Below are 262488 nucleotides of genomic sequence, written 5' to 3'. Positions count from 1 at the left end.
CAGCCTTCAGGCCCATAGTATCCAGAGACATTTCCATGAAGCAGGGAATTCGAAGGCAGTTCAGTCACTATATGCTGTGTCCTGCAGAATGTCTCACAGACTCTTTCATGAATCAGGATCCCCGAAAGATCATCTCACCTTTAGGCAAGTTCAGCAGTCTTCTCTCTGAGGGTTCTCTGTGTCCAGTTTATGCAACAGTCCAGGCAAGAGCAGTTTCTTGCCCAAATGGCTATCAAACTAACATAAGGAGTTCTTCGATGCCCATCTTCCTCTTGAAGTAGATTGGTGCTGCCAGGAGCGAATGTCCATTGTAATGAAACCCTAAGTATTAAAACATTAAAATGCCATATTCTATAGTCTTTGAAGATATTAGGAATGCCTGTCTAACTGAAATATGTCTCTATATATCTAGAAAATCCAACTAACATGACTATAAGCTTGACTATTATCAATGATTATTCATAACAATCTACATTTCCTAATTATACATTAAATTTTTAAAATAAACTACACAATCACAATACCTTAGTCAAGATCAGAAATACATATCATATAACAAAATTGACCTTAAATTTAAATCACTAAAGCAAAATCCATATCAATGCAAATTATTCATATCTATATAATATCCCCTTTTAAATGTAAAAGAACATTATAAACATATTGGGAATATGGACGTAGTTATTTCTCTCCAAACTGCTTCCTGCTGAATGGGGACGCTGTTAATCAGATCTTCATGGTGTTGTAACCTGTGTGCCAGGTTCATCTCAGTCATCAGTTGGGTACAGTAATTTTCTGAAGGTGTTCATAGCAACCTTTCAGGAGGGAGTGGTCTATCATACCATATTGGGATAGAAGCAATCCACAGGGTTTCATTTTCTGTAAAAACAAAAGAAGAATCTCTTTTCCAAAGTATCATATCCTTAGATCCAATTCTGAAGTCAAGGTATTTTCAAAATATCTATGTTGGATTAGTTCAGCAGAATTGTAAACAAATATCTTTTAGCATCTGTTGCTCCTTCCTCAGCATTAAAACAATTCAAAAGAGACATAATAGCATACAGTATCAAGATTCTCTGTGTATTTTCCATCTTTATATGGTTTTACTTTAACCTCTATTTCTTTTATTTTTTTTGAGACAGGTTCTCTGTAAATCTTTGTCCTGGAATAGCTCTGCAGACCAGGCTGTCCTTGAACTCACAGAGATCTGTCTGTCTCTGCCTCCCAGGCATTGGGATTAAAGGTGTGTGCTATCGCACCTTGAAGTCACAGAGGTCAATGTACCTCTGCCTCCCAAGTGTTGGATTAAAGGTGTGTACTACCACACCCTAGCTACTTCCTTTTTTTCTTTTTTACTTTTAAGAACTTTAACCTTTAGCCTGCATATATTTTCAACACATTAACCATTTTGATGTTTTCTTCGACTTTGAATCTTTACTGTATATCTCTCTTTTTCTGACTACATGAGTCTTTAATTTACCAAACATATCGGTAGGACTAAAGCCATGATTTTGACAGCTAGATCCAGCCCATTCCTTAGCTTTCTGTGGCTGAGGTACCGGCCAGAGCCCTGTTTACTGCCACAACTCTATGGCATTTCAAGGTCCCTGCCAGCAAGCAAGCTGCAGCATTCTGCTCACAGACCACACTCAGTTGGCCTGCCTGCCTGAAAGAGTCAGAGTTTGCCCTGGCAGGACAGGACAGAACGCCAGCATTTTAAAACAGCACAACTTTTTCCTGCTATGGCTGAAAACCGAAAGCATGCGTTCAGCTTTTCATCAACACTATGTAAGTGTTTCATGGCAGGACCTCTTAAAAGAGCTTCAGGGTTTTGCAGCTAAAGCTGAGTCAGGAAGCCTCTCTTAAATGAGAGCACTTGGCCTCTAGTGAGCAGAGCAGACCCGAGAAATTGTTGCTACCAAGAAAACATGCTTTACTCTATTCTTTCCCAAGCTTTCTCAAGCTTTCTGTGGATTCAGTTATCCACGTTGGGCGCTGAAGGCACGGAATGCTGAGTGAGTCAGGCTACATTATCAGCTATGAAACTGCCATGGTAGAAGGATGGATGATGAGACGGAAGGGATGTTCTCTAACCTTAGCGAAACAGTTTCAAGATTTCTATTGCTTTGTAGGCATAAGCAACTGTTACTTTTTCATCTAACTTATTCTCCATTCCTCTTGAAAAGCAAAACAAAGCCCAGTTTTTAAACAAAAGATCATCAATTCTCAGTGATTGCTAGTGTCCTGTGATAAAGCCTGGGTTACTCAAAGTCATTTCTTGCTGATTTTTGTTTCCCGTTCCCTTTGCTTCTTTCTATGACTCGCATTTTAATTTTTGATTTCACCATGTGCACATTGGTTCTCTGACTTCCTTTCCTCCAATGACCTTGTTACCACATTCCTTGTAGAGTTATTCTAACGGCTGTAAAGTAGCTATTGTTGGGATCTAGAGACAGCATAAACAGAGTGTTGGTACTCTTGCAGAGGACCTTAGTTTAGTTCCCAGCAGCCACATTGTGGCTCACTGTAACTCCAGTTTAGGTGATTCATTCCCTTTCCTGACCTTCAAAGGTACCAACACACATGTGATGCGGTATGTGCATGCATATGTGCACGCGCGCACACAAATACACACACAAAGGTAAAACACTCATACTCACAAAATAGATAAATCCAAGAAACAAAGAAGCTAGCCATTTTGGAGCTTTTTTTGTCCCGTGGGATGACAAAATGTTATTTGTTTCTACTTCTTTTATGCTGTGTTTTTTCTTCCTGATCTGAAACCATTTTTTCCTCAGTGAACTCTTGCTAGACTTTCTTTCAAAAACATTTTTTAAAGTGGGGAATATAAACAATTTCATAGCCTACAGAGTACTTTATATACTTTAAATACATGTGACAATTAGAATATAACTTACATAATTTTTGCAACAATAATAAATAATAACAAAGATAGCCTTTCATTACAGTGTTAAAAGGATGGTATGAATAGTGTTTGCATACCTGGTCATCCCTGGATCTTTGTGCTGTATAGAGCTGCCCTAAGTTGTGTATTATAAACTTCCTTGTTAGTCTGGAACTTCTTGATTCGAGTTAAAATTAATTTCCCAATCTCCATCCAGTCATTTCATTCAGTTGAAGCTTGTTCTTGTACAGATTCCTAAGAAGAGTGTCATGGTAGCATCATTCTGCAAGTTGTTGCATGTCCGTAAGGCTTTGCTGAATTCACACTTTGAAGGTGAACTTGCCTGGATTTAAAACATTTGCTATGATTCCCTGTATCATGAATAATAAAAACTCAGAGATGGAAATTGGGGTTCAACCTGAAAAGCGAAGCAGCCAAGCCACTAGAGAAGTCTTACTCTACCAAGGCTGGGCAACCACAAAACTAAGCAGCCTAAACCTCTCTCTCCTCCCATTTTTATATTCCCTCTAGTATTGGGATTAAAGGCGCATGACTCCTTAAGACTGGGATTAAAGTGTAGGGCACCACCACCTGGATTTGTTTCTGCTGATCTCTGTGTGGCCCAGGGGGGGCCTTGAACTCACAGAGATCCATCTGTCTCTGTCTCCCAAATCCTGTGATCAAAGGCATGTACCTCCCTGACCTCTAGTGGCCATAGCTTTGCCTTTGGTCTTCATAAGGAATTATTGAACTTTAAAGAAAAACAAGTCTGGCACTAGTTCTCTCAGGTACATGGTGTTCTATTTCTATTTGTTATTTTGAACCCCTCGGGAAACTTCACTGAATTAAACATTTTCGTGTTTGTCCTTTGGATTTACTTTACTTTTAATCTTGGGAATATATATTATATTGAACGTAGATTTTTTTTTTTTTGGTCTACAGTTTTTTGTCATCTCGCTCAAGTCTTCTTCCTCTCTCTTTGTCATTGTTTTACACATGCATCTGGTTTCTTCATCTGTTTCAGTTTTTAGAAAGTATATGTATAGGTGTTGCTTGTATGCATGCCTGGTGCCTATGGAGGCCAGAAGAGGATGTTGGATCCCTCAGAACTAGAGTTACAGATGCTTTTGAGCTGCCATGTGGGTAGTGGAAATTAATCCTGGATCTTCTACAAGAGTAACACGTGCTCTTAGCCACTGAGCCATCTCTCCAGATTCCTTTCTTTTTAGTCATTATGTGTTGTGTTTAATCACTTATGGGTCTTTAAAATTCAATCTTATTTATGAAATAAAAATTCTTAAATTTCACCTATAACTACTTTATAAATCAATTATTCCATTCTGTGATTTTATAATTCTGATTTGTGTTGCTCCTTCATGAATTGGATTCTCCTTCCTTGTTACTGATAATTTAATCCAGAGCCTTTGGAGCATGGTAGGTAACTGGTCTACCTCTGAGCTCCATATGTAGCCCTTTCTTACCAATCATCTTATTTCCCTTGACAATTTAATTCTACTTTCCTTAGGAGTTGTTATTCTCTCCCCACTGTCTACTATTTCCTTTTTTTTTTTCTCCCAAAGAACACAGACTAGCCAGGTTGAAGGATCTCAGTAGCTCAGTCTCTTGAAAGCTAAGAATGACAACATCATTTCGTTTTACAGCTTTTTCCTTTTTGGTCTCCCTTCAGTCAAGACTGCCTCACTGTTCCTTCCTTTGTCCCTACCATCCTCTGTTCTATAAATTTTCTTCCTCCATCTTTTTGCAGCTCACTCATCACAAAATCTTCCTTAGGTTCTGTTTTCATGGTGTTTCTTTCTCCTTTTGGTGCAACCAAAATAACTAATATTTTGGTATATAGCTATTGTCAACACCCCCTTTTCCTCCTAAGATGATTAATGCTTCAGAGGAGATTTTCCCCAAACATTTCTAAAGGCTTTAATGGTGAATATTTTTTTTTTTTTTAGAAAAGATATTTCATCTGGCCAGTGGAGTAAAGAGCTCTGTCCTGGGATCCATTTATAATGGAGGAAAAGGTCTGGTTTATCCACCTCTACTTATAGTCCCTGTCATGGGCACAAGACTTGCCAATCAGTTCTTCAGGCTTAAATCGTACACTTGTCTCTTTCCCAGCACTTATCATTGAATTGTTGCCAGCTTGAATGTAGAAATCGCCTTGAATGGGACCTGTCTTACAATCAGCTGGATTGGTCTCTCTCAGCATCACGTGGCCTGTCTTTACCACATTAAACCCCTCCCATAGCTACCACAGGCCCTGAATTCATGTACTTCACCAGCCCCAGGAAGAAAGGACGGTCTTTCAGGTCGATGTAGTGTTGCTTCCGGTGCTCATTAAAAGCGCAAAGGAACTTTATAGCCATCATGAGGAATCCCTTCTGCTTAAAGCCCTTGATGATCTCTCCCACCAGCCCGAATTTTGTGCTCTCTTGACTGAGCCTCCAGATTATCTGAGATTATGTGTGTTTATTAACCACACAACTTAGGTTATTCTCTTAATGACTTTACCGCGGTTTAAAATGAGGAGTCTATGAGGGTGTTATTTTGCTCTTATTCCTCTTCTCTGTTAGTGCTTTGCATGATATTTACCTTTGATCATCTCCTGTTAGTTCATTTTCATGTGAAATGAAGTTTTCCTGCTCTTGGAGAAGAAGCACAGTGCAGGCTCATTGTCTCTGTTCACATATGCGGTGCGCCCTCTTCCGTTGACGTTGAGAACACTGCCATACTGATAGCTTGCTTTGTGTTTCCCAAGTGGTTATCCCTTCTCTGTCGTGAAGATGTTCTTATTTCTCTGACACTATTCTCATCACTCTGCATCTTTATTCTATCCCTTGTATTCTCCTCAGTAAAAATATCTCCCATTCCTCCTGAAAAAAAAATTGAGATCCATTGAGCTAAGTTCTTCCCAGCCTCCACCTACAGTTCATTGACAAGCCCCTAGGTTATCTGGAGTGTGGGATGTTCTTAGCTGCTGCTTCTCTGTGTCTGAGGCTCTGAGGTGTGAGGTCTCCAGCGCCATATTCTATTCCTCATGAATCCTAGGCTTGCCACTGAATATTAATACATAGAAATCAGAGTTTCTAATCTAATTTCACTAGAAAACAGATTTGTGGTGTCTAAGAACTGATTCTTTATTTGTGTTGTGTTAGTCCCTGCCTCAGTTCTGCCGCCCCTAGTCATTGCTGGTCACATTGTACCAGATGTGGGACAACTTCCTTGATGCCTAGATCTAGTGTGAAGAATCTTTTGAGCCTGGTCGAACTCAACTGAAAATTGTCCATGCTTCCATACAGTTCCTGGTAAGTGGGGACTTCCAGGTGCATCATTTCAGATTGTGAGTTAGAGAACCAGTGAGCGCAGACTGAGGAGTGGCAGGGGGTAGCAGCATCATGCAGGAGGTAAAGTTCCAACCATTTGATGAGTGATATAAGAATGTGACTGGCCTGTAGAGCTACTGTGAATGAGATGGGTGCTAAAAAAAAACAAAGGTCAAATTACTTTAGGTAAGAGGCAGCCCCACATTTCTGATTCCCTCAGCCAAGAGAGAATTGGGACAATGGAGATGTAACTGTTGTGTACACAATTCAATTAGACATTCCACCAGGCAGCAGTTATTGACTGTGTTTCTGCTAGGTCCCCAACATGCAGATGAAGGAGTAAATGCCTCTGCTCTGATGCAGAATGGACCATAAATAAACAACAGGAAATTTATAGCAACTCCAATTTCAGTGGTATTGAATGCCTTGACAAGAAGAGAATTGGATGTTATGATGAGGCACAGAAGAGTTAGGGGGTCTTTATGTGGAATAGTTAAAGAAGCTTTATTCATGAGTTTTTCTGACATGCAGGCTCTGAGTATTGCACTGCCACGGTGCATGGCTAAGTAGAACACACAATGACATTAGACATGATCTTCTCTTAGAAAAGAAATTAACAGATTGAAATTGTTAATTCCTCCTCTAGATGGAGTCAAAAGCAGGAAGAAGGGAGGTCCAGTGATTTTTACATTCTTAAAGGGAAGAAGGATTGAGTTACACTGTTGGTGGCTTTTACAGAGAAACACAGAGGGAAAACGTGGGTCCATTTAAAAATCTTCTGTACATATTCATTGTTGTGACCTTCTGAGTGTGGAAACCAGAAGCTGACAAGACGAGTCGGCCTCATCTATTCTCCATGATAGTTTTTTAGACAGGGTCTCCTCATAGAACTCAGTACTTGCAAATTCAGCCATATTGGCTGGTCAGCAAGCACCAGGGTTCTTATCTTTGCGGTCCCACTACTGAAAATACAAGCATGCACACGATGCATGATCTTTTAAACCTGGGTAAGAGCCCACTATGTGCAGAAAAGAAACCCAGGAATTAGCAGCAAGGACTAACGCTGAGCATTCTCCTGTACAAGGCAACCGGTATTGTGAATCTAGAGGCACAGGCTGGAGGAAACAAGGACATTTCACAGAGATTCAGACAAGAACAATGAGAGTGGGAAAGAAGACCGGGCTTGTGTAAGGTTGTACTTGAGAGCCCACAGAGGCACCATTTCGGTGCACAGTCACCAAAATATGTCATGGACTGTGATTCCAGACAGGGAAACAGGAGCTTCTGGGAGGTATGGCAGGGCTGCCCCACATCAGTATACCACAGGTATCAGTGACTCCAAGGGATGACAGGTCCCCTCCCTTCCTGTAAACAGAAGTCTCGGATCTCTGAAATATGAGAAAGGCTGGGATATTGATGTTTACTGCAGAAAGTCAGCCTACAAGGTTGGCAAATGTGTCTCCTTTAGAGTAAGAAGTCTCCGGGGAGGGGAAGATGGCTGAGAATGGAAAGTGCTTTCGGCATGAGGTGAAAAGCTGACCTCATTATCCAGTACTCATTTGAAAAAAAGGTGTGTGGACAGGTATGTTTAATCTCAGCACCAGGGAGACAGAGACAGGAGGATCAAAAGGAGCACACACACACTCACAAACATGCACACGTGCAAGTGTACACTCTCTCTCTCTCTCTCTCTCTCACACACACACACACACACACACACATATTTATATATGGGGGGGGATACGGTTCTTTGAAATCAGGCTATCCCTAGGGTCACAACAATTCCAGCCCCTTCTTTGGCTTCAAAGCACAGCCTCAAAGCACACATCTGCTCCTCTCCTTCAACGTGAGTGAGCAAAGAGGGAGGTAATGGAGAAAGCAACAGGACCTGCCCCATCCAGGGCACCCTAGAGAGGACAGGAGAGTATGGGAAGATCAGAGACACACAGAGATACACAGTGTCATCAGGAACCTGGTGTGCTGTCTGGGTGCATGGGGTCCGTGCACAGAGGGCATGACTGCGCATAGCTAGCTAATACTCCACCCAAAGCTGGTGACCCCACGGGACTTCTCCACACTTGGGCACAGGCCAAAGAGGGCTAGGACTGGCCTGAAGCTAACAGGAATTGCCGAATCCATGTAGACAATCTGCACCTTCAAGCACTTACGTGAACGTTTATTTCGGGGGGGGGGGGGGGGGTCTGTGTGTGGAGAAACACGTATGCAGTGAGGAGCGGTCATAGCAAGCCCACAGTCTCCCAGATGGTTCTCTTTTGGAGGTGAAGCTGCAGGGGGGTGAAGGCTGAAAAGGAGAAGCTCCCTTCTAAGGAGTGGGCGCAGCAGGGACCCTGCCAGCCCCAATCCTGGCTGCTGACCTCTTCCGGGCCGCCTTTAGGATGGTCTTCTCAAAGAGCTCTTTTTCACGATAGTGCACAGGTGGGCCACGCAGATACTTCTCTTCTGCCTCCTTGTAGCTGAGCTCATCCAGTGCAGCGATGGCGCAGATGATTGCCTCTGGAAGAAGAACCTCCATGGTGAGCCGGACGTGGTCTCCTCTTGCCAGCGAGAGCAGGGCCTGGTTGCTTCCTTGGATATTCTTGCAAATGTCTGGCCACGAGATGCAACTGGTCCTCATCTTCCAGGTAGGTCTCAATGCGGAAGACTTCCCTCTTTGATTTCCAGAGGTCGTCCAGCCACCGGGACGGTTTCCTGCCCTTCACGATGTCCAGCAGGTGCTGGTCGGCCCCCCTTTCTCTTCACGATGAAGTCTACGAGCTTCTGGTTGGCTCTGTCCCAAGCGGCTCTCATGCGGTCAGGCAGGAGTTTCTTGCGGGGCCTCTTCCCACCCGGGCGGTCTCCTCCTCCCAGTCTTCCAAGTCGGCATAGCTCCCTTGGGGAAATCAATGCGCAGGTCACCCTCTTGGATGGCCCTCCTCAGCGGGTAACTGGCTCGTGCAGTGTAGTAGTCCATAAAGGTGCCCCGGAAGGAGCCACAGGCGAGGTCCTCTCTGTAGCGGTCGATCACCAAGAGGCACCAGTTGATGCCCTGGCCGTACACTTTGCCGGCTCTCCGCAGGAGGGAGAATTTCTCCCCACAGTCCAGGAGCTTCAGCTTGCGGAGAGGGACAAGGACACCCCTGCGCTCTAACTGCATGTTGCCCTCGATCAGCAGCACCCTGGCCTTCTCGTCGTTCTTTGCTGACACTCTTGACCACCGCTGGCCAGAAAGGATGGTCCTGGAATTTGAACCAGACCAGCATCCCTCGTTCGATGGTATTCGTCTCCTGGGCAGAAGCCACACTGGTGGTTTGGCAGGCTTCCGGAACTCCAGGAGCTCCCCTCTTGACCCTGGCCTTAGTCACCTTCGAGTGCACTTGAGTTTCCAGTCCCGAGAGCCCGCACTGTGCACACAGCGCATGGATCTTCCTTTTCCTGCCAGCAACGCGGACTGATCTTCGCAGTCTCGGGACTGGAGGCGCGCAGGCTGCCGATGCCCCCTCTGAGTCTGGCCTCGGGGTCGCGGCCTGGGTTCCTCCTTGTTCTCTGGGAGGGTGGTCTTCCTTTGGGCTCCAATGGCCCGGATCTCTAGGCCGCCACACCATACTTGCGGCTTGAGAGCCTTGGGCGGGGTAGAGGTGTGCCTCGGTGGCCCAGAGGCAGGCCTATGCTCATTGTTAGCACGGGCACCCTCCCTAGAGGCCGGTGTGCTCAAAGACCTGCGCTTGGGTGCTCAACTTTCTCTTGCTAGGCTTTCACCAGCATTTCTGTTGCCTCTTGCAAGAACTTGACGCACTCTGGTGCCCTTAACATGCTCCGTGGCATTTCAAAGTGGGGGACTCCACAGCGGTGAGGGCCTGGGCTTCCCCCCTTGCACTGCAGGCTCATTCCGTGAGCCCAACAACACAGGTCCTGGGCGCGCCTCGCTTCCCAGGACTCCTGTGGGAGAGCCCTTGGCCTTTCCGGTTGCGCCCTTGGGGGTGCGGGCGCTGGCGGTGTGCTGTGCTGGTCTCCTCTTTATGAACCTTGGGAGCCGCTGTGCTGGTTCTTTGGCCACCTGCCCTTTCTCCTTGATACAAGCGGGTTCCCTCGCCCAGAACATCCAGGGCCACCTTGAGGGCTCTTCTGTATGCCCTGGTCTGCCCTGGCGACCCATTGCCCTGTGACTCCTTTCCGGCCAAGGAGGCGATGGTTACGATTTCAGCCTTGGTTAGGGGCCTTGCCTCTGCGCTCCTCACTCTGGTCTTCTCACCATCAGGAAGAATCTGGACCTCCAGGAAAGAAAGAGGCCCGTCTCCTCTTACTATGGGCTGAGGTGCTGGGTCTGGACAACACCCTTGCAGGCCACAGCTGGCCCTTCCAGTCGCAGAGCACGTATTCTGCAGAGTCCATGTGTGATGGAACTCTGGGGCTGTTCTGATCAGGGCAGGGTGACACCCTGGGTTGTGGTGGGCACTGCTCCCTGCTGGTCGTCTCTGTCTGGCCTGGCTCCCCAGCCTGTGGTGCTGTCCTCCCTCCAGAATCTGGTAGACAAGCTTAACCTGGTGGCCTCTCTCAGGACGATGTGGGCATGCCCTGTAAGTGTGGGAGAGGGAAGCAGAGCTGCGTTAGGATGGAATTAGCCTTTAGTGGATACTGAAGCAACAGCACAGTGAGGTGTGGAGAGAGAAGGCAAGGGAGTGCCCAAAGTCTGTTGTTCTACAGGGATGAGGGTGTGTGCCGGAGAGGATATGGAAGGATCCAGAGCAGATGTGTAACACAAGGCCGCCCACCATCAGGCTGGGGTGGTGAACTTCCTCCAGGAGAGGTGAGTGTCTTTACTTGGCTTGTGTATTTTCCTGCCCATCCAATTCCTAGGGGGCTCCCTGGGATTCCGCCCGGTGGGGGGGAGCCTCATTGCTTTCTTTCCTAGGGAGCTAATCCCTCCCCCCCCCCCCCCCCGCGCTCCACCCCAGGAAGCCTGTGCACACACACCTAGTGCACCTTGCCTTTTGCACCAGTATGATACCAGGTTGAGGAACGACGGGGGTGCAGAAATCTTCATGGCGATTTGCATAACATGGCAGGTAAGGATGGCTGCTGTCACTGTCATAGCTTCTTTCCTCCCTCCCCTTCCCCCGCCCCCTCATATTTTGGTTCCGACCTCTTGCTGCCAACTCCGTGCTGGACCTCGCTGTGGGATCAAGTGCACTCATGGTACAAAGCAGAGCCCTCCCCCCACCAAGGAAAGCATTTCTCCACGGTGGAGAAATGCTTTCTAATTGGCAGACTCAGTAGTGTCAGATGAGAGCAACAGGGTAAGTGTCTCCGTTGGTATTGCCCGCTCTCCTGCTGCTACCTCAAGTCCATAGACCCTGCACACCCATATGTGCCGGTGATGGGCACTGTTCTACCAACAGATCCCAGGCCATAGAACTCTCCTGCCCACAACCTAAGTGCCATACCGTTAATCCACAGGGTCGTCTTAGACAGATAGGAAATCAAAGCAGCTGTTTGATGCCCTGGATGGTCACTTGCCCGTCCCCTAAGTCCAGAAGGCTTGCTTTGAATCTTAAGTGGTGTCCAATCTCATCTGTAGCTTAGCTCTCCTGTCCATGTCCCTCCATTCTCTGCCTCTCCACACAGGATCTCCCCCGTGCTTCTCAGTGGAATCTCGTCCCTTTCTGCTCACTGTGAGTGGGTGTGTGTCAGGATCTACTCCTTTCCTGACTGCTCCGGACTTGGCCCCGTGGTTCCCTATCAGCAGTGAGCATGCCGTGCGTGTTGTGCATGCACTCTGGAAACAAAGCCCACATCTGTCTGATCCTCAGGAGAGGCCCACTGAAGGTTCCGATGACCACACACTTTGAGGACCACAACGCGGAAGAACCACGGAGGGCTCACACGCCACAGTTGCTCACTGTTCCTGCCAAGACTCAGGTGGCTTCTGTCATTACCGGGCCAGCACCAGGCTCAGGGCGGCAGAGCACTGTGGACTCAGGGCTCCTGATGCCGTTTCCTGAGGACCCTGGTCGTTTTGGGGACTCCTGTTACCCCACGACCCCTTCTGTGAGTGTGGGCATGCCGACCTCTCCTTTAGGGACTCTAGGCCTTGCCCATGGGAATTCCCGACCGGACAGAAATATGGGAGGCAAATGATATTCACTTCCTTCCTTCAGCCTTTTCCTTCCCACCCTCTGTATCCATAAACACCTGTCGGTACATTCTAGCTCCAGATCCCTATTCACTGCTCAAATGTGCAGTGTCCCCTCTGCCGTATGCCCGTTCAAGTCTTACCGACTTCCAATCTGATCTCACAGTGCATAAAGTGGCTCTCAACATGCAGGAGTCTAGGTCTGGCCCAGTCTACACCTGCTGGGTGACGCAATAGTAAATGTGAGCTGTGCAATCTGGGGCCCAATTTAGGGATCACCTGAGGTAGTTCTTCCTCCGAGGAATCTGTGTGATGTCACAGGGTTGGCCTGCTCTGATCCAGCCTCCGTGGAGTCCTCGGCCACAGGTTATCTGCTGAGGACACAGAGGAAAACGTAGGCCCCTCAGTTACTTCCGGCTGCCCTCTGCTGGACCTTCCGAGCACATGCTCACCAGCAAGGCTGACTGGGCACCATCTAGCCCAAGCAACCATGCCCCCATATGCAGGTACCACACCTCGGGCACGAGAGAGCCCACCGCTGACTCGGTGCCCTTAGCCATCATGGAGGCTCGCGTTATACTTATAGAATGCAAGCTTTCCACCCCAGGCAGTGGTGCCTGCAGGAGCTTCTGCTTCCTTCGGGCGTAATGTTCTCAGCCTCACACACTTCCTGAGTGAGAAAACATACCCGGAAATACCAAGTTTGTGTTCAAGCCCACATGCCAGGACATCCAGGCAGCATCTGTAACTCAGTCACAGAGAAAAGCGTCTGCACCCATATGAGGCCCTGCTCTCCCCGGCGTGAGTATTCCATCTGTGCAGGCCTACTGCGCCATGCCTTAGAAAACCCCTCCGTCTTCTACAGCCTGCTTAAATATTGTCAGCTTTGCCAACCGCCTCCATCGATTCAGGCATCACCTCTAGTGCACTGCCTTCAACAGTTACCTTTCCGATGAAAGCAGCAAAGTCTTCTTCCCCAGAGGTGCACGGAGAAGGGTGCAAGATGAAATCCGGAAATCTCTGTCTCAACACATGCTTTGGCCCCGTGCCCGAGGCCTTCTGGCAAGAGCTCGCACACGATCCCCGTGTGCGACGTCCATTCACGTTTTGTGCAGATGGGAACTTCCAGATGGCTTCCCTCCCTGTGGTGAGACAAACAGACGGGGGCCAGTCTGACGAGAGGGTGCGAGAAGGGCACAAAGCATATTGTTCACAAGCAGGGGCCGAGATACAGGGAGAGATCCGGATGATGGGCTGGTGGGTGGGAGGGAAACCCCAGCTGCACACTCTGTAACACGGCCCAGCTGATGCGTAACCCAACTGCGAGCGGAGCAAAGACTCCGACCCGGGCACAAACTAACACCCGTCGAGGGAACAAACGCTGCCGCTTCTTCAGGTGCTCATACCGCACTGATTTTTTTGGCCTCGGTCTGCCTAGCTGCGATTAGTGGCCACTTTAGAGGCGGCTGTCTTTTGGAGGCATTTCTTCCCTTTTTGTGTCAGGTCTCCAGGCCAAGAGATCTGGAGACCTCAGCTCCAATCCTCCAAGGGAACTGCCAGTCCTCGTCCACATTTACCTCCTCCTTAAATACCTTCCAGCTTCCCTCTCTCAGTCAACACAAGCTACAACTATCTCGGGTAAGGCGCCCTTGCACGAACACGGCCATTCTGTCAAGAGCACGTGTGACAATCATTGACAAACAACGAGGAGGCATCCATTTACGTAGGTTGGCGATCTATACTTTCAGGGCCTGAAAGGATCAAGCTGGCACCAACGCGGTGAGGTGTCACCGGAGGACAAAGAGACAGGGCTGGCTGAGCACCAGTCCTTGGGGCTTCGCGTCAAACAGTAATAGCCAGAACCTTTCCTGTCCCATGGAAGAGCCAGCACGTACCCACGGCACACTCACGGGCTCAGTCACGTTCACTCAGGATGGCCGCAGGCACCTACCTGTGAGCCTCGCGTGTCTCACTAGTGATCCCACGTCTCCACTCTGTGAGTATCCTTCGCCAATGTATCTGTAACCAGGAAAGAATGGCTTGTCCCTGTTGTCATGGCAACCACAGTGTCATGGAAAAACGTTCTCTCCTAGTAGCCAGTTCTCTGTCGAAATCAGGAAGGAGGCTGCTGACTGTTCACTTACATCTCTGTCACCTAGTTCCCCCACCATCCCCTGCAGCTGCACGCATGAAACAAAGTAAGCATGCACACATACGACAGAAGGCGATGCTGCCTGCCATCCCAGGGTGCAGGGGGCCTTGGTGCAGGGCTTTGACAAGGGGCTGGGGCAAGGAAAGACAAGAGCTGACAGGCTCCTTTCTACCTTCTAATATAATAAGATCAGGCAGGGGCCAGGTCTGAGAAGGACACCTTTTCACCTGCCAGAATTTGGAGGGCAGGCACTTGTCTCTCCAGCTGTAAATAAATAAGTGTTCTAGGTCACTTTCTAAAAATATGGAGGACCGTGGACCTCCAGGAAGTCAGGTGGCAGCATCATTCCCCCCACCACTGTCCTCTCACACACACACACAAAATCCATGGTGAATCTCAAGCAGAAAGGAGGGAGAACAAACTTCGACTGGCAGGAAGCTTTGGAAACCTCAAAGCCCACACACAGTGACGTATTTCCTGCAGCAGTGCCACCCCGCCCCCACCAAACAAACCCAAACAGCAGCCTCTGGGAGGAAAGAAGTATTCAATATCCCCAGGCATTGGAGGCTATCTCATTTAAATCAACACAACACACACACACTCACACACACACCACACACATTATACACCACACACACTCACACACAGACACCAACGCACCTCACAGGCCACCCTGGCCCCTCTCGCTCTGTGGTCCCTCTGTCCTGCATCAAGAGCTTTCGTCCTCCTGATCCCTCTAAACCACCCCAGGAGCCCGGCCACAGTACCCCCAAACCCCCAAAACAAAGCAACAAAAAATCCCGTCACTCACCTACGCACCTTGGCTCCTCTAGACAGCCTCCATCCGCTCAGAGGTTAGTCACGTTTAGTTTGGCCCCACCTCCCAACATAACGCTCTCTGATTGGCTGCCGTGATAGCCCTTGAGCATGCGCGGGATGGGGACAACATTGTGCGCATGCGCCAAGGGGTTCAGCACGCCACCTCGACCAGTCACGCCCTCCTCTTGAGGGATGGCCCTCGGCCTCATTTCATTGGGCCACAGTCACAGCCAGTGAAGTCCATCTTCACATGTGTCTGTCTCTGAGCGGATGAAAAAGGAAGGGGCGTATATGTGTCATGGAGGCCAGTGGGTCCGATGGGTTGCTCTGGTGACGTGAAATATAAGCACTTGCACAGAGAGGTCAGGCAAGACTCCAGGGCTGGGCTCATCTATCAGTCAGACAGGCATTTACCGACCTCGGGCACAGCAGTTGAGCACGCCTGAGAGGACCGCTGTGCTTTTCTCTCCAAATGGCGCTCTGGTTGCCTGATGGCCCGTGGCTGTATCTCACAGGTCTCAGGTGTTCATTCTGTCCCCGAATAGTACACAGGGGCCACCTGTTGGATATCGCGCCCGTCCCTCCTCTAACACCCTGCCCGGCTCAGACCTCCCAGGTCCTCTATTTCTCGAACCTCTCCTCTCACGCTCCAGAGGTGCCTGGTCCAGTTCGAGGCTAAGGCCAGACTCAGGCGCATCACATCACAGGCCCTCTTGAGCAAGCCTCCCCGGGATCCCCACCATCCAACCCCAAGGGCTGTGGTTCAAGCATTACTCTCCTTAATCCCTTACCAGAAGATGCCCTTTCACCCAGTTATTCACTAGGTGATCCTAACCCAAGCACACCCTTGAGAGCTTCCTTCCCTTCAGAAACCAGTCACCGACAGTTAGTCCCAGCCTTTCCGATGTACATGTGCCCCTTTTTGGCTGGAAGGGTGTGCTCACATGCCAGGCAGGCACAGCATGGACTGATGAGTTCGGTGGCCTATCCAGGCGTGCTTGCATGCATGCCTGACGGATGGCCATCAGGCACGTCTCAAGGCACACACTCTGCTCCCCAAGGGCTGTGGGTGAATGTAGTAGTCTCTGATTGCCTCGGCTGGAGCCTCACCGTGCAGTCCCTTAATGGTCAGTCACACACCTTCACCACCCTGATCCAACAGAGTAATCTCAGATACTTCTGTTTTTAGAGTGACGAGGGTCTCATGCAGATAAAGTCCACCTTGCTGAGGATACAGTTAGGTTTGCTGAAATAGCTCCCATGCTTGGGACCGACCCTCTGTAGTAGGAAGGGGGCCGCTAGTTCTTCCCGCCTGCCCGGCTGGCTTAGACCCGAAACAATCACACAGAAACCGTATTAATTAAATCACTGCTTGGCCCATTAGCTCTAGCTTCTTATTGGCTGACTCTTACATCTCAATTTAACCCATTTCTAGTAATCCGTGTATTACCACGTGGCTGTGGCTTACCGGGTAGAGTTCTCAGCTTCTGTCTCTGGTGGTGGCTCCATGGCATCTTTTTGACTCCACCCTTTTTTGTTCCAGCATTCAGTTTAGTTTTCCACACCTAGCTAAGTTTTGCCCTGCCTTAGGCCCAAAGCAGTTTCTTTATTCGTTAGTGGTAATCACAGCACACAGAGGGGACTCCCTCAACAGCCCTTCAGGTCTTCTATCAGGCTATCTTAGTTAGGGCTTCTATTGCTGTGATACAATCCATAACCAAGGCAACCACAGAGAAGAAAGAGTTTACTAGGGGCTTATGGTTCCAGAGTAATAGGGTCCATAATGGCAGGGAATGCAGGTGGCACACAGGGCACCTCCAGCTGGAAGCTGGAGCTGAGGGCTCCCATCTCAAACTGCAACCTAGGAAGTCAAGTGAAAAAGGAGGCTTTTGAAACCTGAAGGCCAACCCCCGACCCCAGTGACATACTTCCTTCCCTCAGCAAGGCCTCATCTCCTTAGCCTCTCCAAACAGCCACCTGCCACCATTGGATTTCAGAGACGAAAGAAACTAAAGGCAGGAAAGAGACCAAAGTCTGACATCAACAGATAAGCCTGACTGTGTTTAACCCAAGGACAGGGACTCTCCACCGCATCTATCAATCCCTGCCAAGTCACAATGTAAAGAACCTGGTCCGGGTGGCCGGTTTGGGGACGACAAACTATTTCCTCTACCCCTCTGCTGGCCAGCCAACATCGAAAGTTGGCCATCCAACAGAGCAAAATGTTACCCACTTACGGTTCTTCACGGTCACGCTATTGTTGTTTCTGGTGTCCTGCACGTCCTGCCAGTGTGCAAGGGTTAAATCCAAAGGAGTAGAACAAGTAGTTCCCATGTTGTTAGTTATGTTAGTTCTGGGTCTGGGAAGATAGAGAAATATCCCACAAAGGAAGCGAATGGGAATAATCACAAGACAAACTGAAGACGACCAGACTCTCAAGAAGTCCTAGAATTCCAGGGGAAGACTATCCTCCCTCCAAGGTGGGAGATGCCCAAAGACACTCCAAGTCAAACGTACAAATTCCACAGGTGGTTCCCTATCCTCTCTGTCCCCAATTCCGTCCAGAAGCTTCTGAAAGTGAACAGTCAGACCTCGGGTAGAATCTCTCAGGGGTCCCTCCTGGACCCCCCCCAACCCAGTCTAGGGATCGAGACAAAAGGGTGCAATATTCAATAAGCACATCATCATGCAAATGAAGTATGGACATATGTATGTCCTCAGTTGGACGGTTCATATCAGTCCTTGAGGTATGTAGATGAAGCATGCTATGGACATATTTTTAGTTGGCCAGTTCTAGGCTATCCTTGAGGCAATGCTCTCCCAGTTGTTATTGTCTCCTACTAGATGGTCCTTGTCACATGTGAAATGTTGTAGCCTAGCCTAAACAGCGTGGTGGAAAGCAATTAGGTCAGTCTGACCGGTTTTTCATTTCTCTCATTATCCGCAAAACCTCAGCACAGCATCCCCCATATATCGGATCACCCACCTAGCCATTATCACCCCGTGCCTTTCTCCTCAGAAGGAGGACGTATGGAACCAGTCCCTCTCCTCCCCAAGACCACATCTCTCTGGTTGGCCCCGCCCTATATGCCCCATATCAGTTGTTACCGGGGGTGACTGGATCTGGGTTCTGCAAGTCATCTGATGGGAAACTCTGATCAACCCTAGGGCGCTTGGCACTTCTCTCTGTATCTTTCTGCTCCTTGCTTGACATGGCAGGGGCTCTGCGGATCTGGGGATGACTTCTGAAATGTTGGTGCACACAGACAGTAAAGATGTCAAGAATGTCATGGTCGCAATGGAAACAGGGACTCACACACAGACACCAAAGAATACACACAAAGCACATACACCGAACACACACTCATACACAGACACACTCTCACACAGTTACTAAACCATACTCACACAGTACACACCCACACACCCACACCACACACAGAATACACACACACACAAACACACACACTCATACACACACAATCACACACAAACACCAAAGCATACACACACACACATACCACATACACCACAGAGACATACACACACACTCATACACATACACACTCACACATACCACATACCACACAGACACTCACCACACACCCTCACACACAGCACACACACACCCCCCACACGACCACATGCACACCACACACACACACACACACACACACACACACACACCACAAACACTAACCAGTCACACACCACACACACCACCTACCACCCAGACACTCACTACAACCCCCGCACCCACACAAACACCACATACCCACACCCACACACCCACAGAAACACACATACCATACATACACACACACACACCATACACATAGACACATACACCACCATAGATACGCATCAAAAATACACACATACCACACAGACACTCACCACACATATAGACACACTCACCAAAAACACACCACACAGACACACATACAATACAGATACACACACGCACCACACAAACACCATACACCAATACACACGATATCACACCGGCGCTCAGCACACGCACACACATAAGCACCATACACACACCACACAGACACATATACACCATACAGACACACAAACACCACAGACACACACACCACACACACACAAACACAGGCACAGAGGAATCCGTCTTCCTCTAAGCTGCCTGAAGGCATGCCTACTATCCCATGCAGCCATCACTGCATCTAGTGGCATGTTTTCTCACCAGATTAGATGACAGCAGTTTGGAAAGTTCACCTCTTCCAGGTTTGTCTACTCTGCCCTTGACACAGGCGTGGATCGTTACAGAATGTGCCTTTTGTCTGACGGATTTCACTGAAAATGCTCCCAACGTGAATGGAGCAGCAGTGCATTCCTTCTTAGGGCTGGGTAGTATAGAATTCTGTTGTGCAGATGCACCACATTTGGTGTGTCTCTTTATCATGAGTGGGTAATTGGGGAGTTTCCCACTGTCACGAGGGCTGCCATGATCTTTGGCATACCTATATTGGCTCAAAGGTTTCTATTCAGGGGATTGGCCCATACCTAGGTGTGGAGCGACTGTGTGATGGACTGATGTAACGTTTCCCATTTTGTTGGACACAGAGGTGCTCCCCACGGTAGATATAACACCAAGGCCTTGCTGGGGATGCTTCCTTACTCCCTATGCTGTAGTTCTTAATTTCCTTCCTAAATTGTAAAGTGGCATGGATTTAACTGCTGCCATCGTTAAGTTTCTGGCATTCCCTAAGGTCAGATATCACAGAACTTGTGTTCTGAGCCCCCATGGCTCATGCATGCCCAGATGATAGGGTGGCAAAGCTTGGTCATCGTGGATTCACAGTCCTTGGGGAGGACAGTAAGACCAGGAAGTATCAGAGCCCAGGCTGGACAACACAGTGACAGCCAGGAGTCTCCCTTATTCTTTAGACCAGAAAAAGCTCCAGAAGGCAATGAGGAAGGTGGCCCTCATACTGCAGGTCTAAAAAGGCTGGGCACAAATGAGCCTGTACAGTGGGCAGGGGACTAGGGGGCCTCCTGTTTCTACCCCTTGTGTACTTTTGCAGTCATCCCTGGACACCCGGGTCCTCCAGAGAAGCAGCCATGAGTGATACTTAGGCAGAAGAAGCTTCCTGCGGCCTGATGCACATGCCCAAACACAGACATGAGTCAAGCAAGAACAACTGTTATGGATTAAGTGCAAAGCTGCGGATCCCCAAGTGGCAGCAGGCAGCGGGACAGGAGACTATGCTCAGGTCCCTCAAGTGGCTGCAGGCAGCGGGACATAAGACCATGCTCAGGTCCCCCAGGTAGCAGCAGGCAGCTGGCAGCAGGTCCCGAGAGCAGCCAATTCCAGGCAGGGATGCCACAGTTCCCCAAGTGGCTGCAGTGGCCTCCAGGGGCAAAGAGTCCCAGGCAGGGAGCCACGTGCTGTGTGAGAGACCTCGACGGGGCAGCCAGTCCCATCAGCAGAGACAGACAAACGGGCATGCCAGGACACCACGCCGTAGGTCTCTGAAGGAGGTTGATCTCGGCCAGGGAGCCACACGGTGGGTGAGAGACAGAGATGTGCATAGGCACGCCATGCAGAGTGAGGTTGGATATTTATTTAGTGGGTTATGGAGCAGAGGAGGGAGAAGAGCAGAGAGAGAGGCAGAGAGTGAGAGACAGAGACAGAGACGGTGGAAGGGGAGAAATGGGGGGAAGGAAGAGACAGAAGCTGCCTCTCCCAGAGGGAGACTCAGGCTGGATTCTGAAGACCAGCTTGCCTGGGCAGATGGGGGAGGGAGTGGGAGTAGCTTGTCTCTTACAGCAACAAAACAAACCATTAAATTCCCACCTCATTTTTATAATAAAAAGGCTAGAGGTTAGGCACCACTGGTTAAAGGAATTGGGGCGGCAGATTCTCAAGACTGCTCCATGCTTATTTGAGGAAATGGTCTTGTTGGGGAACCTGACAAGGCTGGGTGCTGGTCACAGCCTGGTGTAGCTGGTCTGTTTGCTCCTGTCCGGTGTTTGTGGTATGGAAATGTCTGGTGTCTCTTCCACCTGTTTAAGGTATTGGCAGAACAGAGGACAAAGTTAAGTTTAGGAAAAAAGATTTTAGGACCAGGGAATTGAGGGGGGCTTTTCTGACTGTTTAAGGTGGATCCTTCAATTCGGCTCCCTGGAACTCACAAGAATTCTTTGGGTTTGTGAAAACAGGAGTTTCAGGCATATACATTGTATAAACAATAGCATATTTATGTCAGAATGGCTGTGACACATATTTTTGCAAAACAGAAAGCATTTTTAAGACTATGGAAGGCAGCATGAGAGAGAAATTTGCTAACTTGTATTTGTCGTCACACCTTTATACCTTGCAGGTCTTGTATTTGGATTTTACTGAAATTATTTTGGGGAGGTTGTCCTTTTAAACTGACAAAACCTCTCAGCTGTCAAACTGCATCAGAGATCTTTGAGAAGGATGAAACTTTACTTGAATTACAGATTAAAAAATGACAGAGAACTTAACTTGTTTGGCACCTAGACTTCAGGGTCCTCCATGGTCGCTGAAGGTCACATTTGCCTTTTGCTGTTTAGAGGAGAGCCTGCCAGGCTCCAGAAGATCCTGTGGGCTGAGAAATCTGTAGGAAGACAAGCCTACCTTGACCTGAACAGCCAGGCTGTCGATTCCAGAGATTCTTTTCATGTCTGGAGATCCTCAGTTTAGATGAAAGGCAGTTTTTCTCAGTGGTCAGTGCTTGGCAGTCGAAGCAAAGTGTGGATGGACATTGCAGTGTGCCCATTTGTCTTCTGTCTTCTTTGGAGGAAATAGAGTGCGCCTGCTAGGAGCCAACCTGTCTCTTTCTCTTATGAGAAGTTTTTTTTAATAATTAAATATTTAAATGCCATGTCCCCCAGGTCTCGGAGCAGTGGTGGGCTGTTTATCAGGTGGAACTACAGTATAGAATCTGCCTGGAGAGCCGGGCCCGAGCTTGACTGTACTGGCTCTTAATTTTTCAGGCAAGATTACACACGTAAAAAGACAGAAAGAAAAAAAAAAACTGCTTGCAATAGAAGGTTAACGACAGAACTGACAATAATAGACAACATCTTATATTTTAAATATTTGGATCAAATATAAAGTGTTTTTGTAAGAGACTTAAAAGTACATACCGGTTTAAAAAATAAGACTTATTATTTCTGTAGTCTGAAATGAGATGCAATGAACAGACATTGATAACATTTAACGGTAAACATAGGCACACCAAAGTTACATGTATGAACACACATACAGAGTGAACAGAAATTGGGCAAAGTGGATGTTCTTGGTGGGGCCTACCTAAGGCATGCCACTGCACAAAACACACAAGCAAAAGAGTCAGCACTGGGGACCCCGACAGGGAAAACTTCAGTAAAGATGGCAGGAATTGGTCATCTGACCTGGCTCAGTTAAGATGGCAGTGAAATCATCTGACCTCAGTTAAGATGATGGTAAGTTCACCTAACCTCAGTCAAAATGCAGCGGTCTTATATTGTATGGAATAGCCATGATTTTTGAGCTGCAGGGATTTTAAGTTTAATAATAAGAGACACCCAGAGGTGTGATCGTCCCTGTACTGAGCCGTCATACTATAAGCCTTGGCGGGGAGCAAAAGGCTGGAAGTGAAAACAGCCCCCTCATGGATCCGACCAATCTTGTTGGCAGCAGTAGCGGTGGCACGTACAATTTAAGGAAACTCCTTCTGTTTGCCTGTGCACTGACATTAGTTATAAAGCTCCCGCAAAGGTGTTACAAGCGGGACACTGGCAGAGTGAGAGAAGGAGCTGAGGAATTAGGGCATTAAGGCCTGGGGTTTTAGGGCCTCAGGAAGGCACCCATCCCAGGGAATGGCTGGATTGACGGACATGGATGAAAGCCTGTGAGAATGGTGACACCACATGGCCTATAAGGGAACGTCACCCATCTAAAGGCGGGGTGTAAATTGGTGGCAAACACCTCAGGACCCGTGGGAGAGCATCCTCAGCCTATAGGCAGGGTGCTGAAGCTTGACTGGCTCTAGTCAGGATGACTCAGAAGACAGAGAGGCCAGAGGCTGCTCCAAGTGGCCATTCATGGTGAGGGGAAAAAAAACAAAATGCAAGGAAAGGAAAGGGAAGGAAAGGAAAGGAAAGGAAGGCAAGGGAAAGGAAGAAAAAGAAAGAAAAGGGAAGGAAAAGAAAACAAGACAAAGAAAAATCTGATACCCTGACCCCCAGTTTCGGGAGGACTGACCCCGGGGTCGTCCAAACAAAAAATTAGCTAAGAGAAGCAATCCAGAGATGAATGTCAGCAAAGGGCTCTACCATACACGTAAAGACCGTGATTGTGGGCTCTCTCTCCATTTCTATGAACACCTGAAGACTGTAGGAGCAAAACTGTCAATTCCTCAGGTTTGGAGAAACAGTTAAGCTGACCAGGATGGGGAACTCAGCAACTGAAGCCAGTGGTGTGCACAGAAGTCACACTCAGGAGGAATTGTGATCTGTTGTAAAGAAACCTGGTACCTGAGCCCAGGGTTCCATGCATCCTCAGCCAGCCCCCATGCAGACCAGAGAGAATGTGGAGAGCCTGGCCGAATTGTTATGGTTTTAGTAAAATGCTGTGGATCCCAAAGCAGCTGCAGAGGGCAGCAGGCCATGAGACCATGCCACAGGTCTCCGAAGGCACTTCGTCCCGGGCAGGGAACTACTCGGTGGGTGAGAGACATGTATAGGCACACCATGCAGAGTGAGTTTGAATATTTATTTAGTGAGATATGGAAGGGAAGAGGGAGAAGAGCAGAGAGACAGAGAATGAGAGAGAAGGGAGAAGGGAGAAGGGGAGAAGTGGGAGACAGAACCTGCTTCTTTGAGAGGGAGACAGAATAGAGGGGACTCAGGCTGGAAGTTGAGGATCACCTTGACTTGGCAGATGGGGAGGGAGTGGGCGTGGCATGTCTCTTATAGGGACAGAGCAGACCATTACAACAATGGCAAGCCCAAGTAGCATGCCTATGGCTGCTGGACTGGCATCCCTTAGGGACACCTTCAGTTAGTCTCATGCATGCTCGCCTGTTTATCTAGAGAGGCCAGCAGCACCCTAGTTTACAGGAGCGAGGACTAGCCCTGGTAAAGGAGGGTCTCTGGTGACTGTCATGACACATGTCTATATAAGAGAATGACTAGTCGCTAGGGCCTGCGAGGTGATATCATGGGCCTCACTTCCACCCTGGAGTGGACAAGGCCCCAAAGGGCTGCCTAGTAAATCTTTGTGAGGGTCCTAGGGACCCCGAGGGGTGAGCGGGACAACTTGTGCGCCCCTGCAGAGACTCAGGAGCTTCCACATGGCTCCTTCAGTACCCTTTGAGCATTCCCGCCATTCCGCACAGGTCCATACTTCCACATGTGGGAGCACTGCAAACAGGGAGCAGAGGTGTTCTGGGCACTTTCAGCCCTTCCTAGGTGAGTTTCCACTTTATGCACGCACAACCGAAAGCTCCAAGTCAAGTATGCTTCATTGCGGGGTAGGTCTCAAGACAGAACAGCACCAGCCTGGCTCACATATGCTGACATGGTTTTCTATAGACGTAGAATACTTCCCCATAGTGAGGCAGACCTGGGATGCCGCCCCCTCCCTCGCCCACCCGGAGGACAAAGAGCAAAGAGAGTCTGAGGATTGTGGAGAGCTGCGTCCCTCTTGGTGAGTGAGTAGTTACCGAAACCCAGGTTAGTCTCTGAGATGACGTCCTGAGCCCAAATTTCCCAGTGGAGTGGAGGAGACACGGAAGGGCTGTGTGGAAAGCTCTGATAGGAAGCAGGGACTGAGAAGAGTGGACGGGACATATGTGTGCTCACAAAGGACCTGCGACACGGCCCTTTCTGAAGTCTGGGCCCATGAGACATCATCCGGGTCCACAGGTCCACAGTTGTGCCTAGTCAAAACAGGAGCGTGGGTGTTTAAGGGCCTCCCGAGCCTTAAAGGGAAATTTCCCGTCCACACGTCCCTGCGTGCGTGCATGCGTGGCTGTGGGCGGGCCTAACCAAGGAAAGGCATTGGACAGGAGCACGCATGCGCCCATGCTTTTCCACAGAGGCCGACGACTTTCCGGAAGTGAGAACTAACTGGCTGTGACCACTGCCGAGGGGAAGCCGGGTTTCGCGTCGCCCTCCCGAGGCCGTTCCTCTAGGTGAGTGACCAGCTGTCAGGGCCCAGGGTCTTCCCTGAGGTGGTTGATGCCTGGCTCCTGACTTGGACACCGCATCTCCTCTCCTCATGGCCCAGGTTCCCGGAGGAAAGTCTAGGAACGCTTTGTGAGGGACGCGGGGCATGAGAGGAGCGGACCAGAAACACGGGTGCTTGGGGAAAGACGTAGGGACCTCCCCATGGCCCTTTCCGAGGTCTCTGGGCACTTGAGATGTCCTCCGGGACACACGTCCACGGCGGGCCTATGTGAAAGGGGCTGTGGGTGTTCAGGTCCTCGCAAGCCTAAATCTGCTGTGTTCCGGGACACGCGTGTGCCACCCCAACACTCAGGTCACGTATGCGTCATTGCCCCGTGGGCCTAGCTAGGTGTGACCCACCTTCGTGGGCAAGAAGGTCTCTGGGGATAAACGCGAATCCTGTCCATCTAGGTTTGTGACGAGGTATCGGCACCCATTGAGAGCCCTTGATGTCCAGAGGCTCACTTCTGAGTGTGACTGGAGGAGGCCAGATGGAGCAGTCTGAGAAAGCTGTGTTGGGGCCCCAGGGCCCGAGGGCAGTGGGCAGGGCAGTTTTGCCTGCTACTGGAGGGACTAGGGCCCTTCCAGGAAGCACCTTTTGTACCTCTTGGACATTTTCCAGATTGGTCCATGGGAGAGAGCTAGACAGGGGGCACGCTGAGAAGAGGAGGTGCTCTGGGCCTTTCCCGTTTGATCACCAGGCTGTTAACAGCATCCTCTCCAGGTCTTCTGGTTGGAAAACAGAAGCAGGCATCCCTTCTGATGAAGAGACAAGCCTGTGTGTTTACCATTCCTAGTTCCGGTAGTGCTTGTCTGTGAGCACAGGGGCCTCATGCCCTCTTACAGCCTGTGTGTCACTCACTGTGGGCGAGTATATTGGCGAATCTCTGCATTTGCCTCCATTGGGTCTTTCAAGGATGTCGGAGTCCCTGTGTTGCTTCTGAGACATGCAGACTCAGAGTGGGCAGGGATTTCAGCCGAGTGTTCAGCAGGACTCAAGCGTGAAGTGCAGGGACTTGATGGAGGAGAGTTATCTGTCTATGTTACTTTCATTGGGTAATTAATAAAGAAAACTGCCTTGGCCCTGTAAGAGACAGAAAATTAGGTAGGCGGAGTAGACAGAACAGAATTGGGAACAAAGGAAGGAGAGTTGGGGGGACACTTCAGGCAGTCGCCATAGTGAGTCGCCATGATTCTCCTCTCTGAGATGGACGCAGGTTAAGATCTCTCCTGGTAAGCCACACCTCATGGTGCTACACGGATTACTAAATATGGGTTAAAGAAAGATGTGAGAATTAACCAATAAGAGGGTACAGATAATGGGCAAGGCAGTGTTTAAAAGAATACAGTTTCCGTGTAATTATTTTGGGTAAAGCTAGCCGGGTGGCGGGACTCAGCCCTCCGCTCCTTCTACAGACCCCATTGGCTGTCAGTGGGCTGGTGACTGGGTTAATGAGACACCGGTGGTGCGTCCACTTGGTTGGGGGGCCAGCCAAGCACTCCTGTCCCTGGGGCAAGAATCAGCAGAAAGGGCCAAGATTGAGGGCTACAAGGGCTGTGGAGAGCTCTGCATTCAGACAGAAAAATGGACAGAATGTGATTGATGTGGCAGGATATCAGTGTCATCCTCCTACCTCCTCTTAGGCTGCCAGCACAGAGAGTGCCAGGACTCATGGCCACAGCCTGTGCAGTTCCCTGGTCCCTGTTTCATTGCGACCATGACATTCTTGGCATCTTTACTGTACTGTGTGCACAACATTTCAGAAGTCGTCCCCAGATCCGCAGAGCCCCCTGCCATGTCAAGCAAGGAGCAGAAAGATACAGAGAGAAGGCCAAGCGCCCCTAGGGTGATCAGAGTCTCCCATCAGATGACTTGCAGAACCCAGATCCAGTCACCCCCCGGTAACAAACTGAATATGGGGCATATAGGGCGGGGCCCTCACCGAGGGGACATTCTGCTACTCCTTGGCGGGTGGAGCACAGGGGTGGCCCTGGTCCTAACTAACCGGGTCTTTCACGGAGTGCGGGTGTGGCGTATGGGGATCCACGCGCTGAGAAGTGATTCTCGAGCAAGCTCTGGGTTTCTGTGCTCCACACGATGTTCTTCCCGTGGCAGAGGTGCAAGGGAGGTGGTCTTGGCCAACAGGCCTCTGAAGAACCCGTGGGTCACGGTGAATTTCCTTGCAAGGCTTGCTACAAACACAAGTACCTGCGTCCCCAGACTCAGGCCTAGCTGAATTTCACCTGGGTGGGGCTGGGGTGGTCCATGAGTTCCTGGCAGACTATTGGCGATGGACTCTGTGGACCCCAGACTGAAGCTGTTTCCCATGTGGAACCATGACAATAGCACACTTCATTCACAGAGGTTTTTCCCTTCTTCTCGGTGCAGCAAACAATCCGGCGGTTGATACCAGTGAGATGGGCAGCTGTTCCTCAGGATCAAACGTGCAGGAGGCCAGGTGATGTCTTAAAGGAATTTTGGCCTGACCCAGGAGGTAGTTTCAGTGACGTTTTGTGCAGAAACTTCAGCCCTTTTCTGGGAGATGGTTACAAACGGAGAGCTTGGTGTTTAGTGAAACAAGCCAGCACCAGAGACGACAGTCAGCTGTTTTCTCTCATTTGAGGATCCCGGGTTATAAATAGGTCCAAAAAGATAGCACCCGAACTCAGGAGGGAGACTGGGGAGAGGCAGGCAATGGCCAATAGAGGGGAAGGTTTGAGGAGTAGAGGCCAACTCTGGAGGTGGAGTATGGTCACGTGGCATGACAGTTGAAGTGACACTGTCTGGGTAAGAGAAGAGGACTAGCGGGAGGGGACTGAGGAAGGAGGAGGGTGAACATGGCTGTAGCTCACAAAAGACGGCTGAGCACACCTTTATGAAACCCGTCACTGCTGTTACAGTGAGTGGGCTCCGGTAAACCCTGTAGTATACAAACCCCTACGCTGTCACAACACAACAACAAGCCGCTGCTTGGGAGAGGAGACTCTTTGTGGAGCAGAGTGCAGTTGGGCTGGGAAGGCCAGGGATGCAGTTACCATGAGTCATCCAGCAACCAGCCTGAGGTTAGTTTCCCTGGGGATATGGCTGACTTTGAGTCACCCACGCTCCAGTAAGTAACCCTTAACCGTGCTGCCCATATGTATCTGCAGTGAAACTCTTTGGCTTCACTATGAAGAACCTGAGTAAAGGAATTAAAACCAATGACCCGGGAGATGAGGACAGTCCGACTTTTGCCTCACATGAGCACTGGTCTCTCCGAAATCATCGCGTGCCTCGCCTTTCCCCCAAAGCCGAAGTTAGCGATGTTGTCCTCAGTTAAGGATTCTGTGGCATTTTCCACAGGAGACCTGTTCAGAAGAGGATACGGGATTTCAAAGGTATGTGTTTTGAGCAAGGGTCTTGCTAGTCCAGGAGCTTTCTTTCCGCCCCTACAACTCCAAGCGTGGTGAGAACGTGGGTCACCAGTCAACAGGAGTCTGTTAACAGTTCTGTCGCTCGGGGGGGATGGATTTTTTATCATCATTATTATTAATTTTTGGAAGAGCAAATTGCCATTGTCGTCTAGGGGTACCTTTTAGCTTAACTTTTCACTAGCTGCTCTGAACAGGGGGATGTTGTAGCTGTCACTGAGGCGGTGGGGAGCGGTTCCTGCTCCTGCCTTGCTGAAGAGTGTAACTGGAGATGATGGGCAAGCAGGTTGATCTCTTTGCCGTTTATCTTACTGCACGAATGGTATGTTGCATTCAACACTGCTTTTCACCTTCTGAATTACGCCACTTTCTGGCTTTCCGACGTTGCCCTCCTCCCGGAAACCCTGTCAAAGGAAGGGCTTGGAGAGCAGCATTTAGGCCTTACACATCTGTGAACCTGTCAGGGAATGGTGAAGGCAGCCACGCTGTGGCCCGCGGAAGAGAAGAGTGTGATGGCGTGCAAACATCAACATCACGCATGCCACACTAGCTTGTGGTCCTTCGTCCACGGTAACCAAGGCAGAGTAACCACACGCCTCTCAAGCCGAGACAGCTTTTTTTATTACCTGTAGAGGTGACCCTAAGACAGCATTACTAGAGAGACATCGTCAATCCTTGGCCTGTGTATAGAGTCACTTCGTTGCAAGCAAGGATGTCTGACAGAATTCCTTCTTTGTGGTACAAATGAACTGCTTGGTTGGTTTTTGAAGTTTCCAGAAAATGGTTTGTCAGTGCTGGTCACTCATCCAAGCACGATGCCCCCACGCCTGTATTGCTAGCACAGAGAAGGTAGAGGCGGGAGGATCCAGAACTGGAGGTCTTGCTCGCTTACCTCTCAGGTTTGAGACCGGCCTGGGCTATGCAAGACCCGGTCTAAAATTGAAGAAAATAAAATAGAACAAAGAGCAAATGAACACCAGATCTGTACATACTCCTTCCTGTTACGTGTAGTAGGTGTGTGTCCGGGATGAAAGAGCGCCTCTTCCTGTGGATATTTGATTTAAAGTGATACCATTTCTGTTGTCGACTAGGGGACATTACCCGGTCCTTCCTGGCAAAGAGGAAGCAGTTTGAAAAGGATATACATGCCTCGTTCAGAATCCTGAATGCAAACCTCCCACAGTATTTTCAAAGCGCAGCAGCAGAAGTCAAGGTAAAGTTGTGACCCCCTCTCTAAGGAAACCTGTACAGCTTTCGCTCTTCCTTCCAAAGTCACTCCTGCCTGCCATTGTGATCCTGCCCTGAGTGGAGTCGCTAATGGGACCTAGGTAGCACTGCATTTTCGCACTGCATTTTCTCTGTGAGCTAGTCCTGTCCATAGCTGGCGGAACGCCCCCCCCCCACTCCCCCATTTATGCTGCCCAGATGTGTAAGCTGCAAGACTGGTAAGAGACCAGTTCTTCCCTTCTCAGATGACAATACAGATACTGTCCTGTGAGGAAGGCCAGGCTTCTGTGGACCTCAAAACTGTACCTTTTAGGATGTGCCATGGGTGCTCTCTTTGGTAAATCCTTGTCCCCATGTGGGGAAATGGTTCTGTGCACTCTTTGTCTATGTGACTCCCAGAAGATGAAGGGTATGTCGCCTTCAGTACCCGGACTTGGGCTTTCAGGATCTCTAGGTTACTCCATAAGGGGAAGGGAAGGGGAATCTAATGTTAAGCCGGAAATGCGATCTTGGGAAACGTATGCCTCCGAGCATCCTAGGTGTGCAAGAGGGAAGACACACAAAGTGAGGACACTGGTAGCAAATTAAGACAAGTTCTTCTGGGATGAGAGAGTGATATTTCTGCCTCTCAGGAGACCGTTTAATTCATGTCCCCTTTCTCTCTCTTGCGCCTGGCTCTTGTCTCAAAATGTGAAGTGTGTGTGTCCTTGCCGTACCCTCACACAGTGTGACGATGCTCAGTAATTGTGACTGTGTTTCACAGGCAAGAGCTTCACGCCATGCACTCCCAGATCTTTGAGTCCCTGCATCAGAGGTGGCTGGACGATGTGGAGAGTTCACGGGAGCAAGAAGAACACCTCGCTGTGAGTGTCGCTCTTAGCTTGGAATAGAGCCACCTTGTCTGTTTCCGAAGTGGCAGGGCTTTGATTGCAGCATATCGCCATGGAAAGGGACAGGACGGGACAGGGCGGGACATGAGCATCGGGAGACAGGGAGGGTGGTGCTTGTATCCCTTAGAGGCTGGCCGTCCTCTCCAGCTTACTTCTTTTTCTGTGGAGGGTGGTGTGGTCCTGGGTTAGGAGCCAGCATGGGAGGGAGGCTGAGTAGGCACTGCTCAGAGAGCGCAGGAGAAGGTATGGCTTGGGTGCTCAGAGGGAAAGCGTTACCATCCATGCAGTGCAGATGCCAAAGGTGCAGGACAGGGTGAGGGTGCGGTCCCAGGTAGACTTCTGACACAGTGACGAGGGAGGCAGAGTCAGAGCAGTCCGTGTGGCTGTGGCAGAGCAGGGGGGAGGCTTAGCGCTCAGAGGTAGCTGAGTGTTCATGGACACAGAGTAGTGCTGTCTTTGAGAAGCCTCTCATCCTGATGGAGGACAGAGCGGTACTCCCAAAGATGCTGACTTCCTAAAGTAGGGAAGCCGAGGCAGGAATCTGAGGGAGATGGAGACAGATTCCAGTCTGGTGGTGAGGAGCATGTGCTCTGGACCCCACTGATTGGGGTGCAGCCATAGTCCTGCTACTTGCTCGTCATGGAAGCTCAGAAAATAAGTCACCTCCCTGCCTCAGTTTCCTAGGAGTGAAAGCAGACCCGTGAAGAATCCCTGCCTCTCTAGACTTTGTTGTATTGAGTGGCTGCGGTTTTTTGACATGTTGCTGTGGAATGCTTGACCACAGGAGCTGCTGTATGCTTGCTATTCGTCTTCCCTGCCCTTCTTCTTAGGCCGATAATATAGTTGATGGGATGATGTCACACTCTGGGGAATGACTGATTGATGAAGAACTTTTCTGGGGTGTGGGGAGAAGCGATTCCTTGGAAGCCAATCCGTGCCCTCGGTGTCTTAAAAATACTTTCTGAAAAAACAAAGGAACGTTTTGTACTTAATTTTGGCGAGTGAGGCGGGAATCCACAGATTAGGTGGGGCTTATGTTAATTTCAAACCCGAATAATTATTTTATAGGATTTTTGCACAGGCCTGACGGACTATCTCCCTCTGTGACAGGTCAGGCCTTGTTATGCTGCTTTTGGCACTGAAGGGCATGTCTTCAAACGCGTTCTTGAAATGTCAGCACACAAAACATCACGGGAAGCAATTCCTGTGAGCAGCAGGGTTGGATGATCAGTTGTACTGACATTTTGTCATTATTCTCCTATGTTTCAGCTTATAACTTGGAAGCAGATGAAGATTTTACAGAAAGCCATAGGGGATCATGAAACCAAGATCGGAAACGCTAAGAGCTATGTGACACATTTTTGAAGGTCTGGTAGATTGCACTTGTCAACAGAACACACCCTTATGCCATGCCACGTGTCTATAAAAGGAGAAGGCAGATTGGCCCTTTCTCAGTTTGTGGGAGAAGTAATTAGTTTTGCAGAGCATGATCACATTCTCTTGGGAATATTTTCCCCACACTTAGGAGCAATGCTAAGGTTTGTCTGACCTGGGAAGCTGATGACAGTGTCGGGGGCAGCGTTCTAGCACAGGAGCTGGTGATGAGAGCTCGGCTTAGAAAGGATCACAGTGCATCGCAGTGATGAGTTATGAACCTCCAGTGACATGGCGATGGCGATTGGCACGTCTGGGGATCCTTCTGGTTTTCTCTGACTGTTTGGATTGGACAGATCGGTGAAATACACAATGGGCAAGGGTAGCTTTTATTTTCTTTCATAAATTTATAGTCTTCCGACATTACCATTGCTCTCGAGTGTTGGTGGTCATGTATTTCAGCATCTCCCCAAGAGATGTGGGTAAAGAAAAGACTGGTAGAGGGTTAATCCTCTTGGAACTGCGAGCTGGCAGTTCTACCCTTGCTGAAGCTCCAGGTCCTAAGTGACCTCTATATATCCAGGGATTGAAGGAGCCCTTCAGTGGGAATTCGTTTTGATGCTCTCATTAAAATGGCTCTGTCAAAAAGAGCTCTCCTCAGGCCCGACTCAGATGCCTTATCTAAAGTGCTCCGTGTGTCATAGTAAATTAAATGTTTTCAGGATGCTGGCGAGAAGCTAGGTCTGTCTTCTCTGAGCAAGTGTGAGTACCCCTGTTGGTACCCTAGTGAATATTCCTAGCAGCCCCGTGTACTCCAGGAATGTGCCTATAACCCCAGGGTGGTGAGGGTAGAGACAGAAGGATCCCTGGGACTTATGAGACCACCAGAACAGCCAAATTGTAAAGCCTCGTGTTTCGTCAGAGACCCAGCCTCAAAAATTGATGTGGTGAGGGGTTCTGGAAGGCTCAGGTCCTCCCGAGTGCACACGTACGCATGCAAACATGTGCACGCGAAGGAGATCACTTTGAATTTTTATGACCTCTGGTCGCCATACTCAAGCACACGTACATGCACACTCTCCTGCACCCCCATGCACGCAGAAAAATAAGTTAGTATTCAAGACCTTGAGAGCCACCTACATGCATCTAGGCCTTTAGGAAGAGCTTAAGAAAGGGAACATGCAGCTCTGATGCAGCTGAATACTGCCTGGGAGCCTGTTGGAAGAGCCACCCAGAAAGGCTCCCTCCTAACTGTGAGTGCTAGGTGTGAGCAGCAGCAATACTGCAGAGGGAGCCTTGTGACTGGGTTTCTCTGGCTTCCCAGGTGGTCCCTTCTGCCCTGTGCTCTTCTGCCTCTCTCCCTCTCCCTCCGCTTCTCCACTCAGGCTTCCCTCCTTTCCTGGTCCTCAGTTCTGACTCTGAGGGACTGTTGTCCTGAAACACGGCCTTTCTGTCTCCCAGATTTCCCCGTGGCCTTCCTGTTTTGTTCTCTCTGTTTCCTGTGTCCTCTACACAACACCCCCTACCACACAGACACACAGACACACACAGTCACACACACAGACAGAGACACACTCACACATAGACACACACACACACACACACACAGACACATAAACACACACACAGGCACCCACACCCTCTTGAAAGCTTCACTGGCTGCTTGCTTCTGTCTCTCCGTCTTCCCTCCCAGAGTACCAGCTTCCCCTGAAGTGACACCCATTCCCTGCCCATGCTTTGCTTTTGCTTTATTTCCAGAAAGCTCCATGTGCCCTGTCTTCCCTAATGTTTTTACTGCTTGCAGTCACCATCTGTGTCCTTTCCAGCCGCCAGCCCAGCAAGCTCCCAATCCATACCTGTGTTCAGCCAGTGTGCAGGTCATCTGTTCCTAAGCTGCTCTGGACCCTGGGAATAGGGCAGGGACTGGACAGGCGTTTTGCAGTTTCTGGACAGAAGGCGACACACTTCTTTCTCCTCTGTATCCACCCCTGCAGTGTCCTTTGAGAGAACAGAGGGATTTGAGTCCTGGCTTGAGCTTTCCTTAGACCGAAGGGTCGTGGGATTGCACACTGTGTCCTCTTCTTGAAAATCACATTCCATGGGCATGGCAAATGGCTCCTTTTTCTAGGCAACCTTGGGAGTGTCCAGTGTGGGAATCCTGGGGGAGTCTCCAATGTGGGCCCATGCCTCGCCTCCCAGGTCTGCCCCACGTGACCTTTTAACGTATCTCCACCCATTTTCGAGATAAGTCCCCTTTGCTGTTCTTGTCCCACGATGATACCACCTTAAAATGGGGCACTGGAACGTTTCCTGAAGTGGAGTAACCCTGGAGATGTGCGTGAAGTAGGCACTGTTCTTACTCTGAATTCCTAGCAAGCATCCTTTGGCTATGCAAAGTTGGTTCTTTTAAAATTACATGAGGTGAGGTGTCAAGCCAGACTCGAGTAGAGATTTTTTGTTTGTTTGTTTGTTTGTTTCAGAAAGCCAAGGACTTGCATGAACATCGCAAAGCTTTCATTGGTAGCGAAGAAAGTGAAGTGAAGAAAGAAATCTCCAAGGCGCAGGACAGAGTTATTATGGAAAGTGTAAGTCGTGGGTCTATAACGCTGTGTGCCTCGGGATGGATTCGTAAGGTCAGAGATGGAATAATGATCCCCTAATTCTCCGTTTGCCCACAGCAAGAGCAGGATGTGTCAGTTGTTGAAACGTACCTTCAGTCCCTGGTCCTTGACAGCTGTGAAGAAACCTTCTGAAGCTCAGCTGGAGGATGCCCAGGGAGCAATAGCCGTGCCCAGAGGGTGTTAGTAGTAGTCAGTGCAGCTCCTTTCTCTTTACTTTGTCGGTTAGAAATAAGACGGAGACTCTGTTGACCATGAAGTGAACCCCCAACAGTTCTGTGAGTAGCAACATTTAAGTGTGGATCCTCCTGGCCCTGACGTTCTCCCCAGCAGGGCCAGTTACATTTAGGAAGCAGATGTCATTTGACTTTACCACAGGCTTCTTTGGTTCTCTGTCACTTCCCCAAAGTGAATGTTACCTTGCTTATTTCAGGAAGAAATAAATAACGGTGGGATCCGCCTTTCCGTGCAAGCTGTCATTCATTCATGAGGTCACGGAGCCAACTGCATTGCAGATGGGCCTTTACAGGAAAACCAGCCCAACCTGCTCACTCAGACGTTCAGTAGAGCACAACTCGTATTTTCGTGCTCAGATGTGCTCAACTGTTAACGCGGTTCCCACAGCAGAGCCAGATCTTCACGTGTGTGTTAGAGCTTGCAGTAGGGCTGTGGCATTTCCCAAAGACATCCAGACTCATTTCCGGGCTTTATTCAACACTGGCTGAAAGATCCCTGCCCTTCCCTTTGGTCAAAAATATTTTATCTATGAGTATCTGCATAAGCACTTACAGTTTCAGTATTTTAGATGGGTGTTTCCACGAGCATTTTCTAGTGTTCTCTTTAGAGTTTAATTTGCATTCCGGTTCCTAACAGTAGCAAAGTTAGAGTTATGCAGTAGCAATGGAAACAATTTTTTTGGTTGGGGTCACCACAACACGAGGGGCTGTATTAAAGGGTTGCAGCATTAGGAAGGTTGAGAACCACTGCTTTAAACTCTCAAAGCCCACCTCCAGTGACACAGCCCTGCCAACAAGGCCACCCTTCCTAAGCCTCCCCAAAAGCAACACCAACTCGGGAACAAGAATTGAAATACCTGAGACTATGGAGGTGCATCTCCTTCTGACTACCATAGCCCTAATGCAGCTGAAGGCATTGCAGCCATGAATCAAGCATCACGATAAGGGCCCATATGGAGAGACATGCCCTGGAAAGCCTCCTCGAATCTAATACATGGGCCCTGTTGGCCCCTGCTTCGTGCATGCATCTATGTGCTGGACAGCCTCCCTTGTGAGCACACATGCTCCTGGTCTGCCTCATGCAGGCACACCTCTGAGGCATCTCTCAGGCATGGCTCACGCATGAGCCTGCTGTGCTTACCTCCATGCCTGCTAAGCCCGCCACTCACATGGGCCTGTGCCAGGCCCATCCTGGGAATACCCACCTGCTGGAACACCGTGTTCCAGCCAACCAGAGAGATGCGGTCTTGGGGAGGAGAGGGACTGGTTCCATACGTCCTCCTTCTGAGGAGAAAGGCACGGGGTGATAATGGCTAGGTGGGTGATCCGATATTGGGGGATGCTGTGCTGAGGTTTTGCGGATACTGAGAGAAAAGAAAAACCGGTCAGACTGACCTAATTGCTTTCCACCACGCTGTTTAGGCTAGGCTAAAACATTTCACATGTGACAAGGGCCATCTAGTAGGAGACAATAACAACTGGGAGAGCCTTGCCTCAAGGATAGCCTAGAACTGGCCAACTAAAAATATGTCCATAGCATGCTTCATCTACATACCTCAAGGACTGATAGGAACCGTCCAACTGAGGACACACACACACACGCAGACAGACACACATACAAACAGGGGTACACACTCAAATAATACAGGATTCAATGATATGTTAATGTATTTTTCATCTGGAACTGATAGTCAGAATATCTCAAGTAGGAGATATTCAATGCTGGAAGCAGTACTGAAGGTCCATACAATCACACATATCATGGGCAAAGTTCTCCGAGATGATTCAGTTTAGGAAGTAACATGATCCCAGCCAGAGGGGAAGCTCTCTCATTGACTGTGGAGAAATGAATTCCACTTGTAGAAAATGGGAGATGCCGAACCCACTCTTGTTTTTAATGCTTCTGCACCACAGGACACGATGAGACAAGTGGTCAGGACCACGAGTGGCCCCATGCAGAAACGTGAGTTTGCATGGGACCATTTTTGTTTGAAAAGGCATGAAACATCAGGAAGGGAGAGCAATTACAAGAAACATCGCAGCAAGTCTAAAACAATTTCATATTTATTAAACCAAATGTTTCCTACCTTCACCCACAGCCCTTGGGGAGCAGAGTGTGTGCCTTGAGACGTGCCTGATGGCCATCCGTCAGGCATGCATGCACGCACGCCTGGATAGGCCACCGAACTCATCAGTCCATGCTGTGCCTGCCTGGCATGTGAGCACACCCTTCCAGCCAAAAAGGGGCACATGTACATCGGAAAGGCTGGGACTAACTGTCGGTGACTGGTTTCTGAAGGGAAGGAAGCTCTCAAGGGTGTGCTTGGGTTAGGATCACCTAGTGAATAACTGGGTGAAAGGGCATCTTCTGGTAAGGGATTAAGGAGAGTAATGCTTGAACCACAGCCCTTGGGGTTGGATGGTGGGGATCCCGGGGAGGCTTGCTCAAGAGGGCCTGTGATGTGATGCGCCTGAGTCTGGCCTTAGCCTCGAACTGGACCAGGCACCTCTGGAGCGTGAGAGGAGAGGTTCGAGAAATAGAGGACCTGGGAGGTCTGAGCCGGGCAGGGTGTTAGAGGAGGGACGGGCGCGATATCCAACAGGTGGCCCCTGTGTACTATTCGGGGACAGAATGAACACCTGAGACCTGTGAGATACAGCCACGGGCCATCAGGCAACCAGAGCGCCATTTGGAGAGAAAAGCACAGCGGTCCTCTCAGGCGTGCTCAACTGCTGTGCCCGAGGTCGGTAAATGCCTGTCTGACTGATAGATGAGCCCAGCCCTGGAGTCTTGCCTGACCTCTCTGTGCAAGTGCTTATATTTCACGTCACCAGAGCAACCCATCGGACCCACTGGCCTCCATGACACATATACGCCCCTTCCTTTTTCATCCACTCAGAGACAGACACATGTGAAGATGGACTTCACTGGCTGTGACTGTGGCCCAATGAAATGAGGCCGAGGGCCATCCCTCAAGAGGAGGGCGTGACTGGTCGAGGTGGCGTGCTGAACCCCTTGGCGCATGCGCACAATGTTGCCCCCATCCCGCGCATGCTCAAGGGCTATCACGGCAGCCAATCAGAGAGCGTTATGTTGGGAGGTGGGGCCAAACTAAACGTGACTAACCTCTGAGCGGATGGAGGCTGTCTAGAGGAGCCAAGGTGCGTAGGTGAGTGACGGGATTTTTTGTTGCTTTGTTTTGGGGGTTTGGGGGTACTGTGGCCGGGCTCCTGGGGTGGTTTAGAGGGATCAGGAGGACGAAAGCTCTTGACGCAGGACAGAGGGACCACAGAGCGAGAGGGGCCAGGGTGGCCTGTGAGGTGACTTCGGGAGCCTCACTTCCACTTCAGGCTGGAAGAGGCGGCGCCAGAGGCAAGAATGAAAAGAGCTGATGAAGGCAGCTGGGCCCTAGAACACTGGGCGGGGCAGAGTCAGGGGCCTGAGAGAGGTGGTAGGGACTTTCCACGTCTGCCGTGTTTTGTTCCTTTCTTTCTTGTGGTCTTTGGGTCCTGACGGGACAACTGGGTCCTCCTGCGATGCTTCTGCTGGCAGGAGTTCCACAGGCTCACCAGTCTGAAAGCGAACTCTGGGCACTTCAACCAAGCACCTAGGCAACTGTAGTTCCCGAGTCGGGAATGGGTGACTGATGGGCAGCCTCACACCTATGCGAGGGCCTGTAGGCAGCCTCAGGAGTGCCACAGGTGGGGCCTCGGTCTGACAGGGGCGGGAAAGGAGCCTCTCAGAGGAGCATTGTCAAGTGTGGTCACCGAGGCGAGGGGACAGGGTAAACAGCAGACTCAGTCGCAAGCCCAGGTCAGCAGGGATGCACAGCCCTATGGGGAGGAGAGCGGGACCTTGAGGCGGAAGGGTCAAGCTTTATCTGTGAGGCAAAGTTTGAAAGACCCACTTTCGCCTGGTAGTGAAATAGAACGCTCAAGGCAGTGGGGGAATGGGGTTCTGAGGGTGGCAGGTTTGAAGAGAGCTGGGTGTGGCAGTGAGGTACAGAAGGGGAAGTAGTGACTGTCCATGTTTTCCTCCTTGTGTCCAGCTGGAGTCCTCAAGGGACATCTGGGGCTCACTGACATGCACCCAAAGCCCTTGCCACGACAGAAATGCCTGTCTGCAGGGGGTGGGGCAGGACTGGGCCCCTTCTGCATCCAAAGTCCAGGCAACTTCTGCATCCAGATCTCACAAGTGCCACTTTAGGCCACTTAATCCCGGACGTGTATGCCTTTGCCGCCAGTCAGAGAGATGTGCTTTGGGTGGTGAGGCCTAGATAGGAACTCTCTCAGGAGAAGGAGGCTCCCAGGGCGGGAGAGTAGCCACGTGGATGGTTTGCTACTGGGTAACTCTGTTATGAGTCTCCTCAGTTGCGACAGGGATCAGAGAAGAACCTTACTTAGCTCATACGCCAGGACAGAGGCAGGACCAAGGGAAACCTGTGGGGTGATCTCAGGAGCTTTGCTTCCAAATGGGACTGAGTGAGGCCCCAGAGTGCAAGGTTGGGGAGGGGTCAAGAGGGCCACAGGGCTTGGGAAGGCTGATTGGGACAGCTTATGAGCTGGGAGACATGGCCCAGGTGACTGAGCAGGCCCTCAATGCATTCCCAACCAGACACGGGCATTTGGTGCCTTGTTTTACAGGCCGGAGGCAGTGTGTAGTGATGAGGCGAGCTGGCCTGCTTTTCGTCCTGCCCGGCTCCTGCATGGCTAGCTTTACACCCAAAATAATAACACACGAACTGTATTCATTTAAACACTGCCTAGCCCAGTAGTTCCATCCTCTTATTGGCTAGTTCTCACATCTTGATTAACCCGTATCTAATAATCTGTGTAGCACCACGAGGTGGTGGCTTACCGGGAAGATTCTAACCTACGTCCATCTCGGGCCCGAGCTTCATGGCGTCTGCCTGACTCTGCTTTCTTTCACCCAGCATTCTGTTCTGTCTACTCCACCCACCTAAGGGCTGGCCTATCAAAAGGCCAAGGCAGTTTCTTTATTAACCAATGAAAGTAACACATAGACAGATGACCCTCCTACACCAGCAGTGCCCAGGATTTGGCCACCCAAGGGTCGGGAAAGCAGCAGAAGACCAATCTTGAGAGGTAGTGGGTCAGAGAGCTCCACGTTCAGATAGAGATAGGGCGCAGAAATGAACTTTGGTGACATCCTCTTGCCCTCTCTTTGCTGCAGTACAAGTGCCGGGACATCTGGCCACATCCTGTGGAGTCCAATCCCCTGTTCCCATTGCCATCCAGTAATTCCTCCTGGTATCTGTAGTGACTGGAGTCCTGTCTAGCCCAAGAAGATTCTAGCCATGTCAAGCGGGGAGAGAAAAGCCCGTGACAGTGCTGGCGCACATCTGAGCCTGGATCCGAATCCCACATGGGATGACACCAAGAACCCAGATGCAGTCACCCCAGGTAAAAAAACAACAACAACAAAAACAAAAACCAAAAAAACCCCAGAAACAATGACAACAAAACAACAACAACAAAGCAGATAGGCCCCTGTAGGGCTGTGTCCACCTGGAGGACATCGTAAAATCATTTGGTGGGTGGTAAAGCCCTTGAAAGTTCTGGAATGCATCCGAGAGAGTTCTTAATCTCATGTCAGATGACACCCAGGACCCAGATTCAATCATTCCAGGTTTGAAGAAACAAGATGGGCTACCATATGGCTGTGTCCATCGCAGGGGGCATCCTAAAATCTCTTGGTGGGTGGGAAAGCCCCTGACAGTGCTGGCACGCATCCAAGGCTGGATCTGACTCTCACATTGCATGACACCAAGAACCCAGATTCCTTCACCCCAGATTAAAAAACAACAACAACAACAACTAAAAGAGAAGGGCCCCTGTAGGGCTGTGTCCAGCCCAGGGGACATCCTAAAATCTCTTGGTGGGTGGAGCACTGAGTGGATAATGTGCATGAACTTTTATTGGAATAGCAGGAGGTTTCAGATGCTAATAACTCTTGCTCAAGCTTTTTGGTGCCTTTAGGTTCCCCCACCTGAAATTTCTGCCACACAGGAAACCTCCCACATGCCTAGTCAACATGCCTCTCTGGGAGCACATGGGTCACAGTGACTCTCTGGAAGGCCTGGACAGGTGCCTGGACCAACTGGTCTGAGAGTCAAACCTAAAGTGGTTTGTGTGTGTTGTGTGTGTGTGTGTGTGTGTGTGTCTGTGTGTCTGTGTGTCTGTGTGTGTCTGTATCTGTGTCTGTGTATGATTCTCTGTGTGTGTGTCTCTCTCTGTGTATGTCTGTGTCTGTGTGTGTGTGATGTGGATGTGATGTGTATGTGATGTGTATGTGTGTGTGTGTTCATGACTTCACAGATGACGCTTGAAAAGGCGTAAGGAACAGATGCTCGCTATTATGCAATCTAGAAACAACATAATGACACTGCTTTTCGTGGGGGATGATGAGAACAAGACACTTTGTTTCAAAATATTTGTCCTCTTTCGTTTTAATACAACAGTCCCTCTGAATGTGTCCTAGAACTGGAGCATATTATGTACATTGATTAAATTTTACCTTATAATGATGTCTCACGAGGAAATTACACAGCGATTTGAAACCCATTTTTGCCAGTTTTGCTAAGTTCCCTTCACTGTGTTTTGTATGTAATATATAGACACTGAAGTCCAGCTCTCCAATTTCACATCAAGGTCATAACCACTGAAATTCTTGACTGAAAGAAAGGAGGCAGATATTCTTGTCATTGACAGATTGTTTCCCTCTATTAATAGCAATTGTTTTTCCAAGTAGAAAACTAAAGTTGAGGGAACTTTACAGTAATGGTTTCAAGATTGTATTTCAATACAGAGCTCAAGAAGAACTTTCTTCAGGGCAACAGTGAAAGATTCACAGCGATCATCACAGAGTCTTTTGAAACTTTGGAGCTGAAATTTGAGGATGTTCTAAAAATCCAGTGCGAGCAAAGGTACGGTTGTTGCTTCTTGGTGCTGTTATCCCAGATGCTTTGATATTTGGTTAGTAAGCACGATGGCTAGAGGTTGAGGAATAGCCGTGACCCCCACGGGCCAGAAGCTCAGTTGGATAACGTGTTCGGCTTGGCACTTCTGTATAGGGTAGACTTCCTTTAGTCAAGTTATACCCTCACATCGTAACCGAAGTCAGCTGAGTTTCCCAGGCATGAATTACGATGACCAAGTTTTAACACATTGCTTTTGAGTCAGTGGAACAGTATGAAAGGTGTATGCATGGCGTGAATGTGCTGGGCACGTTGAGCTTGAAATCCTCAAAGCATTCATCCCACAGTCAGTCAAGCGTCTTTTCGATGCCATAGAAATGAAAAGCCCATGCCTCCAATGTCGTATAGCTATCAGGAGCAGTGTTTACTGTGCTACTGTACCGAGATCCACACTGGGACAACGTGAGGAAGAACGGGTAGGCCACCTCAGAAGTCTCTGATGGGAGCAGATGGGCATGCTCCTTGGACCTGTTCTTCAGAAAGAGAGAACTAACCACAAGTCGTGTCTGTCAGACAGACGAATATTTGTGGAAAGATAGTAAAACAATAGTTCTTCCTGAGTTTTCTGGCACAAAGGCATGTGAAGATACTTCTCTCTCAGCAGGGAGGAGCAAAAGCTGCGATGTAAAATGAAATAATCCACATCAGCTTCCTTTTCCCTGTCTGCATAGTTTAGATGCCATTTCCCCATCCTCCGCCTATAGCGTTAGTGAGGGCAAGTCAGTCGTGCTTCGAATGCACTTTCTTCATATTGGGATGGAATATCGCACTGTTCCTTGCTATCATTTGCAGGCAGAAACTTTATCAAGAATATTCTCTTCAGATGAAGACTTTGAAAAGAAAGTTATCCGAGGATGCAGCCGAAGTCAAGAAACATGCAAAAAAACTCGCTGTGAGTATCAAGCAGCTTAGCTTTCAAGGAATCCATTGTGTCAGCATCAGAAGTAGCAGGGCTTCCTGCAGCCAGTCTGGAGGGAAGGGACAAGACAAGAACTTAGGGAGGCAAGCAGGGTGGTGGATGTGGTGACAGGAGACTGGCCACTGACCGTTTCCCCCTGGATTGTTCTTCTCCCGCAGAGAGATGATAAGGTCAGGGATGGGTTAGCAGCCAGCGTGGTGGGGGGCAGGTGAGCAGGCACTGCCTGGAGAGTACAGGAGAAGGTATGGGATTGTATCCTAAGAGGGAGTCCTTTCTGATCCACCCAAGAAGTGAAGACACCAGGGCAGGAGGCCCACCAGAGCCTTCTGACACAGTGACGAGGGAGGCAGAGTGAGAGCAGTCCCTGTGGCTGCGGCAGAGCAGGTGGAGGCTTAGCGTTCAGTGCTTGGAGTTCAGACCAGCCCACTCCCAGAGGTGAGGAAGGCAAGGCTTTAATCCGTGATGGCCATGGGATGAATGACTCCCCTTTAACCTGGAGATTTGAATGAGGTTTTTATGAGGTTTGGGGCACAAATTCCTGACACCGAACAGTGCCATCTTTGAGGGAATCTTCCTTCCTGGTGGAGGATGGAGCTGCCCTCCTGGAGATTCTGACTTCCAAAGGTGGGGTGGCCAAGGCTGGGATGAGGAGGGAGATGGAGGTGCCTCCCTTCCCCCCGTCCAGTCCAGTGGGCAGGAGCATGGCTCCTGCAATCCCACCGTTTGGAATGCAGTCACGGTTCAGTCCCTCGCTAGTCATGCTCACGCGGGAAAATAATTTATCTCTGTGTCTCAGATGGCTAGGCATGAGAGGAGAGATACTTAAGGTCCCCATCTCACGGAATTGGTTTCAAAATACTCTTCTAGATGTGCATTCTTATATTGGTCCAGCACATTATCCGACGTAAGTCTTACAGAATCCTTCCCTGTTAAGCAGGGCAGCTGTGGGCTCTACTCTTACTGGCAAGAACAAAAGGGAGTGGGTTCCTCTGTAGGGTGTGAGAGACGATGGGGCCTCTCAGGGTGATTTCTATAAACAAAGGGTTCACCAGCTATGGCAGCCTCTAATGGATGGGTTTTCAAGTCTTCAGAAACTAACAGCAATGTTTTAGATACTGTTACGTAGGAAAACGTTCCATTAAATGAATGCGATTCTCATTACTACGGTAATTTTTTAGTTTTAGATAACTCATGTGGAGTGGTCATTGTGTTTGAAAAATTACTAGTTGTTTCCTTGTATATGTTTTGCATAAATATGATACAGGGTCGTGTTTTGTGATATTTCTGAGTTTTCCTGTATTGTTCTTAGATCTTTTACTGTCTGTGTTGCAGAATATCTTTAAGGAGCAGCAAAAATTTATTCATCAATCTCTGGGTGTTCAGAAGAAGAGAATGGAAGAATTTAAAGATCTGTGTGAACAGTACTTGGAGGTCTGTTGTACATTCTGAAAGCAACCCCCACACAGGGGCATTGAATACTCCGGCGTTCCTCCCATGCTTTGGCTTATACCTTCGGAAAGTTACCTGTAAACATCTCCCTGTAGGCAGAGGTTTCTGTCCCGCCCGGTCCCGCAGTCATTCAGTCCCAAAGAAGCACACAGAGACCTACATTATTTATAAACTGGTTGGCCTATTGGCTCAGTCTTCTCATTAACTCTCTTATCTTACATCTCAACCCATAATTCTTGTCTGTGTTAGCCACGTGGCTTGGTACCTTTTATCAGCGAGGCATTCTCACCTTGTCTCCTTTTGGACTGGGTGACAACTGAAGACTGACCCTTTCCTCTTCCCGGAATTCTCCTGTTCTCGTGGCCGCACCTCTATTTCCTGCCTGGCTACTGGCCAGTCAGGGTTGTATTAAAACAGTGCAAGACCGTTTTACCAGAGCATCTTCCAGCATTTTCCTCATGGTGTCATGGTTCCATGTAAACCTAAGTACAAAATGAGTTTTTACTTTTAGAGTTCACATATGGTGGGTAGAGTCCTTTGAAGCAGGAATTGCTGCCTTGGCGATTTCATCCAGAGTTGTTCGTATTGTATGGTGCATTGATGCCTTTCAGACCGTCTGTTCTAGTCTCACAGTGCATTTTCCCTTGGGTGTGTATGTGCGCTGAGGTACACGCACGTGCACGTTCTTCTGGGTGTGTGTGCGAAGGTCAGAAGCCAACCAACCTTGGGAGTCCTCGGTCACTCTCCTTCGTATCTTTTTGAGACAGGATGGCTCACTGAACCTGGAACTCGCTTGCCACTGTGGCTAGGCTGGCTCTTCACCAGGTCACAGGGGTGGCGGGCCCTGCGGAAGAGGTCTTGCAAAGTTTTATAAGCACCCCCCGCCCAGCATTTAACACAAGCATTTAGATGTGGCATGTGCTATTTCACTCACTACTGAAGGCACTGTGGGGATGGAATCCTTGAGTTTTAATTTCATGGTGTTCATTGGTACATGGCAAGCTACTCCAGCTCCAAAAGAAATGAGTGAGTGGCAGTAAATGAGCTCATGCCTCATGCTCTCTGCTTTCATTGGGTTTCATTTGCTCTTCTTCTTGATTTGCGGGGAGAGGGATCCTGGGATCTCCCACATGCTAGGTAGGCAAAGCACCCTTCCCCGATCCCCTCCCCCTTCCACTGCTAATGCCGCATGGTTGAACTTTCAGCAGTGGGTTGTGGAGTGGTAACGTCTGTGTCTCTTTGGTGGGTGATGGATCTCCACGTTGCACATGTTGTATGCTTGATTTGGAATAATCAGAGCATGTCTTTTCACCACATTACTCCCTTTTAAATATTGCTGTTCGCATTTGTAAACAAAATGACCAGGGCTGATTTCTGCCCATGTCTCTTTTACTTTAGAAACTTGTAAGACTGAGGGATTCTCGGGGAGATTGCCTGGTTGAAGAGCTGAGACGTCTAATAGCCACCTTGGAAATAAAACTGCTGCTGCTGAACGTAAGTACTGAGCCTTTCAGGCCAAACTGAGGCTTGACAAGCACTGTTTATTTTAAACCCATTTAATATGCCCTTGTACTTAACAGTGCCAGCAAGAGAGTGCTGCTGATCAACTGTCTCTCCTGGATCTGCTATTCTCATAATACTCTGAAGAAATGAAAGTCGATACTAGGGGAGCGATTCTCTCATGGAAATTCTCTGGGAGAAGCTGCTTGTGGTTTGTGGCTTCAGCGACTACATCTTCTTGTGTTCTCCTGTTCCTAAAGATACCCCTTTCTGCTAAAACCCAAGTAAACCGAAGGATTTGTGTGACAGCAGTCCAGAGATGTCTATAGGATCCTCCAGCCCACGGGTCGTAATGGCAAGTTTTTCTTGGTAGCATCGTAATTAATGGTTAGCAGTGCATTGATGTCGATACAGTGGGGTCTTGTACCTCAGTATCAATTTCCCAATTTAGAAGGCAAGGCACAAGAGTGGTCCATCCTTGTCATCTTCGGAGAAATAATTAAAGAAGACACACTCTTACCATTGCATGCTGCCGTTACATTTGTTCAGTCATGGAGCCTATGGGAATGATGATAACCCTGCAAAGGGAATGTGTCCTGTAGACTTGAAAAGACTGTGCCCCAGAAGTAGTGAAATTGGTAGAATCCATTAAAACTCCTGAATGTGAAAAAGATGTAAGTATTGTGACGAGTATGTGAAAATGTCACTTGGCGACAAAATGTATAAAAGGTCTTTCAATGCAATGTGGTCTGCTACCTGATGTCAACTGCCTGTCACATTAAGAGTTGGGCCTTCGTATGCCTATAGCTCAGTTCCTCATTGTTTATGTATTTCCTCCTTTGTATGGATAGCAGTAACTGAGAATGTTTTGTGCTTCAAATTTATTGTGCACGTAGTATGTGAACATCAGTGATATACAAGGTCTTCTGTACACTTAAGACTCTTGTCCTGTGGTTCCCTTCATATACATATATATATATACATATATATATATACACACACACACACACACACACACACACACACACACACACACATATACATATACCATGGGAAATCTTTACTTGGAAACATTTGGTTTAATAAATATGAAATTGTTTCAGACTTGCTGGGATGTTTCCTGTAATTGCGCTCCCTTCCTGGCGTTTCATGCCTTTTCAAACAAAAATGGTCCCATGCAAACTCACGTTTCTGCATGGGGCCACTCGTGGTCCTGACCACTTGTCTCATCGTGTCCTGTGGTGCAGAAGCATTAAAAACAAGAGTGGGTTCGGCATCTCCCATTTTCTACAAGTGGAATTCATTTCTCCACAGTCAATGAGAGAGCTTCCCCTCTGGCTGGGATCATGTTACTTCCTAAACTGAATCATCTCGGAGAACTTTGCCCAAAATATGTGTGATTGTGTGGACCTTCAGTACTGCTTCCAGCATTGAATAACTCCTACTTGAGATATTCTTACTGTCAGTACCAGATGAAAAATGTATTAACATATCATTGAATCTTGTATTATTCGATTACGTACCTCTGTTTGTATGTGTGTCTCTGTCTGCGTGTGTGTGTGTGTGTGTGTGTGAGAGAGAGAGAGAGAGAGAGAGAGAGAGAGAGAGAGAGAGAGAGAGAGAGAGAGAGGGATAGGTAGAGAGGGAAGGAGGGATGGAGGGAGAGGGAGAAATTTTTAGAAAGAATATTTTGGTAGTGGTACATGGGTAAATTTGTTCCTATGTGAAGCACACGTGTGTGTGAATGCATGTGTGTATTGTGTATGCATGTGTGTGCAGAAATGTTTTGGTATTTGGTGCATGTATAAATGTGTTCATATGTGTATACACTTGTTTTTGAATGCATGTGTGCATCTCTGTGTATGTGTGCAAGTGTGTGTAAATCTTTTGGTATGTGGAGCATGTATATGTGTTCACATATGTAGCACACATGTGTGAATGTGTGTGAGAATGAGTGTGCAGATCTATTGGCATGTGGTACATATGTTTATGTGACCATATGTGTAAGTGGAGATTTCACAGTGATTTCCCGGCCACCCAGACCCAAATAATCACACAACAACTTTATTAATTATAACACGGTTTGGCCGGCAGGCCAGGCATATTCCTTGCTAGGTCGTACATCCTAAATTAACCCATTTCTATTCATCTGTGTATCACCACGAGGCTGTGACTTACCAGTAAGTTTCCAGTGTCTGTCTCCTTTGGCAGGTGCATGGCATCTACCTGACTCTGCCATCTTTCTCCCTGCATTCATTTTAGATTTCCCACCTAGCTCTGTTCTGCCCTGCCATTGGCCAAAGATGCTTCTTTATTAACCAGTGGTAATAAAACATATCCATAGCATGAAGAGGGAAATCACACATCACATGTGTGTATAATTCATGTGCATGAATGCATGTGCATGCCTGTGTGTGTGCACGCACAACTGCGTGTGCATATGCCGGCAGATGTGATTTTCCATGTAGAAGCCAGACACACTTCAGGTACCTAACTTATTTGGACACAGGGTATCTCTGTGATCATAGGGCTTATCGATTGGTCTAGAGCGTTAGGCCATTGAGCTCCAGAATTCTACCCTATCTCTCTTCTCCAGTGCTGGTGTTACAGACACTCACAGTTGGCCTGAGATGTGGTATGTGTATGTATCTCTGTGTTTTTGTGTCTATGTATGTATGTGCAAATGTGTTCATTCAGGTTCCCATGGAGGGTGTCAGACTCCCCCAGAGGTAGAGTTATCAGTCAGTCTCGGGACACCTGACAGGGGTCCTGGGATTTGAACTTGGGTCTTCTGCAAGACCAACAAGTGCTCTTAAACACTGAGCTGTCTCTACAGCACCCTGTGCTGAGGTTTTCAAAGGTGCTTGGGATCTAAACTCAGGTCTTCATGCTAGTTCAGCAAGCATTTTACCCGCTGAGCCATCTCCCCAGCTCCATGTACATATTTGTTTCTTAGGCTTTGAACTCAGAAAGTTTATCGGTTCCTTGCCCACACTGATGATGATGCATACAGAACACATTCTGTGACAGTTCTCATTATTTCACTGTGTGGCATCTACAATTTGCAAATGTGGGTCTGCCTCCTGGGGTACATCTCAGCTCCTATCACAGTGTCCCAGTCTGTGGGGAGCAGGAAGATCCTTGTGCCCACAGATCTCCTGGGAAACCAGGAACGTTAAGCATGCAGGATTGTCTTCTCAATGGAAAAGATGTGAGACCTGTTCTTTCATCCAGAAAGCTGGGGATTGGAGGTGATTAATAGCCTGGTGATCTTCACTATCTGTTGGACCAGGCCATATCAAGCTCCTACAACCAGGACCGGAAGGCAGCTAGTAATCTAAATGGCTCTCACGGCCAGGTGCTCCCTATACTCCACAACCGGGACCAGAGATACCTAAGAGTCTAAATGACCCTTACATACTTTGTACAGCCTGTGGCTCCCCCAAGCTCCCACAACCAGGACCAGAGATACCAAATAGCCCAGATGACCTTCACATTCCTTGTACAGCCAGTGACCCCTCCAAGCTTTACAACCGGGACCAGAGCCATACCTTAGGGTCTAATTGGGCTCTGTGCTATCTGTATGACCAAGACGAGGCCAGATCCTTCCTTAGGTCTTAAGATAGCACCCGTAGCCTGTCTCCAGAACTTATAGTCTTGGAAGACACGACATGTACCCTGAGCTGAGTTTCGATGTAATTGTGCTTCCTCGTGTACTGGGGATTGTATTACTCCAGGAGACTTTCTCCCTGATTTTACTGTTTAAATATACAGGTAGCAAACCTGCCTAGCACCAGACTCCCCGAAGGTTGATCCAGGTTAACATAACAATCTGAACCAAATTTTCATTGTCATCTCTTCGTGGATTATTTTACTGCCTACCATGACACCTGTAGAGATTCCCCCCCCCCCCATACAAACAAGTCACTACATATCCAAAAGTGAGTGACATCACAGGCAATAGGTTTGATTTGGTGAATTTTTTTCTTTTTTATGGTTTATTTTTTATATTTAAAAATTTCCATCTCCTCTCCTTCTCCTCCCCCTTCCCTCCCCTCCCCTCCACCCCTACCCCCTCCCTCCCTCTCCAGGCCAAGGAGCCATCGGGGTTCCCTACTCTATGTTAAGACCAAGGTCCTCCCAACTCCCCCCAGGTCCAGGAAGGTGATCAACCAAGCTGACAAGGCTCCCACAGAGCCCGTCCATGCAGAAGAATCAAAGCCCAGCGCCTTTGTCCTTGGCTTCTCAGTCAGCCTCCACCGTCGGCCACATTCAGAGAGTCCGGTTTGGTCTCATGTTCCATCAGTCCCATTCCAACTGGAGTTGGTAATCTCCCGTTAGTTCTGTCCCACCGTCTCCATGGGTGAATGCACCCCTCACGATCCTGACTTTCTTTCTCATTTTCTCTCTCCTTCTGCTCCTCATCAGGACCTTGGGAGCTCAGTCCGGTGCTCCAATGTGGGGCTCAGTCATTTTATTCATCTATCGCCAGGTGGAGGTTCAGTCCAGATGGAACTCCACTGCACAGGCTGATTTGGTGAATTTTACAGCTCACAAGCAATAGAGAAGCAATTACTCAGTCATGAAGGTGCGTGCCCAGGTCCTGGGGTCTTTGGGCACAGCTGAAAGTCAGCCCCGTGAGATGACACCTCATCTGTCACGCTGCACTGTGTGAACCTTAAGAAGAGGGGTATAGCACATGTCCTTGCAGAGGGTACAGACAAGACCAGAGCTGTGCTCTTTGCTCCTCCACAGAAGTAGGACTGCAGGGAAATGATGCAGGAGTGGAGATGTTTGGACACAGCCTGAATGTCTGTGTCACATGGCAGCTAACACCTGTCATTAACCTCTCTTCTGTGCCAGTTGGACATGCCCATCAACAGTGGCATGGCCCTGTTAGTGCAGGAATCTAAGTGACGCTTCCCGGAAAAAAAAGGCAAATGCCCTGGTAAGCAGTAAAGAAGTCAGCTTTGACCTTTTGTGTGTAGATGATGTCTACTGCCACATTCACGCTGCAAGTGCCCTGACATGTTAAATTGAATCACAGATTCAGTACATCTTTAGGGTACAGACATTTAAAACCATCTCCATAGGCACCAGTTTCTTTTTTTTCATTTTTATTTTAGTTTAACTTTGCTTCTATGGAACAATTTGTCTGCATGTATATTTTTATACTCTCTTCATGACAAGAGAGTGTCATATCACTCTCTAACTGGAGTATTATATGGTTGTAATCTGCCATGTAATATTCAGAATCTAACCTGGAATAGGTTCAATTGGAATCGGAGCTAGTACTCTTACCCACTGAGGGGTAGAAAAAGCATAGGAGCCAGAGACAGTGGATGATGATAAGAAGGAAACAGTGTTTTCTAAAGAGGTCAGTTGCTCATATAAACTCACAGAAATTGTGACAGCATGCACCAGACCCATGCAAGCTCAATTCAAACAAAATCACAGCGTGTATTGGGCCAGTGTGATCCCTCAGTGAAGAGCTATTAGTAAGTGATAGCTGTTGAGAGAAGGGGAGTTAGCTGTCTTTGTGAATATGACATGTGGTAGCTCTGCCATGCTCCAGTGAGTGACCACATACTTAGTAGTATCTCGGCAGTACTCTTAGCAGTCAATGGATTTAAACCATTATACAAAGTTGGGTGGGTTTGGAAGTGAATGTAGAGTGGAGTATTGATGGGGAAGGAAACAAAAATATCCAAAATACAATGTATGACATCCTTGAATAATTTATAGTATTTCTTAGAAAAACACAAGGGACTAAAATCATGTCTCAGAGGTTAAGAGTACTTGCTGATCATTATAGGATCCAGGTTCACTTCTCAGCACTCACAGCAAGTGACTCACAGTCACTTGTAACTCCAGTTCCAGAAGATCAATGCCCTCTTTTGACCTCCATGGGCTCTTAGTGTAAGTGATGTTCATACAGAGAAGCAGGCATGTACACATACACATAAATAAGAATACATTTAGATAATAAAGTATCCTTAGAAACTTTTTTGGCATTCTAATAATGCCATTGTTGTTGTTGTTGTTATTATTATTATTAGTCTTGTGCAGTAGCACCAGTTACATGGATTTTAGGGATCCAAATCCCTAAAAAAAGGTTAGAGCGAGAAAGACAGAGACAGACAGAGAGAGAGAAGTGAAAGAGAGAGGTGGGACCACTTAGAGGGAAGAAGGAAAGCAGAAAGGAGGGATGTATGATAAGATATGGCAATATAATATAATATTATATTATATTATATATGGCATTATTATTGAAATCAGTATATAGGTTAAAGCTACACCATTTTCCTGCTAAGTCACCATACTGCAGAGATCCCTACACATTCATGCTTACTGTAAAATTATTAACAATAGACAAATTAGAGAATTAGGCTACATGATAATAAACTGATGAATATAGAAAACGTGGTATATTTATACACTGAGTTTTATTCAACTATAAAGAACAATAAAAGCATGAGATTTGAAGTGAAGCTAGATGAAACAATAGGCCATCATGTTAAGTAAAACAAGCACAGTAGTTGGGCAGTGGTGGTGCACTCTTAGTCCCAGCACTCAGGAGGCAGAAGCAGGCAGATCTCTGTGAGTTCGAGGCCAGTCTAGCCTACAAGAGCTAGTTCCAGGACAGGCTCCAAAGTTACAGAGAAACCCTCTCCCCTAAAACCAAAAAAGAACAACAAAAAAACAAGCACAATCGACAAATATCACATATATGGAGTCTAGATTACATATATGTCATCTATACAACATGAGTATACAAGGGCATGCATACATATCTGTGTGAGAGAGAGCGAGAAAGACAGAGACAGACAGAGAGAGAGAAGTGAAAGAGAGAGGTGGGACCATTTAGAGGGAAGAAGGAAAGCAGAAAGGAGGGATGTGTGATAAGATATGGCAATTAGGACCTGGATTTGGATCCCTAAAATCCATGTAACTGTTGCTACTGCACAAGACTATAATCGCAGAACCACAGATATGGAGCTAGATCTCCAGAACTCACTGGCTAACCAGCCTAACCAAATCAGTGAGCTCCAGGCTCAGTGAGGAACCTTGTCTCAAAAAATATGCTTATGAGGTTGGATAGATGGCTAAGTGGTTAAGAGAACTTGCTGCTTTTCTGGAGGATCCATGTTCAATTTCCAGTACCCATACTGGGTGACTCGCAAACTCCAGTCCCAAACCTCCACAGATGTGCATGTGGAGCACATACATAAACACAGACTAAACAGTCATATACACAAAATAAGCCTTTTAAAGTTATAAAAATCTTTTAAAAATTAAAAAACAATACTGTGGAGCACAAATGAGGAGGCCATCTGATTGAGCCTTCAGTTTTGATTTGCATATATATCTGCATTCACAAACACAGCATCCACGTAAACCCCACAACCACAGAAATTAAAGATGGCCATAACATACCACAAGGGGAGTCGGGTAGTGGTGGCGCACGCCTTTAATCCTAGCACTCGGGAGGCAGAGGCAGGCGAATCTCTGTGAGTTTGAGGCCAGCCTGGCCTACAAGAGCTAGTTCCAGGACAGGCTCCAAAGTAACACAGAGAAACCTTGTCTTGAAAAAAAAAACCATAATGAGTCATGCATGCAACAGATTAGCTAAAAGTGCAAAGCTGACAATATAAACATCTTTGGAGGACACATGAGAACTTCTGTGATCAGAGTGCAAACTGTCAAATTAACTTTGGAAATCTGTGTGGAATTTCTTGTATATAGTCAAGTATATGCCTAACAATATGCCCTAGCCATTCCAGTCCTGACTGTTTACATAGAAGAAAGGAAAAAAAATAAACACAAAGAGATCCAAGCAAGGATACTTGTACTGAATTTCAGCATTTCAATAACAATAGTAAACAGTGGAAGAAAAAGTTGAAAACAGGGATGTTCCGGGACTGGCATTAGGCTTCCTAGTCTGGGAGCTGTCATCATTAATTCACATACTCTGTTTAGCCTCAGTTGTACAACTGATTGTGTGTGTGTGTGTGTTTGTTTTTGAAAGTCAGTTGTCTCTTGTTCTTTCCAACACCATTATTTAATTCCTTAAATAAATAAAATATCAACAATTGTTATGTATGTGCAAAATTTGCATGTTTTTTTTACATTCTTATATACTAACACACAAACATGTCATTCCTCCCCACACATGAAACAACAAACTCATATACATCAAGCTCTTCACTCTCATGCACTCACATTCATTCATGAATATACTCAAAGTCCATAAATTCACAGATACACATTCATAGTCACATATTGGCATAGTACTATGCGCTCATCAGCATGCATATTAACATTCCCATACACTCGTACAACAAACACAATTTTACTAACACTTGAAAATGTGTACTAAAACTTAAACATGTATATTCATTAATACTGATACATTCACAGGCATCTCTCACATTTGCTCACGTGTTAACAGATTCACTAATGCAATACTGTCACACAATAACGTACAATCACTTACTAGTCTGTTGAAATACACAGAAATCTAATAAACTGGACACTCACTCACACACAATCACTAACTGACATACACATATTCATACATGATGTCATATCACACAGACAAGTTTGATAGGCCAGGTCAGATACAGTAAGCCCCCAGTGCATTGCCAGGCATCGGGAGCCTCAGGTCCTGCTTGTTGTCCAATGCCCTCCTTTAAAAGCCAAACTTTCTCATTCCTGGGGTCTCCCTGAGTGTCCTGGGGAAACCAGGAAAGCACTCTCCCTCCACCCATACAGCACCTAGTCACCTGACTTCCACTTACCCAGGGAACCACATAGGCCCACATGGGCTCTGCTTTGAACATATATTAGTGTTGCTCCCTCTGCCTCACCCCATCCCCCACTTCAGAAGAGGCCAGAAACAGCTGGAACATATATGAAGTTTATTGAACAGATACATTTACTGAATATATTGAAGAGAAAGAGATAAGAACACAAACGCTCGACAGCACTAGAAGCAACACAGGTTCTGGACCACCCCCATGGAGCTCCTCCGAAGGGCCTTGTGTGCCAAACATTCTGGGATCCCTCTGTTATTTTCTCCCTTCCCAAGGGCCCAAGAATTATCTCTTGCAACCCCCTCCTGTCTTTGGTGAACCCTTACAAGGAATTGCCCACTGTAGGGTGGCCCTGTCATATTCTGGTACAAGATAGTCACAGCACAGTGCAAAGCACAGCAAGGAATACCCCATCAAGCCTGGAAAACATTGTCACAAGTAATGACAGGAGTGGAACATTACAGCACAGCCCCCAGGTCCCACCCATCTCCAGTTCAGGTCTTCCTGTCTGCTCCAGATTGAAGTCAGTCATAAGAGAGTCAACCAGTCCCTTGTCGACATCCTTGCTTCCCGCTGGCATCCAGGGCTGGACCTGAGGGTTCTGGGGAGCACTCGATCAGATAAGAACATACACACATCTGCAGGAGAGCAAGCAGAGGGCAGCTGGCCTAGATGTACACCAGGAAAGGAGAGAGGAGCGTTCACAACACCGGTGGGAGGGGAGAGTTAGGCAGCCTTGGCTGGCAAAGCAGCTCACAGAAGCTCACAACACGTGCCAGGGAGTAGGGGCGACTGACCAGGCAGTCAGGGCCTCCAGCTGCTCAAGTTAACACACACCTCACTCACAGCTTGGTACAAAAGCAACGGGTGGGGGATGGGCACTCAAGGAGGAAAGGGACTCGGTGGACAGCCCGGTCACTATGACGTTAGCAGATGGGGGGGGGGGGGTCCAGAGGCGGGAGTAGCCTCCCTCGGGATAGCAATGGGGAGGGGGCATCCGTGTTGGGAGAACCAGGCAGAAAGAATCCTTGAGGTGGCCTCTTCTGTAACTTCCACCCGTCTGGTGTGGGTGGCAGACGGAGGATGATGGCACCTCGGCAGCAGCGCCAGGCCACCCTCTCAGGTCGGCAGGGTTGGGGGCCAGCCGTGACAGCTGCCTGCCGAGTTGTATTCACCAGGCTCTCCTTGCTGGCTCTCTGGAATTCTCCAGCAGCCCTGGACAAAAGAGAGCAGCAGAACAAAGTACGGCCCCACCAAGTCCTCCTGCTGCTGCTCTTCCACCTCCTAGTTCACACCAATCTGTCCTGCACACTCACAGGCTCTCAGGCCAGCTGAGGGCACAAACCTTACGGTGCTGGGTACGCACCCCCAGCCCAGGGGCTCTTCTTGGGCACTGGTGTCTTCCCCCCACTCACAGTCCTGTCGGGGTGCCAAGATGGGATATGCCTCCGGGTTGGCACTGGTGTCCCGGGGCCTTTGGGTCCAGGGACCCTGGTGTTTCACTCACGAAAGGACTCAAGGGTGCTGCCCTCGTGAGGCTCCCCTAGGGCAGTGTAGATGATCCTGAAGACGGGCTGGATCCTGCGGCCTCCTCTCCGGAGCACTGTCTCCCGGCCTTGCCGCACTTTCCCCCAGGCCAAGACAGCCTGTGGCAGTCTCCTCCACACCCCATGGGGACTGGAAGTTGCTAGTTTTCTTAGAGTCACAGCTTTCCTATCTTCTGCCTCTGCTTTCCTGATGTCCTCATCTGAGTCCTTGTGGCTCCATGCAGCTGCAGCAGTTCCTGGCTTCCTTCTATGGTACATCCTAGGGGCCTTGAATCTGGTCATTAGTGAGCTGAAAGTGGTGTACTTTTGCTTGTTAGAGTTTTTTCCAGATGGCATTGGCTTAGGGGACTTAACTTGTGCCTGGTTATGTTGCCATTGTATCCTACTAAGGTCCCCTGCCATTTCTCTGAACTGCTCTTTCCCCTCCTTCAAACATCTTTTTTGTCTCCTTGGCTTACGGGAACAATGGTTACCCTGTTCCCTGGAGCCTACATGGTGTTGGGCTTGGGGTGGCTCTTGTCCCAAGCCCAGGCCCCGTTTCCCATCTCCATTGCAGCCCGTCTCTTCTGCTTCACTAAGGTACGGTTGGCCGGGTTCAAGCAGTGTACTCTGATGTGGCCTTCTTCCCCGCAACTATAGCAGAATGTGTCATAATTCCGCTTCCTTGCACCTTGAGATCTATCTCTGGGCACACCTCCCTTTCGGTGCTGGCCTCTGCCCCTCCGGCGACGGGAACCCTGATAAGGTCTTTTCTCAAAACCACTGTCAATGGCAGGAACAAATAGTGCCCTCTCCCTGCCTATTTCCAGCTCCTGTAGGCAGCTATTCTCTGCTCCCCTAGTAGCCTCCCACTCCTCCTCCTCACGAAAAAACCTCACCAGGGCCAGGAAACCAGGTGGCTTCCGACGCTGTTTCATTTGCTTAAGTTTCTCTCGAAGTTTTCCAGTAAGGATGGCCCCACCTAAGATTCGTTTAAGGCGGGTCTGATTCACATTTCTTCGTGCTATTGCCCTTTTCTCTAGGGCTTTTTGGAGCAGGGCCTCCAAACGGACCACAAAGCTAGAAACTTTCTCTCCTGGCTCCTGATAAGCCTTACAAAATTTCATCTGGGCCATTCTGCGGCTTTCCACGGGCCCAAATACCTGCTGCAGGGCCTCCAGGCACTCCTTCACTGTGATGGCAGCGTTGTTGGCACGGAGCACATTGACCACTTGTAGAGCAGGACCTCGCAAGCATTCTATCAGCCTCCGCCTCTTCTCCACCTCAGGTACCTGCCACATCTGTAACATCTCAGTGGTGTGCTCAAGCCAGGAATCAAAGGTCAATAACCCTGGGACTGATGTTGTGTCCCCAGAAAAGACTTTTAGTTCTCGGTAAAACATTTGTTCTAGCAGAGGCTGCATCACTGCACCGAGAGTCTGAGCCCAGGCCCAGAAATCTGCTGATATCGCTATTTTGTTAGAGTGTGTCCCAAGGAGCCTGTTCATGTCTGATACTGAGCGCCTCTCTTCCTCTAAGAAGTGGTTCAGTCTATTGAGAAATTCATCATCTGAATTAGGGGGTTTCACAATCACTTCCCAGGGCCCACCCTTTCCTTCTATTTCCCTGGGTACCAACGCATAGTCAAAATCACGTGCAAGTTCCACCAGAAAGGCCTGGGCGTTCTCCTCCCTCCTAAACATCCTGCCAATGATCCTGTATCTTCCCAGATGCCTGAGAGCTTCGTGCAGAGTCTCCTCAAATTCATCCTCACTACAGTCCTCGGGAATCCCCAGGATCAGCATAGACCTCTGGGTGTTCAGGTGCTCCCCCCTACACCAGTCCTGCAACAGGTTCAATGGCATGGCTCCAACTTCAAGAGATTCTAATGTAGGGAGTGATTAGGGTGTGATGCACATAAATCTGGGGCAAATTCCAGATCTGTAGCCCTCCCAGGCCTCCAGAGTCTGTAAAAAGGGTGAAAGGAGATTAATGCGCCCCTCCCCCCCCCTCGCCGCGTCCCTTCTACGCCACCCAGCCTCCACCCACCTCCTACGAAGACACTTCTACAGCACACCCCGCTGCATGCTATAGCCCCCTCCTCACCCCAAAGGCTGCAGCGGGGGCCCCACCGGGTTGCCCCCCCCCCCCCCCGCTGCAGCCCTCTCCCTAACCCAAAGGCTGCGGCAGTAGCACCCTACTGGGCGGAGGGGGCTGCCCAGGCCAGCCGCTTCCTCCTGGGATCTGGTACCTCCTAGGTCAAGATGCTTCCTCATTCAGAGCCGCAGTGAGGTTCCCAGACTGCTCAGAGAGGACGCGGGGTCGGACACCATTCCTTTCCAGGATCTCTTGCCAGCTTCCTTGCTTTCTCTGGCCCTCTGGTCCCGCACGTCGTCCAATGCGCTGGCGCGGGCTCGCCACCGCTCTCTGCAGTGCGGACTTGGGGCGGGGGTGCTGTGGCGCTGAAGCGCAGACCCTCCACGTCGCCTGGGAGACCGCTAAGCCATTGGCGCATGAGGATCACGCGACAAGCCTGTTGCCTAGGCCTTGGGCAACCTGGGGCCTCAGGTGACGTCACCTGCTGCTGCCCACCCCCAACATACCCCCGCTACTCCAGCACAGAGGACCCCACCTCAATTCTCTGAATCTGGGGTTTATGAGTCAGTATCCAGTGTCCTCCTGCCTTTGACTGTCCCCAAGCTGTTCCTTATCGTGAATCCAGGTCAGTTCCGCTCTCCCCGAGAATACCAAGTCATGGCCCCAGAGTACTCAGGGGTCTCCACAGAAGGGCACCAGAAATCTGTGTTGCCCCTCCAGCTCTGTTTCCTGATCAAGGCCAGGGAGCAGGGACTCTGAGGATTTTTCCCCTGGTGAGTCCCTATCTGGACCTAGTCTAGTGACAGAGCTGGGCAAGCAGCACCTTGTCTAGGTAGAGTCCCTGGACTAGATAGATAGCACATGAGCCCACACACCCCATCCAACCACTCCCCATGGAGCGTGCACCATCTGGGTGATGCCCATCCCAGTGGAAGTGGCTGCAGGCACTTTCACCACTGTGGGGCCTGCATGTCTTCCTGCCCTTGGTGCCAGTGGCCAGCTCACAGGAGGGTCCAGCACTGGCGGGCCTTTTCTGCTCTGCATGCTGCATATCCAGGTTCTTGAAAAGCTGCTTTTGAGATTTGAAGCCCAAGGCAGTTGTGACCCACAGGATGAGAACTGCTGCTCCAAACGTAATGAGTCTCCTTTCATGACATACAGAATAGCCCCTTGGCATGCCTACTTTGGAGATCAAGCATGTATATATTCCTTAAATAACATCAAACAGGTTGTTCCCAATTAATGTCTCTCACAAAATAGTTGCTGCCTTCAGGCCTCATACTGATCTCAGCTTTGGTGCTCTAAAGGTTCAACTTGCTCTAAACCACATCTTTATCTGCTCAACCTACACTGTCATATGCCAAACAAGCTGGTTCCAGGACGGGAGAGACGGCTCAGCTGTTAAGAGCACTGACTATTCTTGCAGAGGACCCAGGTTCTATTCCCAGCACCCACAGGCTGGCTTATAACTCCAGATTCAGGAGATCTAATGTCCTCTTCTGGCCTCCATGGACACCAGGTATGAGGTGTACAGACATACATACAAGCAAAGCACTCACATTCATAAAATAGTCTTGTCAAAGCAGAGAGACTTGTCATGGATTTCTCTAGAAAAGAGTTATCTGTGGATGTTCTGAACATTAGGCAGAGGATTGGGTAACAGCAAAATTGGAGCAATAGGTTTGAATTTGTTCAAACTGTAAAGTTTTTTCTTAACACATTTGTAAAGTTAATCCTTGGCCTTGAAGCCAATAGAAATGCATCATTTGCTTTGTGTCCCCATCAGCACATGCGGTAACCAGCACAAAGGTAGCACATATGGAAAAGTTATGGGGAAACATCAGTTACATTACAGAAGTATAATAGACTGTGGGGACGGAAACTGCCATTTATTTGGCCTTGCCCTGGACTAGAACATCAGTGTGTAAGAAGTCCACTCAGAGGCCAACTAGAATCACCACGTGCTGCACTATGAGATACTGTACAGTAATTCTGCAGAAATGGTCTGCTTTTACAGGTTGCTAAAGAGCAAATTAAGTAGGTATGTTGGGGACCACTATAGCTACATCTTTTAGAATTTGTGAATTGTTCTAATCTCTGAAATCCACCTCTGTCATTGTTTTTCTTATAATCTTCTGGCCATGTGAGATAGGAAGGGGTACATTTCTTCAGGCTTCCACTTTGTTTTCCTCATCTGCAGGGACAGGTAGGACAGTCACATTACTGAAATGCTTCTGATGTTGACACTGACGACAACAACAACAACACACACACACTTCATTAGTTACAGAATTGAGGGTTGGAGGGTTGTGGAAGAGGCCCTCAAGAAGTTTCAAGATGGCTTGGGGGTACAAAGAAGGTAATCTGGGTTCCCGTGTTGGTGATAGTGAGGCAGAGGTAGAAGTAAGAACAGGGATTTCCTTGGTTTGAATGTGCCTAAGATGACAAAGGGAATACCAAGGCTTTTTTTCTTTATCAGGTTGTCCTGGATCAAGATGGAAGATAGAAAGCTAACTTCTATAGGCAATGAAGGCTGAATCCATGGCTTCTGCAGTGCAGAGAATAGAAGCTTCTTGGTAGCTAAACCCCAAAGGATATGGTGGTTTGAAGGAAAATGGCCCCCACAGGCTCATGGGTTTGAATATTTGGCCCCCCTATTGGCAGAACTATTTGGGAAGAAGTAGGAAATGTGGCCTTGGGAAAGCTGTGCCATTGGTGGTGGGCTTTGAGGTTTCAAAATTTTAGGCCATTTCTAGTGTCCTTTCTACCTGCAACTTGCTGACAAGATGTGAGCTCTCAGCTGTTCCTGCTGCCATCCATGTGTTTGCTCTGCCGTCATAGACTCTACCCTCTGAAACCATAAGCCCCACATTAAATGTTTTCAGTCATAAGTTGAATTGGTCATGGTGTTTTATCACAGAAATAGAAAAGTAACTAAGACCGAGGGGTTTCACTAAAAGAAATAAAAATACAATAAAGGCAAAAGGTAAACCCTCTGTGACAAGGATATCACTAGGCTCTCTTAGCATCATAGACTAGTAAGGTGCCACAAGAGGGAGATAATGGAAGAATGACAATTATGATGCCCTCCCCAATGTCATAGCTAAGTCTTAGCTTCAAAGATACAGAGGGAGCCAGGCCTGGTGGCTCTGGTGTTTTGAATGAGAATGCCCCTATAACTTCATATATTTGCATGAACTGTTTGTTAAAGGTTAAACAGGTTTGTTGGAGGAAGTATGTCACTGAGAGTGTGCTTTGAGGTTTCAAAAGTAAGCTCTCCCTCCCTCCCTCCATCCCTCCCTCCCTCCTTCCCTCTCCTCAAGGATTGGGATGTAAACTTCCCAGCTACCACTCCAGCACCCTGCCTACCTGCTTCTCATCACAACGATTGTGTCCATAACCCTCTGTACTGGCTGGTTTTATGTCAACTTAACACAAGCTAAAGTCATTAGAGAAGAAGGAGCCTCAACTGAAGAAAGGCCTCCATGAGATCCTGCTGTAAGGCTTTTTTTTCACAGAGTGGTTGGTTATGCCCAAATAACTTTCACTATTACATCTGTGATCACACATCTTGACTGGTTAGTATTATAGGAGACATGTCTGTCTACAACTGGATAAGATCCTTGGTGACTTTTCTCTGCCAGCAGCCTACACTAGTAATATGATCAATAACCAGCAGTGAGAGAGAGTTTCCAGCTCCTTCTTGCAGAGGGTGATGTCTAATTCCCAGACACATAGCTGGTCAAAGTGTTGAGAACAAGTTACTACTGAGTGCTCATCCCTAAACTAGACAACTATATCAACTTTTCCCTGTTCTCCAGGCCTAAGGAACATCAGAGAAGAGAGGAAAGAACTTAAAAGCCAGAGGATGGGGGTGGGGGAGACTGTGATGAAATTTTGCTAACCAGATATGACACTGCATTTGCAACCACACATACACACACAGCAGCAGCAGCTAGGGATACTTGTATGTAATTGGGCCTTCAAACTTTCCTTCGTGGACAGGGGAGGTGCCCATGTGGCTTCATTCTTCCCTCAGGAGCTGTTGACTGTTAATGGTTGTTAGAAGAGGAACTGTCTTTTCTCTAATGGGGCTAGGTGGGAAGAAGGGGGTCAGAGGGAAGGGAAAGGGGATAGCAGAGTGAAATGGAGGGGTGAGTATAAGCACAACACAGTGGGGTGTGTGTGTGTGTGTGTGTTTGTGTGTGTGTGTGTGTGTCTGTGTAAAATTGTCCAAACAATAAGGAGTGATGATCTCTGCTAGGACCAAGTGGGAATGAATTCAGAGAAATGAAAAGGCGTATAGCAGAGTATAATGGGGAGTGGATATAATCACAGTTCACAATACACTGCAAGTGTGTATAACTTTTTAAAAAATGGTGTGTTTGTGTGTATGTGGGGAGGGGCTATGTCTGGCTCTGCAAATACCAGGACAGAACAATCCACTTTCTGCTCTTTTCCTTTTTACATTTAAACAACGAGAAACTCCATAACTACTGGGACAGGACAAAGTGTGACCCCACTGCTGGGCCTCAGTTATTAAATAAATGCACAGGGAAATTGAACTCCCCCATCGGGCACGGCAGAAGTTGGCTCAGTCTTGGGGAGTGGGGAAGAACCAGGTGTCCTTGAGAACAGCACAGTTAACGAGGTCACCTAAGCTGCCTGCCCAGGCAAGACCACCCTCAGGAACACCACCTTGGCCAATCACGGTCCTGAGACAGGGGAAATGGAGTGGAGGATGGGCAGTGGGAGAACGCTGGCGCAGTGGGGACTATTTGTGGTCATCCGGCGCCATCTTGCGTCTTGTGTGGGCACTGCCTCAGGAGAAACCCTAAAGACGCCAAAGCTGCCTTAGCAGCCATTTCGCGGTTTGCACTGTAGCATTCCCCAGGGTCCACAACTACTTGAGCTCAAGGCTTTAGGAAATGGCCGCTTGCGCAAGCGCACTCTTATCCAGGCGTCAGTTTTGCGGACAATTCCCTCCCCCTTCCTCCCCTCCCCCCCCCTTGTCAGGGGATATGCTCAAATGGAGACTTGTAGAACACTAAAGCATAAGCATACTTGATTAGAGTGCCCTAGAATTAACACACACAGTACACAAACAGATGTGTTTTCTGTTTCTGTTGCTCATGCATCTGGAAATGTGAATAAAACATTGGTCCACTCTTTTCCATCATAAGTGTGTTTCCAAAGAGCTCATGAACCCTAAAACTATAAACTACAAAAAATGTAAAAGAAACTAGGAAACTATGAAAACTATGTCTATGGTGGGACTTGTATGTATACTTTCTGCCTTCCCTTTCATGCCTTATTTTTCTTTTTCTGAAACAGGCAATGTATAAAAAAGAGGATGCAAGCTCACAAGTGCCTAAACTTGGCATCTTATGGTAAAGGGCAACACAATCTTTTCTATAACTACTTCCAACTGAAATTAGGGCATCATTGGGGGTGGGCAGGAAGACTGGAATGATGGTCAAAAGACAGGCTGGGGAGCTGAAAGATTGTGGCACGAGTTGGGGACTTTGCAGGTCCCATGGCCTGTGGGTGACATCAGGTAAGGAACAGACAAATCCGCCATGCCGAGAGAGATTGAGTGTGAAGTTTTATTAAAAGGGGGTATAGAGGGGAGGAAAGGGGAGAGAGGGGGGGGAAAGAGGGAGGGAGGGAGGGAGGGAGGGAGGGAGGGAGGGAGGGACGGAGAGAGAGAGGGGGAGAGAGAGGGAGGGAGGGAGAGAGAGAGAGAGAGAGAGAGAGAGAGAGGACAAAGACCCACTTTCCTAGGGTCTTGGCTTCTTTCCTTGGAAGAGAAAAGACTGGGAGAGGGCAGATCTCTTAAAGGGACAGTGTACCATTTGCTATGCAGGCAGGTGCAGAGCATGAAGCACTATGATAGGGTGTGCCTGAGTACTAACATTCCTTACTGTTTCTTTTATTAAAAAGCTAGGAGTAAGGAATGGCAGGTTAAGGAGATGAGGGCGTCAAGCTCTCAAAACTGCTTCCTGCTGATTTGTGAGCATGGAAATCTTGGGGAACCTGAGAAAGCTGGGATGCTGGCTATAGCCGGGGTATCAGATTGCCCCACAGCTGTCCAGGCTCTGTGGAATTGTCTAGTGTTTCTTGGACCTGGCGAGGTGTTGATAGAGCAAAGGACAAGGTTAAGTTTAGGAAGAAAAAAATTTTTCTTTAGGTCCTGGTGATTAAAGGGGAATGTGTCAGGATCAGGGAAAGTTGGGAAGACTTGGGTTGCTTAGGGCCTGGTAATTGAGGGAGGAACACATCTGACCTGTTTAAGGTGAATCCTCCAGAAATGACTGTGACAGACATTTTTGCATAATGAAAAGTATCTTTTAGGTAGAAAATAACCAAAGAGAATATAAAATCTTGATCTTGCAATATAGTAGTGGAGGTATTCTGCCAGAGCTAGATTATTAGCTTATCAGAACTTTATTGATTAGTGTTATGACTATACATGACAGCATAATGAGGTTATGTGATGATTATGGAGTGAGTAGGGACTTTGGTGGGTGAGCGCCACAGGTGCAGGAAACAAATAGACTGTGGAGACAGGGCTTGGATATGTAGTTTATTGAGAAAGGGGTAACAGGGAAGAGAGAGAGAGAGAGAGAGAGAGAGAGAGAGAGAGAGAGAGAGAGAGAGAGAGACAAAGACCTGCTTGCTTCTTTAGAAGAGCACTGGGAAGAGAGTGGGAGTAGGCAGGGCTTGTCTCTTAAAGGGACCTTTGCACCTGCATACAGTCAGCATACTTCTTGCCATGTGCAGAGGGGTGACTGCACTGTGCCAGGTTCCCAAAGGGCAGGGCCAAGATGAGCCTAGTTGCTAACAGGGGATACCTATTTTTTCTCAACACTCAATGCCCAGATTCTGCAGAATCTCCTGTGGATAGTGAAGAATAGACCACTTTGGAACACACTGTGCCTGAGAGACTCAGGTTGGTCAGAAATTTAATTAGAAGCACCTAGGGATGGTATGTGTGGGGCAGATGACTGGAAATCTTCTAGGACAGATATAGACTACAGAGAGAAGTTAAAGTTAAGGAGAATAGGGGAATTGTTTTTTATCTTGGGTTTACACTTGAAACTTCCAGGCCCATGGTCCTGGTAGATGGGGGAGGGAGCGTGTCAACCAAGTTGGGGAGGAAGCAAGAGAAAACCCACACGAAGGAATAGACAGGTCTGGAGACATAGGCTGCTGAGTAATTATCTGGAGTCAGTTTGACCTGGGAGTGATTGATTCAAGTCTCTTGACTCCCTGAAGCTTATAAGAATTTTTTGGAGAAGCATTTTTGTCTATACTTAGGAAACAACCAAGGGAAATTTAAATTTTGAACTTATGATAGTATCCTTGTTGCCAAACACCTGCACCAGTGCAGCCAGGCAGTCCTGCACAGGGGTGTCTGGATTCTCTTCCAGAAGCTCACACAGGAGATCCAGGGCAGGGCTGTCCAAGCTCTCGACCAGCCGCCGACACCGTTCTGTCTCGGATATGTGGCGCCACATGTATAGCATGTCATTGGCGTGCTCCAGCCAGCTCTCAAAAGACAGACGCCCACAGCCGGGCTCTTCCATCCCAGAGAAGTGTCTCAGCTCCTGGTAGGCCATGTTTTCCAGGATGGGCTGCACGGCTTGGCCCCACTGATGGGTCCAGGCTCCAGCCCCATGTGCCCCTCCTGCCACATCAAAGGGCCCTTCCTCACCTGAGCCTCCTGCCTCACCTGCGGCTCCTGCCAATCCCACCGCTCCTAGAATGCCTGCAACTCCATGTCACCTGCAGCTCCCTCCTCATCTGACAGTCTTGCCTCACCTACTGCTCCTGCCTCATCCTCTCCTACAGCTCCTTCTTCTCCCATGGCCCCTCCATCATCCACAGATCCTTCGTCCCCTGCAGACCCCTCATCGCTCCCAGAGCCTTCATCATCTGCAAACCCCTCATCACCTGCAGACCCCTCATCACCTGCAGACCCCTCATCACCTGCAGAGTCCTCATCACCTGCAGACTCCTCATCACCTCCTGCTCCCACATCTAAAACGCCTCCTTCTCATGCAGCTCCTACCTCACCTGCAGCCCCTGCCCAACCCATAGCTCCTATAACACCTGCGACCCCCATGTCACCTCCAGCTCCCTCCTCATCAGACATTCTTGCAGCCCCAGCCTCAACTACATCATCTTCCCCATCCACAGCCCCCTCATCTAACAATCTTGCTTCATCTACTACTGCTACCTCATACACAACCCCTCCCTCAGCTACAACTCCTTCCTCAGCCTCTGCTCCTTCCTCATCTGGCATGCTCGCCTCAGCTGCAGCTTCTTCCTGGGCTGCTCCTCCTGCCTCACCTGCTCCTTCCTCGCCCTCTGTTTCTTCCTCTTCTGACATTCTTGCCTTGGCTGCAGCTCCTTCCTCCAGTAGGAAGGGAGCAGGAGGAGCCACATCTGCTCCTCCTTCCTCACCCTCTGCTCCTTCCTCAACAGGTACTCTGGCCTCACCCTCGGCTCCTTCCTCAACAGGTACTCTGGCCTCACCCTCGGCTCCTTCCTCAACAGGTACTCTGGCCTCACCCTTGGCTCCTTCCTCAGCTGCTCCTCCTGCCTCACCCACAGCCCTAACTACATCTCCTTCCTCCACTGTAGCCCCTGCCCCACCTGAAGACCCTTCCAAAGCTTGCCCTGAGCCTGTGCAGGAAAATTGAATGTGTCCTGTTGTAGCTCGATATCAGGGACCGGAGGCAGGAAGATCACAGTCCAGGGCCCCCTATCATTTGGTATTTGTTGGGGGATCATACTTTGGTTTAAATTGTCAGCGAATTCAACCAAAGCGACCTTTGCCCCGATCTCTTTTCTGAAGACCTTGCCAAGCACTCGGTACCTGCCCAGGGGCCTGAGGGCAGCCTGCACAGCCTCCTGGAATTCTTCTTCCTCACAGTCATCTGGGATACCCAGGATGAGCAGGGAGTGCTGGGCATTGGCACCCATCCACCTGCACCAGTCCTGAAGAATAGCCAGTCCCATAGCAGGGGACCTAGGTGAACAGCACATGATTGGACAAAAGTGTGAGCCTCTGCAGCAGCCTGTGAGTGCAAAAGAGAAAAATGAATGTTGATATCAGACAGCCCAACCTCTGTTATTTAAATAAGAATGGCCCCCATAGGCTAATATATTTGAATGCTTACTCAGGGTGTTGCAGAATATTCCTGTACACTGTGTGCAAATGTGTCACTGTGACTGGTTTAATAAAGAGCTGAATGGCCATTAGCTAGGCATGAAGAGGGACTTCTGGGAACAGAGAACTCTGGGAAGAAGAAAGGAGGTGTTGTGAGCCAGAAGCAGGGAGAGCAAGACATGCTTGAGGAGAGGTAAAAGCCACAAATCACCTGGCAACACGTAGATGAATAGAAAAGGGTTAATTTGAGTTATAAGAGCTAGTGGGGTCGGGCGGTGGTGGCAAACGCCTTTAATCCCAGCACTCGGGAGGCAGAGGCAGGCAGATCTCTGGGTTCGAGGCCAGCCTGGTCTACAAGAGCTAGTTCCAGGAAAGACTCTAGAAACTACAGGGAAACCCTGTTTCGGAAACCAAAAAAAAAAAAAAAAAAAGAGCTAGTGGGACAAGCCTAAGCTATAGGGATTAATAATAAATCTCAGGACAATTTTTTTTGTGAGCTGGCAGACCAAAGAAACATCCATCGACACCAGAGAGTGGAACTCTTTGATAGTATTGGAAGGGTTAGGAGGTGTGGCCTTATTGGAGGAAGTGAGCCATTTTACCCATACCAGCTGGAGCTCCTCACCAATACTCTCTGCTACAGAGTAACGGAAAGCCTTATCCTTTCTTTCTCCACAGAGAATCTCCAGCTTCAGTTTCCTACTCTGACCTGAAATCAGAAAACCTTGACAGTCTTCCCTAGGGTTAGGTTGCCCACCCTAACACACACTATAATTAACAGCCCAGCCCTAGGATTCCCCCTCCATCCCATCTGGAGTTACTCAATTTCCCTCCCGCCATCACCTGCACTTTTGCTGCCAGAGCCTCTTCTGCAGCCTAGAGCCCTCACTAGTCAGGCTTCTGTGGCTACTGGAGAAGTTCCACCACCTCTCTGCATATGTGGCTATGTGTCTGAGTCACAGTTTCTATTGCTGTGACGGAACACCATGACTAAAAAGCAAGTTGGAAAGGAAAGGATTTCTTCAGCTTACACTTCCATATGGCTGTCTATCACCAAAGGAAGTCAGGACAGGAACTCACACAGGGCAGAATCCTGGATGCAGGAGCTGATGCAGAAGCCATGGAGGGGTGCTGCTTACTGGCTTGCTCCTCAAGGCTTGCTCAATCTGCTTTCTTATAGAACCCAGGACCACCAGCCCAGGGGTGGCAACATCTACAATGAGCTGGGCCCTCCCACATCAATCACTAATTAACAAAATGTCTTACGGCCAAATTTTATGGAGGCATCTTCTCAGTTAAATTTCCTTCCTTTCAGATAACTCTAGTTTGTGTGTCAGACTGACAGACTGACTTAAGACTAGCCAACACACCATCTATATCCACTATTTGCCAGTGTTAACAATCACATGTCTTCCCAGGGTGTCTATGGTCAGTTGAGTTTTTTTCTTTTTTTTCTATTAAATTTTTTTCACTTATTTAACATACCAACCACAGTTTTCCCCCCCAACTCTGAGTTCTTGAGAAAGTGAAACCTGCAGCTCCTTGATAATTTTCTCATCTCTGACTCCAGGGATACTGCAGCCTGCAGATTGCGGAGATGATTCTGGAACTGCCTTAAAACCCTGAAGAGGAAATCCAAGAACACACTTAAGCTAAACATTCCAAAACTGCTGCATTTGGAGGAAGGAGAGTCTCTCAAATCTTCTGTGGATAAAGTCACGGTGGTGTCTTGCTTCTAGAATCCCTAGGAAAATGAAAAAAATATCTCTAGTATCTGTTCTGGGCTAATAACTGGACACATGCAGTTATCAGTGTTGCTATGACAACAGACCTGCATAGCAAAGGCTTTCTGTTAAGTTTTGGAGGATCTTGGAGCAATAGGTATATCTAGAGACCTTCTACAAACAGAATGGTCCAGGAGAGGTGGAATGGTTAGGGGCTGGTTCTGGCAGCTGGAAGTCAGTAAGCAGCCAAGTGCTAGGATTACAGATTATGCCTCCACTCTTCCTCTGTATTTGCCAGACCACCTCATTATTCCAGGAACCTTCCTTAGGCAAAGGTTGCCTGTGTTCCTGACTCAGGTGCCGTACCACAGCTTCTTATACAGCAGCGGCAGTCTTTAACACCTATAGAGGCACTGAACTGAAGAGTGCTTATTTTAAGACAAGCAAAATTGCAGCTAAACATTCAGCCACCTTTCCCACTTTCTTAGTATTTTTTCAGAATTTTTATGAAGAATTCTGGAAAACATGAGACATTGAACAATCAGGCTTGGGAAATTGATATAAGATCACTGGCTAAAATACATTTGTCTAATAATCAATGAATTTTTATTCATATTTATTATCCTAATTTATAAATAAGCATATATTCTCCTGCATGATAATAAATCAACAGCACTGACAAAAACATTTGTCCTGCCGGGCGATGGTGGCGCACGCCTTTAATCCCAGCACTCGGGAGGCAGAGGTAGGCGAATCTCTGTGAATTCAAGGCCAGCCTGGTCTACAAGAGCTAGTTCCAGGATGGGTTCAAAAGCTACAGAGAAACTCTGTCTCGAAAACACCAAAAAAAAACTCATTTGTACTATCCTAGGATCATATAATGAATTAGTTTATCATGGCACTAAATAGGGAAAATTATAGAAACTGTTAAAGTTTCCCTCACTATTAATTTATAAATCATACCATTATGATCTTATAAGGTACAAGTAATAAATCCCTATTTTTATATGTTAAGATTTGCTTTGTGGCCTAAAATGTGATCTATTTTGGATAAATTTGGTTTTATTCCAGGAATACAAGGATGATTAAACATGCGAAGCTTTAGGTGCACATATAATGAATCTGAGAAAGAGGTTGGGTGGTGGTGGCAAACAGCTTAAATCCCAACACTCCAGAGGCAGAGACAGGCAGATCTCTGAGATTGCAGACAGGACAGTGACAGCTGTTACACAGAGAAACCCTGTCTTGAAAAAATCAAAAAAAGGAGGTGGAGGAGGAGGAGGAAGAGGTGGAGGAGGAGGAGGAGGAGGAGGAGGAGGAGAAAGGAAGGAAGGAAGGAAGGAAGGAAGGAAGGAAGGAAGGAAGGAAGGAAGGAAGGGAATCAGAAAAAACGTCTGGGAATCAGAGAAAATGTCTGGGAATCAGAGAAAACGTCTGTGTGACATCCCTCTGCTGAGATTCACTACAGAATTTTTCAGTTCTATGTTTTCTGATTATTTTTAGATTTTCTCTTTGACAAGTACAAATCTATTGGTTTATATTTGTTTGTTGATATATTAAAAATTAACTGTAAATCCAGTGTTTCTCAGAGATATTTACTGTAAGTACATAATGAAATAGACACCATCATGTGCAAACATTTTGAAAACTCATTCTATTGAAATTTACAGGTCTGAGGACAAAGATTGTATTGTAAATTATTACAGTTAAAAACTATTATTTTCCTTGATTTATGGTCAACTATAAACTCAGAACTGGAAGATCTTGGTAGGGATTCATTATTTCCAGGATCCATGTTTGGGGTGGAGACTGGCGGGTATACATCTGACAGAATCTTGTGTGTATTGTCAAAATCTTGTGTCCTGTCAAACTAATCCCTCCCTATCTCTAGCTCTTGACTATTTTCTATTCTAATTTTATAGCATATATGTAACAGTATATGACCATTGCTAGAAGTTAAGTACATTCCAGTATTCTGCTCTTGAACTTCCAGAACCATATACCCAAGTAAGAGCCATTTTCTGATAAATTATTCAAGCCTATTCTATTTGGTTATCACAACGGAACATGACTTAACTAGATTTCTAGTGTTATTCTCAGCCCACCATCTGAAGATGCTTCATATCTCAAAACTAGAAGAAATCTTTATCCCTTCTAATTATTTATTTATTCCAGTCTTAATGACCATTCTTTAAAAATTCATATTCCTGGGAGTATTGTGTTAAATGCTAGTAATTCCTTAATAGTTATTCATCCCGCAGCACATTCAATGGCTGATGCCACTGGTCAGTTGGGTCCAGCCAAATCATTAAGGCCATCTCATCCCTAAAAAGTAGTTGGACAAATGTCAAACTCACAGTGCCCCTTATTCTGTATCTAATAGTATGTAAGCACTCATTTAGACTGTTTCAGAAAACAAGAATGATTAAACAAGTTGCACATGGCCTTTCCTCTCCATAAACCCCCAAGTTCTCTTTGCCTGCAAGCCTCAACTTTTGGGTTCCATCCTTCATACAGAAACCCATAGACTCTCCTCAGCCCCTCCTTGCAATCCATGACTTTCAGGCAGAGGAGACAGCTATCTTGAGGAGGATCACTTCACTTTCCTGGTAAGGAGTACAGATGGACATATTCCTCTGTGGTCAGCCTAATTGTCAGCTTTGAGTCCCATTAATTACCCTAGGGACCTATGACCCTTCTGTAGAGCACTGTGTGATGCCTAAAACTGGGCTCTGGCAAATAATCTAATTAAGATAGATACAGATTGCTGTGGGGTAGAGACCCAAAGACCACTCAGCATGACCAAAGTCTGAATTGAGAGTCTGAATTGAGCCAGATGGTGACTGCCTGGAAAGAAACACTTCTCAGAGAGCAGCCTTGAATGCATTTTACAGGGTTCTCTTAAAGACAAAGAACATAGAGAAACTACTGATGTGGGATGCCCTTCTCTATGCTGTGAATATGTTTTATTACCATTGTTTAACAAAGAAGCTGCTTTTGACAATAACCAGGCAGAACAGAGCGAGGCAAGAAATCCAAGCAAAGAGATGGAGGAAGAAGGCAGGGTCAGGGGGAGGCCACCTGCCACGGGAGAAGTAAGATGTGAAGTAACACCACAGCCATGTGGCAATACCTAGATTAATAGAAATGGGTTCACTTAAGTTGTAAGAGCTAGTTAATAATAAGCCTGGACTAATAGGCCGAACATTTTGTAATTAATATTAAGCCTCAGAATGGTTATTTGAGAACTGGCGGGCAGGAGAGAAACCTCCAGTTACAAATTGTGCCCACTGTCTGGCATGGATCCACATAAGACCTACAACAACTTTATAAAACAGGGCTTCTTGACCCTCAAAAACAAGAATCAAGTGCAGCTTCTTGGTAACTGTATTTTATTCAGATAGGCTGTGTTTGCTGGTGGTGAACAGATGTGTGGCTCCTTTAAGAGATGGCTTCCTGGTTTGTGCTGACAGCACGGATGGCTTTTTCTGAGAGGTTGTGCTATAAAGAACTTGAATGAGGTTTCTGGGCAGCATGCTACAAGCTGCTTGATGGTGCTGTAGACCCGCTGCATTCCTAGAGTTGGAGCAGTGAGCATGGCTCCCAGAGCTGTCTGTGAACATACCTCTGTCATACTGGAAAGCTGAATGGGGTGGAACCAACAACCAAAGCCACAGCCTTGGTTCTAGCCATGCCTGCTTAACATTTTTAAAAACTATCCTGGTCAGAAAATGACTACAGATACACAGTAAAGACTGATTCAAACAAAAAGGCCTCTAAACAGATCACAATTTGTTTGAAAAATATGCATAGGCTTCAGAGAGAGAGGATGGAAGATAGAGAGAGTCATAGATTAAAAGAATGATTTAAAGATAATAAACCTAGGTTCTTAAAAAGGAAATAAAGACATAAAAATATAATAAGCCTTGGAAAATAGAAAATATACAGAGATTCTGAATTATGTATATTATTAATTTTGTTTGAATTTTTTTAACTGTTAATGACCTAACTGCAGAAAGACCTTGTTTTGTGGGGACTGCTAAGCTAAACCCACATAAATGTATCTTTGGGTCTACAGATATGTTTCTTTGGAAAAGAGGTTCTGCTTTTGTTTCCACAGAAGATGAGAAGCTAGGGATTCCTTCCAGGCTAATATGGTTTGATAGAACAAGACCTCCTGAGAAAGACTCTCCATGGGAGCAATGGCTCAGGTGATCCAACATCTAAAACAGCTTCCAAACAACTGGCTGAGATGATGTAGCTTCACAGAATACTCCAGTCAAGATTTAACCATAATTCTAAATTTTCTCAGGATCCCCATACAATTGTCAGCACCCTCAATCAGCAGGAAGTAATACAGAAACTATTCCCGACTTCCCAAAATTTTGTTTATAAATGTTTATTTTCACTTAAGAGGAGTTAGTTATAAATGATTTATGGTCATAGTCAATCTCTTTCTAAAGAAAAAAAGGAGCTTTGCCAGCTGGATCTGCCACATTCCTTAACTTTTTAAGAGTCTAGCTTCATGGTGGAGGTATGGTGGGACCCACATTTATTGTCAGAACTTGGTGGAGTTTCTATGCCACCACCAAGAAGCTAAGGACAGGAGCAGAAGCTAAGCCGGGGCAGATGGGAGCTGGGAGTGTTAGTTTTTCTCTGAACCCAAGTGGCTAGGTTTGGATTTTGCTCTGACCTGTGCTGGTGGCTAAAAATCCTCAGGCAAACAGCTTTGTTGTAAATTCGTACCCCAAACATTGGACACCAAGTATAGCATGATTAATAAAAACCCAGACAAAATTTCTGAAGGTCAGAAAAGCAAAATAGCCAGCCACTAGCTCTTACCTCACCTCAGTCTGAAATGGCGATCCTGCCTCCAGAAATCTCAGAATGAGACTGTGTCTGAGAGTTGTCTCCTCCCGTTTTATATTCCTCTCTAGGACTGGGATTAAGAGTGTGCACCACTACCTCCTGGTTTCTATGTCAAGCTAGTGTGCAAACTAGTGTGGCTACTGGGATTAAAGGTGTGTTTCATTGTGGCTACTGGAATTAAAGTGTGTGTCATTGTGGCTACAGGAATTAAATGTGTGTGTCACAACTGCCTGGTCTGTAAGGCTGACTAGTGTGACTGTTTAACTTTTCTGATCTTCAGGCAAGCTTTATTAAAATACAAATGAAATGCCATGTAGTTGTTACTCCAAATGCCAGTAACTTCTATCCAGACAGGAGAATCACTGAAGCTTGCTGGCCAGTCAGCTTTCAGGGATGGAAGGGGTAACAGGACACCGAGAGTCTACCTCTGGCTTCCCACTCAAGCATGAGAACATTCACCCTTCTACATATGTACACATGCATATACAACACACATAAGAGTAGAAGAGCTAATCCTGCTGCTGCTTCTCACTAACTGTAGCTCTTGAAAGAGTGGGCCCTGCACTTTGCCCAGGCAGCATAGTACAGCTGATCTTTTTGACAAGGCCACAGGTAATTCATCCCCATGAAAGTGCATGGAAGATCTGGCCCTATCTCTCATCTGTCATATTGTGGCATGGGCAAGGGAGAGAAGACCTGCTCTTCCCCCACCCCTCACCTGATGTAGGATTCCCCTCTGTATTCTGTCAATATGTTTTATTACCATTGGTTAATAAAGAAGCAACTTTGACTTATGGCAGGGCAGAACATAGCAAGCAGAGATACAGGAGGAAAGAAGGTAGAGTCAGGGAGATGCTATGTAGCTGCTGAAGGAGAAAGATGCCAGAACCTTACCAGTAAGCCGCAGCCTCATGACAATATACAGATTAATGGGAATGGGTTAATTTAAGATATAAGAGCTAGCTAGGAATATGCCTGAGCCATAGGTGAAACAGTGTTGTAATTAATATAGTTTCTGTGTGATTATTAGGGTCTGGGTGGCCAGAAAACAAACATACAGTCTTCATTTAAAAAATGGCACCCAATGCTGGGCAATGTACATCCACGTAAAGCCACAAAAATGGGAGTCAATTGAAGTTTCTTGGTAGCTGCATATTTTCAGATAGGTTTTATCTGCTGGCAGTGAGCAGAGGCATGACTCCCTTAAGAGAAGGCTTTCTGTCTCAGCATTAACAGCCAAAACTGTGCGTCTCCTTAAATGACTTCCTGGTTGTACTGGCAGCAGGAATGACTCTGACTCTTCCAGGAGGTCCTTCTATAGAGCACTTAGGCTTTGTGAGCAGAGGGCTACAAGTTGATTAATGGCAACGTAGACCTGCTGCATCCCTGGAGCTGGGTTGGTGAGCATGGCTTGCAGAGGTAGGGAACATACCTCTGCCATGTTGACCCGTCCTAGCCATGCCCGCTTAGCATTTAACAAAAGTGCTCCTGGTCAGAAAATGATTACAGCTATGCCCCTCACCAGTTGTAACATACAGGAGAACAGGCCCTACACCTTGCCTGGGCAATCCACTAGAGTTGACCCTGTTGGCGGGGGTGCAGGTGGGCGGGGGTGCAGGTGAGCTGGTCTTGTTGATGTGACGGCAAGAGAGCACCTACCTCCTCCCTCATATGCCATGTGGTGGCTTTGGGCAAGGGAAATATGCTCTACACCCCCACTCCTTGCCAACTGCAACAGACAGGGAGAGCCTGCCTCGGGGGCATGAGCACAGAAGAACTGGCCCTGTCCCTCATCAACTGCAGTAATTGGGAGATCAGGTTATATACCTCACTTGGGCAAAACAGCAGAGTTGGCCCTGGTGGTGTAGGTGTGGGTGAGCCAGAACCCAGGGTGTGAGGGCAGGAGAAATAGTCCTGCTCCTTTCTGCCTGCTGTATTGGGTGAGTTAGCTGGGGCAGTGCTAGAGTGCATACCCTGGTGTTGACAATGAGGGAAAGAACGTTGTCATACTGAACAATGCAGCTACCACTCAGGCCCTGAACCAGGACTGTGAGGTAGCCCACCCTAACATCCACCCTATCTATGAACTGCTGAAGCTCATGAAGGGGTCAGTCCTGCAAACCCAAAGATGCAGGATTTCAAACCCTAGCCCTGACACAGGACAACAGGATATCCATAAAATGTCTCAATTATCCATTGGGTAGCAGAAGGCAGACCCCTTGAGCAAGACCAATGAGTCATTGCAAAGAACACTTATAAGTATAGCTGTAAGACTAAGGAGTAAACTGTGTGACTCACTGGGCCACATTACAACTACCATACCAAAATTTTCTTTTCTTTCTTTTTTGTTTTGTTCTGTTTTATTTTTAGGATATGTTTTAAATTTTTCTTTCTGTTTAGGGGGAGGTCACAAGGGCAGAGGGTGGAAGCAAGGGGATGGGGAGAGAAGTAGCATTGAGATGCATGATATGAAATTCACAAAGAAGAAATATTTTTTTAATTAGTGTGTTGCCAGGGTTTTAAGAAATAAGGTCCAAAGCTGATTATAATCACCATCAACTATCTAACAACATCTTAATAAAGGTTGGAATAAATTATGACTTGATGAAAAGATTTTACTTGCAAGAGAGAAGAAAAGGATGTTGCAGCAATAGGAATAAAACTTGAATCGTGAGATCTTCAAATGTCCCAAACATTAGGCCAAAAAAGGTTTTGTTTTTTTTTCCTTTAGTTTTACCCTGATGATACGTTGTTGCCATAGTAATAAGACTTTTTTTAAAAAGGGAAGAACAAACAGGCTGAGAGAGAACTCATGAAGGGCAGATAGATGATGGAAAGTTTTACCTGGGGTCTGCCTATTCTAAAAAGAGACCATTAAGGGTATCTGGTAGCTTTGGAGTCAGCAAGGCAAAGATCAAAAGTCTGGAAAAAGAAAAGAATCTATCTCAAATGGGCAGGCAAACAATATGCTTGTGTTCATCAGAGGGAATGAGCAGTTCAGCTAATCATTTATGAGACAAAAAGAACAGGAATTTAAAAGGCTTTGGGTCTGGCTTTCTTATGTGCAACCAAGGAAAGCATCCCTTGACTCTCTGTTGCATGGGGAAGGAAATTTCTTTGTGAGAAACCATTTTCTGTAACACAGAGGACTGGGTTTGTTAAACCTTCAGTGATTCCAAGATTAATGGCTTAGTTAAAAGTCAACATTGGTGCCACTCCTCCATAATGTTTTATTGTCGTTAAGGAAATATGTTGAGATGAAGCTATTTCTCTGTTAGTGAGGAGAGGAATAGAAATCTCACCAGTAGAGCACTCAGTATTGCAGAGATGCGTGTAAACTCTATGTGGCATTGGCTGATTCTGGGACACACACTGTGCTGGTGCTCTGAAAACTCCTGGGATTTGGGACTCTCTAGCAGCATTATGTACCCTATGCATCTGTTGCCACAAACCTGAGGATGTAGCTTCAGTTTCATTTCCATTTACTGTGAATTCTAGTCTCAGTCTTGTAAAAATAAACAAATGAGAGGTGGGGAGACCGACATGTCTGTGAATACACGTAGCAGTAACTCTTTTATTAAAACATTTCAGAGAAGCCTATTCTGTTTATGTATTTTTGTTTCAGGGTTTTTGAGACAAGGTTTCACAGTATAATCCAGGCTGGGCACTTAGGCTGGCCTTGAACACATTATATAGCCTGGGTTGACTTTTCAAACTCTCCATCCTCCTGTTTCCATCTCCCAGATGATGGAACAACGGGCATGAATGAGCCAATTCTTTTTCTTTTTTTAAAAATCCCAATTAAAACAAAACAAATCTATTCTGCTGCCAAAAGCCTGAAATATACACCTTGTTATATGTTTCCTCTATCCTACCCATGGCCTTCTTTGGAGTAGAAATTTGGTGCTCCTGGCCAAACATTTCACTCTTTCCACTGTGGAAGAAGCCTTCCTTAGGAAAGGTTGGGAAAGTACTTAAAGTACTAGGTGAGCAATTTGTGACCAGGACGTATAGAGACTGAAGTGAATAGAAACTTGGAAGGGAGGAAGGCAGGGAGAAAGGGAGGAAGAGAGGGAGGGAGGGAAGGGAGGCAAGAAAGAAGAGATAGGGAAGGGAGGCAAAAAGGAAGAGAGAAATAAGAAAGAAAGGGAGCCAAGAAGGAAGTTCCTTCCTTCCTTCTAGAATTAAGAATAAATCACAAAGAAGAAAGAAAGAAAGAAAGAAAGAAAGAAAGAAAGAAAGAAAGAAAGAAAGAAAGGGTTAAAAGGTTTTCACTGTGTAGCCCAGGCTGAAACTCATGTTCCTCCTGTTTTTGCCTCCTAGTGAGTAAATGCTAGGATTACTGGCACTTGCCTCCAAAGCCCAGAGAATGAAACCTTTTGATACTTTATGTCTTAGTGAACCTGGAAAAGTTGCGTGGGCTGGAGAAATGCGAAGAGCTTTTCTTATATCGGCCTTCCAACTCTACATCATGGTCTAATAAATAAACAGGGAATATATCACATTCAATTATTAAGTCCCCAATGGACATGCATTTTTTGTGAGGCCCTATATTCTGCAATCAGACACTGCCTTGCACTCAGCCTGTAGGGTTAGATGGTTACACTCACCTTTCACTATTTGAATATGGAAAAAAAAAGTGTAACTGATGACCCTCACGTCACAGCTAGTAGCCAATGAGGCACAAACACATGAAACAGATAAAGAAATGGTTGCTGGGCCTGGCATCACACGTGACATGCTTGGTGGTCTCTACTAAGCCAAACTTTGGTCCATATCTCCTGCCACTCTGTTCAAATTCTTTGTCCCTCCTACTTGCTCCCCATGGAGCCATCAGGATTGGGTGAAGCAACAGTATCCTCCTATTGGGGAGAGGGGGATGGGACTTGATGCCAGTGCGCAAAAGGGTCGTGCGCAGCTCCACGGGGTGGGGGTGGAGTGGCATATATAAGATCTTCCAGCCCAGGTCTTGGAGCCCATTTTGTCCGGCAGCGGATGTGGTCCTGCCACCTCCTGGAGTTTGGGTCTGGAGGCCTCTTCGGCAGGTATGGTACGGCTCTCCCCCTGGCACCTTAAGGGTTCCTGCCATTTCTAGACCTCGCCCATGCCATTAGTGTCCTTTCTTTTTATGGCCTTCTGCTTACTTCCACTATAGCCTTTTGGGGAGGAGGATGTGAGATAAGGGATATATGGAGCAGAGGATATTTGTGATGGAATGGGAAGCATAACAGATTTTTTTGTTTTCTGGCTGTTTTCTGTTCGTGAGACAGCGTTTCTATGTTGCACAAGTTGGTCTCAAATTTCTGGGTTTAAGTGATCTTCCTGCCTCCTAAGAAGCCAATGCACTGGACTTTGAGTTTTAGTTAGAGGAGTTTAGGCATAAGTGAGGATGGTATTTGTCAGCATGAGTGACTTTGGGTTGTTGCTAGGATGTGATAGTAGGACATGGATGGATCGGGGCCTGGAAACATAACTTGAAATGTATATTGGATGGAGCTAGGCCTGTATCAGAACAGGAACTGAGTTGGCAATGGGTTCTAGAAATACGACAGAACTGGGGGGTGGGTATGCTTGAGACAGTTGAGAAGGTGCTCGAACTCAGATGGTGAGTTCAAAACTAGAACTGAGATAGTGGATGGTCAAGGACAGCACAGGAACGGGGGAAGGGGTGGTGCTTCGGACGGCTGGCTTGTCGCCAGAACCAATGAGATAGCCGGTGGTGCAAGAATGCACGGGACCTGGGAAGGGGCGGTGATGGGGACGGCTGGCTTTTCGCCCGACCAATGAGATAGCGGGTGGTCCAGGATATCCCGGGAAAGAGGAAGGGCGGTGCTTGGGACAGGTCTCTAGTCGCCGGACCAATGAGATAGCGGGTGGTCCGGGATGACCCAGGAACCGGGAAAGGGGCGGTGCTTGGGACAGGTCTCTAGTCGCCGGACCAATGAGATAGCGGGTGGTCCGGGATGACCCAGGAACCGGGAAAGGGGCGGTGCTTGGGACAGGTCTCTAGTCGCCGGACCAATGAGATAGCGGGCGGTCCAGGATGTCACAGGAAAGAGGAAGGGCGGTGCTTGGGACAGGTCTCTAGTCGCCGGACCAATGAGATAGCGGGTGGTCCAGGATGTCACAGGAAAGAGGAAGGGCGGTGCTTGGGACAGGTCTCTAGTCGCCGGACCAATGAGATAGCGGGTGGTCCGGGATGACCCAGGAACCGGGAAAGGGGCGGTGCTTGCGACAGGTCTCTTGTCGCCGGACCAATGAGATAGCGGGTGGTCCAGGATGTCACAGGAAAGAGGAAGGGCGGTGCTTGGGACAGGTCTCTTGTCGCCGGACCAATGAGATAGCGGGTGGTCCAGGATGTCACAGGAAAGAGGAAGGGCGGTGCTTGGGACAGGTCTCTAGTCGCCGGACCAATGAGATAGCGGGTGGTCCAGGATGTCACAGGAAAGAGGAAGGGCGGTGCTTGGGACAGGTCTCTAGTCGCCGGACCAATGAGATAGCGGGTGGTCCGGGATGACCCAGGAACCGGGAAAGGGGCGGTGCTTGGGACGATTCTCTTGTCGCCAGACCAATGAGATAGCGGGTGGTCCGGGATGACCCAGGAACCAGGAAAGAGGAAGGGCGGTGCTTGGGACAGGTCTCTTGTCGCCGGAACCAATAGATAGCGGGTGGTCCGGGATGTCACAGGAAAGAGGAAGGGCGGTGCTTGGGACAGGTCTCTTGTCGTCGGACCAATGAGATAGCGGGTGGTCCAGGATGTCACAGGAAAGAGGAAGGGCGGTGCTTGGGACGATTCTCTTGTCGCCGGACCAATGAGATAGCGGGTGGTCCGGGATGACCCAGGAACCGGGAAAGGGGCGGTGCTTGCGACAGGTCTCTTGTCGCCGGACCAATGAGATAGCGGGTGGTCCAGGATATTACGGCGGAAAAAGGGTGGTGCTTGGGACGGCTGGCTTGTCGCCGGAACCAATGAGATAGCCGGTGGTCCAAGAATGCACGGGATCTGCGAAGTCGGTGCTTGGGACAGGTCTCTTGTCGCAGGACCAATGAGATAGGGGGTGGTCCAGGCTATTATGGCAGAAAAAGGGTGGTGCTTGGGACGGCTGGCTTATCGCCGGACCAATGAGCGGGTGGTCCAGGATGTCCCGGGAAAGAGGAAGGGCGGTGCTTGGGACGATTCTCTTGTCGCCGAACCAATGAGATAGGTGGTGGTCCAGGATGACCCAGGAACCGGGAAAGGGGCGGTGCTTGGGACGGCTGGCTTATCGCCGGACCAATGAGCGGGTGGTCCAGGATGTCCCGGGAAAGAGGAAGGGCGGTGCTTGGGACGATTCTCTTGTCGCCGGACCAATGAGATAGCGGGTGGTCCAGGATGTCCCAGGAACGGGGGGAGGGGCGGTGCTTGGGACAGTTCTATTGTCGCCGGACCAATGAAATAAGTGGTGGTCCAGGATGTCACAGGAACCGGAAAGGGGCGGTGCTTGGGACGGCTGGCTTGTCGCCGGACCAATGAGATAGCGGTGGTCCAGGATGTCACAGGAAAGAGGAAGGGCGGTGCTTGGGACAGGTCTCTAGTCGCCGGACCAATGAGATAGCGGGCGGTCCACGATGTCACAGGAAAAAGGGTGGTGCTTGGGACGGCTGGCTTGTCGCCGGAACCAATGAGCGGGTGGTCCACGATGTCCCGGGAAAGAGGAAGGGCGGTGCTTGGGACGGCTGGCTTGTCGCCGGAACCAATGAGAAAGCGGGTATTTTAGCGGGTGGTCCAAAATGGCACAGGAACGGGGAAGCTGCGGTGCTTGGGACAGCTGGCTTGTCGCCAGAACCAGTGAGTTAGTGGAGGGTCCAGGATGGCACAGGAACGGGAATGCTGCGGTGCTTGGGAAAGCGTTATCCCGGGAACCAATGACATAGTGGATGGTCCAGGATAACTCAGGAAGGAACAAGGGACGGTGCTTGGAACAGTTGGCTTGTTGTTGCTGGAACCAGTGAGATAGCGGGTGGTCCAAGATGTCACTGAAAAGAGAAAGGGCGTTATTTGGGACAGTTCTCTTGTCGCCGGAACCAATAAGATAGCGGTGGTCCAAGATGTCACAGGGACGAGGAAGAGGCGGTGCTTGGGAAGCTGGCTTGTTGCTGCAACCAATGATAGCAGATGGTCAAAATGGCCCAGGAACAGGGAAGGGGTGGTGTGGTGCTTGGTGCAGCTGGCTTGTAGAGGGAATCAATAAAATAGCGGGTGGTCCAAAATGGCCCAGGAATGGGGGAGAGGCCTTGTTTGGGAGAGCTGGCTTGGTACTGGAACCTGGATAGGGGTGGGTTCTGGAAATAGAGGAGTGACACTTTGGGGTGGGTGGTGTCGGTGGAGGTAGGGTAGCAACTTTATGTTAGCATTCTTTTTGTCTCAGTAGAGCCTTTTAGTGGAGCGGTTGTTCAAATATCTTATCAAGGAATTTTTTTTAAGGTCATTCAGTGTAGTGGTGGCAGGCTTCAAACTGACACATTTAGCCTGTTAGCCGCCCTCAAGTTCAGGTATTAGGTGTCTGCCACCATGCCGGTGAGGAGCTGTCTATAGATTCTTGTGCAGAGTCAGATTAGCACACCTTGCATGGGCAGGGACATTCAGAATAGACTGTATTAAATATTCCTGTGCTTTGCCTTGAACAGATCAGTGCACAGGAAGCAGCATCCCTGCACCACCTTTCTGAATAGAAGCCAGAAGACTGGCAGCATCAACTGCCAGTGCCAGCAAAGCCGCTGTATCCATACTTCAGCAAACCTCAGGGTGAGCAGCTATTTTGTGAGCAGCAAAGAGCAGGTCAAGGGGCTTCCTGCCAAAGTTCACGGACTGCAGGATAGGACTACACTTAGGGTGACAGTTTCTGTTTACTTTTGGGGGCCTTTTTCTGCCTCTGATTGCAGATTTCATACAACTTTAAACCATAAGCATTTTTCAAATCAGTGCTCATTCCTCAGTCTCTGCTTACCTCCCCGTGTATCAGTCACCACCATCTTGTTGCTGAGATGCTTTATTGGATGGAGGACCATGACATCACCTGCTTTTTCCCAAGGGCGTTAACCTTCCCACATGGCACTATGTGATAACCTATGGTAGAAAGCCAGATCCACACTGGTCTTGTATCCATGGCAGTACTTTAGCTTGTCACACACAAACAGTACTTTGCACGTACCACTCTGATCATATCTGCTGATCTGCAGTCATCTGGCTTCTGCTGAGCATTTCTTCAAGAGGAGAGTCACCTATGATTGCCAGTCTTGGACACAACAAAGAGTGGTCTGAATCCAATATAGCCCCTAGTAGGTGGCAGAGTGCTCTTCTTCCTGTCTTTTCCCCCACTGGGTTTTTTCTAGTGTTTCCAGTCTTTGCCTCCTGACTTTGACATTTTCCCCACAGGTACTTGCAGAATACACGCTAGATTCCCCTGACTTCCAGAGAGGTACCACGGCAAGAGGTCAGCAGGGTCCTGTGATTTTTCAGAGAGCTTTGTGTGGGAAGACCCTTAAAATGATTTCAAGAGCCTGGGAAGGAAGACTGAATCTCTGGGAGTGGAAAAGTGACAGGAAGTATTAACTAAGCTCTTCATTTGCATTTCAGGCTGTGGGAAACCCAGGACATGCTGCCTTTCTACATGGAATTGGTTTTAGAATCCTTTGCGTCTTAGGAAAATTCTTAGCTAATAAGTATCTTAGTATTAGGTCTGTCTAGAGGGTGGGAGTGATGGCTGTGGCTCTATTAGATGACTGGTGTAAGGGGATGGACCTGGATCCCAAGAAGGCGGTGCTCATTGTGGGCATCCCTGTGCAGTGCAGTGAGGCTGAGATAAAGGACACTCTGAAGGAAGGCTTACCTCCTTTGTGTGCTCACAAGGTGATAGGTAGAATGTTCAGGAGGGAAGACAAAGCTAAGGCAGTCTTAATTGAACTGACAGAAGTTGTCGATTATACTATGATGCCCACTCATATACCAGCAGCAGGGGGGCCCTGGGAAGTGGTAGTCAAACCCCGTAGCCCAGATAATGAGTTTATCAATAAGCTGATCTACTTTCTGAAAGATGAAGGACGGAGAATGGTAGATGTGGCCAAAGCCCTGGGGTTTAGCACTGCCCCTACAATGAGCATGGAGCTAAGGAATTCAGACCAAGACAAATCAGAAGGCTTGAAGTCTCTGTGCAGTAGTGTGTGTTACCGAAAACTTAAAGTGTTTTCTGGCAGTCCCTTTCCAGGCCCAGGAGAGGAGACCTTTGAAACCTGGTTAGAGGAGGTCACTGAGAGGATGCAGTTATGGCAGGTGGGTGAGGAGGAGAAGAAGCGGCGCCTTCTAGAGAGCCTGCGGGGCTCTGCCCTGTCAATTATGCAGGCACTATGGGCTAGCAATGACTCCCTAACTATGGAGCAGTGCTTGAAAGCACTAAAGCAGGTCTTTGGGAATAAAGAGGACTGTAAGATCTTACAGTTCCGATGTGTTCAGAATCCGATTTCCTCTCAGAAAGCTGCAGAGAAGCTGTCTGACTATTTGCTGCGCTTAGAGCCCCTCCTGCAGAAAGCAGCGCAGCAGAGCCCCTTGGTAGCACAGAGCACAGACTCGATTCGCCTCCAGCATGTCTTATCTCGAGTGTCCCTGACCACTGGCCTTAGGAGCAGGCTGTCCCTCTTAGATCAGCAAGGATGCCCACCCACTTTTCTGGAGTTAATGAAACTCACTCAAGATGAAGAAGAGTGGGAGACTAGCATGGTGGCGAAGGAGGAGCAGAATCAGGCTGGGAAGGAAAGCAGGGCCTGTGAGGCAGCAGAAGATCAGGTTATCACCCAGGCAGGGTTCTTTCGGGAGATAAGCACCCAGACCACAGGAGAGGAAGTCATATCAGTGAAACGGAGGCGACTGCTATGGAGACCCAGTGCTGGGGAGGAGGGGCTTCTGGGGCAATCAAGTTTGGGGGCTAAAAATGAACCTGAGGAGCAGAAACCCCATGTTGTAGCTCAGGAGTTGGGAAACGAGAGAGGGGCTGGGGCTATGAGCCACCCCAACCCCAGGAAAATATAGGCTCAAGAGATCCAGAAATTCCTTCTTCTAGCAGGCAACAAAGATACCTTGGCAAAATGATAGGGCAGCCCAGACAAATGGCAGGGGACTTAAGTTGTACAGAAGGGCAAGATGGCCAGGGCCAGGATAAGGCACCTCACAGGCCACTAATTAGAAATGATTCTAACAAGCAAAAACAAGGTCCACCTAGCTCAGGGACTACCATTTCCCAGGCTCGTGGAGAGTACCAGAAAAAGAAATGGGGAACTACTATAGCCGAACTTCAGGGTGATCCTAACTCCAGTTGGGATGCTAGTGAATCGAAGGATGAAGGTAGTGAGGGCAGTGACTCTGAGCTAAGAATGCCCACTGGCACTGAAGCAAGACAGGGCTTGGAGGAACCGATCACAGGGCTGTCTTGGCCAGAGAGAACCAATGCCTGGGGGGAAGTGCAGCAAGGCCGGGAGACAGTGCTCCGGAGAGGAGGCCGCAGGATCCAGCCCGTCTTCAGGATCATCTACACTGCCCTAGGGGAGCCTCACGAGGGCAGCACCCTTGAGTCCTTTCGTGAGTGAAACACCAGGGTCCCTGGAACCAAAGGCCCCGGGACACCAGTGCCAACCCGGAGGCATATCCCATCTTGGCACCCCGACAGGACTGTGAGTGGGGGGAAGACACCAGTGCCCAAGAAGAGCCCCTAGGCTGGGGGTGCGTACCCAGCACCGTAAGGTTTGTGCCCTCAGCTGGCCTGAGAGCCTGTGAGTGTGCAGGACAGATTGGTGTGAACTAGGAGGTGGAAGAGCAGCAGCAGGAGGACTTGGTGGGGCCGTACTTTGTTCTGCTGCTCTCTTTTGTCCAGGGCTGCTGGAGAATTCCAGAGAGCCAGCAAGGAGAGCCTGGTGAATACAACTCGGCAGGCAGCTGTCACGGCTGGCCCCCAACCCTGCCGACCTGAGAGGGTGGCCTGGCGCTGCTGCCGAGGTGCCATCATCCTCCGTCTGCCACCCACACCAGACGGGTGGAAGTTACAGAAGAGGCCACCTCAAGGATTCTTTCTGCCTGGTTCTCCCAACACGGATGCCCCCTCCCCATTGCTATCCCGAGGGAGGCTACTCCCGCCTCTGGAACCCCCCCCCCCCATCTGCTAACGTCATAGTGACCGGGCTGTCCACCGAGTCCCTTTCCTCCTTGAGTGCCCATCCCCCACCCGTTGCTTTTGTACCAAGCTGTGAGTGAGGTGTGTGTTAACTTGAGCAGCTGGAGGCCCTGACTGCCTGGTCAGTCGCCCCTACTCCCTGGCACGTGTTGTGAGCTTCTGTGAGCTGCTTTGCCAGCCAAGGCTGCCTAACTCTCCCCTCCCACCGGTGTTGTGAACGCTCCTCTCTCCTTTCCTGGTGTACATCTAGGCCAGCTGCCCTCTGCTTGCTCTCCTGCAGATGTGTGTATGTTCTTATCTGATCGAGTGCTCCCCAGAACCCTCAGGTCCAGCCCTGGATGCCAGCGGGAAGCAAGGATGTCGACAAGGGACTGGTTGATTGTGGTGTGGGACTGTGCTGTGATCTATGTCTGCTGTTACTTAGGACTATTTTCTAGGCCTGGTGGGGTGCTGCAAGCAAGGCCCCCCATTTCCCCTATGATGGGTTTGTGCATGCTGTAAGGGAGCACCATCCTGCAGTGGTGAACCCTTGAGAGCATTCTTTTAAGCAAGAGGCATTACCAGAGCTCATCTTGACAAGAGGCAAATCTAGGGCACCTAAGACAGTATATTGTAGCAGAAGGTCCTTGTGTAGACAGGACCCTGCTAGTGGGGAAGGGCAGGGCCTGTAGCTTCTAGTGCCCATTGAAAATTTCTGTGTTAGCTCTTTTTAGTGGTTTTAGTACAAGTTTTTGTTGAATAAATTTCATGAATGTTCCAGCTATGTTCTGCCTCTGCTGGGAGAGTTGGAGGGCAACAGTGGTGGCTGGGTTGACACTGGCATGTGTCCATGTTGAGACCATGAAGGATGACGGTGGTCTGGATGGGAATGAGTCAGACTACTGGTAGCCAATGGGTGTGGGGTGTAGTAATTATCTGTCTTCTTGGGGCACTCGGCAGGAATGGGAATGAAGGGGCTGCATGTTGAAGGGAGGATGCACTCCAGAAGGCAGGCTTCAGGATTCCTGGTGAAGCAGTGTGTCTGTAGAGGGATCCATGTGATAGATAAGGAAAGGGCTCCACAGGGGCCAGGAAATGATGGGTATAGATCCTGTGCTTTTCCTCCCACCCTCTTCAATGGCTCCTGACTGGGTAGGTACCAGCTCTGTCTCCACTGAAGGATGACCTGCTTGGCAGACTTGGAAATCACAGGAAAAAGGGCAAATAAGAGACTCATTCCAGACAGCCTGTCATAGCCGTTTTTTCTGTTTTTTGTTGGGGGTGTGTAGTGATCTCTAAGCAGGTATGACTTTTTTGTGTACTTGTACTCACGTGTGTTAGTGTGCATTTTCAACAGAATAAGTATTGGCCAGTGAATAGGTGTGGATGTGAGTCACTGTGAAGGAGCATGTTTTTGAATGTTGGAAACATGTGTGCCCATCTCTGAATGTGACTGTTTCGCTGAAGGTGAGCATGATCACATGTCATTGTATGAGAGAATGGGTGTGTTAGAGCATGAGACTGGACTCAGTGAGGGTCCACTGTCTTGAATGTATGTCGATGGATGTAAATAAACGTGTTACTGAATGAGTATGACTGTCATGTGTCACTGCAGACCTTGTGAACCAATGTTTTACAAGGTTGGTGGCTTCTACTCCCCTCAACCCTAGTTCCATTTTCATAGATTTCATGCATCACTCTCTCATGGCCCAGTAGCATCTATGGCGGGCACTCAGGAAATATTTATTAATGAGTGAGCAATCCTTTCTCTTCCTTTAGGCGTACAGCTCCAAGGTTACCTCCTCCAACTTGAGAGTAACTTCCCTCTCCCCAAACTTTTGGTAATCTTTGTGTCTCAGTCTCCTGACCAGCAGCATTACAGGCATGACCATATCCAGCTTGCTTTTGTAGCAAAAATGGCTTCTGGTAAACCACAGGCCTAAAATCACCAAGTTATACTTAAGTGCACACATACACACAAAAAACAAAAATGTTTTTTTCAAAAAGGAAGTCATACTGATGTGTAATATCTTAACATTTATTATAATATGCATACATTAATGTGGATTAAGCAAATTAACTAGAAACTAAGCAATTAAAAAGAAAATAATGAAAAACCAACCCTCTTTTAATTGCAGAATTTTTTGAGAGAAAAGGGCTATTTTGAATTCAAATCAATACTAAAACATTGCAAGCTGTCTGAGTATTTTCCATATTTCTAAAACTGCTTAAATGATAGAGTACACCTTTAAGATGGGGAAACCATTCCACTATGGCCTCTTTACTTTGGATCCCATCTTTGGGGCCTGCAAGGAGATTCCCAAGTAACACCTCTAACCAAAGGGGAGAATTTTACTAATTCATTTGGCACCCATATGTTACTGCCCACCATCTGCCGAGTCCCATGCTACAGATGGACTTGAGAAAGACTAGTTGATAATTAGTGTGGGGATGTGACATACTGTATTCTTTCTCACCTTCAGAGTACATGCAGCAGATAAATACAGAAATAAATAGAATGTTCTCTGATAACTTGATAGGAAGAACAAGTCCATGCTTAAATGTGATTAGGACTCAGAATCTGAAGAAAGAGAAGAGCTATTTTATAAGTAAATCAAATGAAGAGGCCTTGATTTTTCATCCCCAAATCTTGAGGGCTATTATTGCTTTCAAGGATCTTACTTTAATGCTGCAGAGTGAAGCTGAATCAGGGCAGTCTATGAGCAAACTGCAGGGATGAACCTACCTTGCTCTGTCAGACATCAGCTTTTAGCACTTTGAGTACCTGGGGACCTAGATATTGATGTTGGTTTGAAACAGGACTAGAAAACAAGTCACTACTGCAACTGCACCATCCACTGGATGGCAATTACATTATTGTGATGCTTCAAGGAGGGATCCAAGAAGCCTGGAGACGAGTAAATTTCACACTTGCCATTTCTAAGAGTATGTCTCAGGGCAGGGTGTCATGGTAGGTATCGGGACCCTACACACAGTGCCTGGCCCACGCTCAACACTAGGTCAGTGTCCCGACTGGAGAAAGTATGGGCTCCAGAGAGAGACAACAGTGCTTCTACAGGATTCTTTCCATTTCTCTGATCATTACCGTCTTTATTTCTAAGATGAGAATCTTAGAGACTATTAAAAAGTTTAAAAGCCAGTTCTTTCTGGAGAAAGTATGAGCTCCAGAGAGAGACAACAGTGGTTCTAAAGGATTCTTTCCACTTCTCTGAGCATTTATTTCTAAGATGAGAATCTTAGAGACTATTAAAAAGTTTAAAAGCCAGTTCTATGTGGTAATGCCTGGTGTGTGGTGAGGTCTCAAGAAACCTTATCTCTTTTTTTTACTCTTTTGACATCTACACACCCGAAGCAGTTCAGAAAATTTCTATGTGAAGTCCAAGAAGAAGGATACTGGGGGTAAAGACTTGAACTAGCTGCCAAATTCAAACAGACACAGCTGTCCCTTTTGTTAGAAGCCTCCTAATATTGTATCTTATCAAATTTAAACCAGGTTAAACTTTCCAATATGTACTGACATACCTGACTGGAAAAACTCAGAGAATGGGAGGGGGTAATTTAAATCTACCTAATTCCAAGACAACTATTTTAAAAATTGTATGAGAAATTAAAATACACATACAGTGAATAGACAAGCTAAACATTAGCCTATTTTCAACCCTTAGCATTCAATGCCTATAATTTCCCTACCAGGGATCGTCAAGAGCATTTGGTTTGGCCCCTCAGAAGCCTCCAAAAGTCTGCATACATTGATACCTACAGTTGTGCTCATATCTAAGATACCAGGTCATTGCACTCAATAGAAAGCCAACATATCTTAGGGAAGTCAACGTGGAATCCTTTATCCTGGGAGCAATTGAGATACGGATTTGCATTTCTAAGGTATAAGAGAGGCCATACACGTGTAATTATAACATCATTGAGATAACGATGCTAGATGTGTTACTTCAGTACAAGGTGGGCATAAGTACAGTGAAACCAGGTGGGGGAGGATGTAAAGGGAGAAAAACCAACAATTTGGGGACAGCTAAACAGCCAAATGCATCTGGGACTCATCAGCTTCTGTTCAGCCTGGAGGAACCAAAAGGAAACAGCAGTGAGATAAAGCAAGCATCCAATACCTGACCACCCGGGTCCTCCTTGGGGTGAATAACTGTTACAGTGAATGTCAGCCTGAGTCCAACACAAAGGCATTTTTTGGAGGGAAGGCAACCTTTGTGTAGCTAGAGAGGGAAAATATGCTGTGTTCAGACACTTGGAACAATCCCACTTGCTAATGGCCCAAAGGCTGCTTTAGTCAACATCTAAACATCTAAACAAGGCATAATGTGCAGAGAGCACAGTACTAGAATCTGAGACTTGGGATGAGGTCCAGATTTTATCACATACCAACCAACTAGGTGTTTGTCCAGAACCATTACCCACCTACATCTTTATTTCTTTGTCACAAAATAGGCCCAGGTGTCCCAGGGTTAGAGGAGTCCGCTGAGGTTCTGGATGGGAGAGGTGTTTCTTTAGAGGAAGATACTATGACTCTAGCAACTTGGAAAGGGACTGGTTTTGTCCACATTGCTAAGATCTCAAAATAGCATAGGTCACAGAACAAGACTTGGGATTCTCCAATTAGCTGATGGAAGCATATCAGGGTCCTGAAGTAAAACCCAGGTCCAAACCAGGGCAAACTTCTGTTTTATTCCTTTATTCTAATGGGACACTTGGCTGCTTATCATATGGGCTTACGGCAGTCACCTAGAAGAACTTCTCATAGCATTTCCCACAGTGGATGGTGTCACGGTGAATGAAGATCTGATCTAGGAGATCACCCATTGGTTTACTGCAAATTCCACACTAAGAGAGAAAGCAAAGTGGAAGTCAGGACTCAAAGCAGATGCTATGAGCAGATGGGACATCCTGGACTTTAAGACATTGCAAACAGATATAAACTCTGATCTAGAAAACAAGGTAAACACAATAAAACAGCAACAGTAAGCTAGTAGGGACTGGGGAGCTCAGTAAAGCACTTGCTGTAGATTTCATTTCCAGAACCCATACAAGCTGGGTGCAGAGGCATGAACCCATAACCCCAGAGTCTGGGGCTTTGACCACTCCAAGTTCACTGAGAGATCCTGTTCCTGCTGTCAAATAACACAAGAGAACTGAGGAAGGCATCCAGTCTGGCCTCCACACACACATGCACCTCCAATCCACCCACCCCCAAAACACGCACATCCTGGTTAGCGGTTGTAGTTTCACAATTCAGCTGAGGTTAAAAATATTTTTGTTTTTGTTTTTTGAGATAGGGCTTCTTTGTGTAGCTCTGGAGCCTGTCCTGGAACTTGCTCTGTAGACCAGGCTGGCCTCAAACTCAGAGATTGACCTGCCTCTGCCTCCTGAGTGCTGGGATTAAAGGCGTGCACCACCACTGCCTGGCAACCCAGGTTAAAATCTTGAGTGAGTGAAATGGAAAGTTACTGAAACTTTTCCCACTCCTATTTCTTTAGAAGATTAGGAGAGGCTGGAGGATGTGAAGTTTAAGGTCCTGAGGAAGGTGATAGTGCCCCACAGAAGAGAAGGATATTTTAGTAGTCCAGTTCCTCCCACAAACCTATGTCCTCAGGAATGTCAATGGCAGGACTTCCTGGCACTGAGAGTTGAGTAAAAGGAGACCAGAAAGTGCCTGTTTTCCATAACTCTCAGTGTCTCCAGCCTGGGGCTTCTAGCTTCAAGCAGTCAGAGGTGCTGGGAAGGACAGGACAGCCTTTAGATAACTCCAAGTCCCATTGCTCATTCTTGCCATGCACCCTTCTGATGGCAACCTGGCTACTTTCTCCTGGCAGAGTATTCCTCAATGTAAATCAAGTGTGCTTCTGTTTCCTGTAACGCTTCTGTCCTTTTAGTTAGTGTGTGCCAAACTGGAGCATGGGCTTAGAATGATGATGATCCATTTAGGGGTCACTTCTGGGCATGCAGAAAGTATATACAAATGACCCTAACCATTATGATCACTTTTCCTGGGAAAAGCAGCTGGGTAGTGCCAACAATAGAACTTAGTAGCAAAGCACTAATAGAACCCATGTAAGAGGGCTGATCTCCAAATTATACAAAGAACTCAAGAAATTGGACACGAAAAGATCACAAATCCAATAAAAAAAATGGAGTACAGACCTAAACAGAGAACTCTCAACAGAGGAATCTAATGACTGAAAGACACTTAAGGAAATGTTCAACATTCGTTGGCATCAGAGAAATGCAAATCAAAACAACTCTGAGATTCCACCCTACACCTGTAAGAATGGCCAAGATCATAAACACTGATGTCAACTTATGCTGGAGAGGTTGTGGGAAAAGGGAACACTCCTGCATTGCTGGTGGGAATGCAAGCTGGTACAGCCCCTTTGGATGTCAGTGTGGTGATTTCTCAGGAAATTAGGAAACAACCTTCCTCAAGACCCAGTAATACCACTTTTGGGTATATATCCAAAGGATGCTCAATCGTGCCACAAGGACATGTGCTCAACTATGTTCATAGCAGCTTTGTTTGTCATAGCCAGAACCTAATGGAAACAACATAAATGCCCCTCGAGCGAAGAATGGATAAGGAAAATGTGGTACATTTACACAGTGGAGTACTACACAGCAGAAAAAAATGATAGCTTGATCCTAAGGAGTTTATTAGAGGGGGTGCATACAGGCCTGGGGATCCGTGTGCAGAAAGGGAGGGAGAGAGAGAGAGAGAGAGAGAGAGAGAGAGAGAGAGAGAGAGAGAGAGAGAGAGAGCAAGCATCCAGCTTTTAAAAGCCGCCTAGCACATGCACACAGGGGTTGGTGTGGCTATGTTATATGCTGATGACGCAGATGGGTTTTAGCTGAGTCATACGTGTGTCCCATGTTTTCTTCTCACTCATGCCAGGTAATTTCAATAACTATTTGCATATGTACTCTTAATCTCAAGTCTTAAAAGTACTCTTTCTTTCCTCCCTGTCTCTTCTACTTTTATTAGGCTAATAGTTTAGATAGGGGGGGCTACTACTGGCTCCCATGTCCTATGATAATCTAAAAAGGGGGCTGACTTCTATAACTGTTAAGCTCATAACAGATAAATTTAAAGTAACATTAAGAAAAACATTTTCATCAGTAAATGCATCTCCTCTCCCTCAGCTATTTAGTTTGTTAAAAGAGAAAAAGATGTCTATATGACAAAATTCATCTTTTGATATTTTTCTATATACTAAGCCTTTCTCATATCTTAAAGAGACATTCTACCTTTTTTGCAACTAGGTACACCATTTATAAAGGCTACTTTTACTAAAATGTAGTTATGGATAGAATCACCTTTCTGATTCACAAGGAGAAATTCACATCTGGTTCAAGGAATTTTAACAAAACCTGTTCTGCTAAGGAATGTAGTGATATTTTATTTGTATTTTAATAAATAAAGCTTGGCTGAAAATCAGAGAGTAAAACAGCCACACTGGTCAGTCTTATAGACTAGGCAGTGGTAACACACACCTTTACTCCCAGTAGACACACTAGTTGTCATAGAAACCAGGTGGTAGTGGTGCATGCCTCTAATCCCCAAACTGGGGAAGATTATAAGACAGGAGGAGGCAGCTCTCAGATACAGTCACATTCTGCGATTCCTAAAGGCAGGATCACCATTTCAGATTGAGGTAGAGGTAAAAGCCAGTAGCTGGCTGCTTTGCTTTTCTGGCCTTAAGGCAAACTTTATTTATTAAAATACAGATGAAATATCACTAGAAAGGAAGCCATAGGCCCAGTGGTTAAACAACTGCCATTGCCTTAGTGAGTGTGATGTCCTGGCTCAGATCTATGCAGGCTGCTGAGGGAGAATTGTCACCAATAGTCAGTCGTACCTGGATGACAATCCTGCATGCTCTATTATCGATACATGAGATATGTGCACTGCTATAACCAAGAACATTCTAATTGGATTTAAGGCCAGCTCCATGGAAGGTAATTCACATTTCATACCATAAGCCTTGTCAAAGGCACTGCTGGGGAGTGCATAGGTCCTTGTGTGGAAAGTACTGCTTTTGTTTTATTAAACAGACATTGGTTCATAGCCACAGATTATTGCTGCTGTTAATTTCATCAGGGAAGCTTCTCTTCTCAGTGAGAGGTGGTTGCTGTAGATTCCTAACTGGTCTCAGTGGTGAGTGATAGGACTGTTGCTTAGCCCCAATTGGGAGAAAATAATCATGTATCTGTATCATGTATCACCCCCTGCCAAGACCCAGGGAACATCACAGAAGAGGGAATGGAAAAATATAGGAATCAGAGGGAGGGATAAACCCCTGTGGAACTTTGTTCTCCTGGAAAGGCATGACTTGCATCTTAAAATCTTAGTGTCTGTGAGTACCTATGTGAGATCTTCCCAAGACTGGGCCCAATAATACTCCCTTGTGGGGCTCACGGGGCACTCAGGAAAGGGTCACTGGCACTTAAGGAATAGTATATGAAGCACATTAGACTAGAAGCAGTAGGCCTCACCTCACCCCAAGAATATATATGCAGTTGATGTTTGCTATGGGGATGGTACTTTTCTTGGTCATGTAACTTTGTCATGAGTTACCCATGTTCCTATAGGCACCTCTCACCTATGCTCCTGTAATTAACTCTGATTAAACTCGCTGTTTCACCAAACTAGACTTGAATGTAATTATTTCTTTCATATATTTTTGGTGCTCTATATGGGGTGAAAAGGACATCTGTTTACATGTCCCCTAGGAGAATTTAATCTAATAACCCCTCATTCTTGCCATTCTATTCATGCCAGTTAGAATGAGCCATGTTTTTGTGTTGGGACCTTTGCACTACTGACCCTCTGTGAGAAATAGTCTCTGCCCCGAACACCTTTTTTGCCTCCATTATGTTACTAACCAGCTCAGCGCTCTGTTGAACCTCTAAGATTGTTCACAGCTATGCGCAGAAATCCAGTCTCCACTTCCACATTCTCTCATCAGATCTGTGCTCTGAAAACTATTCACACCTCTGTCTTACCTTAAAACAGTACTCATGGCAGCAAATGCCAAGATGTTCAAGGGTAATCTTTGGACAATCTCCGATCTCACGGCTGCAGTAAGTACAGGCACCTTCAGTTGGTCTAGGAGATAGAAACAAGAACCAGGCACTCAGACTCTGATAGGATGCAGCAGATCTAGCTTGGTGCAGGCAGACCTAGGTTTGCCAGTGTTCCCAGCTTCCCATTGTGTTGTGTTGTATAACTGGTAGCCAGATCTGTATACTATATCACCTATGCCAAACTTGTTCTCAAACTTGGAACTGTTCTCCTGAACCAGTACTGACAGCCCTCTTCTGCATGCCTGGGATCATGGGGCACACCCTTTCTCCCAGTTACTATCAAGGCCACCCTATCTTTAGCCTCACTGTATACTCTGCTCAGAGCTCATCTTAAATACCCTAGAAGATCCTGACTTCTGGATTAGTTGTATCCTCTTTTCTAAGGTTCCTTTTATTTCTGAGAATCATCTCAGATCCTCCCCCCTTTTCTTTTCTATCCCTAACAGGAACTGCTGAAAGAGGCTCTTTTCTCCGATCCTACAGGCTAAAATTAAGAGTTCTATCTTCCAGAGTTGTAGACCTGATTCCAACAGGAGCTAGGGTGTCATTAGCAACCAGGACCCAGCACTGCCATGACTATTAATGGTTTACCCTGTGTGGTGGTTTGAATAAACCTATGGCTCACATAGGCTCACAGGGAGTAACACTATTAGCAAGTATGGCCTTGTAGGAATAGGTATGGCTTAATTGGAGGAAGTGTGTCACTGGAGGTGGGCTTTGAGATTTCAGATGCTCAAGTCAGGTCTGGTACCTCACTCCCTCTTCCTGCTGCCTAGAGATCTGGATGTAGAACTCATAGATCTTTCGCTGCCATGTCCCACCATGATGATAATGGACCAAACCTCTATGCTGTAAGCCAGTCCTAATTAAATGGTTTCCTTTATAAGAGTTGCTGTGGCTGGGTGGTGGTGGTGTATGCCTCCCAGTACTTGGGAGGCAGAGATAGGTGGATCTCTGTGAGTTCGAGGCCAGCCTGGTCTACAAGAGCTAGTTCCAGAACAGGCTCCAAAGCTACAGAGAAACCCTGTCTCGAAAAACCAAAAACCAAAAAAAAAAAAAAAAAAAAAAAAAAGTTGCTGTGGTCTTGGTGTCTCTTCATAGCAATAAAATCCAACTAAGAAGTTGGTACCAGGGATGGGGGTATTGTTGTGATAGACCTGACCATGTTTTGGTTCAGAGGAATTTGGACTTTGGTACTTTGGGTTAGGAAAGCAGTGGGATCCTTTAAGTATGGCACACTGGGCCACACTAGTAGGAACATGGAAAACAATAGTGCTGAGTGTGATTTTAATCATGGGGACCAAACACAAGAGGTTTTCTAAGAGAAAAATATTAGTATGTGGCCTAGAGGTGGTTCTCATGATATTTTGGTGAAGAATGTAGCTGCTTTCTGCCCTAGTCCAAAATATCTGCCTGAGGTTAAAGTGAAGAGTTATGTATTGACAGTTTTAGCAGAGGACATTTTAAAACAACCTGGCATTGACTATGTTGTGCTGCTATTAATGACCAGTTTTATGCAGATCTATAATGAAAATGAGCAAGCTAAGCAAGGAAATATACAAAATGTGCAGTTTATGGAGAAAATGAGCTCCGTGAATTGTAAACAAACTAAAGAAAAGCCTGATGCTAAGTGGAATAAATGGAGTGCTGACCTCAGAGGAAGACCCCACCTAGCTAAGCTTCCAACTTGTGAAAAGGAATTAAAGGAAAGTTTATGCCAGGCATGGTGGTGCACACCATTAATGCCAGCACTCGGGAGGCAGAGGTTGGAGTATCTCTGAGTTGTACGCCAGTCTGGTTTATAGAGCTGAGTTCCAGGACAGCCAAACTTAAGCAGTGAAGGAAACCATCAAAAACCGAAATCTAGTGAAAATATATTTGAATGAGGGGGGCATGTTCCAGCCCCAACAAGCAGCAGAACTTGTCAGCTTCTGCCACATGGTTCTGGTTTTAGAGTCAAGGACAGAAGAAAGGGGCTATGGAATCTCCCTCTGCAACTAAGGAAAGCTTCTGAGGCCAGGCATGTATCAGGGGTGTCCCTGCATGGAGGTCCAGACAGGCCATTGCATGAAGCTGTGAAGGTGAAGCCTGGATTGCCCTGAAGATCCCAAGATGTTGGAGATACCAGAGCCATGGGATACTTGCCCAGGAGACTGCTAACAGGGAGTAGAACCAGCCCAAGAGAAATAAGTGTGTCACAGTCAACAAAGCTGAAAGGAGTTGGAGATCTGAAGAACATTTTGACATCAGACAGGGAGATGCAGGGTTTGGAGTTTGCCCTGATGGTTTTTGGTCTTGCTTTGGTCTATTATTTCATCACTATGCTCCCTTTCCTATGTTTTGGAATGGCTATATATATTCTATGCCACTATATGTTGGAAGTATGTGATCTCCTTTTTTATTTTGATTTTATAGTTAAGATTTATTTATTTATTTATTTATTTATTTATTTATTTATTATTTTGATTTTAAGAGTTATGGTTAAGAGATTGCGTGAGTATCAGAAGAGGCTTTGAACTTTGGACTTTTAAATATTGTTGAGACTGTGATAGACTATGGGGACTTTTGAACTTAGACTGAATGCATTTTGCATTATGATTGTGTTACAAGGTTATGGAAGCCAGGGAGTGGAATGTGGTGGTTCAAAAGAAAATGACCCCTATAGGCCTATATGGAGTGGTACTGTTGGGAGGTGTGGCCTTGTTAGAGTAGCTGTGGCTTGGTTGGAGGAAATGTGTCACTGGGGTGGGCTTTGAGTTCTCAGTGTCTCACCCTCTTCCTGCTGCCTGTGGATCCAGATGTAGAACTCTCAGCTACCCCTCCAGCATCATGTCTGCCTGCATGCCACCATGCTTCCTGCCAACATGACAATGCACTAAAAACCTCTGAACTGTAAGCCACCTCACTAATTGCTTTCCTTTATAAGAGTTGCTGTAGTCATGGTGTCTCTTCACAGCAGTAGAAACCCCAAGACACCCTGCCATCTTGCTGTTAGCAGACTATCTAGACTTAAGAATTGCTTGAGAATCCTCTCCTCAGTGCATCCCTCTCTCCCTTGTTCTTTGATTCTGTGCTTGTGCATGAGTGACCGGGGCTGTCCTCAGAGAGAACTCCTGTCCTTTAACCAAGTCCAGAATTAATCAGGAATGTTAGATTGTGGATTTAATATTGGAACAATGGCGAGCTAGAGCTCCAAGGCATTTGATTTGTCATGCTACCAGAAATTGATATTTCACTTGCTCTTTTATAATTGAAAAATTTCCTGGCATCTCAACCACCTGCCTCCTGTGATTTACACATGGTTTGAGTGTGTCCTCCAAGGATTCACGTGTTAGAAACTTTGTCCTCAGTGTAGCAATATGGCACATGGTAAGATTTTAAGAGTTGGGGCCTATCTACCCCTCAGGGAAGAGTTCACCTCTGGACTCGGGACCTCACTATGGGTACGCACCTCAACTGGGAAGCACACTAGAGCTGACCTTGCGATCAGGGACGCAGGTGAGCCAACCCTGAGGGCATGAGAGCGAAAGAGCTGACCCCGCTCTCCATCATCTGCTATGTGGTAGCATGGATGAGGAAAAGATACCCTCCCCACTCTGCCCCTAGCTACCTGTGGCAGACGAAAGAGCTGGCCTTGGGGTCAAGACAGTAAGAGAACTAGTCCTACCCTACATCCGCTACAGCACATAGGAGAGCAAGCTCTGCACCCTGTCTGGGCAGCCCACTTGAGCTGACCGTGTTGTCGGGGTCACAGGTGAGCCAGCACTGAGGGCAGGAGAGCTGGCCCCATCCCCATATATTCCCTATAGCATGCACCTTGCCTGGGCAAAACAGTCGAGCTGACCCTGGCAATATGAGGGAGGGGGACTCAAATCTGAGGGCCCGAGTGCTGGAGAAATGGCCCTGCTCCTTTGCTGCATGATGCATTGGCTGAGATAGCCAAGGCAGTACTGGCCAGCTCATCTGCGTGGTGGTAAGGGAAAGCCAGCAAGCTGACCAACCCAGCTACCACCCAGATCCAGAACCAGGGCTGAGTTGGCCCACCCCAACATCCACCACATCTATGAACTATTGGAGCATGTGAAGGGGATGAATCTATAGGTCCAGAACAACAGGATCTCTGTGACACAGGACAACAAGAGGATATCCAAGAGGAGCCCCAGTGAGAGCCAGAGGCCTCAAGCCAGACCAATCACTTGTGGCAATGGACGCCTGAAAGTAGAGATGAATGGACTAAAGGGTGAATTGTGTGATTCACTGAGCCACACTACAGCTTCCACAAGATTCTTTTCTTTTTCTTTGTTGTTGTTTTGTTTTGTTTCTTTGCTTTGTTTTGTTTGGTTTTTGGTTTTTCTTTGATATTTGGATTTGTTTTGGAGGGGTTGCAAGGGCAAAGGGTGAATGTGAGAGGATGGGGATATGAGTGGAATCAGAATGCATGATGTGAAATCCACAAAGAACCTATAAAAATTAAAAAAAAATAAAAGGAGTTGGAGCCTAGCAGGAGGTAAAGGGATCATTGTAGGTGCTTCCTTAGAAGAGAATGATTTAGTTCTTATAGGATCAGTTTGGTTCCTATGAGGATGTAATAAAGAAGCCTGACTTTCCTTTTCTCCAATATGCCACTCCTGTGTGTCTTCTAGTCTATGTGATGCCATCTTCTATGAGATCTCGAACCACAGCCAAATAGATATTACGTCCATGCCCTTGAATTTCAAAGACTGTGAACTAAATAAACCTAGATTCTATGTACTTGACCCCTAGTACCCTGTCCTTCATAAGGTGGGCATTTAGGTATTTACTTTGTATGTTAGTTTTTGAGAACGGGTCTCACTGTGTAGCCCTAGGTGCCCTGAAACTTGCTATATAGACCAAGCAGGCCTCAATTTCACAGAGATTCCCCTGCCTTTGCCTCCTGAATGCCAGTAGTAAAGGCATTCTCCCATGTCGAGCCTTGGGTATTTTGTTAAGCAGCATGTAACAAATAGACTATGAAGTCATCTGATGAGTGACTTATCAAATGATTTGTGATTGCTCAGGATTCAGTTATCTGGATTTTTCATCAAATATGATGGAGGGGACATCTGTAACCTTACCTCTTTACAAGCCTCTGTACTTGTTTGTATGGGTGAAGGGAGTACATTGGTAGGATCTGCTTCATCCCACTTTCTCCCCAGTCTAGCTGTGACTTCTGAGTGTAATCCGCAGTAAGACAGATCTCATAATAAGTGAGAATATTTTCCAAAGGTGAAATATTCATAACCTGTTAGTAGTCAAGCCCCAGGATTCATTTTTGGCTTTGCCAGTAGCTCCCTGAAACTGCCCCCATAACTTGAATAGATTTACTCTCTAATGTAGACTTTTTTCTTTCCTATTCCAAGAATTTAAAAATAGCCCTTATTTGTTCTATGATTGCTGTTATCTAGTGTGCTATGCTCCTGGTTCAGCTCCAGGCCACTGTGCACCCAAGAAGACCTTGTGTCTTCTTGAAGACAACTTTGTTTTCCCTACACAACAATCTCTTGTGTAGTTGTGTTTTCTTTTGGTAGCTGTCAGATGTGCAATTGAATCAAATGAATCATTAAGTTCTATTCTGAGGAGTCTATCCTGCTGTCAAGAGCCTCCTTGAGCTTTCTTTCAGACACTGAAATTTCCTTCCTCGGCAGCCTTTTGTGTCTACGTTTCATCAGGGTTTACAGGCTTCATTTGATGCAGACGTGGCGTCCTGACTAGGGTAGGACCACCTTAAGCAGTGTCCCACTGTGTGATCTACAAAAAGATCAAAAGTTTCAAAGTAGCAGAGAAAAGACCCATGTGAAGCTCTTCCTTAGTGCTCTCTCATCTAGGTAACTGGAAGACCTCTGTCGAGAAAGCAGACGTACCTTGCGGAGGGTGGAGTGCCTTCATGTGGGGGTTTCTTCTCTGGGTTCAGTGAGTCCTCAATGCTGCTGCTACTGCAGGGAGAGTGATGGAGAAGAGAGCACAACATGAGCCAGTGGGACCTTCAGTTCCTTTGACCAGCAGGAAAAAATATAGAGTTTCACTTCTTGTACATATGTGTGGGTTTTATATGGGAACTTCCAGGAGCCCAGACTCTGAGGAAATCAGAAACTAAATGTGCTGGCTAGTTTTATGTCAAGGTGATGCAAGCTAGAATCATTTGAGAAATGGGAACCTCAGTTGAGAAAATGTACCCATAAGATCAGGCTGTAGGAAAGTCTGGAGGGCATTTTCTCAATTGGTGATTGACATGGGAGGGTCCAGCCCTTTGTGGGTGGTGCCATCCCTGGGCTGGTGGTCTTGGAGAAAGCAGACTGAGCAAGTCATGGGCAGTAAGCCAGTAAGCAGCACCCTGCATGGCCTCTGCATCAACTCCTGCCTCCAGGTCCCTGTCCTGCTTTCTTCACTGGTGAACTGTGATGTGGAAGTGTAAGCAGAATAAACCCTTTTCTCCCCAGGTTGCTTTGGTCATGGTGCTTGGTCCCTACAATAACTCTGACAAGGGCAGAAATTGGTACCAGGATAGTGGGTATTGCTGTGACTAACCTGACCATGTTTTGGGGAAGACTGTGGAAGGACTGTGGAACCCTGGGTTAGAAAAGTCACTGAGTGTCCAAAGCTTGGTGGGCCATTCTGTGGGAGCGTGGACAATAAGAATGCTGAGAAGGGCACGGATAATGGAGGCCGGGCCTGGGAAGTTCCAGAGGGAAGTTTGAGAGCACATCCTTAATGACTCCTATAAGGGCTTTTGCATATTCTGAGTTGAGAATCTGTGGTTCTGGTTAGCTGGGCTGAAATATCAGTGGTGATTAGTAAGAAACCAGAAGTACTGAACTGAAACTTTGGTTTTGCTGAGGTACTTGATGCTAACCAGCTGCGGCTGAAGAAATCAGCTCCAAAAAGAGAGCTGCATTACTGAGGTGAAATCTGGTGGGAAGTGTTTCTTCTGAGTCAGCGCGCAGAAGCTGTGTTCCAGAAGAGGCCAAGGCTGTAACTCATGCTGGTAGCTGAATTTGGCAGTGTAAGAGTCACCCAGGTGCTACTGGATTTGAAGGCACGCAGGGGTAGGTCATGGAGAACAGCTAAGGCCTGGCACTGTGTGGCAGGGCTGCAGGCCCTGAAGAGAGCCCGGAGAGGCTGGTGGTGAAAGTGCAGCCCAGTTGCAGCTAGAGACTCTGGTACTTTTGGAGATTCCAGTACCATGAAATGAGCACCAAGGACAGCAGCAGCTGTAATGTGGAGCCAGCTAGAGCCTTGAAGTAATATATACATTTATTTATTTTATAGGCACCCACGGTTGAGACATTGGATTTTTAAAAAGTTTCAGTTTTAGAAGAGACTGGGTCTTTAAAAAGACTGAATTTTTAAAGACTGTGGGGCTTTTAAATTCTAGGATGTTTATAATATAATGTAGATATTAACATGTGATCTAGAGGATAGATAAGAAAGGAAAGGTTATGGCTTACTAGGGATAGGCTTGTACTTCGGGTTGACAAGGGATCAACCATGCTGGTTAGAGAGGTGGGTGGGTGGTGTCGCACTGAAAAGAGGAAGTACCTTCCTGCATGGCATCAGAAAGTGAGCAGACAAGGGGATCATGAAAGAGCATGGGGGCTAACAATGATTTTCTGTCACCTAATGAGAAAGAAAACCTGCAAACCCATAAATCATGCATTAGGAGGCATCTGCAGCACGCCTTCATTCACTGGATTACCTGGTAGCTACTCTCCGCTGAGTCCTGAATGAAGGAATGGGATGCAGGAATGAAGGCAGCATTGGGCCTGGTACAGGCTATGACAAAGCAGCTGACACTTGTTCTTACCTGCCATAGTGCGAAAACACCGGCTTTCCAGAAGACACATCTCTAGCATCCATGTACTCCTTCACGAAGAGAATCCCTTTGCTGTAGAAGGAATAGGACTTGTACTCGAAGATTCCAGGGGACTGGGCCTGGCCCAAAGAGGAGGGTCAGTGCCCTGCCCAGTTTGATGGAAATGCAGAAGCTCATGAGAAGGGTAGAGGGGCTAGGGGGCTCCACAAGCCAGGCTGCAAGGGTAGCCGCAGACAGAGGTGCCAGGCTGTTGATGCCATTGTACACGTGGCCTCAAATCTTAGCCCCTGGGTTCATTTTGTGTTTGGTTTGAGAGATGTAAAAGATGGCACACCCTCTTCCAGGGAAGCCTCGAGCCCTCAGCCCTCTCCCAGACTTGGGTGTTTCTGGCCCTCCACTTTCCTTTCCCTCTTCTGTGGCTGAGTCCCCTTCCACATTGCACCCACAATCAGAATGTTATCAGTGGCTGAGTGACAGACAGCTGGTTCTTTCCACTCAGCACCTTACCTGCAGCACTGACCTGCTACTTCGCATTTCCTTATCAATCATGTTCCTGGGACCTACAAGTCACCTTACTCTCTACTTTTGGGGAAGCCTTCCAAGCTTTGGAAACTAGTTCTGCTTTATGATGGTTCAGTGTGTCCCATTGTTTACCTGCAATTCCATGCTCCCGACCCCTGGCCTGATATCACCAGAGAACTGTTTCGGTATCTCAGCACATACCTCTCACTCAGCAGGCTACCTAGAATGGCATCCCTTCATCCCTTCTTGTAGATTAAAAGGAGAGAGGGGGGGAGAGAGGGAGAGAGAGAGGGAGGGAGGGAGAGAGAGAGAGAGACGGACCTGGCCTCCCTGGCTTTCATGGGTCTTCCCAGGCATGTCCCTCAGGGATGCTAGCAAGGCCCTGCAGATGGCAAAACCTTGCCACCGGCTGCATCTCCTAGTGTCCTATATGTAGCTTCTTGTTGAGATGCGGAGAAGGAAAGCATGCTACAGGACCATGTCCAATCCTACCAGTAGGTTTGGGAAGTATAAGGTTTATACTTGAGCAACTAAGAACTGTACTATATCTGCCCACTTGCTACTGGGATGCCGGGAGTTGGAGGAGACATCACAGAGTAAGCAACACAGAACAAAAGTGACATCCTTTACTTGCAAGGAGGTTATGGGGAACCTCCATGACTAAGAATATCACAGCTCAGTTGCCCCTTCTTACGTAGTTGAGCTGCAGTCCAGCTCACTTGACGCATCTGGCATACGCAGCTCTTCAGAAGCGGCAGCAACATTAACAGTGACTGCGAAGCTTGAAGGGCTCTGCAGCCTAGAAGAAATGGAGAAAAGAGTGAGCTTGGCTCTACTTTCTGAGTTAAATAGTGCTTTATGGACTAACCTCAAGTTTGCTACTTCAAGGCCTTTGAAAGCATGCCAGTGTTTGGGTAACAGTAGCTGCAAATCTTATTATTGCTCTTGAATGTTTCTCAGAGATTAGTGAATGGAGCCTCTCTCTATACAGACGAGAAAACCCAGGTAGGACGGGAAGAGACACTGCCTAAATCAAAATGATTCAGGGGAGAAACTTCTTTCAATCTCTACTGTGATTTCTGGACTGCAGCCTAGAACCTTGGCATCAGTAACGTATCCATCAGGCTACTGGGAATGTGGCAGCCAGGAGGGAGCAGCCAGGGAAAACAGTGTAGTGGTGCTAGTTCAGAAACCAGAAAAGACAATTTTTCTGTAGGATTAAATCCCTCACCCCACATCAAACTCCCTGGAGAACTGCAGGTCATGGGAAGAGAGCTGGACTCATGCATTAATGGGAAGGTAGGTCAGATGCACCTCATTCTGCAAGACACCTGTCACCTTGGCTGCAGCACATGGCCCTGGTCCTGGATGTCAGCACCTAGGTAGCTCTCGAGGCCTTTTTTTTGGCCAGCCCTTACTGACTCAGTATGCATATCATAGTGATTAACAGTGCAGGCTCTAGACTATTGACGGTGTGCATTTACATTCATGTTAGGACCCTTCATACTGAAACAGTAAGATTCAGGGGTTATGAGAGGCTGGGGAGAATAAAAGCACTTTCCACACAAATGTGATGACTGAATACACATAAAAATCTAGGCAATGTGGCAGTCACCTATAACCCAAACACTGGGGAAGTGGAAATAGGGGATCCCTGGGGCAAGGTGGCTAGCTATACTAACAGGAATTGGCAAGCTGCAGGTACAGCAAGAGACCCTGCCTCAATAAAAAGAATTATCAAAGATAACTGATGCCAATTTAGACCCACAAACACGCACCTGCACCCACCTTGTATGTACATATGCAAACACATGCACACACACACCACACGCATACCCATGCAAAACATTAATTAAGTGGAGAGAGATAAACACATCTGGGCTCATCCTCTGGCCTCCACATACCCATAGATGGGTAAGCATGCCTGTATACACTTTACACACATGCAATACAGACACACACACACACACACACACACACACACACACACACACACGCACACACATACAAAGGATGCCAACAGTAAAGAGACAAAATAAAAAGAAATAAAGGAGACTTCCCAGTATCAGCAATGTAAACAGCAAGAGGTCCCTCCTCCCCCTAACTTACAAGGCCTGTCCCTGGTCACCTTCCTCTATTCCCATCAAGCACAGGGCCCTTCTTTCAGGTCCTCTTTCCTCTTCACTCCCAGCTGCTACCGGCCTTTCCTGTTAACAACACTTTGCCTGACTGTCCCTGTCCTAGCACAGGAATTTTCCTAGGCGATTAACAGTGCAGGCTCTGGCCTCTGATTGTATCCTAATTCCTGTTTAGACTCTTGGAACTGAGAGACACGGGAAAGCAAAGGTGAGAACAAGACAGTGGGTCAGAATCATGTCGGAGGGCAGAATAGCCAGGACAGCCAGGAAAAAGAGAACAGACATACTAGACTTCAGAAAATAAAGTTTTTTTGTTTGTTTTGTTTTCCAATGAGAAAAAATATTGCATAAGCAATGTGGTGTAGCCAGGCCCTGCTTTTCTGAGGCCAGGAGTCAGAAAGCTCCCACTCTGACCATCTTGGTGGGGGTGGCAGCCTTTAATTACGGCAATACATTTCAACCACACCAGGTTCTGTATTTCTGAGACTTTACGACCCCATGAATGCAAAACCCCCCCATACCCTTAACCCCAAGCCCACATTTTCAGGCTTCAGTGGCTGCTGCACTGCAGCCCTGTTCTGACACACGATGCCACGACTCTTCAGGTCCTCGCTCCCTCTGCTTCCTGCTGCTCTCTAGCCCCCCAGGCCTGTGCCGTGGGTGCGGGTGGCCAGTGCAGGCTCTTACTTGGTATTTTCATTCACTTTGATTTGCTGCTTGGGTCCGCTGGGGCTGCTCTGTGGCTCTGGAGTGCTGGGATCTGCAAGTTCTTGAGTAGACACAGCTTGGTCCCCTTGGCCACCTTGAAGGACCTCAGATGTCTCCTGCCAGACATCACATATCTTGGGGGTCACATTTTCACAGGCAGCCGGAGTGCTGAGAAAGAATGAATACTGTATATATTATGCTGAGAGAAGCAGAAGCCTGACCTTGCTGGGTCTCTGGGGTCTGGCTATCACTTCCTGAGGGCATCGGGTAACCCATCTCACGAGCCAAGCAGACACCTAACTCTCAGAAAGCAGGCAGTATCAAAGTGGCAATCAGAGGAAAAGGTTTCGTTTCCATGGCTTCAGTCTTTACTAATTCTTCCATTTATTCAAACATTTACTTCTTGGTACCACACCCAAATCATCTTCATTTTCCCAGGCCCTCCAGTATTTTCCTTCAAATTTCTGGCCTAAATGGCTTCGTGTCTCCGTTGTGATGGTTAATCTTGACCACCTGCTTGATGGGGTTTAAAATCATCTAGAAGGCATTCCTTTGGGCAGATATATGGGGGGGTGTGTTCCTAGAGAGATTGACTCAAGGAAGTCAGGTTCTCCTTGAATTGGGGTGGCAGCATGAGTTGGGACCCTGAACCGAATAAAACAGTAAAAAGAAGGAGCAGAGCTGAGTGGCATTCAGCTTGGCTTCCTGACTGCACACGCAGTGTGAGCAGCCATCTCATGCCTTCTGACCATACCAGACTGTTTCCCTCAAGCTGGGAGTCCAAATCAATTGTCCTGTCTGGAAACTGCTCCTTGCAGGTGGCCACCGCAAGGAGAAAATCAATTAATGGAACTTTTTTTTTTCACTTCATGTCCTTGCTTAGGACTTTAGAAGAAAGGAAACTCAATCAGTATCTTTGTTTTTCTCATTTCGAGTTAAAAAAAAATAGAAATGGAGAGAAACACCTACTGATGAAGGTTGGGAGCCTACAAGTTTGGAACCAAAAGGCAGGCTCCCTTTATATCCGTGAACCACATAGATTTACCCATCAAGCTGATAGCGACAGCTATTCAGACAACTGGGAATTTTGTGGAAAAACAACAGACCTGTTCTGGAACACTCCCTTCATGTGTAATCTATAAGCTGACAAGTCTCGACACTCTAGACAGAGGTCACATCTTTACTCTACTCCAGCCTACTGGGCTGACTTGTCACCTGGAGCCCCTACAGGCACTTCAAAGTCAGCATGACCAATGACCTGAACATCACATCTGCACAGCAACTCCTTGTGCTTCCTCATTCTCAGCATCCACCCTGTCATCATAAACAGAAATCTGGGAGCATCCCTGGGCACTGCCTTTCTAGCACCATTGCTTTTAATTAAAGTCAGCATCACCTGGAGCCTTGTCAGTTCACCTGGGGCCTTGTCAGCTCACCTGGGGCCTTGTCAGCATCACCTGGAGCCTTGTCAGCTCACCTGCAGCCTGAGCCACAACCTCCGCATGGGTCTCCTGCCTTGTGTGCTGCGCATCTCCCTGACCTGACAACCCATGCAACTTATCTCCTACATGAAACCAAGTTGGTTGGCCCTTTGGCTCCTCGTGAGCAAGGGATTGCCTAGCCCCTCCCAATGCTTCTTGGCAGACCACCAATTAGTTTTCATTCCCTGTAGTGAATGCCTTCTCCAGCATGTCTATGGAGGAAGTTCTCCTTAGCCCTCAAACCCAGCTCCAACCTTAAGCTTCCTGGAAAGAAAGCCACACTACTAATGCCCATCCATCACCAAAGGAAAGGACAACAGAACCAATCACCTTCTCCTACATCTGTAGGTTGCACTTTTTAAAGCTTATTTTAAATTTTTTTGTTGTTTCTTCATTGTACCTGGTACTGTGTCACATAAGGATAATTTTTTAAAAAAATTTAATTTTAAAATTTAAAGCATTTTGTATACTGAGCACATTTCGCCTTTGTTCCCCTAGATGGTTTCCTTTCAATTTCATGTCATTGATTTTATGTATCTTAAAAAAAACAATCTAGGAACCATAAAAGAGAGAAAACATGATTATTTATCTTTCTGGGATTGGCTTACTATGATGACCTCCAGTTACACCCATTTTCCTGCAAGCGATGTAACTTTTTTTATGGCTAAAAAGAACTCCACTGTGCACACGGACCGCATGTTCTTTATCCACTTCTCTGTAGCTGGCTACCTAGGCTGCCTCAATCCCTTGGCTGTTCTGAATAGTAGGCTGCATGTTTTATCGCACTGAAGGAAGCCACCATTTGACATAAGTACGAAGTTGTTTAATCAATGTTCTTGCTCAACTGTACCTTCTGTCTCCCTGGTTCCAAGAGTCTTGACTTTTTTCTCAGTATCTCTCTCTTCTCTGAGGAATCCCTTGTTTTGCTCCTCATGACTGACTAACACTTTTGTTTGCACTCTGCATGTAATGGTCTGTGCGCATGCCCAGAGATATGTGGGCTGGCAGGCGAACAGCATTCTCAAGAGCCTGGCGTTCATAGTCACCTCTATCCCAGTCCCAGTCCCCCGTCAGTCATGCGGACACAGACATCAACACCAACATTCGTCTTCGCCCTTTCTCTCTCTTCCTCACAGTCTATGGAACTCATACTCTATGTCATACTTTGACACCACCCCTAGGACCCCAAACATGGACACTCTGGGAGACAGACTTCCCTCCTGCCTCATGCACTGGGAAATGGCCAGCCTTCTTGCAGTGATCACAGCCCCATTTCAGCTTCCTAATTCCAGGAAGTTGTCAGTGCTGTCTGAGAAAAGAAGCCAGGCAGTGGCTGGGCCAGTGTGTCACACAAAGGCCTGGACTGAGAGAAGCAGTTCCCTCCTACTGTGTGGCCATCACACACACCTTGGCCACAGGCATCAGGCGGCCAGGGTAAGATCTTACCTGCTGGCATGGGCCTCAGATGGGACGAGCTGACTGGGTGCACTGGAGTTGTTCCCCAGCTCCGGGGTGCTGGGATCTGCAGGCTGTTGAGGGGCTGCAGCTGGGTCTCCCTGGCCGCCTTTTGTAGTACCATCTGTCTCCTGACAGGCCTGGATGTTCATGGGAGCCATGTTCATCTCCCCATCAGCTGAGGGACTGAGGAAGAACAAGTATCATAGAGAGAGAGAGTCCCAGGGGACTGTTCCACCGCACTCTGGTTTCTCCCATGGCTGTTAGGATGGGATACTCTCATCTAAAGAGAGGAGCCAGGTACTGCTGCTCCCTTGTCACTAAAAGGGGATTGCCCCATGTGTCACAAACACAGTAATGCTATCCCTGAAGCTGGCAAGGTGGGAGTGCCTCCCTCAGTTTCCTGCATTGGCCCCACCCACCCACTGGCGCTGCACACTCCATGGCAGGGCCCACAGGAAAGCCAGCAGATGCCCTAAGATGGTGTTCCCCTCCTCCCACCCTCCCTTGTCTTCAAGCTCAGAGACTGGGACCCTAGTATCCCAGCATTCCCTCCTGAGTCCCTCCTAATTCCACTCTCCCACAAGAGAAGAACATGACCACTATCCCTGGAACACATCTGTGCACATCAAGGCCCATAGCAGGCAGGCTCTAAGCTGCTGTAACAAAAAGAATGAGTGGTAGCCATGATTTTCAGCCTCAGGTGAAGAGAAGCTAAAACCCCTCTGCAGCAAAAAGAAAGCAACTGTCACATCCAGCTCTATTGGGAAGAAGCAGTAGTAGAAACATGCTAAGCCACTGCAACTTCAGGAGCTGTAAACTTTATAGGTCATGAAAAAGAGCGAGCAGCCAGACACGCCCAGGAGGCCCTTCTGTGCAATATAGCATCCGGGAGGGGCTGTCTTAGTTTCCTGCTGAGCTGCTTGCAAGTCCGGTGGGCCAAGAGAAAATAGCAGCAAAGGAGGCCTTTGAAGGCCTTTGAAGCCTGCACAGAATCTGGTGCCTTAAGGCAGCCACTGCCAACTCCTGACCTAACTACACTCTGCATGGAAGACAAGGCCACTCTCTACATATGCCTGCTTCCACAGTGTGCTTCCACAGTGTAACCCACTGCTTGGCAACACTTGCTAGCAGTGAGACCCTCTCATGTAGGAGGCAAACTATAAACAACTCAGGCTAGAAGGAAAAAGGCAAGGCAGTATGTTATTAAATGACCGGAAAAATGGATAAAATAAACTGGCAGTGGGAAAGCGAGGTGAGTATCCTCGGATAGTTTCTCTATAACTACTTCATTTAGCTTGAAGGCTTTATAAAATGAGTATTTGATAGTATTTTTTGCCCCCCAAATGTCCTGAGTACTTTACATATGTAAACCCATTTAACTCTCTTTAAAGTCTATATAGTAGGAGCTATTTCCGTTATTGTTCCTGTAAGAGCTGAGCAACATGCCAAAGGTCCCAAAGCTTCAATCAGCTTCAGAATCCAAGCTCTCAGCCCACTATGCGCAATCAAATGAACACTGGGCAAAATCCCTCCAGCTTTTTACAGTTAAATTAATTCTATGACCTGGGCAAAGTTTTGCCCCGTGGCTGGTCCTGACCTCATGCTCCTCAATCAGTTTATCAAATGTACAGAGAACTGTGAAATCACACAGTAGAGTCCCTGTCCAGGAGAGAGAGGTCAGTCATGAATGACCTTGAGGTTCAGCCGGTACAGTAGTAATCCCTGCAAACAGCCCAGGTGAGGCCATCCACAAATTGGCCAGGGTAGCCAACCGCACCCCTCCCCCCGCCACGCAGAGATTTGTGTGTGGGGGATGGGATGGGCAACGTGCAACCAAGATCATTTGTGATCCTCCAGCGCCATCTTATGGCTGGTGCAGGAACTGCCGCAGGAGAAATCCTGTTGACGCTAGTCTCTGGAGCAGCCATTTCGCTGTCTCATTCCCCAGCTAGCTCGCGGCTGCAGGAAATGGCTGCGCGAGTAGGCGTATTCACACCCAAGCTCTGGCCAAGACACTGACACGCGGCGCATCATGCGCATGCGCACAGCCGCAGGCAGCGCACCAAATTGTAGACCTGCACAGTTGAAGTATGTATGCAGCAGTCTAGTTAGAATAGGTACAGGCGCAAGCGTTCTGTACCCGCGGTGCGTGTTTGCGGCAGTCTGATTGTACCTATGGTTCACTTTGACATTTTCAGTGTGTGTCCCTGAAGAGATGGTAATAGAGGAAGGCTTGTCAACCTTAATACAATGAACATTTTCGTCTGGCTAAAGCTAGTATGTGTGTTGAAAAGAATCAGGCACCATTTTCACTTGTTTAGAAGCACCCAGATTCCTATCCTTTAGAACCCACTCTTGGTTGTGGCATCCAAAAATACCTCGGCTTATTACGAGACCACGCAGGAAGGTAAGGAGTGGGCAGAGAAAACCTCTGATTAAGAATTGCTATCCTAGTAATTAAAGGCATGGTGGTGCACACCTTTAATCCCAGCACTTGGGAGGGAGGCAGAGGCAGGCGGATCTCTGTGAGTTCGAGGCCATCCTGGTCTACAGCGCAAGTTCCAGGACAGGCTCCACAGCTACAGAAAAACCGGTCTCAAAACACCAAAACCCAAAACAAAACAAAAGAGCTGTTACCCTTAGATTGGTTCTCAGTGTATACTGGAGAAGAGAGGAAATTGGTGATCTTAAGAAAAATACTCAGGAAATTAAACAAAAATCTCAGAGTGTTTGTTATTAACACTTTCCCAGGTGAGGGGCTGGAGAGCAGGTAAGAGCACTGTCTGCTCTTCTTCAATTGCCAGCACCCACATGCAGCTCAAATCATCTGTCTCTGGGAACCCACTGCCTTCTTCTAATGTCCACTGATACTGCATGCAGGTGGTGTGCAAACATGCATGCAGGCAAAACACCCATACACAAAAAATTATAATTTTTAAATGGAAAAACCCTAAGAGATTCTTAAGCACAGCCAGAGTTATGAAACCCTGCCATCAGGAACGTTTGCATTGATTTTTCAAACTGGTAAACAGCAAAGGAATGTACTGCTTAGAACCCGAACTCCACAATTGGTCAGATTTAGACTTTACTTCTAGTTCTGCTTATCACATGAGTGGACCCAAGTTTTCTTCCCTTTCAAATTGCATAATCAGAAATCTTTCTTGCTTGGGAAATGATAACACCAGATCAATACACAGTTGGAAGGTGACATTTCTGCTCCTGACATTGGGCTCCAACAAATCTCATCAACTAGCTTGCTGAAGTTTCTCTTAGGGTTTATCTTTAAGCCGTTTTATTAGGACTCAGTTCTGCCATAGGTATGGTTTTGGATAAGTCACAACCTTTCTGTTTGCTTCCCCATTTACCCATCTCACAGTTATTAGAACAACTTACAGCACATAAAGACAACATACTGTGACTATCATCAGCTAATACTTTCAGTGAGTGCTAATTGTCAGTGCAGTCTAAGAAAAGCAACATTGTATAACAAGGCTTGTGACTTCGAGGGACATTTACACTTTAGAGTAAAAAGACAACTGTAGTGTAATGTGAAAATCTAAACACCCATTCACCTTAAGTCCATAAGCCACAGCAGTCTCTTTGGATTAAAACCTGATTGATAAAGTCTTGTTATTAAACTAAACAAGGCCCTCACTCATTAGTCATCAGCTACTCTATGCTCTGGAACATGCGAGGCACATTTCTGCCACAGTTCTGGAGCTTCAGCTGTCCCTTCTTTCTAGGCTTGATTCTCTTTGTGCTCTTGAGCTACCACCCCCCTACACACAAACACAATCTTTTAACAAGCATCTCTGTTATATTCAGAGCACTGTGCTTCCAGAAGACATGGGGAGGGACCTAGGTTTCAAGCCTTTGCTCTTCATACAAACTAGGCATAAATCTGAAAGGTTCCATGGAAACAGAATAAAAGGCTGTGGCAGGAGAATGGATCATTGAGAAAGAGGCATCGAGATTAGCATAGCAAAGAAACCACTGTGAGAAGACAGGACCTCTTCACACACATCGCAGGCTGCATGTAATAAAATAGGATGAATGAGAAAAATTTCATGATTCAAATGTGTGAGTGTGTGGGCCTATGTAAATGACCCATAAAGGATCAAGATTCTCCTCATCCAAGGCTTTGGGGCTTCAGAACATTCCTAGATCTGGTCCACTTCCATTCTCTTTTCTCTATATGTGCACACACACACACACATACACAACATGTGTGTGCGTGTGCTTGTATGTGTGTTTGCCTGTGTACCTGCACATCTGAAGGTTAGAGGACCACTCCAGGTGTTACTCCTTAGTTACAGCATCACCTCCTTTGAGACAGGGTCTCTCACTGGCCTGGAGCCCACCAATTAGGCAAGACCAGCAAGACCCAGAGAGTCTCCTGTCTCCACTTCCCCGATGCTGGGATGCCAAGCGTTTTGTGTGAGTTCTGGAGGTGGAACACAGGTCTTAGTGCTTACAGTATAAGCACTTTGCCAGCTGAGCCATCCCCTCAGCTCCCCACTTCTCTTCTCAGGAATGATCTTCTCTTTCTTAATAAACTGTGTCTACTTCTACTTCTAGCTCCCTGGTTCTATTCTCATTGCTCGAGAGGCTGCCGGTTTCCACTCTCCACTAAGCTATCCCAAAGACCCCTCCTCTGTAGCACTGATTTGTTAGTGAGAGCTCATTGAAAGCAGGAGCACATCTTCATTGTCTGTGGCCCAAGTGCCACACCAACAGCGGAAGGAAAGTGACCTCGCTGGAGTAGAGAGTGCTTCACTGCAAGCAATGGTACGTAATGGAAGGTTTCCTGGCACATACAGGCCAAAAACTTCCAGCTGGATCTTCTGTCTCTTCATATATTTCAGGCCAGCTCACAGACATAGCTGGCTTCATCTTCCTAGCCAAAACGTGACAGCAACCCAAGCTGCTGGGTTTCTAGCACTGCCTGCTAATGCCTTACCCCATGGGTTCTGCTGCGCCATCGCTCTTCTTGTCGTTCACAAAAGAAATTATCATGGCGCCAGACCTGAGGGAAGAAAGCACAAAAGTCTGCTAAGGCTCAGAACGAGGAGACTGGGCCGATGGCTTCCCCTTTGCCTTCTCAGAGGAAAGGGAAGGACTGAGTATGTCAGTAAAGAAAGACTGCCCTGTCTTTGATTCCGCCAGTCACTGCCATTCCTAGTGCTGCCTGTCTGTCTCTCCCTGAGATTTCTTTCCCACAATCCTGCTGGTTGGGGCAGACTACAGTCTGTACAGGAGGGGTTCACCAAGAGTGGCTTCTCAGCCTCCTGATGCCCCCTTTTCCACAAGTCTCCACCACTACCCCAAGTTGGTTCATGTAGGTTGGTGCTGAAATTTCTGGGCCAACAAACTATATCTGATACCAGGCACCCACTGCAACTAGTTAAGTTAGTGAGAAAATGAACCTGCTGAGAGATCCAGTTGGGGAAGCAGCCAGAAGAGCATCCTCCCATGATCCTCCTGGGTAGACTTCAGGAGGTCATGCGTTTGGGCCAGCCCTCCAGCAGTTTCAGCTCTCTACAGACCAACCATAAGGTTGTTAGCACAGTTTGAAACTGTACTATTATTTTGCCAACATCTGTATAACTAGCCTTTGTCTCCGGGGATGATTCCTGAAATCACCCACTAAGAGTGGCTCATGACGCAGCCAGGGCTTCTCTCCTAGCTTCTTTCACTCGTCTACTTCTTTCAATGACTCTCACAACATTTGATCAGGAAAGAGTGTGAGGCAAACAAGAGGAATTTGAGAGTCAGTGATGGAGGTGTGGCCATGGCTAGACTGAAATGAAAGTAAATCCAAGAAGCAGAAAATCCAAGAGCAAAGGACGGGGAGTGCCGAAGAGAGGAGTCCCAATCCCGGCAGTGCAAGCAGTTTGGCTGCTTGAACCTGGTCTGTCACCAGGGATCTGTGACAACTGTCTCCCACTAGAATCTTACCCATTTTGCTCTGCGCCAGAGCCTGCTCCAGCCAAACCTTCTGGGGGGGCTTCTGGGGCTTCTGGTTCCTTGCTGCCACCATCCAACTGTGCAGCTGATCTGATATTGGAAGAGCAGCATTTGTTGACTTTGATCAGGTGCAACCTTGTGTAATTTCGATGTCTTGAGCATATGTCTCATGACTTGGGAGCAGAAGTCTTTGCTTAGCTCCCTAAACTGCTCTGATCAAGCCTAAGTGGACTCTTTCAGCAACAACTTCTGTTTCACTCAAATTTAATGGTCAAGGAACATGAACAGAAACAAAATGAGCTAGAAACTCAGGGGGAGGTAGCCACATTAGTGGCCAATGTTCACCAGAGCAAGAGACAGGGAACTTGGGTTGCTAGCAAGTCAGAGAGGGCAGACAGAAAAACTTCCCTTCCTCATCCATCTAAGGCCCCCTTCCCTCATTCTTAGGGTTCAGTCCACACTAGGGGTCTAGAGCTCCCAAATGAAAAGCGGGGGTGGGGGAGACTCGTGAGAGGGAGAGCCTGGTATGGAGTTGTGCTCCTCTGCAATTTGATACTTGGGGAAATACTAGTTTTGCTCTCTACAGGCCCACCCTCTCTCCCTCTCTACTTTTCCCTCTGCAGACAGGTAGCCATAGTCTAGTGCTGATCTTTATTTCAGCTGCTGACTTTGGATCCAGGCTCATGGAAGCCCTTTGGTTGCATGCACATGGGCTTTGTATTCTGGGGAAGGTCTATTCGCTGCAGTGAGTTACCTTTCCAAATCTGTGTTGCAATTCTTAAACTTAGCCTCACAAGCTGAATCTCTGTTGAAGTCTTCAGAGTGCGATACTTCATTGGTTTTGTGGGAAGGCCTGCAGAGGAAAGAAATGACTTAACTACTCCTCAACCACACACACTCTGATGCTTACCTCATCCTTAAGTGTTGCTTGTCTCTTAGGTGCTGAAAATTTGCTAATGATGGGCTGGCCAACTCACAAATCCTCATTATTATTCACTGTTATCGACTAGGGGCCAGACTCTATTCTTCCAACTTTCCACATGTTAATCCTCCACATCAGTTTCAAGACATGGGTAATATTGCCATCCATGCCCGTTTTCCAGATGAGCCACTTGATGCTCAGAAGGCCTGAGCTGTGTGCTCCAAGTTCCACAAGTAACAAGAAGAGCTGGAGCCCAGACATCTGCCCTGAAATTTCTAATCCTAATTCCTCATCAGGGAGCCGTGTTATCAAATCCAGGAGTCAGTCTCGGCATTACTCTGGGTCACCCACCAGTGGGTCTCTCCCTCAGACTTATAACTCTCTTTTCTCAACCCTGTGATACCCTCTGTTTCCCTGGTTACATATTTCTGGTATCCTTTCATCTTCTCCACCTTATCTGTCCTTTACCAGTTCATGTTCCAGTGTTCTTCCCTGTCCACATACTCCACCACCTGCTAGGCTACTCACACTCCTTTCCAAATGTCCCCAGGCAGGAGTGTGGAAGTCAGACAGAAAGAAAGGTGGCAGAGTGTTAGGTGACTGATGACGGAGCGCTGGGTAATACTGTCATCCATGCTTGTTTTCCAGATATTCCACCTGATGCTCAGGAGACCAGAGAGCTGTGCTCCCTCATCTGGGATCGTGCTGGCCTGTATCCTGGCTGCCCATCCCACTGCTTCTCCCAGGAAAGGAGCTTGAACCTTTGTGCTCCCTGATGGATGTGGCCCTTCACCCATCCTCTTCTTAAGCAGACCCAAAAACCCCAACCCAATGCCTTCTCTTGTAAACAAGACAATTAAAACCTAGGTTTTAATAAAGGGCTACACAGACCCAGTGTCCCCACCCAGTTCTGCTGGTCAGTCCCGTCACTTTCTGAGGACACTGGAGTACATGCTATGGTCAGCACTGTAGGTTGATCTTGTCAGAGTCAGTAGTTCTGACCCAGGGAGTTCCAGTCACCATTGGGTCTCAGGGCCAGGCCTTTGGCCTCACAAAAATCAAATACTCATTACATAATTATTGTTGAATAAAATATGGAGACACTGGTAGAGAACACAGGTTGACCACACCTCCTAGCTATCCCCACAGTGGCAGACCATGCCTCCTGCTTCCTACTCATCTTGAGAAAGGTGCAAAGGGAGGCAGGACAGCAATGGGGCCTCAGTACCTCAGGGCTTCCAGGTCTGGGGCCACCAGGCGGAGTCCTGCTCTGGGGGTCGTGATCTGCAAATGGATGATCTCCTCAGTTTTCAAACTGCGGGTCAAAGGAGAGACTGGAGAATTTCTAGGAGACAAGCTTCCTTTTTCCCTCTGTGTCAGCACCCAAGTGCATTCTCTGTCTGGTGCTTCGCTGCAGTGTGATACCCAGACCCATCTTCCCCACCTCTTTGCCCTCATCTGTTCTTTGTTTGAGTCTTCATGGCACTGTAGCTAAGTTCAAGCCACTGACTGTAGGCGGGTGAAAGGGTATTGCCAGTCTCCTACTCGGAGCTGACTCTAGGCCACTCTTAGAAAGTAAAAGGGCTTCTAGATAGGCATTTGAACAGATTTGTCTGGTAAGAAGAAGCTGTGAGATGGGCTTGAAGTAGAGATGAGGGTTTGACATGGCTAGGTTGACATTTTAGAAAGGCTACCAGGGAATGGGAGGCAGCAACCTGAAAGTGAGACAGGCAGAACTTAGATGACCTGGCACTGTCACCGCACTACTAGACCTTCCTAGGTTGCCAAACACAGCCAGTCAGACCAGAGGGAAACCATGTTACCAGTTCATAGCCCAGAGATGGTTCTTGAAACCCACCTGGGTTCCTGGCTTCCAGAGGGACTGGAAACACTTGTTATGCACCCAAGTCGAATTGCTTGAGACACTTGGGCTCTTCCTCCATTTACACTGGCAAAGAAGGCAGATGTGAGAAGTGCTGGAGACAACAGGCCTGTCCCCTAGGTAGGGTAAACTTCGCCAAGTTAAAGTACCAGGAGCAAGTATCACAATGGGAAGCTACTGATGCAGTGGCCTGCCTCTCACAGCTAAGGAGAGTGACTGTTACCTGCCAGAAACAGATCGTGCTAGAGCAGGGGGCTCCTGTTTTTTCTCGGGAGGTACATCCTCATCCACATCAACCCTGTGGGCAAGAAAAGTGGCCCCTGTGGTTTTCTCAGCTACCTTGGTGCTTTCACCGGTGTCTTAGCCACTCCAGCTCAGGGGGAGTGGGTAGGACATTACCATTGGGCTAGTTCCTGAAGCCTAGGGAACTTCATTTGGAAATAGGTTCTTAGGAGATGTAAAAAGGCTAAGATGAGGTCCTTCTAAATTAGGAGAGGCCCTGAATCCAATGGCAATGTCCTTCTGAGACTAAGGAAATCTGGACACAGATACAGAGTCAATGTGAATGAAGACGACATTAGCTTGGTGAGGCAAATACAATATGTCCCAATCCTTCCAACACCCCAATTTCAGAGTTCTGACCTCCACTTCTGGGGTTTTAAAGCATTCTACTCCATTATTGAGAGCTAAGAAGCACACACTATTCTCTGATACTTTGTGCTGCCGCTCCCTCAGCCTGCAGTGCTCACTGCTTTCTCGTCAGCTACTGTCACTCAACTGCACCCTATTTCCACTCTGCTTTTTGCACTGCCTAGGTATTGGCCGGAACACTTGGAATGCTGGTTCCTCATTGACTTTACACCTACAGCTTATTATGGATGCCACCTTATCTGAAAGGCCTTTGATGTCCACTCAACTATAGGTCCCAGTCCCTCAGATTCACCTTCATGTAAGTTTCTTCTCTATCTTCTATCCATCATTTTCCTCCAATAGAAATTGACCCTTGCTCACTCAGCTAGTAGTCTCCTGACAAAGCAATCACTCCCCTTTTCACCCTGTTTGCCTATAGGACCAATCCATGACATCAACTCCTAGGGAGTATCTCTTGGGGGTTCTGAGTAACAGGAGAGTACAGGGCAGGGCCAGAACAAAAGGACTCTTGCTGTGACTGGGGAGGACAACTCTCTTTGCTCCCTGACAGGAGGCTTGCTGCCTGTCTAGCATCTGGCTCCTGAGGCTTCCTTCCCTTGGTGATACTCACCTCTTTGCAATAAATGGGGCCTGCAGCTCCTGGGTAGGACTGCTAGAAAGGAAGCAGAGTGGCGACATGTTGGAAAAAGCTGAAGGACAGGTACCATCTTACAGCCTCTCCTGTTCCCAGTACCTCCTGCTTTTATTCTAAGAAGTACATCTGAGACTCCCCAGAAGGTCAAAGCTGGAATACCCTTATTCTTTCACCAGTCAGAGGAAAGCTGAAACCCCAGTAGAGGAGAAGGACCTCAGGTCATGGAGTCAGTAATGGCCAAGGCAGGCTCAAGCCCATGGGGCCTTGTTCCTGGACAACTCACCTCGTAGACTTCTTAGCTGCTGAGAGGACATAAGAGTGTTCCCGTGAGGCTGTCTTCCTCAAAACACCACTTGCAGCTTGTGACCTGGGATGGTATGAGGTGAGGGCATCTGACGTGTGTCAAACAAGCCACTCTGTCAGTCTAGCCTGGGAGATTCATGAACCAACTCAGGAATACCCTTGGGGAGTTGAGGAGGATAAGCTAGGGTAGCACTGCTCTAAACTATTCAGAGGAACCATGGACACCGAGGGAAGGACCTTTTCTTAGGGAGCATGTAGCACATGTCAAGCCCAGCCCTGAATGCTGACATTCTCACACTGGTTCATCGACCCTCACAACCAGGCAAGTAGGTGCTGATACACTCCATAAGTGACGGAGCCTGGCCACTGCTCTGGTCGTTTGCCTAAGTGCACATACCTAAGCAAGTGTCAGAATGGCATTAAATGTGAGGCACCTCCAGAGTTTCTTATTCATTTCCCTGGCCCTGCACTATCCAGATTTCAAACCTCATGCAACTGTGTGCTCTTTTTGCACAGAACTGCCATCCTTCTAGGCCTTCAGCAAGGGACTGTCACTATGTTTCCTAAAGCACATATGAGCTGGCTGATGCCGGCCTTTAGTTGGGCTCCTCCTGTGTAAGCAAGGGGCACTTGAAATTCTGGAGACCATTCCTACAACCAAACAACATTGCAAACACAACACACCCAGAGATGGCGGGTGCAGACAGCCTTCCCGGGTCACTTTACCCTGAATATTATTCAAATTTCTTGGGACAGTTTGAATCTACCCATGAGCCTTATCCATGGTCCTGTGTTTCCTAGATTCTACCCATGCAAGGTTCTCCCAGCACTGAGACGTTCACAAACTTGTGGAATGCCAACTGAACCTACACACCATGAGTGTCTTCATGGATTGCGTGCTATGCACTTTGTACCCTGACTGGTAGCATCCTTTCCAGCACACTCTGGCCCCAGCTGTACTCATGGATATGCATATAATGGCTAACATTACCTCCGTTTCTGTTCATCTGAGGTGAAGGACACCTCCACTTCCTCGGTCTCTGATGTGGAGCTGCGCCTGATGTTGTACGGTGCCCTGTGAGGGACAGAAACAGTTATGAATCTTCTTCCTCCATGTCCTTCCTATTCCCTGTTGCAAGTTACTCCTCTTAGCACCTTGGCTTCTTGACTGCCAACGCCACTAACACATATCGCTGCTGCAACCTTGAGCTTTAGCTCCCACGTGTTCCTCCTTAAAAGCCAGCACTCCTTTCTCCTGTTCTGTCCCTCCGCAGCCAACAGTCTCACTACTTCCCTAGAAATATCTGCCAGTTGTTCCATGAAACAGGACGATGGGACAAGGAATAAGCTGTACAAGGATGTGGAGTCCTGGGAAGTGCTGGCACAATCCAGACATTTGTCCAGAGCTCTCCTCCCAGGCTTGGGGCCCTTGGAAGGAACCTCAAGCAAAGCAAAGCTTTAGACACAAAATGCTCACACCAATAGTCTCTGGGGACAGTGGCAATGTAAGAAACATCATTCCTCCGAGCATAGCTCAGTTGAACGCAGCCCTGCCTGAGAACTTGAGACCTGAGAAGGGGCATAGGGCTATATCCAGAAAACACAGACAGTGAGCAGCAGGCCTCATGGCCATGGCTCATTGTCCATTTTCTAGAATGTGCTCCTTCCAGAATTTTCTTACAGCTTTTGCTTTGCCTCATATAACTGTACTAGAAATAGCCATTCAATTTTCTAGAGCTGTGTCACCCTCTGCTCCAGGCCACAGTTATAAGTGGCAAGGGTTGTCAAGCCAATAAGACTAGATCTCCCCAGATAAGTGACTAGTTTAGAAGTGTTCATCTCCCCTCGATGGGTTCAGTGTTCAGGTCATTCTATACTCACAGCTTCTTATAATCTTCCGTAGTCATCTTATAACCAGAGGAGTGGGGAGCAGAACCAGAATTAGCTGGTCCCAGCAGTCCAGAAGCACTAGAAGACCAAAACATTTCCATCTGCCCAATCACAGGTCAGCTCTTGCCTCTAACTTTACCTACACAGCCCCGGAGAGACAGGACACGGGCCACTAGATGTTCTTTCTTGTCGTCAGCCCTGCCAGGCACTTTGAGCATAACAGACCCAGCTCCATCACAAGGAAACAGCCCGCCAGGCTCTCATTTGCATCTTCTCCAATGGAGCCCCAGTAACGACTAATAGCAAGGTGTTTACATAACATGCCACCTTGGCGTGGTAGGAAGGTGAACTAAGCACATGGCTTCAATATTCTCAGCAATATGCCAGCTGTGAGGCCAATGGGTCATGGGGTAAGTAAAATAAAGGCCTGTGGGCACTAGGAAGTGTAGGCATAATCCACATCTCTATGCAGAGCCCCCCTCCTAGCCACTGCCCTTGGCCAGTGGCCAGAGCCAGGCGGGACATTCTCTTACTCCTCTGCTAGCCCTTCCTTGGTCTTGGCTCTGGACAAGACTCCCCCACCTTCCTATTGACCATCTGGCCAGCACACAAAGGATGTACCTTCTTGGAGTTCCATTGGTCTTAGAGTGGTGCTGTTGGGAATTAGATGAGCTGTCTATTGTTCGGGTGAACACTCCCCTACAAGAGACACCGAAAGGATTGAGAAGTCTGGGTGTGGCCCTAGTGTTATGAGGATGCAGGTAGAGTCTTGAGATCACTTACCGGATTATGTAACCAGCAGGAGCCTTAGTGTTCGGAGAACTGCCAAGAGAAAAGGAGACATGAGGGAACAACAGCCTCACTACAGAGCTCAGACCACCTATTTTTACTGGTTCCCAACTACAGCAGATGGATATCCCAGTAGAGTGGTCAGGTGTGTCCCAATATAGTGGCCTGGTGCCCATTTTGCTCCACCTAGCTTTCCTTCAGTCTCTCCCAGGAACCTTGCCATGGCTGACTCCTCCACAGGCATGTCCAGCATAGTCCTGGCTTACAGCAGGGTGCCAGGCAGACTTGCTCTATGGTTTAATATTTACTGCTGAGTTCCAGAAGTTTCTGCTTTTCCAGGCACCAGGGCACTTGAAGGAGAGCTCTTCCTGTTCCCTCCTGGATCAGACTGAAAGTCCCTTGGTCAGAGCCCAGACTGACCTCAGTCTGGGGCTGAAGCAAACAGAAGGTAAAGCTGTCTGGCCTTCCCTTACCACTCCTCTAGAATGTTTCCTCCTCTGGCCCCAAAGGGTGCTGAAAGTGTAAAATGTTAGTTTCTGGGCACTGGGGCTTGCCATGTATCAACAAAAGATGATGTTCAGAAGACTTAGGGGGCACTAAGGAGAGCATGCTAGAAGTAGTGAGGGAGGAGGTAATCTTGGGCTCAGGGAAGGCAATGAGGGCCCCTCCAAGGAGTTGGCAAGAGGACAAGGTCTCAGCAGATAGTCCTATCCAGAAATATTAGAGTTCTGGGCTGGAATAGTGGGGCTAGGTCTAAGGGTACCATGGAGCCCTAGCTAGCATTTATTCCTACAGACCCTGATTTTATCAGGGAGCAGCTTCTTGGAGATGGTCAAGTTGCAGAAACATTAAAAGGGAAGCCCAAAGAGCCTGTCTTATCTATGTATTTCAAATGACTCAATTCAGCCTCCCTATGTGCTCCCTATGTGATGCCCACCCCTTCTTGCAGCAGAAGAGCCTCTTGGGTCTGTTTAAGAGTCAGCTAGGTACCACCTCTTACCTGGCATTTGATCCCTCTCCAACTGATGGGGATGTGGCACAGTTTTGTCCCGAGGGAAGCGCTCTGTGAAAAGACAGGACTTGAACATAGTGGCTCCCATGCTCGTCACCTGTTAACCTGTGGCTCCATCCCCAAACTGGCCTGCTATGCACCACCACCACATCTTACCTTCTCCTCTCCCGACCTACTTTACAGGTGTGTGACCACACACGCCCCAGCATCCCATCTGTGGCTGTGTTCAGGCTTTACCTTCACCTGGCTGGCCAGGCGACACACAGTCTGACCTAGCTCTAAATGGTGGAATGTCCTCAGCATCCCCACCTAGGGTTGGGTCCCATGCCCCCACCCTCAGTATTGATTGCTGCCTTCCTTTCTGCCTTGCCTCCTGGACTTACACAGCATGGTCGTCTGAGTCTTCACGCTTAATTATCCAGCTCTTGTCACCCTTCAGTGTAGTTCGTACTTTCATTTGCTTCAGGACATTTTTCCGCTCCTCTTCACTGGGTGACAAAGGTTTCCCTGGCAGAGGCAAACCTAAGAGCCTTAAAGGGGGAACCCCAGCCCCTAGTCCCAGGGTCCTTGCCAGCCCTCCCATTATGAGGTCATCCATCGGCTGCCTGGGCAATGTTCATGTCCCTCTAGGGGTTTGCTGATGATAATTCAGACAGACATGTAGCCCAGGCTCACCTTTTCCATTACCTCCTAAAGTGCTCATGATGTTTATTTTTCAACAGAGTTGTTACTAGTGGATTCAGTGGGCTCCTGGGGACAAAGACAAACACAGATTTGTCAATACATGAATTTCTGATGGCTTATTGGTAACCTCTAGAATGTGAATGTGGCTTGTCCCCTAAGGGCTCTTGTGTTGGAAGCTTGGTCCCCATATGGCAATATTAAGAAGTAGTGGGACTTTTAAGAAGTGAAGTTTGGGGGGGATGTGGAAATGGCTCAATCAGTGCTAGGCATAATAACACATCCTTATTGCTAGCAGTGGGAAGGCAAAGATAGCAGGATCCCTGAGGCTTGCTGGACAGTCAGTCTAGCCAAATGGGTGAACTCTAGGTTTACGGAGAGTTCCTATTTCATAAAGTAAGGCAAACAGTGATAAAGACCCCTGCTAATGACCTCTGATTTCCACATGTGCATATGAACATGTATGTACACACAGGTCCATCCATTCTCATCCCCTCTACCCACACACCCATCCCCATCCCCACCCCCACCCCCCACAAAAAGTAAGGTTTGATGAAAGGTAATTAGATCTCTGGGACAACTGTTGTATGATAGAATTAATGTCTTCGGAGAACTTGGTTAGTTCTCATGGGTGTTTTCTACCCAAAAGCAAGTCTAGCCCACCTCTGGTTTCTCCCTGGCTTCCCAGTTCACCATGTAAGTTGTCTCTCTGACACACACATTCTCCTGCCTGCCATGGTGACACCACCAGCCATGAGTCCTTACCTGAGTGACCGCTCAGACCATTCCCTCAAGTCTCCAGAAGTAAATGAGTATCTTTCCTCTCTAAAGCACCAAGCCTCAGCTACTACATTATGACAGAAAATGAACTCATAGAGGCCCCTTGTGATCCTATCACACCAAGATCATGCAGATTTTCCTTCAGGGATCAGGAAGGACAGAGGCAGTAGAGTTCTGTCTGAAGTGTAGAGAGAGCCTAGAGAACCAGCTGAATGCCACACCTACCCGTACAGCCATGGCTGCTCACCTGGAGAATATGGAACGTGTTGCCTCTCAGAAACTGTCTGTTCTAGTCTGTTATAAAGGGTAGATCACAGAAAGTGCTAAGGGAAAGAGTCTAGGGAGAAGAGTTGGCAGTGAGGAAGCCAACAGTGTCATAGAGACTAGTGTGGAGTTGATCCGGCACTGTAGAATTGAGAGGGTAGGATTGAAGCATATCTCAGGCAAACACCTCTGGGGTAGGCTTGGAGGTAGGGAAAAGGCCCAGGGAAGCCGCTGCTTTAGGACTGAACACTGTAGTAGCTGTCAGACTGTGGGCAAATCAGTTCATTTGCTCTGGGCTGCCTCAGTTTTGTCATCTGGATATGATATAGCCCTATTTGGGGTTGGCTCCTCATCCTGTTTCCTCATGGACCCAGTGCTAAGGAGTGGCCTCAGAATCAGATGAGGAAGAGCATCTGGTCAGGGCCAACAGGTTCCTTGTACTCTGTTCTCCCCCATCACCTCCTCCCTGGCTTGCAGAGAGCGGGCCAGAAGAGGGCTATTCACCTGCTCTCCATGCTGAGAGACCCAAAGCTGAGGACTAGCTGAGGACTAGATAACATCTTAGACTGTGACAGGTTTGGATGCTACCCTGAATAATCACAGCTGATCCTGTGAACCTAAAGAGAGCCTGGGATGTTCAGAGGTGTGGGCATGACAGAAAGCAAGGCCCTGGCTGTGCTAAGAAAAAATCCTTCCTTCCTAGGATCTTCTACCTTCTGGGTCCCTCCAGGGTTAGGCTTTGACCAGCTCAGTAATGGTGCCAGCTGGCAGGACCTGGACATGTTTCCATGGAAGTCGGGTGCACACTTAAAGGGGAAGTGAAGGGGGCAAACTACAATAAAATAGACTAAAAATAAACCAGACTAAAAAAAACCACATCAGCAAGAGCCTGCTCTCCCATAAACTGTACCAAGTGCAGTCCAGGCAGGCTGAATCTTCTGCACACCAGGAATGACACCTCATCACGGCATTGAAACTGTAGCAGGATATGGAATGACCCCATGAGCCAGAATGCATGGGTACAGTTAATACCTCTAGGCAGACCACTGAAGCCTGAGCCCTTGGTCCCTGGGTCTTTTGATGCTATCAAATGTGAAAAACTTTGATAGCATCTTACTTCTTTGCCTGAAAGCACCATTGGCAACTCCCCAGGCAAAGGAGCAAGGATATGTGCCAGAAATGAACCAGGGCTGGTACTCCCGCATCGGCTGCTTTCCTTTGAGCCTGACTACACCTCAGAAGCGCCATTCCTTTCCCAACAAGACAGTAAGCCTGAAAGAGCCCGGGAATGCAGTTCAGTTATATCAGCAGTTGTTGAGCACTCACAAGGCCTTGGGTTCCCTCAAAATGCCTCCCAAATGTCCCACCAAGACACATTTGTGTCCTACCTTTATGGAGAAATGACTTCTGGCCGTTTAGGGGCTTTACACCTAGATGGCCAGAAAGAGGTATTGTGATGCAGGCCTCCAGGTAGTGGGGCTTCAGGGGGACATCTTAAAGGACACTTACATAGAAGACCTCACTTCTGATCTGTACATGTCTCTTTGAGGCAGCTTAGGCTGAGGAGGGCAAAGGAAAAAATAGAAGAAGCACTCTGGCCTGCCTGAGCGCGGTAGATGGAGCCAGTCCTTTCCACATCCAGATGGTCTCCAAGCACTCATGGGTAGAAAGTTCCTTTTCTACCTATCTCCTTACTACTGTGGCTTCTCAAGGTTGCCAAGCAACCTCTGGGAAAGAAGTCCTTGCCCTGATTTGACAGACAGAAACAACAAGCCAATGGAGACGCAGATATCTTGTTTTTTCTAGAATACTATTATGTCTGGTTTCATCAGAGGCGTCAGAGCTGAGTCAGAGGAGAGCGAGAGCAGGAGAGATGCTGCACACAGGAGCTAATCTAGCTAGATTACCACGTGCTGCAGGGAGCAGAGGGACCGGGGACAGCAGACACTGACACACTGTGAGAAAGCGCAGATGAGAATGGGAGCAGCAGCAGGAACAGCCTTGCTCTGCCTCTAAAACTAACCCCCCCACACACACGCGCGCGTGTGTCCCCACACACCTATACCCCACCATTCACATACACAGCCCCCACACATAAACCCCCACATACATCACAAATACATACACACATCCCATACCACATATATACATACAACACCATCCACACATATATACACACTCATACACATATAAACACCACATCCACATGACATACACATGCATACAACACACCCCTACACCCCACATACACCACAAACACATATACACACACTACATATACACCACACACTCATGCACACACACATATACATACCACAACACCATTCACACATATATACTCACATGCATACACACCTCACACATACACATGCATACAATATGCCCATACACACATCACACACATACAACCCCACATACACATACCACATACATCACAAACACACACACTATATACACACCACACACTCCTACACACACCTCATACCACATACCACACACACCATCCACACTTATGCATACTCACACACATATATAAACACCCCACACAAACATACACATGCATGCAACACCCCATACACACACCACACATACACCCTAGACCCACACGTACCATATACCACAACACACCTCCCATAACTATATACAAACCACAGATACACACCCCTTCTCCCATATACACACCACACATACTACACACCACACAGACTACACATATCTCTATATATACCACACACATACATACACTACATAATAACCCCACACCCTGCACATACTCCTCTACACATACACATACCATCCAGCCCACATACCTGCCATGCATACACCACACACACACATACACACCCACCACACATGTACACACACTATCACCCCACATCTACATACATCACACATTCCTCACTCACATATAACATACATGTCACACATACATACATACATAGTTCACACACACCATTCACCTACCCCCCACATACATTTTTAATTACCTCTGGGAGGCATAAATCTCATTTTCTCACTCCTCTCTGGATCACAGCCTAGTCCCACCTGGTCATATTGTACTAAACATAGAGGAAGAGGAAACCACCATAGAAAAGAAACATGTGTCCGGTGGCCTGTCTAAGAAGCTAACCTCTTTCTGACCAAGTTCAGGCTCCTTGATGCTCTGTCTGGATGTAGGAATCTCAGGGGAAATGTGCTTGGAGGGAAATCTTCCCTAGTGGCTGTGGTATCCTCTGGGTGCCACCCCGCCCTGCGGCCCTCACTCTGGCCCTCTGCTGTTTTCATATCCGCCCACCCCACGGAGAAGGACCCATGTCTTTCTGGGCATCTTGCAGAGAGCTGGAGTAGATGCTGGGAAGAGGTAAGAAGGACTTAATCCAATTGGTCCTCCGCTCTTGGCCCAAAGATCCCTGGAACTGGATTGCTCTGCCAAGGGCTTGGGTGAGAGTAAAGAGCAGACTGGTTGCCCTCTCCAAGTCTGGGTGGTAGGGGGTATGAGGTCAGGAACTGCTCTGAGGTTGGAGCCAGATGCCAAGCAGAGGTTAAACTGGGAATGAAATATGGAAAGCCTCTAGCATTATTTCGTTTTCTTTCTTTCATTCATGAATGCATTATTTATTATTCCAGGCCAGCCTTGAACAGACTATGTAGCCAAGAATGAGTGTTAGCTTCTGCTCCACTTGCCTCCATCTTTCAAGTGCTGGGAGTGTGAATGTGGACCACGACACTTGCTCTGAGCAGTGCTGTGGACTGAATCCAGGGCAAGAACTCCACCAATTGAGATAAATCCCCAACCCTAGCGCTGACTTCTAAGATCACAGAACTGTAATCATTTTAGTGCAGGGTGACAAGGAGATGCCATCAGAGGGCAATAGCGAGGCAGGAAGAAGGATGGGGGAGCTGGCAGACAGAGAATAAATAGGAGGGGAAATCTGGAAGGAAAGAAGGAGCAAGATAGAACAAGTAGAGGAGGACGCTAGGGGGCAGCCACACAACCAGCCACGGAGTAAGAAGAAAAATAAGACATAGAGAAGTAAGAAAGAAAAGGCCCAGAGGCAAAAGGTAGATGGGATAATTTAAGAAAAGAAAAGCTGGCTAGAAAGAAGCCAAGCTAAGACCGGGTTTTATAAGTAAGAATAATACTCCGTGTGTGATTTATTTGGGAACTGGGTAGGTAGCCCCTAGCATCCTCTTCTTGATCTTGCTTGCTCCTTCTTGTTTCTCCTTCTATTTATTCTCTCTGCCTGCCAGTCCCGCCTGTCCTTGCTCCTGCCTCACTATTGGCCATTTAGCTCTTTATTAGCCCATTGGGTGTTTTAGACAGGCAAAAAAAAAAAAAAAAATCACAGCTTCACAGAGTTAAACAAATGCAGCACAAGCAAAAGCAACACATTTTTATATCATTAACCAAATGTTTCAGAGCATAAACAAATGTAACACACCTTAAAAGACTATTCTGCAAGAGGACACAGGTGAAAGTGCTTGTTTGAGTGCTTGTGTGCTAGGCACTGGTCTGAGTGCAAGCAAGAGCATAAAGAGGTGGGGGGGGGCTTCATTTCCAAGGAAAAACTGTGATTCCTTATGCCCAGCACTGGAGAGGAAGCCCAGCTCCAAATCTGCAAGCAACTACTGCAAACCTTTTGTAGGGCTCAATCCTGGCTTTGCCAGTTTTACAGAGTTCATATCTCGGCCCCTAGATGGACTCCCTAGGCATGAAACAAAAATAGCAGGATCGAGCAAGAGCATGGGACCCAGTGGCTAAAGACAGAAGTAGCAAATGACATCTGTATGAATCCAATAAGGCTGGAGATTTCCAGTGTAGGTGCCCCTGTCAGCCTGACATCAGGCCATGCTATAGAAAAGGTTTGCCTGCAAGTATTTCTCTGTTGTTTGGGGGCAAAGGGTCCACCTGTTGCGACAGAGTCACAGGCTTGGAATGTAGCTGGTCATGAGGACAGCAAGAAAGTGACACTGAGTCCCAGTCTCCAAGGAACTTGCTATTCAAGATGGATAAATGCAGCCAATGCTAATCTCTTGGATGGGCAGTCTCAGAGAAGACAGCTGGTCTGTGGGAAGGAGAATGCATCCTCATACTAGCTCTGGCTTCCTGGAAAAACCCTCCTTTCCCCCCACATGTCACCTTGGTTCCTCACTACTGTATGGGTACAGGTTCAAACTTAGAAAAAATCAAAATCTGCAAGGGAGACAGACCCCTGATGTTACAGCTGTCCTCTAAGGCTGTCCTACAAGAGCCATATTTGGACTCTTCAGCTCTGAGAATCCAAGCTTCCTGAACCCCAGAGTCTAGCCAGCCTAGGTAGCTCCTTGACCAGAGTTCTTTCAACCCTCCCTCCCTTCTTGCCCAACCCAACCTATGCCAGCAGATGCAAGGATGGCCTTAGGGAAGCCCTGTTCTCAAAATGTACCCAAGCTCGTATCTGATATTTTTTCTGTGGGGAAAGCAGAGGCATCAAAACAGTTTCTCTGCTTATCACCCTGTCCACCAGAACCCAAAGAGTGTTTGCTGCTTTGTATGGGTGGTGGAAGGCCAGCCATAGCAGGCAGTCTTGGCTGTGGCAGTCTCCCCCTAGAGGCTGCAGAAAGAAGTGCAAGGATGAGCAGATACATGGGGTTTGCCAGGCTGGAAAAAGCACTGGGTTCTCACTCCAGGTCCCCACCAGGAGTTATGAGGGGCTGAAAATGCTAGGAAACACGACCTCTATCCCCAACTCACACTCAGCATACTTAGCTGCGCTGGTTCGATCCTTTCTCAAGGAATGTACTTGGTCCACAAAGTTTGGACCCAGGCTGACCTAAGCTAGCACGCAAGCTGCCAACTTGATTCTCTAGGCCAAAAGGACTGGAATGAAGAAATGTTCCACTTGTGAAGCAGCCTCCTGTGGCCAGGTTTTGTAACCTTGGGAATTCTGAGTCCCACTGTTTTCAAGTAGTCAGTCAGCAGACAGGTTGCTTTCCAGCCATAAGGATCCAGCAGAGACACTGCTGTCGCTGGTCCAGGTGGTGCTGAGATCCAGAGCTGGGATTGGGAGGGGAGTTGCAAGTGATTTAGAGACCTTGGACAGAGCTGGCTCTGCCAGAGCAAAGGCTGAGCAGCAGCAGCTGGCTCCCATCTGAGCTCCTGAGTCTGCTACTCAGTGTACAGATCCTAGGAACTGAAGGCTGGGCCCCTCTGGCAGGAGACTGCGACTGACCTGTCTGCATTGCTCTAATCACTGGAGCTCCTGCCTGCAGGCCAACAAGGCAGAAGGAAGGATGGATACTACGTGGAAAAAAAGTTGGAAGAGACTTGGGTTGCAGAGGGAAAAATGTAATATGGAAAAAGCAAGCATGGGGGGGTGTATCTTTAAATGTGCTTTACAGGTAAATGACTTCTACATGAAAGTCTGGAATTTCATCTCCTGCCATCCCATCCCCAAACTCCAGATTCTAGACTTCTTGGCGCCTGCAGATCCTGGGAGGAAGATGTCTGACGCAGGCCAAGTCCTTCCCAACTGGGTAGGGAGCTGAAACCCCAAAGGGGAAGGAGTACTGTTAGCTATCTGCCATTCCCAAGACCCTAGAATTTCCCCGGCTCTCCTGTATCCATTTTCTGGCTCTCAGAGGGATGGACTCAAACACCTGCTTAGAGAAACTGGGTCACTTCAGGGGTGCCTTGGTCTACGGGACTACTAAGGGATGCTGGGAAGAGCTCTCATTGATGCCTCTGAGATATCTGAGTGAGGCCAGCCTGCTGAGGATAGCAGGGACCATGGGACCTTCGGCTCCCAACAAGACCCCTGCTCTAATTCCCCATATGAGCTATTTGCATCGTTACCATTGTTAGTACAAGAAAGGGCATGAGGAGCTCCTAGGCCTTCCTCCACAGTCCAAGCTACCTGTGCACTCTCAACACGTTCACATCCCAATAGCTCTTTCTGCAACATGAGCTCTAAGGTCTCAGGCCAGCCCTCGTCACTCAGAGAAGCTATCTCCATCTGCAGACGGGCACATCACGAGGTCAAAAGGGGCTGGGGACTTTGGAACCTACCACCACTTCAACATTTTCTCCCCTGCGTACCCCTGTGTATTCTCACAGCAGCCACCTGTTGACTCTTTGCCAGAGCACAAGGCAATAAGAACTCAGCCCCACTTGCTCCTAACTTTGGCCCAGACTGCTTTTGTCCTTTTTGCAAGTGATCCTCTAGTGAGAAAGAAAAGGATCACTACCCAGCAGCCCCTCCAGCTCCCAAAAATGTTTCTCTCCACAGGCTTTCCCTTTCCAGGTCCTCTATACCTTCTCTCATACTTCCCTGACCAGCTTAAACCCAAAGTCCCTTTCACCCCATCCTTGCCTCTACAACAATCCCCATTTTGGGATAAGAATATGGAAGTCAAGAGATGAGAATGCATTTGCCCAAGATCACACTTTCTTTTATGCAATGAGCACCTATGGAAAACTACTAGTCAGGTTGGGTGCTGTGGAGATACACAGAAGTCAGAGGAAGAGAGACAGGCCAGAGTTCTGCATTTCCCAAGGAGGCGCCCTTGGATCAGGTCCTAAAGTATAAAAGAATGAGTAGGAGAGATGAGTGTGCTCATGGACAGAAATAGTGAGGCAAGGTCTGTTTTTTGGGTTTTGTGGTTTTTTTTTCTTTCTAGGCTAAACCAGGCAGTGCCTGATGTCAGCATTTTTAACAGGGCTCCCCATTCCTGTGACTGGAATCCTGGTGCCTCTTCTTGCCATAGCAACTGTCTGCCACATCAAGCTCTCTGGGAAAGTGACTTAGTCATCACAAAGTGCTGTTCTGAGCCAACCATCACAGGGATTAGCCCATGGGGGCTGAACCTGAGGCCTGAGATGTGCCCACAGACAGATGCAAAGACAGGGACCACCAACAGGCACCACCAGTAGCTTGGGCTTGCCCACCACTGCCCCAGAGGCCAAGTCTCCTCTGAATCCAGGGTGTGTCTCCAGAGCTCCACAGCCTCCCCCCAGGCCACCAGCAGTAACCTCAAGGGAAACTGTACAAGAAGAGGGACTATAAGTAAGTAAAGAACTGCCTGTCTTCTGCTCTACCTAAACCCTAAGTTCCTAGCTCTCCCTCAAAATAAGAAGTAAGCACTGCCCACAGGAAAAGCCCAGAGTGTGTTTTTGAGAGCAAATTCCCCAGGGACATCTGCTTGCCCTGCAGATCCCTTCCAGCCTCCTCGCCTCTGAGTCTGAGTGTGCACATCAGCTCAGGAAAACGGCACACATGAGGCCCCTTGGCATTGAGTTTCCCAGCCTCTTTTCCACTCTGACCCCTTTCCCTGTCCACACCCTTTAACTTGTGAACTGAAAAGACCTGCCAAATGCTTCCACGTGGATCCACACAAGGTAAAAGGGCTCCATTTCATGTCTCAGTTTCCCTTTGAGAAAAATGAACTGACACCAGGCATATCAATGGAGAACCAGCTCATACTAGGACCAGGACAATGAGCTACAGGAACTGACAGCAGATCAGAGGGATGAACTAGCCAACATATTGTCCCTAGCAGGGTGTGCTGTCAGTGAGAATAGTGTCTTTACAGCCTCATGGGTAAGAGAAAGGCCCAGAGGCTACACTGAGTTCAGAATCCGGTTCAGCAACTATCCACTTGTACAAACCTGGGCACTTCTTATGGCCTAGATTGCCACCCCCCACCTTTTATTTAAACATTTTGGTACAAGGAGAGGGTTTAACTGGGGATGACGATTCCTCCTCTAAGATCATGGGAGCAAGAGGCAAGGTAGGGCCTGGCTTGGGAGGAAGAGGCCGGACAAGTTGTGGGCACCCAGTTCCATTCCCAACCATGGATGTCCAAAGTCTGGACTGCAACACAGGAAGTTTCTCTGAGCACCAGAACCCTAGAAAGCAGCTTTCTTCTTTCCTGGCAATGATCCTGTCCCATGTCACCACGGGGCTGGCAATGAAAGTGGCCTCAGGGCTCAGCAAGCAGAAGGCAAATTTGTGTTATGTGTAACCTGGTACAATATAGGCTATGGCTTGAAGCAACATCCAAACTAAAGGGGAGACTTCAGTGAGAGAGGAGAAGGGCAGGCTTCTGGCTTTCAAAATGCATCAATCCAGAGTTAGGGGTGTTTTCTTGGCATGTGGAAAAAAGTTCAGCAACAGGTGCCAATACCTACCTTAACCAGGTCCTGAATGCTGGGAAACCAGAGTCCGTGCCCTAGCAGGTCTCAGAAGGCTTTACAGGACTCTGGGAGCCCAAAGCAGTTTGAGGAAGGGTTATTCTAGGTTCTAGCTGCTCCTGGGACCACTACCCTACCCTCAAGTTGGGAGGGCTTTGTCCCAGAGGCACACAATTGCTCCTGTGATGATTCAGACGGCAACTCCTTCCGGAGGGGCCTGACTTCTCTTTGTAAAATGTCGGGCTGATTTTTCTCCTACTCATCTTGACCTAGAAGCTGCTGGACTCTCACTCAAAGTCTTCCTCCTCCAGGGAACCAACCTAATCTTTCTAGCTGGGCTTGCATCCCTGACCCAGGTGTTGCTCTTATGCCTCTCAAAGCTGCAGCACCCTCTAGTCATGAGCCACCTTTGTCACTGACTCATGAGCGTCCAGAGGATGAAAATGAACAGATTTTGAGCACCTTCTGTGTGCCTGGCCTTGACCTAGGCACCTTCTATCAGTTCCACCCTGCTGACTGCAGAATCCCAGCCAGGGCTGAGAACCCATAGGAGCGGGACAGATGAGATGGCACTGTTCCTTCAAACCCTGCAGTGAGTGGGCTGAGGGTGGTGAGGTGAACAGCACATAAACTAAAGCCCTCCAGCAAATTGGACCTGATGAATGCACCTGTGCCCTGGAGACTTGCTGGCACCCAAGCTGGCACTGTTTGTTCAGGTGAGCCAGCTGGGGCTATGGGAAGATAACCTCCTAAGCCTCCCAGTTGCAGCTCTGGGATTCAGAACCCCTTACCACTATTCAGGCTCATCAGCTTGTGGAAACCTGCTTCCTACCCGAGTCCAGGTAACCATGACCAGAACTCCAAAGAAGCCATGAGACCAAGACAAGACCAAGAGCAGGTGTCACCAACCGCCTTAATATCAAAACTCAGTACAAATGCCTTAATATCAAAACTCAGTATAAATGCCTTGTGGGGAACACAACTCCCAACAAACTGCAGAGATTTAATGGCCCAGAAGGGGAACGTGGGCCTGGTAGGCTTCTCCCTGTGACCAGTGGAGCTGCCAGGTGCCACAGCTTGGAAGGAAGTGGCAGAGCAGACAGGAGGGCCTGAGTTTTCAGTCGTTCTCAGAGGCCAAGTATCACTATGCAGTTCCAAAGAGGACGAGGCTCTTGGCTCCCCCTGCCCCCGCACAAAGAATCCAGTCACAGAGACTGTATACGGCAGATCCCCCTGATAACACCACAGTGACACTTGATTCGGTGCCTTCTGTCTGAGTATGAGCAGCTCCCTTCCAGCCCTGAGATTGCCCAATGCCCAGCACATGTCTATCACAAACCACCATCAAGTCCCTTTGCCCTAGGCTCCAGGCCATTGAGGGGATTCTTGGAGTTTGCCTCTGCACCTCAGTTTCTTCATCTACAAAATGGGCACATTTTACCGAGGATGGGAGATTCCGTGATTTTTGCAAAACACCAACTCTAGGCTCACCCTGCCCCCTCCCAGCAGGCACTCTACCAACAATCGGTCTCATCCTCAAATGATTAGGGCAGAGGGACAAGGCTGGCCAGTGGGCCACTTGCCTTTCTTGGTCACACTGAAGTACCCTGCCTCTCAGTTTCTTCACTCGCAGTGAAAAGCAGAAAACAGACGGTACTGATGCTTGGAGCGAGTATGAATTATGGGTAGGGAAACTGAGGCTCTTCCTTGTGTCCAGGAGGACACAAACCGGGTGCCCCTTGCTGCCTCCCGATCGGTGGCGTCCTTCGGACGGCAGGCAACTCGACAACCCTACCTGGTACAGGTGCCTGGCTTGTGGGATGGGCAGAGGGTCAGGCGAGTGTGGTGCGCGGGCTCCCTCGGGTGGGCAGCGCCTGACCCTACCGGGCCGGGTCGGCGGGCACGGGCCGCAGCGGGGAGCACAGGGAACCAGGGAGGCACGGACTGGGCTCCGCCCGCCCTAGAACAAACAGGTTTTCTCCGGCTGCAGGGAGCCTCGCCCCTCGCCCCTCCCCTCGGCCGGCCCCCTTCCTCTGCCCTCTCCTGGGGTAGGTAGATGTGCCTGGCACATTCCGCACATTCTCCCGCCAGTGTCCTCGGTCCTCCCACCCCTTCCCTACTCCGTCCCGCGGGGCTGCTGGAGAAATCAAGGCTGGGGCTCCACTCGCCTGGCTTGGAGCGAGCTCCAGAAAGTTTTGCCGCCATGGAAAACTTCCAGGCTAATTCCTCTGGGCACCCGGCCCCGGTGCAGGGAGGCCTCCACCGCATGAAGGGCCCCACTGCCTAGTGGCGTCCCTGCCTGCGCCCGGTGAGATCTGGCCCAGGCTCTGGGCCAACGACTTCCACAGATGCTGGCGGATCAGTTCTGTCGAGAACTACTGTGCCTAGATCCATTTTACAGATGGAGATCCCAGACAGGGGCGGGGAAAGGACCGGGGTGGGGGGTGGCGACTGGTGGTTGAGATCATGCAGGAAGTCAGGGAGAGGAGAAAAAAGTGAGCAAAAAACTTCTGTCTGGCGCCTGGGAAAACTTGCACCCTGGAAAGTCATTCTTGGAGGGGGCAGGGCAGAACGCTAAAATCAGGACCACCTCTCAGACCAGGCCAGAAGACACACATTCAGTTTGATAAATGACATTCTTTCATGTTTGTTGGATACTTAATGTATGCAAGGCACAGGGTGGGAGAGTGTAGGGGTTGTTGAACTTAAAAGAACATCTCACAAAGGCTCCTAACCCTACCTGTGAGGTCAGGGAAGGCCTTACAACAGAGGAGATAGCTAAGGCAGCTCAAGCAATAGCCTATCAGGTTGATAGCCTAAGAAAGAAAGAGAGAGAGGGAGACGGAGAGGGAGAGAAGCCAATAGGTCCTACTATTCAAGTCTTGCCAATTTTATAGCCACAGCCTTCAAATCTTCCCACTGGTGTCTCCTTGCAACTTACACTTCCTTCCCACCCAGCTATCACACGGAAGTCTGATTAAGCAGCTTCATTGAGTGAATATGACCAGATGCTACCAGCTTAGAGCTCTTTCCTACAGTTTCCTGTTATTCTTTGGATCAAAGTGGATGGATGTCTTTAGAAGGCCTAAGGGGTTCCCTGTGGTCAACCTGTAAGCAAGACCAGCCACTCCCCTGTACTCACCCCGCCTTCCCCATGTCTTCTGAGTACATCACAGGTCCTCACACCTCAGACTGTACTCACACTCTTGAAGTGCCCTTCCTCTATCCCTCTGCTCATGAACTCAGTCATTCCTCAGACTTCATCCAACTGTTTCTAAATCCTCTGCAGCCTGCCACCTAGTCAAGTTGAGCACTTCCTTCTGTGCACTCACTTCCCCAGTTCCCTTTCTTCTCCATGTTGAGGTTGGTGCCCTGTCTGATTATCTCTGGGTCACAGAGACCAGCCCAGGGAATCTGAGGCATTTGTAGAAGGAAGAGGTGGGAGATTGCAAGTCTAAAAGAAGGGCTCTTCTCTTCGTGGGGTTTATCAGACAGAAAGGAAGAATTCCACATGTTCTGGGGGAGCGGTTACTCTTTGTCTTCTGCTAACAGGTGGTTTTCTCCTTTCAATTCAGTTGGCCCCAGGCTAGTGACCAGCATCTAATGCTTCTTCCCCTTCTTCCACAGAGGCTACTGATGGTCTTGCATCTGACTTGGCATCCTAGCTCCCAAACGTACTAACTATATGACCCAGGGTAGATCACACACCCTTTTGAACCTAGCCTAAAAAGAGGCAGAATGTAAAATGAAGTGATACACCATGAGTAGGGACGAATAAGGTCCCTCTCTCTCCCAAGGCCCACCAGAAAACAGAAAGCTCTGCCTGCCCCAGAACCTTGAATCAGGACTGACCATCTGAAAAGCATGAACAGGACTGGTGTCCAAAAGCATAACTGGCCACAAGCTCCTTTCCTGTCCGAAGTGACTCAGTCCCTGCCCAGGACAGATCCCTCATGACAGGTCTAGTCAAAGAGACCAGCCTTCGACTCCTCCCTCTCAGCCTGGCTGCCAGGCCCTGCAGTGGATCTTGCCTGTAAACAGGTTTGACTCGAATGGTAGCTGCCCTGCCCTGCTCTGCCCTGCCCACCTGTTCACTGCCTTGACAGACTCTTCCAATGATGCTTTCCACTCCCACCCTCTTCCAGGGCTACCTCCAGACACCTCAGCCAGGCACCCTGTGGGGAGGAGAGATGCTATGTAGCCCATGCTGGCCTCAGCCTCCCAAGTGCTAGGATACAGATATGTACAAGTAACATGGACTCAGATAAACCAAGTGCTGTCATATGACCAAACGCCTTGGTTTGGGATGACATTTCTTCTCAGCTGTCAAGTTGTTGTCTTCATGAACCTTGGACACCCCACAAGTTCTAGCCCAAGGTTTCTGTGGCCTTCTTTTCTGCTACTGTGCCTTGCAGCCCCTGGCTCAGCTCTGAGACTAGCCAAAATGTCTCCTCTTTTCAGAGTTGCAGTTTTCCCCTCCACCCTTTCTTTATAGCTCTGGCATCCTTCGAGCTTGGTCGCAGCGCCCAAGGGGACTGGGCAGTAGCCCCCTGGCATGCTATCAACAAGGCATTACTCCGAAGCACAGGTGCTGCTTCTAAGTGTAGAAGGCTCAAAGAGCAGGTTGGACTGCCAGGAAAGGAAAAGGGTGGCAGAGAGTGGCCCTGTTCAGCGGGGGTCACAACTCAAGAGTAGACAGCCAAAATAGCTTCTCCGGAAGACCAGACTGAAGTCAACAGATGGGCCAGGGGACAGGTGGCTGTCTGAGAGAATGGGCTAGCAGGATCACTAAGCTGCCAGAGTGGCCCCTTCGCATCTGCAAAGCTGGAAGCAGAACCCAGGCAGGCCGATTTAGCTGAAGAGTTCCCAGGCTTGGGAGGGAACAAGTGGTACCCTGAAAGCTATCAGAACCCAGAGGAGGCCCAGGGAGGATTCCTATACCAGAATACACTGGCGACAAATGGCCTGAACCCTGCAGCTGTACACATGAGAAATGGAAACAGGGAGTGGGTCCTTAAGATTGCAGCCAGTCTGGTGCAGAGTTGAGTCCAGAGGCTCCAGATGGACTATGTATTCAACTAGTAGAAGCTGGGGTGCTTGATTTTGTGTACAGGGAGTGCCATGTTCCTGCTTGTACCCTAATCCCCTCTCCCCCCCTTCCCAGGTCCCGCCCTGCTGCCTCATTCTGCTAAGCTCTTCAACCAGTTTATACTTGCTGGGTGACTCTGCTGACTCTCAATAGGGTGGGTCCCCTGGGGCTAGGGGTCCCTAAGCCAAGCAGAGCTACACCCAGACAGAGATCTATGGAGCCCTGAGTTTGTGGCACTAGGGATCAGCTCACCTGCTAGGAGGTAGCCCAAACTCTTATTTGGGGTGAGTTCCCCACCTACAAAACATTGCCTTCAGGGACCTCCTACAACCCCAGCACTTTGCACTGTCCATTATGAGGTCCTGCCTCTTCCCCAGCAAGGACAAACACTCTTACTTGTCAAGAGCGCCCACTACTCTGCACTGCCACCTCCATCTTGCCCAGGAACACGTAGCTCCCGGGGTGGTGGCAGAGGCAGAGAAGTCTCTTTCTGAAGACCAACTTCCATGCCCAGGAATTGTTTGCTCCACAGGCTGCAACCCTGCTGGGAGTCTTTAACTTATCTTCCAGTAAGGAGACTGGGATGCCATGTGCTTCCTGAGATGGGCCACTGTCAAAGGACTTCCAGTGCTGTGCTGTCTTGCAAATACACTGTTTTGAATAAGCAGGACAACTCTACCAGCAGTCTCTGTCTGAATGACCTGATGCCCCAGAACAGACTCTGCCTTTTCTCTCTGGCTCTGAAGCTGCCCCAGGCCAGGCCTCCAGAGCACGAGTGCACAAGCTGAGCCAAGGCCTTGCTGGCAGATAATCCCCACATGCCCTGAAGAATGGCTTTTTGCTGCTTTAAGAATCATCCACAGATCGGAAAAAGAATGTTCTAATTGGAAAACCTCCCCGCCTTGGTTTTCCGGAGTTTTAGTACAGTTGGCCGGCAAGGAGGCTCCTGGGATGAGGAGGAAGGGAAGTCATGAGGAGGAGACAGTGGGCTCCCTGCCCAGCGCCCCCTCATCTCTAGAGCTAGCTCAGCCACTGCTGGCCAGCATGGGGCCATGCTGAGGGCCTGGGCTTGTCAGTCTTGAGAGTAGAGAGGCTGTCTGGCTTTAACTGTGAGCTTGTTCCTGGAGTCCACCCCAATCCAACTCCCAGGAGGCCCCATTGCTGCCTCAGAAGTATTCCAGGCTCTTGGGACCCTCTCACAGGACTGATGGCTGGAGGAAAAGCATGGAAGCAGTCACCTGCTCAGAAACAGGAAGACATAGTCTATACTGGGGTTTGTGGGGCCCATGGCTCTAATGGGCCCTGTACTAGGAGGCCTGGCAGCCTGCATTTGAAATTCTGAACAGCCCCATCTGTTGCAGGAAGCAGAGAAAGAGGTACCTTAGCCCCTGGTCCTGCTAAGCCTCGCCTAGTAAGCCACTGGCTGACAGAGGAGCTTTCAAGAGTCAGAGTTATGGATTTGTTCTCTTGGGTGGACCTCTGCCCTTCCGACTGGAGAGCAGTATCTAGGACGAATGTGGCACATTCCCGAAGCCCCATTGTACCGTCTTCATCCAGGAAGGGCAGGTTATTTGTAGGCTCACCTCTTGCAGGCTGTAGACGTACTCATCTTTCTCAGACACCTTCCTGGATTCTTAGCTGTCTTGACTTCACCAAAGGTGGCAGCCTTTGGGAGAATAGAAGGAAGAAGTGTAGGGAGTTGCTCCTTGTCCATCTGAGGAGGAGCATTACTTTCCTGTCCTATCTTTCAATTGAGATGAGCATCTTTCTTTTTCTTGCCCAAGTTGCTGCTGGTCAGATTCCTGGCTCAATCATGGAAAGTCAGGCTCTGTGCAAAGGCCTGGCTGTCATAAAAAAGGATCAGACTGACCAAGCTGGAGGATGCCCTTGGCCCCTGTCCATGGCATGTAGCTTTAGTAATCTGTATCTGTGGGCCATGAACTGACCACATGACTCTAGGCTGGCATTGTGCCTTCCATTCTTCTCTTCCTCTTGTCCCATTTCAGGCTTAGGGGTCTGTGACTATATAACCTGAAACCAGTATATATCTGTAGAGTTGTACTGGCTTACATAGGCATCACTGGCCATTGGAGATTGGGGGGAGGTCCATGGGAACCCTGACCAGATAGGGATCCTGGGATGAGAGGTCTGGTAGAGAGCTATTTCTAAACAGCTGCATCTGTCCTGTTCAGGGACCCAAATGAAGTTTAAATGAGTCACAGTGAAATACCGTTGGAAATTCTGTTCCTTTGTCATCCTGGCCCCATCTCAAATGCTCAGCCACCCCATGGGATTGATGGCTACTGTGCTGGAGAGCACAGACAGTAGTTGCATCCATCAGTACAGAAAGTTCCATTAGTAGTGCTGCTCTGGGTACCCCACTTCCCCTTTGACTGATTTCTCTCTACTTCATTACTAACTGAAGCTTGCTCCCTCCACCTAGCAAAGACCTCCTGGAACCCTTTCCAGGAAAAGATCTCCCAAATCCATCTTTCTTAGAATGGGCCAGTTTGTTCGCAGAGCTCCCGTCCTGATTTATATACTTGCTTTAGCCCTCCACAGACTTCCTCAACTGTTCTATATATCTACCTGTCTGTCTGTCTGTCTATCTATCGAGATAGGGTCTCACTATGTAGCCATGTGTATAGCCTGCATCTTGCTATACAGACCAGGCTGGCCTTGAGCTCACAGTAATCTACCTGCCTCTGCTTCTAGACTGCTGGAATTTAAGATATTAGTCACTATACTGGGCCATTTTATTTTTTGAAATAAGATTGATAACTGAACCTGGAGCATGCTGGTTCAGCTAGACTAGCTGGCCAGTAACATCTTCCTGTCTCCACTGTGATGCCAGTGCCAGGGTTACAGGTGTATCAAGGCACCTGCTTTTTAAATACCGAGGTCACAGGGATTGAACTCAGGTCCTTATGTTTATATGGCAGACAGTTTACTCACAGAACCACCTCTTTAGCCCTTTAACTATCTCCTTTTCTTTTGTATCACAAACAATGTCTGTCATTAGCTCAGTGGTATAATGCCCACTTAGCATGTACAAGGCCATGACCTCAATCCCTAGCACTTCAAAAGAACTGTCCATTTTACCTGGAACATTTCCCATCAACATTATTATGATTATTAATTTTAATCTCAGTGAACTCCACTCCCACCTCTATTTGCTGTTCCATTTCTGTTCCTCTACTGGGAAAAACCTAAAGGAGTTTTCTAGACTTACTGTGTCTACTCCCATTCTTTCACAATCTCATTCCCATCAGGATTTCAGCCTACCGCTTGCTTAAGATCAGTCTTGGCACTAATTCAATTGCCAAACTCACAGCTCACAGGTAAAACTGACAGCTCCTTCTTTCTAGAAAAACTTGTCTTGGCTTCCCTGACACCCCGCTTATCAGGAGATATGAAAGTTAGATGCTCAGGCTCCGGAACCAGACTATCTGGGTACAAATCCTGGATATGCAAATTATCCAAATTACTTGTCTGGGTTTCAATTTCCTATCTGTGCATTTGAAGCAAGAGTACCATTACCTGCCATTGTGGGACACTGTAAGAGTTAAGTACAACACATGCATTCTGCTAGACTATAGCTTGTTACTTGGCAATGCTCAACGAATGTTTGCTGCTGCTGTCGAATTCACCACATGGATGTTTAAGAATCAACTAAATTAAAACATGTTCGAAAGATTTCTTGTCTTTCCATTCTAAGCCTTTGTTTTGTGCTAGACTTTTAGAACATACACATTTATTCATCCCAGATACGGAGTCTACGGAGTCTACAACAGATCAAAGTACGCATATTACTCAAGTTCAACTTGGTGAACCAATGGGCTTGGTTGGGGTTACTTACAGGAATATGGGGGAGGGTTACTTACTGGAACAAAAGTGACTCAAAGACATCCAAGCACCTGTGACAGTTCATAAAAGCTGGAAACCTGGAACATTCTGCGCAACCTACAGCTCAACAGGTTGAAGACTGTCCTTTTCAAGTAACTTTCCAGGCAACTCAGTGGTTTCTCCTTTTTGGCAGCTGGGCTGGTCTCAGCCTTCTTCATAGCATGGCTTGTCTAAGAGTGACTCTTGGCAGTCTTTATTGTTTACTCTTGGGAGCAAGAGGCCTAGTAAATCTGTTCAGTTTTAGGAAGTTCCTGAAGCTCTGTTGAATGGTTTACCTTCTGTCTTAAGGAGCTTCCCTGGGAGGTGGAATGTTTTAGTCTCAGATTAAACTGCTACAAATAAATCTTAACTCCCTGACTGAGGGGCTCCTCCACATCCAACCAACCAATCTGCAAGTCTTGACTGCAGCTCTGCCTTCCTGAGCACTTCCTACCCACACTCACTGCCATCTCAACCCCTGTAGGTCCATATTTAGGTATGGCACAAGAGCCATAGGCCTGGTCTAAGGTGGTCACGTAGCTTTGCAGACAAACTGTCTCAGCCTAACAACAGCCTGGATGTGCTGCTCCTATTTTCTTTTGTTATTAATGTCGATCACCTGAGGAGAGGTGTTGGCTGAAGCTGATCAGGATGTTTGGTGCTCCTTCCTTTCATAATTTGGAGGATGTCTTATAGAGATGCTAATTCATGGCCTAAGCGACAGCTAACATACTCGCAAACAGGTGGATGTGGACGTGACGAAAGGCCATTCACCTGGAAGACACAGCCTAATGTGTCTTCCCGCTCAATTGAGGGGATGATATATAAACTGTTTGGAGAATAAATGGGGATCAGATCTTGCCCTTCAAGGATGACCGTGTAAGCTGTGTCGGATTACTCCTTGCGACTCCATTCCAGTCTAGTTAGGGAAAATAGTTATCTATGTTGGAGCCCACATGGGCCTCGACACACCCCTACACTAGGGTCCGCATTCACCTCTTCTCTGCTCTTTTGACTGCTGCTGCTAACCCACTCTGTCTACCCATTGCCAAGCAGCCAGAGTGGTTTATCCCTGTTCTTTATATCCAAGCTGGCAACAGGGCACTATCTGAGACTCTGTAGCTCCTGACCCAGGTCTGATGCCAGCTACAGCCCCATCCTCTTCGACTGCAAGCACATTGAGTTCATACCGAATTTCTTCTTGTTCTCATCCAAAATTCATCCTGCCTTTAAGCTTTAATGTTGACTGATGTCTCCCTTACCTGCCTTACCACCACTCTCGGTTTTCAAGGCAAGGTTACTACCTCTAGCAGGAAGGCTTTATGTTTGTTTTTCAAGACAGCGTTTCTCTGTGTAACAGCCCTTGCTGTCCTGGAACTGATCTGTAGATCAGGCTGGCCTTGAACTCTCAGAAATCTGCCTGCCTCTGCCTCCCAAGTGCTGGGATTAAAGGAATGTGTGACCACTGCCTGGCAGGAAGTTGTTTTTAATCACTAGGATCCAGGGCAAGGTCTTTTCCATCGTCTTTGCCACAATACTTACCACCTGGCATGGTCACAGTCTTCTGACCGTCTCCTTCATTCCTCCTGAATGGAGAGCATATCCTTCACACCTGATCTTTTACTGCGTGAGCCCTTGATACCATGCTTGGGTAAGCACACAGGAAACATCCAACGGATACTTGAAGGAAGGAAGAAATACAAAGTTCATTCAAATGCAGTGTGTGACCAAGGTAGCACTTCAAATAAGTATATTAAAAGCATATCATCCAAGAAATTATGTTGGAACAACAAGTTAGGTTTCGTACTTTACAGTCCACATGAAATCATGATGGCTCAGAAATTTAATGTAAAAATGAAATCATAAGACCACTAGAAGGAATCTTGGGGTGGGAACAGTCTTTCTAAGTATGTAATGAAAACCAGAAACCATAAAAGAAAAAGAGAAATGAAAAAGTTCTCTATAGCAAAACCCACCATAATTGTTAATTACAGAAATAACAAATGGGCAAGACTTGTTTGCTGTGCATATGACAGCTTGAGCCCTCACCTTAAAATGAACCCAACAGGAAAATAGGCCAGTAAAGGAATAGAACAGACAATCCAGACCAGAGAACTCATCAACTGCCAATTAACATACAATAGAAGACAAAAGAAACTGGCTGTTTCTATCTCTGTCTCAGGTATAAAGAACTGAAAAGAAACCTGTAAAACATGGGTTATTTGGGGTGAGGGAAAGTGGGTTCACTCATGTTCCAGTAGGTCCTAGGAATGGGAATATAGATCAGTGCTGTCTTTTTCCTTCAACATGATCCAGGTAACAAAATGGTAACTTCCTTCCACCCAAGAGTACTAACAGATAATATACAGATTGCATTTACTGTGTGATATAATATATGCACATTTATATGTTATATAAAACATGATGCATATAAATATCTATCCATGCCATCAGCATTAGCTAGGCACTCCAGCCTCTGTTCTGGTACTTGGGCATGACATGTCCTTACTCAGATGAAAGGCCAACTTATATGCTGTAGATCCCATCTCCTGCTCTGTGCATATACTTTTCCCTTCCTCCTGGGATAGCAACTAGCCCCTCTTTTTTAAAAAAAGATTTTATTTATTTATTATATATACAGTGTTGTGCCTGCATGTCAGAAGAGGGTACCAGATCTTATTATAGATGGTTGTGAGCCACCATGTGGTTGTTGGGAATTGAACTCAGGACCTCTGAAAGAGCAGTCAGTGCTCTTAACCTCTGAGCCCTCTCTCCAGCCCTCCATTAACCCCTCTTAACCAAGACATTCTTCATTATGATCAGCATTCTGTAATTCTTCTCACCATAGGAAGCCAGCTTTTTCTTGACCCCCATTTTCCTTCAGAAGATCATCTACATTTCTTGCTCTGGCTCTTCTTGCTTCCTTCTTTTCCTCATTTGTATCACTATTGGCTCTTGTCAAGGTCTGAAGTCTGTTGTGTTGCTAAATCCAATGGCTATTTTTAAAGTTCATATTTTACTGGACACCAGTGTCATTTGAGGGCAGTCACTCCAATTTCTTGTAGTCCCTTATTGCACCAAACTCTGTTGTGTCTAACATTCCTTCCCAAGCTCTCTCAGGTTTTATGTGGACATAGTTGTCTCATGTTGGTGTCATTTTGTAGGTGGAGGCCGCTCGTTTGTTTACCGGCAGCCCAGATATGAAATAATCACAGAGAAACTATATTAACTGCAACAATGCTTGGCCAATAGCATAGGCTTCTTATGAACTAACTCTTATATATTAAATTAACCAATTCCCATTGCTTTGTATTTTACCACGAGGCTCCTGGTTTACTGGCAAGGTTCCCAGGTGGGCACCTTTCTCCTTCAGCAGTATCTCCTTGACTCTGCCTTCTTTTCTCCTCTACCTCTGCTTCAAAATCCTGCCTTGCTTTATTCTGTGCTGTCATAGGCCAAAGCAGCTTCTTTATTAACCAGTGGTAATAAAACATATTCACGGCATACAGAGGGGAATCCCACATCAGGCAAGTGGAGCTATAGGAGTTCAAAGACAGACTAGTATACATAGCATTAGGATACATAGTGAGACACTATCTTAAAGAAAGAAAGAAAGGGAGGAAGGAAGAGAGAAAGAAAAGATACATGACAACGTAGTGTGATTTTATTTTTATAACTGAGTACAAAGGCATTGAAAACACCTTGGAGAATGTTACTATGATCTATAAGCTAGAATTTCAGTCACATTTTGTTTCTGCTTGTTGTTTTTATATGTTCTATTTTGTATTTCCTATGATGTTTCACTTTTTAAAAGATTCACTTATTTTTATTTTATATCTATGGGATTTTTGCCTGTATATATGTCTGTGCACCACGTGTATGAAATACCCATGGAGGTGAGAAGGGCACCAGATCCCCTGGAAATGGAGTTATGTGGACTGTCATGTGGGTGCTGAGAACTGAATCTGGGTCCTCTGGAAGAACAGCCAGTGCTCTTAACCACTGAATCTCTCCAGGCCCTTCCATTTTTTTAAAAACCATGCCTGTAATCCCAGTACTTGGGAGGTAAAGACAGGATGATCAGGAGCATAAGGTCATCCTCAATTAAAAAGTAGAGTTCAAGACCAGGGCTACACGAAACCCTGTCTCCAAAACACAAAACAAAACAAAAATAAACAACAACAAAAATACCCTCACCTCCCTATGCATCATTAGCCAAAGAAGCCCCGGAGTTTTCCCAAATTATACAGAATACAGTCATTGCTCTTGGTTGCCCATTAGGGGTATATAGTAAGAATGTACTGCTGCAGGACATACAGAAATTAAGTTGAAACTGATTGAAAGCTTCTTTTCTACTGGCTAGCTTTCATAGGGTCTGGAGGTCCTGTGCAGTCCCCGGGGAAGAATACTCATCAGTGGTCTTATCTAGCTGTGGACCTTGCAGGCTGATCTGCCAGGCAATATACGACCATTAGTATAATGGTGGCATGACTTTTTGAAGGGCAATCACTTTCTGATGAGACCTGGTCTATAGTAAGGAATACTTGTAGAACTGATCAAAAGACTGTAACTTGGGAAATCACATGCCTCAGGGGACAATGTACTATTGATGCTTTGCTACTTGGGACATGGAGCCAAATTAGATTCTAAGTAGTCTTGATTACACCCACAGACTCTCCACCTTGGGCAGAGAAACATCTTTTTGTAGTGGGTGGTGGTTAATGCCAAGACTCATAACTTATCAAAGTGCTGAGAATCATTGACTGTTGAGTACTCTGTCCTTAACAGGACATCTACACCACCCCTTCCAAGGTCCAGGGAACATTTTGGAAGGGGCAGAGAGACTATGAGAGCCTGAGAATGGATTGGAGTGCTGTGGAAGGGTTGCTTCTGAACGTGTAGCACTTGCTGTACAAGCACGAGGACCTGGGTTTGAATCCCTAGAATCTTCATAAAAACCAGGGCATGTCGGTCCCTTCTGGGCCTGAATGGGCAGAGGACACAGATGCCCCCCCCCCCATGACTTCTTGGTCTGGGACAAAGGGGCACAATCCACCAGGAGCCTGTCTGGAGCCAGAGGCACCATCACACTGTCACCTGAGATTTCTGTGCTCAGGCAAAAGAGAGAAAAGGCAACAGCTCTATGCCATGCCTTGTGGCTGGGGCAGGCAGGACTTAACCAAGTGCCAAAAGTCCTAACCAAGAGCCCTGGTGCTGGGCTGTTGGGTACCACTGTGGTGAGAGAATACAGGGTGGGGAGATGGAAGAGAGGGTGAGGAGGAATGGTTCGAGGAGAGAGGCATATCTGGAGAGGAAAGGGTGGTGGGGAACAGGCTGACATGAATGGCCTACTGGCCATTGGAGTCTAGCTTGATATCCTGGGCCTGGGCTAAGACCAAGGGCCAAATCTTGGTCTGGAGCCCTAGAGCAGCTGAGGGGGCATGTGCTGGTATTTATGGCTCCTGTTATTGCTGGGGGGCATGCCAATCTGAGTGACCTGTGCAACTCACCTGGAGCCATGGTGACATCCTGGCCTGGACTGCTGCCAAAGACCAGGTCTAGGTCTGTGGTCCTGCCTCAGCTGGGGTCATAGTTAGAAGACAGCATTTCAGAGCACACCTCTCCATTCTCAGGCCCTTATATAATTTATGTCCCCCTTTCCTGCATCCCCACAGACCTCCATATGAAAGCACGCACACACACACACACACACACACACACACACACACACACACACACACACTACATCCCACTCATACCCACATACACATACGATGACCACGAAGAAGACACAGCAACTGTAGTTGCTTGTTCAAGACCTACACAAGATTGGGTCCCTCAATATTCCACCATAGATCAGGAAGGGGCTCATAAGGTCCTCATCCTTCCCTAGCGATCTGTTCTCAGTTAATGGTTGCTGGGGGGAAGGGTATCATTTTCATCCGTAGTGTAGCCATGGGTAGGTTGCCCCTGTTCTAGTAAATAACGCTTAGCTAAGCTCATGCAAAATTTAGGTCCAGGCTGGTCCTGGACCTCGACATACAGATTATACAATGCAACTGATCCTAATTAGACTCAATGATTTCAAAAAGAAGACATGAAGGTTAGAGGGACTAGCTGGGAAGATGGCATCAGCAGGAGTGGGAGGGGATAAGAGAGGGTAATGTGATGAATATGATCCTAATACATTGCGTGTATGCATATGTGCACAACTGTCAAAAATGATGCCAAATTTGTCTTTTTTAAAAAAATTCAAAAATAATTTTACTTTGTCTCATATCTTCATGTACAAAGTATCGAGAAGGTTTTATACAAAAAACGATCATAGTGGCTGCCTCTAGGAAGTGGGTTTGTGTGGGCAGGGTAAGAGGGCACTTTAAATTTTCTTTGTTCCTTTCTGTGTTTTTTTTTATATTTTTATGATAGTACACTATTTTCATAATAAACTCAACCAATAAAAACAAGAAAGAAAGCTGTTCTTAGCAAAGCAGTCTCAGAAACTTTAGGTCCAGCTCGAGCAGTCACTCTGAAGCCCCCAAGACTTTACAGAGTTAACTCAAGCCCTGCCAGGCCACTCTTTTAGGGGGACTTGTGAGATCCAGAGCCAGTAGCAGTTTTTGCTCCTGGGTAATACCTTAAGCCAGAAACTATGTGTTACCCCCATAAAATAACTGGTTATAGGTTTTTCCCTCTTTGCTGGGAGGAGAGGTTATCACCCAGAAACCCAGAAAGGAAACGTTAACACAACCATGGAGCCAACAGGTTGTCAAAGGCCAGAAAGCTCCAATAGCAAACTAGCCTGTCTTTTGTTTTCTTTTCCTTATTATTTTTGAGACAGGGTCTCTTGTGGCACAGGCTGGCCTCCAACTCACTTTGCTATTTAGCGAAGGATGACCTCAAACTTCTGATTTTACTGCCTCCACTTTTAGTGCTGGGATTACAGGTGTGCACTGTTATACTGTTATGTCTGGTGGATGTGGTTCTGGGCATTAAAGCCAGGTTTTTTTTTTTTTTTTTTGGTTTTTCGAGACAGGGTTTCTCTGCAGCTTTTTTAGAACCTGTCCTGGACCTAGCTCTTGTAGACCAGGCTGGCCTCGAACTCACAGAGATCCGCCTGCCTCTGCCTCCCGAGTGCTGGGATTAAAGGCGTGCGCCACCACCGCCCAGCTAAAGCCAGGGTTTTGTGCATACCAGAAGCCTTCTGCTACTTGAACTGCAGCCCAGCCCCATCAGACTGTCTTTCTAACCAAGCACTGTCAGCCTATAAAGATGACAGGAAGGTATAGTCTGCAAAACAAGAAAATGATCGTGTACATGAATCTCCTTAGTCTATACTTGAAGACAGAATTTGGAGTCACTCCAAGTTGAGCTCCCTCTTTTCCCTCTGCAGCGCATGAGCTCTCCAAGGCAGAAGCCATTCCTTTCGGAGTAGTAAGTAAATGTTGGGGACATTTCCACAACAAACAGCATACAAAACACAGAAGTGACAGTTTGTGAATGCCCTTGTTTCTAAACTCAAGGTAGCAGGTGACACATGGCTGTCTCCCAGCACTCCCGGTATTTGAGTCTAGGCAGTGGCCCACAGAACTCAGTACATGTTTCCTGACTCTAAATTATTGAGATGGCAAAAGCTGTGGCCAAGGCAGCCTTCTTGGACAAGTGGATTTGTCACAAGTGGGTGACATCTGAAGAGACAATCTCTAGATTGTAGTTTCTGGCTTTCAACGCACACACACACACACACACACACACACACCAAATAAAACAGCAACCCAGAATCATACTTTACAGATCATTCCCTCATGATAGCACACAAAATGCCTTTAGCTCTCCTTGCATGAATGTGGTTTTTTTTTTCTTTGTCATTTTAAGACAGGGTCTCACTATGTCCTCTTTAGCTGTCCTGGAACTCACTATGTAGATCAAGTTAGTCTTGAACTCACAGAGATTCACTTGCCTCTGCCTCTTGAGTGCTGGGATTAAAGTTGTGTGGTACCATGCTAGACCATGCTTTACCACTTCTGATATTTGCTCAAAAGCTTGAGCCCAGGAAATAACTGGTGAGTTTTTTGCTTTGTTGTTTTTTTTTTAAGATTTATTTTATGTGTCTGTGTGCATATGTCATAGTGTATTCTCTCTCTCTCTCTCCTCTCTCTCTCTCTCTCTCTCTCTCTCTCTCTCTCTCTCTCTCTCTCTCTGTGTGTGTGTGTAAGCATCATTGCATTCATGTGCCCTTTGAGTTCCAAAGAGCTCCTCTGGAGCTGGTCCCCTGGAGCTGGAGTTAGGCAGTTTGGAGATGCCCGAATGTGGACCCTCTGGAAGAGCAGCAAGCTCTTAACTGCTTAGTCATCTCTGCAGTCTCACTTTTGTTTTCTTTCTTTCTTTCTTTTTTAAACAAAGTCCCATTCTGTAGCCCAGGATGGCTTGCAATTTGTAGTTATGCTCCTGTTTCAGACTTCCCAGTGATAGGATTACAGATTTGAGCTACCATATCCAGAAATAACTGGTTAAAACACCACATTAATTTATGTTTTGAAGTGCTATTTCAGAAGTCATACAAGCTGAGCAAGGTGGCTCACTCCTGTAATTCCAATACTTGGGGATGGGGACTGAAGCAAGATGATTGCTGTGAATTTGAGAGCAGCTCTCTCTAACCTTCTACCCATGAAACACAAGCATCCTGAGTTCCTGTCTTGACTCAGGCCCAGATCCATGCCCCTGAACATGGAGGCAGGAACAAGAACCTAGAAGGAGTCCCTGTAAGTGGGGGAAGAGCCAAGGAAGCCAGTGGAGGAAGTGTGTTATAGAAAAATAGGAATGATCTGTCATAACAGTGTATTCCCTATGTTTAACTGCTGGACTCACATCAGAGTTTTTTTTTTTTTTAGGGAAATAGGTATTCCTTTATTATGTGCTATTTCCCCCCCAGGAAAGAAAATGGTAGAGGAGAGAGGAAAATGTCAGTATATACTTCAAAATAACATAAAGACAAAAGAATCCCAAATGCCACAGAGTTGCTTAAATGGGGCCCCGTATGATTCAAAGAGGGGAAGGGAACAGGAAAATGGCGTAGGTAAGCCCCTCCCTCCCTATAAAGTCTAGATTCCACATAAAGGGCAGTAAATGTAGAGTCACATTCATCAATCTTCTATTAGCTCACCCTGTGGTCACTTTGATGTAGGTTTCCTGCAGCAGTAGAAATAATTCCTGTGTGGCTGGTACACACTTTCATCTCCCCTTTCCCTGATCCCATTCCCAGCTTTGACCAGGGAGGCTTGGGGGTTCAACAGTGAGCTAAAATCCACACAGAAGGACTGGTGTTTGGTGTGCATCACATGGATGAGTATGTTTAACTCAAAAGGCATTGAGCCCAGTGACAGCCTGCTTACACCAGCTGCTTCCATCAATCTCCTTTACTTAGGAGTCAGAACTTCTACTTGACACAACTTAGGGAAACTGTGTGATCTTCAGGACTGGCTGGCTGAGGGGTGGGTATTCACAGTCTGGCAGAGTGGCTTGTATGACAACCCAGAGTTGACACCATGCAATGACATGAGCTGGGGCTCAGAGAGGCCTAATTATGTATGGATGAAGGCAGCTTGTCTTGGCCCCTTGAGGCTTCAGGTTGACATGGTGTCATGTAGGTAGCATAAGAAAAAATGAATATGTCAAGATGATCAGAGAAGGCCAGAGAGGAACCACAGTTCCATGATAGACAATTCCCACAAGGAAAGAGTTGGAGAAAAGGTCTCAGACGTCACCTTGGTTGAGATTTACCTGGATGCCAAAAATAGACTGTAAATATAAATTTCTGTCTCGCTTAGTCCCACAGCCGTTCAGTCCCAAAGAAACACACAGAGGCTTATATTAATTATAAACTGTTTGACCTACTAGCTCAGGCTTATTATGAACTAGCTCTTATGACTTATTAATCCATAATTCTCACTTTTGTTTAGCCACGTGGCTTGGTACCTTTTCTCAGCAAAACATTTTCTCTTGCTTCCTCCGCATCTGACTGGTGACTGGGTCTCTGCCTTTCCTTTTCTCAGCATTCTCTTAGTTTGACTGCCCTGCCTATACTTCCTGCCTGGCCACTGGCCAATCAGCATTTTATTAAACCAATACAAGTGACAAATCTTTATAAGAGCATTCTCCCACAGCAGACCTCCTCTTCCAGGAGGTTGCCCTGCCTAGAGAACAGTGAGCACAAGCCCACAATTGACATTTTAATCTGATCTGAATTTCTGTAACCACAAGAGACCAGAGACTTCTGAACCCTGCTTGACATGACATTGCGGGGCCAACAAGGCCACCTCTACAAAGCTGGATCGAGGCAAGTGATTCCAGGGTGCAGAGTTAGTTGATATTCACTTAACACTTTTTATGTCAGGGATAATTTCTTTCCAACCTCACACCACTGTATGGTGTATACCAATAATTATTTACATTTTACACAAGGTGCTGTGATTCTACAGTTGGCAAGTAGTGGTGCTCCTAATATAAAAAATGAAGCTAATCTTTACTGTGGCCTTAACTATGTGTTAGGAATGGTACTAAGTATCCCTGTTAGGTGTCCTGAGAAATCCACCTTTGGGACTTTGGTCCCTTCTTTCTGCTGCTCCTTAAGGAGGCTTCTTTTCCTTTGGTAAAAATTAAATTATTGGCAGGGTAGAGTGGCTCTGTAGTTTCAGCACTTGGGAGGCTGAGGCAGAATTGATCTGAGTGTGAAACCACCCCAGGGTTTGAGGCCACCCAGAGTTACACGCCAAGAGCCTGTCTCAAAAATGAACTTAAGAAGCAGATGCAACTGTTTCTATGCTAAAGTAAAAATGTGTGCAAAATGCCACACTTGACAGAAAGCACATGATTGGCTTTTTAGTATGCTATTTCTAGAAAGATCAGGAGGTAACTTGTACATGGAAGCTCTACCCTAAATGTTTGGCTACTTGTAATGGGAGTGAAGGCCTCATCAGATGATGATGTGGGATTCCCCTCTATATGATATGAATATGTTTTAGTATTACTGGTAAATAATAAAGCTGCTTTGGCCTATAGCAGGGCAGAATATAGCCAGGCTAGAAGAGATATATAGAAAGAATAGGCGGAGTCAAGGAGATGCCATGTACCTCCCCAAGGAGAAAGACACCAGAACCTTACCAGCAGGCCACTGCATCATGGTAATACACAGATTAATAGAAATGGGTTAATTTGAGATATAAGAGCTGGCTAGGAATATGACTAAGCCATTAGCCAAGAAATGTTGTAATTAATATAGTTTCTGTGTGATTATTCAGGTCTGGGCAGCCAGGAAAGGAATGCACAGTCTCCAGTTACAAGACTCCAGCAGGGTACAGTCCATAACTGGCTTTCTTTCTGGGGTCCATGACCTTAGGTACCCGTTGCTGTGTCCCTTACTGAGAGTCCAGGCAGACAGACCTGATGTAGGACATGTGCCTGTGTTTCCTGCCAACTGCTTCCTCTAGGGCAGGCAGCACCCTGAACAGTTGGAAAAGGGGTATGGTCGACAGGAGGATACTAAGGCTCAGAGTGGTGAGGGCATATAGCCATATAGCTTTGAAGTGGCTGAGTCCAGATAGCAATCCAAGGCATTTGGAGCCCTTGAAAAAAGTGATTGTGCTGGGTTAAATAACTTGCCCCAAGGACACAATTCACTTTTGTAGCAACTGCTCCTATACACTCAGGCTTCTCCATGCATTTGGGCAGTGTGGGAGAGTGATGCAGGGCTACAGTGTAACTAGGGAGCCTCTTCTGCTTAGTTTCTTAACTTTGGGTCCTGTAGCATGAAACATGTCAAGGGGTAATAAGGCTATAACATACTCAAAGCTTGTTGTCGAGTGTGTTTCCAAAAGTTTTATTGTTGACCTGCCAATTTTTGAACTGAATTCTATCCTGCCATGTATTAATGTGAGTTAACTAAGCAACTGTACCCTGGCATCAACACCAACTTGCTTATGTTGCAAGACTATGCCCGTATACCTTTATTACTCGGGACTTTGCTGAGGTGGTGGAGTTTTATTTTTTGTATCTACGTTTATGTTTTGGATTGTTATTTTCTTGTTTTCTGTACCTTTCAGGGAATGTTTCTTCTTTTTCTAGGTTCTGATAAATGGTTGAGAGAAATCACTACCCAAATCACGTAAGCCTAAAGATTTTTGTTAAGAGGCTGAGTTGGATGTCAGTTACAGCAGGGAAGAACCAACAGCAGATCCATCCTAATAGATCTATTGACAGGAACTGGCTTGTGTGATGGGAGCAGCTGCCTAGGGAGGTCTAAATTTGAGAGCACAGCCATCAGGAAGAGCAGGCTGCAAACCACCATGACCATTTTTTTCTTCCTCAGAAAAGCTCCCTTTCTGCTTTTAAACCTTCTATCTGATTGGTTGAGGCCAAGGCAGATGCTCTAGAATCATCTTCCTACTTAGAGCCAAATAAAGGAGGATTTGAATCACCACTACAGAATATTTCAAAGTAGCACCCAGATTAATGTTTGACTGAATAACTGGGCTCTCGACCACTTTGACTCATTCTGACCCAGCTAACCTAAATGTGCAGGTGTTTTCCTCAGTCCAACAACTGATTCTCTGACTCTCCAGATACCAATGGCATGTTCTGTAATGAGATTACCTCTGACACGAGCTACCTAGAGATAGCCCACTTAACACGTCAAATGCTGGTTCATGTCCTAGGTTGCTGCCTGCCCTTCCAGACAACTGGGTATAAATTCAGAGCTCTTATAATCCCCTTCTGAAGTTCAACAGTTTACTTGAGTGACTCACAGAACTCTGGGAATCACTTTACTTGCTATCACTGTTTATTATAAAGAATGTAACTCAGGAACAGCCCAAAGAAAGAGCTGCACAGGAGGAAAAGCTGCTGAGTTTCCGTGCACTCTTGGGCAAACTATAGTTGGTTTTGATGCTGAGTGCTCCACAGAGGCCCATATGTTAAAGGCTTGCCCCCTGGGGTGGTACTGCTGGGAGGGAATGACAGCCTGGGTTCTCATGAAAGGTTCTCTGTTATAGTGGGGAGGACCCCTGACAAGGATGATTTACCAACCTCTTTCCCTTTCTCTTTTGTATTCTAGTGACAAAATGAATGGTTTTGCTTTGCTTTATCACACACTCCCATCATGATGGCTGCTTCACCATAGACCCAAAGCAATAGAGTCAAACATTCATGGTCTGAAATCCCTGAAAATACAATGAAAAAAGCAAAGCGTTTCCATGTCTGGATGCTTTTCCATGGCCATGTCTGTGTGCAGTCATCAGAATGAAAACTCATGCATGGCTGGGCTCTCCTTTCCTGTGTTGTGCTTTAATACACAGTGAAAAACAAGAGAGTACACGGTTTTGAGGTTTGAGTTGTAAAAGTTTTTCTTTCCCTTCATAATATGAAGGACTGGAAGAGAATCCAGCAAGAATGGACTTCCTTTTTTTTTTTTTTTTTTTTTTGTTATGAACAAAGACAGTCTTTGTATCACCAATGATGTTCAGGTTTATCTGTTGGGACACACAAGTGAAATTTCAGTAGTTGGGGCCAAGAGTGAATCTGCCTGGCACAAAGTGATCCAGGTTGATGCATGGGGCATAAAGGGGAAATGGCTTGGAGTCTGGACATCCTGGGATTGGGCTGTTGCTGCCATCAGGTTTATTAGTGGCAGAGTTAAAGGCAGTACTCTAACCCCAGTTTTCTGTCCATGGCATGCCCACTGTCTGATCACCAAGGATTATGGCACAGTGGGGAGAGCCCTAGCCCTGGCACACTCCTCAATAGGACCTGTGGGCTTTAATCTAAATATCCCCTAATTTTGGATTTTGGCCCAGACTGCCTCTGGCTTCCAGCAGACTCCTGCCTCCAGGCTTTGCAAGCAGCTACTTACCCACTTCAAGTAATTCTTGCCTGCTGGGATTCTGAACAGAAACGCCAAGATTCTTCTCCTTTCGTTTCTATTAGGCAGGAGTCACACAGGTCCTTGGGGTTCCAGTGCTTGGGCTTACCATATAGAATAAATTAAAGGACATGTGTTTTTGTAGATGTTTAAACCACTAGTAAAAGCATTTTGATGATGTATGGACAAGTGTAGTACATGTGGTTAATATCCCTGCACTCCCTCCCTATCATCCTCAGTCCCAGAAACCACTTGTGTGCTGGCCATTTTTAAGTCTATGGAACTGAGCTGAGTGGAGGGCCCTCCCCAGCCATGTTCTTTGGGACAGCTGGGAAGGGCTCAACATGTTACCACAAGACAAGGCTCAGAGCCTAGCAGTCACCAGACTGTGCTTGTGGCTAGATCTGGGCACAGAATGAAGATGATGTCAGCAGAGCTTCACATTATTTCACCCAATTAACTGAGAGTTAATTAGTATTCCCAGGGAGCTGTTTCTTCACTGCCGGAGTGGCAACGAGAGGATCACTCACTTAGAAGACATGTAACACTTAGACCCCTGAAGACATGTGGGAAAGCTTAGTTTGCCAGGGCTGCTGGAACAAAAACAAACAAACAAACAACAACAACAAAAAAAACAGAAAAGGGGGCTTAAAACAAGAGAAGTGGATTCTCTTTTTGTTCTGAAGGCCAGAAGTCTCAAATCAAAGTGTTGGTAGCGCTATCCTCCTTAGAGAACCTCTAAGGATGGGCCTTCCTGCCCTAGGTGTTCCGTGGCTTGTGACTACATGGCTCCCATCATTTCTTTCTCCAAATGGCCATCTTCAGTCCTGTATGTGTCTCTAGTCTCTTCTTTTGAGGACACCATCATATTTGAATTCAGGCTCCTATCATCTTATCTTAGCTTGATTTTATCTACAAAGACTCTTTACTAAAAAGGTCACAATGCAGGGGTTTGGACTTGGACAGGGAACTGAGGTCATGAAATCAGCTCGACAGTGTCTATCTATCTGTATATTTTCCTGCCTCACTCCTCCTTCCTTCATTTGAACATCCTCTGGTGACATTTGGCATCTTGGGTCCTACTGCTATCACTGGTACTGGGCCTAGCCTTTGCAGCCTTGCCATTGGGGTCACATCTATGTTGGAAGCCCCCTTCAGTTAAAATATGCAGATGGCTGCCAGCTGAAATCCTTTTTAACTCAGCCTCTCAGCTTCCTTTCCCTACATGCTAATCACAATCCCAAATAAGGTACAAAGGGGTATTCCCAAGTCTCTTGAGTCCCATCCTTGCTGGAGGAAGACCCAGACCTAGTAGCAGATGTTCCAGCTCAGAGCCTGAAGCAGTGCTGAACAAACACTTGCACCCTGGGCCCCAGGATTCTCAGGAGGATGCACCCACATTTCTCAACACCATCTTCTTGGTGACCTCTATGCAGGTTTCCACTAACCAGCTGGTGCCAAATGAACCCAGGGAATGATCTGAATAGTTCTGGTAGACAGGGCTGAACATATCTAACAGTTTCCTCAAGATCCTAGGCCCTAGAGGAAGCCAAGCAGAGGCCCTTGTGGGGCAAAAAGAAGGTAGGCAGTCCTTAGTGCTTTCCTCTCTGAGCCAACTTGCCTGGCTGCCCCACCCCAGATTTGGAGCAACTGAACCTGTTAGGACTTGCCTGCACTTTGACCTCTCTTCCAGGTAGAACTTAGCTTCAAAACTGAGCTCCAGTGTATTTCATGCCTCAGCAGGTGGCTTGGTACCCTCTTCTGCTGCTGCTTCTCCATGGTTTTGGGGCTTTAGACTCAAGGCTGCCTGGCTCCACCCACTTGAGCTGCTTGTCTCTACCTTTGGAGAATCAAATGCTTGCCTGGTTTTGTTATGCAAAGTTTGGAGGACCAGAATACTTCTGCCCTTCAGTCCCACCAGCCAGAGGAGCCCTTTCTAGGTCCCAGTTGTTATGGTACCTTGAATAATATTCCCCCCAATGACGTCCATCTTCTAAGCCTCACAGCTTCCTGTTTCTGTTATATGGGCAACAAAGACTGCAGATGTGATCAAGAATGATAATCCTGGATCAGCACGTTGGGCTTAAGAAGGATCATTAAGTGTCTTCACGAGAATAAGTGAGAAAAGAATAGCATAGTATAAACAGATTGGAGTAATATGCTTTGAAGACAGAGGATGGGCCACGAGTCAACAAAACAGGTGATCACTAGATGCTGAAAACAAAATGGCAAAATGGATTCATACCTGAGGCTCCAGAAATAACCAGCCCTGACAGCAACTTGACTTGAACCCTCTGAAATAAAATGAGTATCTTACCTTGATGTAGGTGTGTCTTCTATCTATCTGATGATTTCATTGTTTAATTAATAAAGAAACTGCTTGGCCTCATAGGTTAGAACATAGGTGGGTGGAGTAGACAGAACAGGAAGAAGGAAGTGAGGTAGATGGCTCAGGCAGATGCCTCAGGCAATCACCATGTCTCTCCTCTCTGAGACAGATGCGATGAAGCTCCGGCCCAAGATGGACATATGCTAGAATCTTCCCGGTAAGGCACTACTTTGTGGTGCTACACAGATTATTAGATATGGGTTAATCAAGATGTGACTAAGAGGCTGAAACTAATGGGCCAGGCAGTGTTTAAATGAATACAGTTTGTGTGTTGTTATTTCAGGTGTAAAGCTAACCATGTGGGATCCGGGCGGGATGAAAAGCAGGCCCACAGCTCACCACTACATTACCTATATCCCCAGAACAAGAAAGTCTTTCTTTTTTTTTCAAGACAGGGTTTCCCTGTAGCTTTGGAGCCTGTCCTGGAATTAGCTCTTGTAAACCAGGCTAGCCTCGAACTCACAGAGATCTGCCTGCCTCTGCCTCTGAGTGCTGAGATTAAAGGCATGGGCCAATACTGTCCAGCTAAGAAAGTCTTTTTTAAAATATTGTTTTAAGCCACTGAAATGGTGGTAATCTGGTAGAGCAACCACAGGAAATAAATTCAACCAGGGCTCTCATCCCATGCTGATGTGGGATTCTCCTCTGTATGCTGTGAATATGTTTTATTACCATTGGTTAATAAAGAAGCTGCTTTGGCCAATGGCAGGGCAGAATAGAGCTAGGTGGGAAAACTAAACAATGCTGGGAGAAAAAAGGCAGAGTCAGGCAGATGCCATGTAGCTTCCAAAGGAGAAAGAACCTTACCAGTAAGTCACAGCCTCATGGTAATACATAGATTAATAGAAATGGGATAATTTAAGATGTAAGAGTTAGTTAATAAGAAGCCTGAAGTAATAGGCCAGTGTAATTAATATAGTTTCTGTGTGATTATTCAGGTCTAGGTGGCCAAGAAATAAAACACCATCTCTGATTACACCATGCTGTGTGTCCCAGCATACAGACCCGAACATAAGTGGTGATTCAGAGACTTTCTTTGTTTCATTTGAGAGAACAGGAATTCATTGGGCAAGAGATTATGGAGTTGTAGCTGCCAGCCTGGGGTTAATGTCCAGCTCTATTCTTAACAAGCTGTATGTCTGAGAAAGTCTGTTTTTTCATCTGAGGATTCAGGATTCCTTGCATGAAGTGGGGGACAATAGACCTTGTTGGGGAAAAAATCAAAGGAAAGAGTGAATGGCCATTTGTCCCTCTGAGTATTTGGGAATGGATGGACCTGTTGGCTTAGAGGAGGTGCCCTGCTCCCCATAATCCCTATGGCCCCAAATCTTTGTTCACGCTGCTAGCCATTCTTGTCTTCTTGACCTTCTTCCTAGGTTCCTTTGGTTTTTGGTTCATCTCTTTTTTTAAAAAAAATTATTATGTATATAACATTCTGCCTCCATATATGCCCACATGCCAGAAGAAGGCACCAGATCTCATTACAGATGGTTGTCAGCCACCAGGTGGTTGCTGGGAATTGAACTCAGGACCTCTGGAAGAGCAGCCAGTGCTCTTAATCACTGAGCCATCTCTCCAGCCCCCCATCTCTTATTTCTTAAGGTCCTATCCTTCATTCTAGTTAATGTTGCTATGAAGCTGAGTCTACATATGCATCTTCAAGTTTTTGCTTTCAATTTTCTTGGGTATGTACCCAGAGGGGTAATTGTTGGATTATATTGTAACTCAGCAGTGTACAAAGATTCCACAAGCTCACTAACATCTTGTGCTTCTGCACATGTATGTGTGTGCGTGCACATGCATGCAGGTACACATATATGTGGGAGTACACATGTATGTCCTCTGGCTTGTACAAGCATGTATATGATGTACATGGTATGATTACTCTATTGCTGTCCACCTGTTCTTTGAGAAGGGGGTCTCTCATTGGCCTGTTAGGATCCACCTGTCTTTACTTCATCAGATCTAGAAAATCAAGAGTATGTGTCCTGACATTTGAACTTACATCTTCATGCTTGTAACACAAATGCTGAACTATCACTCTTGCCCACTTAAAAAACATCAGCAGTCCTGATATCTGTGATCTGATGTTGATTAAAACAATGAAGTATTTTTTTGGTTAAATTTTTTCATATAATATATTTTCATCATGTTTTCACCTTCCCCTACTCCTCCCCCACTGACTATATTTTCCAGTGTCTTTTGTCCTATCAGTCTTAATTAAGCAGCAGTTCATACATCTTTATTGTGAAAGGCAGACCATAAATATTTTAGGTTTGGGGGGCCAGAATTAATTTTCTCATTGTAGCAAAAGCTGCCTATATAAGTGAATAACTATGGCTGTGTACCAATAAAATGCTATAAAAGCAGTGTCAAGCAATATTTGAGCCCAGGTTCATAGTTGTCCTATCCTTGCCCTTAAGAGGAGGAATACTTAGGCTAACTTTGGCATTTCGTTTCTTTAATGGGAATGGAAACTCCTTGAGGGCAAGGGCTGTATTGTTACTTCCAGTTTCCTTTGACTATAGCTAATGATTTCTCTCTTCCTCTAATGAAGAACAAAGCTGGTGGTGTGTTTCTTAGTACCTGCTACAGAAAGCATCTCAACAGAGTCAGACATACAGATTGCCTTCACTTTTTTCTTTCCTTTCTATCCCTACAGAAATTTTCAGAACCCAGTGAGCTGATGTGAACCATCCTTCTGAGCATGAGCATGCGAGAGGCAGTCCTGGCAAAGGGAAATCTCTACTTTGGCCATTTTCATGAGGAACCTTCCATAGTCAATGGCTAAAAAATGTTGATGAGAGGAGCATACAGGAATGGGAGAGTCTAGTCTCCCATAGTGCTTTTCTTTCTTACAGTTCCCATCTGTGCTTATATGTGTTACAGACATGTGCATGCAGGTGCACAGTCCTGTGAGTGCATGTGTGGAGGCCATGAGGATATCAGGTATCTTCCTTTATTGTGTATCTTCCTCAATAGATTTCTACCTTTTTCTCTTGAGAGAACCTGAAGCTCATTGTTTTTTGCTAGGCTAGCAGCCAGCAAGTGCCAGCAATCCTTCTACCTGTTCTCCACCCCAGACACTGGGATTACAGGTATGTGTAACCCTGCCCAGCTTTGTATGTGGGTGCTGGAGATTTGAATACAGGTCCTGATGCTTGCACAAGCACTTACTTTTATTCACTGAGCCGTGTCCCCAGGTCCTATTTGTTCTTTTTGAACCCTTCAGGTTACAGCATTTCCAACTGAAGCCTACTATTCTGTGGGCTTAGGCACTCTTAGCTAGATTAGACTGCCTAAATGCAAATGTGAAAGGTGGGGTGTACTGGCCTTGAGAGATCCAAAGCAAGGATCCTGGTTCTGAGAAGGATCTTTGGGGGCTCCCTCAGGTGGCTAATGCGGGAACTGCTGGCTTTCTTTTTGAAGGTCCTCAAGTCTTAACACACTTTGTGGCTACCCTCCCCGGAATAAGTAAGGAATAGAAAGCCCCTGTGCTCTGAGGAGTAAGGAAGTCTATATGGGATGGTGGGCAGTTGGGCCAATGGCTATTATACGATTGAGGACATAATTAGATGGACACGCAGGAAGACATTATGTTGGAGATGGAGTTGAAAGAATTGACTGCTGCTTCTCCCACCCCACCGAGAGCAGTACGATGGGCGCAGGAGAAAGCTGCTGAGGAACTGCATGCAAGTTGGCATAAGCTGCACTCCTGGGGATGGAAGAGGGGAGTTGGGAGGGAAAGAGTGTCAGTATATGCCTTCACACAGCAAACCTGGAACCTCTGAAGGGCAGGAGGTCACTGCTGTCCTTTGCACGGGTTCCATGACTTCCGTTTTGGAGTCATGGATCCCACAGTGGAATAGCTAGTTCAGAGACTTGCAGACAGGAGTGCCTACTGCTACTTAGTTTCTGTCAATTGGATCTCTTGCCAAAGCAGGTTTCCCCACAGCTGCTGAGCCCCAGTTCCCTGGCCTGTAATCTATTAGGTCCCAGTCTTGTCTGACATGTTGCTGAAGGACACATGTCGAAGGGCTAACTTATGGTCCTCAGAGGCTGCAGACCCCATGCATGTACGCTGGGACTGTGGCTCTGCACTGCCCTAGCCTGGCTGGCCATTCCCTTTTGTGGTTGCTGTTGTTCCTCTAGGACGCCAAGTCAGGAAAGATGACCACCTGTGCTTACTGGACACCCACTCTGTGCTGGCAGGGAAAACTGGTTGGCTCTACCCCTCAAAGAACTTCTGGCCTGGAGGAAGTAGGAGAAAGTAAAGGTAGGGAATACATGAATTGAGGTAAAGGTCAAGAGCCATGGGTTAGGGAAACAGAGAGGAGACAGAGAAAGCTAGGATTCTGGGAAGGAAAGAACTGGTCACTCTAGACCTGCACACAGCGCCCCAAATACACCATCAGCAAGAAGGACAAGCTGAGGAAGTGTGTAGATGGCAGGCCGTGAGTCAGAGTCAAGGCACAGCTGTGCTGGAATACAGCACATGCTAGCCTGGTGGGAGACATGGGAAGAGAGGCTGTGAGAACACAGAAACCCACTAAAGTATGGCTGGTAGTGAAGCGGAAGCTAGAACTGTTTTAGGTCTGACTTAGCAGGTGTAGAGACTGGGCTGGGAGAGGGACAGATCACTCTGTTGTCACAGCACATCTGACTCGGGTGTAGATGGTCCAGGAAGAACTAGGTCAGCAACCACAGAGGGAAGAAGGGCTGAAATGGGAGCTCACCCCAACAGACATACCAGGAGCAAACTGCCTTCCTCTGGCCCCATTTCTCCAGAGAGAAAGTATCACACGAACAGGCAGAGGCTAAGCTCCATGCTCTAGGCAGCCACTGGAGGCCATCAGTCGTCAGGGGTGGGACAGGCGGGGTAGCCCCTAGACCTTGGGCCTGTGATGAGAGCAAGTTGTGTCTTGAAGTGGCTGCGGAGAGGCTCTAGCTGCACTCAGTGATCTGGGGGAGGCTACTTTAGTGGTTGAAGCCATCAGCAGGGCTTGTGGACACAGTGCCAGGCCCACCCCTAAGCTCAGTCCAGCATGGTCAGGGTGTGGCCTGAGGCTGAAATTTCTTGGCAGTTGTACTTCCTCCAAATGGTAACAGGGGGTGAATGGGTCTGAGTGAGGAATGCAGGGAGAGTGGTCAGCTGGGAAGTTAGGGCCTGTCTGGAGAACATGCATGCATATATGTTTGTGCATCAGACACATACTTGGTGCCCATGGAAGTCAGAGCAGGCCCTGGACCCCAGGAGCTAGACCTACAGAAAGCTCGTGAGTCTCCCTATGGGTACTGGAAACTGAGCTGGGTCCTATATAAGAGCAACACGTGCTCTTTACCACTGGGCCATATTCTTACGCCAATTTTTCCTTTTTGGAATTTGGAAGTTTTCTGTTATATACTAGTTGGGTGGCCCTGCTACAATATCCATGCCAGACAGGCAGATGTATGCCTGCTGTACTTACTGCAGGAACTCAGAGCAGCACCCAGTCAGAGTGTGTGGACGGCACAAGTGAACAAAAGCCATAGCTTGAGTCTTGACTATCTCCTACAGGATGATGTGTTGAAGGCTTGGATTCCATCTTCTGCTGCAACTGGGAAGTGGTGGATCCATTAACAGGTGTGGCCTACTGGGAGGAAGTTAGGCCTTTGAGGCATGAGCTTGAATGGGATAGTGCACCGCAGTCCCAAAAGAAACAGAGCCAACCAACCACAGAGTAAGTTCTTTAAAACAGTTCCTGTTTTCAAGTCATTTTTGTCAGGTATTTGGTCACAGGGACAGAAGGGAGAATGCACTGAACAACCGAGTTTGACAGGGACATCTTTGTTCCAACAGCTGTTAACATTTTGAGGGAGTTTTAAGGCATTTGGTCTTGTCTGGTAGCTAGGTCTATCAGCTTCTCATCTAGCAGTTCTGACCAATTACTAAGCTTCGTTCCCATCTAAGGTGCATCTTTCCTTTCTGTGCTGAATTCTGATTTCTTTCAAAGTACATCCATTAAATGTTCAGTTCTAACTCATGTGGAGCAGTCAGGAGGACTTTCTTGATCCTTGCCCTGTACTGAGTAAATTGTATGAACCACCACAGGCTGTCCAGACCTACAGAATAAAGGTTATTCCCTGCCTTCCTCTTTAGCTGACCAATGTCCTACTGCTTCCCAAAGTAGCCTTCCACTTGTATCCTTGACTGAAGTTACACCAGTAAGTGCAACATACACTATTATTTCATATATAGTTAAGAAGCACAACACTCTGCTCAAAGTGGTTGTCTATGAGACTGATCTCTTTAGTCTGAAATGCCAATTGGTGGGTCTGCATCAGCGATTATTTCTCCCTCCTTCAAGTCCGACCTCAGTGCATCATCACCTGCTCTGCAGAAACCATGTCACTTCACGTTGTCTTACATAAGTACATAAAATGCATCAATTTTTAAATCACACTTCAGGATATTATGAATGCAACTCCATTACTATAAGCCTCATGAGCAAAGATGGCATCTTATTTACATTTATATCTGAATGCCTTGGCAGCTCAGCATGGTCTCTTCCCAGGCAGAACTAATAAGCCAGCAACAGAAACTGTATAGCTTTTATACCTTTATTATAGTTTCCCCCAACTGCCTTCCTACCCTTTAACAGTGACGAAGAAGAACTTAGAATTCTTCAAGAGTCAGATGGTGGTGGCGCACGCCTTTAATTCCAGCACTCAGGAGGCAGAGGCAGGTGAGTTCGAAGCCAACCTCATCTACAGAGTTGAGTTCTAGGACAGGCTCCAAAGCTACACAGAGAACCACTGTCTTAAAAAACCAAAAAAGAAACAAACAAAAGTTCTTCAGGAATACATTTTAATGAGTTCAGAGGATAAAACCACACTGTATTATTATATGGGTTGTATTCTTTGGAAGATAAATGGCCTGATGTCTTCTGCGAGGTGAGCTGTAATAATGTCTGTAGGCCATTCTGCAACATCTCATGAAGGAGTTTCTTGTAGTGATATTTCATTTGTATTTTAATAAATAAAGCTTGTCAGAAGGCCAGAAAAACAAAACAGCCAGCTACTGGCTCTTACCTCGACCTCAGTCTGAAATGGCGATCCTGCCTCCAGGAATCTCAGAATGAGACTGTGATTGAGAGCTGTCTCCTCCCATTTTATATTCCTCTCTAGGGCTGGAATTAAAGGTGTGCATCACTAGTGCCCAGTTTCTATGGCAAACTAGTGTGGCTACTGGGATTAAAGGTGTGTGTCACCACTGCCTGCTCTGTAAGGCTGACCAGTGCAGCTGTTTTACTCTCTGATCTTCAGGCAAGCTTTATTTATTAAAATGCAAACGAACTATCAGTATAGTTTCTATTCAAACATCCTGGAGATGAAGAAGGCCACTCTCTCCAGCTTATTACCAACCATGTTATTAGGAACTGGTCAACTAACATAGCACACAATGTACACATCCCACTGACAACTAAAGACTGCTAACAGTTTCTGTGGATAGAGAGAGATGTTTTATGGTAAAACAAGGCAGGGAGACACTGCAATCATTTTTGAAAGAAACCCTGACATCATGCAAGGCAGCAGGGAAACCAGGAATGGATTTATCCTTAGGGATTGGGGGCTGGGGTTACAGTCACCAACACTTCTAACTATTCTACTAGGATCATATGAAATGTGTGTCTAAGTCTTACTCTGTGTCAACAATTCTGGTTTTGCTTCAGTTTTTAAGACCTCGATCAAAGTCTTGTGGTTTTCACTTTATGTTGGTATACTCAGGGTTACCTTTCTGATAATGAACACAGAAAAGAGAAGTAGGGGGAGGGAGAGAGAAAGACCAAAACAGTAGATTATGCATCTGTCTGCTTTAGGAAGTCCAATGCTACCCTGGAAGAGACATCTGCTCTTGTCACCAGCAAGGGGCACATAGCTCAGAAGAAACTCAATTAAGGATATTGGCTCATCAAAACAGAGAGGAAAAAAATTATTGGGGAGGGCTCTGGGGCACATCACTTGTTCTTCCGCAGGTGGTGGAAACTCTGCACAGTCCTTTCCACGGCGTCATCCATGGTGACCAGTGGCCGGTATCCAATGAGCTTTTTGGCTTTCTCACAACTGTAGTAGTGGAATGTGCCAGCCAACGCCACCCGCATTGGTGTAAAAGTTGGCTTGATTTGGATGAGAGGACTGACCACCAGCACCAGCAGAGATAGCAGGAAAGCAAGGTAGTAGGCCACCCAGTAGGGGATGTGGTACTTGGGGGCCTCATAATTGAGGCCTGTCAGAATGCGGGACAGGAACGTCCAGAAAGGAATTGGTTCATCGTTGGTAATGTGAAATGCCTAGTAAAGGAACACAAAGTTAGAGAGCCCTGCACAGCTGCTGGGGTGAGCAGGCCACACATGGGTCTCTAAGCTCAGCTAGCTGCTGGCTCCACTTGCAACTGTTACTGTGGGAAAGCAGAGGCACACTGTCCTGCCTGTCCTGTATCTCAGGCAAGGCACCATGTCTGTTATCATGTCTTACATGCCTAGCTGCTGCAGTGTATCACAGTCTGTCTCAGATTCTCAGAATGGGCCGTGTAGAAGGGCAGAGAGTGAAGGTGATAACAAAATCTACAAAGAAGCCAGGACTAAAAGTGAAGTTTAGCTTGCACTCAGGAAGTTACAATTGGTAATTATTGCCTATGGTAAAACTCAGTTTTATCTCTGCATGTAACAAATGGCCAATATTAAATCTTTCAGACATATTGTTTGTTCTAAACCATATGTTATAAGTGGGAAAATAGAAAAGGGTCACAGGGGAGAAAAGAGCACTCAGAGATAACCGTGAAAAACAAGGAAGATAGTGAGCCCGAGAAATAACAGGCAAAGTGGGGTAACAGAGTAGGCCCTCTGTTGACTCTGATGACTTCTGAATGACTATATATAGATCACTTGCTAGGAGTGCAGGAGTGTCAGGTCTGAACAATATTAGTCATGTGTGGGTGGTGAGGGAGGATGGAAATCTGAAATATGAAATATGAGAAGAAAAGTGAGAAGTATCTGCCTAACATACATGTGACCAGGTCTCGAGTGAACATGGGACTCTAGAGAACAAAGCCTTGAAGCTTGGGTCCTGGATTTTGGCTGTCCAAAGTAATATGATGCTTCACTGATGTAGTGAGGTGGTTCCCAGTGGGTCCTAAGGTGCTGGGAGAAGCAAGTTCCTTACCTTCCCACCCAGAGCTACATCTTGGGAGAGGTGCTCGGCTGCCAAGATATGTCCATGAACCACATTCTCCACGAAGGTGAAGTCCACCAGGTTCTCCCCATTTCTGGAGGTAGATAAGAAATATTTCAGCTGTGCCCCACAAAGACATTTGAGAGACTAACCCACTTCTATCTCATCAGTGCCTGTCTCTGGCACACTTGTGTGACTGCAACAGGTAATGAAATATGACTATGCAGAAGAACTACCAGGACCTTTAGGGCAGTGAGATATTGAAGGATCAACCAATGAATGGGAGACTGTGGTGTCTTGCATGCTCCGGCATGACCAGTACTAGTGTGTCTTCTTGACCTTTGATTTGAGGTACAGACCTTGAACACTTTCCAAGGATACACCAGGCCAATGGTCTTCCAGTTTTCTCTCACTACCTCTGTAATCCCTCAAACCCTTAGATCAGAGCATCAGTGAGATTTAATAACTACAGGAAAACAACACACGGGGATAAAGAAGAAAAAAGAAATGTAAAAGGCACCAGGTACAGTGAGGGGTTCATGCCTTGAATCCCAGCACTTTGGAGAAATCGTCCTTCACAATAGCCACAAATAACAAAATATCTTGGGATAACACTAACCAAAGAAGTCAAAGACCTATTTGACAAGAACTTTAAGTCTTTGAAGAAAGAAATTGAAGAAGATACCAGAAAATGGAAAGATCTCCCATGTTCTTGGATAGGTAGGATCAACATAATAAAAATGGCAATCCTACCAAAAGGAATCTATAGATTCAATGCAATCCCCATCAAAATCCCAACACAATTCTTCACAGACCTTGAAAGAACAATAATCAACTTCATATGGAAAAACAAAAAACCCAGGATCGCCAAAACAATCCTGTACAATAAAGGAACTTCCAGCGGCATCACCATCCCTGACATTAAGCTCTATTATAGAGTTACAGTAATGAAAACAGCTTGGTACTGGCATAAAACCAGAGAGGTTGACCAATGGAATAGAATCGAAGACCCAAATATTAATCCATACACCTATCAACACCTGATTTTTGACAAAAAAGTTAAAATTATACAATGGAAAAAAGAAAGCATCTTCAACAAATGGTGCTGGCATAACTGGATGTCAACACGTGAATGAAAAAAATCATATCTATCACCATGCACAAAACTATAGTCCAAATGGATTAAAGACCTCAATATGAATCCGACCACACTGAACCTGATAGAAGAGAAAGTGGGAAGTAGCCTTCAGTGCATGGGCACAGGAGATCACTTCCTAAATATAACCCCAGTAGCACAGACACTGAGAGCAAAAATAAATAAATGGAAACTCCTGAAACCGAGAAGCTTCTGTAAAGCAAAGGATTCAGTCACTAAGACAAAAAGGCAGCCTACTGAATGGGAGTACCCCACATCAGACAAAGGACTGATCTCCAAAATATATAAAGAACTTAAGAGGCCGGGCGGTGGTGGCGCACGCCTTTAATCCCAGCACTCGGGAGGCAGAGGCAGGCGGATCTCTGAGTTTGAGGCCAGCCTGGTCTACAAGAGCTAGCTCCAGGACAGGCTCTAGAAACTACAGGGAAACCCTGTCTCGAAAAACAAAACAAAACAAAACAAAACAAAAAAAAAAGAACTTAAGAAATTAGACATCAAACTACCAAATAATCTCCAATTAAAAAATAGGGTATAGGGGCTGGAGAGATGGCTCAGTGGTTAAGAGCATTGCCTGCTCTTCCAAAGGTCCTGAGTTCAATTCCCAGCAACCACATGGTGGCGCACAACCACCTGGCCTGCAGGCATACATGCAGACAGAATATTGTATACATAATAAATAAAAAAAAAATAGGGTATAGAACTAAACAGAGAATTACCAACAGAAGAATCTTAAATGGCTAAAAGACACTTCAGGAACTGTTCACCGTCCTTAGTCATCAGGGAAATGCAAATCAAAACAACTATGAGATACCATCTTACACCTGTCAGAATGGCTAAGATCAAAAACACCAATGATAGCCTATGCTGGAGAGGATGTGGAGCAAGGGAAGCACTCCTCCACTGCTGGTGGGAATGCAAACTTATACAACCACTTTGGAAATCAGTGTGGCAGTTTCTCAGGAAATTGGGAATCAACCTACCACTCTTGAGCATATACCCAGAAGATGATCAATTATACTACAAAGACATTTGTTCAACTATGTTCATAGCAGCATTATTTGTAATAGCCAGAACCTGGAAACAACCTAGATGCCCCTCAACCAAAGAACAGATAAAGAAAATGTAGCACATCTACACATTAGAGTACTACTCAGTGGTTAAAAAAACAAAAAACAAAAAAACAAAAAAAAAAAAACAATGACATCTTGAAATTTGCATGCAAATGGATGGAACTAGAAAACACTATCCTGAGTGAGGTAATCTAGACCCAAAAAGATGACTATGGTATGTACTCACTCATAAGTGGATACTAACTATAAACAAAGGATTCTAGAGAAGTTAAGTAACAAGGTGAACCCTAAGAAAAACATATATAGATCCACCTGGAAAGTCAAAATAGACAAGATCACCTAACAAAATTGGGTGTATGGGAGTGAGGGGAGAAGAGAGGAAGGAAGGGGAAGAGGAGGAGAGAAGGGAATGGAGGAGGAGAACTTGAGGGAACAGGATGGTTGAGATGGAGGAAGGACAGAGAAAAGAGCAAGGAAAGAGATAGCTTGATTTAGGCATCCAGTATGTGGTTAGCAAGACACCTGGCTCTAGAGAAATTCCCAGGAATCCACAAGGATGACCCCAGCTAAGACCCTAAGCAATAGAGGAGAAGGGACCCAATCTTGACTTGCCCTGTAGTCAAACTGATGAATATCTTAAATATCACCATAGAACCTTCATCCAGCAACTGATGGAGACAGAGGCAGAGATCCACATTGGAGCACTGGACTGAGCTCCCAAAGTCCAATTGAAGAGTGGGAGGAAGGAGAATATGAGCAAGGAGGTCAAGACCAGGATGGGTTCACCCACTGAAACAGTCTACCTGAGCTAATGGGAGCTCACCAACCCCAGCTAGACAGGGAAGGAACAAGCATAGGACCAAACTAGACCCTCTGAATGTGGGTGACAGTTGCATGGCTGTGGCAGACGGAGGTGCCACTGGGAGTGGCACCAGGATTTATCCTTACTGCTTGTACTGGCTTTTTGGGAACCCATTCTCTTTGGATGGATACCTTGCTCAGCCTAGATATATTAGGGAGGGCCTTGGACCTTCCCCAAAGCAATGTGCCTTACTCTTTCTGAGGAGTGGATGGGGGTGGGGTGGGAGGGAGGTAAGAGGAGGGAATGGGAGGAGGGGAGGGAGTAGGAACTTGGATTTGTATATAATGAAAAAAGTTTGTTTTCTTTTTATAAATAAATAAACATTTCAATCTAGGAAAAAAAGAACTGTTTCTGAATGTCTGTGCTCCTCAATATTCTTGTTAGAGCTCTGCCCTCATGAATGGGACCAATGCCCTTATAAAAGAGCCTTGAGAGAGTCTATTTGTCCCTTGGGTCACATAAAGATACACAGCAGGTAAGAGGATTAGACGCTTAGCAGACACCAGTTTTGCTGATAGCTGATCTTGGACTCCTCTGTTGTGGAACATTTGTTTATGCTATGGAACATTTGTTTAATGATGCAAAGATGTATTGCATTCTTTTATGCTGCATTTGTTTAACCCTGTGAAGCTGTGATTATTTGCCTGTCTAAAACACAGGAACTGAAAGGCCAATAGCAAGACAGCATGAAGGATAGGTGGGGCTGGTAGGTAGAGAGAATAAACAGAAGGAGAAAAGGGGAGATCTAGGAGCAAGAGAAGGAGACCACGGACCAACTATCCCGCTACACAGTCAGCCATGTGTAGTGATGAGCTGTGGGCTGCATTCCCGCCGCCCTGCTTTCGGCCTCCTGACTAGCTTATGCCCCAAAATAACAACACACAAATTGTATTCTTTTAAACACTGCCTGGCCCATTATTTTCAGCCTCTTACTCACATCTTGACTAACCCATATCTAATAATCTGTGTAGCACCACAAAGTGGTGCCTTACCAGGTAGATTCTAGCGTATGTCCATCTTGGGCTGGAGCTTCATCGCGTCTGGCTTCTCTCTGAGGAGAGGCACGGTGGTCTGTCTAACTTAGGAGAGGCGTGGCATCTTACTGATCCTTCTACCTCACTTCCTCTTCCTGTTCTGTCTACTCCACCCACCTAAGGGGCGGTCTATCAAATGGGCCAGGCAGTTTCTTTATTAGCCAATGAAATCAACTCAAACAGAAGACTCTCCCACATCAGCCATGGAGTGGAGTAAGAGTGAAAGTAGGATATTGAGAAGAAAAAGAAAAAGCCCGCTGGGTGGTGGTGGTGGCGCACGCCTTTAATCCCAGCACTTGGGAGGCAGAGGCAGGTGGATCTCTGTGAGTTTGAGGCCAGCCTGGGCTACAAGAGCTAGTTCCAGAACAGGCTCCAAAAAAAGCTACAGAGAAACCCTGTCTTGGGGGAAAAGAAAGAAAGAAAGGAAGGAAGGAAGGAAGGAAGGAAGGAAGGAAAAGAAAAAGCCCAGAGGCAAAGGTAGATGGGATAATTATTTAAGAAAAGCTAGCTAGAAACAAATTAAGCTAAAGCCAGGGATTCACAGTCTCTGTGTATGATTTGGGAGGTGGGTGGCGGGCTCCTCAAAGAGCAAAGAACAAAGAGTCAAAGAGTAAAAATCAACCAACAACACTTTTTAGTCTCCAGATCTGTGAGCTGTGAGTTACTCATTTGTGAAGTTATCTAAACTATAGCTTTTTGTTACTGAAGCCTGAACAGACTCAGACTATTACACGATGCTTCTTGGCATTCTCAATTATTATCTGCGTGTGCTGCATGTGTGCTCACAGTCTGAAGGGAACAGAATGAACAACAGAAGCTGCCTTACCCAATCATGAACTTCATTTTACCCTTTCTAGCCGCATCAATTAGGATGGGGACTAACTGGGGGTCCCTTGGGCCAAAAATGCCATGAGGACGAATGGCTGTGGTTAAGAAATTCTTCTCAGGGTCGTTGGCATCCAGTACTTCCTGAAAGAAATCAAGAGAGAAAGGGGCCAGAGTAAGACTGGGCTAAGATGGTACCTTACTATGTGTGGAGTACTGCCCATTAGGAGACAGATCAATGACATACTCGGTGTATGTGCAGGCCACTGGATAGTTGTTTGCCTTGGCACAACATCTCACATTATAATTCTTATCCCATCTATCTCTGAAAATCAACAGTGAAGGAGAAAACTGGATAATACCTGCTATGATGAAATCAGAAAGCTCAGGTTGGGTTCAATGGCCATACACACATGCAGCCAGAAGGTGTATCTTGGCTTCAATTTATGGAAAAGACCTGAGAGTTCTAGTTAATGTGGTAGACTTGAGCCTCCAGGAAGGCTACTACCAAACCAAAAGAGCTCCTGAATTCAGTGGCATGTACAAGGCTTTAAACATACTCTTCACCATGTAACAACAGACAGCTAGCTTGGGAGTTAGCTTTGTCAGCAGAGCACAAGGACATATAAAGATTATAGTCCTAGCCACTTTAAACTAGTTTTCAATCGAGTATATGGCAATCACAGCTTCCTGACCCCACTCCTCTCAAATGCTGCCAAGTGTCTGTGGTGCTGAGGGGAATGGCCAAGCCTTCAGATGGCCTCTGACATGGTTATCTCTATGGAGTTTGAAAAGTTCCTAGACAAATCCCAAAGAAGACTTATTATGAAGAGGGTTTTGGGTGATGTTGATCTTGAAAACAAGGTAACTTACTGCTGGAGTCTCCTCCAGTTTTTCTGACTTCTAGTTGAGTTCACACCAGAGACATACTGATGGCTTGAGCTCAGGTTTCCATCTGGAGATCATGAGCCAACTGAGCTGTGGGCTGGAAGCCTAGCACCTTAGGTGACAGTGTACAGGCCTCTGAGCTAACTAGTATTACCTGGAGGCCCATGGTAGGCTTTGGTCTTCCGTAAGCCTAGTTCCATGGAACAGGAGGGCATAGCCTGGGCATAGGACTTCTTAACTAGGTGAGAACAGGCTCTGTTGTGGCCTCCATGTGATTGTGTCCTGTTCTGAGATGGAAGTGAGCTTCAGTTTACAAGTACTGGCCCGGAGAGCAAGCCTCACTGTGCAATGTGCTGGAAAGGCCTACGAAACAAGTTCACAGCTGCCCCGAGTAACTGTTAAGGGCCCAGGGCTGTCCCAGCCTGTAGTACAGGGTTTCCAGTGTCCGGGCGATCTCAGTGCTCAGCCCACAATTACGCCCTCTTTAATCAATGTATTTTCCTGTAATCTGGTAAAAGTGCCTGTTGTATTAGATATTTTTGGACGCTAAAGGAAGTAGCCCCCAGAAAATATTGAGAACAGTATTTGGCCACAGTATATCATTCTGTTCTTTTGGATTTAATTTTGCATATGAATTTACATTTCATGTTGGGTACTTGGGTCTCAAAATACTAACTTTTCCATATTCACAGACATTTTTTTCTTATGAATGGAGATACTTGAGGTAAATGTTCATTTAATTGGCTTTAAAGTACATACTTTCTCCTGCAAGATCTTGGTCTCTGTGTAGTAGTCAATGGGCTTCATGGCATAAGGCAGGTCCTCAGTTCCATTTTTTATGTCCGTACCCTCAAAGATGACACTAGCACTGCTGGTTAAAATCAGTTTCTGGCAGAGAAACATATAAAGGAAAACAAAATTCAGGAAGTTTTGCTATTCCAATTGCCTAAGTGTCATATATGAGTGAGCCCCATCCACAAGGCACTTCCAAGTTACTTGCTGGAGTACATTTTCTTTTTAAGTCTTCTAAGAAACCCCAAAGATCACCACCTTTGTAGCCATAGGGACTTTAGACACATTATGGTATTACAATTTAAAAGTAATGGATCTCATTTTTCCCGTCCTATCATATCTGAGGGAGAAAACAAAACTAACACCATTCATGATAGATCTCTATGGGAGAGCACCTCCATGGAGGGAAGGATGGAGTACCAACCAGTAGGGAAATTTCTGCCTGCAAAATTCCACTGGATACTCTGATACCAATCTTGCCATGTAAACACAGGCATATGCATATGCACATAACAAGTCATGCTTTGCTAGTAGAGACAAGCACCTAGCATGTGTAAGGTTCAATTCACAGCAGCAGTATAAAAGGAAGAAAGGGAAGGCGGGAAGGCAGGCAGGCAGGCAGGCAGGCAGGCAGGCAGGCAGGCAGGCTATATCTTGAAGGAGGATGCTCTCTTTTGCAGGTCCCCAGATTGCATCGTTCTGGTTAAGAGCAGTTCATCTGATACTGACATCATTGGCTCTGTTATATTTTTTACTGCTTTCATTCTATATCATTCTATAAGTCCTAGCCATAGTGGTAAAGACAAACACCAATTTATAATGTTTTAAAGAAACAAGACACTGAACTAATCTCATTGGCCCAGTTTTCTCAACCTTCCTAATGCTGTGACCCTTTAATATACAGTTCCTCATGTTATAGTGACCGCAACAATAATTATTTCATTGCTACTTCATAACTTTAATTCTGCTACTATTACTAATTGTAAAGTAAACATGATATACAGGATATCTAATATGTCATATATGTAAGATATGCCATTTATTTAATATATTTCATAAATTAGATATCCTATATATCGCATTTCTACATCTTTCGGTTATGGTTATTTGATTCCCAAAGGGGTTGTGGCCCACAGGTTGAGAACTACTGCAATAGTAGATGCTAGAAATTAAAAGATACAATACACATCAAGTTAAGACAGGACCAAACCTCTCCCCACTGTATGGAGGCTGAGCAAGGTATCCCTCCATAGTTGACTCCCCATGGGAAGCCTTACCCTTTCTGAGGAGTGGATGGGTGATTGGGTTGGGGGGGAAGGTGAGGGAGGGAGAACTGTTGATGGTATGTAAAACAAAGAAAAAAACTTTCAAATAAAAAAAGATACAATGCCTACATGGAGTGGGTAAGCCTACAGAAAATATTAGGAGTTCAGCAAACTAGCTGAATTCAAAATCAACATAAGGAAATTAGAAGCTGGAGAGATGGCTTAGTGGTTAAGAGTGTTTAGTGCTCTTGAAGAAAACCTGAGTTGGGTTCCCAGCACCTATATTATATGATTCACAACTACCTGTAACTCCAGTTCCAAGGGGATTTGATGCCTTTGGTTTGGCCTCTGAAAGTCCTGTTCTCTCTCTCTCTCTCTCTCTCTCTCTCTCTCTCTCTCTCTCTCTCTCTCACACACACACACACACACAAATAAATGCCAAACAAAACCCCCTAAAACCACTATAAATCTATTTCTATACCTATCTATGAAAATTTGCCATATTTCTAAACATTAACAGTAACTGAAAATGTAGTATAAGTTGGTGATTAACAAATGATGGGGTTCACAGGAATAAGTATAATAAAAGATGTATAAAACCTTTGTGAAGTACAGTACAATTATCACTGAGTGGCATTACAGATTGGGGGATGTTTCATATTCATAGAAAGGAACAGTCAATGTTAGAAAGACATCAGATCTTTTTAAAATTATCCAGAACATAAATGCAATTGCAGTAACAATCCCAGGCAGCTTCATCAAGGAACTTGACAAGCTGATTCTACATTGGAGGGAAAAACTTGAACAAAGGCTCAGAGTAGGTAAGGGATCTTGGAAGAAGCTGGTCAGATACTGATATGTATGCTAAGGTAGAGCTTATACTCATGAGATCAGACGGAGGTCAGTGCAGTAGACAGAAAACTTAGGAACAAATTCAGGCAGAACAGGATGCCCAAAGGATGATGCAGGCAGGATATATGTGCACAAGGTTTGGATTAAGCCATCAGCATGCTGAACTAATTATTTGGAAAAAAATCGATCTTGATCCTGTTGCATATAATCATAGATTCCTGGTTAATTAGATTTAAATATGGAAAGTAACACTTTAATATTTGAGATAAAATGCATTAAAGACTTTTTTGGTTTTGGTGTTGGAAATCAATTTCTCTTTGGCCTTACACACTAAGCTATCTACCCCCTTAGATGACAAACAAGATATATTTATTTCTCAAAATGCATAAAGTTTCAGAAAGATATGTTCAGCATGACATGATATTAGTGCTACAAAGTTCTATAGCATGCTGTTAGTGCATGGAACTAATAGAAATAACAAGTGCAGGTTTAGAACCACTGTCCCACATGGGCGAAGAAGGGGCAGTGGCACTGAGGAAGGGGCATAGGTGGCTTCAGTCATGCTAGTAGTAAGCACTATGCCCACTGTATTGTTCTGTGCCTTCCATTTCACAGCAGCGGGGGCTTCACAGAACTCCAGTTACATACACATCCTGGAGTGGAGAGTCTGGACCGTGGCAGCAGAGGGCCTGCTTTGAATCCCACCTCTTTTATTTACTACCGGAGACTTTGCTTAGCCCCTGGCTTCCTAAGGAAAAGAAAAGGAGGTGACAAATGCAGTAGGGCAAAGTTCTTGTCAAGTACAAAGCATAACCGAGTATGACAGTTGGTTCTGATGGGTTTGGAATCACCTAGGAGATACACAGCTGGGCATGCCTGAGGGGTTTAGCTTATGGAAGGAAATCCGCCCTGAATGGCATCATGGGCTGAGGTCCTGAACAGGAAGGAAGGAAGGAGGAAGTTAATTGAATACTGTCATTCATTTCTCTCTACTTCCTGCTTACAGATGTAATATGATTAGACAATGGGAATTTTAACTGATGGGAATGCAGAAGAGCTCCCCTCTCACCTACTCATATTGGGCCTGTTGATTACTGGGAACTGGGCAAAGGTACCCAGGAAGATAACTGGGAGAAGAGCCCCTACTTTCTGTACCCTTTTCTCAGTTTCACAGAATTTGTGGCACGCAGCTCTGCCAGCAAATGAGCTATTGCATGCCGAGGTTGGGGTTCTATTAAGGTCATTCTAGGAACCAGATCTCTAGCAGTGTTGTAAGCTGATACAAGGCCAAAATTTGTATGCTTTTAGGCCTAAGTCAGCATAGGTTTCTATCACATAAAAGCAGCAATGCCCCGCCCCCTTTTAAATAAAAGCAGGTTGATAAACAATGTGATAAATTTTTTAAAAGGTTCAGCACAAAATTAACTTATGATCCAGGAATCCCTCCTCTGTGTAGCTACCCAAAAGAATCAAAAGTGAGGACTGAGGCAGGCATTTGTAGTCTCTGTTCACAGAAGTCTAATTCATAGCAGCCCAAAGGCAAAAGCAACACAAATGTCTACTGATGGATATTTATTCTCTTTCATGTGCATGTAAGTGTGTGTATGTATGGAGGTCAGAGGTCTTTGGTGGAGGTCTTCCTCAGTCTCTCCATCCATAAATAGGGATTATTAGTCTTGAAAAATGAAGGAAATTCTGATGTACTACAATGTAGGTAAACCTTACAGACATTGTGATAAGTACAATAAGCATACCACGAAAGGATAAAACCTGTTTGAATGCATTCATAGTAAGAGACAGAGAGTGGAGAATAGTGGCTGCCAGGAGCCAGGGAGGGGCAGAAGACTGCAGAACTTCTGTCTACTACATGGATAGAGAAGACACTGATAACAGTTAGATAATGAAGTGAATATAGCTAATATCACTGAATGCATACTTGCAAAAGGGTTACAGCGGTTACAAAGTATACTGAAAACATTATGTGCATGTTGTTTCAACAGAGAAAACAAGCAACATCAAAATTTCATATCTCTTGAAGCAAAAACGAATAAGCTAAGCTTAGTCTATCTGAACACTCAGATGGTCTATCTGTATTGGAAGAGTATAACCTCAACTGGCTGGCCCTCTGTGACATCAACTGGTGCCCAGGGCTTAAGTTTTAGTATCTTCTTAACATGAAAGAGGCAACCCTGGATGAGCCCAGGAAGAGGGTTAACGGGAATGACTCCACCTCCCCTCCCTCTGAGAAAGCAAGCCCATGCTCCAGATACTAGTCACTGCAGCATTTCCCTTACCTGAACCCCAGCCTTTTTGCAGGTTTCAATGACATTCTTGGTGCCAATGAAATTCACTCTATAAAAGAGTTCCTTGTTGTTACCGGATGGTGGGGGTGACGCACAGTGGAAAACTGTGCTTACACCTTTCAGAGCTGGGTACAGGTCCTGGAAAAGCACACAAGACAAAAAAATCATTCCAGCTTAGGGCAGGTCAACAGCCTTCTCACGTTCTCTGTTATCTGTGGCCTGTAGGTCTTTTGGATTTTTATAATTCTGTAAGCAACACAGAAACATACACTTTGTAAAAGACTCAAACTACACAGGAGTATGTGGGATAAAACCATGTTTTCTTTGAATGGCCCCTTTAATTACCTTGTCCTGAATAAAAAGGGAGTATGAGAAGTCAGACACCACAGTGACTGGAAGAGGCATACAGTGACTCAGTTTCACTTACTAGAAGGAACTTTGTAAGACAAACAGGCGGCTAAAGATCTAGGGCGTAAACTCATTAAATGAACCAGGAAGGCCTTTGATCATATTGTGAAGTAAAGAGGCTATCCAAGCCTGCTGGAGGCTTATAAGACTTAAGAACCAACACACAGAGACTCCTACTGGCCAATGAAGAGGCTATTTGCTCAGCAGTTAGAATAAGAGTGGTTAGTGAAAGTGAAGAATAGAGAATAATTGATTAACTCGAGCAAAAAAGATCTGAGGGGCTAAATGAACAAAACAACAAAATGACACCATTGTGCCAAATCTTCAAATTCATGGTTATCACCAGAAGAAAGAAAAATCACTACATGCCAAAAAATCCTTTGTCACTATGCACAAACATAATAGTTCTGGGAAACTATCTGAGAGTAAGGAGTCACCTTCTAGGCATGTATACTTTTGCCCAAATAGCTATCAAATGATGAACAGTAGGCACACTCCAACACATAGGATATTCTTTTCAAAATTAAATTTTATATTGTTGTGTGTATGTATGCGCACACATGTGTGGATACCAGAAGACAATGTAGGATGTCCCCCCTCCCCTTTTTGAGACAGAGTCTCACTATGTAATCACTCTGGCTGGCCTGCAACTTACTATGTAGATCAGGCTGCCCCCAAACTCACGAGATCCGTCTGTCTCCAGTTCCCACATTTTAAAAGACACCTTGTAGTTTCAGTAGGCTGACTAGCCAACAAGCTTCTGAAATTTACCCATCTCCACTTCTCTAATACTTGGCTCGTAGGCTTGCATGACCATGCATAGCTTGGGATTGTGTGCTTGGGAGATTTGAACTCTTGCTTTAATAGCACGTGCTTTTACTCACTGAGCTATCTCCTTATCTCCTAGCTACTCTTAAGTTTGTTACTCCATATTTAAGCCTCCCTAACCATTCTGACAATATCCTTTATACGTGTTTTTATTTGGGGGTTTAGGGTCCAAATTTGGACCACTCATATGTGAACCTTGAGTCCTTTTCATTTCTGTTAATCTGGAGCAATCCCCTCAGTTTTGCTTTCTGCCTTTTTTAACACTAATATTTCACAGGACCAGGGAGGTTAATTTATTGACTTTTGCTCAATTTGCATTTGTTTGTTCATTTATGATTACATTCAATTAATAGTTTTGGCAATTCCCAGATTCCCTTTATGGTTTTGTCTAACTTGTGCAAGTGGCTAACAGAATTCAGGTAAGCACATTTACTGACTTGCTATACAGGAAGTACAAAGGATACCGGTAAAGAGATGCACAGGATGAGGTGTAAATGAGTGGTATGGAGCTTCCACACCCACCCTGGGTACACCAGCCTCCAGTCTCATGACAAGCAAAACTGAAGCATAGAAATAAGGAAAGTGAATATGGAAGCCTGGCAAGACCTGTCAGGTCAGATTCTTCTTGGCTGCTCTGTGTAGCATTCCTTCCTCCTAGGTATGGAGACGGATCCCTCTGACACTGGGTGGGGAAAAGCACATAAGACTCATCTTTGCATTAGAGAAGGAACTGTGAACTAGGAAATGTGGACAAATATTTAATATCTCTGCTATATCTATTCTTTCTCTCTTCTCTCTCATGTGTGTGTATACATGCATAGGGTTTTGTAGCCATGATGCACCAGGATGGGGGGGGAGGGACCTGAACCACACCAAGTCTTTAGTTCTATAGAAATAAATGAAATTGGATGTGGTGCCTCATATGTGCAATCCCAGCACTTGGGAGCTGGAAGCAGAAGGACAGGTGTGAATAGGAAGCCAGTATGCTCAACATAGTAAATTCCAAGCTAGCCTAGACTACAAAGCAAGACCCTGTCTCAAAATACATATCCTATCAAAGTCTAAATTTTATAGCACATAGACATAATCAATGTAAAACTATTAAGGTATTTATTGGTTTTGTACTCAGTCTTCGAAATTCAACATGTATTTTAAAGTGTCCTTCAGTGCAGACTTATCTTAACTGAAGTGCTAGATGGGCATATGTGCCCAGTGCCTGACTCACTGGACAATGTACCAGTTCACAGGAAACAGCAGGTGGCACAGAGACAGGCTGATGCCCTGAAGATGCAATTAGCAACATCCAGACTCTAGGAAATGCTGTTCGATGATGACCAAGCTAAGCACCAAGTTAACACACATACTACAGCATCTGGGGAACTTAGAGACCGATACATTTTATTCAAATAGTCTCGACTGCGTTTAACTCTTTATTTGAAAAAACAAATACAGACATCTTATGAAGTAGTTAATGAATGACTGACATTAAGGAGCTTTATTATTATTATTAATGGTGCCTCTGAGAGAGACAATTATGTAATGCTTTCCATAAAAATGAGTTTTATGTTTTAGAGATAAAAACTGAAATGTTTACACATGGACTGATAGATATGTTGAAGATTGGCTTCAAAATAACTGGGGGCAGGGAGATGGACACACCGAGAAGATGGCAGCAAACTGCTTGATGTGCAAGTATAAGGGTCTGAGTTGGAGCCCCAGGATCCATGTAAAAAAAAAAAAAACCACAACAACAAACCAAATTAACCAAAACCAAAACCAAACAACATCTGGTTGCTTAGAAGGCAGAACCAGGACCTAAATACAGTGCACTGAAAGGGGGTCCTGTGGCTGGCAGCACTGGAAGGCTGGGACCAAAGGATAATTTTTAAATGTTCCCCTGCCATGTTCTTACCTTTCTTTCCTTAGCTCAGAATTCAGAACCCACTGTTAGAACTTTGCCTTATTCCTCTGACCCTTTATCCCATTTGTCTGACAAATGCCTGCTCTGGTCCAATGCACCTTGTCCCCAGTCCCTGCCTGCACTGGAGACGCTGATTGTGGGCAGGCTTTTAGAGTGCTGGGGCTACAACCTGAAGGAGAATTTGCATCAAAAATTAGCTAGGTCAGACAAAAGGACAATATCCTTGAAACTCTTGGTGAAGAAAGCCTAAGAACAAAGCAGGTTTCTCTAAGAGGCGGGGGTTCTAATCAGGATACAGTGTCAGTTCTCCCCAAGGTTCCTGCCTGTCCCACTAACTTCGCACTTCCCCCCACAACCACATAAACTCCTTCTTTGAATTCAATCTCAGTCTTTCTCTCCTTCTTGCCCTGTGCACAGCCCCTCTCTCGCCCACTGAGGACTGTCTCTCTGGAGAACCCTGGATGACATGTGATGTGAAGAGAATGGTGCAGGCAGATGAAAAATACACAGGACAACAAAGGGGCTATGGAGCCAAAGCTGGTGAGGAAACAGTAAAGAGAGTGACAGTAGAAATGACCACAGTTGCTCCTGCTGCAGTGGTAGAGGGCAGGACCAGGAAGAGGTAAAACAGTGCCCAACATGCTGTGTCTGCCATGGAGAGAATGTACTCATTGGGGAGGACAGGTCTGGGTTAGGGAATGACAATGGGAGTAGAGGAGTAGAGCATTAACTGCAAAGGAGAAGAGACAAAACCAGCAAGGCTATCTTCTTAAGCATCCAATTCAACAAGAGTACCAGAAATGCTGATGGGGCCGTCATCAGCAAGGAGCTGAAACCATTGTAGAAGTCACTTGTGAAGGAGAAGAAATGATTATGGATGGCTGCCATAAACAGACCCAACAGCTTTGCTGAGCAACTTTGCAAAACCTACAAATATTCAAAAAAGCTGGCCACCTATGAACTTTGCAGAACAGAGAAAATAGAACAACTGAAGTGGATGAGCAGGACTGAGATGAGAGAGGGAAGTGAACAGGTAGAAGATTTCCTTAGGAAGTGAACATGTTCTGGAAGTCAATAATGGTGAATGATTGCTGAAAAGTGTACATTTCAAAATGTGAATTTCAGGGCTGGAGAGGTGGCTTAGCAGTAAGGAACATGAATTGCTCTTTCAGGGGATGTGAGCTGAGTCCCAGTGCCCACATCAGATGCTCACAACCACCTGTAAGTCGCACTCTGATGTGGATGGACTCTAACGGCTACCTCTGGTCTCTGTAGACACCTGCACTCACATGCACACACCAACAGACAGACATACATACATAACTAAACATAATAAAATCATTTTTTTAAAAAATATGAATTTTATGGCATGTGAACTATATCTCAGTTAGAAGGAACAAATACCATATGGCCTAGCATCTACGTACTCTAAGGCAGCAGTTGGCATGCTGAAATCCGCAATATGTTTGATGAAATGTTCTGGTGCGTTTGCTTGGCACACAGCCTTGTCTGCTCACTGGACTACGGTCCATGTCTGCTTTCATGCTCCTACGACACAATAAAGCCCCCATGACACAGACAACAGTCATTCATTCTGAATACTGACTACATTATATGTGAAACTATTTCCTGTAACTTTCACATTTTTCAAAATATATATTTTTTCAAACTATAGTTTTCTTGGCCTTTGAGCACTTGGTTTTGCCTTTGGGGGTCCTACTGGAGATTAGTGAAGCAGAGCGGGTCCCTTACCTGTTGGCTGCAGAGATCGCCTAGAAAGAACTGCACCTGGGGGTTATCAAACCCTTGGCGGATATCGAATACATTGACAGCATAGCCTCGTGCCAGCAACTGCTCCACCATGTGCTGCCCCAGGAACCCAGAGCCTCCAATCACCGTGCACTTCTTGGCCTGGGGAAAGAGGGAATGGCAAGAGGACCAGAAGTGTGAAGACTAACATGATAAAGGTCAGGCTTACATGCCAGGAGCCATTGCAATGGCATATACATCTGTCTGTCTGAAACCGCCTGAGCTCAGGGAAAAGCTTAGTACAGCTGTGTTTGATCAACAGGTCACCTCTTCTCCAGTCCTCGGAGCTCTCTGCTGATGCTCTCTAGCACCTCTAGGTTCAGAGATTACATAAGGCTCAGAGTCCAACTGAGAACTTGCTGACCAGCCATATTAGTCATTCCCAGTACTCTCTCTTGGCTTCATGTTTATAGTTCAAAATGTGAGTGTTCAGTTTGCTGCTCCGGCCACCACGTCTACCTACTGCCAAGCCTCCCTGCAATGGTAGTGATGGACCCTTCTCTCTCTGGAATCATATACCCAAATAAACCCTTTATTTGATGAGTTGCCTATGTCATGGCATTTTATCACAGCAATAGAAAAATAATTATTATGGCAAGAGACTGTCTGAAAGAAATAGGTGGAGAGCAATAAAGATACCCAGTGTCAGCACTAGGGAGGCAGAGGCAGGCAGATCTCTGTGTGATGTGTGATTCCCCTCTTTATGCTGTGAATACCATTGGTTAATAAAGAAACTGGCTTGGCCTGATACGGTAGAACAGAGTTAGGCAGGGAAAACTAAACTGAGTGCTAGGAGAGGGAAGGCAGAGTCAAGGGAGAAGCCATGGAGCCGCCACTGGAGACAGACACTCTGTAACTTTGCTGGAAGGCCGCGACCTTGTGGTGACGCAGAGATAAATGGAAATGAGTTAAATTAAAATGTAAAAGCTAGCCAATAAGAAGTTAAAGCTAGCCGGGCAGTGGTGGCGCACACCTTTAATCCTAGTACTCGGGAAGCAGAGGCAGGCAGATCTCTGTGAGTTCGAGGCCAGCCTGGTCTACAGAGTGAGTTATAGGACAGGCTCCAAAGCTACAGAGAAACCTTGTCTCAGAAAAAAAAGTTAAAGCTAATAGGCCAAGCAGTGATTTAATTAATACAGTTTCTGTGTGATTTTTTTTCAGGAGTCTGGGTGGCCAGGAAACAAACAAGCTACTTCCTTACAACATCTGTAAGTTCACTCACTTGCATGAACCACACAAATATAGGCATGTACACACACATACTCTCTCTCTCTCTCAACAAACCCTCATAATTTTGTATTTGTTTATTATTTAAGCATTTATTTATTTATTGAAACGGGGGTCTCTCTAAGTATCCCTGGCTGTCCTGGAATTCCTTATGTAGACCAGGCTGGCCTTGAACCTATAGAGATCTATCTGCTTCTGCCTCCCAAATCCTGGGATTAAAGTTATATGTCATCATGCCTAGCTCTCATTTCCAGATTTTAAATGTGACTAATCAGTAAATCTATTCGTGGACAGGATGACATGGATTCCCTCCTTATACTGATATATTACACTGATATTGTACCTGGAACAACTGAGCCAACAGCTAGTCAATAGATTTTTATAGTAATGGGAATCAAACTTGCCTCTGTTCAGAGATGTCAAACATGCAAAGGTTAATGTCTTTAATCATATGCCTAAGGCTATGTGAGGAGGCCATGTGAAATAATCACATGACCATAGCAGACAAAAAAGAGAATAAGTACTGATAAAAATGAACTTTCAGATCGGAAACAAGTACCGAGAATGGACCAAATAGATAAATAAGCCTCTTGGAGATGATAGTGTTAGGAACAGGAGAGAAATGGACTTGGAGTGGCTGTATAGTTCAGTGATGGAGCAGATCTGTTAGGTTATGTTTCATTCCTAGTACCACAAAATAATTTAATTCAACTGTAATATAATCTCAAGAGCATGGTGGTGCGGGAGAATTGTCTGTACTCTGTCAATCGTGTTTGGGGCCCCTGGGTTTTCTCCAATATTTTTGGTTTTACTTTTTCTTCAGCAGGATAATGTATTTTTTTTAGAGCAGTCCTACGTAGAATAAGCATATAGGACAAAAGTATTCTTCCTTAGTAGCTTATATTTAGACATTTATTTCTTTGAAAGTCACTCCATGGAAAAAAAGAGCTCATTCCAAAGCATTAAAGAAGGTTCAAGAACCACACCTTTAGTTCCAGCACTTGGAAGGCAGAGGCAGATGGATCTCTGGGAGTTCAAGGACAGTCTGGTCTAAATGAAGGAAAGAAAAAAAAGAAAGAAAAGAATAAAAGAAGTGTGATGTTTATCAGGAGTGTAGTACATCACAATAAGCTTGAAGACCTGGCCTATGTAAAGAATCTCCAGAAGGTTTGACAATGATTAGGCAAAAATTCCTTCAAGTCTCTCTGAGACTCAAGACACTAGATCTTAGGGGTTACTGCTACCATCTGGGAGGACTTCTTCCATTCCACTAGGAAGTCTAGGTAAAGCAGCATGTCTAGCTGACAGCCAACATTTACTACCATCACATGCATGAGTCCATTTGGGAACATGCACCCCAGAGGGGCCCGCATTGTTGCAGCTACAAGAACAACCCCAGGAAAGACCAGTGTAAAATGTCCCGACTGGGCCCAGAATCATGAGCAAAGATGTTACTACTTAAAAAAAATCACTATTATATTATTTTGTGTGTATAAGTGTTTTGCCTGCATGCATGTCTGTGCATCACATGTTCATTCAGTGCCCTCGGAAGGCAGAAGGGGATGCCCTGGGACTGGAGTTTCAGATGGTTGAGTCGCCATGTGGGTGCTGGGGACTGCACCTGGTTCCTCTGCAAGAACAGCTGGTGCTCTTAACCACTGAGCCATCATTCCAGCTTCAATTATTGCTTTTTAAAACCCTTGTTTTCTGATTTTTTTTGTTATATATCAGTAAGTAACCGTTGTATCTTTTTTTTAAATACTTATTTATTATGTATACAACATTCTGTGTGTATGTCTGCAGGCCAGAAGAGGGCACCAGACCTCACTACGGATGGTTGTGAGCCACCATATGGTTGCCAGGAATTGAACTCAGGACCTTTGGAAGAGCAGGCAGTGCTCTTAACCACTGAGCCATCTCTCCAGCCCTAACCGTTGTATCTTAAATCAAGGTATATAATATACAAAACATAACCAACCAGCACTGACTGAACAAATGGATTAAGTACATTCTAAAATGCACAGGTAATATCAATGGCTTGACTTTCCCCTACTTTGTTATTGTTGTTTTTTCTAGACAGGGTTTCTCTGTGTAACAGCCCTGGCTGTCCTGTAACTCACTATGTAGATCATGCTGGCTTCAAACTCAGAGATTTACCTGCCTTTGCCTCCCGAGTGCTGGAATAAAAGGCATGTACCACCACAGCCTGGCCTCCCCTACTTTTTAAAAGTACTTACTTTGGAAATGTCTTTTGTCGAACGTGTCTCTTTTGATTCACCAACTGCTTGTTCCATTATGGCTCAAACTATAGTCTGGTTTGCAAAATCAACTCTTCTTCCTAAAGACATAATTAGAGAAAGACATTAATAGTAAGTGAAGCAAAGCATCTCCAGCTATTGTCACAGAGTGTTCATAAATAGCTGAGCCATAGCTATACCCACTGGCCAAAGTATCCTGTGCTAGAGTCTGCTTTCTCAGAGTATGGTAGGCCCTGAAATTTACAGAGCATTAGATTAAAGACAGGACAGAAAAGCAGATAAATATGACTCCTTCACTACTCAAACCAAAAATCTTTGGGTTGTGGTTGGAGAATGGTGGTGACCAAGCATTTCACAATGGGAGACAAGAGTAACCAAATACAATGATGCTACCAAACAGAAAAGTGCGGCCCAGGCGAAGGCCTCATCATATACTCTCCTCTTCTTTCACCCACAATATCAACTTGCAAACACAAGGTATTTACTGATACAATATGTGTAAATGGCAAAATGTATCAAAAATGAGAGTCTATCCATGAAAGAAGATGCAGAGAATGCCAATGGGGAAAGAAATGTCAGGCAGTCAGCACTGACTGGGTCTTGTGATGGTTCCAATCCAATTTCCACACTTTCAAATGGTGGGTGCCATCATACATCCCCAGAGGACTTGATTTTATGACTGTACTGATTTTGATATGCCCACAAAATCAGTACAGTCATAAAATCAAGTCCATTTCAAGAAAGACCCAAATATCCTTGAAATGGATATTACAACCCTCAATGTTTGATGGGTCATTTATAGAGAGATTTTACAAACTCATAATGGAAGTTATTAGTTGTCATTATTAATTTTGTCAAACTGACAGGATTTAGAACCATCTCTAGGAAGACTTCTAGGCCTGCCTGTGAGGACATTTCCAGAGAAGTTGAGCTAAGGTGCAAAGATCTACACTGAATGTGGGTGGCACTATCCATGGACTGGGATCCTGGACTAAATAAAAATGGGAAAGCAATGGAGATGTGGCTCAGTGGTCAAGAGTACCAGTTGCTCTTGCGGAAGAACTGTGCTTGGTTCCCAACACCCACATGGTAGCTTACAACTGTCCTTAATGCTAATGCCTTGGGATCTGACACCCCATTCTGTCCTCTGTTAGCACTAGGTATACATGTGGTGCGCGCGCGCGCCACACACACACACACACACACACACACACACACACACACACACTCTGCAGGCACTATGCTTATACACATAAAATAAAATTTAAAAATCTGAATTCTTTTTAATTTAAAAAAGTAAGAAAGTGAGTTGAGCATCAGCATCTGTTCCTCTCTGCTTCCTGACCGCAGATGCAATATGACCTGCAGATGCAATATGACCTGCCACCTTACACTCTTGACATCATGATTGCCTCACCATAATGGACTGTATTCTCATACCATACTAAACCTCTGCCTTCCATAGGTTGTTTTTCCCCAGGTAGTTTCTCACAGCAACAAGAAAAATAACTAATGCATCAGTTCAGTATATTTCAGACTTGCCTTCTCCTGGGTCTCTGTGCATACATCTAATGACTATGGATGGCCAACCGGTAGCTCTGTGCTTACCCCATCCCTCTCTTTATTGCACACTTATAGGGACCTGACATCTACGCACCTCAAACAGACATGGCTCATATGGCTCTACATAAGTAAGACAGAAGCTGCTCGAGTTGCAAGATCAGGACACAAATCGATCAGTGGAGTTAGTGGGCACCCAAGCCTCAGACAGTTATGCCTCATCATCACTTCCCTCAGGCTTAGCACCCTGTACAGGACCAGGTCTGATAATGCAATGGGAAGACAAGGACTCCCGCAATGCTGGCACTTACTCACCCAATGGATACGTTATCTTGAGAAAATACTGCAAAGCAGAGGTCCTGTAAAAAAAAAAAAGAAGAAGTAAGGCCTCTCCCTGCAGAAATTACCTGTTGTTTTGGGGGCTGCACCTGGGAAATAGTCATCTTCTTGCCTACCTCAGATTGCTATGGGGCTCAAAGTAGTCCACAGGACCGAGTGTCACAAATTTTCAAACACCAGCCACAGTTAGGTAGAAACCAGTGAAAACACAGTTCATGCCTTCAAAGAAACCATCAACTTGTGTGGAAAACAAAAAGCTTCAAAGGCTGACAAAGCTGTGTTTGGGTCCTAAGGAGGACAAGTGGACAGAACCAACGTAAGCTGCTTGGTCACATGAAGTAACCTGACAGAAGAAGCGAGAGACTGTTCACCTTTTAGCAGTCAGGAAGCAAGAGAGGTAAGAACCGCACAATCCACTTCCAGGCCATGGCCCTAATGCCCTAACAGCTTCCCAGCAGATCCCATTTTGTATAGGTTCCACTACCTTCCAATAGCACCATGGGTGGGGACCAAGTCCTCAATATAGGGACTTTTGAGGAATATTTAAGAACCACTTTTTACAAAGAGTATGGAGGGACATGAAGTCAAGAAGGTTAGCAGGGGTAAAACTGTGCAGGAGGCTTCGATGGGCTTTATTCTTTAAACTGAAGTTTATAAGCAGGGGGACTGACCTGACCAGAGCTGTTCACAGCAAGATTAACCCTGGTGGAGCATGTGTGTATGTTGGTAGAGGGGTATATAGGTAAATTATGGGAAATTAAGAAACTACTTACCAACATGCTGATAGACTAAGTTTCACCGAATACCTAACCCATATTCCTCCCTGCTCCAGTTACTGGAGTGCCAGAAGTAAACAAAAATGTTCAATTTACAGTGGCTTATGAGGGTGACAAGTTGCTACCATAAAAAATAGAGCAAGATGAGGGGCTCGTATACAAAATGGAGTACCGGCGCTTACTTTAATGAGAAGGCGACAAGGGCTGAAGAACTGGAGTGGGGAGAGATGCAGGGCCAGGTGAAGCGAAAGTTCAGGGTAGGAGGTCCGCAGCTCTGGAAGGAGTAGACAGTGATATGATCGAAATATATTGCCAAGCTAGGAGCAAAGGAGCATGCCTTTAATCCCAGCACTCAGTAGGCAGAGGCAGGCGGATCTCTGTGAGTTTGGCCAGCCTTGTCTACAGAGCGAGTTCCAGGACAGCCAGAGCTACATATACACATATGTGACAAAAATTCTCAAAGAATTACTTAAAATATCATATGTTTTAAAAAGTTCATGACACTGGGTATGGTCAATGCAGGAGAGTGTATCAGCCACAAAACCAGCACTGGGTATGATGGGAGGAGTTGTATGCCAGGCTTCGCATGCTTTGGTGAGAACTCCAGTTTGTACTGTTAAGGAAGGGCTAAGGTTACGGGAAAAAAAGGACACCTCAAGGACAGACCTGAGAGAACCCAGGGGCTGAACATGCGGGATTGCTGCTGGAGGGAACAGAGGAGGCAAATACGACACAAAATTTCTGAATCTGGATCATAGCACCAAGGAAACAGGGCAAAGGGCCTACATTACTACTACAGAGAAAGTCTCTGGCCTTTCTCAGATTGAGAGACTGATGCCATGTTCTCAATGTCCCTAAACATTCTATGCCTTGGGAAGCAGCTGTGCCAGCTGAGGCACTGCTGTAGCCAACGCTGGATCTCCATTAGTCCCGGCATAGTTCCAGGGAACTCCACCCCCTTGCACACATTCCTCTTTATTCCCTACGCACGCCAACATTTCCAAAATTCCTGCAACTTTGCTTTCAAGAGAGTCTCATTCAGCAATGCCCCTTCCCATGTGGCTTGAATGTCTGCACGGCTATCGGGGCACATTTTGATAACTTGTTTACAGCCAGAAAGTCCACAGATCATCATCCTGAGAGCTAAAGTGGTTTTTGTAGAGCTAAATTCACAGAGCCTAGCCCAGATTCAGTTTCTGAGCCCCAGCCCTGCGCACCGCTGACACAACGCTCCGCATGCCCACTCCCCTTTCTAGGCCTCAGCTGCCCCATTCAGTCACCCCTCCAACCCGTTAGGCCAAATCTTTCCTGGCCCCTCTGATGCTGAATCCCCAACTCAGGTTTTAGAACGTCCCACCCATCCTCCCACACTCCAGCCCAGCTCTGTCGCCCACACGCAGTGGCCTCCAAGGATAAGGCCACAACTCTTACCCGGTTTTTAAACACTCTTGCGGTCGACTTCAGCTTGCTAACAACCTGCAACCATCGGACTTCAACCCAATACCAGTCACCCTTTTCTTGGGAGAGGTATGAGCCCACGATCAGCCGAGCTTCCTTCACCATGTTGATTGGCTGCGTTCGGCTCCGGTGCAGCCAATTGACGCTCGCAGCGTGATTTTGCCCAATGAGGCCAGTCCTTGTCGCCTCCGCACTGCCCTTTAACCTTGGGGCGGGCCTTGCCAGGTAAGCACCACCCGCTTCATCGGCAAGCCAATGGAAAGCGGACCGCGCTCGCGCGGAGCAGTGGGAAAGGCGCGGAGGCCGTTTGTACGCCGTTGCCTTAACAACCGGTTGCGGAGGCGTCCATTAGGTGATGGTAAGTGCTGGACGTTCGATGGACCCTGCGCGGCGCCTCCGAGCCCTTCCTAGGCCTCTGTGCGGCCCAGAGCCTTTCCTGCAGGGTACTTCGCGTTGACGCACTAGTTCTTTCTTGGAGCTCTGTGCCGGAAGGGTAGGAGAGAAAGTACAGCCGCCTGCAGCTAACCTGCCTGCGCTTAGCCACTGCTCCCTCCTCGCCTCCAGTCACCTTCAGCTTTCCCTAACCTGCCTCCCGGCCTCCGCTGGTTTTCCTGGAACCGCAGGTGACCATTCTGTTGCAAGGTATAGTCAGGCTTCCCGCAGACTCTGACCTCAGTCAGAATCAGGCCTCCTGGCCGCTGCTATCTGGCTAAAGTTTATGCATGGTGGTAAGAGGTTTCTGATGGTTGCAAACGTATTGAGGCTTCCAGGAGATGCCTTGAGCTTCGCAGACAAGGCACGCAAGTGCCAAATGGATTGGTTTGTATCACTTTGTACTGGCATAATATTTAATCTCAGTAACTTTACGTTTGGCCAGATTTAGGCATAATTAATCGGAGGAGCACAGTTCGTGGGAACTAGCCCAAAGGAGATGTTTAAGTACATTTCTAGAATTGAGATCCCGGATTCAGGGATAGTTGATATCTGTTAGATGTCCAAAATGGTTTCTCAGCTAGTTCTCTTTCACGAAGAAGAATAAGGGATTTTCCTGGCTTCTAAAATCAATAGTTAAAAAAAGAGTCAGAGGTTCATGGAAAGATTAATTGTTCTTTCCAGCAAACTTTGTTCTCTCTCAATTTATTGGGCAGATCTTTAGAATAGGTTGGTACAAACTGTTTTTCCATTCATTACTGCTATCTGAGTTGGCAGTGGAATTAAAACACGGAGGGACCGTTTTTCATCTTTGGTAATGAAAACTGAAGCCACACTGTGTTGCTTTAATATAATTGAATATACAATATGGAACTTGTGACAATCTATCATAATAAAATGACACGCGTGTTCCTTACAAATAGGTATGGTCTCACATTTGCTGTTTATTAGCTTTGGAAAAGAAGGAGAAAATTCAAGCATGCTAAACCTTAGGTAAAACAGTACATTCATTCAAAGATTTTTTAATGTTGCTCCTTTATATTTGAAAAATTTAGATTTTTAGAAATGTTGTGGTAGAAAACAATCATATTTAATTAGAGTATTGCTGATTTTCTATTTTTACAATGTGGTGGCAAACACTAAAATATATTTATTAAAACAGTTTTAAATTGAGTTTTTTCACAGAGGATTTTTTTTTTTAGAGTTGGAGTTAATTTTAGTTTAGTTTTTACACTTGTTTGTGTGGGGGAAAAGGAGAGCATGACTTAGCTTGAGCATGAAGGTCAGAGAACAACTTGGGAGAGTTGTTTTGTTCCCACCATGTGGGTCCTGGGTTCCCACTTAGGTTATCTAGCTTGACAGCAAGACATCTCACCAGCTTATGAAAGTTTGTATAATGTCATCCGTACATTACTCAGAATGGAACAGAAATGGAAAAGATGTATGTCTAGACCTGTCATAAATAAAATATGGACTTGTAATACAGTGCTTCTATGTTTGTATAATGTTTGAAGGCCTCTAATTTTAAGAAGACAAACATGGCATCCAGCAGTCAGAGAAAAAGAATGAGCCCTAAGCCTGAACTGACTGAAGAACAGAAACAGGAAATCCGGGAAGCTTTTGATCTCTTTGACGCTGATGGAACTGGAACTATAGATGTCAAGGAACTAAAGGCAAGCTGCACAAATACCTGCTTTGCCACCTTCTCTTTCCCTGTTGCTTGCCTTTTACCTGTCACCTTTCTCCCTTCTCCTTATAAAAAGTAATGGAAAAAGGTACCCTGTGTATATTTTACCTGAAACAATGATCTAATTGATAAAGTTGATTGCAAATATAAATAAAATCAGCATTACAGTCTTACCTAATTATTTTTCATCATTTTATCAGGTGCAAGGTTAGTATCCTCAACAGTCAGTTTTGCTTCTACATCATTTATTTAGATTATACTGTTTTCATTGTAGGTTGCAATGAGGGCCCTGGGCTTTGAACCCAAGAAAGAAGAAATCAAGAAGATGATAAGTGAAATTGATAAGGAAGGGACAGGAAAAATGAACTTTAGTGACTTTTTGACAGTGATGACTCAGAAAATGGTAAGTTAGTTGAGATAATGCACATATTTTCCATCCATAATGGTAGATATATAGGATTATAGGTATAAATAGAATATTCAATAAAATCTATAATGTTCACATGGTTGAGGATTGTATTTTTAATTACTTAACTGATTTTACATATCAACCATAGTTTCTTCTCCTCTTCTCTTTCTGTTCCCTCCCCTACCTCCCCCATCCTCTCCTCTGTGTCCATTCAGAAGTGGGAGGATTGTATTTTTAATTAGAGGATCTCTTAAGTTTCATTTGGCTTCTTATGGTCACAGCATTACAGAAATCATTTTACCCTGTCTCATATGATAATCACAAGCAGTAAAATCTGTTAACGGAGATTTTCAATGCCTTCTCATTTTATTTTTTATTTTAATGGTATTAAAAATTAAATTAGCATACAATAAATCAGGTATTATGGCATTTTCAGACAAATGCATCTCAGTTTGACAATTCAGTATATACAATTAGAGGCACAAGAATTTTGAGCTTTAGAAATGATAGGGTGTTTTGGTACTTTTATGGTTGCTTTCATCGATCCCCTAGTTTCTCAGATCCTTTAGCAGTCCAAAGATTTGAGAGAACATGAACATGTCACCGGAACCAACCAGCTTTACTCTCCTGGCTTGTTGGTGTGTCATGATCACCTTCTCTTAGTATACCTGGAGAAAGGTAACTCCTTTCAGGTTCCTCAAAGTGTTTCCCAGGGCACAGGCCATACCTCTTTAATTAATCTAAGAGTTGTGTTGCTTTGAAATCACCATACCTACATCGTGTGTGTGTGTGTGTGTGTGTGTGTGTGTGTGTGTGTACTGATTTAAGAATCCAGGAAGCTTAGTATTCTGCAACCATCTAGCAAGTCGAATTCACACTCAAGATTAGCTCCTAGATTGCTCTTCCTAGGGATTCTCTCCAGTTGTAACTGCTGGCAAGAACCTTCCTGAAATATTCGAGGTTTGAATGCTTTTGGAAATTTTACTCTCTTTCTGTTGGAGCACTTGGAGCCCCAGTAATTCTTTAAGTCCATTGTGCAAAATGCCTCTCTCTTCCTCTGCCTTTATCAGTGTAGCTCTGTCTTCTGTTAGTATAAGCAGTGTATTTTCTTTAAATTATAATCCTACTCACTGCTTCTGGATTTTACAAATGAATCTAGAATATACTTGGTTTGTACAGTGTTTTAGATACAATTACATTTCCTTTGTAACCCTTGAGGTTGTGTTAAGTTACTGATTTTCTCTTCCTTTTCTACAATGGGTCATCCTTGTTTTTCTGTGACTGAGGACATATATTACAGTGGGTATTACCAAGACCATGCGATGATGTGGAATGGGGCCAGGAAATTAATCTACAACTCCCCCCTTGGCTTTAGAACTGGAGAAAGTTCTGAACAAGACAAAGCACAAGAGGGACAATCAGTATCAATCCTTAGTAATACCCAGCACTGGGTATTGGAAAGATGAGCCCCAGCTCACTTCAGAAGCCCTAGTCTTCCACCTGTGAGAACTGTCCAGCTGCACCACGAGTCTGTCCTCTCTAAATGATTCATTGACCCCTCAAACCAGTCTTTATGCACATTTAGCAGGACTTCTTGGATTTTCAACCGAGCTGGCATCTTCTCCTACTGAATTCCGAGCTGATTATGAAATAGATGATGGGCTAGAAAGTAGACAGGGAGTACATTCTACCGTGACCAGAGAGCCTGGCTTCCTGGCTCCTAACATGACTCATGTCAGGTTATTAGAGACAAAAGGATGACCAAAAAGTGGCAGGGCTGCAGGATATGAGTAACTATGTGTTTTATGTTTTACTAAAAAGTCCGAGAAAGACACCAAAGAAGAAATCCTGAAAGCTTTCAAGCTCTTCGATGATGATGAAACTGGGAAAATATCATTCAAAAATCTGAAGCGTGTGGCCAAGGAGTTAGGCGAGAACTTGACTGATGAGGAGCTGCAGGTGAGTAATGCCTTGGTCACTCTGGAGCCTGCTGGCTTTCCCAGGGCCTATTTTCTCTACTAGGACAACTTGGAAGGGAAGCTAGTATCCTTTATGCTTCTGTTGATAATTTAATGCCCATGGACCCTGCTTCTGGAATACACATGTGCAGTTGGGTTTCAGACTAGGGTAAATTTCTAGCTCCTTTTCAAGGGATGCATTTGACAGTATGTGTGTGGCATGCTCCCATTAGATGGACCATAGTCATCTTTCCTCACAGCATTATTTGAAATTTCTTATCTAATCACTTTTCAGTTTAGTTTGTGACTTGTTCTAAGATGAACCCTTACTGCCATACAGGAAATGATTGATGAAGCTGATCGAGATGGAGATGGCGAGGTCAATGAGCAAGAGTTCCTGCGCATCATGAAGAAGACCAGTCTCTATTAAGATCAGTGCTTCTTTTTCTACTGCAAGCACATGTGACTAGATTTAGTGCCTGCCATTTTGTGAAATATGGCTTTTGAGAACCCCCCTCCCCCAACCTCTGGGGTAACTAGCCGTGACCTTGAATCTATTTTTGACTTTTGGAAGTTTCTTTGATATTAAGTTCTTTGTACCTTTACCTGCTGATTGATTCAACAGGGCAACACAAGAGCACACAGTGGGGAAAAGGGTCTGAGAGTGAGTGCAGCCACCCTGCCTTCCATTACTTCACACTGCTCATGCATTTCACACAGCTGCAAACGTACCATGGCTTCTTAGATGTCCATGTATCCATGTCACCGTAAGCAGTGGTTGTTTTAAAACTGTTTTAGTTTTTAGTAGACACCAGAGTGTAGTTTTTCCTCTCATAAAACCTAATGAATGCTTGCTGTGGCATTTGGATGTGTGTTAATGTATTTGTTTTGTTCTAAAAATAAAACCTTTCTTAATTTAAGCTCTCATTCTTTAAAGGATGAATATTTTTATCTTTAACTGTAAGTTCATCTTGTAAACAATTGTGTTGAGGGCAGCCTGGTAGATATATAAAATTTGCCATCAGCCCATATACAAAAAAGGAAATAATTCTTTGCTACTTTTCTGCCATGAATGGTTTCTTGCTTTCAAAAATTGTGAGTTTTTATAACTGGTAGAATTTCCAATTGACCTAAGCCTAAACGATGCTCTACAGTGCTTCTGGCAAACTCTAAAGTTTATGAGTCTTATGGGTAATTTGTGCTTGGACAAAATAGAGAGAGATAGACAGTAGGTAAGAGTCAGGCAATCTTGTGAGTTTGTTTGCTTATAGCATCTCATAGAATCTTGGGGTTGGGTTGAGAAGGAAAGGGTATTATCCAGGTACCCTCTAAGCCCTGCACAGAATTGCCTATGAGGTGAAGCTCACGTATATGGCATTAAAGTCAACTCCATGGTGAGTGTGGGGAACAAGACGAGCTAAAAGGAAATGGAAAATGAACAATGACTGAATTATTGATCCTCACATGAAGAAAGAGAGAATGGGTTTTTAAACTTGTGTGGGCATTCTAGTCCTCTGAGAAATATGTGTGTGTTTTCTAAATATCCATATATATGTATTCCATATATATTCATCATACATATATACACATACATACATACATACATACATATACAAAACTAAAAATAACAAGAGTCAGGCAGGTAATCATGCTTGTAATCCCAGTACATAGAGGGTTTTCATGACTTCAAGGCATGCTGGGGCTATACAATGAGTTTGGAGAGCAAAAGAACAGCAGCAAAGACCCACACAACTACATCAGTTTGAAATCAGATCATCAATGTATATATATGTATGCATTCAAAAAACATCTTTAGATTTATTTATGTGTTTTGTATTTTTATATTATGTATTTTGCCAGCATATATGTCTGCATGCTATGTTGTATGCCTGGTGCCTGCAAACATCAGAAGAGGGCATAAGATCCTCTGTAACTGGAGTTAGGGACAGTTGTGAGCCACCATGTAGGTTCTGGGTACTAGAAATAGAGCCCAGGTCTTATGCAAGAGTAGCAAGGTTCTCTTAATCACTAAGAAATCTCTTTGTCCCCTCTCTCTGCTCTCTCTGTGTCTCTCTCTGTGTCTCTGTCTCTGTCTCTCTCTGTCTCTCTCTCCCTCTTCCTCTCTCTCTCTTCTCTCCTCTATCTCTCTCTCTCTCTCTCTCCCTCTCTCTCGTCTCTCTCTCTCTGGTGTGGGTGTGTGTGTTGTTTTATAATAAAGGGGAAGGAGACACAAGGACAAGAAGTACCTCAGACTTAGGTAAATACATGGGGTTCTCTTACTGATGAACAATTGTGATACAATGGACAGTCTGCTTCTCTTGGGGCCATGAGATTTCCTCGTTTACAATGGGAGAGGTGGAGAATGATTGAACTGAGAATTTCTGGGATGTCAACTGAAAAATTCTCACACAGGACCGACTTTCTGGTGTTCGAGAATAATCATCCCTTTGTGTGTGGTATGTGGTTTTTGGAGGCAGCTCCATGGAAACTTATGATCATTGTCCCCAAAGTCAGTTGAAGTTTTTTATGAGGATGTGGCTTTTATCTTTTGATTGTTGTTTTCTAATAAGAGGTATATGACCTGATAAAAGACAAAGGGTTGGAAAGACTGGCCCTTCCTCTTATTTTACTATGAAGTATAGCCCTACAAAATCAATTTATGTTTAATGAACAAGTAACAGTTCTTTATATTTAGTGAAAGCACAATTATATTTTGAAATAGATCTACTTTGTGAAATAGTGGAATCAAGCTAATTACCCTGAAAGACATTTCTTCCTGCTTAATGTTCCCAACATATGAAGTCAAATCTCTCTAGAATCTCTTGATGAAGGTGTTAGGGCAGCTAGTTGCATATCATCCCCAGTTACATAAGCAAATAGAAGGAAGTCACCATGTCCCTGCATGCAGCCATTATGTGATTCTCTGTGCAGGAAACAGGGTGAGTCATCCAAAGATGGGAGGGTGTGGGCTGAGCCAAGGGAGCTGTGTGAAGTACAGGAGCCACGTGAGTTCATTCATGTGGAGCCAGGCAAGGGACAACTGTAGGAATTGGGTATGAATGGTAAGGAGGGAACTGAGTGTGGCAAAAAGATAGATGGAATGGGCCCTAGAGACAACTGAGGGTGGTTCCTGCATGATGTACCAGAGAGACAAGGACACTCAGGAGGAGAGGGAAGGCGCAGTCATTCATGTTGGTAGATGTGTGGCTTGTCTGTTCATAGAAGCAGAGGAAACAAGGGGAAGAATGGGATGGGAGATATATTAGAAAGTAGGAAGGGGTCAGATAGTGGAGGAACCAAGGTGAGTTCAGCTCATGAGGACCGACACATGATGTATGGAGGTGGAAGGAAGAGAGGGGAAATGGAAAAGACAGTTCACGTGAGGCTGGAACAGAGAAATTTGGGTTGAATGGTACTGAAGACAGTAGTAATGAATTGGTGTGAGCTTTGTCAGTGCGTCTCGGTTGTAGTGGGAATTGGGAAGGAGCAGAGATGAGCTTTGGAAAGAGGAGCGGAGAAGAGGTCCATTCATATTGGGTTTGTGGGCTCCTGAATAATGTAAGGCATAGTAAAGTGCTCATGAAAGAACCGTTCAGTGGATGAGTCTTTTTTTCCTCTTTCTAACTTGTTAGAAAGCTGGATTCTGAAGACACACTGGCATTGAGTTTCAGAATCTATTTGAGAAAGCTGTTAAAGACGAGAGGTAGTTGAATTGCAGTCCTTGCAAGACATGGAAACCACATGAGCAGGACCCTGGAGGAGGAGGGCTCCATGTAGACTAGCTTCTCTAGGTATCATGAAGCACCTTTACCCACTACTGGATTCCTACATTGTTTGGGGACTATTGTGCTTCAGTCCCATATGGGACACTTTTCTGCCTTTTTCTCCCTCCTCCTCCTGCTACAGTTTCTTTGCTGCCTAGAATAATGAGAGATAACATGTGATTTACCATGTTCCTTGGTAAACTTCCTCTTTGGGAAGCCTAGTAGTGAGACCATGTGTTTAGAACCAGGCCACATAACTACCAGCTTCTGGGAATCTCCACTACTGTGTGGTGTTTACTCCTTGGCTTTTTGAAGGGGCCACCACCCAGCTTGCAAATAAATCATACACAGAGGCTTGTTAGTTATGCAGGCCCGGCCTTAGCTTGGCTTGTTTCTGACAGCTTTTCTTAACTTAAATTTTCCAGACTACCTTTTGCCTCTGGGCTTTTATCTTTCTCTATTTCTTTACACCTTTCTTTACTTCTTTCTCCGTGGCTTGCTGTGTAGCTAGGTGGCTGACCCCTGGACTCCTCTCCTTTTCTTCCTGTTCTCTTGCTCCCTCTCTTCCTCATTTCGCCTTCTATTTATACTGTGCCTCCTAGCACCACCTATCCTTCCTCCTGCCTCGCTATTGGCTGTTCAGCGCTTTATTAGACCATCAGGTGTTTTAAACAGGCAAAGAATCACAGCTTCACAGAGTTTAAACAAATACAGGATAAACAAAAGCAACACACCTTAAAATAATATTCGCCAGCACTCCACCATCTACTTGGAAGAACTTCTCTGAGGTTTAAACGGCTTCTGGGAGTGCTGACCTTGCAGACTCTGGTAAGTGCAAGAATCTGGCTCTCTTTCAGTTCTTCTCTTGAGCCTGCTCCTGCTTTAACCACACTGCAGACCAGGACTGCTCAACTTGTTTTCATTTTTGTTAGGGTTTCAGGTAGTAAAATTTTGGCAGCAGGATCAAAGGAAGTAATAGGATCAAAACCACAGCTGAATAGCAGTTGTGACTTAGTTACTAGCTCACAGAGAACATGCAGTTTTCAGCCCACTAGAAATAGAGGCATCCGTCAGTTTGAATTGCTTGCTGCTCTGATGTCATTTGCTCATGAAGCCAAGACTACCTCCTCTGGCCCAGTCTAGGACATGCCCTTTCTGAGCCTCCGACTATGATTGGCAGCTTACAATAAGTTGCTGCCTCTTCCACATTGATTCTCATCACCTGTTTTGTTCGCTGTTCGCGATTCCTATGCTGGATTTTGCTAGAGTATTTTGCACCTTCCACTATAGCCAAAGTAATCTGCCTGCACTGATTGTGGTTAGAAAGCTGTGCTGCCAATCTAGTGTGCCATTCTGGAACATATTCTCTCTCTCTCTCTCTCTCTCTCTCCCTCTCCCTCTCCCTCTCCCTCTCTCTCTGTCTCTCTGTCTCTCTGTCTCTCTCTCCCTCTCCCTCTCTCTCTCTCCTCTCTGTCTCTCTGTCTCTGTCTCTCTGTGTGTGTACACACCTGCAGGTGTCTGTGCTTATCAGTAAAGGACTTCAGATCTCCTGGAAGTGAAGTTATAAAGCCATTGTGAACCATCCAACATGAGTGCAGGGATTCGAACTTGTGACCTCCACAAGGATTCATACTCAGGATTCTCCTCAAGAGAAGCAAATGCTCTTAATTACTGAGTCATCTCTCCAGCCCTGCCTAAACTCATAGGAGAGCTCTGACCTCAAGGCTAAGAATATCCCTGTCAGCTTTTGAGGAATCTAGAAGGAAGCCTCCTCTTACGTTTTGCCACTGAGGGGTCTTCTGTCCTCCCCTTAACCACTGTTTTCTTTGCTCTGACCATCTAGGCTGCCACCAAGTTTTACTCTATAGAAGTCATTTTGAGCTACCCCTCCATTTTGATTTCTTTCCTTAAAAATATTTAATGTATGTATATACTTTGCCTCCATGCATGTATGTACATCATGTGACTGCTTGGAACCTTCAGAAGCTCCTGGTACTGGAGTTAAGGAACGTTGTGAGCTGCCATGTGGGTTCTGGGGATCAAACCTGGATCCTCTGCAAAAAACAGTAAGTGCTTTTAACTGCTGAGCCGTGTCTCTAGCCTCCATCTTTTAATTTTCTTTTAAAAAATTTAAACTACATTTATTTATGTGGGTGTATATTCCATAGCACTCTCCATTGGCCTGCTTCCCCGTTTCCCTGAATTCAGATTCTCAGTCCTTAATGAAGTGTGTTCAGAGGACAATCAGCATGAGTGGGTTATCTCCTACCACGTGGACCCCAGGGACTGAATTCAGTTCATCAGTCTTGGTGACAAGCATCTATACCACTATACCTCTTCTTCCTCCCTCCCCTTTTAATTTCTGAAGCTACCTCTCAATCCAAATAGAGGTTGTTATGCCGTTCAGCTACCTAGTCTCCTCGATTTTGTCCTTCCAGAGAGAGACCTTGTTCTTGTGTTATCTTGCTCTGCAAAGGAGTGTAGTCTTTAGTTTTGGTCTCATCTGCTTCAAATTCCAACTTTTTCTACTCAGTAGCTGTGATCTTAGAGGGGCTAGGATAGCTTTAGTCTTGCTTTGCATGTCTAGAAAATGGGTGGTGCTGTGGGAACAAAGGGAGATGCCAAAGCCAGGCTCCTACACAGCAGATTTTGCCAAAAAACTGGTGGCAGCAGTGCGTGTAGGCCTCATATACAGCCTTCCGCAGATCAGTGCGGTTCTTTCTGCCACTGAGGGTTACTCTCCACTGGCCTGTTTTCCCATTTCCCTGAATTCAGATTCTCAGTCCTTAATAAGCATCTATGCCAGCTCGTTTCTGTATACATACTCATGTCTCTGCCATTACCCTGGTTAAAATATTATCCCCATCTTTCTTCCAACCTATATCTTTCATTTTTCTCCTTGTGAAGCTCTCCTCTCCTTCCAGAAACCTTTTTTTGGGGGGTGGGGGATTTCCAGCTGGAATTAATACAAGACAGCAGCCTTGCAAATATGTTCTTGCCACTAGATGGAGTATCAGGACAGAGGGCCCTGAGGCAGTGGTATTTGGAGTTCAGCATTGGTTTTAGCTGGAGCTCCTTGATGCCCAACCACCGTGGACATGATGGAGAGGATGCCAGGAGAGAGACGAGATGGAATCCTAGTGGGGCTGGAGACACCCGCAAAAGACTAGCAGGCATGGGTTTTGTTGAAATGGTAGTTTATTTGAGCCGGTACCCTATAAAGTCTAATTAAAGAATACAATGACAGGTTTGCAGTCAGAATTGTTTACCTGCTACATGGCTTATTGAGAGTCCCCAGCTACACTGAACACCCCTCCAGGGAGGCACAGATGTGTCTTTGAGTTCTTCACAGTCATTCTCTGTGCCTGTTGCAAATGTTCCAGCTGTAGTCAGACTTATTTACTGCTTGTGGGTCATAAAGCAAAGAATTACTAAGTCACTAAAAATTTTTAGCCTTTATGACTATTTTCCTCCAATTATTCTTTATTACAGGCTGAGTTGTGCTTCTCTCAGTGTTAGTGTTGTAACTCTTGGTACCCTCAGAATGCAACCTCATTGAGATCTTTTATGTTGGTAGTCAAGATGAGGTCATGAGGGGTGGGCCCATATCCAGCGTTAACTGATAGAAAGGGGACATTGGGACACGCAGGGAAATGAAAGTGTAGAATAGGATCCTCTGAATAAAATAGCTGCACCTTCATCTGATCCCCAGTACTTAACTTGCAAGAACCCATCATGATCAGGCTTATGGACTATTGATGTCCCCTGATAGAAGGGGTGGGCATCTGAGAGCTATTGGATCCACACTTGAGAGTCCAGCGGCTCCCTTTGGTTCTATGTGTATGATTCTGCTGCCCTAATTCCGTGCAGCTTCAGTATCTGGGGAGATGCTAGAGTATAATAGGTTGTGGGAGGGTTAACAGCGAGGTTCTATTTATACAGCTGGTGAAGACTTTCCAAAGCCTCTGCATTGGGGTCACCCACAGTGCTGCCGATAGCACTTCACCCAGTGCTGTTTTGTTCTCCACATTGAACTTTGGTGGCATTGTATTTGATTTGTCTTTGGGACCCTCATAAGGAGGGGGTAGATATTGTTTATGCCTTCCTAGGGAAAAATTTTTGTAACATGTAAGAGACCCAGAGAGAAGGATGGTTGGAATGCCCATGGAGAGAGACTAGATCCCTTCCTTCCCTCATAGCCTTAGAAGAAACCAGCCCTATTAACAATTCAAATATTGAGTTCCTGTGAAAACAAAAACAAAACTATTTCTTTTGCTGAAACCTCTGAATTGATGGTATTTTGTTGCAAGACTGCTAGCAAAACACATTATCTTTCTCTTACTGAAATGCTTGCCCTGCTTCTGGAACTGCTCTGCTAGAAGTGTATATAATACCCGCCACCAAGGAAACAAAACTTTTCTCGAGAACTCTTTGCCCTATGGATGCTGCCACTGGCTTCTTCTGTAGAGATCCATGAGTCTTGCCTTTTAGTCAATGTGTAACAGTCGAGAACATAGATAGGCAATATTGGTAGGGTCATGTCCTTTTGAGATGAGATAGTTAGTTGATGTGGGAAAATACTGAGCAACCCTCATATAAATAAATTCGAAAGGTAGATCAGCAATTACAAAAAGCCTGGTAAAGATGAAAGCCAGGGCAGGTTAGCAGAGCCTCAGTGTGGCCTTGGTATTGGGCTTGCTGTTTTGAACTGCAATATGCAGTTAAAGAGAAATGCTTTCTGAGGAACGTAGCTAAGCTGGCTGTGGCAATGCTGTAACACACCAGCACTAGAGAAGTTGAGGCAGGAGGATCAGAGGTCCAAGCTAGCTTTGGCTGCAGAGCACGTTGTGGCCATCCTGAGCTACATGAAACCCTCTCCCATTAAACAAAACCCCCAATCAGTTCCTCCTACAAGAAAGAATGCAGATACCTGTTAGAGCAGATAAACAATCTTATGAGAGACATTGTTAGGGTTATCAGTGAAATGTTGAGCTTTTGTGCCTGGTTCCACTGCTGTTGCTTTGACCTGCAGCAAGTTACCCAAGGACTCAGGACCTCATTCGTTTCATCTGTCTACAAGGAGTATGTTAACATAACCCATTGCAGTATCAACTGTAAGGGGCAGGAGAGATGGTTTAGCGGTTAAGAGTACTGACTGCTCATCCAGAGGTCCTGAGTTCATTCCCAGCAACCACATGTTGTTCACAGTCATCTATCATAGGATCCTATGCCCTCTTCTGGCCTGCAGGTGTACATGCAGAGCATGCATACATAAAAATATAAACAAATAAAAAATAATCTTTAAAAAAGGGAGAAGAGCAGTTGTGAGAATTATAATCAAGACAATACACTAAGGGCTTAGAAAGGCCCTGAACATGACAGTAATTTAATAAATATTGTCCAATTAATATAACAAAAGTTTGCATTTTTCACTACAGAATTCAGGAATTGCATCGTGGATCCCATTGTTGCAATTAAGGGGTTGTCCTGGCTAGTTTTATGTCAACTTGACACAAGCTAAAGTCCTCTGAGAGAAGGGAACCTTAACTGAGAGAATGCCTCCATAAAATCTGGCTGTAGGGTGTTTCTTATTAGTGATCAGTGCAGGAGGACCCAGCCTATGTGGGTGATGCAATCCCTGGGCTTGTGGTCCTGGGTTCTATAAGAAAAGCCGGTTGAGCAAGCCAAGGGAACAAGCCAGTAGGCAGCACCCATCCATGGCCTCTGCATCAGCTCCTGCCTCCAGGATCCTGCCTGTGTGCGTTCGTGTCCTGACTTCCTTCAGTGATGGACAGCAATGTGAAAGTGTAAGCTGAAGAAACCCTTTCCTCCCCAACTTTTCTTGGCCATGGTGTCTCATCACAGCAGTAGTAACCCTAACTAAGACAGGGTTATACCTTTAGAACAGGGGCTTCTAATCCAGGTTACGTAGACGTTGGGATTCCATGAATTGTTCTGAGGAAGTTCCTAATCTTCTAACATTACATGCTCAGTTTGTGGGCACATACAGGTACACAGTTTGTGTCAGATTTGTTCAAAGACTTCCAGTAGTCACAAATCAGAATTAGAATTAAGCACAGCATGAAATATGTAAACCCACAGCACTAAGTACAAAGGTCCTGAGACAGCAGTAGTTTTGGCAAAGTGGGGAACTCTGAATAATCCCATGTGGTTGCAGCTGAAGACAGTATGGGATGGGGTCAGAGCTAGTAGGCTCTGTAGGTGGGGGTGATGCTCTTTGGGTGATGGAGGGTAGTCTTGTGGCTCTAAGCAGTATAGTCAGATGCTAGACATTGGTAATTCATTCTTTTTCTTTCTAGTTTGACTTACATACTTTGTCCATCCAATGTTTCTCATTTGGAATTATTGATTTGTGTGTATGTGTAGTATATGCATGTGTGCACATATGTTTGTGTGGATGTGATTGCCAACATGGGTGTGTATGGAAGCTGGAGATTGTTGTTGAATGTCTTGGTTAACTGCTTTTCAGCTTAACTAATTTTTTTTCTCACTGAGTCCGGAGCTCACAATTTTGAATAGAAAAACTAGCCAGAGAGTTCCAGGGTTTGGCTGTCTCTGCCCCCCAGTACTAGGGTTACAGGTAGTATCACTATGCTTGCATTTTTTTTGAGAAGACAGGGTTCCTCTGCCTCCTGAATACTGGGGTTAAAGGTATGCACTAACACTACTACATGCATACCTGGGGATTTGAACTCAGGGTCCTCATGGTTGCTCAGCAAGCACTATTATCCAATGAACCATCTCCAAAGTCCCTTATTTAGAACTTTTTTATTGCTTACAACAGGAACATTCACTTTTTCTTAGCATTTAGATTTGAACTGTGGACATAGGCTGTTCTTGGATTTGAGTCTGAAACTACATTATCAGCTCTCCTGGGCCTTCAGCTGATTCAAACCGGTAGGATTAGAGACTTTCCAGATTCTATGAGGACTAATACATATTCATATTTTATAATACATAATGTTGCATACATATATATGTAGCATAAAATATGTGCTATGTAGTATATTGTAATTATTCCTGTTTACCCTAAGATGCTATTTCTGGAGAACCTTGACTAACATAGCCAGCAGAGGGTGATCTTTTAATCAAGCTAGGCTTGCTTTCTATGTTTATATGGTTGGAGACTTTTCTTTAAAATGGAAAATAATTTTTTAATTAATTTTTTTACATATAATATATTTTGATCATTCTCTTTCCCTCACTCAACTCCTTCTAGATACTACTTACCTAGCCACTCAGCATCATATTCTCTTTCTTAAAAAATATAAAACAAATGATAAGATAAAAAATTACCTAATTATAGCAAAACATAAAATACATGAAAAAACATGGAGTCCATTTTGTGTTGGCCAAGTACCTCCTGGATATGGGGGCATGCCCTGGAGTGTGGATTGATATACTCAAGTGTAGTGATAGTTCATTTGTATTTTAATAAATAAAGCTTGGTTGAAAATCAAAGAGTAAGCAGCAACACTGGTCAGTTTTACAGCCTAGGCAGTGGTGACACACACCTGTAATCCCAGTAGTCACACCAGTGGCCCTAGAAACCAGGTGGTAGTGGGTGCACGCCTTTAATCCCAGAACTAGGGAAGATTATAAAATGGGAGGAGGCAGCTCTCAGACCAGTCTCATTCTGAGATTCCTAGAGGCAGGATCACCATTTCAGACTGAGCTAGAGGTAAGAGCCTATAGCTGGCTGCTTTGCTTTTCTGACCTTCAGGTTGAACCCCAATATCTGTCTCTGGGTTTTTATTAATCATGCTACACTCAAGTGTCAGTCCATTGAATAAAACTGATTTTTCCTCTCTCTGCTTGCTCAGATTCAAAGGCCATCTTACAACTAGTGGGATAAGTTTTAGATCAAAACTTCAGAAGTTGAATGTCCTTAATACCAATAAAATGGTTGAAATACAGACAGAAAGCAACAAGAGTGACAATGGACAAGTATGTATTATGCATGATCTTGCTCTTATATACATAGACCAAGGTCTAAAAGGACCCCTGCTTTTAACCATTGTTTTCCTCTGCATGGCAGGGGGTGAAGCTTAGGGGTAGCCATAGTTGATTTTTTTTTTTCTTTCTCTTTTGTTTTTGTTTTCTTCTGGCATTAAATTTCATTTCTTTTCTCTTTTTTTGGTGGATGCTTTTTCTTTCCAGTTTCCTTAAGTCTAACAAACTGGTTCTGATATAACTACATACTAATGATTAATATGCAGACTTGTGAGCAGCTTCTCAATTCCACTCCATTTTTATTGAGGGAACATTCTGTGCCTCACACTTTTCAGTCTTAGAGGGGCAACACACAATCTATTTTGTATAATTGTTAAGATAGGGCAAAGAGCAAATATATGTAAACCTTTCTGGTCGAAGACTGTAACACAGCAAGCACTTAACTAGTCATACCTAAGACATAAGATATTTACACACACATATAATATATATGCACATGTGAGTGCCCACAGAGACCAGAGGAGGTGTCATATCCCCTACCTGGAGCTGAAGTTATTGGTGGTTGTGAACCATTAGATGTGAGTGCTGGGAACCAAACTCAGATTGCCTACAAGACAGCAAGTGCTTTTAAACACTGAGCCATCATCTCTTTAGTCCCAGATGGATATAATTTTTAAAAAGGAAATAGCTGTTGTTATTGTGAAATAGTTGAAACTGTAATTCATTGCTTGTGAAATGTAAAATTACATGTATGGTGCCTCTCTTGACAGGTTACTTCCAAGTATATAGCCAAAATAATCAAGAGCAGGTTTTCAAAGAGATTTGGACATACATGTTCCTAGTACATTACTTATACGAAAGTTTCAAGCACTTCAAGCATCTGTTGATGGATGAGTAAATAACATATAGTCTTACCTATCCATACAATGGAGTATTACTCATCTATAGAAGGCTATATAGCCACTGAAGGAGACAGACTTCTGGGAACCTTATCGGCAAACCATGAACCTCATGGTAAAATATAAAATAATAGAAATGGGCTAACTTAAAATGTAAGAGTTAGTTAATGAGAATCTTGAGCTAACAGGCTGAGAAGTGTTTTAATTAATATAGTTCTGTGTGGTTATTTTGGGTCTGGGCAGCCGGAAAACAAGTGAACAGCCTCCCACTACAGAAATGGTACCCAATGTGGACACCAGATGTAGATGGATGTTATAAAGCAGTCCCACACTAGTTCAGAATTGAGTATGTTAAATGGTTCTTTATTTAGGATAAACTCACAGAGCACAGTTCTCTGCATGAGTGGGGAAACAGGCATCCAGCAGCTGAGAGAGAGGGCCTACAAAGCTATACAGCTGCATTTATAGTATAAGAGATCATGTCCAGGTAGGCTGGTATCTTTTTGAAATTTATTTATTATGTAAATATTCTGTCTGTGTGTATGTCTGCAGGCCAGAAGAGGGCACCAAACCTCATTACAGATGGGTTGTGAGCCACCATGTGGTTTCCGGGAATTGAACTCAGGACCTTTGGAAGAGCAGGGCAATGCTCTTAACCACTGAGGCCATCTCTCCAGCCCGGTAGGCTGGTATCTTAAAGACTATCTTAAATGGCTAAAGGAGTTCCCACCTCAGAAAGTAATGAGAGATTACCAGTGACTATGGGAAAGGGAAGTGAATTACTATTTAATGGGTATTAAGTTTTTGTTGGAAATGACAATGTTTTGGGTAAATACACTGGTGATGATTACATGATATTGTGGAATATATTTAGTGTCAATGAGTTTTATACTCGATAATTAAAATGATAGACATTCCAGAATATCATTCCAGAATACAAAATAAAAAATATTCTTAGCATAAGTGGTATTAGGCTATTAGATCTAGTTGTAGCCCTTGACAAAGTGGGGGAGGAGTGGGGTCTGAGAGCTAAGGAGAGACAACACCCAGTTTTGTGGATGGTATGCTTAGGTGAAAGAGCAAATGCTATGGAAGTTCTAGTAGCTTTGATATGCTACGAAAACATGTGGATCCTCTGTCATTCAGTTATGAAAACAGTTAGCACAAGGACTGGATTTATCTTGCTCTTTTCTGAAACTTTCGTGCTAACACAGTATCTGGTATGCTGTGAGTACTAGATACATATTTGTTGGATGATTAAATGAATAAATAAATTAATATCTGTAACTTCCTAATCTACTTAAATAATTCTGTAGTCTATCATTTTGGGCACTTTGTCAATTACTTGATGTACATTTAGAAGCATGAGCCTGGATTTTAAATATTTGCTTGTAATTAGCAACGTGACAGTATATTAGTTGGGGCTAGGCTAATTTCTGTATCTCAGGGAGCTGATTCAATAAAGGATTATTTTGCTATTCTGTGCTGTGGCCCAAAGCTAATGAGGAGGGGTTGGGATGCAGGTTGAGATTTTTTTCCATGGAAACTATCAGGGACACAACTTTCTCCTTGTCTGGTAGTTCCAATGGTTCATAGGTACTTGGAGATTCTTCCTTTTTGTACCTGGCAAGCAAGTGAGAGGAGCCAGACCCAACGTGTCCATACAGTCTCTTGTCTGTATCACATTGGATGGTATATGGCCACATGATACCCAAGGAAATCTTAACAATGAGATTCTGGGGAAAATGTGGTGTAGCTACATGTAAGGAGAGAAAGGGAGCGGCATCTGGTGAGCACACTGTATGTGTATATGCAATGTGTAATGAGGGAAACTGTAAATGCTATGAAGTACTCCTAGGGGAAGCTGTGTGGTTGGGAATGCTAAGAGAAGTATCATGGGTCAAAACGTCCCACAGCACTCAGTGTTAAGAAATAGGAAAAAACAGCAGAGACAGGAGGTTAAAGATGACAAGTGACCGAAGGAAAGGCAAGTGGAAGGCCACAAGGCTGAGAGGACACTGTGTGGAAGCTAGGATTTCTTCTTGGATTTAGTAGCATAGAGCATATATATCTATATATCTCTGTATGTCTGTAATATAAGAGAATATTTTTGAGAATTTGACTGTAAAATGATGGAAGGACATAGTGGCCAGGCAAGGTGATACTCAGGATGGGAAGTAGAAAAAAAATGGATAGGAGAGACTTGTGAATGTTTGAATATTACAGGGAAAGAAGCATTGTACATAACTGCTGATATAGGCCCAGAACAAGTAAACAGACTGTTTGCCAAACAATCCCTAATTTTCCTTCTGTGGGCATCCCAGAAGGATCTTCTCACATTGATACCCTCTTTGGATTGATCTCTCTGGCTACTGATGCCTGAAGCTAGTGAAGACAGTTCATTGGCCCTGCAAGTGTGCTGATACATGAACTTAGGCTCATCAAACCTGCCCTCTGGCGTTCAGTTTTCCTCCTTTCTAAATGGCACTTTTACAAGTTATACGTATTTTTTTTTTAAATTGATCTACTTATTTTATATTCTGGTCGCAGCCTCTCCCCTCATCATCCTCCCCTCCCAGTCCTCTCTCCTCCATTCCCCCTTCTCAGCCCCAACCCCCTCCTTTTCTGTCCCTCCTCTTCCATTTCCATCCCGGAAAAGGGGCGGGTCTCTTATGAATATCAACAGGAAGTGTGGCATATCAAGTTATAGTAAGACTAAGCACCTCCCCATGTGTTAAGGCTGGGCAGTATGAGGAGTAGGGTCACAAAAGCCAGTAAAAGAGTCAGAGACAGCCCTGTTCCCACTGTGGGAGTCCCATAAGAGGACCAAGCTACACAGCTGTCACATATATCAGAGGGCCTAGGTCAGTTCCATGCAGACTCCCTGGTTGTCCATTGAGTCTTGGCGAGCCCTTATGAGCCCAGGTTAGTTGATTGTGTGAGCCTTCCCATGGTGTCCTTGACCCCTTTGGCTCCTACATTCCTTTCTCCTCTTCTTCTGCAGGATTACTGAACTTATGGATCTCTGCATCTGCCTCCATCAGTTGCTGGATGATGGCATTTTCTGATGAAAACTGGGCCAGGTACCAATCTGGTCACAGGAGGGGACCAGTTTAGGGCCACTTATCCACTATTGCTAGGAATCTAAGCTGGGGTCCTTTCCATAGATCCCTGGGAGATTCCTCTATGCTAGGCTTCCACCTAACCCTAAAATGCCCCCCAGCACTCTCCTCTTAGTCCACTCAGGACATCTATTTCCCCTTCCCAGGGAGTTATGGGGGTCCCCCATGAAGTCTCTTTGTTACTTAATCTCTCTGGGTCTGTGGATTGCAACACCCTTTATTCTACAGCTAATATCCACTTAGGAGTGAGTGCACACCATGTTGTGTCTTTATCGGTCCGGGTTACCTCACTAAGGATTTCATTAGTTCCATCCATTTGATTTCAATTTTCCTGGTGTCCTTGTTTTAATGAATAATGGAGTTATATATAATTTGTAAGACTGACTGCAAATCAAAAATATCAGTCCCCCCATTTTTAGGAGTTCCTACTATAGTAGATTTTCATATGGCTTTAAAAATGTGTTTAGGTGTTACTTACCCCTCTTCTTAAAAAAATTAGATGTTGGGAAGATGGTTCAGTGGGTAAAGTGCTTGCTGTACAGCATGAGGTTCTGAGTTTGGGTCCTCGGAACTCACATAAAATCTGGGTATGGCAGTGTGTACCTACAACTCCAGCACTGGATGGGGGAAGTAGAGACAGTTGGATTTCTCAGAGCTCGTTAGCCAGCTAACATGATAATTGGTGGGCTCCAGGTTCAATATGAGATCCTGACTCAAATGTAATGTGGGAAGTGATAAGAAAGACACTTGATTTTGATCTCTGGTCTCTACACACTTGCACACACATGAACGTGTATTTTTGTGTCGCAAAGAACACAGACACAAAAACAACCAAAACAAAATTATTAAGTATTTCAAGTCTGTTTTGGCATTTTGATCTATTTTTTCCGATGCCATTTTGGAGCAGGAAGCCCTAGGACATGGTCTTGCCTGCACACATGACCCTTCAAAGGGGTTAGCACACTCTCTTGCTCTGTCTCCAGAGCAAGGAGCTATTGATCTTCATCTCCCCTGGGCAGAATGGTAGGGCACAGCAGCTGGATTGCTGCAGTGTCTAATCTGTTCTGTATCAGTAAGGGTTTATTCCCATTTTATACCTAAATTCTTGAAACCCTTTAACCCAGATTCTGCGGGGGTACACGTAACACAAGTCAGTGACAGCTGAGTCTTAAAACCAAGTGTGCAGAGGTCACGTATGACTGCCTAGACGACACAACCATGAAACCACCTAGGTTCTAGTCAGCTCCTGTCTCTTGAAATTGGACAGGTGGATACTGTATGATTTGTGTTTGCTGGAAAACCTAGTTGATTCCCAAAATTCAGTGTCTTCTACTTCTAGCACATTTAGACTTTTCTGATTAGTTTTCACCTCGGTCCCTACTCAAGATTCCCTCACCCAGTGTGTATCCCCCATCCCTTTTCAGTTGGCTTGGCCTTGGGTTCTCTTAAATGTTCAGAATCAAGGGTAAATATCAGTCCTCCAGGGCTCAGACTCATAGTTAAGCTCACATTTATGCCCTGGAACTACAGCACTTTTGTTCTTTGGTAGCCTGGGAATCCCCATGTTTCCTAGCAACAAGACCCATTTGGAGCTGTTGCTAGGGAAACCCTGGGATTTCCATAGTTACTGAGAGCTCATGCAGCATCTCTTTTCCTATAGCTGAACATATCTGTTGTCAGCAAAGAGGGGGGAGGGAGCTGATTTGCTGCTACCAAAGGGGGCAGGGGCTGGGTTCACTGCATCTTGACTCCCATAGAGGTGCAAACAGGTAAGCAGGGCCAGGGCCACACTGCAAGGTTTATAAATTAGTAGTGTTACCCTCATCCATCCATAGAAAACATCCAAACAATGAGTTATCAATTTGGAGTGATATGGTCTGCTGGGTTCCCATGCTCCCAGGTGTCCCAGCACAGAAATCAACAAATGTGAGTGTATTGTATCGACTTACCTGTATTCCCTTTCACACTGAGCAGGCACCAAACCTTCTTTTTGCTGTCTGGGGAAAGACAAACAATATTTATGAGTGCATGAAATAAAATATGTACATTTTGAAAGGAAATCAATTTTTAAATTTTTTATTCTAAAAGTTATTAATTTTACATACTAGCTCCAATTTCCCCTCCCCTCTTCCTTCTCCCATCCCCACCTCCCCCCATCCCACCACCAATCTACTCCTCAGAGGAGATAAGACTTCCCTTGGGGAGTCAGCAAAGTCTGGTTATACTAAGTTGAGGCAGGGATCAAGCCCTTCCCCCACTGTATCAAGGCTGAGCAAGGTATCCATCCCATCATAGGGAATGGGCACCAAAAAGCCAGTTTATGTACCCAGGATAAGTCCTGGTCCCACTGCCCTTCCCTCCACAACAGATCAACCCAAACAGCTGTCACCTACATTTAGAGGGCTTAGGTTAGGTCCCATGCAGGTTCTCCAGCTGTCAGTTCAGAATCTGTGAGCTCCTGCTAGCTTGGGTCAGCTGTCTATGTAGTTTTCCCAATCATGATCTTGACCCCCACACACACCTTTGCTTGTATGATCCCTGCTCCATGTCTTCAACTGAACTCCGGGAGCTCAGCCCAGTGCCTGGCTGTGGATCACTGCATCTGCTTCTATCAGTTACTAGATGTAGGTTCTATGATGACAATTAGGGTAGTCACTAATCTGATTATAGGGGAAGGCCAATTCTGGCACCCTCTCCACTATTGCTAGAGGAGTCTTAACTGGGGTCACCCTTATGGATTCCTGGGATTTTCCCTAGTGCACCAGGTTTCTCCCTAACCCTATAATGGTTCCTGCTATCAAGACATCTCTTTATTTGCTCTCTCTCTCTCTCTCTCTCTCTCTCTCTCTCTCTCTCTCTCTCTCTCTCTCTCTCTCTCTCTCTCTCTATCCCTCCCCAACTCAGTCATTTTGAACCCTCATTTTCCCATCCCCCATCTCCTTCCTTCTACTCCTCTTCCCAGTTTACCCAGAAAGAAGATCTTAACTATTTCCCCTTCCTGAGGTCTTCCATGTGTGTTCCTCTTAGGGTCCTCCTTGTAACCTAACTTCTCTGGGGCTGTGGACTGTAGTCTGCTTATCCTTTGCTTTATGTCTAATATCCACTTATGAGTGAGTACATACTGTGTTTGTCTTTCTGAGTCTGGGTTACCTCACTCAGGTTGGTTTTTTTCTAGGTCTGTCCATTTGTCTGCAAATTTCAAGCTGTCATTGTTTCTTTTATTTTTAAACCACAGAGTAATACTCCATTCTGTAAATGGACCACATTTTCTTTATCCATTCTTTGGTTGAGGAGTATCTAGGTTGTTTCCAGGTTCAGGATATTACAAATAATTCTATTATAAACATAGTTGAACAAATGCCTTGTGGTATGATAGAGCATCCTTTGGGTATATGCCCAGGAGTGGTATTGCTGGGTTTTGAGTAGATTGATTCCCAGTTTTCTGAGAAACTGCCATACTGATTTTCAGGATGTCTGTGTAAGTTTGCATTCCCACCAGCAATGGATGAGTGTTCCCCTTACTCCACATCCTCTCCAGCATAGGTTATCATTGATGTTTTTGGTCTTAGCCATTCTTACAGGTGTATGATGGTGTCTCAGAGTTGTTTTGATTTTCATTTCCCTGATGGCTAAGGATGTTGAGCAATTCCTTTAATGTCTTGGCCACTTGAGATTCTTCTGTTGAGAAGTCTCTGTTTAGGTCTGTACCCCATTTTTAAATTGGATTGCTTGTTCTTTTGATATAAAGTTTCTTGAGTTCTTTGTATATTTTGGAGATCGGTCCTCTGTCAGATGTGTGGTTAATGAAGATCTTTTTTTTTTGGTTCTGTAGGCTGCCTTTTTGTCTTATTGACTGTGTCCTTTGCTTCTCAGTTTCAGGAGGTCCCATTTATTTATTGTTGCTCTCAGTGTCTGTGCTACTGGGGTTATATTTAGGAAGTGGTCTCTTGTGCCCATATATTTAAGGCTACTGTTGAAATCAAATTTTAATTGAAATAGAACTTCCAAAATATTTTTCTTACAGCATGAATTTGTCATAAAGCATACATGCCTCTTTGTTAATGCATCAAATAATAAAAGAGAGTGGCAGGTCTAATTACTGTAATTTCGGAGTACTGACAAGTTCAAAGAATATTTGGAGAGAGTTGCTGCTGTGATCTGAGCATACCAAGGATTTCTCTTGGTGACAGAGCCATAGTTATTATTATCTTGTAACTGACTGTTTGCAACCCTTTATCTGTGAAGATAAACTTCAGTTAGAGGTTGGTAAAAGCAAAAAGTACTCTTCCAAACTTGATTCTATAGATTCTGAAGTTTTATGGAGATTGTGAATTTTGGGCTTGAGTGCAGAATCACATGTGGATGAGTCAGTTCATGACCATGGTCTGCAAGTGAGTTGACTCAGCAAGAAGGGAGGGTCTTGTTGCTCTGTTCCTGTTACTTCTCTCAAGTGTTGAAACTATTTTAAAAAATAATGCTGGAAACGACTGAATATCCATAATTCAAAGAACCATGCTGGAGTCTCACTACACACCATGTATATTAATTAACTCAAAATGAAATCAAAACCTAAATTTTGGTACTGAACTATTGTAACACGAGGGCCTGCTTGTTGGGGTTTATGTCCTGCCCAGTTCCCCACAGCCAGTAAGCCCCAAAGAAAAATCACACAAAAGAGTCTTCATTAGGTTATAAACTGATTGGCCCATTAGCTCAGTCTTCTTATTAGCTCTTGTAGCTTATTAACCATTATTTTTTATCTATATTAGCCACATGGCTCAGTACCTTTCTCAGCTCAGCCAGGAAGATTACATCTTGCTTCTTCGGTGGTCTGGGCTGGGATGGAGGAATGGGCTTCCTCCTTCCTAGAATTCTCCTGTTCTCATCACCCCCGCCTCGACTTCCTGTCTGGTTGACCGGCCTATACTTCCTGCCTGGTCAATCAACATTTATTTAAAACATGATTGACACAATACAGACAATTCTCCTGTACCAAACTATAAAAGATGTGGAACAACTGGGAATAAAGAGCTTCATGACATTGGATATGATAACTTTTTTGAATATCGAATCAAAAAATAAAGCCTATGAAATGAGAGGAAGTATTGTAGTTAATATATTTGATAAACAATCTGTTACCACAAATAACTTTACAACTTGACAACAACAAAAATGTTTATGCTAAAGTAGACAGAGGAGGGGCTTTAGAGATGTGGTTAAAAGTACACTTTGCTCTTTACAAGATCTGAGTTTGTTTCAAAACACCTTATGGTTGCTTGCAGCCATTTGTTACCAGCCCCAGGTCATCTGAAACCTTCTTCTGGTTCCTCATTGCACATGGTGCACTTACATGGAGGCAAAACAACGCAAACACTAAATTAAAATAGACAAATGATTTAAGTAGCTATTTCTCCAAAGAATATATACCATAAGGTTTTTATTCAGCCACAAAGAAGAATGGAATTTATGTTATTTGCAGGAAAATTGACGAGACTGGAGATAATCATACTGAGTGAAATAAGTCCAAATTCGGGCATATATTAAATTCTTTTTCTTGTTTGTTGATCTTTGATGTTATATAGGTACATAAAACCATTTAATTACATAAGTGACATGAAAGCATAGGGAGACAGAAAAAGAAGGAAAGGGAGGAGGGAGAGGGAGAGAAGGGAAGGCTATGGGGAGTGAATGTGGTCAAAGTATAGATATACTTGAAATTATCTTTATGAAACCCAGCATTATGCACAATAAGTTTATGTCAATAAAGTATATATGGGGGCTGATAAGATTGCTCAGTGAGTAAAAGACACTTGCCTCCCTGCCTGACAACCAGACAGGTAGACCCCTAGCCCCACATGGTGGAGGGAGAGAACTAACTCTAGTACGGTGTCTTCTGATCCACATGTGTACCCCTGCCCACACATCAGGATGATAAAAAGTTTAAGGTAAATATGTAAAAAATAAATACACAGTGGCCAGAGAAAATGCTCATCACCATCAGCCAATCAAAATCACTATGAAGTTCCACTTTATAGCCATCAGAATGGCACCACTCAAAAAGTAGAAAAATAGAAAGTGTTGCTGAGAATGGAGAGAAGCCCCTTTGCACTGTTGCTGCTGTTCTGAAAAGCTGAAATTACCATGGAAGATACAATTATCCAATTCTATTTATGTATATGTATTCAAAAGATTTGAATTCAGATCACAGTGACATTTTTCACACCCTTGTTCTGTATTATTCACAATAGTCAAGAGGTAGGAAACACGAAGCAAATGTTCTTCAGCAGATGAAGGTCTGAACAAAATATGATGGCTACAGATGAAAAAAATATTATTTGGTCATAAGAAGCGATGTATAACAAGATTACAACATGTATTAAGATATTCCTGTAAGTGAAACAAACTACTAAAGAGTAATTGAGATTATACATTTCAAGTTATTTGTATTTTACCATAATTAAAGATGAAGAGACAGACATTAGACAAAAAAGCAAGCAGTCTTTTGGTTTGGAAGCACCTTGTTTCTTCAATGGAGCATCACAGGGTATATAAAGAAGCAAGGAAAAGCAAATCTACAATGACTCTCTGGAGATGGAGCCTGAAACTCTTAGCTGCTGGGCTGGCCGCAGAGTCGCAAAGGAAGAAAGGCAATGCAATTTCCCAGGCTCTGTTGCCACTTCCGACTGAGTTTACTACTAGTCCCAACAAAGATGCAAACTCATTTCCAGATAAGCTAGAGAACATGAATAAGAACAAGTCTGTGTGTGGCAACAAAGAGGTTGTAGGAAGAGGCCATGTTGTTGTTTTACTCACTTATTTGTTCATTCAAGTAAATTGTATTGAACAACCAGTGCCACTTAAAAACTGCCTATCTTGGATATCCTGCTGTGGTCTGGTGTCATGAGATCAGGAAGCTTTGGGTCTGCAGGGCCGACTCCTGCACATCTCCTGCAGATCATGCATGGGATGAATGTTGGGGTGGGCCTACTTGTAACCATGGTTCTGGGCCTGTGTAGTTGCAGGGCTGGTAAGCCTGCAGCGCTCCCCTGTCTCAATCATCGGGTAAGCTCTCCAGAATTTCCCTGCTCCAGTTCAAAGTGGGAACCAGTTCTCTGGCCTTTCACATCTCCAGGGGCAGCTCTCCCACACCTATTCCATCAGGGGCAGCTCTCTACTTTGTGGCCTAGGTGAGCTGCATCTATTGAGGGGCAGGGACAGCTCTCCCACTCTTATGACCTCAGGGTCAGCTTCTCCCACCACTATAGGCAGGGATGAGGGGCTGGAATAGGAGAGGGCACCTCTCCCCTGCCCACACCACCATATGGCAGATGAGGGGCAGGGCCAGTCTCTCATGCTCATGTTCTCAGGGCCAGTATATGTATGTTTTTATAATGAATATTTGGAAATATAAATTTATGATGAATTTTTAAAACACTTCTATTTAGTGTGTGTGTGTGTTTGTGTGTGTGTGTGTGCTTGTGTGGTGTGTATACGTCAGAGGACAACTCGCTTGCAGGATTCAGTTCTCTTCTGCTGTGTGGATCCTGGAAGTTGAACTCAGTTCATTAGCTTTGGCAGCAAGTGTCTTTACTCACTGACCCATCCTTGTGGGGTCAAATTTATGGGAAATTTAAAAACAATTTAGCAAAAAGTAATACTTAAGAATGAATCTAATGCAGATATGAAAAATTTGTGCTCTGAAATCTACAGAATAGATAAAATAATAATGACCCAAATATATGGAGAGATATAGCTTGATGAAGAATTGAAAGGTGGATTACTGGTAAGATACCAGGTTTTCCAAATTCACTGAAAAATTTAGGAAATTCAACTAAAATCTTAGATGTAAAGTTTTATCTCACAGAAAATAGTGACATACACTCTGAGATTTTACAAAAGACACAAACTATAGCAAGCTTATTCCAGAAATGGAGTCAATCCAAATAATATCAAACCAAAGAAATCTACACCAAGCATTAGAAAATAAATATAAGGAGAAATTATTTCATTTTTAAAAATTTAGTTTTAAAATGATGTATCTACCTGTGTGTGGGTATGTACACATTGTGCTGGTGCCCATAGAGACCAGAGGAAGGGCCCGATACGCTGGAGCTTGAGCCAGAGTCCGGTGTGGAGCTGTCTAACATGAATGCTAGGAATCCAATTGAAGTCTTCTGGAAAAGCATATGTACTCTTAAACATTGAGCCATCTTTCCAGCACCAAGCGATAACTTTGAAGCAGTGAAGAAATGACAACTTAGCTCTAAGGAGATATTTTGATTGGCAAGAGATTTCTTATAAGAAATTATGGTGTATAAATAACTTATATGGGCCTGAATAGAGGCAGTCATGGCTTGACTAGGCAAGGTCTTTGAATATTCTCTTTCTTATTTTATGTTTGACCAGCCATGTGCCTCTAGGTGACATAGTAGATAGAAAAAAGAGAGGGAGAGACTGGAGCAGCGAAACAGCAGGCCTTGTTTCTAGGCTATTTATGAAGACTGAAAAAAACATCTCTGCAACATAAAAGAAAGACACAGCCTACCATGGAATCAAATGCTCACCTGCTTCAGCTTAAATAACAGAAACGTCATTCATTTCTGGAGGCTGGATATCTGGGATCAAGGCTTCCCTTCTGAGTTTTTCTTGTTGGCTTTATGATAATCTCCTCTGTGTTTTTCACTTATTTGGCATGTGTGTGTGTGTGTGTGTGTGTGTGTTGTGTGTGGTGTGGTCGCTTTTATATGGAGCCAAGTTATACCTTGCATTAGGACCCATGCTAATGATTTTATTTACATTAAGCTTCCCCATTAAATACTCAGTATTCATATATAGTCACAGTCTTAAGTACTGGAGGTTGCGATTTTTCTAGGAATTTTATGACTGGCACAATCTACCTGTAACAACAGCAATCTCATTCCGATCATGACCACTTCTGAGCCAGCCCTACAGTTGTAGGAAAATTACCAAGCCCTGTGAACTTCAGGTTCTTCAGCTGTGAAGTAGATTTGTTGGGATGTTTGTGGTGCATGTAAAATGCATCCAAAGCATGCTATATATTAGAATATTAACATCTGGCAAACCTATCAAAGTCTCTGGCGGCAAGTGTTGCATTGGGGCATTTTGCCCAATGGTCAGTGTTACTAACAATCCACATGGAGTTATCATGTTGGTCATATCTTCTTTGGAAACCCCAGGGTTGTTAGGAGGTGGAAATCTCTGTTTGTTATATAGTATGTTTTTATTAAAAAATTAAATACCATATTCACCAAATATTGATAAGTTTGAGGACCTTTATCTATTAAATCTATCTGAGCTACAACAAACCTAGGCTTATTCTTGAAAATCTATCTAAGTTTGGTAACAACAACCAGGTCATCATGTTATCCTGTAGGCTATATTAGTTAAATAGACATCTTAGGTCCTGTTTTATCTTATAAGTATTTTTTATCTACAGGCATAATTATATCCTTAAGCATTATAGGAGCAATTAGACTGGAAGTTTTTATTTATAGACCATAGATGTGATGTTGACAACTATTTTTTAATTGTTTTTTTTCTGAGACAGGGTTTCTCTGTAGCTTTGGAGCCTGTCCTGGAACTAGCTCTTGTAGACCAGGCTGGTCTCAAACTCACAGAGATCCGCCTGCTTCTGCCCTCCGAGTTCTTTGGATTAAGGCATGCACCACCACAACCCGGAATCGCTGTTGACAACTTTTAAGAATGTTTGAACTTTTCCATGAAATTCTGAATAGCTAAGAGTTTCAGTCCTACCATTTTATAGAACCCCTGCAACACAGAGGGCTGTAATATGATTATTAATTATTAGCCTATATTTTAATCATACATTACTTTTAAAAATAAGTTTGACATGGGACCTCAGTCCTCCTCTCTCCTTTAAAGAGCATGACACCATTTCTAATATAAATATGTAGTGAAGAGTCACTAGCTTTGGAATAATCATCAGCTTTTTTCTTAAAAATTAACCTAATATGGTCAAATTTCCAACATATTTTATGTTTTCTTTTTTCAAATTCAGTATTTGCAGATTGGAGAAACCAACACAAAACATAGTTTATACTCCCTCTGCTGGCCTTCTACAAACTTTCTCTGTACCTTCAGGTCAGGCTTTAGTATCCCTGCTCCTCTGGTTTGGCCAGACATTTTTGTTTTAGACAAATTCCTCTTTCCCTTTATTTCATTACTTTAGTGTCCTCTTGTTTTCTAGACAACATGAAAACTTTCACACCAAAGTCTTTCTTGTGGTTACTTTTCAGTAGGTCTAGAATATTGTATTGGTACAATACCTTAAACAAGAGTAAAATATGTATGTATATGCATATGTGTATATTATAGCAAAACAATTTTAAACCAACTTTCCTAAATGATGACAATATTTATAACCCACTGAATCTGAATGAACAGAACCCATATATTTTTCTTTCCTGTGGAAATAAAAGCACATTTTTCCCCAAACATAATATCTTTTTTGACTTTTATTCTAAAGCCGAGACATCTTAAAGTATATAGGCTGGTTTAATTCAGCAGTTTCTTAGGTAGGAAAGGGTTAAGGTGGAAAAGTAGCTATGGCAAGGACCTTGGTAGAGGGAGGTGTTATCAAAAGGCTGTAATTGGAGCTGGAGTGATGGCTCAGTGGTTAAGAGCACTGGCTGCTACCCCAGACTCCCCACTTGTTTGAGGACTAGGTCCAGGAGGGTGGAACTCATTGCCTGCCCCATGATATTAATTTTCAGGAACCCAAAAGAGGACAAACAGAACAGAAACATACACATGAAAACAAACCCACTTGTATTCAAAAAAGAAACTGAAAAGATGTAGACAGTGGGTCTGTTCGTGCTTGGGCTCCACCAAGACGACTGGAACCTTTGGTCAGTTACTGCCATAATCAGATTAGAGTTTCCCAACTCCAACAGGTGGGAACCTTCCCATTTCCAGCAGAAGGGAGCTTTGAGCGTTCTCAGACTCTCTGACCAGGAGGAAACTGACAGCACATCTGCCCTTCCTCAGTAGATGTTCAGTTTGTGTCTGGTCACCAGACCAGCACCAGTATTTTTCTTCATCAAACCAGAGCAAAGACAAAACTCACTCAGACTCGCAGATTGGCAGAGAACAGATAATGCTCAACTTATGAGTTGGTGAGGTCCCCAGTGCTCCCGGACAATGCGCTAAGTATAGGGTCTGAGGAAACGCTGAAGGGAGACCCCAGACTCAAATAGTAAAAGCAAAGGACATTTATTTTAACAGCATGCATGTGGGGTCATTCACCTGGACAAAGTGGCAATGACCCTGAGATGAGTGTGCAGGCTCCTTTTAAGCACAGTTAAGGGGAGTTTCAGTGACAGTTAGGTCATCTCAAATATGATTGGTTGAACAAGTAGCAATTATGTTAGTATATTTCTAATTGGCTGAGGTCGAGTTTTAACATTTTTGGACACAACTGCACAAGCTTGGGCAACTCCTTGAGACACTGTGAGACTGACTTAGACCTTACGTGTTTGTTCTCTGCATGTGGATGAATAGCCCTTTGTTGGGAGACACACCTGCTTTGTCCTTCTTAGAGAACTGAAACCTAAATTCAGTTTAACCCCTTCACTATGCCACCATTTCTCCCTAGGTGATTTATTATTTAATTTGTCTAGATCCTTCCCTAACTGGTGCAACTGAAACTTCTAGAATTTAAGTACCATGTCCAAGTTAGGGTTTCTATTGCTGCAGTAAAATACCATGGCCTAAAACAAACTGGGGAGGAAGGATTTATTTGATTGATACTTCCATATCACTGTTCAACATTGGAGAAAGTCAGGACAGGAACGCACACAGGGCAGGATCCTGAGGCAGGAGCTGATGCAGAGCCCATGGAGGGGTGCTGTTTATTGGCTTGTTCCTCACGGCTTGTTCAGCCTGCTTTCTTTTTTTTTTTTTTTGGTTTTTCGAGACAGGGTTTCTCTGCGGCTTTGGAGCCTGTCCTGGAACTAGCTCTTGTAGACCAGGCTGGTCTCGAACTCACAGAGATCCGCCTGCCTCTGCCTCCCGAGTGCTGGGATTATCAGCCTGCTTTCTTATAGAACCCAGGACCACCAGCCCAGGGATGGCACCGCTTGCAATGTGTTGGGCACTCCCCTATCAATCACTAATTAAGAAAATGCCTTACAGACTTGCCTGCAGCCTGATCTTATGGAGGCATTTTCTTGAGACTCTCCTCTCTGATGACTTTAGTTTGTGTCAAGCTGACAAAATTATACTATGATGTTAATAAATAGTTTTATTTATTTACTATTTTTATTTTAATTAAAAATTCTCATATACAATACTTTGATCATGTTCCTTCCTCTCCTCTAATTTCTCCCAGGTCTACCCCGCCCCCCGGTCCATGCAACTTTGTTTTTTCTCTCTCAAAAACCCACAAAACACAAAAACAGAAATCAAAGAAAACAAGCAAAAAATCAATAAGAATAAAAACAACACCAGCAGCAGAGCAACAGCAACAAAACCCATAGCATTTGTGTGTGTGTTGGCCAGGTATTCCTGGCCATGGAGCTTGCCCTGGAGAGTGACTGATACACAGTGACACTCCACCAGAGAAGACAGATTTGCCCTTTGCTATTGAGTGTCAATTGCAAACAGCTTCTCTCTTAGGGGTGAGACTCTGTGTCCACTTCCCCCTCTCAGTGCTGGGATCCCATCTGGCTCTAAGATGTTAACATTGATTTTCAACAAGCCAGCATCAGTAGGAAACAGTCTCTGGGCATACCCGTAGGGATTTATCTAGATTACTAGTCTCTGGGCATACCCGTAGGGGTTTATCTAGATTACTAGTCTCTGGGCATATCTGACTGATTGTCTTAAGTTAATTGATGTGAGAAGACAAAACCTATATGTGGGAAGCACCATTTCCTGGCCTGGCTGAGGTTCTGACTGAAAAGATTGCTGATACAGATATTATCTTTCCTTTTTCTTTGTGGCTGGCAGATACAACTTGAAAAGCTGCCTCAAGCTACTCTTTCCAGGACTTTCCCAGAATGATGAGCTTTTATCCAAAAATGGTGAGCCCAAAAAAATCATGTTCTCAAGTTAGTCTAGTCGTTTTCCTGAATGCTCTTTCATTTGCATCAAGGGGGAACTTATAAAAAGGATTTTATTTTGCTCATGGTTGTAGAGGCCAAATGTCCAAGAACAGAAACAGCTTTCATAAAGGCCTCATGGCAGCAAATACTACAGTGGGAGTGTGTGCATGAGGGCAGATCAGGAATCCAGAAGACATTCAGGGGCCGGCTCTTAAAATTTTAAAATGATTATGTTTATTGTATGACTGGATTCTCTGCACGTACATCTGTGTACCACATTCCTGCCTGGTACCTGGGAAGCCAGAGGAGAGCATCAGATTCCCTGATGCAGCAGGTTACTATGTGGGTGCTGGAACCAAATCTGTGTCCTCTGCAAGAGCACTGAACCATGTCTCCAACCCAAAGGTTAACTCTTTTTACTACCAGTCTCTTGCAAGAAATACCTAGAATCCATTATAGCAATTATTTGTAAGAGGGCAACTATCCCAAAGAATTCCCATTGACTCAACCTCTTGAAAGTCCTCTCTGCATCACAATGAGGACCAAATTTCCTGTGCATAAAGTAGATTGGGATTTCTGTCTGCCATATCCACCTGCTTCCCAAAAGGAACTTTGTATGGGACTGGAAAGGTCGCTCAGTGGTTAAGAGAGCATACTTTCTTCCAGAGGAGTTACCCAATAGCAGGTGGATTACAACTGCCTGTAACTTCAGCATGTACATCTGTGTACAACATTCCTGACTGGTACCTGTGGAAGCCAGGCATCTTGTTGGAGAGAGGGCCGCTAGTTAGTTTCCAGCTGGTTAGCCCCAAAATAATCACACAGAAATTGTATTAATTAAATCACTGCTTGGACCATTAGCTTGCTTCTTTTTTGTATTTTTTTTGGTTTTTCGAGATAGGGTTTTCTCTGCAGCTTTAGAGCCTGTCCTGGAGCTAGCTCTTGTAGACCAGGCTGGTCTCAACTCACAGAGATCCACTGCCTCTGCCTCCCGAGTGTTGGGATTAAAGGCGTGCGCCACCACCGCACGGCTAGCTTTTGCTTCTTATTGGCTTACTCTTACATCTTAATTTAACCCATCTCCATTAAATCTGTGCATTACCACAAGGTCATGGCCTACCAGCAAAGTTTCAGCACCGTCTCCAGCAGTGGATCCATGGAGTCCCTCTTTGCCTCTTCCTCCCAGCATTCCATTTAGTTCTTCCCACCTAGCTGTGTCCCCTATAGATCTGCTATAGGCCTGAAGCAGTTCCTTTATTAACCAACGATATTCACAGATACAGAGGGGAATCCCACATCAGCATCTGACACTTGGGCCTCCTAATGCACTGGCACTGACATGCACAGATCCACATAATTACCACAATAAAATAAAAATTAAACCCCCCCAACAAACCCCAAAAGGAACTTTCTGAAAAGGAAAGGAACTGCTCAGATGGAAAAATTCAGTTCTTAGGCCTACGTCATAGCATGAAGTCATTCCTTTGGTAAGAGGACACCTCATGTCTTCTTGATATGGCTGCTATTAATGGGCTTGGCAATTTGCGGGTAAGGGCAGCTCCAGCTTTTCCTAGTAGTATTACCCCCATGAACACAGGATCTTGCAAACAACAGGTCCTCAACAAAAAGTAGGGTGACATTTATTTATATTGTAATTTTATTTAAAAATAACTTGCAAATCAAAAGCATCACACATAGAAAATTAATCAGATCCAGAGTTTATACATCATAGTGAACTTCTCTACAATTCTAAAGCTGTGGAGCTTCATACTGGGTGACATAGTAGGGATGTAATTCCTCATACAATTCAAAAAGCCATTTGGATCTACCTCATGTAACTAATTTTACAGAGGAACGAGTTTTGTTGAAGGGGAAAATAAGAATTAACAATTTCTTTCAATTTTTCTCTGCTTATTGACATTGAATATATTATTAAATTCTTTCTCATTTCAAATTAATTCCTATTCCAATGTTATTACAGACCACAAAAATAAGATGGAGGGTTTTTGTTATATAAAATAGCAAAAAGATGGGTAGGCAGGGGCACGATTCTTTAAACCTGGCACTCAGGAGAGAGATAGGTGGATCTGCCTCTTGGTCTACATAGAGAATTCAGACCAGCTAGGGCTACATAGTGTGATCCCACTGCAGAAAGAAATAAATGCCATTATAGACTTAGATCTGAAGTTCATTAAATCTTTCAATTAAGCCTAAACAAAATTTAAAAATACTAAAAAAAAGGTTCCAAGTTACCCTTATAAAACAGGAAAAAATGTTATTCATGTACTTTCACTAGCTCTCTTTACTACTTAAAACAGTGACTGTCACCCTCAAACACAGTGAAGACTCATCTGAGACTTCATCCAGAAAGCTTTTGAATGTGGCACTAGAAACTTATATTGGACATGCAGTATGCCATTGGTGGGTGACAATGCTAAGCAAAATTCCCTGTTCTCTCAAAGCCTCTAAATACAGGGATTGGAAGGGTCTGGAACCACTTAGATTATCCTGCTGACCTGAGCCAAAAAACCTTTAAGACATCCACACTTCTGGTTTCAGCATGGGCCCTTGGACCCCATAGGAACTCACAGTAAGGAGGATCACTGTCAGGAACTGGAATGTATTCCAGGTACCCTCCTGTACAAAATTTTCAGTGAAAAGCTTCTTGACATTCCCGGCTATATAGTGATTTTTCTATGGGAGTTACACCCATTATATTTAGTGCTCGCCAGATCACATTCTCACTGACACGATTTCCATACATGCAGATGACACCTAGGACAGTTATTAGGAGGCCTGTTTTGGGCATGCCTTGGACATTAGTAAGCATCCCATCATAAGTAATTCCCAAGGCAATGACAAGGGCATAGGTGTGGATAACAGGGTCCACTTCTATCACATCAATGCCAAATACAAGCTTCAAACCCTCAGAGGCCTCATTAAAGATCCTGTTGTAGTGCTGCTCATCATCCCCAATAATCTTTTCTATAATTTCTGCCTTGTTGGTCAGCTCCTTCAATCTATACTTGAGGAGCAGGAACTGCACCAAGTCAGCTACCTTTGCACTCAGTGCATGGTACAATACCAGCTCTCCTCTTTGGTTGCCAGAGGCCTCATCAGATGGGGATATTGGAATGGAGGCCATGACAGTGGGAGGAGATAAGGCTCTCTGAGGACTCTGGGAAGAATCTGGTATCCCACCATCAGGTATCTTCCTGGGGAGGGCTGGGCTAGTGGAATAAGAGGAGTCGTTGTTATTGGACTCCCCTCCCTCAGCCACAGAGAGATCAGAATTCATCTGGCCCTGTTCTTTTTGGGCTTGAGATTCTCCCTGAAAGTCACAATACTGCCTCTTCTGACCATGAGACATGATGACGTTCTTGAAGCTAGCAAGCAGGAGGATGGGTAGGAACACAGTGGTACAGACTCAGACCTGGGGCGAGAAGAGAGCAGTGCAAGAATACTTTGGTGACTGTTACACCCTGAAACCTTTCTGAATGGCCTGTTGAATTTTTCTCTTGGGTGGTACCATATGGCCACAGGGGAGCCTGTCTTTCTGTCAGTCCTATTACTTAGGACACTGAAGGGAGAAGTGAGAAGTGTCTTCAGAGCACAGCCAGGTTACAGAGCTTGACACTCCAGTGGGACAAGGAAATGTGGAGTCCCTGTGTTCTGGGAAGGATGGGACCCTTGGTACCTCACTTTCACTCCTGACTCTGCTTGGCCTTCCCCTGCATCTGACCTGAAGACACTGCCCCAGAACAAGAGTTGCACACTGTGAGATGACTGGGTGCCTGGCCCTAATCGGAAAAGAGAGCTGGACTCTGGGTAGCTCCTCCACTGTCTCATATGGTACCCTCTATAGTCACTCTTTGCGTTGTCAGGGTCTGGACCCCAACCCTCTTCTGCCTACGGCCAACTTCTTGCAATGGAGGTCCACAACTGTGAGATGGGACAAGGCAGCGAGGGAACCTTACATCCAGTTAAACTTTCCCAGGGTGATAGAAAGTGGTAACCCCACTTCACTAGGGTCCTGTATGTGTTCAGGAAGGAGAACCTGTTTCCATATTTACCTCTTGATAAATTGGCAAGGACTGAACTGCTTCCCCTGATGAGCTTAACCCGCCTTCTTTAATGTGATGCTGTATTTCTGTGAAAAGAAAAAGGAAGTGAGCAGAAGAAATCCACCAGCAGTCTCCAGGTTTCCCCACAGCCAACAGAAGCTCTAGGTCCCCACGTGTTTAGGTGATGGGATGCTCCAGTCCTCACCTTGAGTTCTGACATGACTGTTGATATGGGGTTCCCTAAGTCCACCAGAAGTATATTTATCTGATGTGTCCTTTCTGAGATCTCCCCAGTAATTCTGCAGAACAGGCCTCACATTCCCCTGACACCTTATAGGCTAAAGTGAAGGCAGGACTGACAAGCGGGTGGAGGCAACCATGTGCTCTCAAGTACGAGTGCCCCACTGTCATCGCCACAATACCCAGGCCATTCCCTCTGCTGAGGCAGCGTTCTTTTGAGTAAGCCTCCTAAACTCTCTCAGACCTGGATGCAGAAGTCAGAAATCACCCATTATTAGTGCCTATCTGGACTCAGGGCAGGGGTATAGCTGGTCCCCATCAAGGTACTCTCAGTCTTTCCTAAATATTTATCTTGACTTCCATCAGTGCCTGGGACCCTTACTCTGCTGACCTCAGGCCCCTACTTCTACCTACAAACCCTCTCCCCCTTTCAGACCAGCATGTGGAAACCAGGCATTACTTTACTGGTCACCCTCAAATGGGGGCCTCCCTGTGCTTCTGATGCATCCTTTTTTTAAATCAGAATTCTCCTCCTTCATAATCTGGACCTTCTCCCCTATGACCATGACATTTCCTTCTTTCTGATACCCAAGACAAAAAAAAAAGCTTGGGAACTCCACATGTGGCCATAGATCCTGAGCCTCCCAGAGTTAACAGCAAGGAAACAATGGGATATTTTGGTGGCTCTTTATCATCCCTCAGTCTTCCCTATGGCTCCCAGACTATTCTGGACCTCAACATCTGGTGACCTTAGTCCGCTGCCCCCAGACCAAGGATCGCTGATTTCAGGGGACTTCTGAGAGAGGAGGAGGGATGGGGGAAAGGGAATTGGGAGTCCAAGTGTCTCCCCTGAAAAGTCTGCTTCCTTATGGTGCTATGCTGGCAACAGAGTCAAGGATGAAACCATCCTTGGAGGTTACCTGTATTTGGACTGGAGCTTCCCGATCTGTCCCTGGGGTCTTACTGTGTTTCCCTCACAGAGCTATGCAGACTTCAGAACAGGACTGTGAGTGCCAAAACCTACTGAAGTGGAGGATTAAGAGGCCAGCTGCTGTATGGTGCAAGAACTGAAAATAGAAGCATGGTCAGATCATTCTTGGGGGCGTATTACCCATCAGGAGAAAACGTCTAAATCTATTCTCGCAGGCTCTCAACCATGTTCCCTAACAGAGTCCTTTCATCTCAGGGACCTCAGAACATGGTTACAAATTCCCAGAGTCCATTGAGCAAAAAGAAGAAGTAGAAGAGCTCACTCCAACAAGTTTGTCACCATGTGGTAATAGGGTGAATAAAAGTGGCATGAATGGATTGTTTTGAGGCTCTGCTATCAGGACTGGGGCTTCTCCATTCTTCTACCTTTAGAGTCTCTTAGAATCCTGCCCACAGATCCCTAAGTCCTCTTTGCTGTATGGACCATGGAATGTGGCTCTGAATCCTAAAGTCTACTAAGGCAGATAGAGGGTGTGGATTCTCATTTGAACAAGCCCCCCCTATTATGATTCAGGACAGATAAAGAGCTGGCGTTAGTTTTTTTTGAAGATACTATTAGGACTGGTACATCCTTAGTCAATTCTCAAGAGCTTACCATAACTTTCACAGAGCCTGGCTCTCAAAAAAATGTTTCCTAAATTATAAGTGTAATCTCAGTATACGTAGGAGGCCCACCTGATCTACACAGAATTTCAGGATAGCTTGGCTACATAGTAGGAAACCATCTCAAAACAAAATGAAATAAAACAACCAAAAATAAAAAGACCCCTATCTCAAAAACTCCAAAACAATATAAAGATAAGGTCATAATCGGTACTGGCATATATCACATACCATAAATAAAAACAGAAACAACCCCAAAATAACAAAAAAGACAAAAGATAACAAGTCTGATATTCTGGGAGTCTCTACTGAGGAGAAAGAGTGGGAAGTGAAGGTTACCACTAGATTATAAGGGAGGGGTGTGTCTCTCTGTCAGGTCTGGGGCTTTGTCAGTCTCAGAGTCTTAACATTTCTCCTCATATGTGCTGGCCCTTAGAAAATGTTTCTCTCTGTCTCTCTCTGTCTCTGTCTCTCTCATACACACACAGAAAATGTTTCTCTCTCTCTCTCACATACACAGAGAAAATCCCCCCCCCCTCTCTCTCTCTCTCACACACACACACACACACACACACACACACACACACACACACACACTTTCTTTAATTTTGGTTTTTCAAGACATGGTTTCTCTGTGTAGCCCTGGCTGTCCTGGAAGTCATGCTGTAGACCAAGTTTGTTAAACTGGGTGGTGGTGGCCCATGCCTTTAATCCCAGCACTTGGGAGGAAGGGGCAGGTGGATCTCTGTGAGGTTGAAGCCAGCTTGGTCTCCAGATTGAGTTCCAGGACAGGCTTCAAAGCTCCACAGAGAAACCCTGTCTTGGAAAAAAAAGGATGGCAGTGGTGGTACATGTCTAATTGCTGTAATCTCAATATTAAGGAGGCTGGGGCAGATGACTATTTATTTGTTTGTTTCTTTATTTATTTTGGTTTCTCAAGACAGGGTTTCTCTGTAGCTTTGGAGCCTGTCCTGGAACTAGCTCTGTAGACCAGGCTGGCCTTGAACTCACAGAGATCTGCTTGCCTCTGCCTCCCGAGTGCTGGGATTAAAGGCATGTGCCACCATGGCCCAGCTCAGATGGCACTTCAAAGCTGACTTAGTCTACACAACAAATTTTGGGGCAGTCTGGGCTATGTAGAAAGTATCCTGTCCTAAAACCTAACCAAAACAAACCAAAACAAACCAGGGACTAGAGAGTTGGATCATCAGAGCACTTGCTGTTCTTGCAGAGTACCAAGAGTTTGGGTCCCAGCACCCACTTTGGGTGGTTCACCACCCCTCGTAACTTGAACTCTGGAGGATTCGTTGCCCACTTCTGTTCTAGAGTTTACTTGCTCACATACTGCAAACACACACATACACATAAATAAAAGTGAAATAAACTCAACAAACAAAAGGACAAAAATGAACTGCTTTGGGAGTCTGCTGAAGAAGGAGGGACTGGGCTGAGGTTTCCGAATTTTTATGTGACAGGCGTTCTCTCGGGGTACCACATCCTGCCTCAGAGTTTTAACTAATTCGCTCAGAGAGCTTAGGTATTTATCACCCGGCCACCCTCCATGGTGGCCTGAATCCTAGGCCCTCTGAATCCTAGATTCCACTGAGGTAAAATTCCTACAGGTACCAGACTGATCAAAAGGTACCAAGCCTGCATTAAATGGTAACCATTGGTCTCGGGTTGTGCTTCCATAGGTTACCCTCAGGCTTTCGACCTCTCACAGAATTGGTGCTTTCTCCATTCAAAATGGCTCCCAAGCAGTGCATGTTCAGTCACGTTTATACTCGCAGCCCTGTTGAGGCTGAAATAGTAGCACCAAGTTTGAGGCCAGGGAGGGCTACACAGTGAGGGCCTGACTCAAATAATGAAACCAAACAAGCGAAACACAGTCTTAACAACTCTTACCTCGACCATTTTGCCATAGGAGACCAGAGAATGGCTAATTCCTACCGTGTGCTCCAGGGTTGGTTTCGGGCACACAATAATAGAGGTAGACAAGGTGGCAGAGGTGAACACACCAGCAGTGCCATCAGAATACCTGGAGGACCCTCACTCCACCCCCAAAGTCTTACCTACTTACCTCATAGCTCCTCTGTGTTCTCTCACCTCAGGCAACCTCCGAACTATGCTTAAACTTCCAGAATCCAAGTCCGAAGGCTTGAGCAGAGCGCCACCCTGTGGTTTGTGGTCGGGTTGCAGAGCGCCACCCTGTGGTTTGTGGTCGGGTTGCAGAGCGCCACCATGTGGTTTGTGGTCGGGTTGGGGGGGGTACAGCACAAAAAACGATGGCGCTTCTGGGTTATATGGACATCTTCTATGAGGACTGCGGTTCTCTCAACTTACCCTCAGGATTTCATTGTGTTTTCTCACAGATCTTGGTTCCATTTCTTCTCAGTGGACCCCAGAAAAAGGCCTGAGGCATGTGGTGGAATCCAAAGGCTTATTACTGTTATTTTTTTGTACAAGTAGTTCCACTTCAATTCCAGGCTAATCACAGAGGCATATTATAAATGGTTTGGTCTATTGCTCAGGCTTGTTACTAACTGGCTCTTGCAACATAAATTAACCCATAATTCTTACCTATGTTTTGTCATGTGGCTTGGTACCATTTCTCAGTAAGGCATTCTCATCTTGCTTCCTCTGCATCTGGCTGGTGACTCTGTCTCTCTTTCCTAGTCCCAGAATTCCCCTAGTCTGGTTGTCCTGCTCTATACTTCCTGCCTGGCTACTGGTTAATCTGTAACTTATTAAACCAGTATGAGTGACAAATCTTTACAGTGTACAAAAGCAATATCCCACAGCATGCATGTTTATTATTTGGGCCTCCTCTAGCTAGAGTGAGGCTTAAAAAATTTCTTTCTCATTCAATAACCTTGTCCACAGGTTCCCCTCCTCCACTCCTCCTAGTCTCTCCTAACTCCCCTCTCCCCAGTTCTATTCTTTCTCCTCCATTTCTTTCTAGTGTAGCTAAGGAAAGAATCAGACTCTCTACAGGCTCGCAGCCCTCACCTGGTTGCTAGATAGTGAGCCAGCCCCAGACTTGTCTGTAAATGCACTGAGGCTTTCACATAAGCTGGGAAACACAAGCCTGGTCACGCTGCCTCAGGGCCTTCTCGGGGATTACAACAGGGATAAAACTAAGCTCCCTCTGTCTGGGTTTCAGGGTTCTTTCAGTCTTTTTCTAAAGTCCTGACAGTACCTAAGCCACTTCCCCTTTCCTCTCCTTCCTCAAACCCTTCCTGCCATTTCTCCCTCTTAAATTCATGACGTCTTTTTCTCTAATTCTTATACACACACACACACACACCTCTAAATATATAAATCCAACTGTAACATGAATTCTAATTGTTTTTTGAATGTATCTTTTTTCTACTTTTCCTTTATTGAAAATAGTTTTGTTTTTCAATTGTTTTTATTGAGCTATACATTTTCTCCACTCACCTCTATCCCCCCCCCCATTCTACCCTCTCCTGCGATCCCCATACTCCTAACTTACTCTGGAGATCTTGTCTTTTTCTCCTTCCTATGTCTTTCTTAGGGTCCTCTTTGTTGTCTAGTTTCTCTGGGATTATGGTCTGTAGGCTGGTTTTTCTTTGCTATGTCTAAAAGCACTTATGAGTGAATACATATTATATTTGGATATGTGCTCAACTATGTTCATAGCATCATTATCTGTAATAGCCAGAGCCTGGAACCAACCTAGATGCCCCTCAAGCGAAGAATGGATAAAGAAAATGTGGTACATTTACACAATGGAGTACTACACAGCAGTAAAAAATAATGACAGCTTGAAATTTGCAGGCAAATGGATGAATCTAGGAAAGACCACATTGAGTGAGGTAACCCAGACCCAGAAAGGCAAATTCTAATTGTTCTTAATAAAAACCCAGAGTCAGATATTGGGGCGTGAAAGCTGAGAGTTCAGAGAAACAATACAGCCAGCCACTAGAGAGACCTTTTACCTCTACTGAATTCTCAGACCAAAATGGTGATCCTGTCCTCAGATTGCCTCCTCAGGCTGTGTCCTCTGCATCCTCAGACTGAGTGCTGTTCAGACTGCAATGAGCTCCTGTCTCCTCCTGCCTTATATTCCTCTCTCTATCCAGTCATATCACTCCTGTCTCCACCGTCTTAGTGCTGGGATTAAAGGTGTGGGATTCCAAGTGCTAGGATCACCTTTTTGTGAACTTGGTTTCTTTTCTAGACTGGATCTATTTGTTGTTGCCCAGGGTGGCCTTGAACTCACAGAAATCCATTTGCCTCTGTTTCCTGAGACCTGGGATTAAAGGTGTATGTCACCACTGCCTGGCTTCTAGTGGCTTAGTTCTACACTCTGATCTTCAGGTAAGCTTTATTTGTTAAAAAACAAACAAAATATCACTACATCCAACCATGCATTTATTGTAACTGGTATGTCTGTTATTTCAGGGCTGTCCTTTTGGAAATGGAAAATCAACTCAAGGCTTTTATAGTTTTCTGTCCTGATCTCAGTCTATTGCAAAGGAAAGCTTATTTGATGAGGAATATGTTTGCTAGTTTTATGCTAACTTAACACAAGCTGGAATATTTGAGAAGAACCTCAGTTGAGAAAGTGCTCCTACCAGATTGGCCTGTGAGCACACGTGTGGGACATTTTCTTCATTTAACTGATGTGGGAGGGCCCAGCGAACTGTGGGTGGTTTCACTCCTGTGCTAGTGGTCCTGGATACCATAAGAAAGCAGGCTGAACAAGTTGCGAGAAGGAAGCCAGGAAACAGTACTCTTTCAAGGCCCCTGCATTAGTTCCTACATTCGGGTTCCTGCCTTTAACTCCTGTCCTGACTTCCCCGTAAGATGGACTACTAGCTGCAAACTGAAATAAACCCTTTCCTCCACAAGTTTCTTTTGGTAATGGTGTTTTATCATAGCAAGAGAAACCCTAAGACAAGAGGTGAGAGCTCTATTTCTCTGCGGTTAAAAGGATAAACTTTTAGACTGCAGTTATGAATCATGCTGGGTAAGTAAAGTGAAAGCAGTAAGTTCTCGAAGATACATGGCCTCCCTAGCCTTATATAGATGGGCAGGTTTCCAGGGCAAGGTATGATTTTCCTCCTATTGAGTGGGCCATAAGTCGTTAGGAAGCTTTTGGTTATTGCCACAATATGAGTGCCATTATTGTAACCTTAAGGATATTGTGCTATGCTGGTTATTGTGGTCCTTAGGTGTCATAGCTGAACTCAATACTTGAAGCCAGAAAATACTACTTCTGTGTACATGGCAGTGGCATTTATTTTAGTTAACAGAATATATTGCAATGGAGTCACTTTTTGGCATTACTTGGTTGTCTTAAATCTTCCTTGCAGTCCTCATTTTTTTCATTTTAATATATTGCTAAATTTATATTCAAATATAGATGTAACAATTCATACATCAACCAAATTTTCAAGAGATCAACTTTTACAGCCTGTCACCAACACTGCACATAGTAAACCTTTTTGCTTTATTTTATTTAGTTTTTAAATTTTGTTTTATTAAAAATAATTTTTTCATACAACATATATATTCTTATCACAGTTTCCTTTCTTTCATCTCCTCCCAGATCCTCCATACATCCTTCCAATTCCATGCGCTCTCTCTCTCTCCTTTCTCTCTTTCCCTCCCTCCCTCCCTCCCTCCCTCCCTCTCTCTTTTTCTTTTGTTTTTCTTGATACAGTGTTTCTCTGTGTAACAGTACTGGCTGTCCTGGAACTAGCTCTTGTAGACCATGCTGTTCTCCAACTCATGGAGATCCACCTGCCTCTGCCCACTGAATGCTAGGATTAAAGGCATGTGCCACCACCACCTGGCTGCCTTCTTTCTCTCTTAAGGAAAAAAAGGGCAAATAAAATTTTAAAGAAACAAACACATACACACATACATACACATCAAACCCCACAAATTTGGAAGCCACAATATACAAGCAGAGGACCGAAAAAGGTAAAAAAAATGCTCAAAGCATTATGATATAAAAAAAACTCCAAGAATGCTGTGGAGTTCATTTTGTATTGGCCATCTACTGCTGGGTATGGGGCCTGCCCATAAGTGTGGTTTGTGTACCCAGTGAGCTCCTCCCTCGGAGAAAACAATTTTTTCTTTGCAAGCAGGTATCAATTGCAGACAGCTTCTTGGTTAGGGGTAGGGGTTTGTGTCCACTTTACTTCTCAGCACTGGGCCCTCATCTGGCTTGGACCTGTGCAGGCCCTGCGTATGCTGCCACAGTCTCTGTGAGTTCATGTGTGCATCAGGTCTGTCGTGTCTGGAAGACACTGTTTCCTTGGAGTCATCCATTCTCTCTGGCCTTACAATTTTTTCTCCTCTTCTTTAGGGTTCCCTGAGCTCTGAGGGGTGGGATTTGATATAGGACTGTGTGTTCCAAGGTCTGTCACTTTCTGCACTTTGTCTGGTTGTGGGTCTCTGTATTAGTTCCCATTTACCACAGGAGGAAGCTTCTCTAATGACGACTGAGTGTTCTATGTGTATAGCAGAATGTCACTAATAGTTCTATTTTTGTGTTCCTTTAGCAAAGCAACCGTTTTTGGTTTTCTTCTAAATCCATGCCCTATCAATCTTGTTATCTTGACACTTACCAATGTCATTTAAATCTTTTTTGCATGTGTAATTTGTGATTTTATTTTCCCCAACATAATGTTTTTATTATTTGGAAATTCCATACACTGCATCCCACTAACACTTGCTTTCCATTCCTCCCACAACCACCCTTGTGCCTTCCTCCTACAAAACAAGAACAACAACACCCCCCCCCACCAGAAAGTCCAGTTTGTGTTACCCATGTACTCACTGGAGCATGGTCAAACTCCCAGTGGCCAGCCCCTTAAAGAAAACCAACCCTCTCCCACTGCCAGAAGTCATCAACTGTGAAGCGCTACATCTTAGCCCCATTAAAAAATCCTTTATTAGAATATGTATTTTATTTTATGTGCATTGGTGTTCTGCCTACATCTTTGTCTGTGTGGGAGTGCCAGATTCCTGGACCTGGAGTACAACAGTTATGAGCTGCCATGTGGGACCTGAGAATTGAACCAGGATCCTCTGGATGGACAACCAGTACTCTTAACACCGAGCCATCTCTCCAGCTCCACTTCAGCATCTTTTCCACGGTTTTTAAAGACTCCCTTCAATAGCTTCCTGTCTGGACTGTTTCTTTTTTTAGTGGATGGAGGTTGTCACAGAAGCCTTCAATGTCTCTCCTTCTCAGTTATGAGACTGCAGTAATGGATACCACTGCAAAAGATGCTTCCTTGCCCATAGCATCCAGTTGCAACAAGGATTATGGACTGCTGTTATGGTTTCTGGAGGTAGCACAGATCATGGACATCAACATGGCCTAGCATGGACTACAGACACCAACATGGTCTCCAGTAGCAGCACAGATCATGAAAGTCTTTTGAGGAAACAATACAGATAATGAGCTATCTTGATTCTCACCATCAGGGTTATCATATGATTGGGCAGTATGTCTGGGTTAGGAACTTTGCCCAAGGGCAGTGCCACATCCCCATGCTCTCTTCTGCACAACAAGTGAGCAGCATAAGTGGTGGTACCAGCAACAGTGACTCCATGCTGTTGGCCGGCTTATTTAATTTTTTATTTAATTATTATTTTATTATTTTGTGTGTATCCGAGTAGCATCTTTGTCTGAGTACCATGTGTATGCAGTGCTCTCAGGGAACAGAGAGGGTGCCGATCCTCTGGGAGCGGGGTTACTAACAGTTGTGAGCTGCCATATAGATGCTGCAGATCAAATGCTGGTCCTCTGGAAGAGCAGCCAGTGCTTTTACCTGCTGAGCTGTTGCTCCAGCCTCTTATAAGCAAATGTCTTGACTGTTAACCAAGGCCTTCTGTCTTTTCTTTTTCCTTTCCTTTTAAATTCTTTCCCTTTCTCTTCTTTTCTTTTTATTGGAAATGGATTTTTTTTCCTCACATATATATTCTGATTTTGGTTTTCACTCCCTTTACCCCTCCCAGGTCCTCCCTACCAGCCTTCTCATCCATATCCAACTCCTTTCTTTCTCTCATTAAAAAAACAAACAGGCTTCTAATGAATAATAATAAAATAAAACAAAAACTAATACATCAGAATAGGGCACAACTAACAAATAGAAGTAAAGCAGCCCAAAAAATGGCACAGAAGCAGAGACCCACTCATTCATCCACACACTCAGGAATCCCCCCCCGCACCTAAAAATACTAAAATAAAAGCCATAATATACACACAAAACACCTGTAGAATAAAAAGAAGAAAAAAATAAAAAATAAAAAAATGAGAGAGAATTTTTTTTTAAAAGGAAAAGCCCTGACATGACATTATGAGACAAGGAGTTCATTTTCTGCTGCCTCTCTACTGCTGGGCACAACAGCCTACCATTAAGAGCAGTTAGTTTTCCCAGTGAGACTTCCTTGCAGGAAACTAAACTTTTATTTGCAAGTGGTTATCAATTGTAAATTGTTTCTAGGTTAAGAATGGGGGCATGTGTCCTCTTCTCCTTTTAGCTCTAGAACCCCATCTGGTGAAGACCCTGTGGATGCTCCCTCAGTCTATATGACTTCATATGAGCTTTGATCTTGTTGATTTAGAGGCCTTGCTTTCTTGGTGTCCTCCATCCCCTCTGGCTCTTACACCCTTTTCACCTCCTTTTCTGAGGGATTCCCTGACCCTTGAGGGGAGGGATTTGATGGAGAGATCCCATTTATGGATGAGTGTTCCAAGGTCTCTCACTCTCTGCATGTTGTCTGGCTGTGGGTCTCTGTATTTGTTCCCATCTGTTGCAGGAAGAAGCTTCTCTGATGATAACTGAGCAAGGCACTCATCTATGAGTAGAGCAGAATGTCATCAGGAGTCATTACTTTTTAAAATGAACAATGTAGTAGTATATTATTTGTATTTTAATAAATAAAGCTTGCCTGTAGTTCAGAGAGTAAAACAGCCACACTGGTCAGTCTTACAGACCAGGCAGTGGTGACACACACCTTTTCTTCAAGACAGTTTCTCTATAGCTTTGGAGCCTGTCCTGGAACTAGCTCTTGTAGACCAGGCTGGCCTCGAACTCACAGAGATCCCCAGCCTCTGGCTCCCTAGTGCATGGATTAAAGACACGTACCACCACCGCCCACGGTGACATACACATTTAATCCCAGTAGCCACATTAACTTGCCATAGAAACTGATCAGTAGTAGTACACACCTTTATCCCAGACCTAGGGAGGAATATAAGAATGGAGGGGACAGCTCTCAGTCAGTCTCATTCTGAGGATACCTGGAGGCAGGATCTCTATTTTGGACTGAGGTAGCGGTAAGAGCCAGTGGTTGGTTGTTTTGCTTTTCTTACCCTAATTTCTGTCTCTGGGTTTTTATTAATCATGCTACATTTGCTGTCAAATGTTTGGGGTATGAATTTACAAAAAAAAAAAAAAGCCAAAAGCAAACCAAAAAAAAAAAAAACACATTTGCCTGAGGCTTTTTAGCCTTGGTCACAGGCCAGAGTGGACCCAAACCTAGACACTTGGGTTCAGAGAAAAACTTTTGCTCCTAGCTCCCATCTGTCCCTGCTTAGTTTCCTCTCCTGTCCAAGCTTTTTGGTGGTAGCATGAACCTACAGACTCCACAGAGTTCTGACAATAAATGTGGCTCCCACCAATACCTCTACCATAAAGCTAGACCTTCAAAAAGCTAAGGAATGGGACAGAGTCAGCTGCCAAAGCTGCACCTTTAATCCTGGCCATATCACTTAGCAGATTAAAGACTCATGTGATCAGGAAAAGAGAGATATACAGTAAAGACAGATTCAGATGAAAAAACTTTTAAACAGTTTACAGTGTGTTAAAAAATATACATAGACTTGGGAGAGAAAAGAAAAAGGATAGTGAAAATCCCTAAACAAAGAAATAGAGTAGCTGGGCAGTGGTGGCGCTCTCCTTTCATCCTAGCACTTGGGAGGCAGATACAGGCGGATCTCTGTGAGTTCGAGGCCAGTGTGGTCTACAGAGTGAGATCCAGGACAGCCAGAGCTGTAATACAGAGAAACCCTGTCTCAAAAAACTAAAAATAAAAGTTAAAAATAAAAGAAATAGTTTAAAATAAAGCCATGCAAAGATGGAAAATACAGAGAAAATCTGGATGCTGTATGTTATTGTGTTGTCTTTGAATTGTTTGACTTGTGAGGAAGTAGCAACAGCTGTTAAAAGACATTTCATTATAAATGCTGCTTGAGTAATCCAATTAATATATTTTGAAAATGCCTTTACTTCAAAATTTAAGTCAAAAGATATGTTACTTTGGAGAAGAGGTTTTGCTTTTCTTTCCATAGGAAATAAAAGGCTGTGGATTCATTCTGGATTAAGAAAAATAAGGTTTGATCAAGGGAGATTCCCCCCGCCTGAAAAATCTCCAATGGAAATGGATGGTCCAGATGACTCAATGTTTCAGAACCCATTCTGTTACAGTTTCCTTTGAATTCTACATCTAAAACAGCCTCAAGACTGACGGCTAAGATGATCCAGCCTCACAGAATACTCCAGTCAGGATTGGATCACAATCCCAAATCAGATATTAGTTGGTTCCTCCCACAAGCTTTGTGCCTTCATTGCCCTAGCAGATCTCATATGCAGTACAGCACTGTAAACCGAAGGTTTTGTGGCTGGGTTAGTGTTTACATTTCTTTTTTTGTTAGCATGCAGAGAATCTTACATTACTAAGAGGCACTAGTTCATAGGGGTGAAGGCTTTATGCAGACACCAGATGGATGCCTTCATGTTCAATGAGTTCTGTAGGTGTTATATTTAGCCATGGGGCCTTGCTACCACTTTGTGGAGAGTAACTTATAGTCTTGGCAACAGCCTGGGTTGTTTAGAGGTTCCCAAGAATGATATTGGGGGGGTCTTGAGGTAAGCTGATTCCCAATTTTCTAAGAAACCGCTATACTGATTTCCAAAGTGGTTATACAAGTTTGCATTCCTACAAACAATGGAGGAGTGTTCCCCTTGCTCCACATCCTCTCCACCATAACCTGTCATTGGTGTTTTTGATCTTAGCCATTATGACTTGTGGAAATTTCTATTATACTAGGTTTCCATACTACCTTTTAAATAGCCCTTCATTATAGCTGCATTTCCCTATATTCCTTCCCTAGTTCCATCATTCCATTCCCATCATTTGGTCCTCTAATTACTTCTATATACCTGAATTTGCTTTGACTAGATCAAGGGCAGGTCCGAACTTGTATATGAGTTAACCACTGTATAGGTAGTGCCTGTAGAGTGGTCAGTATGACAATTCTGTCTAGGGATATGGCCCCATGAATTTTCCCCTGTCATGTTAACATGTTTACTGGTGGTATATTACTTGTTCAGCTCTTGTTGAGGCCATATTGGTGTGATATTGTGGGTGAAGTTTCTCTGTCATTTCTATGACACAAAAGATTTCCTAGTCCCAGACAACATTTCCCAGGGTTGATAGTAGATACAGATACTGATTTTTGGAGGCTCTTATGTACTGGAGTGAAGATCCTTATCTTAATTTCTCACTCCTTGACTAAATGATTCCTGGGACACGTCCTTTCCCTGCCATATTTGAACATCTGTCCAACTATAGCCTTTGTTGAAGCTAATTGAACTTCTGGGCCCATGGTAAATACGGTGGAAAGTCATGTTTATAATACAGTCTTATAAAATTAAAATCTACTCTACATCAACATTTTTGCAATTTTAAAACATATTATTTATATATTTTTCTTTAGTACTTGATCATATTCGTATATGTGTATTTTGCCTACATATATGTTTGTGAACCATGTGCATGCCTGGTCATACCTGATGCCCAAGGAAGACAGGAGAGGTAATCAAATCCTTTGGACTTGGAGTTAGTAATTTAACAGACAATTGTGAGTTGCCATATGAGTGCTGGGGATTGAATTTGGGTCCTCTGGAAAAGCAGTCAGTGCTCTCAACTACTTAGCCATCTCCCCAGGACCTTAAATATATTTTCTTTTTGTTTTGTTTTTGGTATTTCAAGATAGGATTTCTCTGTGTAGCCCTGGCTCTCCTGAAGCTCACTTTGTAGACCAGTCTGTCTTTGAACTCTGCCTCTGCCTCCTGAGTGCTGGGATCAAAGGCATGTGCTACCACTACCTGGCTTTAAATAGTATATTCTATGTATTTGAGGCTAATTATTCTTATCTAAATATCACAAAACCTGTTACTATTATATAGTTTTAAATACATTGCTTGAATATTTTACAAATTGCATATGGTCTTTTCCTATGTGTCTGCATGTGTAGAAAATTGAGAGAGTGAGCTGAGCATGGTCATTTATTGCTCCCTGCCTCTCAACTGCAGATGCAGTGTGACTGGCTACCTCTTCAAGTTCCTGCTGCTGTGAATTTCCTATTGTGAGAGGTTGTAACCTCTAACTGTGAGCCAAAATAAACACTTTCTCCCTTAAGTTGCTTTTGCCCATATTTTATTACTATGTTAGGAAGAGTAAGACAAGCACCATGATGAACATTATAGCCCGTCTCTACCTCTGTTTCATACGCTTCTTTCAGTTACCCTCACACCTGACAAGGCTTTCAACAGAATTCAGTAGCCCCCAAACTCCAAAATATGTTGACCTGGATCAGAGAACACACGTCATTGTGTGTGCAGATTGCTCATAAGACATACCATAGTTGTAGCAACCACTCTTCCCTACCTTGTGCCAATGGCCATATGGAGAGGGCCCTTTACAAACTTTATAATGAAGAAAAAGGTTGCATCTATTCTTGTTTTGTAGTATGAAGCTGCGGGCAGGCCTGCTTTTCATCCTGCCCGGCTCCTGCATAGCTAGATTAGCCCCAGAAATAACAACACAGAAATTGTATTCATTTAAACACTGCCTGGCCCATTAGTTTCAGCCTCTTATTGGCTAATTCTTACATGTTGATTAACCCATTTCTATTAATGTGTGTAGCATATTTGGAGTGCATAATGTAGATGTTTGTTCATGTCTGCCAGAAGTAGTGTCACAAAACAGATAACTTCAGCCAGGCGGTGGTGGTGCATGTCTTTAATCCCAGCACCTGGGAGGTAGAGACAGGTGGATCTCTGTGTGTTGGTGGTCAGCCTGGTCTACAAGAGCTAGTTCCAGGACAGGTTCCAAAGTTACAGAGAAACTCTGTCTCAATAAAAAACCCAAACAACAACAACAACAACAACACCCAGACAACTTTGGATCTCTAGTACCCATATGAAAGACAGAAATGGTTGCATGTTCCTTTATCCCTAGTGTTGAGGGATGGAGACAACCAGGTCCCAGGAGTTCCTTGGCCAGCCAGTGTAGCAACAGTGAGCATCAGTTTCAATGGGAGACTCTGACTCAGAAAATAAGGTGGAGAGCCATAGAAGAAAACACCCAACCCCCTCTAGTCTCCACACATACCTGTGTCTACGCATGGATGTATATCACACATGCACACAGCATAGACATGTGAAAAGAACTTATTTTTTAAAATTATATATAAAAACAAAATTGGCAAACTGCTTTGGTATACCTCACATCCTCTCTCACTTTTGAAATTCTCCTCAGGAAAGAGCTTGGAGGAGGCCCAAACTGGATAAACATCACCATGGAAGCGTTAAGGGGTCTTTGGGATACCCTGACAGGGCTAGGAAAAAGCTGAACCAAGATGGGAGGCTTTCGAGAGAGGCTTTGTTTAAAAAAAAAAAAAAACACTGGGGAAGCTATGGCAAAGGGCAAAGATTCCTTCTTCCTGGGAGGTAAGCAAGTTGGGAATGGAGGACATCACACCTCTTTCCTCACCCCATCCCTAAGGTTAGTTTTTTTTTTTTTGGTTTTTCGAGACAGGGTTTCTCTGTAGCTTTGGAGCCTGTCCTGGAACTAGCTCTTGTAGACCAGGCTGGTCTCGAACTCACAGAGATCCGCCTGCCTCTGCCTCCCGAGTGCTGGGATTAAAGGCGTGAGCCACCGCCGCCCAGCCCTAAGGTTAGTTTTATAGTCAGGCACACAGCACATAACAGTGTAGTTGGTCATGTTAGGCCCATTGCAGGGCTATAAACTCCTCCTGTGTCTGAGGCCACCTTTAGAAAATGGTTGGCAAGAATTTAGCAGAAAAATGCAGCAGTGTGTGGCAAGCTCTGTCTATGCCAGACAAACCGACCTTAAATTACTTATGACCCATCTGACATGAAAAGAGCATAGCAACAGGGAAGCTGCTGGGAATCAAAAGGGGGCTTTCTGCCTGTTAAACAGTCATGATAGAATCTGTGAGAGTCAACTACAGCTGCCCATACGACAAAGACTTGCCCAGTAAGGGCTTTACCAGCCCCAATGTGTGGTGAAAGGCAAGAAACATGTGGGGTCTGTAATGGCTGCTGTACAGCTAAGGAAGCTTTGGGTTGAGTCTCAGTGGGCAAGTAACTGGTTTCAGTTAAGGGGATCAGAGAGAACTATAATTACAAAGCATGTTGCAAATGGTGATTGAAAAGCTAGAACTCTGGGGCTGAAGAAATTGTTCAGCCAGTGGAGTGCTTGCTGTGCGAACATGAGGACCTGGCTTTGGATCCACAGCAAAGCACAGAAAAGCTGAGCAGAGCAGCACATGCCTAGAATCCAATTTGGGAGTTTGATTAAGAATGGCCCCCATCCTCACCCTCTCTGAGGAGTGGATGGGGGTGAGGTGGGGGGAGCAGAAGGAGGGAAGGGAGTGGTATCTGGGATTGGTATGTAAAATAAAAAGTTTGTTTTAAAAATTAAAAAAGAATTGAAGTCTTTTTATTATAAAATGGCCCCCATAGGCTCATATGTTTGTATGTTTAGTCATTAGGAAGTGGCACTACTTGACAGGGACTAAAAGATGTGGCTTCGTTGGAGGAAGTGTATTTCTTGTTTGTTTGTTTTTCCCCTCTGTTTTCAAAAGCCCAAGCCAGACACCATGGCTTTCTCTCTTCCTGGTGCCTGCAGATCCAGATGCAGAAATCTCAGCTACTTCTCTAGCACCATGCTGCATGTCACCATGCTCCCTGCCGTGATGATAATGAACTAAACTTTTGAAACTGTAATGAAGCCCAATTAAATGCTTTCTTTTATAAGAGTTGGTCATGGTGTCTTTTTCTTCACAGCAATCAAACACTGACTAAAACATAGAAGTACTGGGGTAGCAGAAACAGGTAGATTCCTGAAGCTCACTGGACAGACAAGCTGAATGAGTGAGCTCCATCTTTAGTGAAAAAAATGTCACAAGAAGCAAAGTGGAGGAACAATTAAGGAAGACATAGTGTCAACCTCTGACCTCTAGACACTTATACACACACACACACACACACACACACACACACACACGCACGCACATACACACGCACGCACGCACATACACACGCACATGCACACACACACACACACACACACACAGAGAGAGAGAGAGAGAGAGAGAGAGAGAGAGAGAGAGAGAGAGAGAGAGAGAGAGAGAGACCATACGAAGAAAAAAGATTCCTGAAGAAAAAACTTTTATATCCAGCTAGTTCCCCTTCAGAGCTGTGGGCAGACCAGCACAGCAATCTCTAAACAGCCCTTCTAATCTGATTAGGCCACAAAAAGGCTGGAGGAAGGAGATCTATTTATTGACTTAGGGTTCATGTTTCAAGGTCTCATGTTTTCATCAAAAGGTATTTGGAGATGTCCTGATGAGTGTAGGTTACAAAGAATGACTCTCTCCATCACTAGGATGTTTCAGCGTGACTTTAATCTAGATTAACCAAACCATTGGCTCCTCTGCTTTCTTTTTAACCTTTTTTATTGATTCTTTAGACATCATGTACCCCAATACCACTTGTTTCCCAGTAATTCAGTGTCTACCCTCCACCTGTGTAGCCCCTTCCCTGTCCCAAAAGAAAAGAAAACCCAAACCAACCACTCTTTGCTCCTCTGGTCGTGCCCGCACTCCCCATCACATATTAGTCGCCGTAGTGGTATTGGAAGCTGCGGTTGTTTCACACAGTATATACCTTTTGCCCAAACAGCTTTACTTGCAAATGCACATGGTTAAGTGTGTCAGGTCTGGTTAAAGGCCTCTGGCTTCTGCTACACTATCAATGCTGGACCCTCACCCCAAACTGCTTTTTTGGATATCCTACTGTTGTTGCCCTAGTCATGGAGATTCCTGCAGCTATGGTCTGCAGGACCAGTCACTTCGCACACTCCAGATGGTCATTGATGGGGTAGGTGTTGGGGTGGGGCTAACAAAAAGCTGTGGATGTAGGGCCTGGGTGGTAGCTGAGTTGGGCAGTCTGGGGCTTCCACCAGGACCCCGTCCCCATGCAGGTGAGAGGCAGGGCCAGCTTCCCACCCAGTGGTGCCAGCACTTCTCCTGCAACTATGCCACTATTTGTGCTAACTCACGACAGCTGGCAAAAGACAGGTTTGTCTTCTCTGAATGAGGAGCAAGCAGAGGGCCGGGCCAGCTTTCCTGAGCTCATGTCACCCGGGCCAAGTCTCCTGTGAAAGGGCAGGCCAGCTCTCCCGAGCTCATGCCACCCGGCCACTCTCCTGCGAATGGCAGGGCGAGCTCTTTCAGGGCTGGCAAGGGGCAGGGCCTGCTCTCCTGTGCTCTGCAACTAGACCCTCTACTTCTTGCTTCATGCTCTGCACATCTACTTTGGTGGCGATGAAAAACAAAACTCTTTGTATTTTATAAACAACACTTGTCTTGCTTTCTCCCCGACATACATAGGTGGAACTAATGTTCACTTCATATTTTCGTATCATAATGACTTGCTCTGTCTTAAAGCTTTGTTTCCAATGACTATGAATGCTTGTGAAAAACAGTGAATTATTCAATGACAATGTTTGCTAACTCCGTTCTCTTTAAAGCCATGAAGAATAATGGAAGCCAGATGCCTTCAGACCATGAGAAATGTCCTGTGTAGCACCTGCGAATCTAATAGAGGAAACATTGACCCACCAGAGTATTTGCTTTTATAGATCTTTATTTTGCTTTTTTGCTATTTACCATGTTTGTATTTCTGCATATTTTTCAGAAGCATAGTTTTATGCTTCTTCATGTTTCACTTTCTTGAAGTTAGTACTGGTCAAGGTCTTTTTCTCACAAGAATGGTCAATGAATGAACTCACTCACCATGGCACCCAGTTACTAGTGAAGCTCTGCTATTCTGTGACCCTTGAAGGTCAGACACCCAGGTCACCCAGCTATTGGTCATTCTCCCTCTTCTTACTTTTCATTGTCTTGCTCCAATACCACTGCTGAAGATCTGCATGTATGTGACTTTACCATAATTCATATGTTTCCAGGATGTTTTTCCAGACTTAGTTGCCATGGGAAAAATTTTTGATATTATCTAAAGAACATCTACTACAGTACTGTGCAAAATTTGGTGCCTTTACCTTTGCTGATAAATACTTATCCCAGGGATTACTGTCTGCATGATTGTGGTGCAAATGCTGACACAGTTCTGTATGGATGACCCTGACCATTTGGCATATTTTATAATTTAACTATATCAGAGAGATACTTAACCTCCTTCTTCTCTCTCTTGAAAGCCCACGATTGAAATAGATTTCATATTAATCACACCATATTGTACAACAAACACAAACACACTGCACTTTTGACAGGACAAGTTACAATTACTTTGGATTGCTGGGTTGTGGAGTAAGCTAGAAAGTTCTGCCTACTACCACAGGGTGTCATGCAGAGGGAGTGCTAGTGAATGCATTCAGTAGTTAATAGCTTGAAGGTGTAGCTACTGTATATACAGAGTAGGGAACCCTCATTAGGAATGGGTCACAATCTCAGCAAAACTTGCTTCTAAGTATGCCAAGAGTTTGCAGCCTTGCTATTAAACGAGGATGATACAAATTCTAAGAATACATTGCATGAACTCCACTAAGACCCAACAGATTGTTGTTCTCTTCTGCGATACCCTAAAGTGCAAATCAAACTGGACAGGAAACACACCACACATTTCTTTGACAAAATGACTCTTTGGAAAGACAGCTGGTGTCCTGCTCAATTAGGGATTCTAGGGAAAAGGTAAGGGGAGGGCAAGACAGGACAGTAGTAAAGTGGGTTGTTCCATCACAGATTCGTAGGCTCTTCTTTCTGTCCATGCCCTTGGACTGGCTGAAACCCAGGAGCAATGTTCAGATGCTCTGTACTTCCACAACCACTTGGAGTTGGGAGACACTGGGAAGGATATATAGGCAGCCAGATGGAGAGGTATGCCTGCATGGCTGAAAGGGAACTGAGGACAGCTGGAATCAGGCTTGACAATAGACGACACACCACACACAAAACACAAGGGGAGATCTGGCAACTTTCAAGTAAGACAGACCACAGATGTGGGAAACCAGGAAGATTCAAGTTCCTAAAAGTTGTCATTGCCAAATCTCCACAACACTTTGACACTTAAAACTCACAAGTATTAATTGCAGTTTACTGCTTTCATTGCAGCACGTTAGGGAAAATAGTCTTTTTAGAGTATGAAATAGCTAGCTATATGAATATTTACAAGTGGCCTCTCTGCTCTTCCTCTGCTGCCCCTTTGTTCCCGCTACTTCCAAGTCCTCTTTGGCAACTTTGCTCCAATGATGTGTTCAAGACTTCAGATTATAGGGCTCCAAATTCAAGAACACAGCCATGAATGCTCAGATCTGGATGAGAGCTCTCTGCTCACCTCTTTAATCTGGTCCTCTTTGTGCTGAGTTCCCAAAATAAAAGAGGAATCATTTTGGTAGTAACTTCCCTTGTTTGAGTTCTCTTAAAGTATGTGTGAGTGTGTGCATGTCTATTTGTGGGTATGTATGTCTGGCTATGCTGCAAATTTAACTAGAAGTGTGGGTGCTTCTGATGTATGCATGTGTGATGATGTGAGTGTGTGGCTGGGTGTGTACACATGAGTCTGGGAACTGCATCTATGTGTGCAGAAGAGAAGGGACAATCCTTTTCTCCAATTCTCTGAACCCCTACCCCATTGTCTACACCTTATTTCTATTCTCAGTTCATCTTTGACACCTTATAGCACCAAGCAAAATGCTCAGCTCTCTCAGTTTATTCCACGGACCAATTATTCTCTAGCCCCAAAGCACTAATATTACCTCTTAGGACTATGTTCACTTTGCTCTGGGTCTCAACACAGGACACAGCAGAATGGGTGGAGGAGAGTGAGGAGTTGATGGAAACCAATAGACCCTGCTCCCTGCATCCCTAGAACTGGAAGGAAACTGTTAGTTCAGCTAAACAAGACTCTCTCCACTGGGTCAAAACAGGTCACTAGAGTTCTGATGTTTCTACAAGAGCTTCCAACAGGGAATATATGTGATTTTGATATATGTCCTTTTACACAACCAACTAATTTTGATAAACACAGGTATACAGACATACACTTTCTAGAAATGTACACATCATGCATTCACCTGTGCTAATGTAAGTACATATGTACACAACTGACACTCTCATAGAGATACATACACATAAATTATTCACCCACACAGTGCAGATATACATTCATACATACTAGCATAGATTTACACTACTGTAGTGCTATTCAGCTTCTCAATGGTTATATGGCATTAGACCTACTTGGATACATGCACACTCATCTCCACGGATACACAGACATGTATAAAAACAGAAGTACAGTTAAAGAGGTGGGTGGGGCAGTAGGGTATAGAGCGGAAGGAGAGGCTGCCTATAGAGGAAGGGGGAACAGATTGAGTGCTTGGCAAGCTCCCTCATGACCTCCATCAACAAGCTGGTACTTCCTGGCAGATCGGTGTGCAGGTTCATCCTACTCTCATCAGGAGCCCTGCTGAGTAGGGCGGGCCGTATTCTCCACCTGTTCAGTCCATGTTCAGCGGCTGCTCAGTAGCCTCTTCCTACAGAGACGCTCTAGGTGCTGTCCAGTGAGCTTGGCAGCCTGGCAGGCAGATCTGTAGGCTGTCCAAAGGGAAGGGGCAGTAGGAGTGCAATCAGCTGCGAGGTTAGGCAGAGAAGAGAAGAACAAGCATGGCACAAAAGCTCTACTTTTTCCTCGGAACACTGGGGACAAGGTGCTTTGTCTTCCTGGCTCACAGGGCTCCTGTGAGGATCCAACGATTTGTGATTGGGTCAGGGAAGCTCGTTGACACTTATTATGCAATAGACAAACAAAAAGGATTAGTATATACATTCATAATAATTTTTCATATGCTATCCTAGGCCAGTGGTGAAATATCAAGTCTGAACTTTCTCAACTAGTGCTTACTCACCAAGTGCTTTTACTGTAACTAGTAATCAACTCAGCAATCAATAGAAAGACTAACTCCTACCTGAACAGAAGTACTGAGTCCGACTGTCAGGCAATGCAAAGTAGAAATACAGCAAGAGAAGGTCTAATAACTTTAAAGGGAGCATCTGAACACATACAAACTCCAGCCTGACACCGACCCCTTGTCCTACCTACCCCGGCTAGAAGCATGCATTCTTCCCTTACCCTGCTGTGTCTCTTTGCAGTTCCTCCCACCTGCCCTTCCCACTCCTGTACCACAATTCCACACTCAAAGGACAAGGCACTTAAAAATGTTTTCCAACTTTCCCTTTGTCAGCATATCCAAGCCATGCCTAGCCCTCCTCTGCGTACCCCAGGCCAACTTGGCTTGACAATCGTCCCAAAGCCCCCTTTTAGCAGGCGGACAAGGTGCCTGACGCCCATAGGAAGAAAAAAAAGCGATGCCAAAGCAATGTCAACACCTTGAGGGGACTGAAAAGAAAGCTCCCAGGAATGTCTGTGAACTAGGCTCACATTCTCCTCATTCCTCAGCCTGGCTCTTCTCTGTCCTCTAAACATTTTCAAGGGCATTTCTAGGCTGATGGACTGTTCAAAGTGTTTGAAAAGATAATAGTCTTCTGGCAGGAGGAAATCAATGTGCAATTTATCTTCAAGGCTTCCTCAATCCCTTACCCTCTGGCTACATGTTCTCCTCCATTTCCTCTCCACCTCATAATAAAGAAAAGGGCCCACAGGTTTGATTGCCCTAACAACTGCCAAGTAAAATGAACAAAGAGAAGTGGAGGGAAAACAAAACTGAAGGAACTAGGAAGGAAACACATGATAGTATCTTTGCTGCTGTGGGGGTATTGGAACTAATAGATGTGGTACAACCAGTAAACCACATTGAACAACCCAAAGAAAAGAGGGAAGAGGAAACGGGACCACCTATCAACCTTCGGGACCAGGTTAGGGCTTAAAGATCTGGAAGAGAACCCTTCACTGAAGGAGCACCCAGGGCTTGGGGGACAACTCTCCTCAGACTCTGAGCTATGATCCTTCTCTTGGTCACAGGCCATAGGCTCCTTATCAGTAAGGCTCCAGATACTTTCAGCTTCCACCTTGTGTGGTTCATCAAGGCCAAGCCAGCTGCTCTTGATACTGATGTCATCCTGTAAGCTCTCAATCTATCAAGGTCCCAACTTGCTTTCTTGCACACACCTCTGGCCAGTGGGGAACATGAGCCTTCCACTGGGGCTGCTGTCAACGGCCATGGCTTTCATCAGAGCTTAGGCTCTCTTCAGAATCTTCATCATCACAGGTCTCAGAATGGTTGCAGATTTCGACGGGGATAATGCTGTCATTAGGGAGGAAGCCATGAAAGTGGATGGTACAGTCCATTCAGTGTTTGCTGAGAGGTGGAGGGCAGATCACTCAGGCTTCTCCAGTGGCCAGTTGGGCCTGGACTGAGGTGCAAGACAGTGGGCTGAGGCTTTCTGAGGTAGCCAGTTGGGCCTGCTCTGAGGTGAACACCAAGGATCCAAGACTTTCCTGACTTGCCAGATGAGCCTGCATGGGGCTGTCAGGAAGGGGCCCAGCTCTGTCCTCCACTCTGTCTTCCACATTAATCAGGTCCATCCTGGGAGGGAAAATAATGGATAAGCTGATCAGTTTCATATCACCTAGTAGGGCATGAATTGGGGAAGAGAAAAAAGGAGGGAGGACTTTCCTGCTAGTGCTTTGCAGGCTACTGTTTTGATGTCTTTGATAACCTGTTGGGGCTCTCTGAGCAAGCTCAAAGGGGTTGAGAAATTGGACCAGGAAGTTGTTTTAAAGCATTCTAGGAATGTCATAGCTGCATCCAAGCAACTGCCCTCTCTGGGGGACAGTTCTGGCCTCAGGGAGTGCCGGTGTGCTATATGTAGGCTTCTTAGGTAGGGTGAGGCTGGGATTTCTGCAAAGGAGCCGTGTTGCTGGGCGTCCATGTATATCCCAAAGCAAAAGGTCCAGTATGTTCTCAGGTATCTGAAGTGCCAAGAAGGAAATATTTGAAGACTAGCTTCTCTGGTATCTGTCTTCCCTAGGCCTTACCTTCCCTTTTGGCTTTGTCACTGTGCTAAAGTCCTATAAATTGAGCAAATTTAGGTCAAGATCTAAAGAAATCGAATTCTACTTTTCTTGCTACTATGTCAAATATGATCAGCTATAGATGAGTGTGGGCATTGCTTTCATATACAAGTAAACGTATGAGATTAAAGCAACTGTGAAACTTGCAAGGTCAAGTGCTAGAGCCTAGGCTGATGGAGGTGCCGAGGGAAGCTGGCTGTCAGTCAAAATGTCAAACCTGCACGTTTTCCACCACCAACCTTCTTGGTAGCCGGTATCTGGCAACAACCCTCCTGGTTTCTTGCATCTCCTGCGATTGCGCCGAGGTCTTCGACTGAAGAAAAGGTAGTTGATGTGACAGACTCATCCAGCAGGGACAGGAACACGAAGAACGGCACACAAGGATGTAGATGTCAATGGCTTTGACACAGGAAATCTGGGGGAGTTTATCCCGCATATGTGAGTCGATCGTAGTCAGGACAAGAATAGAAGATAAAACCTATGAAGAAGACAGTACAGGTTTGGTCTCCCTTGATAGCTGTGGTTTTTAGCAAGTCTACACCCCAGGCTGATTGCTCTGGATCAAGTTCAAATTCCTAGGCATGGTTTAAGTACTTTACACATCCAGTTCCATATAGGCCTTCTTTTAGTATCTGAAGAGGTTTTCTAAACCCTAAAATACCACAGATATAGCTGCATTTGTGCTCCTAAAGGAAAAGATAGAGCAATTTGCTCTACAGAAGGCAAAAACAACCCCAAAAGCCTTGCTTAAAACATTTCTTGCCTCCCTAAACTTAGACCTGAAGTTCAAGGTCTTCCCAGTTCTGCCTTTACTTTTTTTCTAAGCAAAATGGCTCAAGTTTCTTCCCAAGATGATGATACAAAGGACTTACCAATTGTCACCCTGGCTGCAGAGGAATCATAGTTCATCCAAAATGATACCCAGGAGAGAATGGTGGTGAGGACCGTGGGCCAATAGACCTGCACAAGGTAGCTGTGGACTTCCCTCTGAACTTGGAACTTCACTATCAGGCGCATGTAGGAGCCTGTAAGAACACAGTGCTGTCAGCTCCATGTACAGCAAGTCAGCTCTAACCCCTCCTGCCTTACTCATTCCACATGGGATATTTTCAGGTAGTAGACAGATGGAGGGTGAGAGGCCAGCCCTGTGAAGAGCAGGAATCGTTTCCAGCTGTAGAGTGTTGTGAACCTGCCCAAGCCCTTCCACAATATTATCCATCTGTAGGGTAAGCCATTAGCCACTAAGGCGTTATCAGTGGAGGAGAAAGATGCGTTCAGAACCACAGGAATGGTAATGGAAGGAGGCCCACTGCAAGGATCAAAGGCAGATGCCCAGAAGAGTTTTGTAGTGGTGTGAACGGGACAAGAAACAGGAGAGAAAGGGGGTTCTGGCCCACCTGTGTAGAAATACACCTCCTTGCTGGTATTGTCTTCCCCAGGAAGGTGAACTGAGGGATGTGCAGCTCATCAGTAATGTGGATGGCATTCTCATCTTCCCAGGATAATACAATGTCTTCCATAGTATAGCCATCTGGGAGGGGAACAAAGAGTTAATCTCGGCAGATTTAACTCCACAGCAGTCTGGGAAAACCAAAGCATAGTTGGCATTTGGATTTTGGAGGGCTCTTTTGTGGTTTGCTGAGGGTGGGCCTGGGGAGATTTCTGAACACTTGCAAAGAGAGGACTCCCACTTGGAGTTTTTAGGCAGGAAGGAAAGTGTAGCCAAAAAGATGCTTGCGATATTTTTACCCACAAATATGTATAGTTTTTCAGTTGAACTGGCCAGACCATAAAGACCACGCACTCCCAGATGCCAGATATATACAACTGTCAGTTTCTTACGGAGCCAGCATCATCTGCCATTTAGCTACTGCTTGTGGACATGCTCAGGGAGAGCTATGGGAGTGTAGAGCAGAGGGGCTGTGCTGGTCCTCTCAGCGGCAAACTCTGCCTGTGCTTTCCTGACTCCCGCAGCCCCCGCAGTGACCAGGGGGCCATAGAAGTACGTACAGCTCTCCACCTCCAGCTTGCAGGCTTGCTTGTCCAAAGGGAATTTTTTGCAGATCCAGGGAACAGGCTGCTGTTGTGGTGAGTCTGCCAAAGCAAACAAAAAGGGAAGGGAAAAATGATTCAAGTTTACTGTTAAGGATTCTACAGGGTGGGAAGGCAAGAGGTAGGTGGAAGAGTGACCCATGTATATGGAATTGGGGGAAGAAGAGAAAGAGATAAAACTGGAATTTGACAAAGAATCACAAGATTTGGCAGAGCTGAAATAAAGAGCAGATATATGTCAGGTCAGAAAAACCACAGAACATCAGAGCAGGAAGGGCCCTTGAGGAAACAATACAAAGACAGAAAGACTTGTGCTTGTTAAAGGTATCAATAAGGCTGTTGAGAGGACACTGCACACTATGTGCAATGTCCTGAGGCTACATAGCTACAGAGGAAGGCAGGTATGTGGTGTGCACCCAGGCCTGCCTTTGACCGTATCTACATCCATGTCGGCGGTGAGGGCCTTTGTCACACCAAGAGCTAGAAAGATGCCAGAGGGCACAAATGCCTATCGATGAAGGGCCCAGCCAGTGCCGACAGTAGATACAGCCAGAATAAGCATCAAGTTGCTATGTCTGTGCACCCAGAGAAGAATCTGAGAAAATGCCCTTGGAGGAGCCAGGGAGGTGCTTGTGTTTGAAATGACATAATTAGAAAAGCTCTCTGCTGTCCCATATCATATCTGTCCCATCTATTTTTCTTCCCTCTTCATCTGCTAACTTAGTTTAGTCCCTGTCAATTCTTGTAGGAATTTCATTTGGGGACTGGGTAGTGAGTAGTATGTATATATGTGTGTATTTCCTTCTTTTTAAAGAATGAATTTCCCAAGTATTATTATCAGCCAATGCCTTCTTTACTTTAAACAAGAGTGATTGCTGATCAATTTCAGGTAAGCATTGGTATTTAATGGCTCCATGGGAATGTGGATGGAGGAAGAAGGAAGGAATAAATGGGGAGGGAGTGCTCTAGAGTAAGAGAAACCGAATGGTTAGACCTATAACAATCTGTCAAACAAACTATGGTGTCCACTACTAGGAACCATTTTCTGGCTAAGATGACCTCTCAGCTTGCCTTTACTGACAATCTGTTTGAGCTGAAACTGTGAAGTCAGCTTTGGTGACTGTGCTATTGCAAACAGATCAGTGGAGGCTAGCAGTGTGCATATGTTCTATGTGTAAAGAGAGCAGGGGCTCAGAAGCCCCGCCCTATCCCACTGGCTGCTTTAGCTCCTCACTTCTCCTGACGCCCTGCCTGGTGCAAACAAAAGGCAGGCAGAGAGGTGGAGCACCTTCTTCAGGGCACAGTCTCCCTTCCTCACCACATGGGGAATAATGAAAACAGCACGCACAATCAACCATGGAGGAAGGGTCTTTTGGTCCAGGGAATTAGGATTTCTTTTTTAAAAAAATCTATATGATAATTACATAAAATTAATAAAAACAGTATTTTCTTTCACAAATGGCAGGCGATGTTGTAAATTTCTTCTTTATGTCCACAAAATAAAGTAACTTTGTTCCTAGTGTGCTCAGATTCCTTAATACAACCTCCCTTTATAGGACATATTTGAAAGGGCAAGAAGTTGGGTTATAGCATCTAAAATGGGACTTCATGTTTTTTTACAATTTAGTAAAAGGGAGATATTTGCATCAGGAATTGGAAAGCATGTGAAAGTGTGCAAGTTTCAACTCATGGAAAAACAGCAAGGGCCACTGTAGACAGGAGGAACAGAAGCCAAGGTGCAGGACAGGGCAGCCTAGGATGCCTGCGGCAAACTCTGAAAGTGTATGTGCACACAAGGCAGATCTGGAAAGCAGGGATCTCTTCTAATGTATCTGTGGGGTATTCAGTAGGAAGAAGGAAGCTTGCTGGGACAGTCCAAGACTCTTATGTGAACTCACCGGATGCCGTATAGCACTGTCCCATCTGGGTGGAGCTTAAACACACGATTCTCCACAGTTACATCATGTACAAAGGTATTTTTGCTATTCACAAAGTAGCATCAGGGACCCACAGCTTCTCGTGCATACGATAGTCCAGAGTCAGGTTCTGGTGGTCTCATAGTTATGCTAAGCGTGTGTCCTTCCAGGTCTGATGCAAAAACATAGTGATTGTGTAGTCCTGGATAGAGATAAGTAAATGACAGTTGCCAGGTTGTCTAGTTCTCTGTCTACTGTATACACAGATTATATGTGCACACATACATTTGTACTACTATATGAAACTTCATACAGATGGGTGCATAAAACATAAACATTTAATAAAGAACAGCAAAATGAAGCTTCTTAACTAATTCCTAGGTTAAGAACAGAACATTACCAATACTTTCAAGTTCCAATGAGTCCCTTTCAGAAGAACATTTCCCACAACCAGCAGGAAACATTCATTATTCAAGATTTTATGACACTACTTACCATGCTTCAGATTAGCATTTCATTGTCTTCATGTGTAGTTTTAGAAATAGCGCTTATTTGGACTTCTTTTTAGAATGTTATCTGATCAGAACCAAAGTCTATGTCTGGGAACCTGTCCCCCAACCCCCTCAATATTGTATTTGTGAAGTCGATTCAAGTTGCTGTGTATAACTATAATTTGATCTCTTGTATTCCTGGAGAATATTTCCACATATAAACACACAATGTATATAATTGTGTAAAAAAAAGCACCATACATGCTCAAACCAGGAAGAAATAAACAACGACAAAGTGAAAGTGGCCATTTGCATCCCTGCAAAAGTTGAAAACATGCGAGGGTTAGCAGTGCAGGTCCAGCTCATCAACATCAGCAGCTTCTGACTCCGGGTTTTAGGCAATCTGATATGTATATAGTGGGCTCTCACTTGGAGTTCATTTGCTATTACTAACAAGGTCGAGTATTTTCTCATATGTTCACCCACCATTTAGTTTTCTTCACAAAAGTACAACTCTCATTCATATTTGCTGATTATTTTTGATTGCTTTAAAATATTCTTATCAGTCTCCAGGCATTCATACATTTGAATCCCAGCTCTCTGTGTTGCAAGTATCTCTTCCTACACTGAATTATCTTTTCACTCATCAAAGTAGCTTTGTTTTGTAAAACTGAAGTTTCAGAAATTCTGGCTATACAGAATAGCCTCTACAGAACATCAAATGCCAGAATTTGTTCTGATGTTTGTAACTCATGTGTCTTATGAAATAATCTTTACCTACCCCCTGCAGTACAACTATAGTGTGCTATTAAAACGTTTAAAAGCTCCATAGATTTGAGTTAATAATCTACATGTAACTGAATTTTTAGATATGCTGCGATATGGGCCTTCAATTGACTTTTTCTGTTTCAGAGAGCTATCATGTGAGTTCTGTCACAGGTCAGAACAATTATAGAGTTGGCTTACGACTATGCTTCTTGTCCCTTGTCTCCAGCACCATGATTAGAACCTATAGACTTACCATATTTATTTCTGAGATCTGTTCAATACTGGAGACATAGATAGATACGGACACTGGCACAGGGGCACCTACAATACAGGAAGACCAACCACGTGAACATTTGGATAAAGGTTAAGATCCAGTTGTCTAGGCTAAAACTAGCTTTGATGTTTGCTGGCTGGGTAAGTCACTAACCTCTCTGAACCTGAGCTTCCTCATGGGTCAAATGGCGATAAATGCTATCTATCATAGCTAATGAAGTCAAGTGTTTAGAGCAAGGCCTGGCTCGTGCTATGTTGAGAGGAAGGTATAAAAGGCAACACAAAGGAAAATAGGTAATGAAGCACTCGGTCTAACTGCTTTCTGATAAAGAACTGAAACTCAACAAGCCCAGGAAAAAGAACTAAGTTTCATGTTTCTGGGTGAGTGAGGTGAGCATGCTTGCTAGTGAATCTGGGAATGTGTTCATATTCATGTGAATGTGTCCACATGTGTGTTAGCATGTCTATGGTATGAGTGAGTGTGTGGCATGTTTGTGTGATCCAGTGTGTTATGTGGGAGACAACACAGGAGATAGTTCAAGTGCAAATGGAATATGAGGTATTTATCCCGAGGCAGCAAACATGTACTATGAGTGTCGTGTGAAGGAACATGTAGGAATGTAAGCATGTTTGTTTCAGTATGTTATGTGGAAGTAGCCTTCAAGCATACGCAAGCATGCATGTGAGTGTATGGTGTGAGTACAGCCGCATGCGAATAAATGTTGTGATCTTGTATGCTCATCTGTAGGTGTCTGTGAGCTTGCCTGTTTGTGTGAATGAATTTGTATCGTAGTGTGAATGTGTTTATACGACAGTGACGTGAGCATGTGAGTGAGTCTGAGTGTGTTTCTATGGAAATGTGAGTAGAGTGATAGTAATTAGAGTACGCTCACATAGTGTGGTCAAATGTTCTGAGTAGATGAATGTACGCACATGTCTGTATGTCTGTGAATGTGTGTGTATGCATCTATTTGAGTATGTGGAGTGGATTGAAAATGTGGTAGTATCTCTGCGAGTCTAGCAATGTTAGTGATATGCGAGCAGGTCAATGTGTGATGAGTCATTCACTGTGTGAACTCGTGTCAGCATACATGTAAGTGAGCATGCTTGTTTAATTGTGGGATTCTTCATGTTTGTGTGTATGAAAACCATGTTAGCATTTCTCACATGCCAGTAAATGCAAAGGTATGTGTGTATCTTAACATGGATATACGCTTATTATTGACATGAGCACCCCCTTTCAGCTTGTTAGTGAATCTGAGTGTATGTGAGCATATTTGTGTGAGAGAATATGCGTTTTATTTATGTGATTGTGGTCATGTGTGATGCTGTAAGCATGAATGTGTAAAGGTGTCAATGTGTATAAGTAAATTTGCTAGTGTGTTTGGGTCTATGGGCATATTTGAGTGCACCAATAGGTACCATGTTCATCTGTGTGTGTTTGTCCATATGTGGGAGTGAATTAGTGAATGTATGTTCATGTAGCAAATGTAAATGTGAATGAATTGTGTGGTTGTGATGAATATGAGTGTGATAATGTTTAACATGACATAATTTATAAGTATATTTGCATATATAAACCATGTTTGTGTATTAATGTGCTACTGTGTATTAAAGTGTGAGTGGATTTTTTTAAGTATACATATGTGCACACTAATGTTTATATAATACATGTGAACACATGTGAGTGCTGATGATTGTCAATGTGTCAGAATATTTATGTGTATATGTATGAACATGTTAATATATTTGCTCTTATGTATGAATGTATTTGTGTGTTTGTATGTGGATATAAATGACTAAGTGTGAGCATATTTGTGTTGAGTGAACATGTGATCAAGTGTGTTCATATATAGTGTTGTGAACTTGTCTGTGTGTAGAGATGTATTTGCTTGCATGTGTGAATGTTTTTATGACAGTGAACATGTGATCATGTTGTTAAGTATGAGTATGTTCATGTATATGTCTGATTGTGCGAACTAATGTGTGCATTATGTGTATAAATACATTTTTGTGATTATTTATGTATGCTTGTACATGATCAAGTATTTTACTAATATATATGTGTATGTATGGCCATTGTATGTGCGTTAATGTATGAGTTTAGGTCGTGTTTGTGTGTGTGTGTTAATGTGTGAATTTCAGTGAGTGTTTTCATGTTTTTGTGTGTCTATGTGAGTGAATTCATGAGTGTGTTCATGTGAGTGAATACTGAGTGATGGTGATTTATTAATGTGCAAGTGTTGCTGAGTGTGTAATTGTATGTTAGTGTTCAGCTCCCTAATATTTTCCTTCTTAGGCCTGTGTATTTGCAATGTCCATTTGCAAGGGCTCAAATATTCTCATGGTTGTGAAAACAGTAAGCTGTTAGATGAGATGGAGAAATATAATTTACTATTCTCTCATCAGCTTACAGCAAAGTGTATTACATCACACTGCTGTTAGGGAAACACGTGTACATGTG

The 262488-nt window shown here is 45.6% G+C and overlaps 9 protein-coding genes and 2 pseudogenes across 23 annotated transcripts in view; 4 read left to right on the top strand and 7 right to left on the bottom strand.

Moving 5' to 3' along the window:
• Positions 1 to 35365, top strand: part of LOC119805466 — a 170351-nt pseudogene extending 134986 nt beyond the window's left edge.
• On the bottom strand, positions 8564 to 10629 carry LOC119805463 (annotated as a pseudogene).
• Positions 35366 to 40624: 5259 nt separating the features above from the next.
• On the top strand, positions 40625 to 46309 carry LOC119804508 (X-linked lymphocyte-regulated protein 3C-like). Its single transcript, XM_038315903.1, has 6 exons — positions 40625 to 40730; positions 42136 to 42253; positions 43097 to 43196; positions 44556 to 44654; positions 46071 to 46166; positions 46253 to 46309. The coding sequence occupies exons 1-6, from the start codon at positions 40625 to 40627 to the stop codon at positions 46307 to 46309; spliced, it is 576 nt and encodes a 191-aa protein (XP_038171831.1).
• Positions 46310 to 57023: 10714 nt separating this feature from the next.
• On the bottom strand, positions 57024 to 58379 carry Pnma3 (PNMA family member 3). The gene has a single exon (XM_038315902.1). It carries the CDS (start codon positions 58377 to 58379, stop codon positions 57024 to 57026), a length of 1356 nt encoding a protein of 451 aa, XP_038171830.1.
• A 7548-nt stretch (positions 58380 to 65927) lies between these two features.
• Positions 65928 to 75823, bottom strand: LOC121677035 (paraneoplastic antigen Ma6F-like). Its single transcript, XM_042054370.1, has 7 exons — positions 75815 to 75823; positions 69275 to 69411; positions 67413 to 67648; positions 67081 to 67302; positions 66691 to 67026; positions 66436 to 66642; positions 65928 to 66301 (listed from the first exon to the last, which is right to left on the bottom strand). The coding sequence occupies exons 1-7, from the start codon at positions 75821 to 75823 to the stop codon at positions 65928 to 65930; spliced, it is 1521 nt and encodes a 506-aa protein (XP_041910304.1).
• A 5975-nt stretch (positions 75824 to 81798) lies between these two features.
• Pnma5 (PNMA family member 5) lies at positions 81799 to 86016 on the top strand. Its single transcript, XM_038316728.1, is given in 5 exon segments — positions 81799 to 82210; positions 83050 to 83167; positions 83798 to 83855; positions 83999 to 85520; positions 85523 to 86016. Coding segments are annotated over 2 exon segments (1875 nt in total). The 5' UTR covers positions 81799 to 82210; positions 83050 to 83167; positions 83798 to 83855; positions 83999 to 84121; the 3' UTR covers positions 85999 to 86016.
• Positions 86017 to 88575: 2559 nt separating this feature from the next.
• On the bottom strand, positions 88576 to 160087 carry Znf185 (zinc finger protein 185 with LIM domain). Of its 8 annotated transcripts, XM_038316176.1 has the most exons (27): positions 157641 to 160087; positions 145283 to 145420; positions 143740 to 144057; positions 141439 to 141521; positions 124545 to 124619; positions 124253 to 124376; positions 123858 to 123920; positions 122852 to 122890; positions 122690 to 122767; positions 122060 to 122146; positions 121170 to 121253; positions 120159 to 120242; positions 119852 to 119893; positions 118814 to 118888; positions 118567 to 118656; positions 117937 to 118023; positions 116541 to 116639; positions 115778 to 115876; positions 114780 to 114845; positions 109808 to 110002; positions 106860 to 107048; positions 104729 to 104833; positions 103504 to 103584; positions 101564 to 101635; positions 95601 to 95703; positions 91329 to 91427; positions 88576 to 90650 (listed from the first exon to the last, which is right to left on the bottom strand). In XM_038316176.1, exons 5-26 carry the CDS (start codon positions 124570 to 124572, stop codon positions 91329 to 91331), a joined length of 1989 nt encoding a protein of 662 aa, XP_038172104.1. In that variant the 5' UTR covers positions 124573 to 124619; positions 141439 to 141521; positions 143740 to 144057; positions 145283 to 145420; positions 157641 to 160087; the 3' UTR covers positions 88576 to 90650. The 8 variants fall into 8 exon arrangements, with proteins under 8 accessions (XP_038172104.1, XP_038172103.1, XP_038172106.1 ...); XM_038316175.1 differs by lacking the exon at positions 143740 to 144057; XM_038316178.1 differs by lacking the exon at positions 143740 to 144057 and having other exon boundaries at positions 119852 to 119890.
• A 7344-nt stretch (positions 160088 to 167431) lies between these two features.
• Nsdhl (NAD(P) dependent steroid dehydrogenase-like) lies at positions 167432 to 192968 on the bottom strand. Of its 4 annotated transcripts, XM_038316319.1 has the most exons (11): positions 192853 to 192956; positions 191604 to 191695; positions 190762 to 190933; positions 190622 to 190665; positions 188726 to 188826; positions 185205 to 185363; positions 180287 to 180433; positions 175843 to 175971; positions 174197 to 174339; positions 169240 to 169342; positions 167432 to 168368 (listed from the first exon to the last, which is right to left on the bottom strand). In XM_038316319.1, the coding sequence occupies exons 5-11, from the start codon at positions 188780 to 188782 to the stop codon at positions 168036 to 168038; spliced, it is 1071 nt and encodes a 356-aa protein (XP_038172247.1). In that variant the 5' UTR covers positions 188783 to 188826; positions 190622 to 190665; positions 190762 to 190933; positions 191604 to 191695; positions 192853 to 192956; the 3' UTR covers positions 167432 to 168035. The 4 variants fall into 4 exon arrangements, with proteins under 4 accessions (XP_038172247.1, XP_038172249.1, XP_038172248.1 ...); XM_038316321.1 differs by lacking the exon at positions 190762 to 190933; XM_038316320.1 differs by lacking the exon at positions 191604 to 191695 and having other exon boundaries at positions 192853 to 192954.
• A 149-nt stretch (positions 192969 to 193117) lies between these two features.
• On the top strand, positions 193118 to 198285 carry Cetn2 (centrin 2). Of its 5 annotated transcripts, none has more exons than XM_038316521.1 (5): positions 193118 to 193237; positions 194826 to 194984; positions 195273 to 195401; positions 197229 to 197366; positions 197706 to 198285. In XM_038316521.1, the coding sequence occupies exons 1-5, from the start codon at positions 193235 to 193237 to the stop codon at positions 197793 to 197795; spliced, it is 519 nt and encodes a 172-aa protein (XP_038172449.1). In that variant the 5' UTR covers positions 193118 to 193234; the 3' UTR covers positions 197796 to 198285. The 5 variants fall into 5 exon arrangements, with proteins under 5 accessions (XP_038172449.1, XP_038172451.1, XP_038172450.1 ...); XM_038316523.1 differs by lacking the exon at positions 193118 to 193237 and adding an exon at positions 193244 to 193502; XM_038316522.1 differs by lacking the exon at positions 193118 to 193237 and adding an exon at positions 193244 to 193521.
• Positions 198286 to 228741: 30456 nt separating this feature from the next.
• Positions 228742 to 229579, bottom strand: LOC119804506 (melanoma-associated antigen 10-like). The gene is given in 2 exon segments (XM_038315901.1): positions 228742 to 228900; positions 228902 to 229579. Coding segments are annotated over 2 exon segments (837 nt in total).
• A 23693-nt stretch (positions 229580 to 253272) lies between these two features.
• Gabrq (gamma-aminobutyric acid type A receptor subunit theta) overlaps positions 253273 to 262488 on the bottom strand; it is a 13847-nt gene continuing 4631 nt past the window's right edge. The window contains 16 exon segments of the mRNA XM_038317475.1: positions 253273 to 253662; positions 253664 to 253798; positions 253800 to 253837; positions 253840 to 254036; positions 254746 to 254797; positions 254800 to 254866; positions 254869 to 254897; positions 254900 to 255002; positions 255386 to 255549; positions 255922 to 255951; positions 255954 to 256055; positions 256535 to 256580; positions 256582 to 256618; positions 258475 to 258577; positions 258580 to 258694; positions 260005 to 260072. Coding sequence (XP_038173403.1) covers positions 253273 to 253662; positions 253664 to 253798; positions 253800 to 253837; positions 253840 to 254036; positions 254746 to 254797; positions 254800 to 254866; positions 254869 to 254897; positions 254900 to 255002; positions 255386 to 255549; positions 255922 to 255951; positions 255954 to 256055; positions 256535 to 256580; positions 256582 to 256618; positions 258475 to 258577; positions 258580 to 258694; positions 260005 to 260072 — 1676 coding nt within the window.

This window comes from Arvicola amphibius, chromosome X, assembly GCF_903992535.2.
Source record: "Arvicola amphibius chromosome X, mArvAmp1.2, whole genome shotgun sequence".
NCBI classification, from domain to species: Eukaryota; Metazoa; Chordata; class Mammalia; order Rodentia; family Cricetidae; genus Arvicola; species Arvicola amphibius.
The sequence above is the reverse complement of the archived record's forward strand: the minus strand, read 5'-3'. Positions and strand labels throughout refer to the sequence as shown.

Bases quoted from the DNA above. Each gene is read 5' to 3' on its own strand.
- Cetn2 (XM_038316521.1), top strand. The intron at 194,985-195,272 runs GCAAGCTGCACA...TTTTCATTGTAG, and splicing joins TAGATGTCAAGGAACTAAAG to GTTGCAATGAGGGCCCTGGG. The intron at 195,402-197,228 runs GTAAGTTAGTTG...TTTACTAAAAAG, and splicing joins CAGTGATGACTCAGAAAATG to TCCGAGAAAGACACCAAAGA.
- LOC121677035 (XM_042054370.1), bottom strand. The intron at 67,303-67,412 runs GTATGATCCCCC...TTTCCTGCACAG, and splicing joins CGCTGACAATTTAAACCAAA to GCTCAGGGCAAGCTTTGGAA. The intron at 66,302-66,435 runs GTGAGGCAAGAC...TTGATGTGGCAG, and splicing joins GGATGAGGCAGGAGCAGTAG to GAGGGGCACATGGGGCTGGA.
- Nsdhl (XM_038316318.1), bottom strand. From the start codon at position 188,782: ATGGAACAAGCAGTTGGTGAATCAAAAGAGACACGTTCGACAAAAGAC. The intron at 185,364-188,725 runs GTAAGTACTTTT...CTCTTTCCCCAG, and splicing joins CGACAAAAGACATTTCCAAA to GCCAAGAAGTGCACGGTGAT. The intron at 180,434-185,204 runs GTAAGGGACCCG...GTGCTTTTCCAG, and splicing joins GCGATCTCTGCAGCCAACAG to GACCTGTACCCAGCTCTGAA.
- Pnma3 (XM_038315902.1), bottom strand. From the start codon at position 58,379: ATGCCATTGAACCTGTTGCAGGACTGGTGTAGGGGGGAGCACCTGAAC.
- Znf185 (XM_038316176.1), bottom strand. From the start codon at position 124,572: ATGAGCACTTTAGGAGGTAATGGAAAAG. The intron at 120,243-121,169 runs GTAATGTTAGCC...ATACCATCCCAG, and splicing joins TCAGATGAACAGAAACGGAG to GTCACAAGCTGCAAGTGGTG. The intron at 110,003-114,779 runs GTAAGGCATTAG...GTTCTTCCTCAG, and splicing joins GGCGCAGCAGAACCCATGGG to TCCCTCAGCTGATGGGGAGA.
- LOC119804508 (XM_038315903.1), top strand. From the start codon at position 40,625: ATGTCAAGCGGGGAGAGAAAAGCCCGTGACAGTGCTGGCGCACATCTG. The intron at 43,197-44,555 runs GTGAGTATCAAG...TCTGTGTTGCAG, and splicing joins AACATGCAAAAAAACTCGCT to AATATCTTTAAGGAGCAGCA. The intron at 44,655-46,070 runs GTCTGTTGTACA...CTTTTACTTTAG, and splicing joins TGTGTGAACAGTACTTGGAG to AAACTTGTAAGACTGAGGGA.